Source organism: Ursus americanus, chromosome 30 (genome assembly GCF_024610735.1).
Source record: "Ursus americanus isolate L20-20 chromosome 30, mUrsAme1.1.p, whole genome shotgun sequence".
Classification (NCBI taxonomy): Eukaryota; Metazoa; Chordata; class Mammalia; order Carnivora; family Ursidae; genus Ursus; species Ursus americanus.
In genome coordinates this window covers 23,569,719-23,855,179 of record NC_142156.1, presented here as the reverse complement: position 1 = coordinate 23,855,179, position 285,461 = coordinate 23,569,719, and the positions used below count along the sequence as shown (strand labels likewise).

At 52.1% G+C, this 285,461-nt stretch overlaps 2 protein-coding genes and 1 long non-coding RNA gene across 3 annotated transcripts; 2 read left to right on the top strand and 1 right to left on the bottom strand.

Moving 5' to 3' along the window:
• The first annotated feature begins 116,553 nt into the window (after positions 1 to 116,553).
• On the top strand, positions 116,554 to 204,969 carry RIMBP2 (RIMS binding protein 2). The gene is made up of 21 exons (XM_045779254.2): positions 116,554 to 116,643; positions 123,379 to 123,501; positions 137,128 to 137,232; positions 144,914 to 144,964; positions 156,053 to 156,254; positions 159,820 to 159,965; positions 160,492 to 160,568; positions 164,354 to 164,463; positions 166,614 to 167,426; positions 175,798 to 175,949; positions 177,181 to 177,642; positions 179,395 to 179,538; positions 181,547 to 181,705; positions 184,192 to 184,863; positions 186,438 to 186,555; positions 191,772 to 191,956; positions 192,056 to 192,224; positions 196,255 to 196,355; positions 197,676 to 197,747; positions 201,321 to 201,455; positions 203,577 to 204,969. The coding sequence occupies exons 3-21, from the start codon at positions 137,131 to 137,133 to the stop codon at positions 203,763 to 203,765; spliced, it is 4,059 nt and encodes a 1,352-aa protein (XP_045635210.2). The 5' UTR covers positions 116,554 to 116,643; positions 123,379 to 123,501; positions 137,128 to 137,130; the 3' UTR covers positions 203,766 to 204,969.
• Positions 204,970 to 209,136: 4,167 nt separating this feature from the next.
• Positions 209,137 to 239,832, top strand: LOC123780352 (uncharacterized). Its single transcript, XR_006776382.2, has 3 exons — positions 209,137 to 209,249; positions 235,018 to 235,243; positions 235,329 to 239,832. It is a non-coding gene; the product is annotated as an uncharacterized LOC123780352 (long non-coding RNA).
• On the bottom strand, positions 217,563 to 247,176 carry PIWIL1 (piwi like RNA-mediated gene silencing 1). Its single transcript, XM_045779227.2, has 20 exons — positions 247,095 to 247,176; positions 246,580 to 246,691; positions 242,617 to 242,742; positions 241,899 to 242,113; positions 241,426 to 241,547; positions 241,206 to 241,286; positions 240,354 to 240,551; positions 239,808 to 239,919; positions 233,809 to 233,935; positions 233,510 to 233,627; positions 232,889 to 233,003; positions 231,618 to 231,805; positions 231,174 to 231,246; positions 229,548 to 229,748; positions 229,334 to 229,437; positions 228,410 to 228,480; positions 227,855 to 228,008; positions 220,762 to 220,887; positions 218,496 to 218,643; positions 217,563 to 218,338 (listed from the first exon to the last, which is right to left on the bottom strand). The coding sequence occupies exons 1-20, from the start codon at positions 247,170 to 247,172 to the stop codon at positions 218,222 to 218,224; spliced, it is 2,586 nt and encodes an 861-aa protein (XP_045635183.1). The 5' UTR covers positions 247,173 to 247,176; the 3' UTR covers positions 217,563 to 218,221.
• Positions 247,177 to 285,461: the final 38,285 nt, after the last annotated feature.

Here is a 285,461-nt window from a genome sequence, read left to right as displayed (position 1 = left end):
TGGGTCTAGACCCCTAAGTGTTCAAACTCCGGGCTACAGCGGCTTCTTTGTGGAGTCACGGTGAGCAAGGATTTGACCGCTGAGCTTCCCCGGCCTTCCCAGGTCTGTCTGCTGGGAAGTGGGAACTGTGTGGCTCTGGGGCCCCGGGAAGGGCCGCAGTGGCTGTCCTGGTCTGTCTTGGCTGAAGTCAGTGGCTCACACCAGCTTCTAGAAAATTCTTCCTTTCTCTGCTTTCTTTTGAAGCAGATAGTCCTACTCCATGACCTGTGTTTCCCTGACTTCCGTCTGTGCTTCTGCCCATTTGGAAAGCTCTCTGGTACCTGCTGCAGGTGCTGGGGCAGCAACCGCCGGGCTTGTTGGGGTTGGCGGCCCCTGGGGTGCAGACGGTTGGCTTGACCATGCTCTTTGGTCCCCAACATGCTGTCACTGCTGGCTCCTCACTCTTCCCGGGTACTCTGGCCCTCCCTCTGGCCCGCCCACCCCCTTCCCTCCCTCCCTCCGTCTCTCTCTCTTCCCGCTTGGCTCTTTCTCTGTCCTCCCGTCTCCCTCCATCCCACCCCACTCCTTCTCCGTCATGGACAGACCCTTCGTCATGCTTGGTCCAGAACGCTGGACTTGCATGTGTGTGAACTACGTTGCACTGCTGTATTTGGAGGCTCTCTGATCACCATGAATCCCAGGTGCCGAGCCCTTGCTCTGATCCTCGTCTTTCTCCATCCGTGTTGCTGGGTGTATTTCTGGTTGGTGACTGCTAGGTCCTGTGCATATCCCGTAATGTCCACGGGCTGCCGTGCGCCTGCCATGCCCCAGCGAGGGCACTGGGTTGTCTGCGAGGCCATGCTTCACAACCCATGCTGCCAGCTACGTCTTTTTCCTTATGTCCCCTGTGCTCCTGTCCTGGCATGCGGCTCAGAAGAGAACGGTGGGGTCGAGGGGCGTGTCTGCTTCGTCTGGGTGCGTCCTTCCCATTGGGCCAGCTGTGCAGAGGGGTCCTGTTTCCCCGCATTCCTGCCGACACCAAGCATCGTCCTGCACTCTGCCTTGTGTGGCAGCGTGATCCAGCCACAGACACCCGTCCGTCCTCCTCTGTGTCCCTGAAGATTGTTGAGGACAGGGTTTAGGAGACGCAACCACTCCCAACCCCCGGCTGTGTGGGAGGCAGCATGGGATGGGTCAGTCTCCAGGTGAGGGGCTTTCTCAGGTGTTCCAAGGCTTGCGCCTCACGGTCTGGGAGCCGTCTGGCCAGCCTCACAGCGACAAGACTCAAATTAACCCTTGCCTTTGGAGGCCACGTTTCCAGGCAACTGGAACCTCTAAGATTGAAGAAGTCATTTCTCTGTAACTTTGTACCTGCGCCCCGTCACTGTCCACCTGCCTAGGCGGGGCCATCTTTCCTTTACACAAATCTGTATTTATCTTTGAGTTGGCCACTCACATTGTACTCGGCTTTGCTGGGTTACAAGTACTCATGCATGAAATAGACACCTGAAAAGTAGCTCTTCCTTTCAACACTGCCTTTCTATGTGTCCTAATTTTTCACTGGACCAGGAGACCCATTAAATTGAAGAAGCCAGGGCTCCTCTGGACTTCTCAGGGGCCACATCGGTTGCATGGGCAAGGGGCGCATCAGGACCCCAGGGCCTCACGGGCTGTGCAGAGTCTGGGCGGTTGGGAGTGGTGTGGCCTATGGAGAAATGGACAGAACAGGGAGGTCCAGATATTCATCTGAAGCTGTCTTGTTTGCTGACACTGTTGTTGTCTGTCTTTCCACATAGATGAGCACTTTGCACATAGTAGGTGGTCAGTAAATATCGTCTTGAAAGGACAAATGCAGGACCAGTGGTCTGCACACTCTCCCGGCTGGGCTGGGTTCCCCGCCCACTGGTTGGGATTGCTAGCCTGGGCCATGTCTCCTCCCAGCTTCAGCAAGCGTGTGTGGCTATCGGTTACTATGACAGTCCTTCCGTTAGCATTAAGCTCCCAGAAGGCAATGGGTGCAACTTACTTATCTCTGTGTGCCCAGCGACCAAGGCAGTGCGTTCACTATTCAGTCAACAAACGTTTGAGTAACTATCAAATACTAAGTAGCGTTTTAGGTGCGAGGCACAGAGCAGGGAACGAGGTAGAGGAGGTCCTTGCTGTCATGGAGGTGACATTCATGTGTGTGTATGGGGGGGCAGCAGGGGGAACCACAAGTAGAACAAATAACATAATGAAGACATGACCCAAACTGAAATAGAGAGCCAGGCAGAGGATTACAATAGCCTGTTGAGAGATAGTGACTGGGTGATCCTGGAAGGCCTCACGGAGGAGGTGACATTTAGGCTGAGCCATGAATGATGAGAAGGCTCCAGCTGTGCAGACAGCAGGGCAAAAGTCCTGAATATTTGAAAGAAGGAGGTTGCTTCAAGGCTTCGCTTCTTGTCGAATGGTGGACTGACAGTGCCGACCGGATGCTTTAGGGGCCGGTGGCATGACAAGGGACTGGTGCCCAACCTCCACCCCGGACCCTCAGCATCAAGGGGTGGAAGCCAGTGAGCAGGGCACTTTGTCAGCTCTGTCCTCAGGGAATTGGCGGTGGGGGTCCCCTTCCCCCTGCTACCCACCCCTGCCCTGCTCCACCCGTATCCAGTCCAGTGCCTCTGCGAGGAAAACCAGATGCTGCTGCTTTGGGACTCAAGGCCTTTGGCGTGCATCTTGTAGGTGTTGCCTAATCTAGCAGATCTGGCGGTGGGACTTCGGTGAGAATCCCTCCGATTAGATGCTCTTGGTGCCAAAACCCAGCATGTTTTCTGCGATGACAATATTTAGAATTGGCGGCTGCAGTTGGTTCAACAAGAGTTGGTTTGCATCGTGCTGTTATTCATGGTTACTGTTGACTTCCCGCCTCTAAGGGGGAGAAACACCCCCCATCACGTTGCTACATTGTTGCCTCAGTAGAGAAAATATGGCAACAGGTTTGTTTGCTTGTTTCTGATCTCTCACCGCAATATCCAGGCCTCGGAAGCTGTGTTTGGGCTGCTTCCTGGGGCCCAAGGTCTGTCTGCTCTGGATGCCTGCCTCGTCAGTGGGCACCTGCCCCAGGTGGAAGCCAGGCCCCCAGCCCCGCGTTCGTGCCTCAGCTCACGGCGCGGGCTCCCTGTCTCGGGCCTGTTGCTCTGCTTTGTTCTGTTCCTGGATGTTGGCGTTGCCTCTTTGCTGTGGAAGGTAGTGAGCCTTCACTGTGGGCAAGCTAGGAAGTACGAGAAAAGCATGAATAACTGAACAGGATGTGCATAGCGCTGTCCCCCAGGAGCACCATCGTTGATGCTGGCACTTTACTCCAGATTCTTCTTACGTCGTTAACTAGCTGGAATTGTGTTACCCATTTTACTTTTAGCGCGATGCCATTGCCATTTCCCGCGGTGCTTGCCGTTCTGCCGGCACCTGCTTCAGGGAGGCTGTCCCGTGCTTGACTTACCCTTCATGACCATTTAGGCAGGCTGTCTCGTTTTTGCTCCATTGTTTCAAATAACGCACGGCTACCATGGCCGATCTGCTGTTCTTCTGCCTCAGACACAGGGCTGGCCGTTGGGGAGGGTCTCAAGCTGCATTTTGCTGCAGGGTTTCCCGTGCTACAGAGCGGCCACAGGGGAGAGGCTCGAGCTGGCAGTAGCCTCATTTCCCCTCTGACCCCTCCCCTCCCTCCTGAATTCTCTGGACATTGAGTGCAGAGTGCCGCCGTGCCCTCAGACACCCCGGCTTGAGAGCTGGGAGTCCCTTTGGATTTCTGCTTGCCCAGCCCCAGCCAAACACACGAAACCTGCTTGCATGTGGCTCAGTGGCGTGCACACAGTAGGTGCTCCCCGGTGATGTGCGAAGTGGACAGGCCTGCCCAGCACACTCCAGGATGGGCTGGGTGCACTCATCAGACTCGGGACAATCCCCAAGCCCCCCAGCCCAGGGCAGGGCCCCTCCTCTCCCGTTCTGGACCGTTTCTCAGGCAAGAATTAACTAAGAGAGCTTCGAGTCCAGCGGTACAGTCTGCTGTGGGCTGGGCATCGCTGCAGGGCCTTGCTTTTTGCAGGCATGACACCAAGGCTTGAGACATGGGCGTCTCTGCTAGTTCAGACCCATTTACAGACAAGACAATGGTGTAAAAGAGAAGAAGTGGCTCCTCCCCGGTCACACAGCTGGGGTGGGATCAGCTGGGTTTCCAGCCTGTGTGGGCCTAGCTTGGAAGGCCGTGTGTACCCACGGGAGGAGGCTTGGGGCAGATGAGGAAGAGCATGCTGGCCCGCGTGTCCGGAAGGTGGTGACAGGTGGGGTCGCATTCAGGTGGAGGTGAAGCAGGACCAGGTCTAAATAAGAGTAAGAGCCATCAGGAGGTTCCCAGGGGAGCGGCCGGCCTGCCTGGGTGAAGCTGGGTCCCTCTGGCTGCTGGGTGGGGAGTGGGCTGTAGGGCAGGAGTGCACCCAGGAGGCCATGAGGGGCCGAGACAGTGGGGTCTCAGCTCACACTGAGGGGTGGCATGGCCATTGTGAGGAGAGGTGAGATTCGGGGTGTGAGGGAAGGAGAGGGTGCATGTTGGTGGGAACGAAGCTTGGGTACAGCAGGACAGTCTGGGAGGGAGTGCTCAGTTGAGGGGAAGGGGAGGGAGAGGAAGGGAGGGGAGACACGTGCAGTTATACAAGACTCTATTTGTAGTATGGTTCTCAGATCTTTTGGAAAATACTGATGTGTTCGGACAGACAAGATGTGGTCTCTCTGTATGTTGGAATACTGTTCAGCCACAGAAAGGAAGAAACACTGACGCCACTGAACTTTTTTTTTTTTTTTTTAAGATTTTATTGTATTTGAGAGACAGCGCAAGAAAGCACAAGCAGTGCGGAGGGGCAGAGGGAGAGGGAGAAGCAGACTCCCTGCTAAGCAAGGAGCCTGATGCGGGGCTCGATCCCAGGGTCCTGGGATCAAGACCTGAGCCTAAGGCAGACATTTCACCAACTTAGCCACACAGGCGTCCCTGCAGGATTCCATTTTTGTGAGATGTCCGGCGACAGAAAGTGAATCAGCGGTTGTCTGGGGCTGGGGGAGCCGGGGTGGGGGGGCACAGGCATGTAGCTAAAGGGTGCAGGTTTCTCTCTGAGGTGCTGGAAACCTTCTGACGTTGCCTGTGGTGATGGCTGTGTGTACCTGGGAATATGCTAAAAACCATCAAATTGTCCACGTCCAATGGATGAATTTGCTGATATGTGAATTCCATCTCAATAAATTCATTTAAAGAATACTGCTCCCCATGCCCCGCCCCAGAACACCTGCTCTAAGAGGCTTGACTGGGCCCTGAACTCAGGAACTTTTCAATGGCTCCCAGGGGTTGCGACAGCTTACCTCCACCTGCAGGAGCCCTGTTTCGTCCTCTCTCCCTCTGGGTGGGGGTGGGTACCGTTGTTCTCAAAGTGGTCCCTGTTCGGGGGGTGCGTGAATCCTTCAGGCATAGACACCTTCTGCCCACGCCGGCAACCCCTGGAGGGTGAAGCTCTGATGGGTGTGCAGGAGGCAGGTGCAGGCTTGGGAGAGGTGAGCAAGGCCAGAGCACTGACGGGGCCGCGTGTGATCCCCACCAGGTCTCTGGCTGCTTCTCTGTCTGACGTTGGATGCTCCAGCTCTAGGCTCTTTCTCAAGCGCAGAAAAGTTAATCTTGTCACTTGAGGATGAGTTCAGTTACTTGGTGTTTTCTTGGTCATTTTAGGATTTCACACAGTTAATTTCTATTCCGTGGGGGGAGCAGGAAGGTGGGGTGTGCAGCAGGGCAAGTGGCTGGGGTCAGCTCAGCCATCAGAGGCAAAGCGGAGCATAAGCAAACTGACCCAGAACATTCCCTCCACCTCTGTTAACACGTCAGAATACAGCCCCACCACCCTGGGGACCATTGGGCTTTATTGGGATTTTTGGAATAATTCCATTATGGGTTAGTAATAATCTATCATTGATTAATAATTCCATTAATGATTAGTCTGTTTGGAGTCCAGTAATAATAGCAGTGCTAATGATGGCTAATGTTGGTGGAAACACCCCCTCCCCCCAGTCTAAATGTGTCAGGGCGGTCAGCTCCTTTAATTGTAGAATAACACTGCAAGGCAGGTGCTGCCCTTCTCCACGTCTTGCAGATGGTGGATTGAGACCCAGGGAGGTGAAGGCCCACGCTCATGCAGCCGGCGAGTGTCACGGCCAAGACGAGCTGTGACACTGTGCGCAGAGCCCGCACCCCTGCTGGACCGCCCCACCACCAAGGATGTCCATGTGCCCCTTCTTTCCCCGCAGCATCTGCAGCGGGAGCCGGCTCCGTGAGCGGGCCTCTCTCCTGGCTTCAGTAGGCAGCAGTGGCCAGCTTGGCTGTTCCAATCTTGGCTCTGCAATTTCCTGGCTGTGTGACCAGGGCTGCGTTTCTTAATCTCTCTGTGTCTCGGTTTTCTTATCGATAAAATGGGAAGACAATGGTATCTTATCTGCTCCTCCAAGGACTGTTGTTCTGAATGAGCTGAGCGGGAAGCTTGCGCAGTGCCCAGCAGCTCGTACCACTGTTCTCGGTCAGATGGGGAGCCTGCAGATGGGCATTTTGATGGTGAGATGAATGAAATGATGGGAAGCATTCAGTACGGGGCCCGGCATATTGTGAGTGCTCAATAAATGCTCGCTCTCATTACTGCTGTTGTTATCGGACTCCAAACAGACGAGCCGTTGAGATGATAATGGAATTAGGAGGATAATACCAACAGTCCCAAATAGGACGGGATCCCAGCCTCACATGTACTGCTAGAGACGTCCTCTCTGTTCGCCCGGCACTCTGCTCCTGCTCGGCTGACCCGCTGCACACTCCCCTGCCCGCTCCCAGGGCCCTAGTCCAGACCATATTAGAATGTCTCACTGTCCCCGATCTCCATGCCCTGCAGGTCCGAGTGGCCACGTTGTATCCTTGTGACAGGTGATCTGCAGGGGGAGCCAGGTGGCGCTGTGGCCGGCTCACACTGGGCTTCTTTAGTAAATGCCCACCTTTGTGTTGACCTGAGCAGTGGCTCCTTTAAAGGCCTGGGACTCCCTGGTGCAGCTCAGGTCAGAATCAGGCTTTATGTTGTCGAGTCACTGATTCCGATCTCTCAGGGGCCCCCGAGCACGGCTGCCTACTGCCAAGGCCCTTTGAAGTTTGTTTTCCCTTCGTCTCCTGGGCAGTGCAGCCCAGATTTTCTCTAGGTGCTTCTGCACTTTATTCCTCCTTTCTTAGCAGCCACACTGCCTAAAATGTGTAGGAAGAGCACCGGCTGGTGAAGGGGGGGTCCTCTGCACAGAGTGACCTAGTGCTGGGTGATAAGCTCCGGGGAGGCTGGCTTAGGCTTCCCTTTGTGTCGGTCACGCGCCACGTGGCCCCAGCAGACCCGTTGGGAAGACGGGGACGTTTCTGCAGCTCTTTGCTTCCGCCTACACAGCTGGCTGGAGAGCCTGAGACGTTCCTGGAGGGCAGGGAGGGGAGGGGCAGCGGGCAGGTGCTAAGGGCGAGGGCACGGTGGAGCGAGGAGCAGTCAGAACCGTGATTTACGGGGGAGCTGGCTGGTTGACGTGTGCGCCTGGCCGGTGGGGTCAGGGTCGCGGTGTCCCCAGCCTGCTGCACCCCCATGATGGCTCTCCCGGAAACGCCAGTGGGAGAATATAATCCCTCTCTCCCTGAAGGACAGGTGCCCCAGGGCCCAGGTTCTGGTCTTCGTTTGGAATTAACAGCGCAGGCTCTGAGCAGGTCACTTCACGCTCCTGAAGTGCAGACATTTAGGGTCAGGTCAGCGTTTCCCGGGCTCCGAGCAGGCGGCCTCTCCCAGCTTGTGGGTGCTGCAGAGTGGGAGGGGCCGTGTGGTTTGTGGTGCCACCTCGCTCCGATCCTGGGCTGGGGGGATGCACACTCTCCTTTTTCCGGGTGACAGTAGCATCAGGGAGCCTTTCTGCCCCCGTCGTCTGGCCGAGGTGATTACTGACTCAGTACCTTTCCTCAGTGGGCTCATTTTCCTTTTAGAAGACGTTTATGTGGGCTAAAAATAAACAGAAGTTTATAAGATGACCATAAATGAAATCTTCTCATCTTAGGTGAAGGAATGGAGTGAAGGCCAGAGACCGTTTCCAGCCTCCCTCCCTCCTGCTCGCTCGCACATGCGGAGCCCTGGCTCCAGTCTTGTCCTGGGGCCTGTCCTCTTCTGATGAGAAGGGAGGCTGGTGAGCGAGCGCTGGGAAGGTGTGCGGACACCCTGGCACCCGCCCACCGAAGCTTCCTCCTGGAGGAGCTCTCGGAGGACTATGGAAGCAAGAGTCATTTTCTCGGTCTCTGAATTAATGTTCTTTGCCCCAGCCCCGAATACTGATAAAGCCGACAGTTGAGATGACGGTGACGGCCCACGCTGTGCCCGCGGACAGTAGCCCTCTCTCTCTCGGTGCCTGCGCTTTGCAGGGACTGGCTCCCTGCCTCCTTGTAGCAGCCCTTAGGGCAGGCGGAGGCGGCCACGTGAGGCCTCTGAGGTGCGTCCCCGTCCTTATATGACAGGACAGTGAGTATCCCCTGTGCAGCAGTGGGTGTGGTTAAGTATCTCGAAAGGGGGAGATTTATGATGCTGGATCATCTGGGGGGGGGGGGTCCTAGCTGCTGCCACAAGAGAGAGGCAGACGGAGCTCTGAGACGCCCAGATACACAGGGGAGGCTGTGACCCCGGGGACAGATCGCAGCGCCGAGGCCCCGGGCCAAGGAGCGCCGGGGGATGAGCCTGTGCAAGAAGCAGGAAGGACCCTCCCCTCACGCCCTGATGCCTTGGTTTCAGACTTGGGCCTCCAGACCTAGGAGAGGATGTGTTTCTGTGGGTTTTAGCCCCTGAGTTGCTGTAGTTGGTGATGGCCCCAGGTGGCTCCCAGTGTAGGCCATTCTGCGATCTCTGCCCTGCAGACGGAGGAGTGGGGCGGCGCAGAGAGAAGCCATCAGCCCAGGGGCACGCGGCCAGCACGTGGCCACGCTGGGGTTTGAGCCCCAGCCAGGAATCTTCACCCTCCCCCGGGCTGCACCCCCAGGCCCGTCTGGCAGGCAGCCCCCACTCTGGGAAACCAAGCTAGGGAGCTGAGGCTGGGGCAGGTGGGCGGATTCCTGAGACTTCCCCAGGGAATTCTTTCTGAAGGAACGTCAGAAGATGGAAAGCACCACATGGCAGGTTTCTTCTGGGTTTAAAAACTGCCGTTTATGGGTGCGTTTGTTTGTTTTTTCAAGCTGGAGGCTGGCTTTCCGAAAGCCCGTGGGAAGGGGCTGGCGTGGTCAGGAGCTGGAGGGGCCGTTGCCCCTGACCTCCACCTCTTGGCCCCCCCGGGCCCCCTCCGGAGGTCCTGCTGTGGGGGAGCGTCCATGCGGCTGTGAGCTGCGCCCCCTGACTTGCGGTGCAGTGCAGACGCAGGAGCTCCGCCGGGACATCTGGGTGTGGAAAGGGAGACACTGCTGAGGACTGGAGCTGGTGACTTCCCCAGTGTGTGGCAGACGGGCACCTTGCTCCTCCAGAGGGTGGGGGTCGAGAGGGGCCCGGGCCTCTGCACTGTGCGAGGAGGCCCTGTGGGATTTGGGCTGATTTCCCTGCTACATCCAGATCTCGCTCCCTACTCACCCCCTCTCTGCAGGTCCCAGGCTGCCCCTCACGGGATGCTGTTTTATTTTTCTTTCTCCTCCCCTCGGAATCTACTTAAAAACACACATTGAAGTGGCTGAGCCTTATTCAGGGTGCGAGCAAACACGGTGAGCCCTGAGCAGGCGGCAGGCGGCAGGCGGAGGCTTGTTTGTGGACGCCGGGAGGGAGGGGAGCGGGTCACGTGGCGGCTAATGCTCCTCAGAACCCGATTACACGGGGATCTGCCCCAGCCCTGCACAGAGCCAGGCTGCCGACCCCAGGCCGGCTCAGCGGGTCAGGGTCTGCCCTCCCCAAGCCACAGGGACCGTGGGGCGGGGAGTGGCTCCAGGAGACGATGCTGCGTGGCAAAGGGACCGTCCGCTCCATGCTTTAAACACAATGATCATTTAAAAATGCCTTTCCTGCCTGAATTCTAAAGGCAATTTTCGAGCCCCAGTGTGAGTGTAATCTTCTCATTAGTGAATTAAGGATTCTTGAGTGGCCTGTGTGATAAGTGAAGGGTGACCTGAACACGTCCGGGGCAGCGAGGAGCATCTGTGTGGTGATGATGGTCATTGCAGACGGCAGGTGCAGGGGGCGTGACACGTGAGCGTCTATCTCCTGGTTGGTGGCTTGGAGCCGGACACTCTGTATCTATGGCAACAGTTTTGGGCTGCAGATGACGCAGCCTGTGCCCACCATGGTGACCCAGTGACCGCAAGCATTACGGAAGATCCTATTAGAGCAGACTTCTCCGGCCATCAGAATGCAGCAGCTTTTTACTGACACGAATGCATTGAGGGAAACCCAGTGTCATCGTCCGGGCCCAGGGAAGAGGGGAAGCAGGCGACCGTGATGCTCTCCGCCCAGAAGGAGCCCATTCCTGTCCTCAGCTCTTTGAATACTTTATTTTATGGAATTTCCACAAAGCCCTATTATTAATTCTGATTGTATGGATGGAGGAAATTGAGGTGCCAAGAAATCAAGTAACTTGTCCAAGCTTGTAACTTGGGGGGCTCCAAGTTCTGATCTAGACCATCTGATTCCAGAGCCTTCCCTGTTAACCAGTGGTCCTTGCTGGAGGAGGTTAATAGCAGAAGAGAAATTCTGTGCCTTCCAGTAGAAAGAAGGGGATACACACATTCTCTGTCTATCTCTGTCATACACACACACACACACACACACACACACCCCATTCCTACCCATATTTTGCTCCAACTCCTTGACCCTATACCTGCTTATTTCATTATTGGTTGTGCTGGTGCCAGTAATGTTGGAATTTACCCAAAAGTGTTGCAAAAAGCTCCACTCGCTATAGACTCTGTTTTGCCACATGCTGTCATGCAGATAGTCAACCATCCTGTTCTCTGGTTATGAAGAGCAGTTGTTTGGGGAATGGGGGTCATGAACCTTCCATGCACTGGATTATTGGCTGAAATCAGATGGCGCCCAAGCGGTGTTGTGTCTGGACCTCTCGTAGGCTGCACTATTTTTTGTGGGGGACTTTTGCCTGCAATACCGTATCTTAGAGCTTCCGACTCCCTTCACGGGTGTGTGTGAGGCTCGAAGGTGCAACTAGCAGGGCTGAGGGGTGTGCATGGCAGGAAATGCCCCTGGCCGGGAAAGGAGATATGGCAGGACAGGGGGCTTGCAGTGACAGCGCTGTCCCCCTTCTTTGATTATAAGGTCACGCACTCAGTTGGATCCTGTCTTGCCCGCTGAGCTCAAGGATCCATTATTGAAAGTGGTGCTATTATTTGGCTCAAAGGTCTTGAAAAAACAAATGGATTCTACAGCTGCCCAAGTAGAACTGATCTGGGTCCCGTTGCTTTAAGGGGCTGTACTTGGCGGCCAAATGCTGTAATGCAGACCTCAGCTGTCCCTCCCCTTGCTGTCCTCCCCCTGCTGTCATCCCCCTGCTGTCCTCTCCCTGCTGTCCTCCCCCTGCTGTCCTCCCCATTGTCCTCCCCTTGTTGTCCTCCCCTTGCTGTCCTCCCCTTGCTGCCCTCCCCCTGCTGTCCTACCCTTGCTGTCCTCCCCCTGCTGTCCTCCCTCTGCTGTCCTCCCCCTGCTGTCCTCCCCATTGTCCTCCCCTATTGTCCTCCCCCTGCTGTCCTCCCCTTGCTGTCCTCTCCCTGCTGTCCTCCCTCTGTCCTCCCCATTGTCCTCCCCTTGCTGTCCTCCCCCTGCTGTCCTCCCCTTGCTGTCCTCTCCCTGCTGTCCTCCCTCTGCTGTCCTCCCCATTGTTCTCCCTTTGTTGTCCTCCTCTTGCTGTCCTCCTCTTGCTGTCCTCCCCTGCTGTCCTCCCTCTGCTGTCCTCCCCTTACTGTCCTCCCCTTGGGTTTTAGGGCACCGAGGGTCGTTGCTTTTAAAGAACAGCACCTATGTGATAAACAGCCATCAGGTTTTGTGGTTGACCTAATTTCCCTGGGTGACTCTCCCTTTCAGGCTTGTCATTCTGCCAGGATTAGTGCATGTGTAGGCACATGTGTGTGCCTGTGCATGCGTGCAGATATGTGCCTGTGGGTACGTGTGCCTTGCATGTATGTGTGCACGTGTGCCTTGCATGTGTGCATATATGTGTGCTTGTGCGAGCCTGTGCATGTGTGTGTGCATGCACATGTGTGCATATATGTACCTATGTATGTGTGCATGTGCCTATATATGCGCTTGTGAATATGTGTGTGTGCCCGTGCTCGTGTGTGCGCCTGTGTGCACCTGTGCATGTGTATCTGTGTGCGTATGTGTGCACCTGGGCGTGCCTGTGCACGTGTGCACATACGTGTGCCTGTGCCTACATGTGTGCAAGTGCACACACATGCAAACTCAGACTCTTCCCAATTGTCCAAATTATCTTGAAAAGGAAAGTTCCAGGAAATGCATTAAAAAAAGCTGTGGTTCTCATGTGACTTCATCTGTAAGCTGCCCTCTGCTGGGGGGATAAAAGGCATTATTATGTGAGTCCCCTCAGGACCCGAGATTCTGTGATTGCTGATTGTTTCAGGCTTGAAGCTGCAAGAAAAAGCGGAAATTGAATTTTGAGACAACTTTGCACCGTTCTTCACATTTTGTTCATTCGTTCCTTCTATCAGTCATTCAATCAAATGGCTACGTGACCACTGTGTGCCAGAGCATGGCGCCCTGCCACGTGGAGCTCCTGGGCTGGAAGGGGAGGCAGCGAAGTATGTCTGAGAAGTGCTGTGATAAAGATGTGGGGGTGAGTTGGGGCGTCTGGGCGGCTCAGTCAGTTTAGCGGCCGACTCTCGGTTTTGGCTCAGGTCATGATCTCAGGGTCCTAGGATGGAGCCCTGGTCAGGCTCCACGCTCAGCGAGAAGTCTGCCTGAGATGCCTTCTCTCTTTGCCCCAACCCCCACTTGCTCATTCTCCCCCCTCTCTCAAATAAATAAATCTTTAAAAAAATATGGGGATGAGTTCAAGGGTCACGGGAGACGGCTCCAGGTTCAACCATGTCTCAGGCGCCTGCCCATGGAGTGACCTTTGCTCTCAGTGTCCTTGTCTATAAAATGGAGACAAAAATAGCCCCTCGTTTATTCTGTGTCATTCCATGACCCCCATTCCGTTCCATCCCAGTCCATTCTGTTCTGTTTTATTTAAACATGGAGGCATAGAGACCTACCTGAATGCCATTGACCACGCTGTGAAGTTTGGACAAGTCTTTGCTGGAATCCCACATGTAGCAGCCCTGGGGCGAGACGGGGAGTGGCTGGGTGGGGATCACAGAAAGGGCGGGGAGGCCGCCCAGCTGGGGAGTGGGGAAGCGGGAGAAACCTCGCCTGGAAGGAGACCTCCAGGGTCTTGGTGAGATTTATTTCTGGGCATCAGGGCTTGGTGCCTTTAACAATTTTTAATTACAATTTAATAAATAAAAGGGAGAACAAAGGACTCATTAAATCACCCTTCATTCTTCGTTGTTCAACACCAGGCAATTGAGAGGCTGAGTTACCAACAGACAGTGGGAGGAGAAGGAAGCAGGGGGAGGAGGCTCAGAAACAGGGCGCCGTGAGGAGGGGACTGGGCAGCACCTGCGAGCCGGGCCTGGGGGGACCCCTGCACCCTACTCTCAAGGCCCAGACTATCCACCTTCCCACCTGCCCCACGAGGCCATCGATTTTAGGCTTCCTGCTGTGGGGTCTACTAGTCTCCTCCTCTAACCGGCGTGCAGGGCCTAACTCTAGGGGCAGGAAGAAGACCAGCCCCGCGGCCTCCCTGTCTCTCTTCTTACTGGTGTACGTTTGAGTGGAGATGGGGCAGGCTTCATTCCTTCTGCAGCTTTACCAACGGCGCTTTCCCGTTTTCCCTTGGCAGCACCCAGTCCCGACCGCCTCGGCCCCTCCCAGCCCCACTGACCACATCTCACAGATAGTTACGAGCTTCCCTGTCTCCGGGAAACCTTCATGGGCTCCCCACAATGTTCCCGACAGCTGTCATCACCTGAGGGGGTGGGGCACCATCCACACCATTAGGGAGCCTTTATTTTCCAGCTCATATTCACCTAAAAAAACCTTGCTGCTACGTCTGCACTGGGTTTGCGGCCACACTGCGTGCCTGCCGAGCTGGGTGGCCTGACCGCGGGGCAGCCTTTTCGGCAAACCGGGCCTGCTGGCCATTCCCCTCTCCTGGCCTCTTAGGTAGGGTGCTGCTGCCCCCACACCGTGAGGGCTCCAGCCAGTGCCCCTGACACCTTCGCAGTTTCCCTGGAAAGCCTGCCCCGGTCCCCACGCTTGCAAACAGGAGAGGTCACAGGCTCCTTGTGGTCCTGTGTGGAGTTACTGCAGGGAAACAAGGCTACAGGGGATGCGTTGACCCCACCCTAAAGGTCTCTCTCCTTACACTGAATCCGACCTGTGCAGAGGGGCCAGCAGCCTGAGTGAAGACCTGACCTCTGGCGCGGGGGGGGGGGGGGGCATCCATCACATCTGTCCCCTCCCCTCTGACAGCAGACACACATCCCATAGGTTTCTTCCCTTTCACTGGGGACCCTGGGGGCCACGTGTGACTCACAGAGCATCCCATCTGGGGACAAAGACCTCCCTGAGGCTGCTTCCTGTGGGCCGTGGGGTTCTCCCCACACTGCAGACGAGCTCTGGGAGTTCCGGCTGGGGCATCCAGCCTGTGTGTGCGTGACATGTGAGCCACATCCTGCCCGAAGCAAGCACTCAGCACACGAGGCTTCCCGGCATTGGAGCCCTGGTTGGTGGTGGAGCCCCAGTGCTGGCCTGGGACGCGGTACTAGTCCAGTTATCTCACTCAGGGTGATGGCCTGGCCGTGAAGGACAGAGAACCATTCCCAGACCGGAGTAAGCAGTCAGGGGAAGGGGGCTGGATGGAGATTGGGGTGGAGAGGACGTCAGGCTTGGCTCCACTCACCCAAGGCGTCACCAAAACAAAGAGTCTGCCTGTCTATCCTCTCCTTCCCACGTTCTGAAATTGGCCCCCACCTTGGGGACAGAAAAGCCACAAGCCCAGGAGCCATGGTCTCCCGAGGACCCGGGGGCAGAGTGGCCGCCAGGAAAGTGTGGTCTGGTCTGATGGGGTCGAACTTGCTGGTGGAGGAGGCTGGGTCTGCGAGAGTCAGGTCCCAGAGGATTGCGCACGCAGCCACGGCTGGTGGAGACGAGAGACCGCGTGTGAGGATTGGAAGGGCCCCTTGGGCTGTCAGTGACCCCTGCTGCAGCCAGCCAGGAATCAGGGCCCCAGCCCAGCAGTCCTCAGGAGCCGAATTCTGCCAACGGCCTGGACGGGACTGGACGCAGTTTGTCCTGCACGGCCTGCTGGGAAGAGCCCTCTGGGCAAGCAGCTTGGTGAGTGAAGAGCCCGGCTGAGCCGCCGGCAGACACGGGATGCAGGGATGCTGGTGGAGGAATTTGGTCTCCATATCAGGAGCACAGGCTCCGACGGCTCTTTAAGCCATAGGTCACAGCCTGTTACTGAGTCATGGACTCAATTTCATGGTCATAACCAGCACGCTTCATACAGTGGGGGGGGGGGGATGCGTGTCACTGTGCCCTGTGTGCGCCCTGGGTCACGAAACCTCTGTCTGGGTTCCGTGGCCTGCGTGTGGAGTGGGCTGAGCTTCGACTCGGGCCAAGAGGTTGAGACAGTTCCCACTGAGCCACTGGGATTGGGGTTTGGGAAAGGACTGATGTCTGCAGGCTGCAGAGTGGTTCTGCGCTTGTCTGAGTGCCCCGAGGGAGGCCTTCGCCCCTGTTATGGGGTCTTTCTTCAGAATGTGGGGTGCTCAGTGCCCCGCCTTTGTGGGACACCTGCCTCCAGTTGCATTTCCTGGGCAGCAGGAAAGGCCTTCACAACCTCCTGTTACAGCCTCCAGCTGAGGGTCCCCCAGGGGTGGTTGATGGGGAGGGAGCATGACCGCCCTTTGGACACGAGCTCCCCAAGTCACATGGCTGCTATCGGGGACACGCGCACTCGTGCGTTCACTGGGTACGTTCTATGGGTCCGTGTGGGGCGCCGCGGTGAACGAGACAGATGAGCTTCCAGTGTAAGGAGCACGTGGACAGGGAAACAGGCTGGCTCATGCCAGATAGCGACAGGTGCTGTGAACACAGGCATGTCTGGGGGGGGGTACCGCAACGGCTTGGCAGGGCCCCATACAAGGAGTTCTGGGGAATGGCATCTGGATAGTGGGAGGGAGCTGCCGTGAGAGCTCCCGAGTGTTCTGGAACGTTCCGTCTGCCCCCTGCTATCTGGAGCAAGCGGTGTGCTGGAAAGAGGGCTGGGAGGCTGGAAGGGAGGCCGGGAGTTGCGGCGGAGAGAGGAGCGTGGGAGGAGGCAGGTGGAGCGCAGCCTCGTGGGTTGCCATGGCACAGAGCAAAGGCCGCGGTGTGATCTGGAAGGACCTGTGGCAGGCAGGGGGGACTCGCTAGGCGGGGGTAGGGGCCTGCTGTCAGAAACCTGGCAGGAGTCACGTCTCGGCCCCGGCTGGGAGCTGGGAACAGTGTCTGGAACAGAGCAAAGCCTCACGGAGATGAGCTTGGCTTCTTCTGACGTCTGAGTCCTTCTGCAGCAAGTCCGTCCTTCGGTCAGCGTGACTCGTGTCAGAGACTGACCGCACGCCGCGGCTGCAGTTGTTCGGGTCTTCTGGCTCCGTCCGCCGCGTCTCATGGGATGGCGTTCTACCGTCGTGTTTTACTGTGGGCGCTGTTTTAGTCCGTCCGCGGATGCGTGTTCGGGCCTGACGCTTAGGGGAGGTTCACAGCAGGCCCGGGTCGGTGAATCGCAGTCAGCGGTTCACACTGCTTGTGCTGAAGGTGCACAGCGTGGGCGAGAGTGAGTGCGGGCAGAGAACGGCCACAACCCTGTGCTCCGGATGACGGGACCTTCTTAGCTTTCAGACGTTTCCCTCTGCCCGCCTGAACTGTCCCATGATTCTGGAGCATTCCCTTCCTTCCTGGTGACTCTCGGCCCCACGTCTGGTCGCCTGGGAGCGTGAGTGAAGCAGTCGAGTAAGTGGACGGCGTAGAACCGTGTGCAACAAAGACACTATAATCACCTGCTCACATATTCCCCGTCCCTTTACTTTCCCCTGGTTTATGAGAAACGTTGCAAACTGAAATGGGCAGAGACGATGTACCTGTTATTTTATAACCTGAGAAAGACCCTAATGACGTTTTCACTTTAAGAACATTCAGGGATCCGCCTGGGAGAGAATGTGTCCTCTTTCTCCACGAGGATTTCATCTGGAGGCTGGTCTCCCGTCGCGGCAGCGTCCAGGTTACAAACACGGGCGCCCGTGTGCTTTACCTGCAGGTGGGCTGCTGCTGGCCCCTCGCACCCCTCTCCCTGTCAGGGTCCCGCACGGGCAGCCCCTCCCCTGCACGTTTCCACCCCGCCCCTCGCGCCTGGAGTCCGTGCCGCCATCTGGTCCCCAGCCCCTCGCGCACGGCGCCTGGCCAGCTGGCAGGTGGTGCTCCGGCTTGCGGGTGGTGTTGGAAGCTGCGGCCCGGCTCCCACAGCGCCAGGCCGCCCCCACTGCCGTGCCAGCCTGCCGGCTAAACGCCTGGCCGCGGGCGCCCGTGGGCCCGTGCCCAGCGCGGCTGTGCCAGCGATCTGCTTCATCATCAAATCCTCATCTTGGCAGACCGGCCCCTCTCCTGGCACGGTCATCACAGTTAATCTCAGCAGTGATTTAAATGTCTCATCGTCGGCAGCCCCGCCCGCCACCGCCAGGTCCAGCACAACAGCGTGGCTCCCACACCCCACGTCTTTGCATTTCCCTCCCATGTGGGAGGAAGGTGATGGTGGCCGCTCGGGTTCCGTGGGCGGAGCTGTGGGCGCTGAGTGACCGCAGGAGAGGGGCAGGGTGTGCGCTGTCCACTCAGCAGGCGAGGACCTTGAGAGGCAGAGAGGTTTCCTAACAACTGTCTTGATCCGGGTGACGTGACGGATTTGCAGTGAGAGTCAGATAGGAAACAAAGTGGGGCCTGGAAGGAGGGCGTTCACCGGACAGGACTCTGGCTGGGGGCCATAGCGGGGCCGCAGTGGGGGCCGCGGCAGCAGGGAGGGCGCGGAGCCGGTGGGCAGGCGTCCTAGAGGTCGGGCAGAGTGGGCTTTTCTTTTCTAGGGCAGGGAAAGGAGGCTGGAAGGAGCCGGGTGTGGGGACGTGGGATGGAGGGTCAGGTAGGAAACCGGAGGGTGTTTTACCAGGAGGTCAGCTACTCCCAGGAGGGGCTGTCTGCCAACTCGCGAGGGTGGAGTGAGCAGGCCGACCCCGCGGCTGAGTGGCATTCTGCTGTGACCCATCAGTGGGCCCAGCAGCTCTATTAGCGTCAGGGAGGCCCGAGTGTCTGTGGTTTGCAGCCGAAGTCCGACAGGTACCACTCTCAAAGGGGGGCTTCTGGGGCAGGATTGTGAGGGTCCGATGTAGGTGCCCCAAGCTCAGTGAGGGATGGTGGAGCTGGGGCGGGAGGGCACACAGTCAGCCCGCGCCCAGTGAGCGCGGGGACGTCCTGGTCAGGGCAGGGCGTCAGGGGCGTGGGGGACATCATGGTGCTGGGGACGGGCAAGCCAGGAGTGAGGTCAGCTCAGCCTCTGTCCCCGGAGGCCTGCCCGACCAAGGCTACCGCACGCGGTCAGGGTGTTCCTGGCTGAGAACAGGGCGGGACCGCTGTTCCAGAGCCTCCTGGGGGGTTTCGGGGAGGCCTGGGCTCCAGCCCTGGCTCTGCCCCAACAGTCCGTGTCTTCGGACCAACGCTCTCTCGGAACTTTGCTCCATATCTGCAACATCGCGAAAACGTGTGGAAGAACCTCAACCCGCTGAAACGAGTGAATGTGACGGAAAAAGCCTACTGTGTGAGCTGCAGGTCCTTACAGGCGGGAGGTGGTCAGTGGTTGCGGGGGGCTGGGCGGGGACGGGGTGACAGCTGCGGGGTCTGTCGGGCTGATGAAAACGGGACTGGACCGTGATCTCTGCTGAGCAGTGACAAGTGCACCTAATGCCACATCACGCACGTTAGAATGGTCGCTTGGGTGCTGGGCGTGCTTTATCCTCATATGGAAACAGCCCCTAGAGTGGTGACACCAGGCGCACCACCCTCCTTCTGCCTCCCCTGGCCTCACGGCTTAGACTACGGTGCCCAGGCCTACAGGGGTCGCCTGCCCTCTGTGGTTCTCACACCACCCCCTGCTCCAGGCTGAGCTGGGTTTCTGCTGGGCCTCGGGGTTGCAAGCCCACCCGTGCTTCCCTCCCAAGCTCGGCGGGCCCTGCACCGTGGTGCCATTTCCGCCTCTGTAGGCCAGCGGGCGGGCGAACGTCCGGGAACGTAGCACCGCTAGCGTGATGACACATGTCCTCCCAGCCCCAGCGCCCTCGACTCCAGCTTGACATTTGGCTTTGGGGTGCCGATCGCATGTTTAGGGTTTTCCCCTAAGTGGGCTTTTGGCCTGTTTGTGCCTTAGACAGAAGGAGTGGATGCCTGCTCCAGGTCGCTAGGGTGGCGCCTTCCGGAGGGTTGGACGGCCAGCCGCAGACACAGGGCTGGGGAGGCAGATGGCGCCCGTTGGTACCCGCCGCCTCTGCCCAGAACAGTCCCTGCGTTTACTGAGAACCCGAACGGGGAGTGGTTTTGTGGATGATCTAACAGTTTAGCCCAAATTGTGTTCCCCTGTCAAGATCAGGAGCAGCCACTCTGATTCTTCGATTCCCAAGTGGGAGCTGTTCTTTGGAGGACTCTTATGTTCCCTTTCTGATACAGACTGTCCTTTCCTTGGGGACTTCCTTCTTTTCCACGAGGGCAGAACAAATCCCTAAATGAGAAGCAGGCAGTCACTTGAAGCTGCTCTTGAGGAATAAGGAGTGTGAGGAGGAACAGGGTGAAGGTCGCAAAGGGTTGGTTTCAATGCCCTGATAAGGTCTGCAAGCATGTCACGTTTTCAGTTCTGAATTCGTTGCCAATGTTTAAAACCAAACATACACAAATTTCCCATAGTATTCCCGATTTCTGACCATTTTCTTGAAAGAAACCAGAGGTTCTAGCGCCACCATCTCTGCTTCCGTGTGGCCATGACCACCTTGCAGGGACGGATGGCCATTCCATCTTCAGTTTTCCCCAGCCTCCCCTGCCTGCTTCCTTCATCCTCAATCTTGGCCCGCCATGTTGGCTTCTGTGTGTTTGACCTGACATAGGATTTGCTGTTAAACTCTCGAGATTTTGTTCTTGCTAACTTGGTGACGTAGCCAAGCCACGGAGCTCCTTCATGCTTCCCTTCTGGGCTGAGAAGGGAGATATGGCATGACCACGAGGGGACGTGCGACACTGGACGGATCTGAGAGAGCTGGCCCAAGTTAGAGATGCTTCACGCAATTCAAAGTCCGGTCCACCCAAATTATGGGACTATGAGCTCAGCTCACTCGCTGGTTCGGAGACGGTGTTCAGCTGATGGAACACGATTTCCTATTTCCATAAATAATCCTGCCAAGCAAGTGATTTAATGGATTTAATGAGTCGTGCTGTGGGCATCAGGCCTGGCCCAGGGTGCGTGTTTATTTCCGGTTCCATCTGTGGAAATTTCCTGGGGACTGGAGTGTCGAAGCGTTAGTGCAGGGTTTTGGGTTTTAACCGGGGTTGTCTCTGCCCTCTGCACTGATGGAAAGATGGAGACAGGTTCTTCACTGAGCAGCCGTGGCGATCCCATCGGAGGGGGGGAGACCTGAAAACAAGACCGTTTTCCAGCCTGAGGCCACATCGCATCACATCTCAAATTATGTCCAACAGCAAGTGAGCAGAGATGCTGGCACAATGGCCGTTTTCCACTGGCCTCACTTGGCAATAAATGTGTCTCCAAAGTGGCATTTCCTCCGGAGAGTCTCGGTCAGCGTCTCTCCGAACGGTGCCATCTCTGTGTGCACTTAGGGAGGGCCGTTCACTCATTCTTTCTCTCTCTCACTCAGTGAGCCTGCAGGTCTTGAGCTGGTGGCTCGCCAGCAGCGGACACTGGTTATCACAGGGGAGGGCGTGCTCCTGGGGTCTGGTTGACGGAGGCCAGGGAGGCTGAGGAGCATCCCGCCATGCACAGGGCAGACCAGAGCAACAGACCATGATCCGGCCTCAAATTTCAGCAGTGCTGAGGCTGAGGGCTAACCAAACCCTCCCTGAGTGCGATCTTCGTCACACGCACTGTTGTAGGCATCGGTGACAAGGTGGTGAATAGGATGAGGATGTCCTAGTTCTCATTGAGCCTATATTCCAGGGGCGTGGGAGAGGAGGACAGTGGGCACTCGCTAAGTTACCAGGGTACCTTTAGTTCAAGCACTGACTGTGCTAGAGTTGTCTGGAGGGCTCAGTGTCCGTTGGGGTAGCTTTGAAGTCCTCTTTGGTGAGGAGATGTATCCGCTGGGAATTACGTCATCAAAAAGTAAGAAAATGTGACCTACCATGGCTTAAACAAATGGGGGTTTCATTTTGTCACCAAGAAGCCTGAAAGTAGGGAACTACTGATGGTGACTCAGGGCCAGTGTCTCCTGTAATTCTCTTGGGTTTTTTTCCCTCGAGGTCACAAAATGGCTGTTGTAGCTCCAGCGACCACATCTGTGCTCCTGGTGGGGAAAAATGGCACCAGCCGCATCTAGCTCTCCTATCAGGAAAGTAGGAGCTATCAGAAAAGCCCCCTCAACAGACTTCTTCATATGAGCCGGTGGGCAGATCCCTGTTGTCTGACATCCACAGCTACAAGGGATGTTGGATAGGCTCGTATTTACCCTTCCTAGCATCTCTGGTGGAGGCAGGTGTGGGAGAAAGGCCCCCAGGGGGTCAGGCCAACTGGCTTTCAGGGGCTGACGTTGAGCTGAGCTGGTAATGATGAGAAGGCACTGGCCATCTGAAAACCCAGGGACGGGGTATGGGTTGGAGGGGACTGTGCTTGCCGAGGGCTGGCGACTCGTCCAGAAGAGGGGCGGGTACTGGGATGGTGCTCACACGGGCAGGAAGGTCTGCTTTTGTGAGCATTGCAGGGAGCGTCCTAGCTCCTCGTGGCTGCTGTTACGAGTGTCCGCAGCCCGGGCGGTCAGGCGTCCGAGGCCCGAGATTGAGGTCCCATCCGGAGGCTCTCGGGAGGCTGTTCCCTGCCTCCACTCCTGGACTTGCAGGCACGTCCCTGCCCCCAGCGCCTCCTCCTCTTCCGTCTGTGCATCTGCCCCCCCCCCCGTGTGTCTCTTATATAAGGGACAGAAGTCATTAGACGTAGGGCCCACCTGTGTGATTGGAGGTGATCGTGTCTCAAGGACCTTCACCGAGTATCCGCCAAGACCCTTTTCCCAAACACCGCGATGTTCACGGTTATTCCACAGATCAGGGTGTGGATACATCTTTTTGAGGGCCGGCTTTCGACCCCCGACAGATGCTGAGAACAGGTATTTGAAGACATGTTTGCTTCTTCTCGGACGGCTGATACGGTCCGTGTGCTCTGCTCACAGCAAGGCATGCTGTGACTGTGGGGAGGTTACTCTGACCGCACGGCGTTGGGGATGCTCTGCTAGTGTTCGCGGCATGTCTCCCCTTGGGTCTCATCGTTTTATGTCCAGCCACGTGCTCTGGTTCTGAAACTAGCTTACAACCTGTCTACGGAGCGTTTGCTGTGAGCGTGTTCTGTAGCGAACGCACTGCGTCCTCCTGAACCCTGTGCTTGCCACTCGATGTGCGGCTTCTCAGCTCCGTGCCTCGGTCTGGGCTGTTCCCCACGTGGAATGCTGTTCCACGTTCTCTGGTCGGCTCACGTGCCGCCATGCTCTCAGGCTGACCACCGCATGGACGAGCCGCAGAGCCGGGCTGTGTGGGTTCACGTGCCCGATGTCCCTCTGTCTGAGACACAGCTTCCTTACCGGGAGGTCAGGTGCCGGGGCCCCCGTTGCCGTGGGCTGTCTGTGGGAGGATGACCGTGGAGCCACCCTCCCGTGGCACGTGCTGCGCCGGAAGCTTCACTTAGTTGCTGCCAGGTCACTGTCCCTTCCTGCTCAGAGCGTGGCCGGATAGCCGAGCACCTCGGGCTGAGGACTGGGAGTTAGGTCACAGGTCACACGGCCCCCAGGGCCCTCGCCTCCTTGGGATTCAACGGTGTTGCATGGTGGACGAGGCCCCAGCCCTCTGGGCACATGCTTCTTCAGCAGGACCAGGACCCTGGTGCACCACTTGTTAGCCACTGAGAGCAGCCAGGACGCTCCTGTCACTCAGGAGATCCAGGGGTTCCGGGGCTCCCTCCCAGGACCGGGGGTGGGGGCGACCGCCAGCCTGGGGCTTTGTGGTTCTCTGCTGTGGCTGTTTGCCCCTCTGGACCTGCAGAGGGGTCCCGCACTTGCTCCAGCCCTCGCAGGCTGGCTGTCTGGTTGACCACACCGTTGCAGTGCCAGGGCTGAGAGGGTAGCCCCTCCCCGTCCCACCCCATCCCTCCCCGGCTCCCCTTCCTCCCTCCCTCTCCTTCCCTCCCCCTGTCCCTCCCCATCTCCCCTTCCTCTCTCGCTCCTCCTTCCCTCTCTCCCTCTTCCTTTTCTCCCCTTACCCTCCCTCTTCCTCCCTCCTCCTTCCCTTCCTCCTCCCTTCCCTCCCCTCCTCTCTCCCTCCCTATCTCCCCTTCTTCCCTTCTTCTCTCTCCTCCCTTCCCTCCCCTCTGTCCCTCCCCGTCCCCCACATTGGTCTCCCTCTCCCACTGCTGCCCTGCCTTCCTTGGGTCATGGTGATTCTTCTTTCTCTTCCGTCTTCTGCGTTGGGGTGGGCTTCCAGATGCTGCCGGCCCTGGGAGACTCCCCCACCTTTTGATTCCTGTGCCCTGCCCACGACTCTGTAAACAATTTCTCTACTCAGTTCTCTTCAAAGTACCCAATTTAAGCGAGCCATCTGTTTCCAGCCAGGATCGGATACAGTCTGTCAAGTCCCTTTTGTCCCTGAAGACGGGGACATGTCCTCCTTCCCTCATCCCTTCCTACCTCCTGCCCTGCCCTTCCCTTCCCCACCATTCCCTAACCCCCTCCCTCCCCCCTTCCTTCCCTCCCTCCCCTCCTTAACCTTCCCTGCTCCCTCCCCCTCCCTCCCTCTTTGCCTCCCACCCTCCCTCCCCACTCATTCCCCCCCCCCACTTCGTTTGATAAACATGTGAGTCAGGCTCTGTACCAGGTGACAGAACCTTGTTGCCTCTTTCCTGCAGAGCTCAGGCTGAACCCAAGTGCACAGCAGTGAAATAGGGATGGATTGATTGGGTGTGATATTCTGGGATCTTAGACCAAAACTCTTCTTACAAAAGTAGTCCTGCCTTTATCTGTTTGTTTGTTTACTTGTTTATTTACAAGTAGGCTCCACACTGGGTGTGGAGCCCAACGTGGGACTTGAACTCATGGCCCTAAGCTCTAGTAGTCCTGCCTTTAAAAGTAACTTTGGGAACACTGGGATAAAGAAAGAGCGTCGTGGGGCGGGTGGGGGAGGGGCCTGAGCAAGAGCTGCTGGGGATGCGGGGGCGAGCCCCCTTTCACAACCTCTTGCCCAGATGGCCCTGCCCTCATGTTGCCACGTGGCCCTTGCTTCTGTGTTTGCCTTTAGTGTGGACTTTAGAAGGAAGGGGGTATTTGGGGGAAACCTGCAGAAAAGCTGCAAGAACAGATTCCGTGGACCCTGGTGGGAGCGGCCGCTGCTTGTGCGCCATCCTGACGCTGTCCTCGTGTCCCCGTGTCCCCGTCTCTGAGCCGCTGGGGAGGACGCTGCGGACAGCACGCTGCCTTTACTGCAGGCACCCCAGCTGGTTTCCCAAGAGTGAGATCGCCCTGTCTCAAACCACGGGGAAACCAGGATGTCCGGAAATCTGGCCCTGATACGATACTGTGATTTATTCAACCCAGGCCAACGTTCACATTGTTTCCATTGTCCCGTAAGATCCTTTATAGCTGTGGCTTCTTCTTTTCTTCCCCACCAGGACTCAACCCAGGGTCACGAGTGGCACTGACTTGGGGTGCCCCCAAATCTCCTGAGCAGTTTCTCAGCCTTTCTGTCTCTTTGCTTCCTTGACCATCTTGAGGGACATGGGCCAGCGATGTGCTCCCCAGTCGGGGTTTGTCTGAGGCCCCCCGTGATTGCGCTCAGGTTTTGCGTTCTGGCAGGAGCGCCATTCAGGACATGCTGCCTCCTTCTGGGGCGTCAGTGGGGGTTACACCTGCCATGGGTTCGCGCTGTTTCGGAAGATGAGCACTCGGGTCGCTGGGCTGACCCAAGATGCTTTGCTGTAACATTACTACAGTCCCCTTTGTGGTTGGGGGGTAGTTTGTGGGGGGTACAGTGAGACCAGGTAATGGGAAATCCCTGTTTTTCATCAAATGTGTTCCCAAGTTAGCATCCATGGCTGACGGTTACCCAGATCTATGACTGTTACTTACAACACAATATGGCAGCTTTGCGTGATTCCTTCGATGATTATTTGTTGGTTTTCCTCTGTAAGGAAAAGCTTTTCTTGGGGCGCCTGGGTGGCTCAGTCTATTGAGTATCTGCCTTTGGCTCAGGTCATGATCCCAGGGTCCTGGGATCAGTCCCGTGTCGGGCTCCCTGCTCAGGGGGGAGTCTGCTTCTCCCTCTGCCCCTCCCCCCGCTTGTGCACGCTCGTTCTCTCTCTCTCTTTCTTTCGTGTACTCTCTCTCTCTCTTACAAATAAATAAATAAAATCTTTAAATAAAGGAAAAGCTTTCCTCTTTCTCCCCATTTATATATTTTTATTTATGTTTATTTATTAATTATGGATTAATGGATCATTGCTTTGTTCTGTGGTTAGACTTATCATCGTGTATTTTAATGCACAGAGGAAAAGGCCGGGGGAGCTCCCTCCAGGCCCCTGCTCTGTGTGGCCCTCATTGCTGAGTTCTGGCGTAATTTGATGCTCCCCGCTCATCAGCTCATTGGGCACTTTCCCCGCTCCAGTCCCAGAATCAGCCTGCGTCTCCAAGGATCCTGGTTTCTTTGGTGCAGAATGATATGTAGCAAACAAGACCTAGGTGCTGGGTGTGAGCATTGCAGCCTGGGCGTCCCTGCTTCCGGGGTCCCAGCAGACGGCGAGAGTGTGTGTCCAGGGCCGCAGAGCTCCCGTCTGGTGCTCCCGTCTGGTGCTCCCGTCTGCCTGCGCATCCCCTCCGTCCTGTCTGAAGCCAGGCTCTCACAGTGCAGCTTCCAAGCCCAGTGGATCCGGGGCAGGGGCGGAACCGTCCCAAGTAGGAATGCTGGCCTCTCCCTGCATGGAGCCTCCCTGGGAACGCAACTGGCTTCTTTCTTGAACTGCAGTCCCAGCTCCAGACTCCGGCGGCGGCGGCGGCGACCTAAGCTGCAGTTACAGGTCTGGCCTATAAATATTTAAATGGCGGTTCAGCTTTCAGACAAAGCCCGTCAGTGGTAAAGATCAAGCTTTTTGACCTTTTGTCGATTTACTCAGTGAAATATGATCCTCCGGTCCGTTTTTACCAAAATGTCATCAACTCCTTTTTTCATAGTTGAAATGGCCGCATTTTCTCCAAATGGGGAATAAAGATGATGCAAGAGTTTTTGCGTCTCTCATAAATATATCAACGCAAAGAAGAAAATTCTCTTTCCTGCCGCAGAAGCCAGGCGCCGGTCGGGCTCGGGGACGTGGGTGTGGCGTTTCAGAATCAGAGGCATCTGGCTGGCACCTGGGGCGGTGGTGGGATTCGGGATTGGGTGGGGGAGGGGGGCACAGGCCTGTGCTGGGCTGGCTCTCCCCGCGTCCAGGCTGGCCTCACCGCGCCGCCGGCTCCGGGTGCTGTGGCCCCCGTGGCAAGCGCACCTCTTGCGTAGCCTACTGTTAGTGTGGTCTTTCCAGTGCTCCACGGGGTGGGGGAGGAGGAGCACGGGGAAATAAACCAGGCACCTTACGTTCTGGCCTCGCATGGTAAAGCTCTCTGCTCCTAAATATATCTATGTTTGAAATGCGGTCTGGCTCCTGTCCAGCTATTCATTCTCTGATTTTGAGTATTCTCAGTATGGGCATATTTAACGCAAGATAAAATATACGCCGAAAGGGAAATTTAAAAAGAAACACATCGGTACTCCTTCAAGGGAACAGCAGATACTGGAAATCACAGACTTGCTGAAGACGGGAGAGAGGCAGCACCAGTGCAGTGAAGCCACGCCCTCTCCCGTGGGCTCCTTCTTCTCTGTCCCTGGGGGCAGTTGAGGTTCTATGCCCAGGATTTTTCTGAGGCCTGGGGCCTGGTTTGGGTGGGGTGCCTGCAGGGCTTGTCACACACCCAGGGCCCAGAGGGTCTCTAATAGGGAAAGACTCAGCTCAGGGCTGTTCCCAAAGAACGCCGTGTTGCCCACGTACCGTGGCCACCATCACATGGGTGGCCTGTCCTGCACTTTGCTTGAGCAAAGGCTTTTTTTAGTCCTGCCTTTCTGAGCGCCCGGGATCCCCTTGGGCAGCCGGCATGGCGCACCCCCTCCCATCCCACGCAGAGTTACACGGAAAAGCACTGATCTTTGTGGGACGCACGATCCCCTCCAAAAAGCACCGCTGAACCGCCTCCTCTGGAGACGGAGACACTCTTGGGAGAACCCAGAGCTGGAGCCAGTCCCGCCCGGTGGGGCTCTTCTCTGCTCTCAGACACCGCCCGGCTGTGCCCGAGCCTTTCCAACCTGTGCTTAGCATCCTTCCTGTGACATTTACAAAGCAGGTGGGTTTTTCTTTTTTTTTAAACAAGACTGTATGAATTTTTGTTCAAGAAAACACTGCTTGCAGTCTCGTTGATATTTTCCCGCAAGGTCAGGAGGCTGGCATTTATTCCTGGCATTTTCCTTTCAGGGCACAGGCCTAAATAATAAATTATAGGAGCCATTGCTTCTTTGGAATGGAACGCTCTCTCCCTGTCACCCCTCTGCCCCCCAGAAAGCCATGAAGGTTAGGAAAACCAGCCCTTCCTCAGCCCCCGGGCTGGAGAAAACGGGTCTTCACACTACGGGGCGAACTCTGGGCTTTCCTGGGTAAAGGTTGCCGCCGGCATTCGTGTTTGGGAGAGTGATGCTTCTGTTTGGACTTCATATGCCAAGACGGGGGTGGGGGGGCAAGCTGTGGGCACACGGGCCTGTGTGTGCAGGTGCGAGGCCCCCGCCCAGGTGGGTCTCTGTGGAAGGGCGAGCCCACAGATAACGGAGATGAGGCTCTCTGATGCTCACACTTACCGGAGGGCTGTGTCCAGGAGGCGAGGCCCAGATGCGGGGTTCAAGGCAGCTCTGGGTGGAGCCCAGACAGGGAGCCGGCGCACACCGCTGTGGGAGGCTCCCGCGTGCCCCGGGGCTGGGGGGTGTAAGAATGGAATCGCACCTGTTGGGGCATCGGGTGCAAGACGGCCCGCTGAGAGCACAGTGCCCGCGAGGGGCAGGAGCACAGCCCAGGACAGCTTGCCGGAAACGCCCCTGGCTTCTGGTTCCAAAGGAGCAGACGGGGTTTTCTGCCTGCCCCCACCCACAGCCCCCAGCGGGTCTCCCTGAGCAGCGATCACACCATCTAGGGTTTGCCCACACGCACCTGTGCGTCTTCACGCCCCTTCAGCTCGGATTCCACACTCTGTGCAGCCCGTCTCCCCACGGAGCTTTGGAAGGCTGTGTGTCACTCGATTTTGGATTTTCCTGAGCCTGGGGGCAGAAGCAGTGGGGGTGGGCTTGTGCACCTGCTCCCACGACCCTCCTTCCCCTTCTGAGAAGACAGCTGGGCCCCAGACCCTCCCTGTCGAGGTTGTTGTCTCGGTCATGCTGCTCCTGAGGGGAAGACCCTCCAGTCTCCTGATGTCTCCTGGAAGGGAGGGGCTCCCTCTGCTAAACTGGGCGAGCCCAGGACAAAGCAGGAAGGGTGTCCATGACCGGGGGTCCCCTTTGCCACCCACACCATCTCCCTGTGGATGGAAGAGCCAGCTCTTCACCTGAGATGTTTTCTCCGGCAGCATCAAGTGCGGTGGGAAGCTGCTTCTCGGCTGGGAGCACATTTCCCGGCAGCCCAGAGCCCAGCAGACTGTGGGAGGAGGGACGGGACAGGTGGAGCTCGGGGCCCAGGTGAGGGGGACACTGAGGCCTGCGGGATCCTGGGGGATGGGGAGCCGCAGATGGCAGGAGCCTGGGCTTCTGAGTTGGGGGGAATCGGCCACCAGCTGGGACCACCTGCATCAATGGATTTTGTAAGAAATAAAAGCACATTGCTTCAAAGCCCACACCCGCTACCTGACATGGCACAGACGCGGGTGGGCAGCTGACTAGCGCGCTTAGCACGATTCTGTCTTCTCTTATCCTTGTCCATCAGCTCCCACCCCGAACTCCTCCAACTTACCGCTGTTGTGTAGGCGGGGAACCAGGAGGCCCGTGAATGAGTGGGGCCTCCAAGCACACGTCCACTGAGAGCCACGGGACCACACGGCTATGCATCAGCATTCAAACTGGCGTGTAGGGTCCTCACCGTTCCAGCGTTCTTGCAGCAAAGATTGCGTGTTCTGTGTCTTTTTATAATCACAGTAACTTCAGGTTGTTTTTACTCCATTAGCGGAGTAACATATATTCATCGTAGAAATTTTTTTCAAAGCGCAGAAAATAATTCAGAAAAAATTTAAATCACCGGCAGAGACATCCCGCCAAAATCACGGCGGGTAACATTCGATGTTGACAGCTGATATCTGACTTTGCTGAGGTATTTGGGAAAGGTTGTCTGAAGGTTGAGAGTGTTTTGAGGGGATACAAGGGAGTGTCTGTCTGTTTTCTTGTAGACGACGACCACGTTATTTCGCCATTCTAAAAGATACGCGGATTCCATCATATCCCCTATTATCCTTCAGGATAAATTTACAGAAGTGGATTTCCACGTCGAACGCCCATTGTTGAGGCGCTGGTGACCAACGAGGCCAGGTCGCCCCGCACCGAGCCGCGCCGTTCTCGCTCCTGTTAGCAGAGGGCACAGAAGGTGCTGTTCCCCCTCTCTCGAGAGCCTCGAGGACACTTGTTTCATTCATTACTTGTTACAGAAAAGTTAGCAAATGAAGATGTGTCAAGATGCAGGAGACACTAATGGGTGCTGCGTGCCTCCGCGGTCACCTGTGCTGGAAAGTGGGTGGCGCCCTCCCATCCGGAGTACGTGGTACAGAGTGTGTCTTTGACTCGTGCCAGAAAGGCATCTTTTAGAAGGATGCCTCGAGGATGGGCTGGGAGCAGAAAGTCACTAAGAGCGGCCTGAATACAAATTAATCACCTTGGCAGTGAGGATAGAGGATGAGGAGTCGTTCGCTGGGGTTCAGGTTTTTTTGCTTGTTTTTCTTTAAAAGTTTGGGAGAACAGGCAAAGCTATTGAGTGACCGAGTCATTAGGAAGGGCTTTAATGAATCCATTCAGTTAGGCAAGGGAGGACCAAAGCGTACAGACGTTTTAGATTTCTGTTGGCTGGGAATCTTTCCTTTGAGAGAAAAATGCGTCGTCGTACTGGGGTTTAAGCATTAAGAAGGAATGGATAAACTCAGATAACTTGACAGCCCAGATAAGGAAAGCGTCAGGCGTGGTTTGACCCAGAGACTCGATGTCACAAACCAGGACTTGGTTTCTCTTCAGCCTTGTCTGTGCTGCTTTGGGGTTAACGCTGGCTTCCCTTGGAGTCCCCGAGTGGCTTCGGACAGCACCTGGCCATGCACTTGCTCCCTTACCTCCCGAAGAGAAAACCATGACTTTCCCCAGTCTTAGAGATTGCTCTGGACTGGCGCAGGTCTTGGGCTCACCCCTGTCATTGCTCTGGTCGGGGGATGGAGTGTGATGACTGGTTTCTAAGCCCGTCCGGGCTGCTCTAACAGAATCCCACAGACAGAGACCTAAGGGACAACAGACATCTGTGTATCATCGTCCGGGGTCTGGAAGCTGAGACGGGGTGCCGGTGTGGGCAGGTTCTGGTGAGACCCTTTCCTGGGTTGCAGCCGGCCGAGCTCCCGCTGTGTCTTCCTGTGGTGGGAGGACCAGGGAGCATCTTCTATAAAAGCACAAACCCCATTCACGAAGGTCCCACGCTCGTGTCCATCACCTCCCAAAGGCCTCAGCTCCAGACACACCACGTCGGGGGTTAGGATTTCAACACACGAATTTTGGAGGGACGCGGACCTTGGGTCCACAGCGCCGAGCGGTGCTGGAGGGGAGGGAGCAGTGAGCTCCGGGGGCGCAGAGGCAGCGACTGTAACACGCATGCGGAAGGATTGCTAGTTCTTACGTGTTTTCTTGTCCACGTAACAGACGTGGGTTTAGGAGGGCGGTGAGCTAGCTGGCGTGTGGTCTTTGTCTCATTCCTTGGGGTCAATACTCCCATCTGGGCAGAGTTCGGCCCCCTCGGGCCCAGCGACGGCTCTCCGCATTCCTGCGTGCTTTACAACCCAGGAGGTGCCGGCCGGCTCCAGCCCACGCCCGGGGAGCGTCCTCAGGGCAGCAACTGGCGGTAGCTCGCTAACTGGAATCCGTCAGTCCGGACTTGAAGGGAGCATCCCCCGGCCGCGGTGGAAGCTTTTCTTGGGAGAGGATTGTTTCAGGATGAGCGGAAGCAGGGTAGCGATGGTGGTCGCACACGCTCCAGTGTCCAGGGCCGTCTGTGTGCTGGCCACGCTGATCCTGAAGTCCCTTCCTGAGTCCTGTTGCCACACGCCGTGGCTGGTTGTGGATGCGGGTGTGGCGCCTTGCACGGATTAATCTGGGCTTGGTGTTCAGGCTCCTGGAAATAAGGATACTCTTCATCTTCCCACACCGTGTACCGAAGATTCTTTTTACAGGCTCGTCTTCCTGGACGGGTTAATGAATAAGGCCACAGGGGGCGTTGGGGTCGCTATGCAGGAGTTATATTTTATATATATATATATATATATATATATATATATATATATATTTGTATTTATGTATAAAATACAGGGGGGTTGTATTCTAAATGCAGCCTGCGTCTCAGGGCTGCATGTTACTGCTCTCTTCACCAAGCTTATACGTCTTCCCTGTTGGATTAAAGGCTGACAGCTGGGAAAGCTGATTTATCTCCACTGTACTGGAGAGACGGGGCATCTTCTTACCACCTTCTTGGGCTCTCCAGGGATTTGCTCGAGCAAATTAGGGACCTCTCTGCCTCTCCGCTTCCTTCCCTTTGTCTCAGAGGAGGCGGTGACAGTCTCGCTTCTCTGCAGTGAGAGGTGGACTCTTTAGCAAGAGATCCTACCTCAGGGCCTTTGCATATGCTGTGCCGTCTGCCTGAGACTCTCTCTCTGTCTCCCTGTCTCAGCACGCCAACCTCTCCTCATCCCTCCAGTTGTTCCTCCCGTACACCTCCTCCAAGCGCCTGCCCTGCCCACCCCACCCCTTCCTCTCACACCTTCTCATTCTCTTTTCCTCCTGGCACAGGTGCGAGCTGACACGGTCTTGTTTGTTCAAATATTTTTGTCTCCATCACCCCTGCCGGAGTGTGCGCTCCTTGGGGCGGGGCCGAGTCCCTCTCTGTCTCTTGTTCCTGATGTGTGTTCCATCAGTTTGGGGATGAGTCGCTGAACGTGAAGGACCATAGACGTCAGCTTCCAGGATGGGTGACCCGGGCAGGCTCTCCTCCGTTCCACATTTAAGGGATTTGGTTTTCTCGTCTGTGAGATGATTTCAGCGGAAACCTGCTGCCCTCCTCTCAGCTCAACGATTGGCCTGCAGGCTTCCTTCTGCCCTCGCTGCAGATCCTGCGACCTTCCCACGGGGCTCCGTCTTCAGCCTGCTGGCGGCCTGGGCAGCTTTCCTCCTCAGACACCAGTGGGGTGGATCTCACAGACATGAGGGAGGGGCCGTCGTGGCCCGCGTGGCTGCAGCCAGGGTGAGCGTGAGCACCACGAAGCCCCTGGCAGGACGTGTCCTTGTGCTGCTGTGGCCGAGAGCTCGGGAGGGGGGGGGAGCTTCGCCCTATTGTCCAAACAGCAGGTTGGTGCCGGACAGCAGGTGGCCACCTGGGGGAGAGCTTCATCTTAGCTGCCGTTGGCCAGGCCACGCAGAGGGCAGCTGTCAGAGCTGCAGAGTCACAGAGGTTTGGAGAATTGGGGTTTCAGGGTCGGTCTAGCCCAAGACTTGCCCTCAAAAGCAAGGGTTGGGCGAGGGGTATGGATTTGTGCAGTCGAGGGGGGGTACGTTGAAGAGGTGCTGCTGGCTTCCTGCCAGCCCCTCTGTCCCCGTGGGAGGTGGTGAGGTCCCCGGGTGGTCCCAGCACTGCTCTGCCAAGGGAGGCCGCCGGGCTCAGCTCCTGTCACGCGGCCTGGCTGTGCCGTCTCCAGCAAGTAACTCTGTCCTCTCGTCCAAGACATGGCTGTGATCCTAGGCCTTGATTCATAAGGTTGTCGCCACCAGGACTGAATGTCCTAATTCAGGTAAGCGCCTTGAACAGTGCCTGGCACTGAGAGGAGGTACGTCGATGCGTTGATGTTGGTTGTGAGACTAACAAATGCTGCGATTTGTCCTGGGACAGTCTGACTCCTGGGACTGACCGCAGAGCTCTGGGCAGAGCAAGGGCCTCCCTGAAGTTTGGGGCGGCCTTGGGGTGTTCTGGATAGGACCACCTTCTCTTGCCATCAGTCTTTTAATTTATCTAAAACATTCTTGTGTGTGTGTGTGTGTGTGTGGTAAGAACACGGAACAGGGAGGGGTACCTGGGTGACTCAGTTGGTTGAGCGTCTGCCTTCGGCTCAGGTCATGATCTCAGGGTCCTGGGATTGGCCCTGCCTTGGGCTCCCTGCTCAGCGGGGAGCCTGCGTCTCCCTCTGCTGCTCCCCCTGCTTGTGTTCTCTCTCTCTCTCTGTCAAATAAATAAATAAACTCTTTAAAACAAACAAAAGAACATTGAACATGGGATCTACTGTCTTAGCAAAATTTCAAGTGCACAATACAGTCCTGCTCACCGGGGGCCCCCGAACTCCCTCGTCCTGCACGGCTGACACAGAACAGAGTCCAGAAATAAAGCCACGCACGTACGGCCACCTGGTCTTCAACCAGGGGCCAGGGTCACATGATGGGGGAAGGGTGGCCCTGCCACAAATGTGGGGAAAACTGCATCCCACATGCACAAGAATGCAGCTGGACCCTGACTCACAGCAGGTACCAAGACCAACTCGCAGTGGACGGAAGACTTCACTGTAAGGCCAGGAGCTGGAAAAGTTCTGGGGAAGGACGGGGACAGTGACACCTGTCAGCCCCTATTGCCCTGTCTCGGTGCCCTAAGCCCTTGTGCCAAAGCCAGGATGGTCTGGGCCCTGCGGTGGGGGCTGTGGAGTGAGGTGGTTAGACACGGCGTCGACTCTGGGCTCTGCTCTGTTCAAGAGCCTTGTTGTGAGGACAGAATGAAGGAGCGAGTGGGGGCCAGCCAAAGCATGGCCTGATGGGAGTTTGTCCGGGTAACGCGGGCTGCCGGCATAGCGGTCAGCCGTGTTCGGAGGGCCCGAGTCAGGGGCAGCCCCACTAAGCAACCCTCGCCGTGTGGACCATGTAGCCATCACAGGGCGTGCGTGTCCTCAAGTGGGATGCCTAGGGTCACCCGCCTTGTTCCCCATGACTCCAGGCCCAACAGAGACCCAGGGTGCTTTTCTGCTTTGTGCTCCAGTTAATTCCCAGGTCCTGATGCGCCCCTCCCAGCCCACGGGGCTGATTAAGGGAAAGAGCCGGGTGCGCAGGACGCGGGAGGAAGGAGCGAGGCCAGAGTGGGAGTCCAAACACGAGCTGGCGTGAGGTCAGGCTTCATGTCGAGTAAGCCATCTGTCAGGAGGAATCCTTCTGCAGCCCTAGGAGGCCTGTCCCCGAGGCGCCGGTCCGGTGGCGGGATCTGGCTAATTAGCTTTCTCTCTTGGAGACGGCAAACAACAGAACAGGAATTAGGACTGTTGGACACTCCCGTGATCTTGTAATGATGATGTGGCATCTTTAAGTGGCTCGGAACAAACCATTAGGGACCCGTTGCAGCCAGAGAAAACAGCGGGTCTTTCCACGTTCCCAGAAACGGGTCTGAGGCCCGGGGAAGGCTGCCATGGTGACTTTATTCGGCTTCTCGCGGGCGTCTCCCCGCCTTTGCTTCGTGCCATTCCCCGCGGTTTGCTAGCACTGAAGTTTTCAATGTAATGTTTCCAAAGGACCGTGTTAGCTATTTCTCACATATCAGAGAAGAAATTTTCTTTTCCCCTTTGGAGACACTGGCAGTGGGGAGTAATCCCCTTTACCCCTGTCTCTCTGGACCAGCCGGCGTCCGGGCCTCTCATTACCGGGCGGTGCTGAGGCCCGAACCCGGACCCCTCGCCTCCCACGTGAGTGACTCCTCCACGCTCCGCGTCCTCCCATGTCCTGTGCGCGGGCACCTGCCGCGCGAGCCTCCTGAGCATTCAAGCAGACACTCTATGTAACATGCTGAGAACAGGGGTTGGTACAGAATGGGCGCTTGGATGTGAGCTGCTGGTTTTAACACTAATAATGAATAGTTAACATTAAAACAGAAAATCAATTTCCTGAAATCATTTCATTTTAGAAAGTAACTCTGTACTTTCAACTTGAGTTTGGAAATGAAGATGACATTAGGCTGAAGGAAGGCTTCATCGTGATGGCTGTCCGAGGGTCTTCAGTGAGAGCAAAATCAATTTTCATGGGAGATGATTATGCCGATGAAATTGCTCCTGAGCGGTAAACGCGTTTAATTAAATGCAAGGCGTTGCCCCTGGGCCCTGAGCACAGGTACACAGTGTCCCTGGGGTGGCCCCGCTCTTTTGCTCTCAGCGTCTTTTCCTTTGGGCGACAGTGAGGTTTTCCCAACAGCGGTTTCCTTCCACCTTGTCCCTTGTGGCCGAGATGGTTAGGATTGGTGAGAAACCGGGAGAAACCCCACAGGAGAGTGGACAGCCCTGGAGTGCCTGGTGCCATCTGAAGAAGCGGCGAGTGGCTCAAGGTGGGGTCCATCCTTCAGAGCAACAAGGACCAAGGCCACAGCAGCAGGACACGTGCACCCGGAGCGGAGACGTGGGACGCAGAGGCCCCCTTGCACGTGGCTAATTTACGGAGCCATCCAAGTGTCTTCGGCTCTCTAGAATTATTTTATTGGCTTGCGTCTCTGGAGGATGTAGCAGCCTGACTACTTTTCCTGGGGGAGGTTTTTATCTCGGCTTTCAATTTTCACTTGTTAATGTTCTGACTGTCATGGCCAAGCGGAAACACAAGAAAATGAAATCTTTTATTGCACCGCTAGTTACGAAGCCCTGTCTGTGAGCCAGGCGCCACTCCGAGGGCCGCAGATGCAGCAGTGAGCACAGAGGTCCAAACCCTCGCCCCAGACAGCGGGCGTCCCACCCGGCATGTCCCGATGAGCCCAACGCAGTAAGGAGGAAGAAATCCACAGATCCTGGCTAGTGTAGACGCTTGGTGTCTACACAAGAGCAGCAGGTAGGGCGGTGGGGTGCTTTTGGGTCAGTTTTGAAAAAAATTAATAAATGTTTTTAAAAAGATGAGTTTTCAGTTTATGGAAAGGTTGATCAGAAAGTGAGACTGCCCCGTGCACCCCGTCCCTCAACCCAGGATCCCCCCCCCCACGTTGGGTGTGGGTGGGGTGCATTTGCTACAATTGGTGAGCCAACATGGATACATTGTTACTAGCTAGAGGCCATGCTTTACCTTAGGGCTCACTCCGTCGTCGCCCGTTCTGTGGGTTCGGACAAATGTCTGTTGATGTGGGTCCTCCATTATATCAACAACGTAGCTGCACGGCCCCCAGATCCTCGGTGTTCATGCCTCGCTCCCCTCACCCCCTGGCAATAATGACCTTTTACTGTCTCCAGAGTCGTGCCTTTTCCAGAACGTCCTAGAGCTGGAACCATGCGGTCAGTAGCCTTCCCAGACTGGCTGCTTTCACTAAGTGATGTGCTTTGGGATTTCATGGCTCGACAGCCTTCTCATCTTGGTGCTGAGTAACATTCCGCTGTGTGTTGGGCCGCAGGTTGTCTGCCCGGCTGCTGGAGGGCACCTTGGTTGCTTGTGAAGGTTCTTTCCAGCACATCCCAACCAGTGGGATATTCCAAAATGGGCAGCTTTAATACATACTGCGAGACCAGGAGACCCTGGAGAAATCAGGAGGGTGAGACATTGAGCTGTCTGTGGTTTTGGACAGGAAGTGAATAACTCACAAGTTATTCACCAAATGCCATCTTGTAGCAAATAGATATTGGCTATGTTGTTATACCAAGGAAGGCAGGGGTGGAGGGTAAATTTCAGGGGTTGTTCTAACCTGTGGTCATTTTGCTTATGGCAAAAGCCGACTTTCTCAACCCATCTATCCAATGCTAACACATTCACCACGTTCACCAAATAATCAAAACACCTTGAGAAAATATTAATGGGCAAAGTCAGTAGAGCTCACGTGATACAGGGCACTGGTAACACGCACTTTCTTTCTCCCTGTTGTCATGAGCTGTGTGCTGAGAGATCACGTCTAGGTGGGGAGTTTGCTGGAGGAACAGTGAATAGGAGAACAGACACAGATCACTGTAGGATATTTACTCCAAGCTACCAAAGCCCCAGATCATTCTCTTATTCTTTAGGATTGGTTCTGATCAAGTGTTAGAAATATTTTCTCCCAGCAAATAATGCCGAGAATACTTTGACAAATCCCCCACCTTCATTAATTTCAGGATTCCTTATACGTGCCCTAAAGCTTCTGTTGTTGGTACATTACTCTTATTATGTGATCCCAGAGTAGGGTTTATATTATATCGCCATTACTTTAAAAGTGGGACCGTTTCTTGGATTCACTGATTTTATGATTAATTACACCAAAATATTGTGGTTTCTCCAGTGTAATATCTATTTTATCCATTCATCCTTTGATTCAACAAGCGTTTATAGAGCGTTTTACTCTGTGTCTGGAGGTGCAGTGGGCCGTGAGATGAGATTATGGGAGCCCTGCTCTCAGAGAACTCACTTTCTAATGGGGCAAGCAACGGTCAGCATTTTAAAGCGGGGAGGGTGGGGTGGACACCTTGCATGTTATCTGGACGGTTGGGCACGACCTCCTCCTCGGGGTGATGTCTGCACCAGACCTGATGACAGAAAGGGAGCGGGGTGGGCGACACACGTTCAGCAGAACGTGTCAGTGCAGAGCTCCAGTGGCCGTGTAGTGCAGAAGTCTTATTTCTACCTCGACAAACACTGTCCTATTTTCTATTTCTGGCTCCACCAGTCTGAGTCCCAGAGTGAGTACGGTGTGAGCAGAGCACTAGCTGGCACCCCACGGACACGGAGTTTAAGTGGGAAATAAACCTCCGTTGTTTCAGGCCGTGCATATGGGAGGCTTGCTTGTCACTGCAGCATAGCCTAACCCATCCTGACTGATGCATATTCCAAGGCCCATTGACGCCGAAGGCTTCATTCATTTGCTATTTCTGCTAACGTCTGAGGAGCTACTTTGCCTTGACACTCTGCAGGGTGCTTAAAATATAACACAGAACCTAAGAGGTAGGGTCCCCGCCCTCTGGGAGCTGGCAGTCTGCTGGGGGGACCGTGGTAAGTCGAGGCGCTGGCCTGCCTGATTTGTGGTCGCTGAGCAGCTGTGCTGCTAGTTGAGGCGCTCTGGGAACCTGGGCACTTGGGCCCCCTCCCGACTTGGTTCTTCTTAGCTGTATGTGTGGGGCCATTCTTTGGACTCTGTGAGTTCTTAATGCCATGGTTTCCGGGTGCTGGAGACCTCGCTGTTGTTGTGATATTGCACAAAGCCCCAAGCCGTAGTAAACCCTGGGGATGGCTGGACGCTTTCCTCTGGCTTCATTGTCCCTAAATTTTTCTTGCTGCTTCCCAAGCATTTCTACCTTCTGTCTCTCCAAATGTACATACTTCCGTCAAGGGAGTGGGGAGCCTGTTCTGCAATCCCTGCTTTTTCTCCCAAGGATACGACCCCACAGGTGATTCCCTTTCCGTCATGCATCTCACGGGGACTGTTTAGTGGGGGGAGACTCAGACGTTGAGGCAAAGAAGGTTGTGTCCTATAACACTACCCATTGTCAAAACACAACTTTTACCAGTGGCTCTGAAAGCCATGTTCTTTTCATCTGCGTGACTCATTATGACAGATATGCCCTGTGCCGAACAGTTCCCATTTGGAGATTGAATTACTATCCTATTCAGCTGACACAAAGCAGTTCCTGGCCGGCTCGGGCAGCCCATGAATAAGTAAATAGTCTCCCAGCTTGATGCCGAGCACAAGGCTCCGAGGCGCAGAGAGGCTGGCATTCAGGCGGGCAGGAAGCTGGTGCCGTCTAGGTGGCCGCAGCTACTGCGTCTGCCCCGCTAGTGCGTCGATCCCTGGCGTCGTGTAAGTACCACCGCTGGCTGTGGGGAAGAGTCTGATGGGTTCAAGGCTTAGACACCAAAGCAGAAGACCAGCCTCCTAGAAGCACCAGGCTGGAGACGAACTGGCCTCATGGATTGAGAGATGGGGTGGGGGGGGACTTGGCCATCTCGCAGTTTGCCATAAGCCCTGGTCCTAAAGCTGCCGGGTCTTAACTGTGGCTTAGATGACTGTGATGTTTTGTTGGAACCTGTCCCCAGGCCAGTTTCAGGTTAGGAAGGATCCTCTGGCCCAAGGGTCAGTTCACGGGGTGAGCTGAGCAGAGCGCTCCCAGCACGGTGCCGCTCAGCACGGAAGGCGGAGGACTTTCACCTGCTGTGGGGCCGCGTGTCCCACGGCTCGCCCACACAACCTCACTCCCTTGGGGAGTCTGTTCCCCTTGAAACTGAGTCCGCTCTGCCTGTTTAGCCATCCCATAATTGCCGTTAAAAACAGGACATTTTCAAAGTTAGGATGTCTCCAGTGGAAATTTTCACTCTTGCTTTGTATTTGATTTTTGGGAAGCATTTTTCAATTCTCTAAGCCCAGCTAATGAGACCAGGTTTAGCATCGTGAAGCCTTTAGATAATGAATGTAATTAGATAATGAACATAATTGTGACGTTTTTGGCCTGTAGACGTCAAATATTAGTTGAAATAATAAATGTGAAAATGTCACGTTTAAGCCCATGCTGGTTATAAGACCAGTGGATTCGGAGAGGCTTGCGGTAAATACCTGGTTGGGGTGAACTGGGTCTTCGTTCATGGCAGAAGGATTTATTCTGTATTCCGTGACGGACGCGTTCATGGGACAGAGCAGGGGCAGGGTTTTATGCGGTTGTCGTTGCAGGAGACAGCAGTAAAATGTGCATCCATAAATCATTGCTCTTCTTTGCCCACACAGCTCTGTTAATTAGAACTTTGTGTGAAGTGATAGTCGGGCTCCCCATTCAGTTTTACTTCAGAGTCGTTAGAGTTGGTTATACACAACCCCTCAAAGGCATTATCGCTGGACCACTTTTGAATTAATAATAATCGTACTTCACATTAACCAGATAGGGCAGTTCTTCATGCTTTATCATCCTTAGCACGTTCTCCAGCCAGCCTGCTGAGATGGAGACACAGTGGAACCACTTGATCTCTTTGATGAGGGGGCAGGAGAAGGGCCAGACAGCGGAAGATGGAGCATGGTTGAAGAAGTGGAGTCCCAGAGCCCAGGAAGGTGAACAGAGAAAACGAGTGGACTTCCATGTCTATGCTGAGAGCACCAAAATTGCTGAATGCAGGGAGGGTAGGGATTATTGTCCTTCCTGACATTTTTTTCTATTTTATAGAATTAGGAAATATTTCTATTTTATAGAATTAGGAAATATTTTCATAACTCGTAAGTTATCACATTTTCCATATATAAATATATATAAATATATTTATGTAAATATATATATGCATAAATATATATAAATATATAAAAATATATTTATGTATATATAAATGTATTTATGTATATATAAATATATATACATAAATATATATAAATATATAATATAAATATAAATATATATATACATAAATATATATATTATATATATATATATATATATATATATTTAAATGGCATCCTCAACTATTTCTCTGAGGGAACACAATTCCTTAGAGGGACAAGACAGGGTGTAGGTTGCTGGCTGTAAGGCCCCAAGTGATTTGTATCAAAAAGAGGTAGTTCTTCTGCTGGGTGGGGCTCTCACGGGAGGTCTCTGTGCTTTGACTCACTTTCCATTCTGCCCACTTGACTGTGTGGCAAGACCTCACCATGCCTTTCACTGCTTATTGCAGTCATTCCCACAATGTAGTAGGTGGACCAAAAATGTTGCTTCAGATGATTTTGGGAGGCGTATAGATATTTTGTAAAAAGATGTTATTGATAACTATTTGTTTCATGTAACTTAGAGAAAAGACATAAGCATATCAGGTGAATTAATTCAATCGTGGAAGATATCATTTGAAACAAGATTCATACATGAAGACTTCAGTGAGTTCCCAAAGTAGACATGAGCAGGCCTTTTTTCTGAGCTCCAACTGCATGTTAAAATTTAAAGTGCACGCACACAATTTAAAAAGTTAATAATGGCTGAAGGTATGTAACACCAGCCATTTCCTACCTTGTCAACCTTTCACTGTCCAGTTCCTTCAATCTATTTTTAATACTTCAATTAATTTCTTCTTTAAATTACCTCAACAATCCTAAATAATATGCCTATGCTGCTATTTTTGACTTGTCAATTTTTGTAGGTTAGAAATAGCACTTTCTGTTATGGAAGATAAGTGGTTCTCAAGCAGAGGTGATTTTGCCCCCAGGGGTCATGTCTGAGATATTTTTATTTGTCACAGCTTGGGGGTGGGGGTTACACTACTGGCTTCTGGTTGCTACTAGCAGGGACGCTGCTAACATCCCACAATGCACAGGACAGCTCCCACACTGAAGAATTATCTAGCCCCAAATATCTATAGTGCTGAGGTTCAGAAGTCCTGTGATAGATGAAGATTTAGTTCTTTTAGACCCCACCTCTCAACCTACACATACAGTTAAATTGCTACTTTAGTTAAGACAATAATGAGTGTTTACATTGTTATTATGTATATATTGTTAACTAGAACCAATTAGTGACTGTGATTACATTTCTTTCCTTGCACAGCTTTTTCCTTTTCCTGGAGTTATTAATTGCCTCATTTTTAATTGCGCCACTTGCAATCCACATACTGAAAATTCTTTGCCAGTTCCTTGACATATCAAAAACTTTTCTCGAGTCTCCTTTCCACATGATACTTTACTTTAAAACCTGCTGTCTTCTTGCTTCAAGCTGATTACTCAAGATCTGAGGCTTAACTGTCACCCTGGAGTTTCTCTTTGTCACTGTGCAGTAGGATCTACTGTTTCTTAGATTCTATGGCTTTTCTTTTAGGGTTTTCCCACTTACTTTACTGCAGTATATCCTCTAGTAATTTCCTAAGAAAGAATACATTGGAAGCAGATTTTATGATCCTTTATGTGTATGGTAATATCTCTCCTTTGTCCTCCCACTTGATCAACTGCTTTTTGGGTGTAGATCTTAAATTGGAAATAATGTTCAATCAGATTTTGTTTTATTTTATTTATTTTTATTTTTTAAGATTTTATTTATTTGACAGAGAGACACAGCGAGAGAGGGAACACAAGCAGAGGGAGAGGGAGAAGCAGGCTTCCCACTGAGCAGGGAACCCAACACAGGGCTCAATTCCAGGACCCTAGGATCATGACCTAATCCGAAGGCAGACTCTTAACAACTGAGCCACCCAGGTGCCCCCGTTCAATCAGATTTTAAAAGGCATTCTGCTGGCTTCCAAGATTGCTGCTGAGAATTTTGATGCCCTAACCTCCTTTTCTTCCTTTTAAAAATGTCACTTTTCTTTTTCTTTCTTTTTCTTTCTTTCTTTCTCTTTCTTTCTTTCTTTCTTTCTTTCTTTCTTTCTTTCTTTCTTTCTTTCTTTCTTTCTTCCTTCCTTCCTTCCTTCCTTTCCTTTCCTTTCCTTTCCTTTCCTTTCCTTTCCTTTCCTTTCCTTTCCTTTCTTTTTACCAGTGTAAACACTAGAGTGTTTACGCTCTTCTCTTTATCATTTATCTTCTCAAATCTCATGATGCTGTTTTTTTTCATCCATTTTGTAGCCCACTCATGAAATCCTTTAATATAGAAATTTGTCTTATATATTTCGTACAATTTCTGTACATTTTCTCTTTCTGAAAATCTTATTAGTAAAAGTTGGACCTCCTGGATTGATCTTTAAAATCTTTTTTTTTCTTTTATACATTTTATCATGTTAAGGATATTTCCTTAACCTTGTCTTCCACATCTGCCATTTAAATCAAATTCCATTTTGGCAACTGCCTTTTTCATCTACAAGAATCCTTTCTGTCTTTCGTTGCTCCTTTTGTAGCATCTTGTTCTTTTTCTGCTTGTAAAGTTTTGTTAGATTGCCTGTAACATCTCCTTCTGCTGGGTTTTATTTTTATGTACTTAGATTATAATCTTCCATGTTGGAGGTTTTTTAAATGTAGTGAGTAATCTTTGGTTGGTATTTGGTTTTGGAGGGAGGGCTAGATGGCTTGGTGGATGCCAGTGGAGCTTGTTCGTGGTGGGCTCACTCCAGGATAATTGCAGGGAACTGAACATTTTGAGGCAGAGGGTCCTAATGTCATTATGTGAGTGTCTTTGCTTGTGATTATTATTTCCTACCAAAATGAAATTTCCATTCTCCTGCCTTGTTTGAGGTTTGTGGGGGGAAATGCCCAACTACCTACATTATACATGTGGTCTGGGGAGGGGTCTGCACAGGCAGGTGTTCATTATGGTGCCTCACTGCTCTGAGCTCTACCTGCTGCTGTGTCCTGACTCTCTCACTAACTGCCTCAGGAAATAAGACTCCAATCTCCTGTCTAGACATCTTCCCCTCTTATCTCGCCTGCACATCATTCTAAATCTTATTAAAGTCTAGCTTGAATAAAGTTATACTTGCATGTTCTGGCCTCCCCTGTCAGACTGTAGGTCCTGGAAAGACTCACTCTTATTTATATTTGGGTCTAACAACTGCCAGGAACTTGGTGGGTACTCAGAAAATGCTTGCTATATTGAAATAAATTGAATTTTGCTCATACAGACTGTTTTCCGGTTCCAAATTTCAGGCTGAAGCCCAGATTGCTTCAAAGTGTTCTTCCCCCACCCATGTAGTTACTCTGGACACTTACAAATTTTTGGATAAAACCTAAGATAATTCAACTTATTTTATTCTGTGATTCTACAAGGTTTAAAAACATCTTATTAACAAAATAAGAGAGAAGTAAAAGAACTGACATTTTGATTGTTTACGTCAATTGAAGGTCTACTGAAATATAGAAATTTCTAATTTCTATAAGATGGGAATCCCCTGAGAGTTTGCTACAAGCAGCTCATTGGTTTTTATCTTGAGTTTTATTCATTAATGTGACTTACGGTAATACTTCTTGTAATCCATGGGGCATCAGTCATATTTATCTAATTAAGGACATGTTTAGAGCAAGCCTGGATGATTTGTGGTCTCCATTGTGTCCCTTGTTGCCATCCGCAGTGGCATGTCACACTTACACAAGGAGGGATAGTTAGCCTTACCCACAATTTCTCTTGGCATATTCGGGAGCTTGGAATTTTACTCAGAGCATCATGAAAGCTTTGTGTCAGGGTGTGTATGTATTTTTGCGTTGCTCTACACCAGGAAATTTTGTTGAAGGGAAAGAAAAGTGTCAGGCTGGGAAGGCCATGTGTTAAGTCTCAGCTCTGTCACTTGGCCCTCTCAGTGCTATGAACTGGAAAGTGATAGTGTGTTAACTGACTTTCCCTGTGTCTGAGGCACAAAGGAAGCTGAAAGAGGCAGAAAAGCCAACCTGCAAGCCATTCTTTTGTGACAGAATATCATATACTTTTTTTTTTTTTTTTTTACAGTTTAGAAATGACTCATCATACCTGAAGCCTGTGGGTCCAGAAGACGCATTTGATCAGACCCAACCTTTGGAAGACCCACTTGGCAATTTCCCACTTTGTGTCCTGAGACTAGGAACCCAGCGGTAGAACTTTGTGGTGAGTTGTCCTTTCTTCCTTCTGAGGTTCTATCTCCCTGTGCTGGCTGGGGGCTGTATCCATCCCTTCTTTGTTTATTGGTCTCTTCACGACATGTTTATCAGTCCCAGCTATATTTCGGTTGGGGACGGCTGAATGGTGACTAAAACAACCGTGTGTACTCTTATGGAGATAGCAGTGTCATGAGGGACTGCCAGTGCAAAGGTCCAGGGGTAAAAAAGAGCTGAATGCATGAAAAGTAGTTTTCCAGATGCAGACAGGGGAGAGGAGGTCATTCACGATAGGCTTATAGGCTACGGATAAGGATTTTAAATCTTATGAGCAATGGCCAGATAGCAGTGCAGATTTTAGGTAAAGGAGTGGCATGCCCAAATTTGCCTTCTAAAATGATTACACCAAATTCTGTGTGGGGATGTAGGCAGTGTGGTAGCGAGGAGCACTCAGAGGCCACTGCGTAGCCTGGAGGAGCAGCAGTGGTGCCTTGGACCAGGGTGGTAGCGGTGGAGGCAAAGGGCACTGGAGAGCTTCTAGATGGATCGGGGCAGTAGGGTCTGCCAGTGGTTGTGATGGGCTGGACAAGAAGAGGGGTGAGAAGGGGCGACAAGCTGGCTTTCAGATTGCAGGCAGTGACAACATAGTAGAGGGGAATGAATCGCAGTGACAACATAGTAGAGGGGAATGAATCATTTCCTCGGATGAGAAAGATTGAAGAAGAATCAGGTTTATGGGTAAGATTCAGATTCAGTTTTGAAGCTCAGTTTTGAGGTTGACTTACACCTAAACACAGGGGAAAATTAGCAGATGGCCAAGGCCAGCATTCAGGAGAGAAATCTGGGCTGGCTCGCTCTTTCTTTTATTCACTATTTGGTTTGAGGGTTCTTGGGTGGAGGTATGGTCCAAACACAGCACAGTGATTCACATCGTGCGATCATGAGATGTCTTTAAGGGGTAAGAATAATGGCCGCTTCTTTCTGCAAAAGGCTTTCATGTGGTAAGTGGCTGCCCAGGCAGTGGTTGCTATGGTTGTTAGTCAAGCATTAGCATGAAGCAGAAGGTGAACTGGCTGAACTTTTAGTGCCCCTGCCTAGGCTTGGTATTGGGGTTGGTCCTGGTAAAATAATGGGTCTGAGTCTCATATTCCAGTAAACAGGATGGTAGGGGTGGTGTTGATGGTGGACATGCTGACGATGGGGGTGATGGGAGTGATGATGGTGGTGATGGTGATGATGGTGGTGGTGATGATGTTGGTGGTGATGGTGGTCATCATGATGGTGATGATGATGATGGTGGTGATGGTGATGATGGTGGTGATGGTGATGGTGGTGGTCGTAATGGTGGTGATGGTGATGATGGTGGTGATGGTGATGATGGTGGTGATGGTGATGATGGTGGTGATGGTGATGATGGTGGTGATGGTGGTGGTCGTAATGGTGGTGATGGTGATGATGGTGGTGATGGTGATGATGGTGGTGGTGATGGTGATGGTGATAGTGATGGTGGTGATGATGGTGGTGGTGATGATGGTGGTGATGGTGGTGATGATGGTGGTGGTGATGATGGTGGTGATGGTGTTGATGATGGTGATGATGGTGATGGTGATAGTGATGGTGGTGATGATGGTGGTGGTGATAGTGATGGTGGTGATGATGGTGGTGGTGATAGTGATGGTGGTGATGATGATGGTGATGTCGCTGGCGATGGTGATGGTGGTGGAAATCATAGTGATCATGGTTAGGTTGGTAATGATGGTGGTAGGAATGGACTCAGCCAGTATGTGTTCAGTAGACTAAAGTTCACACCCAATCCCCTGATTTCTATTTTATGTGTTCATTTTTCTGGCAGGAGGCAGAAAGAGTCTCTGTGTGAAACCCAGCTGTTTCAGATATAGGATATGTACTTGGTAACCATTTGTTCTCATTACTACAGAGCCAAAACCATTTCGTCATTCGGTTAGTAAATGCAGGGCCCTTAGAGACGGGAATATGCCTAGAAAATATTCCAAAACCTTTTCTCTTTCATCATAATCAATATAACAGTGTCTGCTTCTTCAGTGGATATCACTTATAATGAGAGATGTTTATCTGCATGCCCTCAACAGACAAAGTGCGTCAGTAGGAACACTTTCAAAGAGGATGTGTCTGAACTGAGTGATGTGGATTATTACTGGTGTATAATTCTTTCAAGTTCATTTATTCTTCATAACCCATGGTGCCCAGAAGTTACTCTTTTCTCTTAGGGGTAACAGGCAGGTTATTTCAAGAGCTTAATACTTTTTTGGATTTTTTAAAAAATTTTGGTCGTTCTGGGGTTGAGAGCTACAGAGAGGAGTGATATGCATGTGTGTGAATCTCTCCTATATTTGGAATGGGCTGATCTTTTTTATTTTTTTCTGATAGATTGTTGGCTGCTCGGGATTGCAGATGCATCATTAAGTTATTGCATTTAAATTTAGCTCTTGTTCTCACTTTGGAAGGGACTGGAATTTTGAATTATTTCACCATGAAGGGAGAGCAATTAGAAAATAGATCCTCATGACTTTTCAAAACAGGAGGTCTAGCCAGAGTCTCAGCGGGGGCTCGTGTTTGACTCAGAGGGGGAGGTTAGCTGAGAGGTCCCTCGTCTGCAGGAAGTTAAAATGACCTTAAACGCGCCTTCGTGATGGCCAGGGTGGAGGCTCTCCGAGGGCAGCATTTTACCCATAAAGCTGTGGTGATCTTTATTCTCAACACTGCTACGTCCATCCCTCCAAACGGGGGTCAGGGCTCCTCTGTGTAAATAAATCATTAAAATATTTGTTTATACCCTGATTTGGGAAGTTATGTCACCAACAACACTGTCACAGAGGCTTGGGTCTGTGACAGCATCTTGAAAATCATGTTCCTTTGTCAGTTTCCAAGGGCAGTAGACGCTGGAGTCACATGTCTCAGGGTGTGTCAAGGTGAGAAGCTCAAACCCATGCAGAGCTGTGGGCAATCGCTGTGCCGGACTGGGTGTTCCCTTCCCGAATTTCCCGACTTCCCCATCCCCCATGTCTACACACGTACACACACAGACACAAACTCTTACAATGAGGTTTTCCTTACTCAAGCGGTAAATCGATACATTTGATTTGTAAAAACTCAAGTGTCTTTTGACTCTCTCCCTTTCCCTGAGCTAACCGTTGCTAACAATTTGGTCCTTCTGGACCCTGTTCTACATATTTACGTGTGTAGCTGCAGAAGGTCTATCATAATTTTGTTTGTGCTTCAAAGAAAACCATATGGATTTTTCTGCAAATTAGTATTTTTCTATTTTTAGAATATTTCTCAGAGATCTTTCCATATTAGTATATTAGCACACTACCTCGTTCTTTAAAGATTTCTGCATATTACCTATCCCTATAGTGTCTTGGCTTGGTCCTTCCAGAGCAAACCTGGGATAGGGATTCAAGTCAAAGTGGCTTAGTTGCAAGGTGATGCTGGGAAGCTTTGGGAAGGCGGTGGGGAAGCCAGGCAGCAAAGGTCCAAAGTCAGCACAGGGCAGGCCATCCAACTGGTGTCCATTGTGGGTAGTGGGGCTCTTCCATCCCGTGGAGGGACTCCCAGAGACAGCAGGACACCCCATGGACGCACCCCACTTGAGGGAGGAGGGTCTGGGGTGTTTATCCACTGCCAACAGCCTGCTGCTATTGGCTGGGACAGTCTTTCAGGTGCGGACACGCTCTCATCTCTTGCTTGTCCACAGGTGTCGGTGGTAAACAGTTTTACTGTGTGTGCGGTTGAACAGCAAGGGGCTCTGGGTGGTCTGACCCCGCTGCCGAGGGCGTGACAGTGCTCATTGTTAACACGCATATATTTAACTAACATGCATGTATTTATTAACATGTGTATATTTAAGTAACTACTTATGGCCAGTTAACCAGCCATGACCGTAACCATGTGAACTATTACCAACAGTGACATAGTGACATCTTCATCCGAGCTTACCTTAGACACGTTACTCTAGAACTTCTGCAAATGTGCATGTATTTGTACACGCGTGGAAACACGTAGAAAAGTTAAAATTTAGAAAGTGGGAATATGTGTGTGTGTGTTTTCATTATACTCTGCTATTTATTTATTTGTTTATTTATTTATTTTTACTATTTTTTTTTTAAAGATTTTATTTATTTATTCGACAGAGATAGAGACAGCCAGCGAGAGAGGGAACACAAGCAGGGGGAGCGGGAGAGGAAGAAGCAGGCTCATAGGGGAGGAACCTGATGTGGGGCTCGATCCTAGAACGCCGGGATCACGCCCTGAGCCGAAGGCAGACGCTTAACTGCTGTGCCACCCAGGCGCCCCTATTTATTTATTTTTAAAGATTTATTTATGTATTTGAGAGAGGGGGCCAGCAGGTGGAGGGGCAGAGGGCGAGAGAGAGAATCTCCAGCAGACTCCCCACTGTGTGCAGAGCTCCACGCGGGGCTCGATCCTACGACCCTGAGACCATGACCTGAGCTGAAATCAAGAGTTGGTCACTTACCGACGGCGCCAACCGGACGCCCCATAATCTGCTTTATACATTCAGTCGTGCGTCGTGAATCTGCTCGGTTGCAGGGGCTGCTCCATATCCGTGTGCGTGCGAGCGGTCTGACCTCCTGACTTTGCACATTGTAGGCGTTCAGTCAATATTTGTTGAGGCCAGGAGTCACTGACGTGGGGAGGAAATGACCTATCCGTATCTTGGAAGTTTGGCCCAAACCATCTGTTCTTTCGCTGTGTCTCAGATAAGTTGTATTGCTCCTTCCTCCTGGGATTGGCAGGCAAGAACTCTTTGCTCAGAGCCGGGAGCTCTCGGGACAGCCAGTGGGGTCGGAGAGGGAGCGATTCTGTCTTCTCTGCCTCTGTGGAGAATTTTGTCCGGACGGGCCCAGGATGGACTGCCAGGCCGTGACTGTTGGGCTGGTGATGGCAAGACCTAAATTCACTGGTATTTCCAGAGTGTTCTATAGGTTACAGAATAGACAAAAACAGCCAATGAGACCCAGATACAGTCATATACTTACTGGGAAAAAAATAGAATTACTTATTAGAAAAAATTTAGCTATCACATAAACAATGGTTTTATGGTGGCAATATTAAGTTTCCTTTTTCAGTATCTTTCTGTCCATAAAACACTCGTGCTTGTTTATGGAAAGAGAGTAAGTTAGTAGTTGGGACACAGAAATGGCAAAACTCACAGTGTTTGGGGAAACCCAGGTGGCCACAGCCTTGTGAGCTGCGAGCGGCCCCCGTGCCCAGGACCGTGGCCGAGGCAGCCCCCAGACATTGCCGCCTGGCAGGTTCCGGGGCCTCGCCTATGGCCAGGGCTTCGGGACAGACTGTCTCGACGTAATGTTGTTTGTGTGGAAATGTCTAGTTAAAACGGCTCTTAATGTCATTACTCTTCATGACTAACACAATTATGTATTTTAAATTCCATTTTCTTTTGTTCTTTCTTTTTTTAATAGACAACACAAAATGGAACGGGCTCTGTTGCTATCGAAACCTTAGTGCCAATTACAGCCAAAGGATCACCGGTGCTGCCCCGGGCCTGTCAGGCTGTGGGGTGATGCTGGCGGGCCATCCGCACACATGGCCCGTGTGGTAACGGCCCTTGGCTCGCCTGCAAGGGCAAAGAGAAAGCAAAAGGGAGTGCAGATGTGCTTGGCAGGGGCCTCAGGAGCTGCTGTGAAGCTCGCACTTTCAGCTCTGGCGTATGAGTCTTGATAGCATCTGTTTCACTCTGGTCTCTTGTCAAACGCAGACCCTGCAATGAAGTTTACTTGGCTCCTTCTTTTCCTACAGAGTAGAGAAAGGAGGCTGTGGATGTAGCTAAGAAAGGTCTTTGGGGCACTATGCCCTATGCTGTTGTATTTGTCAGGGAGAGTTAATGGACAGGTACAATTGGAGAGATAGTAGGGTTAATTTCAGGAATGGCTTGATCCAGGAGCTCAAACAACGTTTTGGGAATGTCAGTTTCCTCTGTGTTGGTTTCAGTTTTAATCAGAGCCCCTCAATCATGGAGTTAGCATCCACAGGCCTGGGGCTATTTCCTCACTGTCTTGACACATCTACAGTTAGGCCCAGAAAGGCAGGCAGAACTTTGTAGTATCACAGCTTGGGCTCCCTACTTTGCAGTCATAGAGGGGACCCACCCAAAGTCTATCACCTTAACACTCATCTTTCAGCAGACACATCTTCTGAAGCCCTGTGATCGAGCTCAAGGGTTTCCAAGTTCCTCCAAGGTAACCACTCCCTCTAGAAGAATTTCCACGTTCCCTCTTTACCACCAGCCTACCTCTTCCTCCTCTAGAGGTGTCTGTGCCTTTGCATGCCTCTCCAGCCAGCCAGCCAGCGCCTGCAGCTTCCCATGTGCTCAGCGGGCTGTCTGGGTGGTCCTCTGCTATGGATCACATGGAGGTCTGCGATGGGTTGAACCGTATTCTCACAAAGATGTTGGAGTCCTAACACCCGAGACTTCAGGTCTTTTCAGAGGTAACCAAGTTAAAAGGAGGTCATTTGTGCGGAACCTGATCCAATGGGACTGGCATCCTTGTAAAAGGGGAAATTTGGCCACATAGATGTGCGCCAGGAGAGCGCCATGGGAATGGGAAGGCAGAGGCCATGGTGATGTTCCCACGAGCCAAGAACAGCCAGGGACCGCTGGCCGCCACTAGCGGCTGAGAGAGAGGCCTAGACCGGATCCCAGACTTCGGGCCTCCGGAGCTGGGACACAACAGATTTCTGTTTGTGGAGCTTTGCTGCAGTAGCCCTTGCACACCAGCGCGGGGTCTCTGGGGGCGAGCAGCACAATCTATCTCGAGGAGAGGAAATTTCTAGAGGAGACAACGGGAAGCTGAAGGCACTTGGAGTCTCAGCAGGGGCAGGTGTAGAGTGACGGTCCCTGTGTGTGATCCTGCCACGGGGAATCCACTCCAACCACCGGTGTTGGTCTTTGGGTCCCTCCGCTCAAGACCTAAGTTCAAGGGGCTGAGGTTCAGTTGGCCGGACTGGGCTGGAGAAACAAGGGTGGGGCGGTGCACCTGCCATTCTCAGCAGACCCTTCAGAGCACAGCCATGGTGTTTGGCGGGAGGGAAGGTGAGTGGAACCCCACGGTCCTGTACGCCCCATTGTCACGGGGACCCAGGAGCCTCCTTCTCTTTTCCTCCATCGAATCACCAGGGTGGGGGCAGATTCCAGAGGAGTGCTACCAGGCCATGTTTCACCACCAGCCGGCCCGTGATGCCTCTGAGAGCCCAGTGGCCACGAGAGTTATGTTCCACGAGGTCCTTTGTTTGTTCCCAGGAACAAAGGGCCAAGGACAGCGTGCCACCTGCAGGGTCACCTCCATAGTGACCCTGGGTAGTCGCTGTGTCTAGCCTTCAGGCGTTTTGGATCTGCCCTCCAGCCAGGGCTTGTCCTTGTCACCGATTAGTAACCAGGCAACAGGGCATTTGCACAGCAGACGCTCTCAGAGGGGCCGGCTAGTGCCCCGGGACAACAGAGGGGCTTTGGCTTCCAAGAGGAGACCGATGAGAAACATTCCCACCGATGAGGAACATTCCCACCGGTGCAGCTCAGTGTTTAACCCGTGGCCCTGACCCTGTCTGGTTCCCATGACGACACAGCCTTGTTAGATTAAGGATCCTTCCTAATCAGTAGCTACAGAAAGAAGAGCCGTGCGTTTCCTGCTTCCATGAAAGCATCCCCGGCCCCTTAATCCAGAACGACAGCTTTCTACACTCTCTCCTTGGCTTTGTCCCCCACCGGGTCGGTGCAGGTTAACGCCAGCATAAGCTCCAGTCTGCAGGCCGGGGAGGTGTAGGTTTCTTTGGGCGTGGAGGGTGTGTTTCCCCAGGGACTAAGGGACCAGCGGGGACGTGCCGGCGAAGGGTGCCATTCTCTCAGTCCTGGAAGAGACGGACAAATGCAGGCTCCGAACCACGAGCCTCGGGGACGGGTTTTGTGGAACAGGTAGCTCATTTCATGGCGCGCTGTGCTACCCAAAGCCACGTCTGTCCGTCTGTCTGCCTGTGGTCCGTGGGACCTGCTGGGATGTACGGCTCATGAGGGCAGGGGTTCTGCTTGTTCCTCAGTGTGTCGGGCAACTGCAGTGTTTCTCTGACACATCGTGAGTGCGGGAGCTGGCCGATGCTTAGATGATTGGTTGGAGGCAGAATGACACATTGGAAGACATACTTCTTTTTCCAGTTTTGCCAATTTGATGCTATAATTTGCAGGTAGCTTCCTACAAGGTAATTGTGTGTGTGTGTGTGTGTGTGTGTGTGTGTGTGTGTGTGTTAACATAGCAACTGCATCAGCAAGAAGCCTGTGAACTTATGGCTTTTAGACAGACTCCTCTCTGATGAGAGTCTGGGGTGGCGGTTCAGACTCCCTGGCTCCCCCCTCCAGAGGGGCTGTGTTGCCCTGGTAGTGGGTGTGAGGGACGGATCTCCTCTGCTCCTTTCAGGCACAGCCTTCCACGTGCCCCGTGCTGCTGGGATTCTCACTTCGAGGTTATTTACACGATGAAGCTATAAAAAATATTTCCATCTCCACGCTCTTGAAGAAGGCTTTTTACCTGAACGCCTTTGTGTGAAATCCCATCACCTTCAGGATGTTTGTTCAAATGTGGCTGAGCAGTGTGAAAAGCCACAAAGGCCCCTAGGGGTGGGCAGGGAGCTGAGGGCAGAAAGGAGTTAGCTCACGCCCCCTGGGATGAGGAACCGGAGCCCTGAATAGACCCCGCACCAGGGACGTCTAGGACGCAAAAGCTAAACTTGGAGTGGAGGCCATCTGTGCGTCTTCACTGTGAGGGCACGTGGATCTCGAGTCCCTGGTCACTGTGCCCAGAACCTGTCCTGCTTCGGGGAGACCGTCCTACCCTCATGAGATCTGTAACTTGGGAAACTCTGTGCCTGTTTTAGAGTGTTTCTTGCTAAAAATAATAGAAAACCCATTCTGATGGGCTTAAACAAGAAGGAATGCTGTGGGGTGGGGGTAGAAGGAGGGAAGTCCCGGTGTGGCGTGGGCTTCAGATGAGGTCCATTACGTCACTGACCGTGAAGCTTGTTTGTCTTTCTCCTTCCTGCCTTTGGAGCTGCTGGCTCTGCCCTGACGTCTACCTTCCCAGGAACGGAAAGATGGCAGCTGTAATGAGTTGCCTTCTGTACAATGCACCCTAAATAAAGATATGTTCACATCCTAACCCCCGGTACCCATGAATATAACCTTACTCAGAAATAGAGTCCTTGTCGACATAATGTAGATGTAAGTTAAGATTAGGGTGGGTCCCGGATCCCATGACTGGTATCCTTATAAGAAGGTCGTGTAAAGACAGAGACACAGTGTCTTTCTCTGTTCAAACGGGTAAGTACAGATAAGATGGATTTTTGGGGTTCAAAGAATGGTTAGTCACAACTGTTTTGGTTTCCAGGGAAGGAACAATCACCTCAGTCCAGCTTAAGCAAAACAGGGTATTTATTGAAAAATTTCAGGCATGGCTGGATCCAGAGGCTGAAGTGACATCATCAGGATTTATAGCCTTTTTCCATTTGCTGCCCCACCTTTCTCCTGTAGCAGCTTCCTGAGAGCAGGCTCTTTCCACGTGGCCACCGGCAGCTCTCGGCTGACCTCTTCTCCTCGCAAACTTAAGCGCGAAGAAGAAAAGAAGGTGCTTCTTACCAATGGTTCAGCAGAAGGCCCAAGATCATCTCTGAAGGGACCAGCTGGGCAATCAACCCAAGACATAATCTGTTCCTTGAATAATGACTTGGCTGAGGACAGACGGTGCTTTGGCCAGGCTGGGGTCATGTGCCCACTGAGCAGCAATTTTCCAGGGGACATTGGGATATTAGAACCGGAAGGATGGGGAATGCCTGCAGAGCCAACCAAGACAGATTCTTTATCTCTTCATAGAGATAAGGCACTCTGACTCAGGGTGACCAAGGAGGGCTTCCTGGAAGAGGAGGACCAGAGGCCCTGGAGAAGAGGTTGAATTCGTAAAGGTGGAGGGAACAGTTCAATTATCAGACTCCGTCCATTGCTCCTGCTCTGCGTCCTGTGGAAGATTTAGGAACGGCTTAGGCACCACTAGCTGCTGAATGAATCTGATATTGTAGGAAGGCCACATGGGTTCAGAAAAGTGGTAACTCACCAGGCCACCAGCACAGGGAGAAGGTGGGAAGCCAGCATGATGGTTATGGACCTTTAGAGCAGGGGGTTGGAAACCTGTGGGTTTGGAAGATAGACAACGAGTTCATTTGTTTCACAAATATTTATCTGTGAGAATCACCACCTCCCTGACCTTTTCCCTACCTGCTCAGCAGCTGTACCACCACTTACGATCCTCTTCTATGTTCTTTACGCTAATGTATTGTTTGAATCTATTTGAAAAAGAAACTGTATCACCAGATGAGGTGGGACATCCTGCTAGAAATACAAGGTAAAAAAATGGTAGTTAAAATCAACAAAAGGAAAGCAACACTGTTACTCAGACCCGGCCGGATTCTGGGGACCAGCCAGGCTTCCACCCAAATGTCACAGAGAGTCAAATACGTTTCGGCTCCAACAGAGCCCTCCTCGTTGAAAAAATTAGGTATGAGAGAGAATATTAAGTTGATGATGATCATGTGATCTGTAAATCAGTGATTAATGAAGTGTTTGCCGGGTGTGTACCTGAAAATACCGTGGGTGCCACGAAGGACCCATCCTGTGCCCGCCATATGCCTTTCCTTTGGTGAAGGTGGGATGGCTCTCGTCTCAGCTGGAGGTTTGGTAAAGTAGGCAGAGGTGGCTCTTGGCCGTATCAAGCGTTTAGGTTGAACGTGAACGCAGGTGCCTTGAATCCTCAGAAGTCTACAGATAGACCCAAGTCCTGAATTAATAGGAAGCACACAAATTCAGTGATTTCGGCAGAGTGAGCACAGCTCAGTTGTCTGGGCAGCTTGGAGATGTTGTCCAGTGGTTAGAAAAATGTGGGCTTAGCAACTGACTTGCAGATCTCTGGGTCATTTTAGAATTCTAAGAAGCTCACAGATTCCCTAAAGCAATTTTGCAAATGAAGAATTGGTGATGTCCTCGGGACCCTAAGTTAGCAGTTTGTTTGTCCACCGCTGTAAAAGTGACGGGGCTTACTCTATTGTCCACATAATCATTCATGCCTCTTTTGTAATCAGCACCCGTCCTTCCCCTTAATTACATCCTCTGCTTTTTTAATCAGGTCAACACAAAAAGTCCTTCTCAGAGAAGATCGGGTTAAATGTTAGCCTGTTAATTACCCTTTAAAAAAGAATGGGCATATCGAGGGGGTTTCGTCTTCCGCCACAGGCTGGGCCCTGCGCCAGTGAATAGTAAGGAGACCAATTATTGTAGGGACATTAGGCGGTCCTTCCTGGCATTGGCCCCCTCTGTCTGAGGAGGTGGAGACGTAGAGTAAGGGAGCATCGGACCAGAGAGGGAGAATCTCCTGGATTCTGCCTCCATCAGCGGCATCTCACGCCCATGTTCTTCTGGGATGGATGAATGAGCCTCTGGGGGGTGGTGTCACACGCAGCGGGTGCTGGAGGTTTGCGAGGGTTGGTTCAGGACTCCTTGTAGTTTCTCGGTTCATGAGGCTCGCAGGAAGTGGACTACCCCGACTCTAGGGATGGAGCATGTGACCTGGGCTGGCTGTCAGACCTGCATGTATGACCTAAGTCAGTCCCATCAGAGCAGCTTCTGGGATTGTGGCCATGCTGCCACGGAGGTATTCTCCATCTCCTGCTGGAGGTGGATAAGAAAGCTGAAAACGCCTGGATCTGTCAGCAGCTAGCCTGGATCATGTGGGGACTGAGATGTTGAGGCCAACTCCGAGGAAGGCAGCCCAGACCCACGGGAAGAGACTGAGTGTTGTTATCTGAGCCACTTGATCTAGCCCTACCTGAAGCTGTTCTCATGGCTCTTAGCAAGCTAAATGTCCTAACCAACACACGTGACACTACCTGACCTCTCACCCATGGCACACGTCACAGCTTCTCTCCTGCCAAGCCCGTCTCCGCCTCGGAATCCTCAGTGCTGTGCTCTAGGCAGCCTCGAGCATTAAGTGAAGCTGACGCAGGATGAACCTGTCCCTTCTGCCCATAGACGGACCTGGCATGTCGTCAGACAAGAGCTCTTACTGAACTCCCAGCTCATGTCCCAGGGCAGGGTTTGCCAGGGAAACAGCTCTTTGAGGACCTAATGCAGCAGAGCCCGGAAAGGCCTCGGGGCCAGGCTTGGCTCCCGACTCTGCAAAGAGTAGTGGGGTCCTAGCACCCCAGCTTCAGGCTGGCAGCTGCCACCAGGTCTGGGGGACCGGCGTCCATACAAGCTGGTGCTGCAGTCCTTCCCTACTGGACGTCAAGCTCTCTGTGGCTGCCGCGCTGGGGAAAAAAGCTGCCCCTTCTTTGCTTTGCGTTTTCTGGTCCTGTTTCCTGCCCAGCTCTTTGCTGCTTCGAGGGGATGTAAAGAGAGAGCGATCTTGTCTTGCCCCCAAGTGGGTTCTGCCCGGTATGAGCCGAGCAGGGCAGTTCCTGGGCCTCTGCCTGTCTTGTTCGCTGCTGCCTTCGTGGCACATAGTAGGTGCTTCCCAGGCCTTGGTTGACTGGCAAATGGATTTGCTGTGCCCGTTTCCTTGGATGTTAACATCTGAGGTTTAATGGATTTAATGACAGTGCTCATGTGTTAGGAGGTTTGAGAACAAAAGAGCGACACTCAGTAGACACCATTGTGGTTGCTGCATTCTAGTGATCCTGCCGTGAGCCCCACTGACGACGGCGGCGACAGCCAGAGATGGCAGCGATGGGGTGGAGATGGGGCCGATGGGGGGTGGGGGGAGGAAGGAAGAGAGGGGGCAGCCAGCGAGGGAGACCGAGTACGTGCGTGCACACGTGTGTGCATGTGTGTGCACGCATGTGTCTGGTCCTCTTCAGGCGTCTGGTATAGAACAGGACTCCCTGGACGGCTCCCCACCCGTCCTGCGGGACACGTGCAGAGTGTCTGGTCTCTAAGAGTGGACATCCTCTGCTCACGTTTGTGAGTGTGTGCGTGGGAGTGCTTCCCTCTCCTGCCAGGCAGTAAGAGTCACGCCTGTCGAAGGGGAGAAGGCTGATGCCTTTGTCCAGAGCAGAAGTTCGGGGCAGCTACGGGGGCAGGGATGCTGCCCTGTGGGGCTTCCCCGCCTCGCTGGTCTGGATGGAGCCCCGGGATCTGGCAGGCAGGTGGGCGGACGTTTGAAACCTCTGCTTCTCCGGTGGGGAGGGGCCATTACCGTCTGTGAAGACTGTTTCTTCTATTTATCAGCATGTTTGCTCTGTTCCCCATCCCAAATTCTTATGTCGGACTCCATACGCTCAGGCAGCACACGTGTCTCCCTCCCCACGGTCTCCCCGTCATGTGATCATAGCTTGCTATGTTTTCTCACGTGGAATACGGGCTCCGCAGCGGGAGAGGCGGGGTATTTACGGCTGCCCCACTGCTCTCGAGCCCGCGGTCTCCCACGGGCTGCATCCCTCCTTGTTGGTCCCCGAGCCCCCACCCCACGCTGCTGTGACTTCCCCCCACGAGTTCTCCTCGGTCACCCCTGAGGTGCGGCCCGTTTTGGGTGCTGAGAGCCACAGCCTTCAGAAGGACTTCCACCCGCACCTGTTGGTCAGAACCTGGGTGCCCTGCTTGCCTGCGGGGAGCTGGCACATTCATGACAGAGGGGGGCAGGGGGCCTGCTGTGAGCCCCCTCAGGGTCCACCGAGGCAGGACCGGAGCGGGACGCTCTTGTGATCCTCGGGGGGTTAGCACTGAGTTCTGGACTTGGGGTTGGGGAGAAGGGGGGCCGTCTCTCAGTGAGCCCGGCCCGCTTGGATGGCCCTCCCGCCCTCCCCTGCCACCCCCTCCCCCGCTTCCCTCATCACCTGTCAACATGGTGACTTAAAAACTGTGTTTCAAACACAGCTTTTTCACAATTACCTGGTGTAGCCCTGCTCCCGCTTCTCGCACACTGAGGTTATGTTCTGGGGCGGAATGGATGCGTCTCAGGCGGGGAGAGGGAACACCTGTGCATGACGTGGGGCTGGGGGTCCAAGGTGGTGAAGAAGGCTCGGGAACAAACCGGGAGAGGTGGGTCTGAAGCAAACTGCTGAGTACATATTCTCCCTGGAGGCATTTGGTGCCTTATTATTGTAGAAAACAAGGTGACAATCAGAGTCTAAAATAATCATGTGTTGATTATTAAAAACTGCAAAGCAGAGAGAGACACAGGACGGGTCCCTGTGTGGCCAGAGCCGGTTGCCAAGGCGGCCGAGCCATGATGCTCTCAGGGAGCAGGACACAAGCTGTGAGCCTTCCTCTCTGGCTCACGGGTGGGCTTGGCAGGCAGGCGAAGGGGGGCACGGAACTGCGTCTCTCCTCTGGGAGCCCTGGCTGCACAGGGAGGGGGCCTCTCACTCCCAGTCCTGATGGCAAGGTCGGCCCGTGGCTGGCGACTGGGACCATTCCCTGGGTGAGAAGAGGGGCTCGCAGTGTCCAGACTACAAACCATGGGTTTCTGTTGACCACCTGCTCTTCTTTGGGCGGTCTGGACTTTGGCAGGTGCCAGTCGAAGGGTGTCTCAGTGAACGTCCTGGGGCGGAGTCTCAGATGGGTCTCCTGGTGACAGCTCCTCACGCTTGTGGCTGCAGGTGAATGTGACTCCATGGGGAGGAGACCCTGGAACTTGGTCTGGTTTCGCTCAGACTTGGCCCCCTGCACCTTTGCTCTCTGCTGAGTTTGTTCTCTGTGACTTATCACAGCCACGAGCCCAACTGTATGCCAGGCCCGGGGAGTCCTGCCAGGCCCCCTGTGCCCCAGGGTGGTCTCAGGGACCCTGACACATGGCTGCTTCTCATTTGTGGAGGACCCGGCTCGGATCATTTCTGGCTGTGGGCTTCTTTGCCAACACCAAGCAGATAAAGGAATGGGAGAAAAGGTGGCACCTTATTAAAAACCCAAAATAATTTTTTAAAAGTTATTTAAGTGCATATGAAGAAAAAAGCCTCCCCCGGGCAACTGAAGTATTCCCGTCCTCCTGTCGGGGCAGAGCCAAGGTGAGCCCACAGCTGCTCCACCCCCCACCTTCTCTGGGGCAGGGATGTGAGTGGGTGGCGCCCAGTGGGGCGCCGTGACCCGCCCCATCCCCGCCCTGCCGAGCTGTCTCTGGAAGACTCCCTTGTCACCGGATTGCTGCACGTCCTACGGGGACCTCCCTGAACTGCCCAGGAGGGGGCTTCTCAGAGGACACACGCACCTGTCGTGGGTATCAGACGGCAGCCAATCACTGTCTCCCCAACTCCCTCCTTCCTCTGGTCGGGAGTCGCCCCTCAGAAGGGGGCAGGACGGAGGAGAACTTTCCAATCAGAGCTTGTAAGGAGCTCATGGGTAGGCAGTAGTGGACATGCATCCCGGGTCCTCATGTGTAATTCGTGGCATTTTGAGCAGGAATCCAAGACTTTCTATGGTGTGTGACAGGCTGGAATAGAGCTGTCGGAGGAGAAAGTGGTCAGAGGCAGTCCCTGACCAAGGCCCTTCTTAATCATGACTGTCTGAGCCTCCTGACCTCCCACAGCGCCCTCCCCCCACCCCCAGCAGTAAATCCTGCCTGTTAGGGGGCGGCTTTGCTGCCAGCCCTGTTAATATCTGCAATTTATACCTGCAGTGAGGGCCGGGAGCCGGCAGCCACGTCCTCCAGCCGAGGACCAGAAGGCAGATCAAGGGGAGAGAAAGCAGCTATGCTCAGTCTCCTGGTGGAGTGAAGGATGCGGGGACCCTGGAACCAGCCTGGGGTGCGTGTGTGTCACGGGCTGCAGCCAGAGAGACCAGAGGAGATGGCAGCGAGGGGGGGGCGAGTTCCAGGAAGCCTGGGTCCCCTCACTCCCCCACTGGCCCTTGGTGAGGGAGCGCTTGGATTCGATGACCCCCGCCTTTGCTTGAATCCTCTATGAGCCGGTCCTGCCAGAGCCCTTAGTTAGACATGAGCAAGCTCTAACAGTCATCGGTCGGCCGAGATTTCTACCAAGTCCGTCTTCCTGCAGCATCACGGGCTTTCTGCCGGCGGTGGGTGGTTGACGCCATTTAGAGGGGGAGCCTTTTACTTCATTTCTTACAGAACTAAGTAAACTTTTAATTTTCTATTGGGGTATAATTGACATATGACACTACATTAGGGTCAGGGTGCAGCGTCATGGCTCGCTGTTTGTGTATTTTGTGAAACGATCCCCGCAGGAAGCCTGGTCGACATCTGTCGTCACACAGTCACAGAATTCGGCGGCTTGTGGTGAGGCCGTTGACGATCGTCCCTCTCGGCGACTTTCAGACACGCGGTACAGTGTTAGTAACTGTAGTGAGTAATGATGCCGTTATGGGTCACGGAGTGTCCATCGTTGATCTCTCACAGGTTGCCAGGAGATACTACTTTGTTTTGACCCTTTTGTCTTTGCTTATCCAAGAGGCAGGTGTTCACTGATTTCAAAAATCTGTTAAATATCGACATGCATGGTGAGGTGTTCTTAGAAATTATCCAACTTTGGGTTCACACAAGACGGCGTAGACCCTCCCCGGTACGTACAACTGTGGACCCCGGAGGTGAAGCCAGAGGCGAGCAGAGCGGAGCCTGAGAGGTGGAGGAGGAAGGGGGGCTGGTTAGGGCGCCAGGACCGGAAGGACAGAGTAACAACAGGGCATTTCATGACCCCCCACCCAAGAGAAGAAGGAGACCCAGATCTGGCGTTTCTTGACCCCTCGTCTAGCAACAGAAGGCAGCGAGGGCAGGCCCGTTCTCCCTGCGGATGGGATGGGCGTCCCTCTGATGGTACCAGCCGAGCCCTGCACCACAAGCCAGGGGCCGGAACCAGCAGTCCTGCAGCAGTGGGTGGCCGGGGGCCAGCTCCATCCCGCAGGGCCTGACTCCCCTCCCCTCCCCTAGCAGGGCCCCCTACCCAAAAAGCACCTAGGCTCGGAGGAGCCTTTTCACCCCTGCAGAGCTGGGACTGTCCCCCCTGCCACCCCTGGGGGACCCAGCCTCACCAAGGGGCCTGGTCTGGAAAGTCTCTCTGACCCTGCAGCGTTCTTGAAACTTCCCTGAAATTCCCGGGGAGGCCGGTGCACTTGACTGCATGGGTCCAGGTGGAGCTGGCAATGTAGGATGCTGTAAACGGGGTCCACAGCTGGCGGCCCTGCCCGCCTCCCAGCCTCTGCCCCCACGCGTGCCTTGCTTCCCACCGTAGCTTCCTGTCTTTCCCTGTTGTGTGCAGTTTTATTCAGTATGAGTCCAGGTACCTTGTCCACTCACTGGTGAAACCAAGGAGTTTTCCACAGGCGCTTTCTGCCATAGCTTCCCCCCTTCCTGCCCTGGAGCTGAGGCGAGGGAAGTTAGGCATGGAAGCTAGAGCCGGGCGCACCGTAGATCTCTGTGGAGTGAAGCAAGTCCCCGTGTCGAGGGACAGGCACTTTCTAGCCCCTTCCTCCCTCACTTTCTGAGCGAGCTTCTCCACACTGCCCCTTACCTACTGTGCACTCTGTGGTGGTGGGTTGGCCACAGTCTCTCGAGCTCTCTCCCAGCACCGCCCATGAAGGGTGACCCTACCCAGCCCGCTGCGTTGTGACCTGAGCCCCTACAGTCATCGGGGGGCCCCCTCCCGCCAGAGGGGCCGCGTCAGACACTCCGTTGGAGTGTTTCGGACTCCCAGGTTCGCGGCTGAATGCCGTGCACATGCTCACCACAGGATTTACCCTGCGTCTACACACGGAAATCACACTCGCCGTCTTAGTCTCCTGAGTCAGGACAGGCCGCGTTTACGTTCGGGAATGTCCGTTCCTCGTCAGGGTTCATTGGACATTCCACTTTGTGTTTGGCCTTGCTTATACCAAAGCCACTCACCGGCAGCAGGACCAAGATCAGCATAGGCCGTAGTTTGAAAATGAGAAGAAAGTTCTAGAATATCCTAAGTTCAGTGTCCATAGCGTGTCCTGGAAACGGGCATTTCATCAAGTGCAGACTTCCAGATGGGGTGTGGATGGGAGCCGAGGCCTTTCTTGCCACAGGAGGAGAGGGCTGCCTGTCCGTCCACAGCCCAGCTTCCGCCTGTCCATCCTCGCGGCCCCCAACCCCGGGCAGCTGCCGCCGCTCCTCCACGCGGCAGGGAAACAAAGCGGGTGAATGAATTCCTTCCCACGCGCCATGCTTCTGTATCTCTGGGAACTCAGGGCTTCCCTTCCGCACACTATTCTGGGTGGTTAGTGGTGGAAAAGTGGTGAGCTTGTGGTCAGCCCAGGAGTGGGAGGTTCTCAGTGCTAATCGTAATTTGGGAGTTTTTTTTTTTTTTTTAAGGGAAAGTATAGGGAAGAAAGTAACACATGTGCATTTTCCACCGCGAGGAATCGCGGGGCCACGATTTCACTGTCTTTGCTTCCGGTTACTTTGATTGCTTATATTTTTGAACTTACGCATTTTGCCCTTTACTTTTTAACTTTTTCGTACAAAGAATGCCAAACATTATAGAGAAATTGAGACAATAGTACAACAAACCTTCACATACACACCTCTCAGACTCATTTAAGAATCTGTCCTGTTTGCTACTTTATCTATCAATCTATCACCTATTTTTTTTTTTCTGATGGCTCCATCACGCGTCATTTAAAAATAAGGTTATTTCCTGGGACATCTGGGTGGCTTAGCTGGTTAAGCGTCTGCCTTCAGCTCAGGTCGTGATCTCAGGGTCCTGGGGTTGAGCCCCGTGTTGGGCTCCCTGCTCCGTGGGGAGTCGGCTTCTCCCTCTGTCTGCTGTTCCCCCTGCTTGTGCTCTCTCTCTGTCTCTGATTAAAAAAAATTAAAAAAATAAAACATAAGGTTATTTCCTACAGAAACCACAATATCATTATCATACCAAAGAATTCTCCTTAATTCTCCAGTATCTGCTACTATCCAGACCATAGTCGACACTCTCCAGTTGTCCCCAGGTCACCTTGTGTCCTTTATTTTTATCGGACCCAGTCAAACTTCACGTGTTATATCGGCTGCCGTGTTTTTTTAGTCTTTTACTTAAAAGCATCTTTTTCTCCACATCATTGATTTATTGAAGACCAGATCAATGGTACATGTCACTCTTTAAAAATAAACCAAGCATTGTAAAAAAAAAAAAAAAAAAGCTGAATTCCTCTTTAGTTTCTAGAATCTACCACAATACCCACCTCACAGCCCAGAAGCATCCATTGTATTATTAAGAGATTGTGTACCCTTCCAAGGTTTTAAGTATGCGTTCATGTCTATCTGTAAACCTAGAAGTCTGTCTGTCTGTCTCCTTAGGAAATATCTGGTATTTTTATGTAGGTTTCTTGTAACTATAACATTCCCGGCACCGGATTCCATAGCTTGCCACCCTCACTCTCTCTAGGTCTTTGACATGTATTTGGGCTGACACGCGGTCCTTACCCACTGCCATATGGGGGTTTTTCCGTTTCTCTGCAATAAATACGCTTACACCCGCCTCCCCGAGCACACGTGTGCATGAGTCCAACGGAAAGTACTGGGGACAGTCGTAGGGCACACACACGTTCTCTTTAGCAGATTCTGCCTGCCCACCCTCTAGCGGGTGGACCTGTCTACACTCCTGCCGGCGCCGTGCGAGCATAAGAGCCCCCTACAATGTCAGTGTTGGATAGAGTCAGGTTGGTATATTTTTGCACATCTGATGGAAACTGAATTTGCATATGGTTGATTACGAGCGAGGTTGAACGTTCTCATGCATTTATTAGCAATTTGAATTTGACTTGTGCCTATTTATTTCCTTTTCTATATGTAAGATTTTTAAACATATTCTGAATATGAATCATGGTGTCAATTTTGGCTTTAAAATAATGACAAGATGGGGGCGCCTGGCTGGCTCCATTGGAAGAGCATGACTTGACTGTTGGCTGTAGAGATTACACGTGGGATGTGGAGATTACAAAAAAAAAAATAATAATAATAAACTTAAAAGAAAGGATAGTCTCAAAAAAATAAATAAAATAATGACAAGATAGACAATTGGATATCGTTAACACTTTGCTGAATAACGCCACAGTTGGAAGTCTCAGTGGTGTAAATGAGAAGAACTATGTCCTTCTCCTTTGGGATGTAAGTTGACCCTGATAAACCACTTTTAGGATGGATTCTTACATTCTCATAGATAAAAAAATATAATTACAATTATTCCATTTTTGAGCTGCCAAAACAACACTTCCCCATTTGTTTTATTATTTTTTTTTTAAGATTTTATTTATTTATCTGACAGAGATAGAGACAGCCAGCGAGAGAGGGAACACAAGCAGGGGGAGTGTGAGAGGAAGAAGCAGGCTCACAGCGGAGGAGCCTGACGTGGGGCTCGATCCCAGATCGCCGGGATCACGCCCTGAGCCGAAGGCAGACGCCCAACCGCTGTGCCACCCAGGCGCCCCAACACTTCCCCATTTGTGATAAAAGAACACCAGATCCACCCAAAAAGGAAAGGGAAGTCAGGGGCCATCCTGCCAGTGCTCCGTGAGAAGGGGGCACACTGCCCCTTTGAGGGGGCCCCGAGGAAGCACATCCCACTCAGACCCCCACAGGGGCGACCTGGCCTCCGGACCCACACACACCATCCACACCAGCCCGAGGAAGTGCAAGGAGACTCCTCAGGATGGAAGGAGGGCATTAAGGGACCCCCCCTCACGATTCAGACGTGTGTCTGAGACACGACCGACCCAACTCACAGCACAGGATGCACCTTTGCAGCTCACGGCAGAAATGATTAAGGTAGGTTATGTTGTGGAGAGAGAGAGAAGGCGGTCCCTATTTGGTCATGTGCAAAATGGGAACGATGGGACGCCCGTTCGAGGATTGCCATGATGGTAACAGGGTTACTATTTGGGATGTGGCTGTTAGCACTATACAAAACGTGCTGTAAAAAAGAAAGAGATCTCTGGAGACCTTTCTTGGCCAGAGGCTGCTGTAATAAGGAGGGGCCTCTCTAACCTGTCTCATCGACGTGCCACACAGCTCGAAGGACCGCGGCTGGTTCTGCGGGGACGGTGCCACCCTCATTTGCAACTCAGCATACAGTAGCTGCTCGGTTAAGTGTTTAACGCCATTACGGTGTTTCCCCAAAGACCGGCTTTCCCACAGTAGGGCCGAGTTCCATCTCTCCCTATGGAGGCTCGTGTCCGTTGAGCACGTCTTTGAAGAAGCACCTCAGTAGCTGTATTCTAGCTACATATGCATGAGAACTCAGGCTGCATTCAGAGTGACTTGGAGATAAGCATTCTGTGCGTGCTGGAGTATAATTGCATTACGGAGCTCATCAACCTCTCCCCCAACGCTGGGGCCTCCAGACTGGACTAAGGCTGTGCCTTGGAGCTCAGCTCCACTGTCATAACAAAATTCAATTAAGGCATCAAGCTGGAAGCCGGGCTGGACAGTAAATTAATTTTTAACCCGTGGACTTGGCTTGCTTTTCAGCCTGATGGCTGTGCCACAACCCAGGGGCTGCCGATCCAACAAGAAATAAGAGGGAATCACATTTGCCAGTGAGTGTGCTTCCTTCTCCTCACCCGCCCCTCCCCACGCCCAGCAGTTGATGGGGTTTGTCTGGTTTCACCGGAGATCAAGAATCCTGGCGACCTGGACTAACTCTGTTTAGCCAGTGACCTTAATGTTGCTGGGGGCTCTTTTTCCAGAGGGTTAAATCCACAGCGAATTAGCCTCGACAAGAAGGGCTGGCCAAACCGAGCCCCCAGACTTGCCTGCCCCGTCAGCCAGCACATCGAGCTCCTCCCACGAGTTGAGCTTGGCAACGGCAGGGAATGTGTGGGTCAGGGTCCTGGCAGGAGACTGTGGGCACTCTCAGCTGGGATGTCCAAAAGGACGGAGGGACCGTTGACAGACAGGTGGGCTCAGTTAAGAGAACCCATGGGTGGGGTGCCACCAGGGTCTGGCCGCTGGAGGCTGGGAGGGGAAGCAGGGCTGATGTGGCACCTTGGTTGGCCCTGGCGCCGAGGAGAGAGCAACCATCCGACAGAGCCTTGGCCGCAAGAGCGGGAAGCCATTATCAGGACTGTGGGGAAGCGGAGCGGACTCAGGGCCTGCGTGCGGTGCCCTGTCTGTGTCCACCCTGGGATCTGCTGGGGCCTGAGAGACTGGACCCCAGCCCTAAACTAAATCAGCGGACTCGTTAGACCCATGTGTAAGTTAGGAGTGAGTGGGTCCTGAGTGCGGTTCTGAACCGGTCTTCTGGAAGGCTGACTGCATGCGGTCGGACGCGGTTTTGTGGCATCTGCTTGGGTCTTTCTAGGCTACTTCTCGGCCACAGCGGAGTGTTCAGGATCGTAAGGCTGCTCTGAGGCCGGTTTTCAGGAGGAGGACGTGTCGTGGGGTGAGTGCCCGGTTTCTGTCCGGCTTGGTAAATGCCTCCAAGGTCCCACTCGCGTGACAGTCCTTCTGTTCCGAGGCCTCTCGTGCACTTACTTCTAGAACTCAAGCCTCTCAGGCCTTAGCTGGCTGTGAGGGCGCCGGCCTCCTCGGTGCCGGTACCGAGCTCTGTGCTGGGGTCACAGTCTTGAAGGTGGCATTTTCCTTTCCTTTGTTTGGTGTGTGACTGCAGACACCTGCCTCTAACACACGGCTCTTCGCCGATTCTGGCGTGGCCGTTAACACTTAAGGCATTTGGAAACGTTTGTTAAAAGATGTAACGTGAATGGGCTCAGTGTAGCTGAACGGTGCAGACGCGGCTCCGGGCGGGTTTGTCTTGAGAAGCTGTGGGCGGTGGGTGTGGGATGGGGCTCTGCGGCTGGGCTTCCTGGGGTACAGTCCGGGCTCCACCCCAGCTAGCCGCAGGCCTTTGGGTGCATGATGGAGCTGGGCTGTGTTTGCGGCGGTTCACAGGTGTTACCTGCTAGCGCTTACCTTATGGGCTGGTGACAGGTGCGAAGGCGCTAGTAACATGGGCAGGCATGGCGGCAGTGCCTGGCAGCTTCTGGACGTTCCCGGCGGCGGGCTGCTCTCATATTGCGATCACTGTTGCCGCGTAACAGAGTTGTGTTCTTCCTGGGGAATAGTAGCTTTCTTGGGACATTCTGATCCCACCCAAGTGAGAGGAAAGAGGATTTCTAGTTAAAAGTGAATCCAAAGTATCTCTGGGAACTTGTAACTGTAGAACAGTGATTTTTTGGATATTTTGACTCTCAACCACGGAGGAAATGTACGAGGAGACACCGTATTCATGGGGACGTGCAGTCACACAGGTTCCAGATCTGCCTTGCCAGGTGCGGTCGGTCTGGGTCCTTCTATTCCATTCTGTTCTGTGTTTATTCTCTTCTCGTTGGTTTGCAAAATACTGGTCACGACCCCCTCAACTGACAGAGCGGCCCGATGAGCCGTGAGACACATTTTGCTGGACACTTCTCAGGGAAGAGCCCGCCAGCGATACGGGTCGCATGGTGAGCAATTAGGATGGAGGGTCAGGCCCCATAGCTGCAGTCGGAGGGCTGCAGGGCCCCTTCCTGGACTGGCGCGCAGTCCGCCGCGGGGAGACGAGGCAGGAAACGCAGGCCACACGTACGTAGCTGAGGGTCTATGCGGACACCTGATACTTTCTCCGCTGGCCTGCCAAAATGTGATGGGGGTATATGGGAATTGTTAGCTTGATGGATGGCAGACACGGGCTTCAAGGGTTCCAAATCATCATAACTCCAGTGCTGTGGGCACAGCGTGTAGACCTGAGGACGTCCACGCCAGCCACGCTGGGACAACCCCCGCCACATCCTCAAAAATACTGTGGTTGTGGGAGCCCTGATGTTCTCTTTTCTCTGCTTTTCAACACTTCAGAAGAGTGGGCAAACCCGGGGCCGAATGCAGCCTGCATGAATAAAGTTTTATTGAAACACGGCCACGGCCCTTCGCTTATGTGTCACTCACAGGGCATTTGCTTGGCGGTGGCCGTGTGGAGTAGTGACAGAGACAGTCTAGCTCATGAGATCTGAAGATACATGTATCACCTGGCCCTTCACCGGGAGAGTTTGCTGACCCGCTCTGCGTGGGGAACGCACCGTCTCTGATTCCAGCTAACGCACACTCTGTCGGTGTGAGAGCCGGCAAGAGTCCGTCTGAGGATTGCACTGTTCTTTCTATTACCCTCCTACGTTTTAAAGTGAGTGTCTGGTTCTGTACTCAGGGCCATGGAGAATGGGGCTTAATCCATCTCTTTAGCAGCAGGAACAAGCTGCCTGGGAGAGTGGGGCCAGAGGGGATGCACCCCGAGGAGAAACGGACCCTTCCCTTGCCGAGACGGAGACGTGTTGCTGCTGCCTGTTCATGCCCAGTGCGAGGGTCCGCATCCCGGTGGCTCGCGATCGCGCTGGGTGAGAATCTGCTCCCGGCGTCGGGGGGCTGGGGGGGGCTCTCGCACACCTCGCACCCAGCGCCACATACTCCTCAGCGGGGTGGGGAACGCATTGCTCCTAAAAGGGAAGGTGGAGCCTTTGCCCATGCAGACTTTTCTGGATGATGTTTTAAAACTGCGTTGCTTACAGAGCAGCAGAGACAGACTGGAAGGTGAAATGTGTGGCTGTTCCTGGCAAGAGGGGGTCTCCACCAGGATCACAGACCAGGTTTGTGTTCAGGAGACATGTGAGCACCTCTGTGCGCAAACTTGGTGCAGATGCGAGCCTTTTATTTTTTGTCTAACGTCACCTGTAATCCTTTAGCTGCAAGACTTTCAACTTGGTCTCTAGCCCAAAGCTGTGTGCTTTCCCCTGGTAAGCAGGGGCAGCAGGAAGCCCGAAGTAGACTGGACGTCTTGATGGTGCTTCGCGGGGATGATTTTTGCAGCAGGGATCCTGGCGGTGAAGGAGGGACAACAAGGCCTGAGTGGGCACTTGCTCTGGGGCTGTCTGGCCTCCTCTGAGCTGCCGCCTGGGGAGTCTGCATCGGGTCCTCAGGGAAGGTGGCGGCTGGTAATTAGGAGCAATTACGCATGTTGCCCGTCAGCGGACAGACTTAGCTTCAGCTGAGGTTGTTGGGATGATGCTCTGCAGGGTGGATTCATCTCCTGGGCGCCCAGGGTCATGCTGGGGATACTTATCACGGAGACAGGTTTTCACTGGGCTCCTCGATGATGAATGTCCTTTGTTTCTGGGTGTGGAGATTGCCATCCTGGAACGGACGCTTCTACCTGGAAGGTCTTTCCCTGAGTTTCCTGTGAAGAAACAAGGAATGCTCAGTGGGCTGTATGACAGTGTCAGAGCCCCGATCCTTCCTGGAGACTGATTTGGGAACAGTGTTCCTGAGCATGTCTGCCCCTCCTCTGAAGGCTGGCTGAGCGGGTCTGGGGTGTGGCCCGTGCCCCTTTGATTTCAACGTGCGGATAAGTCTCAGACCAGACTTACCCTCCCTTTGGAGCACCGATCAGCCCCCCGTCCTAGCTTCCTGTCCTGGAGAACTTTCCCATCTTCCCTGGATAGCCGGGTACCAGGGGTGCACGGGCCAGGTGAGCTGCTCGTGCAAACACCCCGTGTGCATTTTCTCCTCTGAAGAGGAGCGAGGACTGGCCCCGCCTGGGAGGGCTCCGCACACATGGTGGGCTCTCAGCCAGTGTTAGCTGTTTTTATTGCTATTATTTTATAATTATTAGTTATTATTATCGCTATTATCAGCCTCTCAGCTTTACTTGTTAGATGCAGGAAATAATGGCATTTGGAAATCTTTGTCATGAGGTGGAGGGCTGGGCTACTGGATTTTCGGAGATTTTAAAGCATCGGCGAACGCAAAGGTTTTCCTGTTGGAGAAGACACAGCCCTTGAGTGCTCGGCTCAGAAAGTCTGGAGACGGGCATGCCTTTCTGCGGCACGATGCTCATGGCAGTCACCCACGTGGGTCCTGGAATAAGACGGCTTGGGTCAGGGTCCCCTCCTCCACCTACCAGCTGTGTGGCACTCGACAAATCCCTACCCCAGTGGCTCTCAGGCTGGGAGGGGGGATTGGTTTCAGGATCACCCAGAGGCTGGGTCCGCGCAGACCTCTGGGGCCCCCAGGCTCCGTCTCTGCGGGTCTGGGGTGGGGCCAAGAATTTGCATTTCTGACAAGTTCAAGGTGCTGCTGCTGCCCTGGTCTAGGGACCCCAGTTTGAGAACTGCTGCTTTACACATCGGTGCCCTGCTGATAAGACAAGGGGAACGATAGCATCAGCCTTGTCCGAAGCACCCACCACAGTGCCTGGCATACCGTATGTGTTCGGTAAAGGTTTGTTATTGTTATTGTTACTGCAGAGAAGAACTTGGTGTCTGAAACTGTTCAAACCAGTGGGAAGGCAGAACCGTTCCCTACACGGAGCTGGGCTTGAGCACCTGTCTCACTGGTCTGAATAACACATGCTGTCAGATTCCTTCTCCAGACCTCACGCCAACACAAGCTCCAGATGGACTAAAGGTCTGATGGTACAAAATAAATCCCTAAACCTATAAAAATGCTGGAAGAATTTGCAGGGGCTTTTTTCAGAGAGGAGAGTGGGTGCTGCTGGCACGTTTTATAACAGGAGGAAAGTTGCCGGGGTGGGGGGGGTGCTCAGTGCCATTCGCGGACCCTGTGCCTCGTGCAGGCGGAACTGGGAAACCCACAGGTCTGACTTTTTGAAGCCCCTGGGAGGTGGATTGTAGAGCCATCAAAGAACAGGCTTCAGGCCAAGGCAGAGCAGGGGGTGCCTGCTGAGGAGTCCAAGGGGGGGGGCAGTTCGTGGCCCAGGGGGGTTGCAGGGGGGTTGGTGAGGTTCCAGAAAATGCAGAGGAGCACAGAGGATATTTCAGGGGGAAGCAGTCCCGTGGAGGCGGAAGCACCAGAGGTGTTCCTGTGGGTGCCCACCTCACCCCAGTTTGCCCGGGACTTTGCTAGCTTGAGCACTGAAAGTTTCCCACCAGGGAACACCGGCCTCAGTCCCAGGAAAACCAGGACGGGTGGTCACCCTAGTTCCTGGGCAGGAACCGGCTGGAGCGCGTGGCGGTCACCGGGGAGCTGGGTGGTTAATACACTCTCAGGCGGGTCCTGGGCCATAGGGAATGACTGGCCTTGTTCAAGGAGCAGAAAGGCACAGGCTCCCCCTGGTCTTGGGTCTGAGCCTTTCTGCCAGCTAAGATTTCCGAGGACCCTAGTTGGGGAAGTGAGGAGCTTTGTTTGCAGAAAGAGAACTGATTTCTTGGGTGCATAATGAGTGTTTTTCACTGAGAGCCTTTTAAACAATGAGTCTGTTTCTACTCATTTCAGCAGAAAGCAACACTGAACAGAACAGAGAAGTGTGTGCATGCTTGCGGACGTGTGCGTGTGAATGCTTCCATTAAGGAGGACGCGTGATCTTGCCAGGCCGGATGGGGTTGGCAGCCCCGCCAGGGTCTTCCTGAGAGGGCCTGTGTGTGTTTCACGAATTCTGTAGCTGGACGTGAAGGTGCAGGCGTTGGAGGGGAGAGCTGGGCTTTTCCCGTTACTGGTTAACAAGTCGGAGCTCATACAGTTGCCAACGTTCTCAGGGAGGGCGTAGGACTCCAGAGCAGTCTCCAAAGGGTCCAACCCAGGATGCTCTGCACAAAAGTCGGATGAGATGAGAAGGAATCCCTGATTCTATCATTGCACACCTCCCCGGGGCCTTGCAGGTACCAGGAAGAATTGTAGTCATGTTTGGGACACCAGTGTCACAAAAGCGTGCACTGTAGTGAGTACTGTCTGAGTGTGCGTCTGGGCAGCGGCCTTCGTGGACACCGAGGGGAGGCCGGTCTTCCTGCTGCTTACGTCATTCGGGAATGAAACGGAGATTCGTCTGTTAAGCAGGTGACAGAATGAAATGGTGTATATCAGGTGAGAAAATGAGCTACGGAGTGATGTGTGCCCAGGCTCTAGGCAGGATTTGGTCACCTGGTCTTTGGACGGTTGTCCCTCTCACATCCTGCAACCTTTCTGATTCTGGAAATGGGACTGTCCCGGGTGGGTGCCGACGCATCGTACCCACTGGGAAACAGGGTCCCTCTCCCTTCCAGTCTTGTGTGAAGGGCAGGTCTCGTGTGCGGTGACTGGGGGGTCAGTGGGTTTAGCTAAGATTTACCGGTGGTGGGTTTTTCTTGTGTTCATTTTTATGGTTACAATTTAGAGTAAATGACGCTGGTTCTCCATTTCAGTGTAGCGAAAGCAAGTCTCCTTGAAGGTGGGCTTCTTTGTGACAGCGTTAAAAGAAAGTTAATTGATTTGCATAAAAGCCATGTTAATGTGCCCAGAATGATGGTATGTGGGTATGGCACAGGTGTGAAGGAGAGCCCTCTTGCTGTGGAGCTCAGAACATGAGAAGGGGCTGGAGGAAGGAGGGGGAAAGGAAGGCTTCCTGGAGGAGGTGTGGCTTGTGCTGCAGTTTGAAGATTGAAGGAGAGTTGGAATGGTGGGCAAGAATGGAGGAGAGGCAGGTCTGACAGGGCGTGGGGGTACAGCACTCACAAAGGCTGGGGAGTAGGGCTGAGGAGCTGGCCCTGCTGAATGGGACACCACTGTGGGGCGTGCGAGATCACACATGCCTCTGCGTGCTAAGTGTGTGCCCTGGGCAGCTGCCCCCCTGCCCAGGGGTGAGACACAATGCAGGGCAGCCCTCCCCCCTGACTTTTCCCCATCATAATTTACAAATTCCCCCCAGGGCCAGACAGAGCTATGAAATATAATGATTTTGTAAGAGACAGTCTAATTGCATATTCCCTGGTTGACTGCTGAAAGTGCTTGTGGTCATTTTAATAACTACTTTCAAAATACTTTTAAGCTATGGAAACGCATTTCAGAAAGATTGAGGAAATCAATAATAGAAAAACAATTAGCCACGCTAACACTTTTTACTTTGGTCCATTTCCTCTTGGTCTTTTCTTATTGACACCCCCCCCCCCCACACACACACCCTTGTCTCAGAGGTTGCAAACTCACAGGCTTGGGGGGGACAGGTTGTAATGAGGGAATCAGGCAAGGAGGCAGGGAATGGCGCTCATGGGACCCTAGGCAGATGGTGGGGACCGCGGCTGCCACAGGCCCCTCCCCTGCAGGACTCGGTCAGCTTGGTGGTGTTGTATCTCTTTGATCCCAAGCCTGGGGCCTGAGCTCGGGGCAGCAGCTACAGGACGGGCAGTTCTCCCAGGTCAGAGAAGAAAAATGGGACTTGGCGTGTCCTGACCAGGTGGACCCAGAGAGGCCGAACACAGGGCTGGAGCCCGTCAGCCTGTGCCCTTCAGCTGTCCAGGAGATCATACAGCAAGGGTCTGGGCCAGCCTTCACTTCTTCTGCTTTCGTCTTTATCCAAAATCTCCTATTTTACCCATCCAGCCGTAGCCATGTTTTCAGGCTTTTTTTTTTTTTTTTTTGACATGAGGCTCTTCGCTTCCAGGCACGGCACCTTCCCTGATTGCAATGGAAACGCGCCATTTTGCAATCTCTTTCCTGGTGTGACTCATTTAGGACTCGGGGCTTCTAGTTACGGCATGTGGTGCGTGCATATGGCTCTTGGCTCCCGGGCAGGGCTCCTCGGAGCCGTTCCGGCAGCTTGTGCCGAAGAGCTCCGGAGCGTGATGCCCGCCCTGCCAGCTCCGTCTTAATCCCCAGTGCGCTCTGTTTTCCAGGCCCAGCGAGACGAGGGTTTGCCCACCACTTGGCAAGGAAGCAAGAACAGTTTGGTTTGATTCTCTTTTTTGGGTGATTGCTTTGGTCCTGGGTATGAGCAAGCACACGTGCACGTGCACACACGGGGACCCATCTGCTGCTCCCAGGAGGACGCGTCTCCCCAGCGCGCGGCTCAGGACGGAGACGCCGCCAGCTGGGCTGCACTTGGGGGCGGGCTGCTAGAGGCGCCCGGGGTTGGGGGCCAACCTGCTGAGCCCTCGACACATGGGGGCGGGAGCCGCAGATCCCCGCCTCTCAAATAGTATGGAGCTAGGGAAAACGCTCACGTCCCTGGACACAAAAGTATGTGTTTTCTCCTATTTCCTTGCCTTGCCTTTCTTTCCTTTTCTTTGTTTACGTTCTGACTGTTTCAGGCATCCTATTGAAGGCATTCAAGGGAAGGTAAATAACTATTAAATACAAACACGTACAATGTAGCATTGTTGGTAACAGTGAAGAAAGAAAAAAGAGCCCTGGAAACATCTTGTATTTTTATTGATAGAGGATTGGCTGTACCTTGGTTGAAATTTCACACATATGTTGTTTTGAGTTTTGGAAAGTTGAAATCTATTCCTGTATCAGTCTGGAAAGTTTCGATCGTGCCACAGTAACAAACATTCCCCAATCTCAGCCGCCTATTTCCTGCTCGAGCTGCATGCCTATGTTGGGTTCACAGGGCTCTCTGCTCGCTGTCGAACCTCGGGGACCCAGACAGGCGTGGCAGCCGCCATCTGAAACGTTGCTGGTGGCCCTGCTGGGGGTGTATGAGTTTGGAGCATTTGGCATCAGCCATTAAGTCCTCAGGCCCAGAAGGTAGCACTTGGCGCCCCTGCTCGAGGCTCATTGGTCAGAGCTGGTCACACCATCCCACCTGGAGGGCAGATTCCCGAGGAGTTCAGGCTTCCCTGTGAGTGGAAGGAGCAGAGAGCCAGCCCCTGGGAGTGGCGTGGCGGAGAGAGGACAGTGTGGATGTGCACGGGACGTGGCTTCAGAATGGTGCAGGAGGCCAGGGGTGTCGGGTGGGACTGCCCACGCCTTCCAGGTGTCCACTGTAGCGTCCAGCAGGGAAGCCACAGACCACTTGTCCACACCTTCCTTGTGCCCAGACGTTTCATTCCTGTGTGCCGTGGACAGTGCAGCTCAAGCAGCTCTTTCTCAGCAGAACACTGGGAGAGCGGAGTGGCCTGTGGGCTGCCGCTTGGAGACCCTCCGTCTGGCCTCCGAGGGATGCACCTGCCGGGTACAGCTGAGCAGAGCAGCACCGACGCGCCTCTCGCACACGCACTCAGGTTGTATCTACATCATGAATACAGTGAGAGCAATAGCAGACAGTCTTTAAAAGGAAATCATTTGCCCCAGAATCCCCCCTAATCTCTAGGAACAAACAGGATGAGCATTGGACTCTGTTGTGTGAGGATTTTCTGACATTGACTGGGGATGAGGATGTCTTCCCTCCCGGTCTGTGGTTCCGGGCGTTGGTGGCTCCGTGGCTCACCCACGTGGCACGTTCCCTTGGGTGATGAGGGTCAGAGGAGTGTGTGACGCCCCCCCCCCCGGGGAACCCGTGCTTGTCCCTCCAAGTGCTGCACCTTGCCCTTAATTTATCTCTGACCAAAAACAATGTGGCACGTACAGATGGGATTTTATGTTAAGTCTTTTGATGGGTTTTTTTTTTAACCTCATTTTGGTGATTTCCTTGTTTGCTACTTATGTTTAACTAGAAATCCTTTGAAGGGAGGAAAATGAAAGCTTGACCGTATTACACGGGCATCACCTCAGGGCGGGGATAATCCAAGGAGAAGAAAATTCGCAAGGCGGCGGCCGCCTGGCCGCTTAGATCCCTGCTTGCCATTTTAATTCCCTTCAGAAACAGCAAGTCTTTTTTCTCTGTGACATCTGAATCCTGTCCCGTGCCTGCAGAGGCGTGGGCATGGCTGGAAAGAGAGCCGAGACGGAGGTGTGCGACGGGGTGGCTTAAGAAGGGGGGTTCTCTGCATGGAGCAGTTGGCTCTGAGTCCTGGAACGGCCCCGGGAGCTTTCAGAACTACCCCCATCTCAGCATTTGGCAGGCTCCCGGGGCTGCCTGGACCACGCTGCCCGTTCTCCCCGTCACAGGGCCCATCTTGCCCTCCGCCCCTGCTGCAGCCAGGGCCCCCGGGAGCGGGGAGGGCATCTGTGCCAAGGCCTGGGTCCTGCGGGTCATGCCCTCGTTGGTGGCTCGAGCTCTGTGTCCACCTGGGTCTCTGCAGACATCACAGATGCACGCACTGACCTGTGGAATGATTGTACTGACAATCTCAGCTCAGGTCTTGATCTCAGGGTCGTGAGTTCAAGCCCCACATTGGTCTCCATGCTGGGCATGGAGCCTACCTAAAAGAAAAGAAAAGAAAAAAGAGCATTTTAAAGATTTTATTTATTTATTTATTTGAGAGAGAGAGCACACGCAAGCAAAAAGGAGGCAGAGGGAGAAGCAGACTCTGTGCTGAGCGGGGAGCCTGACCCAGGGCTCAGTCCCAGGACCCTGGGATCATGATCTGGGCCGAAGGCAGACGCTTCACCAGCTGAGCCCCCCAGGAGCCCCAAAAAGAACATTTTCAAATAACAAAGAATAGTAACGTCTGACCCTACCCCAGTCAACAGCCAGTCCTGCCTTGTCATTTCTCTGACTGCTGTGAGTCTTTTTCATTTTGTATATTTTTATATTATGTGTTATATATATCAATTTATATATTATAAATCCTAAAAGAAATTATATATATATATATATATGTATATATATAATATAGTATTTTTTTTTTAATTTATCTTTTCCTGACAAAGCTGGGGCCCTGAGCACTCCCCAGGAGCTCCCTGGCTGGCCCCCCCATCAGGTGCTGACGGCTGCATCCACGCGGGCTGTCTGGGAGGCACGGGCCGGGCCACGGGGGCCCCTGTGGACAGGCTGCGCTGTGCAGCGGCATCTGGAAACACCGGGCTTCCTCACCCTCCTCCCCGCCCTGCTGGCTCCTGCCTCCCTCCCCGTGGTCCCCTGGGTCGATAGCTGAAGGCCGCTTCCCAGCCTGTGGAAAGGAGCACCATTGATTTTTACTTTTAATGGCATTTTTTTCTCAGTCTCTGCTATGCGTTCAACCCTAAGCTCCATGAAGACAGGGGCTTTGCCTGTTTCCCCCATATTTGGGTTCCCAGCCTACAGGCAGTGCCAAATATACAGTAGGCACTGCATAAGTGTTTGCTGAATTAACGATCAGTTGTTCTGCTGCCTTAAGCCCCAGGCTACGATTAATCAGGACAGCATCCACATAATTGCTGTGGCTGTTCTCACGTGGCTGCCACGGATTGGTCGTGGTCATTGCCATCCCCGTGAGAGTGCACCAGGTGTTCCCAGGGGCTAGCTGCCCCTTCGAGCTCCATCCCTCACCTTGCGGGGTCTCACGACGCCAGTGGTGGGCACTGTCAGGACAGAGACAAGGACAGCGTTCTGAGGCCACTCCCAGGATGAGCCTTGGAGCTGGCGGTTCTCGAATCCCAGGGTCCCACCTCTTACTCGTGACATGATGCTGCTACCTGGCTTGTGTTCCTCTCCTTCAGGGATGGACACACCAACATTTCCTCCCTTTCTCCCTCCCCATGGGAGGTTTACAACGTCAGGTTTCAGTGAGGCGCATGGAGGGGACGGACAAGAGGGTGTCCTTCTGTGGGACACACCTGGGCATCCCCTCCCATGGCACCTGTATGGCAGAAGCAGTTGAGAGACATCATTTTGAGGCAAACACGCTCTTCTTTTCCTGGACGGTTGTGTGTAAAGTGGATTTATGTGGCAGCACCGGCATTCGAGGAGGTCATTGTTTGTGCAAATGCTTCAGTAGATATGGTTTGAACGCCGAGAACCAGCCGTGCCAGGCCTGCCTTACACCGATTGGATTTCTGTGCCCGAGGGGAAGGAGCGCTGTGGGTTCCATGGCTGAACCCTGGCTTGTGCCAGAACGTGAACGGAGCGCGTGCGCTTTGGGGAGAGCCAGGACCGAGGAGCGTAGGTGTTCTGTTCGGTGGCCGGAGGGCACGCTTTCTCTGTAAGGTGACAGACGTCCGCTCCCCTCTGGAAGTGCTCTCTTTGGTGTGAGGCTCCCGCCCTGTGGGTCGCGATCACAGCCTAGGCGTGTTACAGGCCCGTCGCCGTTCCCAGAGCTTCTCCATTGGTACCCATGTGAGCAGGATTTCATACCTGGAACTGAGGGCCACCGTGAGATTCCCAGGCACACCTGCACGAGCTGCTGGGTCGGGGTTGCCAATGAGTAGACGGCAGACAGATGTTCTCATCATCAATAAATGGCTCGGGTGTTCGGGCCGGCGGTGCAAGGAGCATATACGCACTTCAGAAATCCACTCTAGGAATTTCTATGTTTTTCTCACCGGAGAACACCCTCCTGCCCAGAAGTAGTTGTTACACCTGTGTCAACGCCTGTTGGATATTCAGGGAATTCTGCCCACCTCGCAGGGTCTGGAAGGAAGAGCTTGCAAAATGGTTTGTATCGAATCCTTTATATGAGATTGGACTCAGGTTGGTGAACAGGAAGTGTTTCCCGCAGCTGTTTCAAGGCAAAGCACCTGGGGAGAACCATGCATACCAGGTTTGCGAGAGGGTCTGTTAGCAGGACAGGTAGTATGGAGGCCACTGGAGTCACGGGAGCTGCAGTGCGGTCTCTCCACAGAGGGCTGTGTCGTCTTCGCCTGGGGTGAGAAATCAGGACCAAACAGCCCAGTATCTGGCTGGAAACGGTTTCCGTTCTCTGGCGCGGGGCCAGGGTCCGTGTGGGTACCGTGCAGCCCCGACTGATTGCAGGGGCTGGTCTGAACAGAGAGGCCACAGATCCAAGCCTGGCCATCCTATTCAGTCTCCTGGGAATTTACTGTTGGAAATGGAAGGTGCTCGGGAGCAGAAGTACAAGAATGGCAGCCTTCTGGAATGTTCTCAAACCCTTCGCCGAGTCCCCTGAGATGCCCCGGGTTTCCCCTCTGGCCGGGTTGTGGCTGGGGAGCTCTGCTTCGGGTGTTAGGGGAGCCCCCAGCAGCATAAGATAGCCCAGGGCTGTGTCTGTTGCTTACAACCCTGAGAACCTTACCTGAACGAGGGTGGGAGGGAGAGCTTGACGTTCAACTTCAGAGCACTGGGAAATCTGGAAGGAACACGACACATGATGACTCCATGACAGCAGTCCCTGTGTTTCCTCCTTGACGTGTGGCAGACAATGTTGACAAGATGGCTCGGAGGCATAGGGAGGAGATGGAGGCTTGTCTGAGAGACACGGTGCATCCCCAGGGTCAGGTCGGGACACGGAGACCACGCTGGTCCTTTCAGCAGAGAGTTTCACGTGTATGTGCTGAAATGCTCATCACACAGCAGAGGGGGTGCTGAGTGGCTCACACCCCAAGGGCTGGGTTAGTGGCACCCAGAGACAGGGTGGCCAGGGCCCTGAGTGTGGTGTGGCCGGCTGCCGTTGGCGTAATGAGGGGGGAAGACAGGTTGCTACCAGACAGTCTGCCCTGCAGGGACCTGGGTGACAGGATACCTCAGGCGTGGCCCCTCCCTCTGTCTCTCCTGGGCCCCTAGAGCCCCACTGGCAGGGGCGGACGGAGGACCGAGGACAGACTGGGGGCTTGAGAGAGAGGTGACATTCCCCCCACAGGGGACATCAGAAGGCCAATGAGGGGCAGTCATGATCTACTGACATTATAGAACCCAACTGATAAGAAAACGAATTAATAAAGGTGAGCCCACTTAACCAGTAGTAACGGGGTTGTGGGGATGGTGACCCTTCTCGTCACAGCACACTGTGCTTCAGAGCCCATGTCTGAAAACCTCACATCTTTAACCTGTTTTTGTGTTTTTAAATCACTACTTTTTTTTTAAATGAATACAGGGAATAATTACACAAAGACATTTTTTTTAAGATTATTTATTTATTTATTTGAGAGAGAGAGAGAGTGTGTGTGTTTGGGAGGGAGTGGGAAAGGGTGAGAATCCCAAGCAGACTCTCTGCCCAGTGTGGAGCCAGACATGGGGCTCGATCTCACGACCTCGAGATCACAACCTGAGCCGAAATCAAGAGACTCGGGCGCCCCTGTTCAAATACGTTCTTATAAAATTTTCAACAGCTTCGATATTTCACAAGTTCCCTTTGTTATAGAGAATTTTAGTTCCCCTGGACTCTGTGTTTCGGACTTCCCCAGAGAGAACCACCGTTCACGCGAGCAGCTTCAGTCTGGCCTCCGCCTGTACACCAGCTTCCTCACCTCTTCCGGCGTCTCTTCTGGTCTTTCCCATCCTATACCCCTAACCGGCTCCAGCCACCCCCTCCTAGGTGTGGCAGCAGGTCGGCTGGTCACAGATTTAACCCTTTTATTGGTGACAAATTCCATCGCACGGCTCTCGCGAGAGCCCAGACCTCACGCGACTGCCGGACAGAAACGGCATGATCCCCAACGTGGGTTTTCAGACTGATCCCCCCTGTTCAGAGTATACGCAATAGCATCTAACAGATAATTGGATGTCCCCACTTTCGCAGCAAAATCGGAACGTTGTCTGGCTACGACCTGGACGTAAGTGGTTTCGATTTACTGACTGTAATTTGCGCATCAGCTTTTGTGCTGGGGTGTGAACGAGCACGGCTCCGATACATCAAAGGTCCACAGAGTAAGGCTCCAAAAACTTCAGAATTCTAAGGCAAGAGCAACACACTGTCCGCTCACCTCCCTTCATAACTCACACGTGCACAGAGCTCTCTTCTGGGCGCTGCCGGGGGTGCTGGGATCCTGCAGAAAGCCGGACAGAACCGCGCACGCCCCTCGCGGGACTCACGCTCTGGTGGGCAGACAGGTAACAACACGTGGTGAAGAAGCAAGCACATCAGCCGCTGGGTCTTATGATGATTCTGTCTATGAACCTAAAGCCCGGCACTGTTTCGGGGCCACGGCACTGTGTCCCATGCCCACCAGCCTGGTGAGGGTCCGGTTTCTGCACGCCCCCCCCCCCCCACTCAGCCTTGTCCTTTCTTGTCGCTGTAACCTGGTACCCGGGCACGGGATGCACCGTCTCGTTGTGGTGTCATGTTGCATTTCACTGATGACGGAGGACATCGAGCGTCTGCTCATAGACTTGCTGGCCATTTGCCAAATGCCCCTGAATTGTTCCCTTGGGAGTGATTACTTTTATTTTATGTGAACCTCATCTCGATTTTCATTTTTTATTATATTTTATTTTAAAAGATATTATTTTTTAAAAAGTAGGCTCCATGCCCGATGTGGGGGTCAAATTCATGACCCCGAGATCAAGAGTCACATGTTCTACCGACTGAGCCAGCCAGGCAGCCCCTCATCTCAATTATTAGCAAAAAAAATGTTTAAAAAGTAAAAGCTATTGCATATTTTAAGGGGAAATATTTTGGAAAAAAATATATAGTGTTAAAGAGACTGGGGATATGAGGTGGGGAGGGCGTGGCTGGGAGAAGGTTAAAATTTTGTAAAAGGTAGTCAGGTTGGCATCAGTGAAGACTTGGCAAGCAAAGTCTTGAAAGGCAGGCTCGTGCACCAAGTAGGTGTCTGGGAGAAGAGCTTGCCAGGCGGAGGGGCAACCAGTGCAAAGGCCCTGAGGTAGGGACCGCCAGCTCACTTGGAGAGCAGTGGGAGGCCCGTGCGGCTGACGCCAGTGAGCAAGGGGAGAAGTAGCAGAGAGTGAGTAATCGGATCACAGAGCACCGTGGAGGCCGGGGAAGGACTTCGGCTTTTTTGTATAATTGCAATGAAAAACCATCACAGGTGATAAGTGGAAGAAGGACATAAGCTGATTTCCACCTTACAAGACACGTCTGGTGACTGAGCTGTGGAGGGAGAGCTGGTGGGGCGTAGGCCGTGCAGCCGGTCAGCTCACGTACGGGGCAGCTTACCCGTGGGTTCGACACAGCTGAGCTGGTGTAAGAAAACATCACGAAGAAACATAATTGCACATCAGCGAAGCCCTTGCTGCAATAAGTTATATTTACCCTTCCCGAGGATGGTAACGTTAAACGCAAGCTCCGGCGTGCGCTCAGCTACGAGTCACCAGTTCGTGTCTTGTTCCCTGCTGTCGGACGGCTCATCCCTTTGAACAACTTCATCAGTAGTTGGAGACCAAGCCCAAACCTTCCCCCACGATCTTTGATCTGGAGATTCCCCCTCACTGACATTCAGACGCACATTTGATCTTGTCTTCCATTTTGTATTTGAACCAATTTAGCTTCCTCACGTTCAAGCTAATTACTGGACTTGAAGCCTGAGACGCCACCCAAGCATCTTGTGGAGGAGAAGGCTCAGCAGGGCCCAGGAAAGTGTTTCAAGTGTCTGGAGATTCATTTATTTGCAGAAGAACAATGTAGACCGGTTTAAAGGACGAGGAAAATAGGAAATTGATGGGGTAGGTCCTTTAGTATCACTTCCACTGAAGACTTATCAATGGTTTTTGAAAAGCCCTCTTCAATTTCGAACTGGATGCAGGATAACGATTTCTCAGCAGATATACTCATTCTCCGCAGCGTGGTTGGGCTTCCAGCGTCTGGTCTAGTCCTCAGCTGGAGAGAAAGATGAGCTCCGTCAAGTCCAAAGGTGTCTCCAGCGGCTGTCAGTCATACTGAGGGACGTGTCAGAGATTTCTGTTTAGATTTTATTAAATGCATAGTGAGTTACTCGTGCTCAGTGATTTTCCTCTGCCTTTCACAGCCTCTTCACTCTCGAAGGCGCCCAGTGGAACTCTGACAAGCTGTCAGAGACAGACAAGTCCTACAGAATTGAGAGGACACTTGGTCACCTATTAACATCCATCTTCCCTCACTCCTGCCAAACACGAGCCCAGTGTTTTTCCAGGTACCCACCATTTCCCCCAGTGGCCCGCGTGCCTCCCAGTCCGCGGACCCACCCCACAGCCAGGGTGCCGCTCCACTGGTCTTAGAGGCGCCCTCCGCCCTGGGAGCAGTTAGTCCTGGACAGCGGATAGGATGTCAGGCACTCAGGCTGGTAAGAGGTGAGGAGACACCTGCAGGGGGCGTCTAGAAAAGATTTTCCTTTCTCCTGAGCAACTGGCTTCAAGAGGTCCTGCCTCTCCAGCTTCCCTTGGATGCTGTCAGGCAAAGCTGACTACATCGAGCCCTTCTAGGTTCCAGCTCAGGGTAGATGCAGGATGCGGGAGAGCAGAGACAAAGGAAAGCCTTCATAGGGTGTGGCCCTGGATCAAGCCCGCCCTGAAGGCTGCCCCATCTCCGACTGCCTGTTAGGTGAGCTCATGAGTTTTCCATTTGATAAAGGTGGTTTAAATGGGTTTCTGTTTCTTGCGGACATGACCCCACTCTCTCAAGGATTTTGGAGAATTATTGTTCCTTGTACATAAAGCACTCCACGTTTCCTGGAGGGTGGCTTTGAAGTGATTTGATAAAATCCGATGTTAGGTCAGACACAAATTCTCCATTTGTGGAGCTGAGGGAAGGTCTGGGCTCCAAGGGCAGACATGTGACCTTGAACGAGGTTTAGCACTGGCGACAGTGTGCCATGCTTTCTTTCACGCTTTGTTTCGTGGATCACAGGGACTACCCTGTCGCAGACCCGGGCAGTTTTCCAACGTCTTTTGCACATTTCTCTGTTTAAAAACTTGTCTACATTGAATATATATCAGTCAGAAAATGCTAGTAATGAAAGATAAATTCAGACACATTTAAGATGCTTTCCAAACGGGGGGAATGGAAGATAGTGTTTGAAAGTCTGTTTAACGGGGCAAGTAGGTGAAGGGATTGTGTGGGTACATTTTAGGGTCAGAATTAAAACGGGATCGAAACCTTACTAGTATTGCTTCAGGTGCTTTGTGAAACAGCTTTTTATTATATTTGGTGAATGTTCACCCCTCCACTGAGAAATGAGGTTTGGGATGTGTTTCGGAGCTACCCGCTTTCCACGTGTATTTAATGGTCAGGTGGGAATTGTAAAAAGCTGTTTTCTGCATTCAGTTTGCTAGAAAAATCACAGCTGGGAAGGACCAGTTCTGGGCTCTGGGCACCAGGAGCAAAGGCTTAAAATGCCTGCATTTGAGAAGAAGGGGATGATTGGCTTTGTGCCCTGTTCCTTGCACAGTTTCCAAGGACTGTTCGCTCCACTCTGCTCTTTGACCACCCTGACGTAGGCCTGGCTGGCCTCCCTCAACACGTTCAGGCGAGGCCTGGTTTGAGTCAGAGACATGGGAGCCCGCGATATGTCAGGCTCCAGGGGAAGGGTTTCCGTGCGCCGGTTTGCCGGGGCTGCCAGAACGCCGGGTTCTATAAGCCGTGTGGGTTCAGGAACAGCAAATCTCTCAGCATTCCGGAGGCCGGAAGGTTTGGTTGGGTTCCTTCTGAGGCCGTGGAGGAGGAGCCATCCTGCGATTCTCTCTGCTGCCCGCCCTTAATGTTCTGTGTCTTGTAGAAGCAGCACCCTGAAATCAGCCTCATCTCCCCCAGCGCCCTCCCTGCGTGTGTCTGCATCTATATTTCTTCCTTTATAAGACACCAGTCACACTGGATTAGGGCTCGCCAATGCCAGTATGACCTCACTGTAACAATTGCATCCGCCATTGCACTGTTTCCAAGTAAGGTCCTATTCCAAGGCTCTGCGGGTTAGTAAGGATTTCAACATTGGCATTTTGGTGGGGACACCACTCAACCCAGAGCACTTGGTTCCAAGGACATTTCAGTGCATGCTCTTAAACCCAGGGTGGGGAAGCGATGAAGTCTTTCTGGGCTGTTGAAAAATGCACTTCTCGTGGACGGAGGTTTACACTTGGCTTGGACCAACATGATTTATGGGTTGCCCTCATAACCTGTTAAAAATTATCACAGAAAAGAGAAGTCTGGTAATGATAGGAATGACCGTGACTATAGATTAGTCCCGTGGCTCTCAAGGCAAGGGCAGGGGCCAATTCTGACCCCAGGGACATGTGGCAGTGTCTACAGTTTTGGTCATCGCTGCAGGGGTGGGGTGGGGTGGGGTACTGTGCACCAAGTGGATGAAGGCCAGGGATGGTATGGAAGGTCCTGCACTGCACCCCTTAGTCGCTCACAGCAAAGACTCATCCAGCCCAAGTGCCAATAATGCTGGGGTCAGGAAATGCAGGATTAAATGCTCCCCTCAAAAATATTAAATCTGCAATGAAATTAGAGAGGGAGAGGAAGTGTAAGTTGGGGGGGTGCTGAGGGTGATACAGCCTGGAATCTGGACCGCAGGAGGTTTTTCATGTGAACCGAGCATAGTGGGGAAACTGGAAGTGCCACCTGCAGCAGCACTTTGCACCTTCGCAGCTCTGTCTAGGAGAGCTGTAATCCCACCTCTGGTATTAAACGAGACTCCAGGCTTTGGCATCATGTCGTACTTGAGCTCCACTTCTGCTGTGTAGCAGCTGTTTACTCTTAGGCAGGTTATTCCCCTCTCGGTGTCAACTCCCCCCTCCATTAAGTGGGCGCGATGGTAGTAATGAGCCAGCATTTCATGCGTACTCACCGTGTTCTAAGTGCTCTGCATAGATGAGCCGTACGTAGATGGTCTGCCAACAAGCCCTTCAGGTAAGAACGATCATCCCTCACGTTACAGTTGGAGAATCTGAGGCACAGAGCAGTTGGGTGACCTGCTCAAGGTCGTCTGGTTAGAAAGCGGTGGAGCCGGTGAGCGTGCCGATGAACGGGTGGAGAAGATGCGCCGTACCTCTGATGGCGACTGTCCAGCCGCGAGAAGGAAGGGCATCCTGCCGTTTGCAACAACAGGGATGGGCCTCGACGACATTACGCTCAGTGAGATGAGTCAGAGAGAGAAAGACAAACACCCAGTATCTCACTCATACATGTGTGGGATCTAAAAAAGCAGAATTCATAGAAACAGAAAAATGGGGGTGGCCAGGGGCTGGGGGACCGCGGGGTAATGGGAGCTGTTGGTCCAGGGGCACAAACAGCTGTAAGATGAAGAAGTTCTGGGGATCTGACGCTTGACCTGGTGACCACAGTTAACCGTACTGTAGTGTGTCCTCGCAAGTTGCTAAAAGAGTAGATCTTAAATGTTCTCATCACCGAAGGCATGGTAACTATGTGACTCAGCAGAGGGGTTCGCTCAGGTGGTAATCATATTGCACTATCTATATGTACCCAACAACCACACCATACACCTTAAGCTGACACAGTGTTTTGTGTTAACTGTATCGCAAGGAAGCTACGGGGGCGGGGGTGGGGCAGGAGAAAGCAGCAGAGCTGGCATTTAAATCCTTGCTGACTTCTAAGCCGGAGTCCTGGGTCGCTGTGACCCGCAGGCTGGCAGCTGTGAGGTCTGGGAGGTCCCGGGGACACCAGGCACTCACCGCCGGCCCCACACACGGTCTACCCTCGACCAACAGGAGCTGTGCTTAAGGGAACCTCTGGTTCTGGCTTACTGGACGATTTCAATTTCGTGACCAGGTGAATACATTATTTGAAAAAACACCGTGTTAACAGTAAAATGAGATTTCGCATCATTTTGGCAAGGACAGATATTCACCTGGAAGCCTGCTGGAGAGGCAGAATCCCAGGCTCCTTGCAGGATCCGCTTTTCACAAAGCGGTTCAGGGGTCCACTGAATTCTGGAAGGGCTCTGGTTGGGCTCTTCTGCAAGAGGCCCCCTGCCCTTTGACGGGTGAACAACTCTGGACCTCCGTGGCCCCTGCGCTGCCCCCTCGGGCTCTCCCTGCTGGCGGGGCACCTGCGCTCGGTCCCGGGGCTGGCTCTGAGCCGCGTTGCCGCACACGCACTCACGAGTGGGGCCCACCTTGGTAGAAGGGGCCAATGGCTGATGTCTCTGCCACCGACTCTGGGAGAAGGCGCGCATCTCATCTCAGGAAGTGGGAGAGCACAGCCCCACCCCAGCAGCTGTGTTTGTTTGCAGGGAGAGGTGTGTTTGTTGGTGATCACTAAATATTATGATCCCATATGTCCAAACTGATCGTAACTGCAGAAATGTTTATTTTCGGATTTATCTGTGGTGCTCATGGCTCCTGTGTCATTAGGGAGCTATTCTCCCCAGATAATGAGAGAGTATCTGGGTGGGCGGGGCCCCGGGAGCACCTGGGACACTCGGACTGTCCTGGCAAAGTAGGGTTTGTTTCATTCCCGGTTGGTCGACTGAGTCGAATACTCATCACCGTGGCCGTGCTAACAGGTGGGCAGGTGAGTGAATGTGGGGTGACCTCCTGACCTGCTCACAGCAGGCCCCTACTCCAGGCCAGGCCCTATTCTGAGCACTGTCTCCAGCACACACGGACACCTGTTTGCTTACTTATTTGCCAGGGGAACCCGATGAGACAGATGCTGTCATCACCCTCACTTTTCAGATGAGGAGACTGAGTCATGGGGCAACAAGCTTGCTGGAAGCCAGCCACTAAGCGGGCAGAGGCAGGAATGGGGGACCCAGTTTGACTCTAGTATCCATGACTTTGTTTCCAAAGGAAGGTGGGTGTTGACCCATAGCTCCAGGGTCAAAACATGACTGAAATGTATTTTTATCCATCTCTCGAGGTAGCTGTATAAGTCACCTATTGCCTAAAGCAATGGTGTAAAACAGTGCGCATTTACTGTCTCAGTTTCTGAGGGTCAGGCATCCAGGCACAGTGTAGCTGGGTCCCCTGGCTCAGAGTCCACTGTGAGTTTGTTGTCAAGGTGTCCTCCGGGGCTGCAGCACCTACAGGGGACCATCTGTGTCCCAGCTCGCTCACCTGGCTGTGGACAGGTCAGGAGGTCACCCCCAGCTCGCTCACCTGGCTGTGGGTGCTTCCAGAAATCTTGAGTCTTTGCAGGGGAGGCAGCTGCTTGGTGGCCCTAAGAAGCTTAGGCTGTGGGGTTTACGTCTCACGCAGCACCTGCTAGTGTGTGGTCTTGGGGAAGGGTTCCCTCCGTGCCTGGGTTTCTCTGTTGATGATATTTGGATAATGATAGTGCCCTCCTTGTCGTGTTTTGTAGATTAAGACAGGTATGAATGAAAGCAGAGAACAGTTCCTACTTACAGACTTAGTGCCTGTCAGCTGTTATCCCATTTCCCTAGGGGGACAGAGGGCAGACAGGAGGGGGTGTGAGTGACTTGCCATCTCTTCGGCTCTTAGAGAGGAAGGGTCTGCTGAAAATATTCTCTGTGTCATTTGGGGGAGGGGGAGGATTTATGTCACGGAAGTAGGCATTTTAGTGTTTTGAGGAGATCGAAGTACGTTCCGTGTTGTGCTCTCTAATCCAGACGTTCTTCCAGTCGATGTGGCTTCGCCCATGGGGGCACAAAGTGCGGCTTGCGTTCTCCGGAGCTTTACTCCAGTGCCTTGTACCCTGATCCACAGAGACGGGCTTGTACCGACAGGCCGACGGGACACGCGTTACTGTGCCAGGGCTGCCGAAAAAAAGTCCAAGGTGGGGGGGGGGGCTTAAACAACAGACATTTGCTCTCTCACAAATTCTACTCTCCTCCAGTATGACCTCTTCTTCACTCATCATCTCTGTAAGGACCCCATTTATAAAGAGTGTCACCTTCTGAGTTTCTGGGGACTGAGAGTTCAGTGTATAGATTCTGAAGACACAATTCAACCCACAGTAGGATTTGTCTGTTTCATCTGGATCAGGGTGCTGAGGCTCAAACAGCAGAAACAACTTCTAAGCCTGTCCCTCAAGTCCTCGAGTGACTGCTGGCCCGCACTCTGCACACGCAGCACCTGGCGGCCTGGCCTTCTGCCCCTGCCGTCCACTCTGCACCCTTCTCTTTCCTGCCCATGTCCCTGGGGGGCTGACCCCATGTACCCACTGCCCCACTGGACACCTTCCCACCAGGCTCTGCTGCTGAGAGAGGCTGGGTTCTCCCTGCTCCCTTTCCTTCCTGGGAGTGGGTGTTCCTGGCAGGGCTGCACCTCTGCCCTTGTCCCCGTGGTTCCACCGTGTCCCCTCATCTCACCAGGCGGGCTCCCCCCAGTGGCCGAGCTGCACCCAGCCCACCCTTTTCCAAACACTTGCCTCCCTAACTGTTCAGACTCCACGCGGGAGGAGCCATCTGCTTCCAGACAGCACCCTGACTGATGCTCTCCCTAGGCTCCAGGCATTTGTCTTAGACAAAGGGTAAGGGAAAACGATGCGGAGAGTAGGAGTGAATTCAGCCCTCTGCTGGCTTCCTAGAAGCCACCTTGAATCATCGGCCATGAATTCATCCTGTACGAGCAAAGTAAAGAAGAGGTCTTCGTTCCTCTGCTTCTTAGCCCTCAGCCTGTTCACGAAGATGCAGGGACAGAACGTGTATCTGTGTCACCAGGGCCGTCCTGCTATGGTGTGATGAAAACACACACACCAAAAAAACCCTTACTTTTTAAAAATAGAATCTCTGGAGGCCAGGAACCAAAGTACAGCAGGCCTTGAACCCTTGTCAGAATCAAACACAATGCTGTTGATTCTGTTCATTTTTCCCCTCTTTTCCAAAGTACAAGGGGGCAGAAAAACTCACCTGCGGTGCCTGCGGTTGCCATGACAACCCCCGCTGTGCCTGTTGGTGCTGTTTCCTCTTTGTGTGTGGCAGCGAGCCCGGCTCCTTGAAATGGGTTTCTGTGAGCTGCCCGCACAGTTGCCTTTTATGACTATTGTTCAAAATGGAACCAGATGATTATTAAGTTTTGCCAGGCACAGAGCATTATTTTCAAGGTCTCGAACAGCCTCCATCCTCGGGTTTATGTGACTGGCTTTTGCACGAGCAGCTTCCTGCCTTTGCCGTGTTATATAGAAACCCTTCCAAGGTCAAAGTCATAAAAACATCATAAGAACTCCTCCTGTGAATCCGAGGTGAGCCTGCTGGTTCAGTAGCTCACTCCCCGCCCCCTTAGATAGTTCTCTTGTTAAATTTTAGGACACTTAAACTTTTTTTTTCCTGGGAAATAGATATATTTACACTTTCATTAATTGCCACCTCATGTATTTTTCAGTAATATAATCATCCCTCTGCCCATAAATGAAACACAGCATGCTCAGAGCTGCATTTCTATTCCCGGAGTTCATTAAGCAGAGTCAACTTCAGAGGCTCGAATAGATGTATTGAAGGTCATTCGTATCCAAGACGGCAAGTGGTGCATAATGTGAAACCCACGCCGTCCCTTATTTCAGCTAACGGCTCTATAACCAGAAGCTACAACGGGCTTTTGGAAATCTGTATTTTTTCCTGCTAACCCTTTGTGCTGAATCCGTGTCCGACAGAAGCTGCTTCCTGATTTATCTCCACAGAGACAGGGTTAGCGGAGGGCCAGCAACACAGGGTAGTGGTTACGAGCCCACACTCTGCAGCCAGGCTGCCTGCGTTCAAGTCCCGGCTCCAGTGGACTCTGGCAAGCTATTTAACCTGTTTTGTCTCATTTTTCTCTCCATAGAATGGAGGTAATGATGGCACCTACTTCACTGTCATATGATCCTTGAATAAACCAGTGTCTATCAAACGCCTTATTCTTGAGCTTAGAGAACTGTCATTGAACCACGAGAGTGATGTTAATATGGTCATGTTAGGAGGACTGTATATTACATCCATTTCCCACAAATCTCATCTACAAGCATGAGATTTCACATCTAGTTTATATCCTTTCTCTGCTTTTTTTTTGCCCTCAGGAGAGTCACGAATGAGACCGGAATGACAGGATAGAATGGTAATAACTTGCAGCATTTTCCTGAGCACTTGGTATGTGTGAGGCAGCGTAGCAAGTGTTTGATCTGAATTAGGACTACTGGGGCTCTAGAAAAGGCCTATGAGGTGGACAAGAACTGGGGGAACTCAAGCTCCCAGGGAACGTGACTGATCCAGGCTTGCCCAGCCTAGTCAGTGGCACATAGGGATGTGAAATCGAGATTGCTATATCTGCTCCCAGTGTCCCTGTTCCTTATGACTATATATATTTCTCTGTTTGGGGGTCAACTCTCTACTGCCCTAAATCAATGGATTGACCAACTGTCACCTGTTTACTCTTGGAATACAGCTGGCCCACAATAAGTGCTGGGGGTATGAATGATTATTGATCCCCTTTCTTCTTGAAACTCTTACTGTGACCTCATAAATCTGGAGTCCTTAAATCCCATATATTGTCAATATTCTTAGATCTACCACCAACCAAGTGAATTTAAGTATAGTTGTCTCACAGCTTCTCCATCCTGGTGTTTGGGGAGAGAAAGATTTTAGTTGAGGTCCCAGAACTACCACTTGGTAGCTCCATGACCTGGGCCAAGTTATTTAACCCCTAGTGCTCAAGTTCTGTATGTGAAAATTGGGCTAATGATATTACCCGTATTATAAGATTGTTGTAAATGTTAAAAAAATGTAGGTGAAGAGTTTGACATGGCAGCTGGTACAAAGAGGCATTCAGTAAGTGTTAATTATTATAATATTAATGTTGGATTTTATCAAAAGCCTCTTTGGTGTGGAGCTAGCTAAATATATGTTGTCCCCTATTTATCTCTGTGTTTTGTATGAATCTGAGATGATCTGTACCATTTGCTCTGAGATAACTCTTGTCTCAATGTAATGGCCTTGGCGATTGTCGGATCAGCACCATGGACAGTGTACAAGGCTGCATCTTGCTTGGGTGCAGGGTCTCACATTCAGACAAAACTAACACGATACTTTTAAATCACTGATTTACCTACTCATTTTTATATTAAACTGGCAGAGTCAACAAGCTGATCTGTTATGAAAATATGACTTTGCTCTATTAATTCCTAGTGTCAGGATTAATGATGCCCACTTCCTTATCAGCTCCCCAACAGCCTTCAAGATGTCGTATTTTAGCAGAGTACCGTTTTTGAAAATAACACGCTCATTATTGTTCTAGTCATTATCTTCACTGACATTATTATTCCCCATTACATTTTAGACACAAATCTTGTCCTAACTTACTGCAGTTGTGTAGTTGTCTTGGAAAATACATTAATATGCTAATTTTAATTCGTGAATTTACTTACTTATCTAAAAGTTACTTTTGGAAAGAAGAGATAATTTGTGTCAAAGGTAGCTCTGTTTATGTAATTGCCACATCAAAGAAAAGATTTTCTTTTTTTTTTAAACTGAGCCTGTGTAGACTGCCCAACACCCCATCCCCAACTAACCAAAATTATTGCAGAGAATGTGAACATCATGAGTTCTCCACTAAACACATGAGACAGTTGTTATTCTTTAATATATCAGAAGCTCTCTTATTGATTCTTCCTTTACTGCATGCCTTAGCATCATGCCAGTGAACACATCTTATAGGTGTCGAAGCAATAATAGCACAAGCAACTCATTACCCAGTTTAACCCATGCTTTAGAACCTACTTTAACAGCAGTTTAATGATTCACGTAGTCAATGTGGTGTCTGAAATTACTGGATGCACTTCTGTCAGTTGGAACCTTTTCTTTTAATCTTATAATTCATACTTAATTCTAACATTAAGTGAAACTGCCAGACTGCTTGGTATTTTGGGGGGTTAATGTTTGAATAAAATGCTGTAAGTTAACTGGAATATCCCTTTGTGGGAAAAAACTGACTTTACCTAGAAATCTCACTTGAAACATGCTCTGTGTCTTTGCAACCCCAGAGAGACCCACTGGAATGCTTATATATTGAGTTCGTGCTCTGTTTTCTCTGGTTCCTATATCCACTCACTCTATGTATGAATTTCCTTTTGTCAAGAATACATACTTCTATGAATTGGACAGTGATGACTCATCACTAGCCTATCACCTTTACAGCTCACTATTGCACTAGCAACCCTTGCCAAATAAAAGAAGAAAAACATTTAAGAAATATAAAAAGTGGTAAGAAAGAGAAGAAGTATCACTATTTGCATTCTATTTTTTTAAAAATAATGACCTAAGCAAAAATTGTTTACTTTCTAAATTCACATTTCTTATTCATCCAACATCTGAGTGCCTATGGACATGTACACATGAACACAGGACAGAAGTGAGAAATATTTCATGTGACTCAAACCATGGGAAACACCTTGTGGGGCTCTGGGGAGAGGGCACAATTACATAAATTTTCTTCCTGGCATTCAAGCCCCTCTCTGCTCTGATCCCAGCCTACTCCCACTCACCTCTGCAAACTTGGCAGGCACACCAGCAGAGGCTCTGTTTCCCGAGTGTGGCTTGAGCTTCCACACCTGGAGCCGTCACTCAGGTTCCCCCTTTTTGTAGTTCCCGCTCCACTCAATTCCATGTAAACCTTGAAGACTTGGATCAAGTTGCATCTTCATTCATTCATAGCCAGGCACTCACTCGATAAAAATGGACTCAGTGATTTCTGTGTATCAGCAAGGTGAGGATAAGAAATGAACAGCACGTGAACACCACCTCTGGGAGGTCACTTCAGTGAGCCATCCTTTTTAGTGTGTGCACACCTGTTTTCTTTCCCATGCATATCACTTTATTATTTTTTTAAAAGATTTTATTTATTTATTTGACAGAGAGACAGCCGGCGAGAGAGGGAGTACAAGCAGGGGGAGTGGGAGAGGAAGAAGCAGGCTCCTAGCGGAGGAGCCCGATGTGGGGCTCGATCCAGAATGCCGGGATCACGCCCTGAGCCGAAGGCAGATGCTTAGTGACTGCGCCGCCCAGGAACCCCCATGCATATCACTTTAAATGTTACCTGTATTTGTGGGCTCTGTTCTCCCAAATAGACCATAAGCTCCTTGAGGACACGGGCTACCTCTCACATCTTTTAGAATCTCCCACAGAACTTAATATCTTACCTTAGGAGCAATAAGAGAACCATGTTTATTTGTTAAATCATGGACTAATTGGCAGAGAACAGCCCATGTTCTGTCTAGCATTTTATGGTTTAGTTTTTAAAGACTTATTCTGGAATAAGCTTAGACTCACATAAGCATTACAAAAATAGTAGAGAGTTCCTGTGTCCCCTTTACTGAGTTTACCCCAATGACTACACCATTCATAACCACGGTACGTTTACCAAAACCAAGAAGTTGATATTGGTACGATATAATTAACTAGAGCACAGATGTTATCCAGAATTATTTTAATTTGAGTTTTAAATTTTCAGCCCATCTTCATCTTTTCTGTGGGATCATTTTTACTGTTATCCAAATACAAATGTTCCTGGGTTTTTGTTTTTGTTTTGAGGAGGAAAGCCTCTGACCACCTTTACTTTGCTCTCTGCGTGCCTTTCACAGTGAAACTTTTCAGGGGAGTGAGTTTTAGGTCCCTAGGAGTTGGAGTCAGAGCAGCAGAGCATACAAGGGCATTGACACAGACATTCCATCCCACTTGGGATAAAAATGCCTACTTATCTTCCTTCTCTTACTTTCGTAAGAAGTACTTGAAAGGCTTTGCTGTCGTCCTGTGCTGTGTTATCTCATCATTGTAGCAAGTGCTCACGTTAACTTAGAAACTATTGTCGCATCAGCCCCCAGGATGGGCACGGGTGCCGGCTTAGTCTGCATATGAGAGGGAATATTTATTTGGATCTGAAGATGCTCATGTTGGTTCAGCTTTACAGACAAGGACAAAATCTCCACCAGTCGAGGGTTACATGTTTGAATTGGCCTGTCCTCCCCCAAGTGGAGATGATACTGAAAAAAATGTACTCTACTAGCATTTCTTACAAGTGTCCTAGACTGTTTAATGAGGGGGGAATAAAATTATTGGCACAGATGCACACATTTTCTTAGAGGTACTCCTGCAGAACCATTGGCACCCGCTCAACTTTGCTAACGTCCTTTGAGAAATAGCCCATCACACCGCTGCCAGCTGAGAGCTGGTATCCCAAGAGGGGTCTCAGCTGATTAGAACAAAGTCCACAAGGTACGATGGGAAAGAGCAGCATCCATCCCAAGAAAGGTCAGAGTTGGAATCTTTTTTTTTATTTTAATGTTTTTTTTTATTATATTATGTTAGTCACCATACATCCCTAGTTTTTGATGTAAAGTTCCATGATTCATTAGTTGCGTATAACACCCAGTGCACCATGCAATACGTGCCCTCCTCACTACCCATCACTGGTCTATCCCATTCCCCCACCCCCCTCCCCTCTGAAGCCCTCAGTTTGTTTCTCAGAGTCCACAGTTTCTCGTGCTTCATTCCCCCTTCTGATTCTTAAGGGCAGTTTCATGGAAATGATAGAAAGCTTGTCTGAAAACATTCCGTAGCCTAATTGACAGGAGATCAAACTCAGCTTGTGCTGTGGAATTGTAACAGAAGACATTGAAATAAGATATATAACTTCTGAACCAGCCACAAAGACAGGACTTGGAGGTCACACCATGAAGTGGTGGCACAGGTGGGAGACTGGAAATTACTGAGATCAGGAAGGTACTTCAGCACTCTGCCTCAGTTTACCTTCTACCCCACCCTTCACATAGCAGAGCTATGTCTGTGACTTGTGTCCAAATTCTTAATGTCATGATGCCATGAAACAAGTCAGATTTCTTGTCTTCTGTTGCCTGTGTTCATGCTTCCAATGAGAGTGGTTTTCAGCCTGATGGCTCTTGGATGGTGGCCAATCATTGGAAGGTGAACAGGGCAAGTCATTCTGTCAACAGTGGCTACGACCTAAGACATGATTGTCTGTAGCCTCATTACAGGAAGACCCATGCAGCATCAACAACAGAATAAAGTCGTTCAGTAGGACAAAGGAGATACAAGGGAGGGATTCGGTCTTTCTCAGTAGACATCTCCTGCTTAGCAACCTAAATGGTTATTTCTTGAAAATAATGAGTTTCCCTTGTCTCTCTTCATTGAGAAGAAGAACAAAACAAATGCTTGGGACTGGGAAGCAGCTTGGGCTGTTTTCTGCCATCATGCTTTCCTCAAAGACCCCCCGGCATCAGGATAGAGTTCCCGAGAGCCAGTTGGGAACAGCTAATGATGCAGCCATGTCTGGAATCCTCTCTGTTTCCTGGTTGACATGACAGAGTAAATCAGGCATTTCATTTCCCTGTTGCAGCGGGGAGCGGTGTAATCTCCTACACCCTGTTGCCAGCTCAGGATTGCTTCTGTTGGGTTTTATTATGTCCCAAGGCCTCCAAATGGAAAGTGCTGGAAAGCAATTTCTGTAGCCAGCGTTAGCATGGAATGTAGACCTTCCATTAGTATGATCCTAAGTCTGCTAACAGAGTTATAAGCTGGGATGGTGAGAAAGCAGCCTGCCTTTGGTCTCTGCATTACAACTGAAGTTTGTAGCAATGGCTCAAACGTGGGTGTTTCTAAACAATCCAGGCAACTGGAGGCAAGAGATTCTTTTTTCCCCGTCATTTGGCCAGAAAACCAACTATACTGGGTAATATTAAGAAGCTCAAGGCTTAGAGAATCCTTTACATATGAATATACACAGGCTTAAAATATTTTTTCTTGGTCTGCATTTCATGTTCAACAGCTCTGAGGAAGGATGGTTATAGGGAAATGTGCTTCTAACATGAGAAACGTAGCAACACCATGTGGCGAGTAGTGGCCTCCTCAGGGTTGGGGGGACAGCAGGCAGTTGTGGCGGATCCCAGGGTGGGGGTCCCATGCTGCAGGCCTGGCCCGGCGGGTGTGATTGCGGGGGCATCGGACCACCATTGCCAGCACTTCAGTTTTTTAGGAGAAGTCAGAAACTCAGATTTTTTTAAAAAGATGTGAATTGTTTTGATTTTGAAATATTGGCAGAGAACTCCAATTAAAAAAGAAACAACCAATTACAAAATGCGTGGCGTGGACTAACATATCCACCGGCCATGTTCAGCCAACAGGTTGCTGGTCTTGGCAACTTAGTTTTGCCCAAAAAGGAGGTTGCCCCAGGGCAGAGCAAAAAAGAAATGATCATGTTTTCTTAATCTTCAGCCGAAGAAAGAAAGTTGACAGGAGGGAACAAGGATGATTGGTCTGAGTGCCCAGCGCTGTCCTGGAAAGGTGACAAGACTGTTCCAGGAGGAGACTGTGTCCTGCCAAAGCCTAGCACTTAGGTGCTTCTTATTTATTTCTTTCCACAAGCTTTGTTCATTTTTTTTCCTACCAAGACGCTGCACTAAAGAACGGAACTAAGGCCTTTTTGATGAACCCTGAATCCCGGAGGTTTTTGTTTTTTCACAATATGATAAACTAGAGAAGAAGGATGATGGCACGGTGTGTTTTTAACACCTGTGCCAAAAAACTAAGACATCACGTCCTCGCCCGCCTGCGCTAGTGATAAGGTGACATCGACTGCTGATACGAGATGGGGGGACATTTACCTTAGAAGCAGGCTCATTCACAGGGGCTGCAAAGTGGTACTTGCCTTTCCTCCCATTGATGTGATAGTTTATGGCTGTTCTCAATCAGGCTTGCTCTGGTCGCCCGTCTTCCCAGCCCGGGTCTGGAGGAGCACCATCTGATAGCAATGCAGCCACAAAAAAATTTAGACTTTCTAGTAGCCGCATGACAGAACAAACAGGTGAAATTAATTTGAATAATATATTTTTATTTAACCGAACCTAACTTGCGTATTATCACTTCACTAATGAAATCAACATAAAATAGTTAATACTTTATTTCACTTCTTTTTTTGCAGTAAGTCTTAAAAAATCTGGTGTGTCCTTTACACCTACAGCACATCTCAGTCAGGACTAGCCACAGTGCTGGTGCTCAGTAGGAATAGTGCTAGTGCTCAGTAGCTCCAGTGCTAGTGCTCAGTAGCCGCAGTGCTGGTGCTCAGTAGGAACAGTGCTGGTGCTCAGTAGCTCCAGTGCTAGTGCTCAGTAGCCACAGTTCTGGTGCTCAGTAGGAACAGTGCTAGTGCTCAGTAGCCACAGTGCTGGTGCTCAGTAGGAACAGTGCTAGTGCTTAGTAGCTACAGGGCTGGTGCTCAATAGGAAGAGTGCTAGTGCTCAGTAGCTCCAGTGCTAGTGCTCAGTAGCCACAGAGCTGGTGCTCAGTAGGAATAGTGCTAGTGCTCAGTAGCTACAGTGCTAGTGCTCAGTAGCTACAGTGCTAGTGCTCAGTAGGGACGGGTCCCTAGTGGCCACCACACTAGACTGCAGAGATTCGCATGGGACTCAGCCGTGTGCTGAACCAAGTTTGACATTGTGCTGGGTCCTAGGGAGTCTGTAAGAGAAGGTTTTGCCATTACGGACCCTGTCGTCTTGTGGGTTTTTTTGTTTTGTTTTGTTTTAATTACAAATGACACAGTTGGAAACAAAGCTAAGTAGCTACAACTTAGTCCCAAGAATCCCTTCCTGCCAAACCCGCTTCTCCCAGTTGCTCCTGAGACAAATGTGCCTCCAGGAGCTGGAAATCATAACCCGGCCGGCCATGTGGTCACTGCCCCGAGTCACGGCTCTGAGGTCTGGGGCCATTTGGGGACCAGACCATCACTCCCTCTCTGCCACTACCAGGTAAACTGAGGACACAGAGGCAGAGTGAGCCTGGCATAGGTCGCCCATCGGACAGATTGATTTTAGGACAATAGTTTATGACTGAGGGAAATGCTTCTAGTGAATACAATATGATCTTAATTTTGCACAAAAAAAGAGTATTAATATGTAGGTATCTGGAGAGAAAAAGAAGTGGCAGTAAGTACAGCTCAATGTTAAGAATAATGTCACCAAGTGAGGGAAATACAGCGGATGTTTCTTTTCAATTATTTTTCTAGACTTCATTTTTGTTTATAATGAACATTATAATTTTCAAAAGGAAAATTGTTATAGATACTTTAGTACTTTTGCTCGGCTTACTATCTACAAGTCTTCAAAGAAAAAAAAAGTAATTTATTCGTTTACAAGCGCATGGAACTTTCTCTGAGTTCAACAGTGACATCCCTTAGTGTGTACGTCGAATTTTCTAATTTTCAGAGTGGCTTCCTGTACCTTGTAACATTCAGGGCCCAAGACCACAGAGGATTTCAAACACAGGAAATGGATTTGGCAGGCAGTCACTCTGTGGGGTTAGCAGGTAGGTCCTGGCCTGCTTCTGGGGGCTGGTTCCAAGGGCAGTTTGGTTTGTCAGAACCTCTGCCATGCTCCTGTGATCTGCGTGGTTTATCTGATGGCTCTTTGGCCGTGCTGTTGGTACACCTGCTGGGTGGAAGGGTCTTCCCCGGCCGGGCTGCCTGGCGTCTCTTGGCCAGGTGTGCTGGGTTGAATGGTGTCCTCCAAAAATTCATGTCCTTCAGAACCTGTGAATGGGACCTTATTTGGAAATAGGGTCTTTGCAGATGCAATTAGGTAAGATGAAGCCATATTGCAGTGGGACGTGGGCTCTGAATCCACCTGACACCTGAAACCTGACATCCTTATAAGAAGAGATATAGACACACAGGGGACGGAGCCAGGTGAGGGCGCAGACAGAGGTCCGAGCGGATGAGCTGTAAGCCAAGGATTGCTGAGAGCCACCCGGAAGAGGCAAGGAGGGGTGCTTCCACAGAACCTTCAGAGGAAGCAGGACCCTGACACACCTTGACTTGGACTTCCAGCCTCTAGAACTGATTGGATACACTTCTGTTTGAGGCCGCCCAGTTGGTGGTCCTTTGTTTCAGCTGTTGCGCTAATAATATTTGGAGCTGCAGCACCTCCTGGGCTGGGCTGCGGGCTGTGCCGCGTACCCTCTGCTGGTGCTGCCAGGCCACCTGGTGCCTCTAGGGGTCAAGCATGGGAAACTTAACAAGGATGTTGATGATACAGTGTTGCAAAGCTAGAAGAACCAAAAGGGAGAGTTGAGGGACCCCATACATTAGTGACCACAGGAAGCAGCCATGTGGGAATCAGAGGACAAAGGAAAGTGGGGCATCACTGGAACCAAGGAGCATGGAGAACGGGCTGTCTCAGCATCTGGTCCCTAGAAAATGGGGCTGCTCTACGGGGACCTCCAGGCTGGTGTGTGGAGCCCATGCACAGACTTTCTGGGGAGTGTTGCATGGCTGGGGAGGCTCGGGGCTGCCTGATCTGGAGCCGCCGAAGCCGGAAGGAACCCGGAGAGTGGAAACTCCACCTGCCGCCTCCTGCCAGGGCCCCGCAGCCGGCGGGCTGGGAAATGTAGTTCTTCCAGCCCGAGTCCAACGGGGGGCAGAGCGTGGAAGGAAGGGGATGGTACAGAGACCCGAGGCAGACACGCCCCACATATATTCTCATGTCGCCACCCAAACCCCGAGGGATGGGAAGCTGAACGCATCAGCTCCATTCTGTGTCTGAAGAGACTGTGCACCTGTCAGCTGAGCCCTCTCCACAGATTTGTCATGGATCAAGGTCTGAAGACCAAATTGCTGGCTTCACGGGGATGTTGTTTGGGTGGATTAATGGAGAATAATGACACTGCAGACCGTGATTTTCCATGTGTGTGTGGGTGTGAGTGAAGCACCCTTATAAATCAGTTTTGCTCCTACTTAAAACAGAAAGACTGTTTTCCCCTTTTGCAATTTAAAAAGTCCCCTTGGAAACCTGGGGTCTCACTGGATGAAATTCATCATCTCTGACATTAAAGAGTGTTCAAGTCCCATCATGTTCCGGAGCCCCAGGGACGCTGGGGAAGGCACACGTCTCGTGCACGCTGTGGCCTCGCGGTGTTCACCTCTGGCTGTGGGTGTTAGGATATTCTTGTCCTGCAGAGGAAATCCTTTCTGATAAGAATGGGATCACTCCTTTCGTAATTCTTTGAAACCGTGCAGTTCAGGGACTCCTCATCCACCGCCCTCTTGCCTCAAATTCAATTTGCCAGTTTCTTTTCCTGCAACAGGATTATGTGTGTTTTCAAAGACAAGGGATTAAGCAGATACTCTGTGATAAAAATTCTCGTCGGGCTTGAAGAGCATCTGAGAATTGAGGGAGTCAGCTGGGAATTTAGTGGGGTGCCTTTTCCTGGAGACCTGCTCTGGGGGGGGGCATGCACATACTGGGGGCCTCTGCTCCAGGTCTCCATCCCCTTGTCCCTCACCATCCCCTAATCCCGCCATCCTCTGGGGCTGCCCACCCCTTCCCTGGTCTCCCACACCCATTTCCCCCTCCTCCTCCTCATCTCAGGGTGTTTTATTAGGTCCTGCCACTCCCTGCTCTTAACCCTTCACTGCTTCCCATCAACCTTTGAATAACACCTGAACTCCCACCGAAGCCCGCACCTGGCCACCTCTCCTAGTATGTGTTCTTCGCTTTTTCTGTCCTGGTGTGCCGTGCTGCCCCCCCCCCCCCCCGCCGCCCGGCTTGCTTTCCGTGAGAGATGTCACCTGACACCTTCTCCGACCTCATTTTCTAGAAATTGCTGTTTCCTGCTTTGCTTCTCTACATATACGATGCTATGCAGAAAAATAAAGAAACAGATAATATACAAATAATATATATCCAGAATATAGTAGAATATGTATGTTCTCCCAAAAGCTCTGTAATGATAGGGATTTTTATACATGAATTAGCGTGGCTGTACTCCAATAAAACTTTATTCACAAAAACAGGAGGCAGGCTGGATTTGGCATGCGGGCCATAGTGTGCAGACACCTGCTGTAGAAAGCCAGAGAAGATCATTGACACCCGTCCCCAGAGGGTCTGCAGGGCCTCAGGCATGTCCTGGGTTAATCACCCTGGGTCTCAGCCTGCCCAGCTCCCTGCCGCCTACTTCCTCCCTCCTCTGGTGGAGCTGCATCCGCACAGAGGTGGCCACTCCACCCCCAACCGCTGTTAACATAGCTAAGAAGAGTGGGAGGGAGAAGCTGCATCTGAGAGCCTAGCCAGGACAGCCAGCGGGAAGCACACCTTGCTGGGTGCTCAGCGGCCCAGCCCTGCAGCAAATCTGCAATGCTCGTGACTCACTGTATCAGTGCGAACCCTACAACATCTATTTTGCCACTTCAGAAAACACGCTTCCTTCTTAGAGCTACAGGGTGGAGAGTCTGGAGCGCAGGGCGGCACAGAGGGACGTGGTGGAAACAGTATACTGATGCAGGGGCAGGTGCAGCCTTCCGCCTGGGGCTGGGGGGGTGCAGGGTGTAGGAGGGAGAGCTCTGAGTGCGTGGGTGAGGCCTGGGGCTCTCAAAAGGGCCAGCTGTGTGAGTTTACGTACCCAGAAATGAGGAAGGGCAATTAGGATCAAAAGCAAAGCCATGCATGTTTATGGCTCATTGTGACCGTATGGAACTGCAGACCCGGGGCTGCCAGATTTTCTGATTTTTTTTCACCAGAAAGTATAAATCATCATTTTTATATAAAATTTCCTACTTTAGGGGCACCTGGGTGGCTCACTTGGTTAAGAGTCTGACTGTTGGTCTCAGCCCAGGTCTTGATCTCAGGGCTGTGAATTCAAGCCCCATGTTGGGCTCCATGCTGTGCTACTTAAAAAAAAAATAAAAAAATGTAAAATTTCCTATTTTTAAGTGTTGATAACTACTTAGATATCTTGGGGCCACATAAAACATTGTGGGTCAAATCCAGTCACCGGCCTCCATTCTGAGTTATCTCCCTCATACAACACCATGAGAAATAAAAAATTCTAAACATTTTTCACATTGAGGGATGTTACAGACATTCACTTTGCTTTTGTCAGCTTTTGGGGTGGAGAGATCCTGCATGAATGAAAACAGAAACAGCAAATTTGTTGGCAATTCCATCCAGAGACAGAGCAAAAGCGAGCACACTTTTAACTAGCAAGGCTTTCTCCTTCAGTCCAGCCTGAGCAAAAGGAGCAATTTTTAAAAATGACCTGGGCTTAGTTCTAAGCACCAGTGTGGCCCCTTAATGACTTCTGCATGCTAGACAGAGAGGCAATCTCATTTCCTCCCATCAGAAGAAATCAGGATGCTTGCTCTGGTCCCCGGGGCTGATGAATTTATGAGAGGGAAAGATTTTCTCTCGCAGTTTGAAATGCAGCTTGTGTCCAGCCTGGCTGGAGAATTCTGCATGGGGAGATCAGAAACTTACATTTATTTTCTTTCTAATATGTGCCAGGGTCTTTCACGTGGGCTGGTTGTTTCAATATTCCCAACAACCCTGCAAGGCTATGGGTCACAGTGCTCATTTCTCCAGGTGAGATTAAATAAGTTGCTGACAGCACACAGCTAGCCAGCGGGAGAGCTGGGGACCTCCAAAGCTGAGTCTCAACCTGCCTTTTCTAGAGCTTTGCTGACTTTGTACTTCGGACCTGATCCAACTGCCTTCGTCCCAGCCCTGCGCCCCGTGTCGGGCACTGCCAGGGGCAGAATGGGGTTCATGCAACATAAGTTCTGCTCAGAATGTCAGCGACAGAGTCAGGAAGGAAAACTTCAGGGGCAAAGCTCATAAGATAAATCATGGCCTCATATCTGCCCAAAGAGTATTCCACTGGACTGATCCCAGCGTTTGCAGATCTGCAGCCCCGTTCATACTGCGTGTAGCTACAGTGGGGACCACAGTGCCTAGTGGCACCCCTGTCCCATCTCAGGATCCCATCCAGGACACCGTACTGCACTCAGTCATCCTGTCTGCTTGTCCACCTGAATTTGCCAGACTTTCTCAGTGTCTCCCTGTTTATTGTAACCTCGACACTCCTGAACAGTGTTGGCCAAACCTCTGATGGCGTATCCCCCAATTTGGGGTTGTCTGATGTTTTCTCATGATTAGACTGGGCTTATAGATTCTGGGGAAAAAATGCCACAGAAATAAAAGTACTATGTTTCCTTGGTGAGTGTGGCCTTGCTCACTTGGCCGAGCGGGTGTCTTCCAGGTTTCCCCACAATAGATACTTGTCCTTCTCCTCCCAGGTCACAGAGTCCAGCCCACATGCAAGAGGAGGGGAATTAAGCTCTATGTACTGCAATTTTATTTGATTTAAATTAACTTAAATTCAAAATGTAACAGCCGATACGGTGGGTACCCTTCGTACAGTGCAGACCTAAAGCAGCTTGTGAATTAGGGCTCTAGTACGGGGGCTGGCCCGGGGGTCACCTTTGCATAAGTCAGTCAATCCCTAAGTGCCTCAAATAAAGTCCGGGTGCTGTCATGTAATCGGGGTGTGATGGTGAATTTTTTTTTTTTTTAATGCTGAGCTGGGACTCCCAAGCCCTTCTGGAAACCATTCCCAGAGGGTTCATAAAATCAAGCAAGAGCTTGGTCTTCCTTCTCGAGCTTCTATTTTGGGATAAACTGAGCCAATCATTGTCACATGTAGGGATTAAAAGTGTCAGCCTATTCTGGACTGCATTTCAGAAGGCAGTAACCACAGGATGAGGTTTTTTACCCAAAATAATATGAAAGTGGGTGACAGTGTCCCCCCATCTCCACAAGCCAGTCTGTCTTTGTCTGTCTTTCGCATTCTCCTCTACACTCCTGGTTCTGTCACATAATTGCCCTGTGCCTCAGTTTCCCCATCTGCAGAATGGGGGCAAATATAGTGACCCATTGAAGAGCTTGCTGCAAGCAATCAATCTATGTGATGGTGGCTGGTTCAGTGCCTTGTGCCACGTTAGTCCTGATTACTGTCATCCCAGCGTCACTGGGCTGCCCCACCGTGACCATCGCCGCCAGTATTGATTAATACGTTGAGGCATTTCACTCATACACTAAATGTAATTTTTAAAAGGATCTTTATATCACTATTATGAAATGAAACCCCATATTGCTATTGCATATTTAATCCAACTGGAGAGATGTAAAATAGAGAGAAGGCAATCTTTGAAGTTTTCTGTGTGGTGGCCTGCCCACAGCTCAGAGCCCGTGGCCCACTTTCTATTTGTAGATGAGATGAACTCAGCACCTGCTGAGACGCTCTGCAGGAGGACTTCAAGGGGTCGAGGACAGGGGCAACTTTGTCAGGATATGAGTCAGTTGTCTAAAATGCTAGGTCCAGGCATCACTTAAAATTATCAGAGAAACATGCTCGGTTTGGGAAAAGCTTTGCTAAGTGACTGTGTGGGTGGTTTTGCCAACTCACTCCCAGCCTTTACCTGAGTCAGAGCCCACAGGAGGCACCGGCCCCGCAGACTCGGCCAGGCTTGGACACTAATGGAGCAAAGACCATCAGAGTCTGGACTCCAAGCTCTGCTTTCACACTCCCGTGCCCCTAGATCGTGTTGAGCTATGGCTGTCCCTCCATATCCACGGTGGGTGTGCTTGCTGGCAGTAGAGGACTCCGGCACATCCTTCCGGGAGCAGGGTGTAGTTCACTTAAGAAGAGAAGCAGGGCGTCACCTGACTCCTTTAAAAACAATCTTTGAGTTAAAGGAACTTGGGGATGCAAAGTTCAGAGAATTTAAACAAGTAGCATCTAATCTTCGATCCAGAGACCACTCTGCCCGTAGGTGGGACAGTCCCATTTCAGAGCTGGGGACTGGCCGTCATGACGGAAGGGACTGGGAAGCTCAGAGTCCCCTAAGGAAGGGAGCCTGCCTGAGATCCATTCAATGGAAGGTGAGCATGAGTTGGCACACAAACTGTTGGGTGGAGCTGGCAAGGTGCGGCCCACGACCCCCAAACAGGTCTCAGGCAGGCTTTCTTTACTTGCCAGCTTTTTTTTTCTTTTTAAGATTTTATTTATTTATTTGACAGAGACAGAGACAGCCAGTGAGAGAGGGAACACAAGCAGGGGGAGTGGGAGAGGAAGAAGCAGGCTCATAGCGGAGGAGCCTGATGTGGGGCTCGATCCCATAACGCCGGGATCATGCCCTGAGCCGAAGGCAGACGCTTAACCGCTGTGCCACCCAGGCGCCCGTACTTGCCAGCTTTTTAAGTTGGGGAAATTTCACCTCAAACTATTGGTTTCTGGTTTCTCTTCAAAAATAGAAGATGTGGTGATGCTTGCCCACATTCACTGTTGGCCAGGGTCAGCTAGGGCTGGGTAATGAGGCCTATCCTCAGAGGGCAGATGCCCTTCTCTTTGCCCCAATCCCAACCAACACCACTGACCGTCAGCCCTGGGCTGCCTCACGTGCCTGTGTGACTCCTAGCCCTTTAAGGTCATCTCTGCCAGGACCTCTGAAACTATTGCTCTTTGACTTCTAGAAGAAGGGAGCTATGACATTGGTGAGCTGTGCTGTCTTTGTACATCCAAAAGGCACCACTGTGCCCCACTGGCATGGCCAGCACAAGGGAAAACTGTGGGTGCCACATGTTGGTGAGGACATGGGGATACCAGACTCCCAACACTCCTTGCTGTCCCAAACTGTCTGGCAGTTTCTACAAAACCTAAATTCATGCATAGGCCATGGCCCAGCGCTCCATCCCTAGACAAATACTGGTCCGGAGATGCACATCCACCACGTTCAAGAATGTTCTTTGCAGCACTATTTTTAAAGGCTCCAGATTGGAGCCAGCCTCGGTGTTCAACAATAGCTGAAGACAAATAAACAAATTTTGGAATATTTATATGTGAGATGAAGTGATGAAGTCAAGCTGCTATTTCACACTTGTGGATGAATCGTGGACAAAATATTGACGAAAATATCCAGACACCAAAAAGATGTTTCCATTCCCTTTACATAGAGTTAATGAAGAGGCATAACGAATTTGTGGAGCTGGATGTCTCGACAGTGGTTATCTTTTGGAAGGGTCTTGACTGGGAGGAGACAGGAGAGAAATTCGGGGCTGCGGGAAGTGGTCTGTTTCTCAATCTGGGTTATGATTATGCTGATGTGAGCACATTGTAAAAACTAGCAGAGTTGTACACCTATGATGTGTGCACTTTTGTGTATGTGTGCTCCGTTTTAATATGAAAAGTTAACTTAAAGATATCTGAAAACTGAGGAAAAGGAATTTGTTCTGTTTTCTATGGCGTCAGGTGCACCACACGGAAGACAGGTGTGGATCTAACACTAAGGACGTATTTTCTAACACCTGGAGGGCCCTGAGTCATAAGGCAAATTCTGTCGATATTGATGGGAGTGATCTGTCTTTGGGGAGAGAAGTCTGTCTTACTGAGTCAATGTCTGGGAAACATGGAGAGCTCCTTAATTCATCTGAATTTGCAGCCTAACCCTGCCTCATTGAGCCAGATTGTAGAAGCAGTGTTTTCATTTGCTCATATGGCTCAAGGTTGCTGTGATCAGGAATTTGAGATTTGGTGGAGGAAGGCCCCTGGTTGGAGGGAGAGTGCGCTTGCAGAAGCTCTCGAGGAGGTAGCGCCATGTTGTGACAGTACTGATAAATCATCTCTTGCAAAAGCAAAATGCTTTTTTTAAAAGGCACTTAAATATTTTACGTTGCTGTGTTATTTGTAGAAGGATCCTAGGAGGCCCATCCTTTACATTAACTAAGTTATAATTGAAACGTTTTCTTTCTCACATTAGCAGCTGGCAAGCTCAGTACTTAAATGTGATAGTCAATGGGTAAAAATCTTCTTTATGTGATTTCCTGGGCATACATTTTTCTACATATTTTTCTCTTCTTCTTTTTTAAAAAATCATTATTCTTAACTGCATTCTTGTATAAATATTTTTTAAAGATTTTATTTATTTGAGATAGAGTGAGAGTATGAGAGAGAGACAGAGAGCACAAGCAGGGAGAGCAGCAGGCAGAGGGAGAAACAGGCTCACCACTGAGCAGGGAGCCTGATGTGGGGCTCATTTCCAGGACTCCAGGATCATGACCTGGGCTGAAGGCAGATGCTTAATGGACTGAGCAACTCAGGCACCCCAGCATAAATATTTTTATTAAATAAAAGTATCCTTGAATTTTTTTCCTTGGCATCCCTGAATCCTTTCTTTTTTTGAGAGTAGGTAGAATGCAGTTTATACATTAATACACATTGCAAATGCTGAACAAATATAGGGTGGAGCCACATTTTATGCAGGGATTCAGTTCTGAAGTCAGTAGGTTATGCTGAAATCACATACAGAAAAAACGACCCTGAGAGACCCCTTGGCAGGAGCCGTGTTGGAGATAGACCTAGCAAGTGCTGGCCTTTCCCGCTAGCACTGGAGAAGATTGCTGTTTATCGGTTGAGGACCAGATGTGGTGGTGGTTTTCCTCTGGGGACTGGTTGTCCCAAGGGGGCACTCGGTAAAGAAGAAGCTCATGGACACGTGGATGGGGACCTGTTTGCCTTACTTCAGACTGTGTCCCAGGTGGCATTGGGTGGCATCCTTTGTGATACAAAATTCATCATTTTACAGTGAACAATTCAGTGGTGTTTAGCACGTTTATGATGCGGTACAATCACTACTTCTATCTCGTTCCAAAACCCTCTCATCACCCCAAAGCAGACCTCATGCCCATTCACAGCCACTGTTTACCTTCTCCTCTCCCAGCCCCTGGCCACCATCAGTGTGTTTTTTCTGTCTCATTTACCTGTTTTTAACATTTCGTATCAAATGTACACAGTATGGGACATTTTAGGACTGGCTTCTTTCACCTGGCTTGTCTTTGAGGTTCATACATGTTGTAGCAGGGTCTCTGCTTCATTCCTTTTTTATGACCGAATAGTATTCCATTGAGTGGCTAGACTGCATTTTGTTTATCAGACAATGGACATCTGGGTTGTTTCCACCTTTTGGCTGTTGAGAATAGTGCTGTTCTGAACATTCATATATGAGTATTTGTTTGCACACCCATTTTCAGTTCTTTGGGGTAAATACCAGGAGTGGGATTACTCTGTTGATTCTGTTCCACTTTTCTGAGGAATCATTAAACTGTTTTCCGCAGCAAGTGCACCATTTTACATCTGCACCAGCAGTGTCGGAGAGTTCCAGCTTTTCTGCACCCTGGGACAGGTGGTGTGTTAACTGTTCACGCCCCCCAACCTTGAGAATCCTACCTGGAAGAATTCTCATAGGTTCGACCCCATCGTTTTTGGTAGAGGAGAGTTGTCTTTGGGGCATCCCGTGCTCTGATGAGAATGACCATTGGAACCAAGCAAATTTCTGACTGTGCTTATTTTTCATTAGTAGGACAGAGCATAGGTTCCAAGCACATGTAAGTTGATGAAATGCATTTATGGAGAGAAGATTTGTTTAAAATTCAAATGTTTCTCTGGTTCATGAGCTTGCATTAGAACCTGCTCAGCATGTTATATTTTCCCACTTGAGCTTGTCTCTAACCCGTGTTAGAAAAATAGCTTTTAAATAACACAGTGACTCTCTGTAATTGCATTATTGGCATATGTAGTATGCCTGAATGTCACACAGGTCCGGAAGAGTGTGTGTCTGTCGTAGTTAAAGCAAGTGTGTGTTTAATAGATTTTCCTGAATATAGAAAGGAACTTAGAAGCTTGTCTCTCCTCCCCCCGGACCTGAGCATTACAGGAAATCAGATATAGTAGTTTCAGTAACAGTCTGTTTATTGGCGTAACAATCTCTCACATTCCAATGGCCCTTCCCACTTGGCAAAGTGCGTGTCTTTGCATTCTCTCATTTAAATTGACATTAAGTAAGTCTCAGAATGAGACCTTAAGCCCAGATCCTCCAGGTCCCAATGATTACGTGGCCCTGTCATCACATGATGATTTAACCAATAGTCCTGGCCTTGAGTTTAAGGAGCAGGAGTTGGGTCAGGACCCTGGACAGCGCCCTGGACAGCACCCCGGACAGCACCCCAGTTGGGGGTAAAGCACTCCCTCCAGCCTTCTTCTTTTGCTTCAAATGCTGTCACTCCAAAACCCCCTTATCCATGCACATGCGTGCACAAACACTCACATGCATGCACGTGCACACACACTCACATGCATGCACGTGCACACACACACACACACACACACACAAAACACACACACACTCCCTTCTCCTTTCAAACCTCCATCCTCCTGGCTGTGCCTCTAGGCGAGAACCACTTGTGAAGCCTTTTCAGAAAGAAAAACATTATTGAGCACATCCCAGTGTTGACTTAAATTATTTTTATTATATGTTATTATAATTGATAATCATTACAACCTGATTTTACTAGACTTGCATATTATAACTACATAGTCTATATTATATTCGAACTTATTATGATTATATATTTATAATTCATAACATAATTACATGTGCCTAGTGATAAAACTGGTTTATAAAATTTTTACAGCTTTCCTAAACCATAAAACCAAAATGAATGAACATACTTGAGAGAAACAAATGTGTGAGGCCAATAAAGTCCAAATTCAAACTTGCTGTGATTTAATATGTCAGATATTATTTTGCTTAAATTTTCCTTTATAGTAAAGATAGCACCATTTCACAGTTGGCTGAACATTGATTCACCGTTCCTCCCACTGATCTTTCAACCCCCTGCAAGGTCTTTGATTCTTTTTTCCCCCAAAGATTTATTTATTTATGAGAGAGAGAGAGAGTGGGTGCAGGGAAAGGGGCAGAGGGAGCGAAAGAAGCAGACTCCCCACTGAACCTGGAGCCCAACTCAGGGCTTGATCCTACAACTCTGGGATCATGATCTGAGCTGAAGGCAGATGCTTGACTGAGCCACCCAGACGCCCCTAAGGTCTTTGATTCTTAAGCACATATGAAGTCATTTGCTTCCATCTATGTGACCTTCGTTGACTTTTCATTCTCTGGGCGGTCAGGTGGGTAATTTTGCTTCCCACTGTGACAACCTGTGCTTCTGCTATCATGGTACACATGACTCTGCACCACGGCGGCCCAGGTCCCCGTCGGCCACACCCAGGAGGAGGGGCTGTCTCTCCCTTGCTGTTTCCGGGGCATCCAGGGAGCCCAATGCCTGACACTACACACTGGGGGATGTTATTGAAGTGAAGAGAACTGACAAGTCACGAAGGAGTGCTTTCTGTTTCTCATGTCACAGTTTCCCTCTGGGGAAAGTGGCCATCGTACCATCGAAATGTGGATTTAATTACAGTTCATGGTGCAGGTGAGGTGGGGCTTCCGAAGACCCAGGTATCCCCTCACCTAGCCCTGGAGCTGCTCTCGGGAACTTTGGGGGAAACTCTGGCTGTCGTTTCAGGCAGGGCTGTGTCTTGGGAAGCTGTAGCAAAGATCCACAGACTGGATAGCAGAAGCTTTATTTTCTCATGGTCCGGGGGCTGGAATTCAAGGTGCTGCTGCCTGGTGGGGACTCTGCTCCTGGTTCGTGGGTGGCTCCTTTCGAGCTGTGTCCTCACGTGGCCTTTCCTCAGTGCACATGCAGAGAGCTCTCTGCTGCCTCTTCTTCTCATAAGGACATGGGTTCTGCTGGGTTAATGCCCCATCCCGCGACCTGCTTTAATTACTTCCCTAGAGGCTCCATCTGCAAATATAGTCATAATGGGAGATTAGGTATTCAACGTATGAATCTGGGGGGACACAGTTCAGTCCATAGCGGGTAGCCAAGGCACATAGGGGGGTAGGCACAAGTGGGCAAACTTATCTTTGGTGACCCTTTATCTTCTCCTTTCTCTCCTTGTACACAGGGAATGCACCCCCACCCCACCCTGCCTGCACCTGGTACCCCCCGACCTCACCCCACCAATCCTTTATTCTAATCAGGTCTGACTTCTTTTACAAAGTGCCCAATTTTTAAGCTAACTCAACATGTAGACATATCTATTATGGGAAGGAGTACAAAGTGTGTTTTTGTCCGAATTAGGAGCAACATTTAAAAACAAGGATGTTTCAGATAGAAACCCAAACCTCTAGCTCCTAAAAACCTGAGACAGCTGGATTCCCTTTCCTATGGGCCACCAACAGGTTGGAGCGAGGTTGCCTCTGACCTCTTCAGATGCGGCACGAGCATTTCCAATCACTGCATTTATCATTCTAGAATGTTCTTCTTTTTGGTCCAGTCTACCCCTTTATATTGCCTGCTTCCTCCCTGGGGTGTTTGAATTTGTAAGTCTTGCCTGGGTCCTTCTCTTTCTCCCTTACCCTTATCAGAATTTATTCTTTTCCTCCATATTTTGGCTAAAGAGGAGATTAAAAAACAGACAAACAAACAAAAAACAAAAAAAACAAAACAAAACAAAAAATCAAATAAGGCTATTCCAGGTTAATGCATTAGTGGATATTAACGGATCAAAAAACTCCGTAACTGGCACTGTCTGCAATTGCCCTTTGAGGGAGGTTCCAGGGGTACAGGGTCCCAGCAGTCCTCAAATCAGATCCCCACACTCCGGTCAGCATGCCTGGAGCTGGTCCTAACTTCTGTGTGTTCCTCTGGGAAGTGGAGATGAAGATAAGGCCCGTGCTCCTTCCCTTGTGTGCTTGAAGACAGTCCGATTCGACAAGCTATCGTGCATCTTGATTCTTACAGGGCAGGCCTTGTCTCACCATGCATCCACCATTCAGTAAATCCTAAACCCTCTTACTCTGTTTGGATTTACACTTAAAGGTTTTAAGACTCAAACTCTTCCCATTGCGATGCTCACGACCCCCTGTGGAAATCAAATCTGTGGAATTCCTGCAGGAGCGAGCAGATACACAGGAGCTGGTTGTGCTCTCTTCATGCCGCTATTTCAGGTCAGGAGCACTGAGCTAGAGGGTGATTTCATGCAGCGGTGTTTGGAAAGTTCTTCATTATCTCAGTCCTGGTGATGCGTGAGTCACCAGATCCTCGTCTTCAGGCCGTGGGTGTGTGTCGTCAAACTCAGTTCCTGGCTCTCAGATGCAGTCCAGAGTCACCAGTGTCGCACCTGCACAGCAGGGGATGACAACAGGGACACGACTTACGCTGTGGCATGGAACGGTGCCTGTGCACCTGGCATCGAGGTGCTCGCATGGCTGGCCACTTACCCCAGGCTGCGGAAAGCCTTGCTACTCAGACAGGAGTGTCAGATTATATTAAATCTACTCTGTCCTCCTCCTCCTCCCTCTCCTGAGAATTGTCATAGCTGTGCCACCCGCGCCTATTGGGAGACTCTCATTTTGTCGTGTTGCGACCACAAGCCCACATCTTTTGGGGGCCTGCTGGTCTCAAGCATGCGACCAATACACAAGGTGATCTGTATTTTGCTTGGTGGCATTTCCTTGGTGGTGCTGATTAATTCAGAAAGGAGCCCTTTATTTGGAGCGGGGACAGCATCCCTGGGTGGGCAGCTCTGGTCCTGCAGAGTGTCAATGATGAGAGCTTCCCGGGTAAGTCTTCTCACTTTTCAGCATCTTAATAGGATCAGAAGCATGAACAGCAGGCATTTTCTGAATCTTCCCCTAAGTACTGCAAATACATGCATGTCAGCAGCATTGTGCCCCTGTTATGACAAGGGGCACAGTCTGCAGTAATTGTAGTACGCAGGACAAGACCACAACGCCCCCCACTCTGCACCCAGTCCCATAGCTCCCCGCCCCCAGCCACCTCTAGGCTTTCTCAGGGGGTAAACAGCGAGTGTGGATAAAGCGAGGTACCCAAAATGTGGAGAGTAAATCCCAGTCTCTGCAGGCTCAAACTGGCATCTCCTTTCTCTTCTTTGGACCTTTGCTGGGTGTCTTTGTCAATGAATGGGCTTCTTTCGGCATCATTGCATGAAGTGCTTTGGCACCCTGCTCAGGTGTTTTGTCATGATTTCAGTGTAGGGTGGAGGAGAGTTTGGGGATGATTTTGTTTTCAGCAGCTCCTTCTGTGGTTGGCTTCTTGCGGGGTGGGGCGGGGGAGACCGGTATAGTAAGTGGTACCCAAAGTGCCAATTCATGCTTGGACCGATTTGGAGAAATGACATCTGCAGGAGATAGTGATGACTCTTTCCCTTTGTGTGGTGACACCAAGGATCAGCGCATCCTGGACAGGATTTAGGTCCTGAGCCTTTTTCTTGGGAAGATTGATTTCATCAGGTTAAGCAGCTGACCTTATCACTAATCACTAAGAAGGAATAGAGACAAAACAAGTGGATGTAACATTTCTATAGCCCTCAGAAAATGGGGCGAAAGAGCCAGCACTGCTCCCCTTCCTGATGTTCCTTTCCTGCAGTCCACTCTTCTACGTGAGGTGCGAAGAGACGTGATGTCCTTTGGTGGTGGAATGCAGAAGATGAGAAGATGTAGGCAGATGTGGTGATGCCTAAAATAGGGAGGGGCACCTGTTTGAGGCACGATCGTGAGGTCGGTGTTGTCTGAGAATTACCACAATGCATCTCCACACCATCCAATCAGGTAGTGGCACTTCTACATCCTTAGACCACAGAGAGTGTGGAGGTGTCAGACAGCCTGCTCAAGACCAGCGTGATTGTCAAGGTCATTCCCATAGATCGAGGAATCATGGTTCCCAGAACTAAGCACCCCTAGTACGGTCTATGGGTAAGGTGTGTGGAGGTTGGTTCCTTGTGTTTTATCACCATGGAAATGAGGTGGGTGCCAAAGAGTGGAGGAGCTCCTGATGATGGAGGTGGAGAGGAAGGGACGTTGACTGAAGTATGGGTCCTGGGAATAGCCAGGAGGAGCCTTCTTCCTGGGGGAAGTGTCTGAAACCTCAGGACTGCCTGCCCCTTTCCTGTTGGGAGGGTGAATGGAGCATAAAACCAGAGTGCTCAAGGTATGATAGACAAGAGTCACCAGCTCAATTCAAGATGTGGGTGGCCTGTGGATATTAACTCACTGAGGGAGTGACTGGAGGAGAAACCTGAAGGACAGGGCAAGCAGGGAAATTGCAGGCCTGACTGCTGGAGGCTGATGAGTCGCCAGTCACCTCCCATTGTGGCTGTTCATTGTCTCTGTTGCCTCTTTCTTGTTCTTTTTGGATGGATGTCCTCCCTTCTTTCCCCTTTGTGAGAAGCCTCAAGGTACTTATTAAAGTCATTTTCAGATTGCTTTATTATTTTTATTTCCTCTGGAGTAAATGCATCCTGATTATTGATTTTGTTGGATCTGTTTAGTACTGTGAGGTGTTTTGTTTTTTTTTAATTGTGTTTTGGAATTTCTATTTTCAGACTTTTCTTTAACAGGGGATTTTACCCCCAACTTCTCTCTCTTTCTGTGCTCACCCCCACCCGCTGTTTGACCTCTTCATAGTTACTACACCACACCCTGAATGCCCCCCCAGTCTTGAACTAGATTTTATTACTGGTAGCCCAGTTCCCATACTCGGTGATATTGGGGCATAACACAGCACATACACTGAGCCAGTGGGCTTCTCCCTCTGCCTCCCCAGGTGCATTACCTTGTGTAGGCTAGAATTCTGGGAAGACGTCAATTACTTTCAGCTTTCTTTGGTGGCTGGGGGCTGGACCAGCCTCGGGTCAAGCAGTGAGCTCTGCTTGGGTCTCTTGCCTCTTGCAGGAATTTTGAGTCCCACACATACTGAAAAACCAAACCAAACGAAACCAAACCTTGACCCCCAATTCTGTGCCTATGTCTGGTTGGAGAATCCGGTAGTTCCCGGAGTTCAGCTCACCATTGGTGCTCCAGCCATTCATAGTACTCAGAGATTTTTACCTCATTTCTGAGCAGGGCAAACCCTTTAAAATCTTCTCTAGTGTTTATTATGGCCATGTGTTTGGAACAGTGAGGAAAGGGTCAGGTCAAAGCTCGACTTAACAGGATTGCCTTGTTACTCGTTAGGATACAGACGTGTAGTGCAGGTGAGCACGCCACACGTTGGGGGTGATTTATCTGCTGGGAACCTCACGATGTACTTAATACATATTATTTTATTATATTCTTACAACATCATTGTGGACCACTATTACTCCCGTTTTATAGAGTAAGACACTCATGGCTCAGAAAGAAGACAGAAGTTGGTCCCACATCCCATGGCTTGTGGATTGCAGAATCACCCCCAACCCGGGGCCTACCTCCCAAACCAGAACTCTTAGCCACCGTGCCCTGCTGCATCCCTGAAGTTGGGGGGTCATCTCACGAAGCCCTTTCCTTCTGTCCTAGGAAAATGAACTGAAGGATGCCACCCAGGGGGAGTACCGCCTGAGACCGCACGATGCAGGCCTTCCTGCAAGGGCCTGGCAGCCTGACAAGGTAACAGGAGGCGGGGTGGCAGGGAGGAGGCCTCGGGGAAGGGGGGGCAGGGGCGGAGGGCATCACACAATGCCACCCAGTGCGTGGGCGGCCAGTTCCTGGGTCACGCCTCTTCTGTTCCCTCATGTGATGCCCACACAGACCATTCAGCGGTGTCTAGTTCGGTGTCCGCTGGTGATCTCCAGTTGGAAGTCTGTTGGGATCATATCCTTAACAACAAGGCTAGAGCAAATCACCCATACCAGTCACCCCCCAGCTTTTATCAGCCTGGTCATGGCACTGCCGTCCACCCAACTGCCCAGGGCAAGGTGCTAGGAGCCACCTGGATGCTTCCCTGACCTCACACCTGCAGCCGGCTGGTCAACCAACAAGCCACATCAGACCTTCCCTTCCCGTCTCCATCTCTGTCACCCCCTCCAGGCCATCCCTTTCTCCTGCCCCAGGCCTGAAAACATCCCCTAATTGGCCCGCCTCCCTTCTTGTCATCCTGGGTCATTCTCTGGCAGCAGCTGAAGTGCTCTAGCGATACGACCAGCTGACAGTGCTCCTCGGAGCACCCTTCCAGTGCCTCCCATGCATGAGGATGCCACTCCTCCCCACGGCACCATCTTGTTCAACCTGAGCTGCCTCTCCGCCTTTGACTCATGACGTTCTGGCCACTCTGACCTTTTCGTTCCTCAGTCCACCGAGCTTGTCTCAGCACTCAGTAATTTTCTCTGCTTAGAATCCTACCCTCTCATCTTCAAAGACGTGCCAGCTTCTTGGCAGGCATCCCGAAGACTTACCTTGTCAGCAGGACTGTCCGTTGCTGCACACTCCGTGCCCATCCCTCGCTCCTCCTCTGGTCTCTGTGACCTCACTGGTTTTGTTCTCTTGTATCTCTGATCACGTGGTCTATCATGCATCTTCATTTATGTGTCTGTCTGTCTGCTCGCTGGGAGAACGCTGGCTCCTTTGATGTCATATTCATCAGTGTATCCCCAGCACCCACAACAGCCCGCGTAGTAGGTGCTCAGAGAGTACTGGTTGATGACTGACTCGTAGTTTGCGGTTGCTAATTTCACAGCCGCACTAACGCATGTTTCAAAGAATAACTGAGTTCTAACAATTCACACAAAAATTAGAGCTTTCTTGATTTGATACTTATTTTTCTGCCCTCCAGTTGGCCAATTTTTTTAAAAAGATGTGCTTTTCAGAAAATAACAAGTGTTAGCAAGGATGTGGAGAAATTGGAACCCTCGTGCACTGTTGACAGGAATGGAAATGGTGCAGCTGCCGTGGAAAACAGGATGGCGGCTCCTTAAACAATTAAAAATAGAGCGGCCGTATGATCCAGTACTCTCCTTCTGGGTTTATAGCCAACAGAATGGAAAGCGGGGTCTTGAAGAGATAGTTGATACCAGTGTTCCGAGCCGCACCATTCACACTGGCCGAAAGGGAGCAGCCTAGGCATCCGTCGACGGCTAAGTAGAGAAACCGTGGTCCGTATTGATGATGGGATGCTATCCAGCCTTAGAAAGAAGGACATTCCGACACCTGCTACCACCTGGCTGAAGCCTGAGGGCACCATGCTCAGTGACACAAGCCAGTCCCCAAAGACAGATACTGTGTGATTGCACTCAGGTCCCTGGAGATTCAGGGACGGAGATCCTCAGGGACAGAGAGTAGAATGGTGGCAGCCAAGGGCTGGGATGGGAGGGTTAGTGTTTAATGGGGGCAGAGTCTCAGGTCGGGGAGGACGAAAAGAATTCTGGAGATGGTCAGAGGTGACGGCCGCACAGCAGTGGGAATGTGTTTCGTGGCACTGAGCTGTATGTTTTAAAATGGTTAATAGGGTTCAGTGTTATGCGATGTGTATTTTTTTTTTTTAAGATTTTATTTATTTATTTGACAGAGAGACAGCCAGCGAGAGAGGGAACACAAGCAGGGGGAGCGGGAGAGGAAGAAGCAGGCTCCCAGCGGAGGAGCCTGATGTGGGGCTCGATCCCAGAACGCCGGGATCACGCCCTGAGCCGAAGGCAGAGGCTTAACGACTGAGCCACCCAGGCGCCCCTATGCAATGTGTATTTTACACTATTTTCTGAAGAGCTGTGTGCTCGCTGTGTCCCAGCCCTCCATGCAGTCCCTTTCCCCCCATTGCACCAGCTCCTGCTCTCTCTGTGTTCTTTCTTTCCAGATCTGCTCTCGGGAAAGGCTCTGATAAACTCAGCCTCACTGGGGCATGAATGCATCACGAGGCTTAGTGACTCCTTCTGCCCGGGGCTATTTTTATTTAAACAGGAACAGACATATAAAGTCATGGTGGAGTTTCAGGCGGCAGATACAGGCTGAGAATAGGGCTGGTGGGAGCTGGCTGTAGGACCCGTTGAACCTGGGATGGTTTTCTCTCTTCTGCTCACCCCATGTGCACTTCTGTCCGCTCCCAGGCTGGACTTCTGTGCCTGGAGTGGTGATTGCAGCTTTGTGAGGGCACAGAGATGGGGCAGAAGCAGGGGTGATAGTCCTGCTGGGGACATCTAGCCTGGCCGGTGCTGGTCGGCAAAGGGTTAGAGTCAGAGCTCTTGGGCGTCACCCCCTGGGTGAGGTCTCTTCTCCTGGACCTGCTGCAGGGCCTTGCCGATGGGCAACGCTGCTCCCATAAGATCCTTACAGACCTCAGTGTGTTTTCACTTAAGGTTTGAAACTTCTTCCCATGCTGCCTCTCTGCCTTGGCCTTTTAAACAAGGCTGTGCGGCACAGACAGGAGCTTGTATTCCTTTCAGCTTTGCAGAAGTGCGTGCGGGCGCCCAGTGACTCACCAGCGCAGACAGGAATAGCAGGGCTTTCAGAGAGAAGCAGGGAGACTGGCAGGGCCGTGCAGCTCTGCCCTGCCCCTCTGCTCCCTCTGCAGACTCAGTGTTTCTTCGTGCGCATGGGTGGGCTGTCTGAGAGAGAGAGATGGGGACAGGGATGGGATGGGGTGGGGACGGGATGGGATGGGGTGGGGATGGGATAGGGATGGAGATAGAGAGGGACCGAGGGAGAGGGAAAGCATGGGGAAACAGCCATTCTCCCAAGACTGTCCTTGGGGCCGGTGTGTGTGTCCTGGGGCAACTAGGGGAGGTGAAGGGGTTGGTTAGTGTTGCTGACATAAGTATTGAACCCAGCACCAGATTCATGGGTGGGGGAGCTGTCCCTGCAGACACACAAGGAACCCTCCTGGTTCTTGGGATGAGGTCTGGAAATCCCCAGTGGGCCCCCCACCCATCTGAGTCTGGCTTGGGGTTGCGGTCTGCTTCTTAGGAGGCCCGGCTATCACACCCTAGTTGTCCAGATGTTCCTGTGCTTTCTCCCTCGTCCTCCTCCATGTCCCTTCAAAGCACTGACTTCAAGACCAGTACGACTTGGGTTCCCCGATGTTACCACTTCCTCTCACATTACTGCGGGGACCTGCAGTATTTCCAGGTACCAGAGTACAGCATTTGGCTCTGTGTGGGGTGTGTAGGGCTTCCGGGCAGGCCTGGCGCTCCCCCGTCTGCACTGACCAGCTCGTGTAGCGTTCCCGTGGGACAGTGGGCCCTGCACCTGCCAGAAGGCTCTGGACACATGCGTGCAGGTTGGGATGGTCCATTCTGGGCCCCAGCCCCGCGCCGTGCCCCTTGGCGCGTGATTCCTGGCTGCCCTCTGCTCTTGGAGGGGACTGGTTAGCGCAGGACCGCTCCCCGCCTGGGGAGCCCAAAACCCATGTCGGCCCCCCGACAAAACAAGAGTCTGAGGCTGCTTCTTGGAAACACCTTACTTCAGTGCACTTTGCTTCTCTGCTGCTGGAGGATTGCTGTCTTTCTCGATTTAATCTACCAGAGGCCCAGGAGGAAGTAGTGGGCCCCTTCCAGCGGGGTGGTGGCAGGGGGGGCAGTGGCAGGTGGGGCCACGGGGAGAGGGCGCCAGGGAGAGGCTGCCCGAGTGGACCTGTGGCTGTGGGGGGAGGACACTGTGCCGGGGTCCCCAAGACCACCCAGGTGCCACGATTCGCTGGGAAGACTCGCAGGGCTCAGCGCACAGGCATGCTCATGGCTACGATTCATCATGAGGGAAGGACACAAAGTACAGTCAGTGGAGGGAAAGGAAGATCCAGGGGTGGCTGGCCTCCAGAGCCTCCCGTAGGAGTCCCTGGGACGAGCTCAGTTCCGGCAGCACCAGGCGTCGCCGCTCGCATGAAGGGTTGTCCCAGGAAGCCCTCCGGAGCCCCAGGGTGTTGATGGGGCTGTCATACTCTCCCTGGCACGTCCCAAATCCCCACCTCCCTGAAGGAGAGCAGGTGGTCAGAGGAAGCCACTTGCTTTGCACAAAGAGTCTGGACACAGGGAGGCCCTCCCATCCGTTAGGGAATCGGGACTAGGGATTGGACTGCAATCCTAACTCCCAGTCGCCCGCCACCAGCCAGCCCTGCCAGAAGGCCGTTCCGGCGACGGCAGCTCCGGGCCTGCTGAGAGAGCTCTTCTGTGCACACGCCACCCCTGCAGGTTGCTGGCGAGGGCGCGAACTCCAACCTGCCCCTTCTCCAGCCCCTGCTTTCCTGCTGGTGCCTTCCCCCGGTCAAACCTTATCAGGAACCGGATGGTCTGGGAGACTGGCCTCCTGAGTCCTGGAGCACGATGGGCGTGGGTGGACAGTAGACCTGGAGGGACCAGCAAAATCCATCTGGCCAGGAACACAGCCGCCTGGCATGTGCCCGCCCTCCCCCGGCGCCTTTTCATTCCTGGAGCACTGACTGCGCCAGGCTCTCTTCCAGGCTCCGGGGACAGAGAACTGGGTCACAAGGACAAGTCCCGTCCAACTGGAACTTCGACTCTAATGAGAAGCAACTGCAGGGAAATGTAAACAGCTACACAGATAGTGAGATATTCTGGATAGTGAGAAGCGCCTGTGGGAAAGAAAGCACGGCCAAGCAACGAGGGCGCTGGGGGCAGATGAGTGGGGAGGGTTTCGTCACCTGGAGCGCGGTCGGAGGGTCTGTTGAAGGAGGTGGCATAAATGATGAGGAGGAGCCAGACCTGCCAGGATCATGGGTGGAGGGGGGTGGATAGGTACTTGCCGTGGTGCAGACAGCATGTGCAAAGGCCCTGGGGTATGAATGAGTTTGGCTTGTTTATGGGCTAAAGGGAGGACCAGGGCGGTCTGAGCATGTGAGTGGTGGTACGGGGACAGCAGGTCGGATGGGACAGCTGGAGGGCCACAGGCTGCAGAAGCGTGCAGGAGTCTGGACCCAGTTCTAATTTCGTGGCAGCAACAGGAGGTTTTGATCAGAGGGAGGCCAGCCCTAATTCACGTCGGGGTGCATGGTGGCTGCTGCGGGAGGCTGACCGTGGAGCCCTGGACGTTGCTCTTGACGAGTGAGAACATGGAAAGTGGTGGCTTCCGGCGAGCCTGTGCCCTAGTGTTGCGGTTCAAGTGTGAGTTCACATAGACCATGGCTTTTTCACCTGCCGCATTTGAATTTTTTTCCAAGCTCGCTGCCTGACGTGTCACACTGGAGTGGAGCGGCATTTAAATACTCCCGTGAATCAGACCTCTCTCTGACCCCTTAATAACAGCCTCCCCGTAACCCCGTGCCATTCAGGAGCGCCAAGTGAAATTGTCCAGGTTGGACTCGTACTCTGTACACGGAGTGCCGGGAACAGAAAGGGCCTCTTTTGGAGCTGTGACTCCGTGGTAGTCTGCGATTGAAGCTGTAATTCATGTTGTAACATCTGGGAGGAGGGAAGAAATTAAAAGCCTGTGGTTGGGCTCAAATATGCCGCACAGCAAAAACACGTGGGGGAGGAACCGAGGTATCTTCCCTCATCTGTCGCATGTCCTCCCTGCTTTCAAAGAAGCCGTAGGAGAGAGATGGACAGTTAGCGGCGCCTCCCACCCAAGTTCAAAACCTGGTCCCGGGAGCTGTGGCCTGAGAGTGCATGCGGTTTCTGAGGTTATTAGGACATCCATCATCCTAAAGCACACAGAGCTTGTCGCCATTTTTATCCACTTTTAAGACAAAAGTGGAATTTTTAGAGAAAAGAATTAGTATCCTGGGCAATTTGGGTAGCACTCGTATGTGTTAGGGTTCTCCGTCCAAAGGGACAGGAAATGATTCAGATTGCTGTAAGCAAACAGAGGGAATTTATTGGACTGCGTGACTGGAAAGGAAAAGATTAGCTTCAGGCATAGCTTGATCTAGGTGCTCAAATTATGTCCTCAGGATCCTGCTTCTCCCCCTGCTTCTCTTGATTCTATGTCCGTCTTGTTGGCTCTGTTCTCAGATGGCTTATCCCCTCACAATGGCTCCAGCTGCAGCCTTGTGTCCTCAACTTTCCAAGTCCAGTGTATGAAAGAGGAAGTCTCTTCCCGGGCTTCTCTACCAGTCTAGTATCTCATTCTCCATGGATGCCACTGGGTCTTGGGTCCCTCCCCACCAATCACTATATCCAGGGGATGGGATTGTGCTGATAGGCCCGGGTCACAGTCCCGTTCCGGAGCCAGTCTCTGTCGCTGTGATGGGGGAGGGGGAGGAGGCAGGGGTGCTGTGTGCTTATTGGTCACACACATTCACGCCAGCGGGATTGGACCCACCACGGAGTCCACGATCCAGGATGAGGGAGGGGAAGGTTCCCACAAACCTCGAGGAGGAAGTGGTAGATGCCTGCTGGGGGCGGACGCCCTGCCGCTGCCGTGCGTGCCGTCAACAGCCCCTCTCTCCGCCTTTGCTCCCTGTAGGTGAGAGCGGAGCGTGCTCGGCTCTACCACGTGCTCACCGTAGTGACCAGAGAACGCGATTTGGCCGTGAAGGAGAAGCATCAGCTTCAAGCCAAGCTGGAGAACCTAGAACAGGTCCTAAAGGTAGGACGGGGACGCCTCCGCGTCCCTGAGGGCCAGCATGGGATGGGGGCGCGGGACCGCAAAGCGGAGAGGGGTTAAGACTGTTTGATGCCATTGCCCAAATTCAGGGCCCTCAGGGCTGTTTTCACCCTTTGGATGGTATCAAAAGCAATAAATAACAAAATTCGAATGTTTCTGGAAGCGGTCCCGTGAAACCACTTATGCATTCCCATTTCTTAGGATGCTAAACACAGCTGAGGAGAGACGGCGGGCGGGGCTCGGAGTGGGAACCGAGCGTCCTCACGTTGAGGACCCGGGGTGTCTGTGTGGGCTTCTCAAGCCTCTTGACTGTTCAGCTGTCCCTCACCTTTGTTATAAAGACAGCAGCTAAGTCAGAGGGCTGCGTTGTCAGGGTGCAGGGAGCTGGAGGCCCTTCGTGCGTTTCTGAGGAGCTGGGATCCCTGTCAATATTTAATGGGGGCTTGATTTGCTGCTGATGGCGCAGAATTAAGCTGAATGAGTTCTCATTGGGTAGAACTATTTTTTAAACATGGGAGACTAAATTAATCATCCCCTCTGGTCCTTCCATGTGGGACCGACAGGGTCTGAGCACAGTAGCCACCAACCTCCCTCGTCAAGAAGGGACCGTCTTCCCATCAGAGGGAAACTGTTGGCTCTCGGAGGGGCAGATTCACGGCTGGTGGGGACTGGGGTGAGGTGGGAATGGGGAGCGACTGCTTTTCTTTTGGGCTGATGGAACGTTCTGGATTTGTTGATGACACACTCTTGTGAGTTTTCCGAAATCCCTGCTCTGTACGTGCCTGCCTCGACTTCCCTGAAGGCAAGGCCCGGGCTGGCTCTGACCTCTCTGCTGTCCGCCACTGGCTCTAGATTTAGAACAGCGCCCAACGGAAATGAGGTCCTACCGCGTAATCACGCATTTCCGCCGCGCACAGACGACCTCCCGAATTCTCTGAAGGCACAAAGTGCATCCATCCGGCCCTGCCCTCCGTGCTCGGGACGGCATGGGTGTTGGGGGTGAATTGGTGGTGGCTGGGCTGGGAAACCGCATGGATTGCCGCAGCCTGAAACAGCAGGACTGTGGCCCCCACCGTGCAGGGGGCCAGGCGGCTGACATCAGGGTGTGTGCAGCGTGCTCCTGTCTGGGGCTGTGCACGGACTCCGTTCTGTGTCTTTTCCACCTTCTAAGGCTGCGCACAGCCCCTGCCTCCACCTGCAAAGCCGGAGACGTGGCGTCTTCGCTCGTCTCAGCCTCCTGCGTACAAGGATGCTGTGGTTACGCGGGGCCCGCTGGACAGTCTCCCCCAGCGCCCTTATTTAACCACACCTGCAGGGTGAGGTGACATGATGACAGGCTGCAGGGATCGGGAGGTGGGCGTCTTTGGGGGGTGGAATTCAGCCTGCCCCACCCGAGACGACTGGAAGGAGGTGAGCAATCACACTGATCCTATCTGTGGGCAGAGGTGTGAATTCCCATCAGTGCAAACCAGGTGCCTGAGCTGGGCCAGTCTCTCCTCCTACCTGGAGTGGGTGGGGGGCCATGCACCTTGACCAGCAGTGTGGAGCCCACTGCCCTTCCCGTCTGGCTCCAGGGTTGAACCTGAGCATGAGGGCCTTGCATACGGTAGACGTCCTGGGTTTGAGCCCAGGTTCAGTCCCTCGTACCTGCTAATGGCCCCCCTCTCTGGCTGTCCCCCCGTCTAGAGGCAAACACCCCAGGGTGTCATCTGTCCTTGGGGGGCAGCCTGGGGAGGAAGCCTGTGCAGGGCGTGGGCTTGGGGACTTTGGGAATTACAAGGTGAAGAAGCTAAACTGTGGTCTGGGGGTGGCGTGTGGGGTCTGGATGGGCACGTCCCGTGAGGCCACAGCATGGGGCCCTGCTTCTAAGGGTGGCACTGGGTGGGCAGCTATCAGGGTCACTGCTATCTCCATCAGTAGAAGTCAGTGCCTGTGAGGGCCCCACAGGGACATGGGGCAGCCGTGAGGGCCTGGGGTTCTAGCACTTGCCTCTCTCGGTCTCCAGGCCCCCCTGCTGTCCTAACCTGCCTGTCACATTGAACATGGCAGCCAGAACAGCACCGTTCCAACAGAGATTGGATCCCAATGCCGCCCCCAAGCCTCCATGGGACCAGTCCCTCACCACCCGAAGCCTCACCCCTGTGCGGGCCTCTCTGGGCTCCCACCCTCCGCCCCCTGCCCCACGCTCCCATGGCTACTGGCTGGTGTCTGATGGCTTTGGCAGGGTGACTGGCTTTGTTCCTTGTTGCTCCGTTCTCTGGCAGACTACGCCAGCTCCTGATTACCGCGTAATCGTGCAAGTTGCCGGGGACGCAGTAGCGGATCGCGTCTGGCCCACGGGGGCTGTGGGGTCCCTCGCCAAGCTCTGGATGGACTCAGGCGGGGACTGAGAGTCGGGGCGCACGGTGTGGTCGGCTCGCTGCAGATGCTACGGGAGTGTTGACCGGCGATGAATGGCACCTGCTGTCCCTTTGTGAAGGGTCACTCCAGGGGCCATGCCGCGACCAGCGTGAGGAGCAGGAGACCGATGAGGAGCCGCACTGCAGACACGGGGAAGGGCGGTTTCCACGGGGGTGCAGGGGAGAGCGAGCGACAGGGGCGTGACAGCCGGGGAGGTGCCGAGGGTGGCGTCGAGGGTCGGGCCTAAGTTTTTGCTCTGATGCAGAACATCGGCACTGGGGAGTCGGGGGTCAGGATCACCTTGTGTTGGAGATGGGGTGCACTGTGACCACGGGCTCCTCTGGGTGGAACACGCCTCCGTCCCCGTTCTGGAGACTGTCCCACTGCTCATCAGAACGTGGCTCCATTCAGTTACTGGATGATGCGTGAGGCAGAAGCAGTTCGTTTGGGTTCAAGTGTGATGGTCAGGCGGCAACCACGGCGTCTCGTCGCTCGAGTGTCTGGCGGTCACAGCTGACTGACCGGTATGGCCTCGTAGCCGACGCCGTCTTCCAAGCCCCGAGTGAAGGGGGGCGGAGGGGGCTCGCGAACGCAGCACGCCATTTTATGCTAATGAGGTGTGAGGACAGCCCGTGCCGCGCCCGCGTGCGTTCCGAGTCCGTCCCAACTGATAATTAGTGCATCGGTCACGTTCGTGTGTCGGCCTTTCTGTTTCCGAGTATCACTCTGGGCCTGTCGTCATCCTACTGAGAGTTCAGTGTAGCTTAAGGCGCCTGCGACTTTCCCCGATGGTCTGAGTGCGTCACGCGAGCCACTAGTCCATCAGCACACGGTTCTTCCGGAGGCCTTTCCCCCATGGCAGGGGCTGCCAGGTCAACTCAGCACTGAAACAGCCGGGAGAGTGTGACCCGATGCTGATTCGAGGAGGACGCGGGTTTCCAGGGCCTCGGATGCCTCTCAGGGCTGCCGCCATCGGCCTGTGAGAGACCCAGAGGAACCCGCGGCAAGGACACCCTTGTTCCTTCGATGGTATTTAATGAGCACCTATTATGCACCGAACACTGCAGGTGCTGGACAAAAGTGAGACCGCGCCCTCGAGTCACACCGAGTTAATGATGCACATGTCAGGTGGTGACAAGTACAGGGACAGATGCGGTGCTTGGGGAAGGCCTCACGGTGTGACGTCTGGGCGGGGACCTGGGTGCAGGGGTGCAGGGAGCGTGCAGAGCAGTCACAAAGCCTGAGACGGGGTGGGTGCCCAACACGTCTGAGGAACGGTGAGGGGCCTGAGTTGCAGAATTAGGAAACAAGAGGATAGCAGCCAGGAAAGGTCAGGTCTTGAAGGCTCCTTCCTTCCCACGGGCATGCTCCATCCACCCCAGGGCCTTTGCACTTGCTGTGCCTGTTGTCTGATTGCTTTTGTCCCAGTCACCCTCCAGGAGATAACAATTGCCCTGTGGGCAGGTCCCATAACTTTTCTGCATATCGATATACGCCCAGTGCTCATGCAGGCGTAGAGAAGCCACGTAATAAATGTGGGCTGAATGACGGGCACAGGATACTCTTAAGTCTGCCCAGTGGAACTAGCCACTTACGAGTGACCTGCTCACAATAGCTGCTCGGCTTTACAGAGGCCTTCCGATGTGCCCTACCTGAATTATCCCCTAGACCCTGTTCACCACACTGCGGCCACAGCCACGTTGGTAAAATAAAATTGCTACTTACGCCTAGCAATTGCTTCTTATTGCCCAGAGATTAAAATCTGCTCTTACCACAGGGCCCCCCGCTCACCCTGTGCCTAGCCATGCCGGCCTTCTCTTTCTGGAACATACAACACCTGTTTCCACCCCAGGACTTTTGCACTCTTGTGGGTTGGAATGCTCTTTGTCTCCGTCTTGGTCTCATGTCACTTCCTTGGCGATACCTCTCCCAACCCTCTCATCTACAGGAACCACCATCCTGCCCATCCCCACCACAGTGCCCAACTCCATTCTCTTCAGATATACCCATCTTGCTTGTTTGTTCACTCGCGTATTGTTTTCCCTACCAAATGCAGCCTCCTGGAGACAGACTGTTCCGGTGTCTAGGACAAAATCTGGCGTATGGTGGCCATGCGGCAAATATCCATCAACGGAGTAGATTAGTAACTGAGTGAATTCAGGGCAAGCCAGCGAGAGGCCTGCCGTTGCCGAGGCACTCTGCGTCGTGGGGAATAACTGGGCAGGTGAGGGCCTGCGGCCGAGGACGCTTGTCAGGGAGGATTGCCTCTCCGGGGGTACAAGTGCTCTGCAAACACACAGCCGCAAATCAGGGGCTGCCCCTCTCTGGCACAGACGGACGGAATGTCTCCACGAGGAGAAACGCTGGCACGTTCACGGTTCCCAGCATGCGTGTGGCCCCATGCCAGCCTCCGTGGCTCGGCGCCCAGCGGTCCTGGCGCAGGTATCTACCCGGAGCAAGCTGGACAGTCTTCTCCTCCAGCATCTCGGACTCAAGGATTCTGCAAGAAGTTCTGAGTGCCTGCCACACGGACCTCCTGCTTTCTGGGGCTCAGGGCGTCCTAGATCCCAAGTGTTAGACCAGCTCCGTGGAAAGAAGAGTCATTTATGACATCTCGGTCACCGCGTCCCTGCAAGCACAGCTGCCTCCGTCTTCTCTGTCTTCTTGCTCTGGGCCCGGAAGGCAGTGCTGTTTGTCAGATGGAACAGACGTCCGTCTGTAGTTGAGGACGGGACGCGAGCCCTGGCATGGGAGAGTGACCCACCCCAAAGAGCTCAGCCTGGATGCAGTGGACGGAGGCCGTGAAGCAGACAGGGGCCAGCAGGTGTGGCCACCGTAGCCTGGCAACCTGGGGGCATCTCCTGGGGATGGGGCCGTGGCCGTGGAGGGAAGCTGCTGGATGGCCGTGGTGGGGTGAACAGCGTCCCCCACATTCGCGTCCACTCAGAGCCTGTGAGTGTGACCTTGTCTGGAAAGAGGGCCCTGCAGATGGGATGGAGTGAGACCTGGCCACAAGGGAGGCCCACTCCTGATGGCAGGCCTCTCCAGCAAGACTGTGGAGTGAGCCTGGGTGTTGTGTGGATTGTCTGGGGCCCTCCTGTTGCTTGAGATTCCTGAGAACTCTTGGTCTGTCGTGCGCGAGGCCAGCGGCAGGCTACAGGCAAACCCGTGTCCGTCTCCCTTCCGGCAACAGGACCGGAACGCACTGCACCTTGTGCGGGGCCTGGAAGTCTGACCTCGGTACATAGAAACGTTCTCGATTAATTAAACTTAGCATATTGTATTTTGTGATTCAAAGGAAAAGGGAAAAAAAACGTCCAGGACCAGGTTTTGTTCTCATAATCAACAGATTAGTCCATTTAAACGTAGATAATCTAAAGGCTTGTTTTGTGTTAATGAGCAAGTGCTTGTCTGGGATTAATAAGTCACTCTCCCAGGAACAATTAATCTTCCTCTATCTGCGGCTCCGTCCCTGCGCCCCTCCCTTCCCTGGTACCTGCACGGAGATTCAGCCCTGTGACGCCAAATGCAGACCCGCCTGCTGCCGTGCTCCGCTGTGGTTAATGTTTTGTGGCTCGTTTTCTATGTTCTTTTTTTTTTTTTAATGATTTTTTATTATATTATGTTAGTCACCATACAGTACATCCCCGGTTTCCGATGTAAGGCTCGATGATTCATTAGTTGTGTATAACACCCTATGTTCTGATACTCAGGCTCCAGGAACGCCCTCCAGGGGTTTCTGCAACATGAGAATAATACGAAGGGCTCCGTCTCCAGCAAAACCCTTGATGGGCCCGGTCCAAGCAGCGATAGCGTGATCTCCATGTTCAGATCCCAGCCAGAAACAGGAAATTTGCTGCTCTGAGAGGTTCTCTGGCTGCCTCCACCTCTGCGGGGAGAGACTTTGTAAGAGGCTGAGCGCCCGCGGATTGCTGGCTGGCACTGGGGGACACACATGCGTCCTGTTCTGCATCCGGCAGAAGGTGGGACCGGGTCCCGTTCGGAGACTCAGACCCTCACCCCCTCCCCGTGCCGTTGGCAACTGTCTCCCTGGGGCAGGGCTGTCGAGTTGCCATTCTCTGCCGCATGCTGAGCCAGCCCATCAGAAACCCGAGCTGCTGTATGTGTTAGGCGTTCAACCTCACAGTCGTTGGGAAGATGAAAAAACAGCGGTGGAATGTGGGGCCCCTCTGCCAGGTTAAGAAACGTTTGGGCGGCCGGTGCACGGTGGGGGGCAGGTGCCTGGGCGCGGTGCTCCGGGACGGCCTTTGTGGGTTCCAGCGCTGTGTATTCCCGTGTGGCGCGTGTGCACCCTCCCCTGGGGGCTCACTTCGGGAGTCCACGCAGACACGTAGAGCCCCCAGGACGTGCCCTGTACGTTGCCCGCAGCGCTCTCCTCGCTGGGAGACACAAGCACAGGGTGTACTTTGGGTCAGCCTGCGGCCGCTGACCAATGACTCAGGACCACGCCTAGTGGCCAAAATGTGTGCCCCCGTGAGGGCTTCCACCTGTCATCCTGGGGGCGGGGGACTGCGTCCACTGCTCCAGGCCTGCCCCTTTCCCGCACCTCTTACCAAACCCTCCTATGCACCCCTGCACCACAGACGCACACAGCAAGCTGGCTCCCGCATCACTGAGCTCTCCCCAAAACTTTCCTTGACAGGCTCCTTGTCATCATGGCGTTCTCGGCCCAATGTCACCTCCCTCACCAGCTTGAGTGGAGTGTCTACTATGTCCTTCTCCCTTTGCACACCCCCTGCCTCTCCATCATCCTTTATCGGTCCCTGAAACTCATTCACTTGCTAGATAGCTGGCTTATTTCCTGCATCCCCCCACCCCCTGGAATGTAAGCTTCACAAGAGCAAAAATAATCTTTCAGTTGTTCATTATTCTATTGCAAGCATCCAAGCATCTGGCACAGAATAAGTGTCCCGTAACGATGTTTGGATACATGAAAGCACGTGTCCAGGAAGTTAACCGCATTTCAGCCCAAGCCCACAGTCCCTGAAATAAAACCCGAGTCTCATTGCTTCCCCGTTTCCCTGCCCACCCAGCTGCTGCATCCAGAGACATGCAATTCCTTCTCCCTCGTCCTGGCCATCCCATTCCTGTCCCTGGTCACACCAGCCTTCCTTCACCCTGGCACCAGCCTTGGTCCCTACTACCACAGGACCTTTGCACACACAATCCCCTCCTCATAGAATGCCCTGCTCATCCCGCTTCTAACCAGTTTGTACTCATCCCCAAAACCTCCTCTCACAGTCACCTCCCCAGGGCTCATCTGTTTGTGAGTCAAGACTCTCATCACTGAGCGCTTCCCCGTGGGTTTTGGCATGTATACATGTAATCGTACCCACGACAACCACTACATAAAGAGCAAAGTGAAGATACCGAGCCGTGCTCATGTTTCTGTATTGCACTTGGAGAGGCAACTACAATTCTGAGTAGATTATTTAAATTAAACGTGTATTGAGATCCCTGGGGCAACCACTAAAAATTAGATGAAAATTTATAGCCTAGCATTCAGTAGATACACGAAAAGGAAATGCTAAAAACCATTCAGACAATGCAAAAGAAGGCAGGCAAGGGGAGCTAGAGCAAGGAGGACAGAGAACACGGAAAACAGATAATAAGGTGGCACACTTGGAACTCACCAATAATTGCATTAAACATAACTCGGGGCAGGTCTCCTTGAATCTAGTATTTCCTCTGGTCCTCGCGACAACCTTGGGAAGGCGGGCTTCTTCCTCCTTTTCACAGACGAGCATGCTGGGGCCCAGGAAGGGCGGGAACGGCCCGTGAGCCCTGTCTGGCTGACCGTACCCTCTACCCCGCCACCGCCTGGGCCCACCCGGCTCCAGGAGAAGGGGTCGGACTGACCACACAGGCTGAGCGCCCCGTCCCTGGGCCTCCAGCTCCACTGGGGGCCGGTGGGGAGCCAGGGCCAGTCCACGGGACTATGGACAAATCGGGAGTCAGGGAAGCTCCCAGATATTGTCAAAGGGGCTCCCCGCTTCCTAATTTTTTGCAGCATGAGAAACTAAGACTCTGGCAAAGCTGTGTTTCTGCTTTCAGAATGCACACAGCTCCGTTTGCTTGCCGGTTCTCGTCATGAATGAATCTGGCTTGCATAGATGGGACAGGAAGTCACAGGACACAGAAGACAAACAAACACCTGGAAATGCCTCGTCTTCCTCACGTTGGAAGACATGAGCTCAGTCAGGGCCGGGGCTCCTTCCACCAGATGTTGCGTGGAAGGCTTCGCCGTTGCCACAGCGCGTACCAAAGCCCACGAATGCAGCATTAAACGCGTCACCAGCAGCTCCTATTAAGGGAGGTTATGTTCTCCTGAATTTCTTCACTCAGACAGGCGGGATCAGAAGCAGGAGACACACCCCCCTTTGCTCTAACATCGAGAGGAGAATGCACGTGTGCCCTCTAACGTGCGCGCGTTCCTGGGAAGCGGCCTCATTTGCGGCCGCTGAAATGCTGGTGTGGATGTCGACATCCAGCTATAAATATCACCGCTTTAAAAATAAATCTGGCCCAGGCAGAGTGTTTCAGACGGACGTTTCTGGCTGTGGTGCGTAATTCTTAGTACTTCTCAGACGTGAAACATTCCTCTGAAACGGGGCATGTGCCCTTGGAATCGGGAAGCCATGTGTAAAGGGAAGCAAAGCCGAATATTAGGAATGTGGTGGGCTTTTGTGTTTGGGTGAAAGCCAGGGGTTTTCAGGCTCTCCGTGAGAACCTGTGGGTCCCAAGCGTGCCCAGGGACAGTGGGCATCAGGACGACTTGAGGAAACCATAGGAATGACGATGTGAATGGCCTCCCAGGAGAAATGCAGGCTGCTCTTTATTGCCCCGGTCACGTGGCACGCACCCCGTCTTGTGTCCGAGGACGGAGTGTGTCTCGCAGCCTGAGAGGCTCAAAGACACTGCATGAGAAGGTCTCTTCCAGGAAGCCTGCTGCGTATCAGCACATCCCACATGCACAGGAAGGGTCCCACGGGAAGCCTCCCGCCCAGCAGGCAGATGACAGAGTGAAGGGACGTGTGCACAGGTCAGGGAGCTGGGCTCCCTCCGTTCAAGTCCTCGCTTCGTCATTTCCTGGCTTGGCAACCTTGGGCAGGTTACAGAACCTCTCTGGGCCTCAGTTTCCTTCTCCATAAACGGGAATAAAAATACTGCCTGCTGCCGATGTTGCTGCAAAGATTCAGTGGGTCGTGTGTACGAGTACTTAGCACAACTGTCCTTCCAGGACTCGCACTTAGGTGAGGTTGAGGATGCCAAGGTGCGGGGCTGGGAAGACCACACCAGCAACCTGCTTACAGGGACAAGAAGGACGTGGGTGTGCAATCTACAGTAAGCAGAGGAGGGCTGAGCTGCTGCGGCCCCACAGGCGGGATCAGGAGCTCCCCTGCAGGTTTGTGGTTTCCCATGTCACTCCCCTTCCTTCCACCCGATCCCTGAGCTCGTCCCCTGGCTCCCTCCTGGGGGGGAAGGCCCCAGTGCTGACGGGTTGCAGTGTGGCCTCCGTGTGCAATCTCTGAGCTGGCCATCGCCTGGAGTTCCAGGGACACCCCCTTGGTTGGTTCTATTGCTGGACCCCTGGGTCTCCAGCTCCACACACCATGGGTACCCCATGGCTAAGGTCATCTCCTGCCAGTGACTTTGAGCTTAGGACTTCTTTTCCTGACGGGTGGAGAGACATGGCAGCCGGTGTCTTCCAGGCCTGCCCAGGCCCCCTGACATGACGACTCTTGTGGGAAACCAAGCACGCTGACCCCACCCCTGCCTCCCTGATCTCCAGTTTATACTCTTTCTGCTGCCGAGAAGGTGTCAGTTACTTCTGGAAAGCTCCTTTGGCTCTCTGGCTGTTTCTTACCCCAAACAGGGAGCTGAAACAGCCCCAAAGCTGTCATGATCCACCAGCTGTCTCTTTATTTTGAGAAGCAAGAATAAAAAGTCATGAAATTTCAGTGCATAATGTGAGACATTATGGAATTACGTTTTGTGGCAGCCATAAATGCTGTTGAAAAATATTTTAGTTTGGACAATTTGGGATAAAGTTCATAGAAACCTATGTCAAATAGTTTGAAGAAAAACAGAGGAAATTCATTGGTTGATAAAGTGGGGTATACGAGAGATAGGTTAGGCTTCAGGTATGGCTGAATCAAGGTGCTCAGATGATGTCATCAAGCATAGTCTCTCTTCAGGGCACCTGGGTGGCTCAGTCAGTTAAGTGTCCGACTCCTGATCTCAGCTCAGGTTTTGATCTGCTATTCACAATTCTGTCCGAGTCTGAGGCCTGAGATTTGAGGGCTGATTGTAAGTCCTGACCTGAGTCTGAAAGCCTGAGAACCAGGAGCACTTGTGTCCCAGGGCAGGAGAGGATGGGTGTGTCTCAGTTCAGACAGAGAGAGTGAACTGGCCCTTTTGCCACCTTTTTGTCCTTCGGGTCCTCAGTGGAGTGGATGAGGCCCATGTAGGGATGGCGACTTCTTTCCTCTTCCACCCAAATGCCATTGTCTTCTGGAAACCCTCCCAGACGCACCCAGAAATAATGCTTCCCCAGCTCCCTGGGCACCCCTACCCGGTCGGGTGGACACATAAAGCTGTGGGGGTGACTTCTTTCCTGGAGAGCGCACCCCTGGCCGCGCTGGGGGGACCTGTTGGAGCAGGAAGACCACCTGTGCATGTGGTTATGGCCCAGGGCAGAGGGGACAGCAGCTGGCCTGGTGGTGGTAGATACGGAAGATGTCGGAATACACGGAAGCACTTTGCAAACTCTGGATGTTCAGCGGGAAGGGATGGGGGACCAAGGGGGAACTGCGTGGATGGTGGTGTCATGGCTGAGATGGGCAAACTGGGGACGAAGTGGTTTGGGAGGGAAAAATCCAGAACTCAGTTTTGGACAGGCTGAATTTGAGATTCCTCCTGTCCCTCCACGTGGAGAGGGTGAATGTGCAGTTGGCTACCAGCAAAGAGAGAAGGATTTCATTTGGGAGCGTGAGTTTATAAATGGCAGCTACAGCCGTGATGCGGCATATCCGCCCAGGAAAGAGTGTAAGTGGAGCAGCAGCCATGCCTGGGTCAAGAGACTGTGTAGGAGGAAGGGAGCAGCGGGGAAGGAGGGGAGTCAGGCAGGTGTGGGGCTCCCGGACAGGAGCGGAGCGCACCTGTCAAGGGGTGACCGCGGGTGGAGAGGTGCCAAGGGGTGGGTCCCTGGAGCAAGGGGTAGCCGCGGGCTGGACGGCCCCTTGCTCCCCCGTCCTCCTGGGGGGTGTCAGGCAGGCAGGGGGTGTCCACCGGGTGGTGGGAGAGGCCAGACAGCAGAGCGAGAAGTGAGGGTGTGGACGCGGCCAGTGGAGACGCCAATGGAGCGGTGTTGCTGGGAAGGACAGCAGAGGCAGCAGCCAGGGCGGGGGGTGGGGGAGGCGGTGTTGAAGGGACAGGTGTGGTCCGAGCTCCCGCGAATCTGTCCTCCCGCCAGGGCATCACAGCCTCGAACGTCCTACCGCACGAGGGGCACGTGTTTGTACACGTGTGTGTTCCTGACAACCACTCCACAGCGACCCGCGCACCAGCCCCGAGAAATTTCAGAGCCAGTGGTTTTCATCTGTCTGACCCGTAAATCAAGGCAAGGAGCCCACGGAGGGTCTGCTGCCCCACGATGCCCCCGTGGCCGCGAAGCCTGCAGCCGCACGCTCGGACCATCTCCGAGTTCGGTCCATGTTCCTAATGAATTCTTGTAAGGAAAATGGTTTCCTCCTTCCACTAATAACTTCCTTCCCGAAGCTAAATAAAGAGTACCCGGGCTGCTTTCGGCAGTGCCCACTTCCAAAATAAACAGAGGCTCAGAAATTAGCCGGAACAATAGTGTAATTAGACAGCTGCGTAATTGTTCATGCAAACCAGGTTGGCGCTCGGAGCCTGAAACCGCCCATCTGTCCGCCGCGGAATTTCACGGTGGAGAAGGCGCGTAGTAGGAGGCCTCAGGCCAGGAAGGGTCGGCTTGCCACCCGGGGAGAGGCTTCCGCACTGTGTCCTTTGGCTTTCCCGGGTCCGTTGCCCACGGCCAGCGGTGACCACAGCATCCCGCTGCTGGCATCAGACATGGCAGTGCACTCATTGGCGGGTGCCGGGTGCACAGCGAGTGCCCGTAAGTGGGAGCGCAGCCTCTTCTTCGCCACCGTCTCATGGGTGCCGCGGTCCAAGCCACTTGTTGTCCTGCGGGAAGACGCCCCGCTCACCCCCAAGGTCCTCCCCCCTTCCCCCACACGAGAGCCCCGCACTGGAGCGGCCTCAGGGCGTCAGCTGCGTGACACGCACGGGGCTCCGTGGGCTCAGAGTGAAGGGTGACACAGGACTTCATAGGCGCCACTCCACCTCGTGAGACGTTCAGCACACCGCACAGAGCAGGCGCCAGTTCATAATCAGCAATCAGCATTATTTAGCGTATTGTTAATAACCGTTTACAAATGGCTAATGATGCTAATGGATAATTAACCCAGGGGAGAAGGTGAAGCACAGAGAGGTTAAGTCACCGGCCCAAGTTCAGCGCTGGGATTTGAACCCAGGCCGTGTGGCTCGTAAATGCTGCACTCTGCCTTGTGCTGTCCCGAAATGCCGGAGGTGCGTCTCCACTATCCCTGCGCTATCTGTGCCGTCCCTGCAAGCGCCTGCCGGGAATGCTTGCAAAGGTCAGTGGCCGGGGAGAGTCCAGTGTGGCTGGAGCAGAGTGCCAGCAGACAGCTGCAAAGCCTGAGATTCGGAGGCTCCCTCGAGCCTGACTCGAATCCAGGACAGCTGTGTGATGCACCAGGAAGACTTCCCTGTGCCTCGGTTTATAGTGCCTGCCTCCTAGATGAATGGGAGGATTGCAGGATGTAAATCGCCCTACAAGGCTTAGAATGTAGGCAAGGATCCGTAACCTGGGGTTGTTGCTTGCACGAGGCTGGGAACGGACAGGAGCGAGAGCTCGCCTTTGCACGAGGACCTGTGGTTCCGTCAATGCTTGGGGCATTGAAGAGACAAGGCAATTTGAGGTGGAAAGCTTGTTGGCATCAGGGCCCCCTGGAGGGGGGGGGACTGCCCCCTGGAAGACCCGGGGAGGGGGAGAGGGGGCGGGGAAAGTCAGAGCGGCCTGCGGGCCCCGCATAGGACTCCTGGCTCCCGCGCTGACCCTGCCCTGTCCCCCCGCAGCACATGCGAGAGGCTGCAGAACGGCGGCAGCAGCTGGAACTAGAGCATGAGCAGGCCCTGGCTGTCCTCCACGCCAAACAGCAGGAGATCGACCTTCTGCAGAAGGTGAGCAGTGGGCGCGCCCGGGGCAGGGGTGCGGAGGGAGGGGGGCTGGGGGCTGAGCACCCGCGTCTCTCCTCCTTCCCCGCGTCTGTGCCTCCCCGTGCTGCCCAGCTCCCCTGAGTCACCCGTGTCCCGTGCGCGAGGGAAACACGCGGACGCTCCAGTGTGCGGTGCTGGCGGGCTCGCGGGGACCAGCTCGCTCCTGTGGCCGCCGCAGGCTGAGTGGCTTCAGCCCTGCCGGCATCGATCACAACTGAACACACATGTGTGTCTTCATCTGCAACCTTCCATCCCAGAAAAATTGCTATAAGAACCACAGGACCTGGTCCGGCATGACCTGGGCTTTGTCTTCTCTGTTCTTCGGGGTTTGGTTTGTTGGCTTTTTCAGTACTGGTGGGATGGGGGTGGGGAACTGGGTTAAACTGATCGCCTGTCCAAGGCGGGGGTAGAAATTGTGGGGCATCCATACTGCAGACCAGGATGGCATCATTAAAAGGAATAATCTTGGTTTATATCTGCTGAACTGGGGAGATTCCATCATGTGCTGGTAAGTGTGCAGATCAAGTCCCCGGGTGATATTTTCAGCATGAGAGAGAGGGAACGAACACAAAGAAGAAAGAGAGGCAGAGACTAAGAAACAAGGAGGAGGAGGGAAAATGAGGGGAAGGAGTGAGCAGCTCCGGGGGCGCATCCCTGTGGCACCCGTGGTGGAGCTGGGGGGCTAAGAACGTCACCCCTGGGCCCGTGTTCATCACCAGCTGTTTTCCTCTCCTCTCTCTCTTGGGGTCCTGCCTGTGGTTCTCATTTCTTTCCGGAAGCCCCAAGTCCCACCTGGAGCCACTCCTCCCTGGAGGACAGCTGGGGGCCCCCGCAACCAGAGCCTTTCTGGTCTGGGCTACAGGTGCATGGCAGCCCGTGGGGGGCGCTCCTGAGACTGGCCGGCCGAGGGCAGTGGGCAGCTCCTCCCCTGCCCTCCATCCACCCCACCGCCTCTCCAGGCCTCTGCTCTTGAAATAAAGGACCCAGGGCCACATGCCGTAATACGTTGGCCGGCACGGTGAGAAGCAACGTTTCATTAGATGTTATCCAGAAAGGATATTGCTTGCTGAGGTCCAGAGATTCGGCTCTTCTCCTTGCCCGCCGTGTGGAAGCGGGTTCCGGTGCCCGGACGCAGCCGCCCGTCACCTGCACCCGCTCCCCGCGGCCCCAGAAGCCCCGTCCCTGGCCCGGCGCCTCCCAGGCAGATAGTAATCCCGCAGAACACAACTTCGTGCCGAGGACGACGGGTCGATGGTTCTCAGCAGCACGTTCTCCGGGAGCCTGGAGTTTTATTTACGAAGCATTGGATGCCAGGAAAGGGTGCCAGAGCCAATTCTGTTACCCAGGCTTCTCTGCGCCTCGTCCAGGTTCCCTTCTCCCTTCCCTGCATCCGCCATGGTCTCTGTTTTGGACACACGGATGCTTCATCCGTGGCGGGAGCTGAGGAGCAGAAACTGTGGCAAAGCCACTGTGCCTCGGGGGTGATTTCGTACAGCTCCGACTTCTCAACAAAGCATTCGCAGAGGAAGGTTGAACCTCGAGCGGAAGGAGATCGGCGATTTCTTCAGAGCTCCTATTTCCATTCGATTTCCAGCATGGAGGGCCAGCATGCTGCCCTTGCTGATGAGGTCATTCATTCATTCGTTCGTTCGTTCATTCATCCAACAACTGTTGGCTCCGGTTGTTCCGGAAGGGGAGCCCAGTGGCAGGGCAGACGGCCTGTGCCCACATGGAGGGAGAGTGACCTGAGTTCAGATCCCGCAGACGCCATGCGGGGAAGGGACAGAATGAAGTGACGGTTCACAAAGACAGCTGAAGCTTAGGTGAGCGGCAGGTCGTGCAAGCGTCGGGTCCCTGGTGCCTGGGGAAGGAGGCCCTTGGAAGGACGCAGGCCGAGCCCAGTGGGCAGGAGATGCGTCCCAAGGAGGGTGGCACCAAGCCCCGGGTGCTCTGCAGGCCGTGGGACGAGCTCGATCTCGTTCCAAGGGAAAGGGAAGCCGCTGGGGGCTGAAGCAGGGGTGCAACCGGGTCTGAGGCACACCCCCTGAGCATCACACTGGGGGCTGGTCTGTGGAGGGGCGGGGAGGCCCCTTACCCACTGCTAGGAAGCCTGGTGTCTCAGCCTGGGGTGGCTGCAGAGGGGACACGCGGACACATCCCAGGACAGATCAGGAGAGGGAGCCATCTGCTCAGGGGCTATGGATGGAGGGCAAGGGTGAGGGCATGTGGGGAGGGGCAAGTCCAGGCTGATTCCGGGCCTCCCGGTCCTCACACATCGTGGGTATGGATCTGGGCTGGATGGAAGCGTTGCCGAGCTGGTGTGGTCCTGGGTGTGCGGACGCCCAGCGGCAGGTGCGTGAGAGGGGAGGAAGGGCTCTGAATCCTAGATGGAGGGACACCTGGTGGACACCGCGATGCTCTCAGGTGACCCATCGTCCCTTGCTTCCATTTTCTGCGAAAAAGCGGATGGGGGCGCTTTCTGTGCACATAAACACTGCAGGGCTGCGCAGGCCTGGGGACAGGCTGCAGCAGCATGGGGGAGGGGGCGTTAGGGCCGGGAGGTCGCGGGGTGACACGCTGCGGGAGTCAGGAAGGGCAAAGGAAGAACAACTCACATCTAAAGAAGCCGGTACCTCCTGGGCGCCAGGGACTATTTCTCATGTGAACGCTCTCGCTTCAAGCCCGTCACGACCCTACAAAGTGGGTCCTATCATCCTCCCATTTCCGAATCGCGAAACTAAACCCAGAGTGATGGAGTCACCCGCCAGATGCCAGTCGGCTAGTGAGCAGTGTGAACCGGGTTTGCACTGAACCCACTGGGCCAGGATGCTGCCCTGTAAGGCTCAGGGTTGACCGACGTCTCGCCCTTGTCCCCCTACCACAATAAAAGTACCAGAACTCTCTGAGGTCCGGCGCTGGGTCCCATGAGACAGCAGCGTGGTTGTCTCTGAGAGCTGCCCGTTCTCTCCGGCCACAGCTCCCAGGCTTCTCGAACCCCCTCCGGAGGGACCCCACCCTCATCTTGCCAACAGGAGGCTCTCGCTCATGCCAAGGGCTGGTCCTCTGTCCTCTTTCTCTTAGACCCAGAGCAGTTTCGGGTGGTCAGCCTCTCTCTGCTCTAGGCTTCGAGGACGCCACCTTCTCCGGTAATTTCCTCCCATGCAGCTCATCCCCGATAAACATCATAGGTTTTCCCCAAGACTCAGTCTTCAAGCCACATCTCTCCGTCTACACTGGCTCCCATGGCGACCTCGTCTGGTCCCGTGGGTCTCAATACCATCTGGGTGTGCTCCTGACACACTGAGCTCTCTACGTTGGATTGTGAGCCGTCTTCTTTCACCCAACCTTCCACGCGACACCCCGGCACAAGGTCCAAGCTGAACGGCGTCCTCAGCCACACCTTCTTGTCTCCCGTTCCCCGGAGTTCATGGCTCTTTCTGTTTGTCTGCTTTGTCTCTGGGTCCCCATCACTTCCTTACTCCCAAACTCCCCAGCAGAGCCGCAAAATTCCTCTCAAGGTGGCCAAGCACGGGGAGGCTTTACCTCCATTTCCCTGGAGACTCCTGCCCAGAGCCCTGGCCTTCGTCGCCCGCCCTGGTTTCCCCTGAGGGTGCAGAGCTGGGCCTGGAATCCCCTTCGCCCGCGTCCTGGGAGTTCCCTTTACACCCGTCTGTGCTTTGTTGGACGGTCTGCGTCCTGGAGCCCGCGGGGTCCCTTTTTCCTGATGCACACAGGTGTCAGGGAAGGCAGGGGTTTACTTTCCCTCTAAGTAGCGGTTCCTGCACACTTCTGCCTCACCTCTGGCCACCCGGGGGAAGCACGGGCCTCACCCATCCGCTGTCAGGGACCCGGGCCCGAACCTTCTCTGGGAGCCTCTCTCTCCCTGGAAGCTCATCCCTCTGCCCAAGATGGTGCCTGGGAGAAGCAAGTGGAAATGTTTGTTGAATTAAGGAAAGAAGAAAAGTTCAAAATGCCTGGGGTGCTGTAACAGAAATCAGGGAAGATGAGGCTGTCCAGCCGACCAGTAGCTCGGGCAGCCCGTGGAGGCAGAGTCTAAAATACAGAAGGCAGCCGAGCAGGGCGCTGTCCTATCTACGGTCCACAGCTGCCGGCTGTCCCGTGGGACCCCTGCTCCCTGGAAATCGGGGAGCCAGGGGTTCAGTCCAGAATCCTTGCTTTCATTCATTCGACACTCAGGTCGGCCCCTACGTCGGCGATTCCCAGTGGCTGGTGGTGTAGCACCGAGTGAGGCAGCATGAGAGGAGGCCCCGGACATGGTGAACATTTATTCTGAGTGTGGAAAATCCTGGGCTGGGTGCCCGGGATGCTTGCTGGCCGACTCTGAGCCTCGGCCTCCCTGCCTCCTCCTCTCCTGCCGCCCTGGCCTCTGTTCTTCGACCACACCAAATCTGCCTCCTCTTGGATCTTTGCCCAGGATGCCTGGTCCCCTGATAATGGCAGAGCTGGCTTGCTTTTGTCACTGAGATGCCTGCCCTGCCACCCGGCCTCGAATGGGCTCCACCCCCTGCTCCTGCGCCCTCTGGCACACCATGCCGCGGGTGGTGCCGTTGGCTCATCTGCTGGCCTGTGGTTGGTCTCCAGAGAGCAGTGTGTGCACTCAGAGGACGCGGCCCGACATGTAGCAGGTGCTCGGCAAACACAATGAGGCGCCGAGATCCCTGGACAAGGAAGGAGAGGAGGGTGAGCGGCCATTGATGGACGCATGGCTGGTGTCAGGAACCTGTGATGAATTCTAGTGCCTGTTGAAGGAGTCACTGAGCCATGGCTCCATCCTCCCCATGACCCGTGGGCACCCAGGCCCTGGTGCCTCCTCTCCGGGTGACCGGCTTCCAGAGCCCAGCTGCTTCCCGGCTTCAGACTTTGTTTCCCGAGGAAGCTACATTCTTGCCTAGTTACAGTCGCCGTGGTGATCATCTAAGGGTTTTCCCAAATTTGAAATTCATCTGCAGACCTGACCGAGTTTGCTGTGGCTCAGAACTCCTCCCACGTGTGAAGTGATGGCTTTCAGGGTCGGGGCTGTCACGGACGTGGGAGGTTAGAGGAGCCGAGCCCACCACACGAGTCAAGATTGGCGCTTTGCCTTTGTTTTGAGGATGGGTGTTTGGCATCTCGCTGTTGTGCGTGGCCGGCAGGGGGTCACGGACTGACCCCTGCGGTCATCCAGTGGAACATCTGCCCCAGTCCCAAGCGCTCCTGCCGCACACGCCTGCAGGCCTGGTGTCCGGTCAGCAGCTCTCTCCGCACTGATGGGAGGCTCCTTGCTGCCCCAGCCCGCAGAGCTGCTGGCCCCTTTCCGCAGAGCACCCATGATGCCCTCACCCCATTGCATCCTTACCAGCATCCGCGCCCCATCCCCCAGTCGCCAAGGAGACTGAGCGTTGGGTATGCGATCCATCCCAGCCGAGTGTCCAGACCTTGATGCTGAGTCCAGCATGTCTGCACTTCTGTGCCTCCCCGGAAACCACCACACGTGGTAGCCCACTGCCCTGGATGCCCAGTGCCTCGGATGACCGCCCCCTTCCTCTGACAGCAGGGCCCTACGGTCCCTCCACATGTCATTGTGCTCTGTGGGACATCGTGCCTGTGTGAAGGGCACAGCTCCCCCACGAGTTGGCCGTGGCCCCCAAATGAGCTTCGTGTAAGCTGTTGCTTCCATGTTGCAAGAATTCAGTGCTGCCAATTCGAACTGTTAATTTTAACAATCTATTCTGATTGCCCAAATGGCCCCTCTTGCAAGTAGCCTGTGAAAACCAGCTCCCAATTCTCTCTTGAAGCCGGAAACCAAGTCATTACCGCGGACTTGGCGGCGTTTTCATAGCTCTCTTTGGGGTTTTTGTTGTTTTTTATCCTGCCAGTTGGAAACTATCTTTGACTCAAGTGGCTCAATGGTGATGTTATTTATATAATCCCTGTACGTCCTCCGGATGGCTGTCTCCCCCCCCCCCCCACCGCCCCGTTTTGTTATTTATCGTTGCTCTCGTTTCAGCTTTGAAAGGGACGATTTTAAGCACTTGAAGGTTGTGCTGAATTCAAGAATGCTTTGATGATCTGGGGTCCCATCACTTCCCTGGCTCTCGAAGCCCTCCATGGAGATACATGCCCACGGGACGCGTGGGGGTGAACCGTGCAGGGATCTCAGGCCGCCCCCCAGTGTTGGCCATGCTGGGGACACTGGGCTCCCACCTCGTCCCGGGAGGCTGTGAAGATAATGCCCACTGGCTTCTTTGTGACGTTGGGTAGCCCATCCCTACTTATTGTCCTGGCTCCTAGAGGCCATGTTCCTCTACAACTGAAAATTCTCCATGTAAATCTCAGGGGAACATATGGATCCTTCACAAGTGCTTGAAATTCTCAGAGGCAGGTGTCCTGCGGTGTTGGAGATAAAGCTCCCCACAAACCGGCTTCTCGGCGTCTTGGTCCTATGCCTCCAGCCCTAAAGTGGGAAGTGGCGTATTCTCCAACAGCTGATGATTGCGTTCATTAGGACGCTTGGTTTCAAGGGACAGAAAACAGCAAAAGGGAATTTGAGTGGTGCACACAACTGAAGTGGGCTTCAGACACGGCTGGATCCAGCCGTCTCCTGCCTTTGTGCTCCTCTGCTGCATTGGCTTCACTTTTGATTTTCAGGGGAGGCTGCCAGCAGCTCCAGCCTCGTCCCTCATGGTGGCAGAATGGCTGCGGTGCTCCAAACTGCCTTCCACTCAGGCTCGGGTCCAGTAGGCAAGGAGTGTCTGTCCCATCTCCCCCAGCATCTCCAGGCAGAGCTGTAGCCAGCCTGCACGCCCACCTGTAAGCCAACCACTGAGAGCCCGGAGCTGTTCTCGTGCCCTCAGGACGAGGGCCGGGTCCCCAGCACAATGGGGGTTCTTCCCGGGAGAGGCAGCCACAAATGCCAGGCAGACAGGCAGGTCGCGATGCCAGACCTCGGGTCTGGGGTGCCGAGGGATGGTAACGTTGTGCTTCGGTTTTGTGTGAACTCACCGCGTGGCCGAGGCAGCGGCTATCCTGAGACACTGGTTTGATGAAACGGGTAACATTTCTTATTCTTTGGAGCAGATAGTTTTGGTTCAAGTAATTGGAAGAGGTCTGCCCTCCACCACAGGCTGAGCAGCTGAGAGCCTGCCCAATACTCGGGGACCCCTGTCTCGGGCTCTTCTTGGGGCCCAGGGAGATCACAGGTGATCTTCAGCTTCCTGGGGGTCACGCCTGCATGGCGGCTTCTTGTTTCCCCAGCAGCTATGGCACCTGGGGAGACGATGCTCCCCCCACCATCCCTGCCATCCCTGAGGCTTCGGGAAGGACTGTCCTGCTCTCCTGGGTCCAGCCGCTTCTGGTGTGACTGCCTCTCTCCCGAGGAGCAGGGCCTCCCACTGGCCCGTCCCCTTACTGCAGATCAGGGCACACTTCCTGTTTTGACAAAGAGCACCCCAGCCGGCCGGCACTCATTCCGTGTTTGCCTGGAGGGGAGAGGAATGAGAACGGGTCTAGATGCTCAGACGGGGTGCTTCTTAGGGAGTAAAAATGGGTGACCCCCCCCCCCCCCGATAATTCAGACATTCATCTGATTCTCTTCTCTTTCCCCTGCTTTAAATATCTACTCTTCCCTCTTTTTCTCATAAAAAAGGCTCAGGTTGAAGCTAAGAAGGAACATGAAGGTGCCGTGCGGCTGCTAGAGGTAAGTGCTGGCCCCTCGCCCGCCGGCTTCAGGGGTGGGAGAGGTCGGAGCTGTTTTCACACCTCACGGAAGTGGGGGGCACTCATGGGCGCCTGCTGCGCACCAGCCACTGGCACTGCTCACCCACCGCTGTGCCTATCAGCACAGCGACCACACAGAGAGGGGAAGGCATGTCCCCGCAGTCACACAGCCCACCGTGGAGCTGGGGACCTCCCACACGACCCACTGTCCCCCGCAGGCTCCTCTGGGGGGCACGCAAGGAGGAGGAAGCTGCGCTCTCACAGGGGGATGAGGAGAAAGCGAGGGTGTGGGTGGAGCATTCCCATGGGTGCGCTGCCAGGGGGATGAGCCATGGAGGGTGCATCTGCGGGGGCGGTGCTGATGCCGGGGAGGCGTTTGCAGAATTAGAGAGGGGACGACACGGGCTATCAAAGCCATGAACGCCATCCGAGGCGCGGCCATAGCACTGCCCGCAGTGAGCCCCACGTGGGGGACTTCCCGTGGCCACGGACAGAGGCTAGGCAGCTCCCCAGCCGTTCATTACAGACACTCAGGTGGGGGTGGCCCCACAGGGCCTCAACGCGGGCCGCCATCCCCAGATCCGGTGGGGGAGGAAGATGGCCCCGTCCTTTGTCCCCAGGGGCGTGGCAGCCATGGAGAACAGAGCGTGCGCCTCTCCCACTTCTCTCCTGTTGCCTCATAACATCCATTCCTCCCGCAGGGACAGGTTCCGCCATTACCATCATAGATATTAGAATTGATTTTTTGAGAGCGTCCATTAGCTAATGAATATCTGGAGGGGTGAGTGTGATGAATGGCAGGGGAACTCGATCACCTGAGGGAATGGCAACAGACCCCCACATGGCCATGCTTCTCCCTGAAATACGCCCCCCCCACCGCCTGAACCGCCCCACCGTACATTCGGATCGCCTCCTGGCTGCAAGTGCCCTGCCTTGTCTCCTGTGCCCGAGGACCCCTGACGGGATGTGTCTTGTGTTCGTCTGCCCTCTGGGCCGCCCGCTGGGGTCTTCCGGCCCGGCACCGGGGCAGTGCATGCTTTGAATGGGAGTCGCATTGGTCGTGCTTTGGGGGGAGCAAGCAGAGAAGGCAATGTAGATGTGCTGAGAATCCCGTGTCTTCTTTCCAACATCTTCCTTTGGTTGTGTCTTGCTTTGCGCTTCACACAGAACACGCTGGATGGCATGCAGGTACTCGAGGGCTCGCGCCTCCCCCGTGCTGGTGTGCGTGGCTGTGCTTTTTCTCGTGCATGGGGCAGCCTCGGATCCCTGGGCCCGCTCAACCTCCCTCTTCTCCTGAAGCTGGCAGCCCGAGCTTCCTCCGGATGCAGGGGGTGGGGGCGGGCTCCTGGGGGCCGGGGGCGCAAGGAGCCGCAGGCAGGAGCTCCCTGGAGGGGGGCACTGCCAGCTGGGCACCGGGACACAAGCTCCGTTCTGACAAGTGTTGAGCAGGCCCAGCGAACCTGGTCTCCTGTTTCCTGCTGCGGCGGAAGGGTCAGGCTGGGAGGACAGCCTGGAACCCCGATGACCGCAGGGGTGGGGGTGGGGTGGGAAGTGGGGGGCCTGATTCTGCCCTCGGGCCAGCCAGGTGCCCAGCATGCAGCTGGTTAGTCGGTCATCGGGATTCGACCTTGGCCCCGGAACGTTCCACTGCTGTGTTTGTGTCTGCCGTGTGCGCGGCCGGTCCCCCTCCCGCAGGCGAGGGCAGCAGCCTTCCTTCCCATGGACAGGCCGCTGCCCTTACTACCCCCGCCAAACGGGGGAAATGGCGTTGTCCCTCTGAACAGGGTTTTGAGTGTTTTCCAAAACTCTGAATTTGATCGTGTATTCATGGAAGCAATGATTCTCCCACTTTGAGGAGGAGTGGTTCTCAAAGTGGGGTTCCCAGACCAGCAGTGTCAGCATCACCTGGCAGCTTGCTGGAGATGCAGATTCTCGGTCCCACCCCACCTGCGGAGCCAGAAAGTCTGGGGGGACCCCGAAACCTGGGAGGGACCCAGCCTCCCCTCCCTGGGGCAGTTCTGACGCAGCCGCTGTCTGGGAAGCATTGCTTTGAGTCCGTGAGGCTAGTCTGGGGACGGAGGGCGTAGTGGATAAGCCAGCCCCCTGGAGTCTTGGCCGATCCGTGGCTCAGCGTCTTAGTGACCTGAACCTCACCCCCCACACCTCGCCTTCACCGGAAGTGTCGACGAGGAACACCTGCAGCGTACCACACACTTTGCAGAAGCGTGCTTGTGTTCCTGGAGGGTGTGTGCGTCCCACGTGGCATGCTGGGGCCTCCCCTTAGTCAGGTGCTCTCCTCAGCGGACCAGCTGCCACCGTGTCCAGCGAGACGCACCACACAGGACTCGTAAGGGCCGCCTCAGCAAACCCCCTCCCAACAGCCATCCACGCAGAGCCGGGTCTGTGGGTGTTCCCGAGCCCTGTTTTCTTTCTTTTTTTTTTTTTTTTAAGATTTTATTTATTTATGTGACAGAGAGACAGCCAGCGAGAGAGGGAACACAAGCAGGGGGAGTGGGAGAGGAAGAAGCAGGCTCCTAGCGGAGGAGCCTGATGTGGGACTCGATCCCGGAACACCGGGATCACGCCCTGAGCCGAAGGCAGACGCTTAACGACTGCGCTACCCAGGCGCCCCCCCCCCCCCGCCCCGAGCCCTGTTTTCTGATGAGTGTGAATGGTCAGGATGTCTGGGGCCGAGAGGAGGGGGGCGGTCTGTGGGAGCATCTGGGCTCGCAGTGGGGCTTCGCAAACACGGGCGTCAGGCGTTAGGTGAAAATGGAGCTTTTCCAGAATCTAGACCGAGCACTCTGTACGCAGCAGAGAAGGCACCGTTAGGGAAAGAGCATCCTGGCCCTTTATGAGGGAGTTATTTCAAGACAAAGAAGCAAGAGAACGTTTTAAAATTAATAATAGTAACGACAATCCAATGACACTGACCTAAGGGTCACCGAATACTCACTCGGCACCGGGAGCTATTCGGAGGGCGCCTCCAGGGGCATCTAGGACACAGTGTGCTTACCATGCCACTTAATCTTCATGACAACCCAGGGGAAACCGAGGCACCATTAAGTGACTTGCCCAAGGCAAGCTGGTACGAAGCAAAGTCTGGACTCAAAACCCCAGGAGTCTGGTGCTGCTTTGCAGCTGGCGTCCCTGGACCCCAGTGTCCTGTTCCCCCCCCGGGAGCTCTCCCACCAGCTACACCACAGCACGCATTGAGTTGTGAATGAGTTCACATGGGCGAGACTCAGAAGCGTTGCCTTCCCTGGCAGGGGCGCAGGCCACGTGGGCACTGTCCACCAGGCACTGGACACACATGTTGGATTTAATCCGTAGACCCCCCCCCCCATTGAGGTCGCTACCATCATCATCCTCTTCTCGAATGGAAATCAGGCACAGAGACTAAGTCACTTGCCCCGGGACGCACAGCTCGCAAGAGCAGAGCCAGGCCCTGAGGGCAGGAGGGCCAGTGGGCAGCACCATCCGTGGTTGCTGAGAAGAAGGGGTGCAGGGGAGCAGTGGCTGCGTGTGGGGCTCGGGGGCGGCGGGCTCCGGGCCCACGGCAGGGAAAACCCCAGGATGAGCTCGCTGTTGCTGCTGTCCGTGCTGTGTGCTTTGCGTGTGCGTTCCGGCTGCTTTGTGCCTTCTTCTTTGGGGCGCCTTCCCAGCACCTCCCCTGTGGCCCCCAGCTTGCTGGCCGTCAGCTCCGGGACGAGGCTTCCAACTGCCTGCGATGCCAGACGCTCGTCTAGCCGGGAAGGAACTTGCACAAGCCCCCTTCATCCTGGGTCTCATCCGGGGAGACCTTGGAGAGCAGGCAGCGGGCCCCCTGACCAGGCAGGCGCCGGGGTCTTCTCCAGGCGGGCCCAGCATCCGGATGGCGTTGTGAGCTTCCTGGGCACTGGGCCCCTTTGCTTCATGAGGCCCGCCCCTCCTCCATAAAAGTATTAAAAGCTACATTTTACGTGCACCTGCCTGGAGTTAAAGAGGAATCTAGTCCATGCTGGATTCATTATTATTATATCTGTTTGTTTCCGGTTTTAAAGGAAACTAAAATGAAAATGTTTGCGTGAGTCCCTAAACATACCATCCCCATGTTTCTGGGTCTAAGTCGGGGGTAGGGGGTCGCCCAGCTGGGCTGGCGTTAGGACACTGGATAAGCATGTGGCGTGTGCGTGTGCGTGAATGAGCGCATGCAGGAGGACACGGGCTTGGTTCCCTCAGAAAGATGAACCCAGTTCTCAGGCGCATTTGTAGGGTGAGGCTAGCTCACGACCTCACACTGAGCACGTAAAGGCCGTTTCTCGTCGGCGACGTCCGCTGCTGATTGGGGAAGGTCCCGGAGAACTGTCTGAGTGACGACGTGGGGACAACACGGGGACGACGCGGGGTGATGCAAGGATGTAATGTGGGGACGACACGGGGACGACGCAGGGACGACGCGGGGATGCAGACCCCCTGCATCTTGTGACTGTGGCGTCTGGTGCACGTGGCTTCCTGGTGACCACAGCAGGGACAGCTCCTACCTGCTCTGCTGTGTCACCCCTGCACTGATCAGAGCCGGCGACACTTCAGTGCTGGAGAAGCCAGACATGCAGGCTCCCTGGGCCCACGGAATGAAGCCAAGCGTGGTAGATCCGTGGCGTCATCCACGCCCCATCTGAATTCTGGGATCCTTAGGGGACAATGCGATTTTGATACAGAAGTCTGGCAGAATAGTAGCCGTGCTGAGAATCTGAGAAGTGGACACATAATGGTTTATAATTAATGTTTCACATCCGACAGGTCTTAAGAAGCCTCCTTTCCCCTCAGGTCTCTGCCCCCTTGGGAATAGCGGTGGCAGCCCCGGACCCCTGAGGCTTCACTGGGAGACGAGGTGGTTAGAGACAGGGAAGCCGTGCATGCCCTGATGTTTGGGAGCTCGGCTGCTGTAGGACTAACCCCCACTCCAGCTCCGTGTCCCAGAGGCCACTGTCTGCCGCCCCCCCCCCCCGCCCTGCTGTTGGCACCCCGAAGGTGAGACAGGTATTCTGAGGTCCCACCAATTACAGGTGCTTCTCTGCACACGTGATACCATGTGACAAATGCACACCTGTCCAGAAGCAGGGAACTCCAACGACCCAGACCCACCAGCTTAGAATTCACTCCCGTATAAGTTGGACGGTTGGACCAACGTTGCATCACATGACCCGAAGCAACATTGCAGACCTTGTGTGTTCACAGCGCTGGATCCGTGCACGGTGTAGAGTGCAAAACATAAGCTGAGGAGAAGCCTGCATTCACTGAGTCCCCCCTCGGCAGCGACGGTCCATTTCAGTCTCAAGACTGGGTTGTCCGGCAAAGATTCTGGAGTGCAGAGCGCTCACTTGGAGAGATCCCGGAAATCAGCCTGTTGAGATGGACTTATGCGGGTCTCCTCGTGTGCTATCTAGTTGCCGGCAGGAGCCAGCCCAGATAGGAGCATTAGACCGGCGGCGGAAGGCGTTCCTTGGTTGGGGATTGCTGTGAAAGCAACACGGAGTGTCCCCGTTGATGATGAAATGTAGGGAATTGTGCTAGACTTGCATGGGCTCAGAGGTGCTCTCACATTTTGCTGAAAATAGACGTCCAGGCAACAGGGGCGGGGGGAGCCTGGGTGTCTGAGTTACTAGATTAGTCGCACCCCTCCCTGCGGTGTCTGTGCTGTGGCTTTGGCCCCCAGAGGGTGGAAGACTGTCCGTTCTGCTCATGGAGCCCCTCCCATGCCCCCCACCAGGATCTGACCTTGCAATTCCCCATTGGGTTCTGGAAGACACGCTTCACCCTATGTTCTAGGTGGAGACAGTGAGGCCCATGGAGGCTGCAGGACGTGCTTCCAGGTCCCCAGTGAATGGGGGGGGGGGAGCAGGATCTAGAGCCAGCTCAGAGCCCGCAGTCGGAGAGGCCTGGGTTTGTCTAGCCCCTGCCTGGGTGTGTGACCCCTGGCCTTGTTTCCTCCCTGTGCGGTGGGCTCATACCACCTGACCGGTGGTCCCCCCAGGCCATCCACAATAGTGCATCGAGAGCCCCCGACAGCACCTGGCACAGAGCAGGCGGACGGCCCCAGGTGAGCTGCACCGCAATCCTGGCTCGTGCTTCAGGACGCCACAGGGAACGTTACTCCCAGGCGCTCCCACACGGGACGCCCCCTGGTTCTGCCCGCTGCTCTGGTGATTCACACGGCCCATGGCTGGACACAGGCCCGGCACCCCACGCGGCTGTCCTCTACAAAGCCCGAAAGTCGATGTGGAAGGCGGAGCGGCGGGGCCTGGACGGCGAGCAGTCACGCCGGGGATGTGTTTTCCGTCTTTATAAATACCCACGACCACATTTGCAAGTCTCCATGTTTCTTCCAGGGATAGTTTACTTGCCTGATGACTGTGCCATCTGTTCCTGCCACGGTCTGCACGGCCCCCGCTCCCAATGCCTGCAGGGGGCCAGCTCCCGGGGGGCCCCCCATCCAGGAGGCCACAGGGCTCTGGATCCTGAAATAAATACTGACGTGAAAACAAGCCAGCCAGGCAGACCGGTGGGGTCGCTGCTGCCTTCCCGCTCCCTGGGAAGCCTTCCTCCTGCTGGTGACTCAGGGGCCGCCGGGCACCGCCTGGCTGCTGGCCCGCACCAGCCCCCCACGCCTCCGCCCCTGCGGCCAGGCCAGGAGACTGAGCTGCTGGGGGCTCCTGCAGGAAAAGCTGCCTCTCTTTGGAAGGCAGGAAGCTAGAGGAGGTTTCCAGAGGGAGCGCCCTCCCGTATGACGCACTTCAGGTGTAATGGGCCCCCAGCCCCCATCTCCTTGTTGTCCCGACTCCCCCCGAACCCCAGACCACTGAGAACAAGCTCCTGGGCTCCAGGGCTGGCGTTCTGCGGCCCCACAGCCGTTTTCTCAGATGCCTGGTGGGGAGGCAGGCAAGGCAGAGGAGAGGAGCGGTTAGGTGTGGCCGGCACGGCTCCTCGCGCCTGTCTGGCAGCAGCGGAAGGTGGGACAGGCCTGGCTCCAGGTTGTGATGAAAGCAAGGCTCACACGCGTTCAGACACGGGTTAAGCAAACACTCAGACAAGCAGGAACATCTGTTTGTCCGTAGCTCTGTGACGTCCGGCCTGTACCCTGGGGACCTCCTGTCACCAACGCCCATGGAAGGAGGACTCAAGGGAAGCAAGTCAGGCTGACGGAGCCTGGTCCAGGTGGCCTCGGGGAACCAGAAATCCTCTGAATCCGCGTCAGGACACAGGACCATTTAGAGGCTTGGGGCTTCTGTTCCAGTCTTGTACCCTGTCCACTCGAGGGCGGGATGACACCACGATGTTTGAGCCAATTGACGTATCTTGAATACCCTTAATGTCACCAACAAAAGCCCGTTTCTCCCATTCGTCATGCTGATATTGGCCCCACGAACGGGCATGGCTGGGGCACTGATGGAGACACGGGTGGCTCACGTCTTCGGGGCAGTGGCGTCCCTAATGTCCACACTGCCCGCCCCCGGGATGGGATTCTCAGTGGCAACAGCGACTGCCCTGGAGTGGAAGTGCAGCTCCCTGGGATGCGTGCTCTTCATCCAGAAAGACTGTCAACTGTCCATCTGAGACCCCGGAGCCCAGACCCTGCGTGCCCAGGGCTCATGTGGGCACAGTTGGAGGCCATCTCCAGGGCCCTGAGGCCATCCAGCCCAGCCTGACCTGGTGCCAGCCAGGAATACTACCTGGGTCTTCACGCCCAGAGTCACCAAGCGGTTGTACCGTCTCCAGACCGGCGTTGTCAGCCCAGGCTGTGCAGGGGCCTCTGATACACTTGCCAACACTTAAACATCGACAGATGTTTATATTAAAATAAAGACTCTGCTCCTTTTGGAAGGCTTGACGTTTCGGCCCCGTGGGTCTGGACCAACACCAAGCCCGCTCCCATTCACCGTGCTCCCCCAACGTCCTCCGGCTCTCCCGTGGCCCCCACCCCAGCACTGCCCACCAGCCTCTGTGGACGTCCGGGTACACCGAGCTCTACAGTCCGCTGCACGCCCACCTCTCCCGGGACTCCCGCGTCACCATGTCTGCAACTTCTCAGAGCGTCATGTCCTGTGTCAGCCGCCAGGAAAACGGCACATCCCAGTCCCCATCGGTGAACGGGACCCCTGAACAGACAGACACGCCCTGGAAGGAGGGGGTCACCGAGGGCAGTTCCCAGGGAGCTTGGGGGCTGCGCCTGCCAGCAGTAGGTGCCAAGGATGCCCATTCATAGTGACCCATGACGGTGCTGCCATCAGGTGCGCGCACGTGACCCCGTCCCCCAGGCGTGTCTGAATCCTGCACGGTCTGGCCAGCAGCTCACGTCGCCCCCTCCGCCTCAGGGCCCCACCCTGTCCCAGAGCACCACGTCACACAGCCCCAGCGGCCGGCCGCGGATGACAGGTGCGTCCCAGATGCCAGGTTCCAGCGGCGGCCGTGAGGACCTCGGCACACTCCGCATACCACTGAGACTTCCACCATGCAGGCCGGCCGCCTAGTACGGAATCATCTCATGTTGTTGTTAAACCTGTTTGCCTCTGGATTTCTCCTGTTTTTATGTTCCTTTCGCGTAGAGTTTTGCAGGGCTGGGTGCACACAGAGATTCCCGTCGCCACAGTGGGAATGCAGATACCCGTCACCCCCTCCTGTTACCCCTTGTGCGTCGCTTCGTCCCGCGGCCCCAGCCCGGACCACCGCCGCTCTGTTCTCAGTCACTCTGACTTTGTCATTTCTAGAATGGCATGGGAGTGAAGCATCTATGTGTTGTTTTTTTCGGTCATTTTTCTCATAAACATGCTAGCAAGGATTTGATCTGCCGGCCTTTCTCCTAACACATGTGAAAATGAGTTCATGGCCGTGTAAATAGTGCTTGTGTTCTCCCATCAGCCACCGAACATTCTCGCACACCCGGACAGCCACGGTGAGCTCAGGGCCCCTGTGCCTGCTTCCCGAGGCCAGCTGCTCCCCGTCTGAGGACCCTGCCCGTCCCGCAAGGGTTCACGGCTCTGCCCTAGAGTGAATGAGTTGGGAGAGTCAGGGCCCTAGGCCTCGTGGCCTCTGACGTGGGTCGGGTCGGCCCAGCTGGCGGCGGGTCTGACAGGGTCCTCATGTCCCCCGCCCAGGTCCAGGAGTGCTGAGCTCACTTCTCTCTCTTGGTGGAGGCAGTGATCACAGATAAGCTCATTCAGCTTTTTAAAAGAAGAATCCTGCTGATTTTTTTTTTTAATGAATCGAAGAAATTAATTATAGGCTTGGGATTTGTTAGGTTTATTTTTAGAAATCCCCGATCTCAGACATAAATAGCCCTTCATTCTATACTAAGGACATGGAAAGCTTAATGCCAGAGAAGGAGGAGAGGAGGAAGGGGAGGAGAGGGGGGGGGGGAGGAAAGGAGGGGAACAGGGAGGAAGAGGAGGAGGGGGAGGGGTTAAGGAAGAGGAGGAAAAAGGAGGGGGGAGGGGAGAAGGGGGAGGAGGAAGAAGAGGGAGGAAGATGAAGAGAAGGGGAAGGGGAGAAAGGAGGAGGGGATGGGGTGAGGAATAGGACGAGGAAGATGAAGAGGGCAAGAGGGAAGAGGGGAGGAGGAGGATGAGAGGGAGGAGGATGAAGAGAAGGGGAAGAGGGGAAGGAGAGGGGCAGAAAGGAGGAGGGAGAGGGGGATGGGAGGAGGGGAAGGAGATGAGGGGGATGAGGGAGGAGGATGAAGAAGAGGAAGAGGAGGGGGGCGAGGAGGAGGGGGAGAAGCATGCATACTGCTGGCCTCTGACGGTTGAGGGCTGTTCCTGGCTGTCCCTGCAATCCCGGACGCATGCCTATATTGAACCAAACACCTTCTGAGCGCTGACTCGGTACCGAGCTCTGTTCCGACAGCTGGGGACGTAGCAGGGAAGCCGCAGACGACCGTCTTGACCTCGTGGAGCTGATGTGTCAGTGGGGAACCAGGCGACACACGAAATTAACACCACAGTAGATGGGATTCTCCATTTATCACAGAGTAAGGAACGGAGACAAGGCAGGACTCCATCCATGCAGGCGACGTAGCCACCGCACCGCGGAGCAGCAGTTCCTTCTTTTCAGTGATTCGGCAAACGCTTACTGAGCACCTACTATGTGCCCGATTCTGTGAAAAGCACTGAGGACGTATCAGGGAGGGAAGCAGAAAGAGCAAAGGCTTGGAGCTTCCCATCCAGTCTGGAGACAGACGAGAAGTAACCAGGGGCTCGTGTCCCATGGGGGGCAGTAAGCACCATGCAGAGCGCCGCAGGGGAGGGGGCAGAGCCGACCCTCCACGTGTCCGTCTGCGGCGTGTGTGTCTAGCTGCAGACAGTGCAGGAACTCTGGTCACTGAGGCAGAGCCCTGCGTCTGCACCAGAACAGGCAGTGTGGTCCGTGAGCGTCTGGGGTGTGTGTGTGTCAAGCCAGCCAACCTGAGAGCCAGCAGGGCAGGAACGGGACGGGAGCAGGGTCAGGAGGGAGCTGCCCGGCTGCTCCTGCCCTGACGTGTGTCCGAGGGAGCCCACCCCTCTCCCTGGGGCTCCGGACACATCTCTGCATGTCGGCAGCTGTGTGGCTATAACCAAATCCAGCGGAAAGAAATTCCCTTTTATTGCTAGAGCTGTGTTCCTTGGGGCTCTGCAGTCTAGGGCGGGCGCCCCCATGAGAAAAATGCATCAGCGATTGGCACCTGAGCTGCCCCCAAGTCTGGGCTATGTCACCGGCTCACACTCCAAATTTCACATGGCCATGGCGGGGGGTGCCAACCACAAGTGCCCGGGCTGCACACACGGCCCAGAACAGTCTGCGGTTGGCTGGGATCTGACTGTAGGGCTTTGCGGCATGTGTGGTTTCCCACGTCCGGCTGGGAGGGGACTTGGCCAACAGCCAGGCTGCACGGGATGCCTGGTTTTATCAGATGCTGTTCTCCATGGAGGTAGGCGGCAGCTCCCTGCCGCACACACGTGAGCATGCATGTACACACACCGTGTGCACACGCATGCATGCATGCCCCCCCCCCACCGCACACCCCTGACTGCGTGTCCGTGCCTCTGCCATGCAGAGCAAGGTGCGGGAGCTGGAGGAGAAATGCCGGACGCAGAGTGAGCAGTTCAGCCTGCTGTCGCAGGACCTGGAGAGGCTCCGGCGGCACGCTGGGAAGATCGACCTGCTGGGTGGCAGCGCTGGGGCCTCCTTGGACCTCCCCGCCTCCGGCAAGCCTTTCCCACAGTTCCTGAACGGACTCGCCCCCTCCATTGGCAAAGGTGAGTGGCTGCACCTGCCCTGCATCGTGTGGTGGAGGAGGGATGGTCCGCGACCCCGCGGCAGGGCATGCACGGCGCACGTCTGACCCGCCTGCGCTGGACACCCGCATCTCGGAGCTCCGGGAGACGGCAGGCCCGCAGCAGGGCACGCACGCAGCCCCAGCCCCCGCTCTAAGCACTCCGCGGGTGTCCGCACATGTGCTGCTGGCACGGCTGTGTGTAGCAGGTGCCGTCCTGGTCCCACTCTGTAGAGGGGAAGACCGAGGCCATCCTGCGGGTCACACAGCTCCTGGCAGTGAGCTGGGGGGCTCCGGCACCGGGTCCACAAGGTGCACCGCTGGGCTGTGGCCGCCTCTCAGCCTCTGCGTGGGGACGAATCCCTGTTCTTACGAAGGCTGGGAGGGTCACAGCGGTGAATGTCCCACTTGTGCACAGGAAGCAGGGCAGGAAGCAGCACCGCAGGGCTCATGCCTGGACGCAGAGCGCTGCCCTGGGCCATCAGGGAGCACTCCCCTCGCCCAAGGACAACCCGCATGGGTCACCCTGGTTGTGAGAATACCCAACAGATTAAAAGTTGTTGTTTTTTTTAATTAAGGGGAGATGAGTGTCAGAATCCCCCTTTGGAATTCCATAAAGGAGAGAATTTCCAGATTTCCCCCACTTATTGTCTGAATATAGGATGACAGGTTTTCGGGGCTTCATAACATCTCAACAAAGCAATACTGCCTGCGTCTCGATAAACCACATTTCCCTGCGCGTCTCCCATCACGCTGTCCTTCCTGTCCTGCTCAGCCGTTAGCTGGCCTGCCGTGTGGCTGCGAACAGCAGGGTGGGGGGGAGGTCGGCAAGTCCCTCCACGGCGTCTGGAGAGCACGGTGCACCCAGGCCGGGTCTGGGGGCTGTGGTTGTGATGTCCGCCGGCCGGCCAGGCCCCACGCGGAGTCTACTCTCAGTGGGCGCAGACAGACAAGAAGCAGGGGGATGGACGAATGATTCGGACAGGTGTGTAAGGACAGGTGACAAGGTAGAAAGTGACCCAGGGCTACGTTAGATCAGGTGGTCGCAGACGCCTGCCTCCAGGAAGTGATGATGGGGCTATGTCGTCCAAAGAAGAGGTAGGACAGTTTCAGCTCTTACTGGAGGAAACAAACATTCTCGGGGTGGGTGGCCAGTGCACGCTTCTCAAGACCCCAACATGTTTGGTGACTCCCAGGACCTAGTTGTGCTTAGAGCTGTGATGGCGACCTGGGACAGCAACACGGTCAGATCCTAGGGGCAGAGGCAGGACGCCTGCAGGATCCATGCAGGCCATGCCAAGTGTCCCGTGCATGCAGAGTTTCTGCCCAGGGAAGCCGTGGGGGATGTGGCATCCAGGGTGTAAGGGGGCGCTGGTCACGTGGAACCTCTGCCTGGCGCACCAGAGCCCCAGACGGCTGGGGAAGGCAGGTGCTAGGCACAGACCCCTGCAGTCTGGTCACAGCGGAGCACCGACCCGTGCCACTGTGTGCCTGCCCTCGGCCAAGCCGCACGTGGCAAGCAAGCCCCTCTCATCGTGGCGTCTTGGTGCTGCTGCGTGAGCCCCTCTGTGCAGCGTGTAAACGCGTGAGTCCCGTGGGAGTGGCTCGGACCTGAGACTGCTCTGGGAAACGGGACGAGATTCATGATGCCGAAAGTGGGCCTTAGTGACGGCAACAGGTGCATGCTTGGACCCTGGTGGACATACGGGTTTGCACCACGGCTTCCATGCAGCGGTCAGGAAGAGCCACCGTCCTGATGGACCAAGCTCACGTAACGATGCGTGACCTCGCCCCACAAGGGCCCCAGTGGCAAGGCCCACACGCACTTGGCTTCACCCTCACTGTGCCAGCATCGCTGACGGATGTGTGAGAGGAGAGCCCGCAGCCCCGCGAGCCTCCAGAGGGGCGATCTTCCCGAGGGCATTCTCTGATGGCAGAGGGCAGAGGCCTCGCCAGGGTGGGCGCCCCAGGGGACTCGGCTGCTGGGCCCCGCTTTCTTCCCCTGGGGTCTGAGGGGAGCGTGGAAGGGCCAGCATGAGGCAGAGAAGGACGGCAGATGCGTGGCCCACCCCGCTCTGTGTCCTTCTGCCTGAGGCCAGCCTGGCCCGGAGGTTGAGGAGACAATAGCGGGTTGATGGGGAACCGCTAAGGGACCGCAGTCTGCACAGTGGGCCACCCCTGACGTGAGGCCAGGCTCCTCCAGTGGATCCCGGGTGGAATCTCAGGGGACAGCCACGCCCACAGCAGGAAGAATGCGTGGGAGCCAGTGCGGTCCAGGGCACCGACTGTGTCGCCTCTCATCTCACGCCGGCTCCGCGTCGGACCTGCCTCTCGAGGACCAGGCTGTGTAAGCCAAGTGGGAACACGAGGAGATGCCACTGTGTTCATCTGGAATGTTCTGTCGAAGGGGAAAGGAAGCAGTGAATCACACACTTGCTCAAAAAGCTTCTTCCTGAAAGCAGACCCATCACCTCCACTCACGGGGCACTGGCCGGCCCGGCCGTGGGTCAGGGGTCGCACTCCCCCACGGCCTGGGGCATGGAGAAGCGGCAAGAATTCGCAGCTGGGGCTCCGAAGCTTCCAGAAGCCCATGCAGGCGGCATTGCTTTGCACCTGCTGTCCGCCGAGCGCCTGCCCTGGGCGGAGGGGGCAGATGGCGGTGATGGGCAGCGCCCTGCTCTCCGGGATCCGATGCGCCCCAGCAGAGCCCTGTGTCTGTTGTGGCACCGAGTCTGTTTCAGGGACTGGAATGTTCCCTCAGTCAGATGGAGCCGTGGGGCCCCTGGCAGGTGGGGCACTTACCGTCTTATACTGACTCACCTGGTATGTCCCAGCTGGGACGCAGCCGGTCTCATCTTCAGGGAGACGATCCCACGGTGTGACCGCTACTGACAGAGGCTGGACAGAGAGGTTGGGGGGGGATCCTGTGTTTCACGTTGGAACCCTAAAAATGCCTGGCCCTTTGGCCGCTTTGTGTTAGTTAGGACTTTCGGTGTAAATGGCAGCAAAGCCGACCCAAACTGGTGCGAGCCCAAAGGGACTTACTTCTCTTTAGGAGCAGACGAGGGGCCAGTAGGTCCAGCTCCAGGCACAGCTGGACTCGGGGGCTCCAACTGCATCCCCAGGGAGCTGCTCCGCCCCATCTGGCTGCTCCCCTTCTATCAGCGCTCTGATGGGACTGACTTTCCTCCTGGTGGCGATGTGGCTGCAGCGTCACTGAGCCTCACAGCCTCCCACGTGGAGCCAGGGAAAGGGAGAACTCTTTCTCCAAGACTCCCTTTGAATCCCTGTGATGGGACCTTCCCGCCACATGCGACCCTGCCATTGCCACCAAGCCATCCTCTCGGCCAGGAGTGGCCTCTGCCGGGCACGGCCCAGCGGGGCATGAGAGCAGCCTGGCCAGCAGGGACTGGGGGCGGGAGGTGGGCAGATCCCAAGGTGAAACCCTGAGACTGATGGCAACGAGGGGATGGGCATGCTGGGGAGTCGAAGGACCCATATGTGCTTGTTATTTCATCCGTGTCCTTGTGTCCTCATGTCGTGGCCAGGTCAGGAGAGCGCCCTCGGAAGCCGTGCGGTGATCGGGGACTACATCCGGCCCCTCCCGCTCCCTGCTGACAAGCCGGAGCCTCTGTCCGTCAGGCCCGCCTTTCTGTCGAGACCCGCCATCCCAAGATGCAGATTTGAATCAGACGTGAGTTCTGGCCTGGCATGCGTGCGGCTGGTGGGAACACGAAGGTCCTCCACCTTCTCCCTCCCACAGATCTCCATATCCAGTCTTCACTGTCCCTCATGTCACCGCCTCCATTCAGTCTTCCCGGATGTCTTGGCCTCGGAGCCCTAGGCGCCATCCGACGGGCAAGCGTGGTGGGTGGTGTCTGTCTCCCTCCTGGGGCTGAGCCCCTGTGAGCCGCGGACACGGGTCAGCGTCCATCTCCGTGTCGTCACAGATGCCCGGCAGGGCCTGGCACACACACCCGGTCCGCCCAGCGAGTCCCACGCCCTACGTCAGGGAAGGCCCCACCTCCGGTCCACTCCTGGCCTGGGGAGACGTGTCCTTTATAAACGTCCTTCCCTGTGGCCGGGGAGCTGCGTCGTGTCGGGGCTGGTGTCTCACGGGAGCGCCGCCGTCTGGGGCAGGAAGGCTCGCGGGGCTGGAAGCGTTTCCCTTGTGCTCCGGGCACGAAGCGTAACCTGAACGCCGTCTGTGTCTTTGACAGATGGATAATGAACGCAATTCCAATACCGCCAAGCAGAGGTACTCGGGGAAGGTCCACTTGTGTGTCGCTCGCTACAGGTAAGTGCGAAGCTCCTCTCTGCACCCCTGGGCGTCCGTGGGCGCGGGCGCTGGGGCCGAGGAGGCCGTGGGTCTGGGAGCGCTCCTCCGGCCCCCAGGCACCTGCTCAGCCAGGCTTGGGAGGATGAGGACGGTCTGCTGTCCTTTCGAGGGAAGAGTGTGGAGAGTCCGTCTGGTTCCCAGGACGGCCGCTGCGAGTTAGCACGACGTGGGCGGCTTAGAACAGCCGACGTGCGTTCTCTCCGGGCGCTGGAGGCAGGAAGTGCGAAATCGGGGTGTGAGCCAGGCGGTGCTCACGGGGGGCTCTTGCAGCTCCGTGGCCCCAGGCGTCCCTCAGTGATGCGGGCATCGCTGCCGCCTCTGCCTGTCTTCTCGTGGCTGGTGACTCTGTGTGTGGCCGCTTCCTCGCCGAGTCTATAAGCACACCAGTCACCGGACTGGGGCCCACCTGACCCCAGCGCGACCCCATCTTAACACGATCACATATGCAAAGATCCCATTTCCCAATAAGACCACGTTCCCGGTCCTGGGGGCTGGGACGTGAATGTAGATTTTTGGGGGGACAGTTCAGCCCATGGCAGGCAGCAAGCTGAAACTCAGAGGGGGTCGCTCTTGTCCAGAGCCCCTGGTCCCTGCCGTCCTGGGGCCCTCGCTTCTGCGGGGGCCGTGGTTCCAACGCCTCATTCGTCTCTCGCGGGGCCTGCGGTGTCCACGCTCAGTGAGCGCACACGAGCCGTCAGGCCCACGCGACTCGGAGGCGGGCGCAGAGCAGCTGTCTCCCCACCACTTGGCTAGCTGCTTCGAGCGAAGTCACGCCGGACTCCCGATGCTGCTGGAGGAGCAGACGCTCGGAGTTAGACGCAAACACGCAGACACGAAGCCGTTCCTGTCTCCTGTTCCTCACGCTCAACCAAGACCCGGCCTCTCATCCCAGGTGCCCCAGTCCGCGTGCGGTGGGTGCAGTGGGTGCGGACGCCACCCTCAGCCGGCCTCAGGCTTCCTGCAGGCGGAGCGACCTGGGTCTCAGCCAGGCCGTGTACCCTCCACACCCTTTGTTTGTTCCAGCGAGAGCCATTTGTGGTAGCTGTTATGCCGATTAGCAGATTATTTTCTGATTAGTGATCCGTTCATTTTGCCAGTGAAAACGCACTTCTGCTGCTCAGATAACAGAAGCGTTTGGAGTAGCTCCCCCCGCCACAGGCTTCTCCGTTAGGAATCCAGCCGGCCCCGGGGGGCCAGAGTGCACCACGTTCCCCTCATCCCATTCCTTGTTGGTGCTGTTGACGTGTTCCTGGTGATGCTTTTACGCCTGTGTGTTTCCAGCACGCTGCCCAAATCCCCAAACCACACCCAACTGTGAATCGCACGGAATGCCAGACCCGGAGAGAACGCTGCAGATCCAGGTTCTCTAAAAACGCTTAGAGTCCCCGACGGGGCAGTTCTGAAGAGAAAGGCGGGAGTTTGGGGAGCCTCTCGGGGGCCAAACACCCACATTATTCGACCAGCCGCCGGGAAGAAGTTTCCCCAAACTTAAAACAGGACAAGCCCTGCCCTGGACACCATTTCCCGTGACAGCGGGTGCACTCACCTCCCGCTGACGGCCGCCCGCTCGTCCCCACATCTCCTGCCCACTCCTCAGCCTCCCGCCCAGAATCCCCGTCCCTCTGTTTAGACAGCTTTGCTGAGATGTCACTTGCTCATGTGGGACACAGTCACGGTGTAAAGTGCTCTGTGTCCCAGATGTTCGCCACCGTCACCAGCGCCTCGCCCCGCGGCTGTGCCCCCTGCCCTGCCCTGAAAGCTGCTGTGCTTTCTGTGTCTACGGGTTTCGTGTTGCAGGCGTTCCCCCCATGGGTTCCTGCCCTCAGCACAGTTCCACCGGCTCCTGGGTGCCGTGCCAGTGTTGGGCCTTCCCTCTCTTCTGTCTGCAGATCAGGGAGCACGGGCTGCTTTATCCGCCGGGCCCCCGTGCACTCCCTCCGCGTCCCGTCTCCTACCTGGGGTGGGCTCTCCATCTGCGTGTGACAGCGGCCACCTCCACCCCCTGAGCTCGGGAATTCCATGAGACACCCAGAACTGACCCTTGCCTTCCCTTCTCCCCACGTCAGCCCCCACCTGCGGACCTGACTCAGTGTGTGTGTCCCCCTCCGCTCGTCCTGACCCACAAAGCCTTCAGCCTCCGGCCCCTTACTCTTGGTGTCCAGGCAAAGCCCAGTTTTGTCTCCTCCTGAGCCACTCCCTGATCCAATGTCCTCACCCCACCTCCTCTGCCAGCCCCCATGCACAGGGCACCCCGAGGGTCTTTACAAAATGCAGGCGTGCTCGAGTCACGCCCTACCTTAAGACTCCTGTTACCTCCCAGCTTCGGAGATCAAGTCCACACCAACGGGGACCCTGCCAGTGCTCACCCTCAATGCTCCTGCATTCACCTCCAGCCAGGCTGGCTCTCAGCTCCAGGGAGGGACCCTGCCCCCTGCCCCAGGGCCTTTGCACATGCCATTCTCTTGCCAGACTGTTTTCCCATTTCCTCTGGCCCCTGGGCTTTCACAGTAAACACCCTGCTGTGTTTGCTCCTGGTGCACATGGCCCCCGGCCCTTACTGACTTCCTAAAACCGCCAGCCTGTAGCACAGAATTCCTAGAGCCCGGGACCTGGACAGGGAGTGGTGGAGCAACTCGGTGCCATGAAATCCACACAGGACAGGGATTGGGGTGGGGGGGGCTGACTCTGGTTCCATCCCTGCCACGTAGGGAGCTTGTGACTTTGGGGAGCGCCTCGTACCTGCCCTGTGATTAAAATTGGCAGAAGTAACACCTTCTCTGCTTTCTTTGCTGAGCACGTAAAACACGTCCCCTGTGTTGGTGAGGCTCCCAGTGCTGCTGGCGTGTGAACCGTCAGAGTGTCATTACTGTACCTTTACAGGACGCGGCTGTCATCTTTGACTACCAGGAATGCCATTTTACTTTTCTTATTGGGGCCTTTCTGTTCATTTAAAAATCCAAAATCAGAAAATCCAAAATTCACCGCCCATATATTTTCTTTGCACGTTGGGCATGACTGTAAAAAAAAATATTCATCCCAATATTTTGAGGACTTGAGAGTGTGGGCACCCTGAGGGGGAGGGGGGCCTCCATGTTCTTGCAGGACATTTTGGCTGTAGGCACCCTGGACGTTAAAAATATCCATGCCTCTGATCAAACAAATACGCTTCCTGGGGATTTACCTTTAGGAAGAAAGCGAGGAAGCGTGCCAGGATATGTTTAGAAGGATATCTGCTGCAAGGCTGATCACGTGACCCCCAGGTTAGAAGCAACGTCAACACCGACGTTGGGACTTCGGTTAAGCGGAGTGTGTCAGTTGTTCGGTGAAATATTCCTCAACCATTAAGTTAGGAAGGACGCGAGGGAATATTTCATGAGGCGGAGGGAGGGTCACGCTCTACGGGAAAGTGAAAAATAAGCAGGTTACCAAAAAGCCTATGTAGTAGGATTCTTCCTCTGCTAAACAGTACGTACAGGAAGGTCGTAGGGTGGGTGCTCTTGCTCGCTTGTCGTCTGAGGACGTACAGCTGTGGTAGACGCCACAGGTAGGAGCAGAAATGCCGGAACCGTCCATACGTCCTCCAGCGCACAGACCACATGTGCGCCGTCTTGTTCCGGATCCGTGGGGCTGAGCGGGCGTGCAGGTGCAGGCGGGAGGGGCAGGTGCCCGCCAGCCCTCGGCAGGGAGGCGCCCCATCGGCCTCCACGCGGAACGTCTACTCAAGAGTGTCCTTCCTTCTCCAGTTACAACCCCTTCGATGGGCCCAATGAGAACCCCGAGGCAGAGCTGCCCCTCACGGCGGGGAAGTACCTCTACGTCTACGGGGACATGGACGAGGATGGCTTCTATGAAGGTCTGTGGGGAGGTGCGGGGCAGTGGGTGTGCCGGGCCTGCTCCACCCGCCCGACTAGCTTGCCCGGGGCCCTGACAGATGGGCCAGGCCCCTGGTTACTCCTGACCCTCCGCCCTTCTGACAACGGAGGGGTGTCCTGGCCCCAGCAGACCTCGGACACTCCCTGCAGTGCTCCCAGGCAGCTGCTGCCCACCCCCCAGGATGAGGACTCTCCTGTCCCAGAGGGGACCCCCGCCTCTCCTGTCTCACTGCCCCAGCAGCCCGGGCTCCCCCAGCTGACCTCCTCTCCAGCAGGACGTGTGGTGGCCTCGCTGGCTCAGGGTGATCCCACTGACCTCTAGGCTCCGCTCTCGTCTGGCCCACGTCCTGCCGGATCCCTCCCCCAGTTTGAAATCGGGAAATGTGAACTCCTCCTTCCGGGACGCGTCACCTCCGTCCCCCTGTTAGCCCGAGGACGAGCGTGGGGACAGCAGCTGCAGCTTCACGAGCTCAGTTGCCCTGTACGAATGGAGAGCTCTTGGTCTCTTCCCGTGGTCGCCCTTGAGCAGAAGGGATGGTTCTTGCAAACCCAACATGTTTCTCTGTCAGGGCCCCGTGGAGCTTTCTTGGGGCTGAGAGATGCTCTTGTGCTGGTATTTATTTGCTGGACGTGAGGTCCGGTGGCCTCTGGTGATTTGGTGAACGGCAGCACAGCCTGTGGGTTGGGTCGCTCGCCGGTAGCTGCCAGGCAGATGGTAGCAGAACTGTGGGCAGTCCACCCAAGAAATCCTCCCAACTGGCAACGGCACAGCATGATCTTCACGTAAATTCACACCATGGTCGCTGGTTTTCACACCAGCGTAGAAACATGTGCCCGTGGTATCCACCGGAGAACCCTGGTTGGAAATCTCTAGAATATTCACACTGGGCATTGTGCCCACATTTACTTTCCAGAAGCCTGATTCAGATGGGCTGCAAAGCTCAGGGGTCCACTGTCCATGCGGCAGCGGGAAGCTTCCCTTTGGGTGGGACAGAGAGAGTGTGTCCCCACCTCTGGGTCAGCCAAGGGGACACGTGGTGTGGGGCGGTTGGAATAGGTGCGCGGTGGACCTTGGTTATCCCCATCGCCTCCCCTTGTGGGAGCGTGCTGGAGGTGAGCGAGGGTGGACCGTCTCAAGACCCTCCAGACGACCAGGAGCAGAGTCAGGGTCCCCATTTATTCTGGGAGAATCCAGGGCTCATTAAATGGTCACATGTCCTCCTTGAGGTCCATCACACATCCCCTGAGGTGGGGGACCCCAGTGTCAGCACCCCCAGCCTCCCGGGTGCAGGACCTCCAACCACGCCCTGCCAGGTCTGGGGGGGATCCCTGTCCTGCTGGTGTCGGAAGGTCATCCAGACAGTGTCATCCTGAAGGCTCCTCGAAACACTTCTCGGTTTTTCAGGCCCCAGCTGCTAATTGGCTTTGAGCCCAACTAAAAAGAGAACATTTCATAAAATAAGAAGGGGTTCTCCCCATGGCCACCCATCGCCACAAGAGTGAGCTTGATGACATTTTCTGACACTCGACCTACAGGTGGTCTGGCACCATGTGGACAGTCTCTATGTCACAGCTGCTGTCATGCTGGGGACCTCATTAGGACGTACACAGCACTTTGCAAGGGAAAGGTCACCTTTTAGTTCCTATTCATATGATCGCCCCAGCAAAGATGATAGGAAGATGGTTATGTTTTTACCTCCAAACCCGTCATGTCATGCGTGTTTGCTGGTCTGTCTAGGACGTTTACGGGGCACCTACTGTGTGTCAGGCGTCCCAACATGGTTCATGGGATGAACAGAAAGAGGTCTCTGCTCTCATGGGGCATTAGCCCCGTTGGGAGGGTTTCTCAGTGTCTATGTGCAGGTAACCGAACACGGTGGTGTCGGCTCATGATAAGCATGAAGGAGGAGGCCGCCCTGCCTGATGGTTTTGGGGGTAGCAGGTGTCAAGTTGTAGGAGCGGGGTCCTGAGGAGGGGACATTTGGGCAGACTCCTGTAAAGACATGTGGAATCCGCTGTGGTCCCATTGCCCTACTGGATGGCCCCACCGGGGAGCCGGGAAGACCATGTGGTGGGACCTCGGGGGCCCCGATGAGGTGGTCAGGTGACCTCACTGTCCTTGTACCAACAGGTGAGCTCCTGGATGGGCAGAGGGGCCTGGTGCCCTCTAACTTCGTGGATTTTGTCCAGGACAATGAGTCTCGACTGGCGAGTACGCTGGGGAACGAACAGGACCAGAATCTCATCAACCATGCCAGCCTCGGCTTGGAGGGGGAGAACATTCTGGACCTCCACGCCCCCGCTCACATAGACACCGGCCTCACGGACAATGGTGCGGGGACGCTGGGCGTGAACATCGACGAGATCGGAGAAGACATCGTGCCTTACCCTAGAAAAATCACCCTCATCAAACAGCTCGCCCGAAGTGTCATTGTGGCCTGGGAGCCCCCGGCCGTGCCGCCGGGCTGGGGCACCGTGAGCAGCTACAACGTGCTGGTGGACCAGGAGACACGCGTCAGCCTCACGCTGGGGAGCAGAACCAAGGCCCTCATCGAGAAGCTCAACACGGCGGCCTGCACCTACCGGATCTCCGTGCAGTGCGTCACCAGCAGGGGCAGCTCGGACGAGCTTCAGTGCACGCTGCTGGTGGGCAAGGACGTGGTGGTGGCCCCCTCCCACCTGAGGGTGGACAACATCACGCAGATCTCTGCCCAGCTCTCCTGGCAGCCCACCAACAGCAACTACAGCCATGTCATCTTCCTCAACGAGGAGGAGCTGGACGTGGTCAAGGCCGCCAGGTACAAGTACCAGTTCTTCAACCTCAGGCCCAACATGGCCTACAAGGTGAAGGTCCTGGCCAAGCCCCACCAGATGCCATGGCAGCTGCCCCTGGAGCAGCGGGAGAAGAAGGAGGCCTTCGTGGAATTCTCCACATTGCCTGCAGGTGAGCCCCGTCCTCCAGGGGGGCCCCCGAGGGAGAGGGGAGGGCTGGGGCGAGAGGGGGCAGGCAGGGAAGACAGCACCTGGCCAGCGCTGTTCTGGAAAACCCCGCGAGTCGGCAGGAAGCGTGGCGTGTGTGTGCAGGGGTGGGGGGATGTGTGGATTTTGTTTAGGGACCGTGTTTTTGAAGATATTTCTTCTCACACTGGCGTCTGCAAGAGGCCCACCCTGAAAGAGACAGGAGGCCGTGAGGCCACCCGCGGGGGCATAAGAGGACGTCTCCCCCACAGCGTCCCTCCCACACGTGCGCGCATTGAATGAAACAGTGAACCAAGTGCCTACACTACTTCAGAACTGTTCTTTCTCTCGTCTTAATCACACACGTGGACGAATTTGTGTAGAAGTGACATTCCATTGTAGACGCTCTTCCGGGTTCTGGGCACATCTGCTACGTAAAATTATAGGAAATCGTGAAGAGGGGATCGGGTGCACAAGCCTGCAGGGTCTGCCCATCTCCGAGCCACCAGGGTCCCAGTGCTGCCACGGTGCAACTCCCCCTCCCCCTCCAGAAATTTCTGTGGTGCTGGTCTTTGCTGCACCTTCCAACAGGCCAGCTGTGCCCAGGTGGGAACCCAGACACCTGGGGCAAGAGCACCCTTCTTGGAGCAAAGAAGGTCATTTTTGCAAGAATGTTTGAGGGCATAATTTGTTTCCTCCAGAGCCTCTCTTCGTCCTCGGTTACTCACGAGGTTCCCGGAAATGGCCTGTGTCTGCAGCGTCTCTGTTGGACTTCCCTCTGCGCTTAACTAACCCGGCCCCGCCCAACCTCATTTGTCGGTCCTTTTTCCAAATAATTCGTTTCTTCTCCAGGAGCACTTTACCAGCTGCCTGAAGTCTTCCATCTAACACAAGGTGGGCTTCTCAATTCGTGACATATTCACTTCTATTTCACTGTGTTCTCCAGCATTTGTAAAACCCATAACCAACCAGCGTCTGACCTACAAAGCGGGAATGTCACGGGCAGGGGGGCAGACGCAGCCTCAGGGGTTTGTCTGAGTAGGAACAGATCTGTAAAGGGTCAGCACACTTGTCTTCTGTGATGATTTGATTTCCTGGCTGGCCACGGCGTCAACCATGAATACTGGGGTAAGGAAGACCCCTCTTTGCCCTGCTACCTACGACACAGTCACGTGGTCAGTGCAGGGGGATCAAGAAATGAGAAACACCAGGCACCAGGCTGGTGGGGAGGCTCAGGAGAGATGAGGAGCACATGCACTAGGACCACCGGGACGGGCTTCCAGAGAAGCTCACAGTGAGACGGAGAGGGTGGGGTCCAGGTGTGAGCACAGGGCACGTCCCACAGGTCAGCTCCCCATCCCCGACGTCCTGGTCCATGCGTGCGGCCCGAGCGCAGTGCACAGTCGCTCCTCACGGCCCCGGGGGCTGGAAGTCCGAGACCGAGGCGCCGCAGAGTTGGGGTCTGGGGAGGCTCCGCGTCCTGGTTCACAGGAGGCGTCTTCTCCTGTGTCCAGGGTAGAGGAGGGGAGGGACACCCATGGAGCCTCCTTCATAAGGTCGCTGATGCCCCTCCGGGAGCACCACAATCATGGCCCCCGCTCCTCCCAGAATCTTCGCCTCCTGACACCAGCACTGTGGGAATTCTGGGGGGGTGGGGTGCAGCATTCCGTCCACAGCAGACTATGTTCTGACTGGTGGGTGCAGTGAGTGGGAGGTCTGTGGAGGTCCTGCCCTGCATGGGAGGAAAGGGGTGCTCCTAGACCAGCCTGTTCTGAACTCATGTTAGGTAAGACTTGTACCGAGCACCCCCACACGACCGACGCAAGAGCCGTCCCCCTGCTGGTCAGCATCTCTGGGCCCACGAGGGGAGCTGGGCTGGAGCTGGCGGAACAGCGGTTCCAAGTCTTCCTTCACCCACAAAACCCTGTCTCTTGGCTGTGATTTCACTTTACGTGGAAGCGAGTATCGAGGAAAATCCCAGACTGGTTTCAGCTTTTGACCATCGCCCTTCAGAATAACGAGGCCTGATAGCTTAATCAGAGGCCCTTGTTGCTGATCCCAGTGCCAGGGCCAGGTGGCAAGGGAACACTGGTGACTCCGAGAGAACTAATGGGGTTTCTGAACACTTACATTAGCTCCAGGATGCAACGCTAGCCCTCAGAGAACTCTGGTCTGGTTGGGCGACCCACTCAGTGGAAAGGCTGGCACATGATGAATTCCAGAGTCCCCCCTGTATGAGAAGCCACTCACCCCCAAGGAGACAGGTCTGGTGGACCCTCAGCAAGCTGATACTAGAGACAGGACATCACAGGTGGGATCCCAAGGTCACAGAGCTGCATGTGCCGGGGACCGCTGTCAGCAGAGGGGTGGGCAACGTGTGTGCTTTAGGGGGACACTGGCCATGTGAATTGTTAGGGGCAGGAAATGTAGTGTTTGCAGTGGTAGCCATTGTGGTACCTAAATTCTAGGTGTGGAATTTAAAGCTGGCATTCAGAGGTAGATTTCCGGTCAGAATTTAAGATCAAGGTTTGCAACACTGCATACAGCATCTTCTGAAAAGGACTTCTGAAAAGGGCCTACACAAACAAGGCACATCATTCCCAGCTGGCAGCCCCAGGATCCATTGTCCCTGCAGAGGCCAGGCCTGCCCACTGGAGGTAATCAGACTTCCTCCCTCCAGCCTGGGCTAAGCATTGCCCTGTGCATCCCCCACCCTCCCAGTGTCAGGTGACCTGGATACTTGAGTGAAGACAGAGGGGCTGGAATTTCTCCTGAGCTATACTGTCCCCCTGCCTGATGGGGCTGGCTTGGTATTTGCAGCCCCCATGATTCAAGGCGGATCATGACCAGAAGCCTGTGTGCAGAGTGCCCGGTGGCTGCAGGAAGGGCAAGCTCCAGAGACCTATTAATAGAATTCTTCAAATCTTCGTACCCTTACTGGGTTTTGTCTCTCTAGTTATTGAGAATTATTATCTATATGTTTATTCTTCCTCTTCAGTTTTCTCATTTTTGCTTTATATATTGTGAACCTCCATTATTAGGTGCGTACACATTTAAATTGTTAGCTCTTCTTGGTAAATTGACCCCTTTCTCATAATGAAATGCCCCTATTTGTCTCTGGTATTACTTCTTGTCTTGAAGTCTGTTTTGTCTGAAAGTCATATGACCACAAGCTTTTTCATGCTTAGTGTTTACATGTTATATCTTTTCCTAACCTTTCAAATTCTTTGTATCTTTATTTTCAGTAGGTCTCTTGTGAATAGTGTATAATTGGATCTTAGCGTTACAGCAATCTGACAACCTCTGCCTTTTAACTGGAATCTTTAGTTCCTTTACTTTTAGTACAATTACTGATATGACTTGGTTTAAGTCTGTCATATGCTTTTTGTGATTTGTCCTGTTTTTTTCTCTGTTTATCTTTCCCTGCCTTACTGGGGGGAAGGGGGTGGAAGGGGTCAACTAAGTGTATTTTTCTATTCCATTTCCTTCTCTATTGACCGTTTGGGCTATAGCTCTTTGTATTGTTGTTTTAGAGATTGCTGTAGGGAGTAACACGTGTGTATTTAACTTATTAAAACTTAGCTTACAAGGGCGCCTGGGTGGCTCTGTTGGTTAAGCATCTGCCTGTGGCTCGTGTCATGATCCCAGGGTCCTGGGGTCACGCCCCATGTAGGGCTCCCTGCTCAGGGGCGAGACTGCTTCTCCCACTCTTCCCCACTCATGCTCACTCTCGCTATCTCTGTCACTATCTCTATCTCTCTGTCTCTGCCAAATAAATAAATAAATAAATAAAATCTTTTTAAAAATTAGATTACATTAATAACAATGTATTTATAAGGGAAGAATAGTACCAAGGTATAATTTCATGTATATTCCTTCATTTTTACTACTGTTTTTATGTATTTTACTTATACATATGTTGTAAACCCCTCAATACACTATTATCCTTTTGCTTTAATTAATTGCTTTTGAAGAATTTGACAAAAAAAGTCTTTTACATTTCCCAATATATCTACAATTTCCACCAGTTTTTATCCCTTTTTGTAGGTCCATGTTCCCACCTGGTATGATTTCCTTTTAGTGCTGAAGAATTTCCTTTAGCATCTCTTTCAGTATCTTTTTGGTCATCTTAAAAGAAAAAAAAAAAACCCTCGTTATTTCACCTTTATTTAAAGATATTTTTTCTGTGTGGGCACCTGGCGGGCTCAGTTGGAGGAGTGTGCAACTCTTGATCTTGGGGTCATGAGTTTGAGCCCCATGTTGGATGCAGAGATTACTTAAATAAATAAAACTTTAACAATATTTTTTCTCTGAGTATAGAATTCTAGACTTTCTTTTATTGTAGGACTATGCAAATATCATTCCTTTTCTCTTGGCCTTCCCTATTTGTATAAGGAGTCAGCTCTCTTTCCTGTTGTCCCCTTCATTCTCTGACTCCTTTCAAGGTTTTTCTCTTTGTCTTTGATGGTCAGTAATGTGACTCTAATATGCCTATGCTTACTTTTACTTATCTTTTTTGAAATTTACTGATATTCCTCAATCTAAGGGTGGTAGTGGTGGTAGTTTTTCTTCAAATTACAAACTTTATATCTTCACAGATTTTTTTCTACCTTATCGTTCCCTTCTGAGAATCTAATTATACATAAGCCAGATTGCTTGCTGTTGTCATACAGATCTATGAACTCCTGTTTACTTTTTTTAGATCATTTTCCTCATTGTGTTTCAGTTAGGATAATTTCTATTACTCTGTCTTCAAGTTTATTTGTTCTTTCTTTTGCAGTGTCCAGTCTGCTATAAAGACCATTAAATGAAATTTTTATTTTAAACATTGTAGTTTTCAATTCTAGGATTTTCACTTGGTTCTTTTTCTTTTTTTAAATTTTCTTATCACTCTTGGAATTCCCATCTCTTCACCTGCCACATTTATCTTTACCCGTACATTCTTTAACCTACTTGTAATAATTATTTTAAAGTCTTTGCTAATTCCAACATCTGGGTCATCTATGGGCCTGCTTCCACTGACTATTTTTCCTCTTGATTATGTATCATATGTTCTCATTTCTTTCCACATCTGGTGACTTTCATTGTGTGTTGGACATTGTAGGTTATGCCCTGGAGAGACTCTGGATTCTGTTATCTTCCTCAGTAACAGCTGTAACAACACGTCTGCAGAGTGTTGAAGTTTATTCTAGCAGACAGTTATATTACCTGTGACATATCTATATCCTGTAGATGCTTGTTTTAGCTTTATTCGGGTAAATATATTTCATTTTTGCCTTTAGAATGTGGCCCTTAGTCCTGATGTAGGATCCCAACTTCTCTGATATGGACCTTCTGTGTCTCCAATGGAAAGCTCAAACTCCTCTAACTTAGAAGGAGTTGAACTCCAAATCTAGCACTAGGCAGCTACCAGCATCAGTGCTGAACTCTGTAGCTGTCTAGCTGTTTACTTTCCTCTATGTTGTTTGCTTTTCTGCCTGCCCTGCACAGGCACGATTTCGGGGTCACCGAATAGTTTGAGGGGAATGGGCACACAGAGGTTAGGGATCCTCTTCATTGGATCGTCACTCTCTGTGACCTCTCTCCTCAATTTCTATCCCATCTGCCATCACTGAATGCTGACTTCTAACTCCACAGTCTGGCAAGACCACTACTTTCTGCCTGGACTTCGTCTCATACAAGTGGGCTGGGCAGTGTCCTAAGGGAGAATAAAAAGGAATTTGGTTAAGTGTAGGATTTGCTATTGTGTTTCCCTTCTTTCAAGGTGCAGATCACATGCTGTCCACTTTCTCTCTACCCCGTAGTGTAGGATGAATCACACGGGGCATGTTCACAGGAGGCTTTTTGAAATGGTTTGAGGTGCTTCTTTCCACCCTGAGGCACGGCTGCTTTTCTCATTGGTGGGTGTTCTTTGTCAGCAAAGGAGAGCGACCTGGCTCTGACCAGAACCACTGATTGCTTTCATCTTACGAATGTTGCCAGGTCAAGAGGACAGTGTTGAGGAGATACAGGAAGTGGTGCCCCACAGTGTCTCCGAGAGCCCTGGCGGTGGTTCAGCTCTGAGTGGATGAGTGCCTCCGTGATCTGTCCCATGTTTTCAGGGCAAGTCCGCCACAGTGACCAATCACAGTTGACACAGTTAGCAGTGCTTAGGAAGGAACAGTCCCTCTCAGAGACAGAGACCAGACTCATCATCACTAAATCTGCAGAGTCCAGTCAGACGCATCCAACTACCAACAGCCACCGAAACAAGCGGTCCCCACAAAAAGGACTGTGCCCTCAGAGAGGTCTTCTACTCTGACGTAGGGGGTGGGGACCTTAAGATCTTTTATGGGAGGGCGAGGATTCCAGTGCCTTTGGAGTCAAGTTGAAACAAATAATAATAACCTATAAATGGCAGTTACTCTGAGCCCATGCACCGTTATAAGCACTTTACCTACTTATTAGTTCATTTAACCTCACAGCTCGATGAAGTTGGCTGTATCGATTTATCATGTGTTCGAAGCCATGGTTTCTCAGTAGCTTGCTCGTGATTGGATCTGATGCAGATATTGCTAATGGGCAGCTCTCTTCTGCCGGTGATCTGGGGACCCAGGCATGTCCACCTCTTGGTTTCACCATTTCTACTCTGTGGCTCCTGAGGTTGCCTCCAGGGGTCATCCTTCCTAGACAACCAGAGGGGGAAGGACCTTGTAGGTTCACCTGGGGAGCCTTTGGTGGGCTAGCCTGGACACGGCACCTGTTGCTTCTGCCCATGTTCCGTCAAGAGTCAGCCACAGGGCCACAGGGTCTTACTGAGAGGGAAGTTTGGAAACTGATCACAGCTGTCTGAGCAGGAGTAAAATAGTAATCCGATGATGATGTTTTAATGAGTACATAGCCCTTGTTGCCAACAGGTGCTGTATTATGTCTATTTTATAAATAAGGTAACTAAATACAAGACCGTTGTCCAAGGTTCCACATCAGTAACTGGCCGATCTGGGACTTGGACCTCGGCAGGCAGGCTCCAGCATCCACTTTCTTATCTACGTCCCATCCTGCCTCTGATTTGTTTGCATTTCTTGGATGATACAACTGGCCGTCCTGGTTGTATGGCAAAGGCCTCAGATAGTAGCCATGTCAGTGCTGAGCGGGTGAGTGATGGGGGAATCATGAAGGAAAGGACATCTGTTCTTTGAGTCAGACTCTAAACACACCTCTCTTTGGCAACATGTCACCTGTAAATTATCCAGGTGGGATTTCACTTCTGAGCCAGGTTGCGAAGACGTTTTGAAGACCTTTATCACAGCGTGTTATTAAGAGTGGAGTCGTATGTGCCTTTGCAAATGGGCTACGGGGAGGTGTGGGTGTGGATCCTGCTTCCAACACTCAGTAGCTGAGTGACTTCCACTGAACCTTAATTTCCTCACGTGCAACGTGGGGGCGTGCTGGAATCACGGGCCTGTGTGAGGATCCCGTGGTGGAAAGTACACAGCGCGGAGAAGCATGTGGCACGCAGAGAATCCTCGGTAGACAGCTGGGGCCCTTCCCCCCAGAAATGCATACCTTGGGGGACCTGTAGCAAGGTCGTGCAGTATGTAGGGCTCAGAGCCTTCCTCCTGGGAGTTATAAATACATTCCTTTCCAAATGAAATGCCAGGAGCATTCAAACAGGAAGATGTGGGGAAGTGTGCCCAGACCTCGAGGAAAGGAAGCCACCCAGGGTGACGGGCAGCACGGCCCACCCTGCTGTCCCTGGGAGCCTCCAGCATGACCACAGCCACGGCCACGGCCTCCGTGGGGCTTGAACTGGCTGCTCACGACCCAGCCGGCTCATTCAGACTGGTGACGGCACAATGGAAGCGTTCGCTGGTGCGGCTGGAAAGCCTACGTGCGGGGCCGGACCCTCAGGGCCAGATGCTGTCCTCAGACCTGTCTCTTGTCACTTGGCTCTGTCCCCTCCCATGGGGTGGGAAGATGGGTGATATGCGGACCACTCCTACCTTCTCCCAAGTCCATGAACAGAGAGAGGGAGGAAAGGGGGAAGCAGCAAGGAGGGGAGAAGGGAGGGAGGGATCTCTCCTCTGCCAAACGCTGGGCTCTCCTTGGCGTGTCCCGAGCCAATCATGCTGCGCTCACGGACTGGGAACAGGGCGCAGGTGGTCCCAGAGGGCGGATGAACGCCCAGGTGAGCCGCGGGGCCACAGTGCGTGCGGGGAGCTGCCGCCCTCCTGCTGCTCTGTCCTCCCCTGTGCGGTCTCGCCTCCGGCCCTGGCGACTTGACCCAGGGCGCGCCTTCCAGGTGAGAGCAGCGAGCTTCGCAGCCGCTCACCTGCCAGAGGGCTGGGCCCTGAAAGTGCTGCCTTCTGTGCCCCCAGGCCCTCCGGCGCCCCCACAAGATGTCACCGTCCACGCTGGGGCCACCCCAGCTACCGTCCAGGTCTCCTGGAAGCCGCCTGCCCTGACAACCGCGGGGCTGTCCAACGGGGCCAACGTGTCTGGCTACGGCGTGTATGCGAAAGGGCAGAGGGTGAGTTCTGGTTGGGGGGGTCACATGGGGACTGGCCCGCACCTGCTCCTGGAGATGTGAGCAGGGAGTGGGGGGGCATCCTTCTCTCCACCCCCAAGATCCACCAGCACGTCCTGAACAGCACCTGCAGTGGCCCCTAGGGCCCCCACCCCGGCAGAACACTGACGGCCCCCTTCTCTCCTGCAGCTCCTCCTTTCCAGAATTCCCTCTGCCTACCTCCCATGCCAACTGCTGCCCTGCCCTGGGTGGCTCCTCTTCTCCCCTCAGTACTGCTAACTCTCGACCCCACAAAATCAGCCCCCCTCAGCGGATGATGGGCTCACAAACTCCACCAACTGTTGTTGAAAAGACAGTACCACCAGCCAAAGGGGAGGGGGGACATCTGCACATCAACACACAGCTGGCCTGGCTTCCAGAAACCGTGCATCTTTAATGCCTGCTGTAGGGACCCCGTATCAGCCCCAGCCTCGTCCCGGACACGACACACACCCAGTGGGGAGGCTTGAGGAATCTTCTGTCCATCCTCTCACTGCCCTCCTGTTCCCCCAGAGGAGCCAGGCTAACACATCAGATGCAAGTGCCTATCTGAGCTCCTCCCACCTGGTCCTTGAGAGCGGCCACCTGCAGGGGCCTGCTCCCTCTGCTCTCCTCCTCCCCCATGACCCGCTGTGCTCCCAGGACCCTCTGTGCTCCCCCCTCCTCCCCCAGAATCCCCCTTTGCTTCCCTTCCTCACCCAGGATTCCCCTCTGCTCCCCCTCCTCCTCCCCGAGGACTCCCCTGAGCTCCCCCTCCGTGGGGGAAGCCCACAGCCAGGCTTTGCCCATGCAGAAGAAGTGTGTCTTTGCTCTATGACAGCAGGAAGCCCATTTTGGCCTCTGCCTGACCCCTTCTCCCCTCCTCCAGCTTTGGCAGTTTATACCTGGTTTCTGATGCCGCTGAGGCCCGGGCATCTATATCTGAATTGGTTCTGGACACAGAAGGAAAGGCGTGGCCCTCACTGGTGCCCAGGAACCTCCAACAGCTGCATGGGGGGTGGGATCTGTGGAAGTCCCCGGCCTGCTCCCCTCTCTCAGGCTCTCCAGGCCGGGCACGCGGTTGAGCTAGGCATGGATAGGGCCCCAGTCCCTGGGCACGGGATGCCGTTTGGCAGCTGGCCCCCCACCCGGCAGGGTGCAGGGGGAGAAGCTGAGGGCAGGTGGGCCGCCTGTGACGGGCATTCTCTGTGCGCAGGTGGCTGAGGTCATCTCCCCCGTGGCGGACAGCATAGCTGTGGAGCTCGTGCGGCTGCGGAGCCTGGAAGCCAAGGGCGTGACCGTGCGGACCCTCTCTGCCCAGGGCGAGTCCATGGACTCCGCCGCTGCTGCCATTCCCCCCGACCTCCTGGTGCCTCCAACCCCCCACCCGAGAACTGCTCCCACACCGAAGCCCTTAGCAAGTGCCGGAGCCCCTGATACCAAAGACGAACACCTGGGTCCCCACGTCGCCATGGACGGGACCTGGGAGCAGAGTGGGGCCCCGGCCCCAGCCCACGGGCACATGCTGGAGCCGCCTAGTCTGCAGGGCTCGGGCCCGGGGAGGCGGTCCCCCTCGCCCAGCCGGATCCTCCCGCAGCCACAGGGCACCCCGGTTTCCACATCCGTTGCCAAGGCCATGGCCCGGGAAGCCGCGCAGAGAGTGGCTGAGAGCAGCAGGGTAAGGCTGGGCTTCTCCTCACTGGCTCCAGTCTGTGGAGGGGGCTGCTCAAGCACTGGCGCCCAGGGGCTGCCTGGCCTGGGAGGGAGGGATGCCACGTGGCCTCCCTGTACCCATGGACTGCTTTCTCGGCCAGATCCCGATGGAATCAAAATGTGTTTTCAGTACGTGAATATGGACCCACATACCCAGAAAAAATGCCTCTCTTCCAGCCTGGCTCAGCTCAGACAGCAGGCTGTGAGCAGCCCCCACCCAGGCTCTGGGCTGTATCGAGGGTCTGAGAGGGGCCTTCTGGAAGTCGGCTCGGGGACCTTCTTGCTGAACGAGGCTCACGTCTGGTTCTGCGTGCTTCAGAGCCGCGGCTGTGTGCGTGCACACGTGTGAATGTGTGCAGATGGACATGTTTGCACACACGTGCACACATATTACGTGCACATATAGACAGACGTGTATGCACACACATCCCCATGTGCAGACGTGCACATATATCAATATACTTGCGTGCCTGTTACTCGGAACTATCCGGGCCGTGGGGACGGGAGCATCTGGATTATGGTGGGGCCATGTTCCAGACGAGACGGGCAGTGAGACGTGACGTAGTCAGACACACCTATGAAGTGGTGCCCGTCCGGGCCCGGGAGAGCTGCATCTGGAACGGGGCTAGACCCTGTGCCCATCCCCCCGCCTGGGACAAAGCGCCCATCTCTGCCTCGGGTGTGTTGGTCTACCAGGGCACCTGGCACGTCTGTGCGGCCTGCGGTCAGGGCTCTGGCAGAGGTGACAGCAGCGGTCAGCGTCCCTCTCAGCTCTGCCCGTCCAGCTGCAGGGTCTCTCCAGGACCATGAGCCCCGGCAGTGCCCTCTCTGAGCTGCAGGTGGAGACATCCCTGCTGATGCCTGCAGGTCCCAAGGGCCGGGTCAGCCTAGCCCTGGGGTGGGGACCGGGTCAGGGAACCTCAGGAAAGGCCCAGACCCTAAAGGTCGGAGCTGGGTGGCACAGGCACGTGCCGGACAGCGGGGAGGGATGTGAGGTGCAGTGGCAGCTTTCAGTCCTCCCGAAACAGCGGAAACCCAGGCTTTTGTGCGAACTCCCCCAGTTGGTTCAGTATTGGCTTCAAATACTTAAAAAAACAATTAAACACTAATTTGTGACTTCTGGCAAGAGGAAGTGCTTCTAAAAATGCACGTGTATGGTGGGCCCACCTGCCCTATGTTTATTCTCATGAAACAAAAGCCCACCCAGGATGTTGGCGCGTGGTGCTTTCAGCCAAGCTTTGTGGGCAGGAAGGGCCTGGCAGGGGAGTGGTGCCCCTCTGCTCTTTGGGATGGTAGCCACACCTCCTGCAGCCCTAGGACCCCCAGACGGGGTCCCAAGAACAGGCTGGGGCCAGAGAATGGGGCTGCTTGCTCCCCAGCCAGCTCACCTTATGGAAGGCACAGAGAGAGAGCAAACCTCTGAATGTCCTGTGTCAAGAAAGTGTTGGTTGATCAGATCGAGAGCCAGGTGGAGAGAGAACTTTCCATCGTATCCCTGGGTTTCCTCCAGCAGAGGCAGGAAGTGGCTCTGGTAAGGGACAGGGCAGTGTGTCAGAGCCCGGCGCTGGGCCACTGGACCCGGGTCTCTGCCCGCGGGGGCTCCCAGAGGGACCGGGGGGCTGGGTGAAGGAGAGGCCGAGCCCAGAAGACATGGGGCCTGGAAGCCCCCTGCCCCTCGCCAGCCCCTCCTGACCGCTCCTTTCCTTCTCCTTCCAAGTTAGAGAAAAGGAGCATCTTCCTGGAGAGGGGCGGTGGGCAGTACACAAACTCAGATGAGGAGGACAGCTACGACTCCCCGGACATCAAGAGGAGAGGCGCCTCGGTGGATGACTTCCTGAAAGGCTCGGAGCTTGGCAAGCAGGTGAGCGTGGGAGTGGGGTCCCCGCGGGCCTCCCGTGGCCTCAGCCACAGCTACCGAGTGTGGCCTCCTTTGGGGACAGTTCCAGAAACCCAGATGGGAGGCTCCCACCCTCCCCGACCACCCTGTGCCGCCATCTGGTCACGGGACGATTAAACCTACGGATGACCACCTGGTCAATTTAGGCAAAGCCACCGTTTGTTCATCCTCCTTCCTTAATCAGACAGATGTGTGTTGGGCGTCTGCCACGTGCCAGGCATCACGGGAGAGCCCGAAACGAAAGGATCGGCGTCCTCCACCCAGAGCACGAGCTGTCAGTGCCCCCCTCCCAGCCAGGCCCCTACAGCAGAAGCGTCCCGCCTGGCTTGTGGCTCCAGGTTCTGACCACGCGCACTCTAACGGAAGTGTCGCTGATGGTCTGGACAAGGGACGGGAAGGGCTGGAGAGTCGGGCAATCCGGGCATGTCAGGGCACGAAGACACGGCAGATAGGGGGTCACCCGATGCCCGCAGCACCCGCGAGGCAGGGCGGGATCATGGCCTCGGGGGCATCGGACTCACACACTTGGGGTCACATCCTGGCCCTGCCACAGCTCAGCCGTAGCTGGGTGGGCAGGTTGCCCAGCTCCTCCAGCCGGCGGGTTCTTTGCAAGATTAAAGTAGTTCTACTTACATTCATTTTAATGTAAGACGCAGAATGCCCAGCTAATAATGATGAAGGTGATGAAGACGTTTCACCACCCGAGATATGGGAAACCTCAGGTGGGATGTTGCCAGGCTGATTCAGCTGTCCAGTGCGTCTGGGCTCTGGCTTCTGAATCTTCCACACTTTTGGCCTTCCTCTCATGGTTACAAAGTGGCTGCCGTAGCTCCAATAATCACACCCATATGTGATAGCATCCCAAGAAGGAAGGAAGGGATGGATGAAAAAAGGGGCTTGCTTTTCAGGCACTTTTCTCTTAACCGAGGAAAAAGTCTTCCAGTAGCTCTACCAGACTTGCTGCTACTTCTCACTGGGCAGACCGGGGCCACGTGCCTGCCACCAAGAGGGGAATAGGATTCCTGCCAACAGCTTATCAATGATGTATCTGGCCAGCAATAGACCCCTGCTTCCACCCCTTTAGTTTATTCCAACATCGTTGGGTTGGAATCCAATGAGACTGTCTCCGCGTGCAGGGGAGGTTCCTGGAGGCCTGGACAAGACCACCCTAAAACCAGCCTGGTTTGGGTGTAGTTGGAGCCATTCATTGTATGTCTTCTACGAGGCCCCTGAGAGAGAGAGTTCCAGCTGGAGCTGTACCCCCCCCCCCACCGGGGTCACAGAGGCTCAGGCTGAGAACCTTCCCGGTGTGCGGTTTGGGTTGTGGCAACGTTATGATTTTGCTTTAAATACTCGAGAGCGTGAAGGCCGGACACTGTGAGTGAGTGTGGCGTGAGCTGCAGCCGCCGGGCATCGTGGTGCCGGCCAGGCTGTCCGTGTCTGTGTGCACACACACGTTACCACCCGCACCCTCCATCCTAAAGGATGTTGGCATTACACCATTTCTGCCGCCCCCACGCACAGGCTCCGCGAGTGGGGGGCCCACCTCCTCCCAGACCAGCTGTTCTCCAGACCACCCAGGGTGCGTGTGTGTTAGACTATGCGGTATTTGTAAAAATCTTAAATGCCTTTATATGGCACATATACACACACTTCCCTGCCCCCATGGCTCTCTGTTGCACACGTGCGGTGTGCCTGAGCCTGCGAGGGTCTCTGCCCGTTCCCGTCGGCCCGGAGCTAGCAGACCTGGGCTGGCCCTCTCCGCCCTCCTGGCTCCCTGAGCTTGACGGGACGGGACGTCCAGGCCTTCCTCACCACGGATGGGGGCGACTCACACGCACACGCACACACAGACACGTTCACGCACACAAGCCTGGGCTCGCAAGCAAGCGGAGCAGGGGAACGGGGACAAGGAGAGCCTAGGTGGCCCCCACACCGCAGCCCCCACAGTGTCCCCTCTCTCGGTCCCCAGCCTCACTGCTGCCACGGAGACGAGTACCACACGGAGAGCAGCCGGGGCTCCGACCTCTCGGACATCATGGAGGAGGACGAGGAGGAGCTCTACTCTGAGATGCAGCTGGAGGACGGGGGCAGGAGGAGGCCCAGCGGCACATCCCACAGCGCCCTCAAGGTCAGTGGCCCAGGGTCACCAGCTCCCGCCACGCGGCCTCGAGCCCCCCTTCCCTGTCCCTCCGCTGGGGCTGTGGGCCGCTCTGGACGGCCTGGCCCTGCTGTGGGGAAACCGTGCGTTTGGGTCGGCTTATTCCTCGTTGTTGAGTTTGTGTTCGGAAACTCCTCCAACCTCCTGTCCTGCGCTCGGCCCAAAAGTCCGGGAGGAGGGGTTGGGGAGAGTCTGGTACCCTCGGGGTGCCCAGGTCTGTGCCAGGAACTGAGTGGGAAAGAACAGAACAGGGAGCCCCCCCTCCCCGCCGGCCTAGCAGCTGGAGAGGACGCCTCGGAGCCACACTAGGGGCTGGAGAGGAGTGGGGCCAGCAGGGATTTTGCAGATTCTATGCAAGGAAAAAGATGGGGTGGTCGGTGCTCCAGGGGGCATGGAAGCCAGAGGGGGGTGGGGTGTTGGGGTGGGGTGTTGGGGGCAACATGCAGGCCCCTTTGTGGATGCCTCCCCCCAGAGCCCCACATTCTCTGCTCCCACCTCCAGTGCAGCTGCTGGTGATGGGGTTCATGGGGGTCACCTTCACGGAACCAGAGCTTGAGGCCTCCAAAGAGCCAAGTAGGAGACTCACTGTCGTGTGCGTGTCCACGCGCTGCCCGTGTCCTCGGCCTTCGCTCCCACAGCGTGAGCTGCCCGCCTCTGCACCGGGCCCTGCACCAGGGTGGGAGAGCAGTGTGGCCGCCATCCTCCAGCCGTTCCCATCCTGGGCAGGGGGGAGACAGACAAAGGACAGCTGCTAGGACCCTTGCGGGCTTTGCAAATGAGAAAGGCCCCCGAGAGGAAAATCCCACTGGGGGTAAAGCACCCCACCTCTAGGACACGGAGGCATGTATCAAATGGCAGATAGAAGGCAACCTCCCTATCTGGCTGGGAAGTCACTGCAGCTTGCACAGGCAAGGCTCCGATGTTGTCACCGAAGCACATGCCGGAGTCCTGGGTAAACCCTGCGTGGTGGCAGCTCCTCTCACTGCTGGTGGCTCCCCCGAGCCTCTGGCCAGCTCCCACGGCGTCACCGGCCAGCGGGACTCCCAGTAACCTTCCTTGAGGGAGGTAGACCCCAGGCCTCCCCTGGTCTGACACCCCCGACTCCCCATGCTTTGCCTGCAGGTGCTCACGGGTGGGCTGGGCAAAGCCTGGATCTGTTTTTCCATGACGCTTCTCCTTCCAATGCAGAAAGCTCTAGGGGTGGCACTTCCTGCAAATGGTTTAGCAAAGAAACAAATTTGCCTTTTCTCCCGGGCATGAGGCCGGAAGAGCAGCAAGTTCGGTATAAAAGCCCAAGGCCTGGTGCCGCCCTGCCAGCGGGGGGCCCCCTGGGAGAGGCCGTCTGGGAGCTAACAGCGAGCAGAGTGGCTTATTTCTATTTGCCCACAGTCCTGTCCCATTTTTTTTTTTTTTAAATCAGGAGATTTTATAGGCTGGTCTGGACTTCTGAGTTCTTAGAAAGTTGGACAGTTTGGGGATCTGGCATCGCTGGGCTCAGCTTCCCGCCATTTCCTGCAGCTGAGCCAGCTTCCCCCAGACCAGCCCTTCTTCATGCTCACAAACACGTGGGGTGTCAGGTTAGCAAAGGGGAGGGGTCGGGTCAGCGGCCAGGGCACTCGCCCAGGCCCTCACCGCTGGTACCAAGCTCCTGCCCCTGCATCCTATCGGGTAAATGCACCAGGGTCCCCAGCTTCCAGAGCCCCACGCGGGCCCAGGGAGCAAGGGCCTTCTGGCAAGGCAGTCAGGTGCGCTCCCTGCTCAGCGGGCATGGAGGATGGGCTCGGGGATGCCCCAGCAGAGAGAACCTGTGTGCGGCCCCAGTGGCTAGGCACCTCCGGCCTGGGGCAGCTCCGGGGAGAGCGCTGTGCCAGGCGGGCCCAGGATGGCGGGACGCGGCTCCCCGTGCGCCCCGGGGCCAGGATCTGGAGAGCCAGGCCGACCAGGTCCTCTGCAGACGCGGGCGGAACTCGGCTGTGCACAGCGCACAGCGCGGCGCCAGAAGGCACATAAGGGCCAAGGCCCGGCTGTCACGCACGTACTCAGCCGCTAGGGAAGCACTCCGCGGGCTCCGCCTCCGCCGCACCAACCCCGCCCCTCCCCGAAACAGCCCCAGTCTGGAGCTTAGGTGGGTGCAGGCCTCCCGGGCCGGGCCGCGCGTCCCCTGCTGCACGCTCTCCCCACCGGGCACGCCCGCCGCGGCCGGCCTCCCCTCCTCTCAGCGCAGCCGGCTCCAGGCTGCGACCTGGCCAGGGCGCGCGCCCCCCAGCCCTGCACCAGGCGCCATCCGTTAACCTTGTGTTCTCATTTCAGAGCCCGGCCAGAGCATGCCTTTCGCCCCCACGAGTACACGCATGCTTGCTGCCCCTCATGGCCTCTGAGACTAATTCTGTCTGTTTTCTTTCCTCCCCCCCATGTCACTTGGGTCATACCCCGTGTTAACACACCACCCCCTTAAGGAGTGCTCTCAGAGTAGCAGCACTGAGGGGCTCTTCCTGGAGCAGCCGGAGCACCCCCAGCAGACCCAGCATAGTACCAGGCTGTTCAGTATCCCCGAAGTAGCCGAGGAAGGAGAGCACCTCGAGCTCTTGCACAAACAGGGCTTAGGGTACTCGGCCTGGGTCCGCGCCCGCCATGGGGACGAGGCCCCACAGGCCTTCTGGCTCCCAGGCAAGCCCAGGGGCCCGGGGTTCGGACCCCGAGCCGAGGACTCCGCCCTGGAGGACAGAGGCTGCCGGTCCCGCCGCGCGGCCAGCAGGAGCCCCGACAGTGGCCTGGACTGTGGGAGTGAGGAGGAAGAGCTACGGTTCAGCTTCAGGAGCACGGCCAAGTGCAGCCCGGGCCCCGGGCACTGTCCCTGTAGAAGCCTGAGGCCTCTGCTGGCCCGGCGGCGGACACTGACCCGGCAAAGCAGCATCGAGGAGGACTTTGGGGAGCAAGTGGACCCCAGCGACGTCCTCCGGAGCGATGACGCCCACCCGAGCCCAGAGAGATCCGCCCCCAGGAAGTATGGCTGGGAGGAGCCCCCGGGGCACCAAGGCTGGCGGGATGTCTGGAAGAAAAGCATAAACATGCCCGACAGTAGGGCCACTGCCCAAGAGGCACCTCCCCGGGTGGCAGAAGGCCCTTTGGTGTGTGAAGTCAGCTTCCTTCTCACATCTGCTTGCCAAACCAATCCATTTTCATTCTTTTCCCTGATTTTTTTCTGTTGGTGTCCATCCCTGGGGAGCCTCTCTGCTGGCTGTCGTTCATTTCCATGCATCTTGATTTCAGTCCCATTGCTTCCCGATCTTTGACCATGCTGACGATCTCTTTACTTTGCTTTAGAATACTGACCCTCCCCCCAGAATCAGCGACGATTATGGCTGCTTTGATTAAAGGACAACTGAATCTAAATTTTAATTAAGGGTTAGCTGAACTGTGATGATCCGAAAGTTTGGCAACACCTATTTTTTTAAAACGAACCCCCGGGGACCTGCTGCGACCACTACTCTAACAGTCGCGGGCGTTTTCGTATTGTGGCTGTGGGTTTCGGCTGGTGGTGTGTTTTGGTCTTCACCCATAACTGGAAAAGACAGATAAGGAGCAATCATTGAAGGAAACCCATTTTTGCATATTGTTTCCAAAGTGGTTCTTTTTCCCCTTCCCCTTTCCTTCCGTGGGGCAGTTTTCAGAATGAATTTTCCATCATCAGCTCTAGACGCACCGCCCCTGCCTTGTGCTCCTGGCTTGTTAGGACGTTGTCCAGAGTAGGGCTTCATTCAAGGCTTCATTCATCTTTATATTGTGTCCCCTTTCCAGAACATTTGCTCCTGTCATGCTGAACTTTTCCATGAAAACACAGGTGAGCCGCCGCGGGCGCCAGGCCTGGGGTCTGAGCCCGTGCAGCCGTGGTCTGTCCACACGAGGGCGCCGATGCGGACCCCGCTGAGTCACCCACCACCTGTGGCCCACACACCGTCCCCCTCCTGTAACGAGCCGTCTAGTCACTGGGACTCCCTGACCAGCGTTCACTCCCTGTGCCCCTGAGAATGCCCCGACTCCAACCACTTACCAGGGAGCTGGAGGGTTCGCTCTGATTCTCCCATGACTCTGGCCTGTAGTGCAAATTAGAAGCAAACCCGTCCATAAAGGAGAACCATACAAGTCAGCCCTGAGAATTGATGGGTCTCTTCGGATTAGGGCCAAGATGTTGCCGTGAGTTTCAAAGCTGATAACGCACAGAAACTTCTGTCTCTGAGTTTCCGGTAACTCACAGCGTGTCCAGGCGGGATGTTTGGAAGTGCAGTACCCTCCCCCGCCCCCATCCGCGAGCGCTGCGGGAGGGCGGGCTTTCCTGAGACTAGCTGAGGGTCGTGGGGTCAGAGGTGCCAGAGCTGTGACGAGCTGGGCTTGAGCCACTCTCGCTCTGGTTCCAAGAATTTGGCTTTGGCCGCAGGAGCCGCAGAGAACAGAGGCTCCCATGGAGTCCCTTCTCGCCCCCACTCCCCTCTGTGTGTCGAAAAACAACTCTGCTGTGGAAGACGGGCTGGCTGGGGTGAGCAGCCTTTTTCCTTTCCAGGTTATTCAGCTAACCTTTCAGTTAAAAGCTAAGTTTAGTTGCCTTTAGAGCTTCTGCTTCTGAGTTGAATTGATTTGGCTAACTTAATTCTTCCGTTCCCCAAGGCTGGCGAGACTCATGACTGTGCTGTTGTTGTGTCTTTAGATTTTAGGAAACCCGGTGTCTGCAGGACGGGCTGACAGGGCGGATCACGTGCGCCGGCGGTTCTCCCACGGCAGTGCTGGTCCCCAGCGGTCCCGGCCAATGATGGTCCCGTCCATCGGTTAGTGGGCCTGACTGACCCCTTTCTCTCTCTTCCGACCCCCGTGCACATGGCTGCTCAGTCCTTCATCTGAACATGTTTACAAACTTACAAGGAGTAGCATTTTCAACCACGTCCAGAAAACTCTCTGTTACTTGTGGCAAAAGAAGGCAGAAAGAGCGTAAGAGAAATGAAACCTATTTGTAAGTATTCTCGAATATCATATTGGCTTTTTACGTCGTCAGTCTTCTCCCTACCAACTTTTTTCTTCCCTGGAGAAGCCAAACCACGTCAGGCCTGGAGAGATTGCAATGTGCTGCCAGCTCGTGCTCTCATGAGATGCTCGTGGTCAAAGAAGCAGGAGCGGCACTAAACTCCAAACACCTAAATAAGCCTGAGTAACGGAGAGTTCTCTGCATTAAGTGTTTCGTAAGCCGGGGCTCAAAGTAGTGGGAAACCCAGGAGGCCTGATGTAGCCTCTGGAGCGCGGGCCGTCCTCCGCGTGCTCACCTCCTTGCTCGCGAGCCCTCCTCTGGCACCCCATGCTCATTCCCTCCATTCCGTTTTGGGAGTGAGCCAGTCTTGCTGCAAGCTGTCATTTCGGTCCCTGTAACCGACCCGGTGGGGAAGGGGGCGGTGGGTGAAGGTCAGAAGAGAAGACTTCTGTGTGCTCCATTGGAATGAATTGTGGCAAAAACAATTCCAAAAGGTATTTGCACGAGATAATGGAACTTGGTAATCAGCCCAAACAAACTGGCCTTTTGTGAAAAGGCACGCGCACGTGAAAACAAGGCAGGGAGAGCTGTGAAGGGAGCAGACGTACAAGAGACTGACCCAGGGCTCCGGGGAAGCAGCTTAGGGGCCTCCAGACACCTGCACACACGGCTCTTGTCGCAGCCACGCAGCTGACGTGTAGCAGACGGCCGCCTCCTTTCACGTCAACTGACAAGACAGACGTGATGACACAAACCAGAGCCTCTAAAATACTGTCCTTCTTCCAGACTTTTCTTCCCTTTAGAGCCCAGACAACAGGGAAGAATAGTTTCCTCTTCCACCTTTACGGTTTTAGAACGTTTCTATTGATCGGTAAAAATGTCAGAGAACACTCAAGATCCTGAAGAAAAGGAGTCTTTTCAGTTCGCTGAAAAGTGACAGAGTTTGCGCAGCCCCGCCTGGTGAACGCCGGTCTGCCCTGTTCCGGATCCCCAGGCAGGGTTATGCCATGCTGGGCCCGGGTAGGTTCGGGACTCTAAACCCGGTTTCCATGGCGCCTCCACGTTCACGTGGGCTGCGTGTCACGCCCCCATGACAGTGACCGAGCTCGAAGGGGTGCTCCTGGCCTAGAAGGTGCACGGCTCGGGGGACCGGCCGCCTTTAGAAACGAGGTGGGACGGGGCTGGTGCGCGGCCCAGACTGGGTTCTTCTCTGCTGCGCAAGCGGGTTTCTGAGTCTTCGTTGGACTGTCGCTGTCACATGTGAAGACCACAGCTGGTTCATGGCGTGAACTGCTGTGCACGCGGTGGAAGCGTTAGCGGCGAGGGCGCTGGGGCTCTGCTGGGCCTCTATCCCCGGCCTCCTGGGACAAGGAGGGAACAGGGACACGACCGGGCTGCAAACGGCCCGAGGGGTGTGGAGGCTGAGGGACGACGTGGGTCGTGGAGGCTGAGGGGAGACGTGGGTCGTGGAGGCTGAGGGGAGACATGGGTCGACCTCCGGGAGCCTCTGACGGCCCTCTGATCGGGTGTGTCTTACCATAAAGAAATGCACGCGTGTTTTCATCTTTAGTAAAACACTAGTTAAATTAGCAGAAAGAGAATAATGCTAACATTTTAACCCCAAAAAAGGCCTCTTAATGCAATCCAAAAAGTGCTAAATAAATCCGTGATGGATTTAACCGTACCTGACTTCTTACCACGTAGCGATGCAAGAAAACACATAAAAGCAAGATTAATATCAAACACTTTGATTCACACACACACAGGAGCACCCGTGAGAGTTTCAAGGACGAAAGTGAGCAGTGCTCAGTCGGCAGCGGCCAGTGACCCTCGGGAACCGTCAGCGACGCGCCAACAGACTTTTTTCCCCTCGTTCCGATTTAGTTCCATTTTTCTTGTGCAAATATCAGCGATTGTTTTAGAAATCTGCTCCACTCCAAAAGCATTCATTTTTTTTTTCCAGAGGAACTTAAGTCTGTAGACCATATAGTTCCTAAATATATATATTTTTATTTATTATTATTATTACTATTATTATTATTATTTGAGAGAGAGTGAGCATGAGCAGGGGAGGGGCAGAGGGAGAGAGAGAATCTTTTTTTTTTTTTTTAAAGATTTTTTTTTATTTATTTGACAGAGATAGAGACAGCCAGCGAGAGAGGGAACACAAGCAGGGGGAGTGGGAGAGGAAGAAGCAGGCTCCCAGCGGAGGAGCCTGATGTGGGGCTCGATCCCATAACGCCGGGATCACGCCCTGAGCTGAAGGCAGACGCTTAACCGCTGTGCCACCCAGGCGCCCCGGGAGAGAGAGAATCTTAAGCAGGCTCCGCGCCCAGCGCAGAGCCCGACGTGGGGCTGGATCTCACGACACTGAGATCACGACCGGAGCCAAAATCAAGAGTCAGACGCTTCAGCGACTGAACCACTCAGGCCCCCGAATGTATTTTAAGAAGCAGTGCATTTACAATTGACTCAAAATACTGTAATTTTCCATATTCTCTGGGTTTCCTAAATTAAGAAAACTGATTTAAAGAGAGAGTACGTAGGTCTGGACGTAGTAACTTCTCGACCCTACAATCAGCCCGAGGAGGGCCTCCCGACGCCGATCCGTGACTCACAGGACGATGGAATTGGGTGTGGTTTCTCGCGGGATCACGCTGGTCTTCGCTCCACGCGAGGTGCCCGCTCGGAGGATCCCATTCTGACCCGGGGTCTGTGACCTCCCCAGCGGCTCCCGTTCCCTCGACTGCTGTGGCCGCCGAGCTCGCAGAACGAGGACGCGCAGCACATTCTCTGAGGACAGACTAAAAAGGAGCAAACCCCGAAGCTTGGCCCTTTAGAAGGGAGACCCCTTTCCCATGGGTTTCCCCGCGAGGAGGAATCGAAACGCCGTGAAGTATGTTTAATACTCGCAGACATGACAGTGGACGTTACCAGTGAAGGGGTCGGTCTGGGTCAGGGACTGAGGGACGCTCGTTCTCGCAGTGCGAGTGGACTCAGGACCCCTGACTGTGCGCGTTCCGTGCAGAGCCTCCCTCCTGCCCGGCAAAGACCCCCCCACACCCACCCAGCCGCAGTGACCCCAGGGCCAGGCCGCTTCCACCTCAGGGCAGAGGGCACGAATGTCCACGCCAGGTCAGACCAGAGCTGGAGGCAGGCTCCTCGTCAGTCTGGCCTCCCAGCCGCTCCGCAGTCGCTGGGGAAGCTGGGCCCGCGGACACACCCCACAGACGCCACTCTTCTCTCCCCGTCGAGGTCCGGGTCCCGTAAAGTGCCTCATGCACCCTCTCTGGAAGGAGAGACAGTGGGGCCATCCTCTGCTCACACTGTGATTTACACACACCCCACTCCCTCGCCCACGCCAGAAAGGCTCACAGGGCAGGGTGGGCAGCTCTGCTCGGGGCCCCTTCCACCCCCGTTTCCATTGCACGGGGTCTCTGGCTGCAGCCTTCACGGGACCCAGCCTCAGATGTCCTCCCTGGCCTCCATGCCTCCCGCAGCATGGCCACTCATCATGCCGGGGGGATTCTGGGCCAAGGATGTGAAGACAGGATTGTCCACGTCCTGGTCCCTTCCCGAGCCAGCCACTGAGGGCATGCAGGCCCATGCCCAGAGGGCTGGCTTAGACCCCTCAAGCACTTTGGCCGTCGTGGTCAGCCAGCCCATTGGAGCTGGAGCTGACCTGGCCCCCGGTCCCTCATGCCGTCTGCCCTGCAAGCTTGGGCACCAGTGCCCTCGGAGATGGGCCAAGAACCCACTGGGCGGGAGCTTTCCCCTTCCTGGCACTTCTCCATGGGTGACTGGTCCACGCTGCCACAAGCAGTGGGCTCCTCGTGCACACAGCGCAGAGAAGAAACGGCCCCCCTCTCATGCTGCTGCTGGGTTTCTCCGCCTCAGCGCACCCCTAGATTCCCAGCGGTCACGGCTTACGGTATCATCACGCTGTTTATTTAGGTAACATTGAAAATTAGGGGAAAGCATGGGATCTTTCCATTGACTCTAAACAAGACCAGGGCTTCACAAGGAGGTGAAGGAGGCCTGCCATTGACAAGTGTTGTTCCCTGGAAGAAGAGAAATTAATTTCTAGATGATCTAGGCATCCTGGAAAGACCCTGAATTTAAATAATGCCAATAGTCCACCACATTTTAAAAATCAACCTTTCCTGCAGTTAAAGCGCTTTTCATTTTTTGACTAATTTTTTTCCCGTGACGTCCTCGCGTCCGGCCCCCCGTGCTTAGGGCACTGGTCACCGCAGGCCTGGCCCTGCGCCACGGGCCGCCCCTACCGGGTGTTCTGCCTACTTCCCGGGCTGCACCCAACCCGTCCCCGGGGAGCAGGGCGAGGTCATGTGCCAGCACCTTCTCTCCCCCTCTTGCCATAATGACATATTATGATACTTATAATGGTATCTAATTTAAATGTGTCTATAGTACAATTTCAAAAAACAACAATTTCTAGGGACTCCTGGGGGGCTCAGTCGGTGAAGCGTCTGCCTTCAGCCCAGGTCATGATCTCGGGGTCCTGGGATCGAGCCCCACATCGTGCTCCCTGCTCAGCGGGGAGCCTGCTTCTCCCTCTGCCCGTCCCTCCGCTCATACGCTCTCTGTCTCTAATAAATAAAATCTTTAAAAGAAAGAATAATGTTTAGAAGCTGGATGATAGGTGGAGTTTGTGAAGAATGCGTCTGTCACCACTTACGTATTTAGAGCTAAGCGAGCAGCTCAGGGAAGTGCCCCAATTTTGACTCACATGCGAGCACCTTCCGGTGCCCGTGGTGGGAGGCCGTCCCGCCTGCTCTGCTCGGCAGTGCACCGCCTGCCCCGTGCCCGAGTTCCATGACGGCTGCTGGCGTTTCAGACCCATTTGTGTCTATCTGCATATTAACCACCAGTTTATTTTAAAGACAGAAGTTATGGTGCCTCCGACATCCCATCTTCTAAACCACACGTGTCTAAGCGTGGCGGGGGGTGTGGCCGGCGGGAATCACCCAGCCCTCTGCCTTTGTGCCCACATGCTCCCAGACGAGTACAGCGAGCGGGACCGCCTTTCTCCGGACTTCTACGAGGAGTCAGAAACTGACCCCGGTGCCGAAGAGCTCCCAGCCCGGATCTTCGTGGCGCTTTTTGACTATGACCCCCTCACCATGTCCCCGAATCCAGATGCTGCTGAGGAAGAGCTTCCTTTTAAGGAAGGACAGATCATCAAGGTGGGGTCGGGCTGGGGGCCCTGGGCGGCGGGGGCACCCAGGGAAGGGGGCCACCGTCACCCTACAGTCACGCTGCCTTGGCTTTCTGACCGGCTCCAGGTCTATGGTGACAAGGACGCAGACGGCTTCTACCGCGGGGAGACCTGCGCCCGGCTCGGCCTCATTCCTTGTAACATGGTCTCAGAAATCCAGGCCGACGACGAGGAGATGATGGACCAGCTTCTGAGACAAGGCTTCCTTCCGCTGAACACGCCCGTGGAGAAAATAGGTAAGAGACCGCCCCCCTCGCCCCTGCACCTGCTGGCGGAGCCGCTCCTGCCTCCCCAGCACCGGCCAGCTAGGAGCGGGAGGCAGTGTGGGCAGGGCCCAGTCGGCGCCACTTCAGGGGCTCTGAGAAAGAACCCGCTCTACGAGCCGGGGTGTGATCGTCCTGCATGCTTCGCGGACATTCACGCACCTAGATACTGACAAAAACACAGGTGATTTTCTAGCGGAAGAGGGGGTGCTGCCCTGCTTCCTGAAAGTCTGGCCCCTCTGGAAAACAGACCGCTTGCTTTCTGGTTGTTCTTGCATGTTGTGTCCCCCCCCAAAATGTGTAAGTTTATACTGTGACCCCCACGGTGCTGGTGTCAGGAGGCGAAGCCTGTGGGAGGAGTGGGGGCCATGACTGTGGCGCTCCCAGAGGGGCGTCAGCGACCTTATGAAGGAGTCTCCACGGGCGTCCCTCCCCTCCTCTACCCTGCGAGGACACGGGAGAAGACGCCTCCTGTGAACCAGGACGCGGAGCCTCCCCAGACCCCGACTCTGCAGCGCCTCGGTTTCAGACTTCCAGCCCCCGGGGCCATGAGGAGTGACTGTGCACTGCGCTCAGGCTGCGTGCCCGGACCAGGACGTCGCGGATGGGCCGTGAGCATCCGTCCGTCCCTAGAACGGGTCAGAGGGCGATGAGGTCATGCCGTGCTCTCCGTTCAGGTGGACATTGCCCATCCGAGGGGCAGCACAGACGTTCGCCCTTTAATGCGACGGATGAGAAGCTCCTCCATTTATCTCGACCCAATTTGCGAGCGCATTGCGTACACAGCAAAACTGTTTTCAGTGAGTTTAAACACCAGTACACTTATGATGTCTAATTTTGCCCGTGTGCAGGGACAATCTACTCATTACGAAGGCCTTTGCTTTCTCTAAATAGCTGGAGACAGAAAGATCCGTTCTATGTCATTTGTGTTTTGGGTTTTAATACTTCAAAACAGTAGGTTAACTTAGTTCCAAGTCAGATTTCGGGGACAAAATTCAATGGTTCAAAGAATATGCATAATTTTAAGGATAATCACAAAATCAAATAAAATGTTTCAACGTCTTTGGTATGAACGAACTCGCAGTCTGAAGTTAAAACCCACATCTGATAGTTGGGGCTTCTGTGAACGTGCCGCCCGGATCAAGTCCACAAGCTGGAAGCTCTCTGAGCGCCCCCCACCCCGACTCGCTTCCCAACGCCCTGTGACGGGTTCAGGGCGGGAGCGGGCTCTGCTCACCACAGACCCGAAGGCCTGCAAACACTCCGCTGGAAAACAGTAGCTTGATTCATGTTACCAATTAGATTAAATGTCTGCTGATTTGTTCTTTTTTCTAAATGTGACTTTTGAGGGAACCGGACTGAGACACCACGGGCCCTTCTAGCGCTAGGAAGGATCCCTGTCGCTGCAGACTGAGTGCGCGCCTCCCGTGGCCGGGGTAGGACCCGGTGTCTGCGTCGTGGCCCTCTTCCAGCACCCCGTGCAGTGAGACAGGAGGAAACGGGGTATGGACCGGAAAAGAAGACAAAGTGTTTTCTAGTCACAGATGACATGAAAATCTTAGAAAATCTCAAAGGATCTACAACAGAAGTTTCTGGAAATAACCAGTGAGCTTTGCAAGGTCAATGGATACAAAAGCAATCGTTTTTGTTAACTGTGAAAAATTTGAAGTTGACATTTAAAAGGTAATTCTGTTTACAATGATGTAACAAAGACACGAGAAGGGAGGGGCTGAAGGCATGCAGGCTCTGTGTGGGGGAGACCACCAACGCCGAGGAAGGAAATCCGAGGGTCCCCAAGTGAACAGAAGCCGTGTTCTCAGACTTCAGGCAGGGAAGACGTCCAACATCCCCCAACTGACCTGCAGATGGGACACACCCCCAGCCCACGTCCGTGCCGATGGGACGCGCCCCCACTCCGCATCCGTGCGGGGATCCGTGTGGAACTGATGCGCTAAATCAAACATGTATGAAAAGGCAAAGGGACTACAGTGGCCCGAGCGATTTTTTCAAAGCACGGTGGGGGGACTCGCGCAAGCGGGTTTCACGGCTGGGCACACAGAGGAGCTGAAGGACACCAGGGGGGCCGCAGAGTCACAGCAATCTGGGGAACAGGGCGAATCTGGAAATGGACCGATGCCTGCACCGTCCACAGAGTTTCAGCCCAGGTAGGGGGCGGTTCAATGGGGAAGGAGGGTCTTTTCCGTAATGGGTGCTGGAGTCGAACAAAGAAAAATGAATTCAGGCCATATTCCTGCCAAACTCAGAACATGAACTCAAAGTTGAACACGGTCGTAAGCATAAAAACTAAGACCATGAAACTTCTAGGAGAAGAACTTCGTGGTGATGAAGCCATGAGTTCTTTGATGTGACGCTGAAACCTGACTCAGAAAAGGAAGAGACTGACGTCAGACTTCGTTAAAATTGAGTAGTTTCTAAAATGGAGAAACACCGTGAAGAGAAAGAAGAGCGAAGCCCCAGGCTGGCAAGTATCCGCACGTGACCGGCCGAAGGGGGAGTCGTACCGAGAACACAGAGCGCTCAACAGCTCAACGAGAGGAATGCTAACAGCCAACCCCACCGTGGGCCAAAGACCGAAGAGATCCCTCGCCACGGAAGATGGGCGGATGGTGAACGAGCAGATGGAGAGATGGCTAACGGGACCGTGGAGTGCGGATTACAGCCGCGAGGAGAAGCCAGGACGCCCCTGTCGGGACGGCCGCACCAAGTGCGGTTTGGACGTGGAACGGGAGCTGCGTCCGCTGGAAGCGCACCCGCGGGGCACAACCGCTCTGCCCGACAGGTGGTGGGTCCCCGTACAGCCGCACACGCTCACGGTAGAGGCAGGCTGCCCCTCCCGGGTACTCGCCGGGGGAACGGAGCTTCTAGGCGCTACCACGGCTGCACGAGCGCTTGCGGCGGCTTCACTACGAGTCACCGGCACGGGGAAGCTCGGGCGTCTTTCCCCTGGTAAGTGGATCGAGCGCCTCACCACTGAAAGTACCACCGTTGACACACATGGCCACACGAAGGGCTCTCAGGTGCACTGTCCCCACGAAGCTGCAGGACTCCATTTACAGGGTGTTCCAGGAAAGGCACAAGTATGGGGACAGAAAGCTGAGCAGGGTTCCCTGGCTGGAGCTGACCACAAAGACGCGCGTGGGGATTTGGGGGCCGGCGGACCTGTCCTGCGTCTTGATGGCTGCGGTGCTCGTGGGACTCTGTGGGCTTGCCAGCACTTTCCGAAGCGTGCGCTGAGCAGAGCGCATCTCGCTGGCCGTCCTTGCCACCTGCAGGAATTCACACGTGCCCCTCCCCTGGAGAACGAACAACACTCAGAGGGACTGCGGGGAGCCCTGCAAGAACCCGTACTGTTTCAAGGACACGCCCACTCACGGGCCCCATGCAGGCATCCGTGCGTTTTTCTCAATGAAAGCAGCGGTTCCTGAGCAGGGGCTACGGCGTGGCCGACGTCCGGAACGTCACATGCACAGCCTGGCCCTGCACCTGCGGGAAGCCCCTGGAAGGGCACATCACTGACGTCAGTTGCTTTCTAAATACTGGCCTTTAATGGTTTTCATTTGTATGAATCCCAAAAACCAATTCCAGGCACCAAGCGGCTGCGTTTGGAAGAAACACACCCGTGGCAGCGTCCTCCAGGAGAAAAGCACCGTGCTGTGCGGCCGGAGCCTTTAGATCTATTATCCCGAGGATGCCCTGGTTCCTCTTAGCCTGCCTGTTGGGCAGACCTCCGGGGAAGGGAAACGTCCTCGCTACTGTAAGGGGCGGGTGGCTGGGCCAGAGCAAACATATGACACGTGCAGCTCAGGACGACTGGCCCCACAGCCCGAGGCTTCGCTGCTGCTTGTGCCCCCGAGCACGAGGGCCCGGAGAGGGCAGTCGTCCGTGCCCGCTGGCCACGTGTGCCCTGCTGCCCTGGGGACGAGGGAGGGGGCGCCACTGCTTTTGGAATAACCACATGCTGGCTTCTTCTCCTTGTAAACAGAGAGAAGCAGGAGAAGCAGCAGGCACCCGGGGGCGACGCGGAGAGTGGTGGCGCTGTATGACTACGACCCGAGAGAAAGCTCCCCTAACATCGACGTGGAGGTAGGTCAGCTCCCCGCAGCTCGCAGCCGGTCCCTGGGCCTCTCCCCGCACGGCAGCCGGCGGCCCTGGGATCTGGCCTCCCCCCTTCTCTGGAAGGGTCCGTACACGCAGTGAATGGCGTGAGGGAGCTGGACGGGGACAGGGAAGGGGCGCAGCAGGTGACAAGCCTCATCGCGGTGGCCGGGGTGCCCGTGCGGGATGCTACGGGAGGAGCGGTCCACGATCCTCGTCCTCGGGTCGTCCCCCTTCGCCCCGTAGGGTCGTCTGGGAGACAGAAATATCAGCCCGTGGTGTGTGGGCCCTGAGCAAAAGCAGAGCTGGAAGTTCCCCACACAGACACAGAATCCGAGGGAGAGGCCCCGTGTCCTCCACACAAGTGGCCTGGGCCGCCGTGGCCCTGGGCGCCCTGGGAGGTGGGAAGGGACTCACTTCCAGAGCTGAGAGGCTAGGTTTTCAGCCTGTGGACCTGCTTCCTCAGACAACAAGCTGTGTCCAAATCCGTCACCCCTGGTTTTCCTTGTGCCCCACGTGCTCCCAGCTCGCGGTTCAGATCTGGAGCGCGCGCTGTCCGAGCATTTCTGCGCAGACCCGATTCGTAGGGGACGCCTGGTGGCGCTGGGAGGTCAGCTTCCTTCCCTCGTCCTCACATTCAGAGATAAACCCGCAGATTGTTTTGTCCGTGTGCCCGTCTCTAGGCTGGTGCCTGGCACGTCGCGGACACTTTGTAGACCGTGAATAATTGAGTAAAGGTTTTTTGCACCCAGTGAAAGAATGTTTATGTAACGGTCCTTACACTGCAGAGGACTTTTCCCTAAACTTCTGGGCTTTTCAAGTTAAATATTTGATCAGTTTTATTTTATTTTATTTTCAAGATTTTATTAATTTATTTGAGAGAGAGAGCACGAGCAGGGAGCAGAAGGAGAAGCAGGCTCCCCGCGGAGCAGGGAGCCCGATGTGGGGCTGGATCCCAGGACCCTGAGATCTTGACCTGAGCCGAAGGCAGACGTGTAACGACTGAGCCCCCCAGGCGCCCCACATTGACCGGTTTTAAACAGGAACTACGGGGGGATGTAGCAGCTGTCAGGAGCCCCAGCCGGGAAAGGAGTGTGTGGCACTTTGGCGGGAGGCGGGTGGGAGCCTGAGCTGTTCCTCCCGGGGTCGCTGAGGCCCCAGGGGCACAGGTCGGCTTCCTACCCTTCCTCCCTGTTCGCTCGAAAGAGCAGGTCAACAGCACAATAATGAGAACAAAGAAATCGGTAGAGCGATGGCGAGGAACCTGGTGACAGAAGCTGTTACTAACTTGGCGGCCTGTCTCCACAGGCGGAGCTCACGTTCTGCACGGGAGACATCATTACTGTTTTCGGTGAGATCGATGAAGACGGATTTTATTATGTAAGTTTTCGAAGCACCAAAAGCACCATTTCATTCAGTTTGTATGTCTGTTTCTGCTTGTGTGTTCTTGCCCCCTTCCCGTGGCCTTGGGGAAGGTCCCGGTCCCGGAGGCTCGTCCGATGCAGGAAGGGGGGCTGGGAGCGTCTCCGTTCTCCTCTGAGGGGGGCATGTCCCGTGTCCGTGAGCTGCAAACAAGGGAGATGTATTCACATTCTGCGAACTGGAATTGTCTTCCAGCCCAACGTACCAGTGCAGCTCTCCGGTTATTTATAAGGTACACGCGTTTAACAGGAGAAGGAAGGGATACACACAGGTGAAGTTCTTGATTAATCCACACCAACAGGGTGTAGACTTCCTCCCTGACCTTCCTCCTCCGTGGCAGCTGTCGGTGGCTGGGCCTAGGCTCTGGGCGAGGGCTCCCAGCTCAGGGGCACAGGCGGCAGCCTCCTTCCTTCACGCTTCCGACATGTCCAGAGGAAAAGAGTGCCCGTGGGCTTATCTCCGTGCTCCTGCCCTGGTGGCCCCCACGAGTGCCACCTTCCCAGGCCCGAGCCCACAGGGCCGTGAAGGGGCTGCTGGCAGGCCTGCGGGGCGCCCGCTGCCGTGGGGGCATGGGGACAGGACCCCACCTCCCCCATCGCCCCCTTTCTTTAATCGGAACAGCTGGGAAACCATCAGGTCCAGGAAGGCAGGTTTCTCTGGGTCAGATGAGTTCACAGCCTCAGACACACGGGGCATCCAAGGTCGTGGTTATTGCAGGTCGTGTTCAGTGAGGCTGCTCGCGCTCTGTCCCCCGTTTCTTTCCAGATGAGACCATAAAGTGTCTGCAAGTGGGCAGATGTCAGGCTCTGTGTCCCGTCAAGGGTTCGAGAGTGGGCGGTTGAGGGAGGTGGGAGCCCCTGAGGCCGGGGCAAGGCTGCCGCCACCGGTCCAGCTGACAGAGAAGGCAGATGGCCGCCGGCGTCAGGAGCTCCCCAAGCGCGGGTCGCTGGTTGGGGTGACAGCGTCATCCTGGAAGACGCCCACGTTCTGCCTCAGGCGACGGGTGCCCTTGGGGACACGGGCACGAGAACACAGCTGAGAGAAAGACGTGCTTTGGAAAGGACTGAGCGTGAGGGTATGAAGAGGACATCTGAGCACCCCCCGCGATGGAGAGGGATCCGTGCCGTGGATCCTGGAAGATTCTAGGGGCCACGTCTGACGCAGCAGCAGGCGGCAGAGGGGGCAACTGTGAAGGGGTCCTGTGCGCGTCTGACGTGGTGTTAGTGGGACGGCGTGGGAGGCCCGGAAGAGTGGGGGGGATACACGCTGCCGACACATCTGCCCCCCCTCCCCTGTGTGGCTGGGTGAGCCCAGAGCAGTGGTCCGTCTGGATGTCCGCATGTCCCGGACTGTCCCGGTCCACATGCCCACAGGCCCCGTGATGTGAACGTGGCGCCGCCGGGGGTGAGAGATGAGGCTGTGTGTTTTCACAGAACACGGTCCCCAGGCCCGAGCCCGCGACTCCACGTGGCGCTCCCTCCCCCGAAGGAGTGGGGGTGGCTGGCGCTGGAGCGGGGTCCGGCTGAGGTCCGGGCTGCGTGGACATTGGAGTGTCTGCGTGTACGTGTGATTTGTGACCCTCGACGTGGCAGAAAGCCCCGGGGGCACATGGATGTCCTGGAGAAAGTCTCTAAGGGACACCAAGAGAGGAACATTAGCTCCTAGAGGAGGCCAAGGGAGGAGGGTTCCAGCGGTCATCAGAAAGGGGACGGGGGCTCCAGGTGGAAGCGAGGGCAGGTGGCCAGACCGGGCACGTACTGGGCTCAGGGAAGACGTGGGAGGTTCCTGGGGCTCCCTCTTTTTTAAAATCAGTGTTTATTTACTTCTGGTAAAATAGTGTGCCGTGCTCACCATGTCTAAGTGCACAGCGTCGTGGTGACAGGTACTTTCACGCGGTCATGCAGTCGCCACCGTCCACCCCCAGGAAGCCTTCCCTCTTGCCAGCCTGAAACTCCATCCCCATCAAACAGCAGTCTCCCCTCACCCCTCCCGGCCCCCCATCTCCTCTCCGTCCCCATGAGTCCACCTGCTCTCGGGGCCTCACACGAGGACTTGGCTCGCGCCTGCCGTCTCTCGCTGAGCGGAACGTCGTAGCGCGTCAGCCTCTCCTTCCCTCTTAAGGCCGAAAATGACTCCACCCTGGGGGCGCAGGGTTTGGCCACCTGTGCACCCCTCAGTGGACCCTGGGCCCCTGTGAATAATGCAGCGATGAACATGGGTGCCAGCACGTCCCTCGGACCCTGCTTCCAAGTGTTTCGGGTCTCGGCCCAGGAGCGGAGCTGCTGGGTCAGATGGTGACCGTTTCCCTCTCTGAGGAGCCGCCCCCAGCAGCGGCCCCACTTCATCCCGCCGGCAGGTGTGCGAGGCTCCAATTCCTGCCTATTTTCAGCAGCACTGCCGTCTGTGGTTGGTTGTCCGTGTTTGTCGTGGCCTCCTAACGGGGGTGAGGGGTATCCTGTGACTCTGACTTACGTTTCCTTCAGATGTTCGTGTTAATTCAGGTCGAGCACCTTTTCATGTGCTTGGTGGCCGTTTGCGTGTCTTTTTGGGGGGACTGTCGATGCAAGTCCTTTGCCAACTGTTTAATCGGGTTCTTGGGTTGGGCTCTGTGTGCGTTCTGGACACGAACGCCTTCTTAGCTAAGCCGCTTGCGAGCTCCCATCCATCCCGTGGGGTCCCTCTTCACCCTGGCGGTCGTGTCCTTGGCTGCAGTTTCTAATCTTGCGGGAGCAGGCCGCGTGTCTCATGCTGTCACTTCCTAGACTTGTACACAGAGCAAGAGTCCCGTGTAGTCCGGGGCCAGCCAGTCTGGGACTTGGTTTTGGACACTGGTGAGCGTTGGGGGCAATGGGAAAGCAGTGACACGGTGGCTGTGACCCACTCTGTCCAGTTGTCCTGTGGACGGTGACCTTCACTACGTGCCTGTGTAGAGATGTGAGAGAAAGTTCTGGAAGGGAACAGATGAGCCTGCAGCGATATCGTCTCTGAGATATCAACAGACCCTGTCCTGTCCCCCACACTGTTTGCATTTTCATAGTGAGGACGTGGCTGTGCACGAGACGGATCTGCAGCTCTCCCCCTGGCCTGCAGGCTGGACCAGCTGTTGGCTGCCCGTCCCCGCCTCGGGAGGGGGTCCGTCTGTCCCCATCGGTGCACCTGCTGAAGCGGTGTTTTTAAAAGCTCTCCGGGGATGCTGAGGTCAGCCAGGACCGAGGGCCGCTCCATGGGGTGGTCCCGAGGACTGGTTCCTGGGAGCCGCCTGAGCCCCGTGGCCAAAACACAGCTTCCGCAGCTCCACCCCAGACAGGCCAGATGCCGAGCTCAGGGAGGAGACCCTGCCCCTCAAGCGTGTCTCGAGGTCACCGTTCTGATCAGGGTACTTTGGAGACACTGGAGTCCCTGTGAGTTCTTCCACGTTTGAACCAGAACCGACCCAGCAGGTGACCCCCCGACCCCAGAGCTCTGCTCCTGTGGCAAAAGCAAGAAGGAAGTTTTGGGAAAATCGAGTAACTCGTTCTGCTGTGTTTTTAGGGGGAACTTAACGGGCAGAAAGGCCTTGTACCTTCAAACTTCCTGGAAGAAGTGCCTGACGACGTGGAAGTCTATCTTTCTGACGCACCGTGCCACTACTCCCGGGACGCGCCCGTGCGCTCCAAGGCAAAACGGGTAAGCAGCCGCCCCCCGCACTTCTGCCCCCACCCCGCGGCCACGCTCGCTCCCGCACAGCCCTCGCGCGAACACGTTTGCGTCTGGGGCCGGAAAGCCCGTGCCCTGCATTTTTTTTCTCTGCCCTTCCCTGGGGGTCGCGCCTAAACGTTCTCACTTTTGCTTGTTTATCTCGCAAGACCTGCCCCTCGGTTCTAACCCAGCTGCCTTTCCTCACCAAGGGAGCCCCCGTCCTCCCCTGTAGACGCACATTCCAGTTGGGGTGAGAGTGAAGGGGAAGGCTAGTGCGTTTGCCCCGCTAGGATTTCAGTTCTCTTACCAAAGACCAGAGACCTCCTCCAGCGTAATTAACGAGTAGACGACATCCACGTGTAGTGTCTCATTTTTATTTTATCTCATCACTGCCAGTTTTTATATATTATATTTTTATATATATATATTTTTATTTCTTTGCTCATCTGCTTGGAAACAGAAGAAGAGTGTTCATTTCACACCTTAATCAGGCCCTGTAGCCTTCACGTAAGTGAGCAACTGAAGATACCAGACAGATAGCTCCGTCCGCGGCCCCAGCGGACTAGGCGGGAGACGCAAGGCTTCACTGTGGGCGTTCAAAACAAAACCAAACAAAAGAAATATGTCTCAAAAAACCCTTGGGCCTGAAATAGTAGGCTGTTACTCGGTCTCAGTTGTAAACAACTGAATTTGTAGTCAAATCATCATCTTTACTACTCATTTCCTACTATGTGCATTAAGAATATTTCGAAGGCCAACACTGGGAACATATTTCTTAAGAGGCCGATTGTTTGTTTCCGTAGAGGGCGTTCCGACGTCTCCCCGTAACTAAGGCTGCATATTGCATTGGTAGCCGCTCCCGGAAAAAAGCACAACCTAAACAGCTCTGTTTCCTCTGGGAGATTTTCCTTTAAAATCACGTAACTCGAGGTCGAGCAGAGGAGTAGCGAGCCCCGGGCGAGGCAGGGTCGGCCCTGCGCACGCCACCTGCAGCCACCTGCGGGCTTGGCTCCCGCCCGGGCTCGGCCACGTCGCCGTACCTCTGTCTCGCGGGAGAGCGCATGCTCCTCGAAGCGCGAGCGCGTCCTGAGCGCGTCCTGAGCGCGCGGCCGTTTGCCGCCGGGCAGACCTGCGGGGGGCACCAATGCAATGCTCGGTTTGGCGAGACATGCAGCTGCCGCGATTGCACTAGACGGAGCAGGCGGTATCTTCAGCTGTCCTTTGGGATGCTCGGCTAGGTGTTTTCCATCGGAACTAGACCTTGATTCTAAATCCAAGCAAGCTCGAAGCCCTTGGCGCCTATCATGTGCCTGCAGGCTCCTGAGCACTCGTGTGAGGCGGGGGCTGGCGCGGGGGCCAGGCAGCGAGGGCAGGACGCGGCGCTCCCGAGCGAGCCTCCCAGCGAGCGAGCCAGCCAGCGCAGGGGCTGAGCCGGGCTCCTGGGAGGCGCCGCGGAGGGAGCCGCCAGGTAGAAGGACGCACCACTGTGCGCTCCCCGTTGGCGGAAGTTCGCCTCCAGGGGCTGGGAGATAGCGGAAGCGCGCAGCGAGGGCCTCGAAGCTTCCTTTGATTGTGATTGAGGTTCATTTTAGTTTTTTTTTCTTTCAACTGGTGTGTGCCATCCGCTCCGCGTACTAACCCCCCCAGGAATGCCCTCCACAGGACCAGCACTTCCTATCCCCCCAGTCGCTTTCAGACCCAGGTTCCCTTTAAGAACCTTGGCCTTCAAGATTCCTGATGGGCACTCGGCCAATTTCACAATACCCTCATTTAGAGTGACTTCTGCTCCCCACCTCCCCACCCCACCCCCACCCCTCCGCTTTGGGTCTTAATTTACAAAGTAAATTATTACCTAGCTTTGTTTTGCCAAAGCAATGGCCTCCCCCTTCCCCGAAGACAAACCGCAGACCAAACGTGGATGGCTAGACCCTCCCTCTTAGGGCCCCTGTGGGGAGGGCGCGCGTGCTCGTGGCATCCTTCAACCCCTGAAGGAAGCCTCGAGCCACCCCTTCCCTTTCCTGGCGGGGGACGGGGGTAGTGCGGTGTTACCAGCGGACGGATGTCGTTGGCGCTCACGCACTCAATAAACTGTCACACTGTACCTACTAGGTTCCTCCTGAGGGTTCAGGTACAGCAAGGAGAGCGCCATCCCCCACAGCCCATCTCCATTCGGGGTCACCTCCGTCATCTATGGGTACTGGTAGTCCTGGGAGAGGCAGGGAAATGTCCTCGAAAAAGAAAAAGGGGCTGCTTTCCAAAGGCAAGAAACTGCTGAAAAAGCTGGGTGCGGTGAAATGATCCATGTGCTTCTGGACAATCCCCAATCCATGTAATTCTCTTTAATTCCAAACTAGGGCTTTCAATGACTCAAGTACTTCCTAAAAACACACTCTCCTCCCCTGACACGAGTAGAGAAGTGCTCTTTGCACTACCATCCTCTTTAAGCCAACGGCAAGGACAGAGAGCCGCTGGGGCTCACCCCCCAGCCTCCGTGCCAAGCGCTCTTGCCCGCGGCCTGACGGGAGGCGGGGTCTCCGAGCCCACGGGGGCCAGTAGCTCTTTGAGGCTCACTCCCCCCCGTGGGTCCAGTCTGTGTGTGTTTGCCATCCGCCTTTAAAGGAATGGTTTCCACCTCGATCCCTTTCCAAAATGCTTGCCTCATGACGCATAACTCACTCCAACTCTGGTCTTGAAATTCCTAGTTTAACCGCCTTGATGTTTTGCCTTATAACTGCACAATGGTTTGTACTGTCTAATAAACACTACCGTGTACACCTCGTCTGTGTCGTGCATTCAGTGCCCCCCCCCCCCAGACACAGTGCTCCGAAACCCAGTTGTGCAGGCCGTGCATTTTGAGACCCTGGCTTTTCGCCTTTCCAAAGCGAGCCGGGCAACACACAGAAAATGTTTACTTACTCAGATCACTCAAAAAACAAAACAAACACATAAGAGCGAGAGAGTCAGTTTGTCTGGAGAAGTAGTGCTCCTCCAGCCCGCCGGAAGCTGAGACCCGCTCGTGGCGTTCAGTGTCGCACTCCGTGGCGTGCGGACGGACGCCACTTCCACTGTTTGTCCCACACCCACACAGACACCCCGCAGCAAGCAGCACACAGGAGGCCCACGCCACACGCCCAACACCCTAACGTTCAGTCCGCGCCCCACGGCCCGTCGCGGGCCCTCCCACAGGAGGCTGGCAAAGTCGCTGGCAGGTGTATGGGATTGGTTACTCTTTTGTAATTCTTGTCCACTTGTAAATTGTTTTTACTCTTTATACATACTTTTCAGACTGCCTTTCTTTTGTAATTTATGGAAGGTTTATAAATGGATGACCGAGCTTTTCCCGTTGTGTCTTCAGAAACTCTATTGTAAATTGTAACATATTAGTATGTGGTACATGGAGTACGAGGAAATTGGTCTGCGTGTGGTTCAGTACTGTGTGCGTGTGCATGTGGACACTTAGTGGAAGATATTTTATAGAAATAAAATTTGTTTTTTTATACAACGCCGTTTATTCCGTGTCTTTGTTCGAAACACTTCTTGCCAGAGCGGACTCACGGGATTCCTTCCTCCCCCGCGCACAAGAAAAACTCGGTAGCCTTGCCTTTCCTGGCGCTGCCTTCTTCCTAAAGTCGTTGTGGCCGGCACTCAGGGAGTCGTTTGCAAGCTGCCGTCCCCCGCACTGTTGGCGACAGCCCGCTCCGCGAGCAGAGCCCAGACTCCCTGGGCGTGAGGAGCGCTCACAGGCAGCCGAGGCCTCGAGCCTGAGTCCGAACCGTATTTGTGCTGTTTCCCTCCGGCAACTTCACAATTCACGCGATGTGAATAGAGAACGCTGTGCGATCTCATTCCCGTGTGAGACCGGACTTGGCCACAGCCACGCAGCCGGGGCGGGAAGGTCAGAGGGCACAGAGTTTCAATTATGCAAGATGAACAAACTTTGAAGAACTGATGTAAAGAAAATGCTAGATCAAATGGAGGGTCTTAAAAAAAAAATCCAGTTCCAGGAACACTGGCGTAAGAAATGGAGGTCCACGCGACAGTGTGAATACAATTTATGCCACTCCATGTTTAAAGATGGTTGAAATGGTGTATTTTCTTACATATACTTCATTGCAGTAAAAAAAAAAAAAAGAATTTCTCAAAAAAAAATTAGGAGAGGTAGCCAGGACTCATGTTTCTCTAAATATTTTGAAAATATTTACAAATTTCCCAAAATATGGGGGCAGACCCAAACGTAGGCAAACCCGAGGCAATAATGAGGGGACTTGGCTTTGGTGACTGTTACTGAACACTTGCGCAGTACATGATGCCAACTGTATACAACTTCTAGAGAGAAGAAAACTGCCCCAACTCCTGAGGCCAGCAGTGTCGGCAGCAAAAGTAGACAGACGTTACAAGAAATCCACACACCAAGAGCACCATGAATTAAAAAAAAATCCTTACTGAGATATTAGCAGATGAAATCCAGCAACATATAAATTGGAGGATTGGTGCACGGTGGCCAGCCGTAGGTCAGCCCGGGAATGCAGGCTGCCTGAACCTTCGGAGAAAAAGCCAACACACTTTACGAATAGAACAGAAGACAAAAGCTGTCTTGTGAGGCAGGGAAAGCGTTGGACAAAATTCGGTCCCTAGTCAGGAAACCAGGAAAAGAAAGGAATGTATCTCGACTTGATAAAATTAGCAGCCAGCACCGTACCTGATGGGGAAAGACTGACCGCACCCCACTTTCCATCCACACCAACGCAAGGACGTCCGTTTGACCACTTGTGTCCCACACCGCACGCACCACACCTGGAACATCAGGGCAATGAGGAAAGAAAAGTCATGGACTTTGGGCAGGAGGAAGGGAAGCAGCCTTGTTTGCAGAGGACCTGATTGTGTCTTTGGAAAATGCTGAGACAGCTGTCGGCGCGAGGAAGTGCATTTGGCAAAAGGCGACAGGCTGTGAGGTCAACATACACAAATCGCTGGTATTTCTACAAACTAGCCGAGAACAATTAGAAATTAAAATACAAATGTAAGTGGTGTAATAATAAAATAAAAATATAGGTAATTAGCTTTATTCACATCAAACCCACAACATACTTAGGGATAAATTTAACAAAATACGAGTAAACCTGTATGCTGAAAATTATAAAACACGGCTTAGAAATAAAAGGGCTTTTCACCAGAGAAACAGAACATATTCTTGGTTGAGAAGATGTAATATTGTTACATTTCCAATGTCCCCCCAAGTGGTCTGTTGATTCAGTGAAATGCCGGTCAAAATCCCAAACAGGCTTTTGCTAGAAATTGATGAACTGATTTTAAAAATGGTGCAGAAATGCAAATGATCTCCGACCACCAAGACAATTCTGGAAAAGATGAACAAAGTCGAAAGACTGCCATTGCCTGATTTTGAGACGTCATTAGTAGCAAAGGTGCCAAGGGAGTTCCGTAGGGGAGAGAAACATGGTGTTTTCTGGAACTGTTGCAGAAAGAGCTAATTGTCTAGGGGGGGAAACTGACCTTTATCTCACGTGGCACACAAAACTTAACTCCAAACAGGTCACAGTGCTACGCGAAAAATTGAAACTCTAAAGCTTCTAGAAGAAAATGGAAAAATTTGGCCAGGGGGATGTCTTACGTAGAAAAAAAAAGCACAAAGTGTAAGAAAAGAAAAAAACCCTGATAGCGGGATTTCATCAAATTTAAAAACGTCTTGGGGCACCGGGGTGGCTCAGCCGGTGACGCGTCTGCCTTCAGCTCAGGTCGTGATCTCAGGGTCCTGGGATGGAGCCCACGTTGGGCTCCCTGCTCAGCCGGGAGTTGGCTTCTCCCTCTCCCACTCCCCCTGCTTGTGTTCCCTCTCTGGCTGTGTCTCTCTCAAATAAATACATTAAAAATCTTTTTAAAAAATTCAGAAACGTGTTCTCTTTGAATGATACTTAGCACAAAACAGCGAGCCAGAAACTGGGAGGAAACGTCCGTAGTGTGTATATCTGACGAAAGATCTGTATCTAGAATATATAGACATTTTATAATTCAATTAGACCAACCAATTTTTAAAAAGATGTGCAGAAGATTTGGACAGCTATTTTATAAAAGATGTAAAAACGGCCAGGATGCACAAAGATGCTTGATGTCAGTAGTCAGCGAGGACATACGTGTAATAACCCGAGGAACATAATGTGTTTATACACCCACGGCAATGGCCCTGTAATGTCATCTGAGTTGGGTTATTTCAGTGGAATTTAAAAATTCTATTAAAGGGCGCCTGCGTGGCTCAGTCAGTCAGGCGTCTGACTCCTGACTTCAGCTCAGGTCGTAATGTCAGTGTTGCTGGATCAAGCCGCGGGTTGGGCTCTGTGCTCAGTTTGGAGTCGGCTTCTCCCGGCCCCTCTGCTCCTCCCCCTGCTTGCATGCTCTCTCTCTCTCTCTCAAATAAATAAAATCTTTTAAAAAAGACAGAAGTTGGGGAGAGAGAATGCAAATAAAGTGCTCTCCAGAAAGATACACGCACACACACTCCCCCAGCCCTAGAATCACAGGCCCGGGGCCAGACTGGGAACGGCAAAGGCGCACACACTGTCAAGGCAGGGCTTCAAGGCCCAGGAATGAAGCGTGGCGGCTGACCGCTTCTCGGGCAGGTGCAGTGTCCGTAAGGCAGCCCTGGCCATGCCACACCTGAGACCGTCAAGTCCCGTCAAGTCCCCCTCCAAGGGCCTCCTTCCTGCCCCCGATCTCGGCCAGCCCTGATCGCACCCTTGCACTGCACAGGCGACTGGGGAGCCTGGACGAGGATGGGTTGAGCTGGGCCTACTTTTCCAGGTCCCCAGGAAGAGAACCATCCCACGGCGACAGGGCAGCTGGTGCTGACTTCTTGGAGGCCTCATGGGCTGTGGGCACAGGGGAGACGTTCAGCTCTCTGCCTGGGGTACTTCATCCCAGGGTGGTGACACCCATGTCCAGGTCCCAAGCCGAGATGCTTACTTAGGAGAAGGGGGGGCACTGCCTCTAGTCCCCACAGCCCTCCAGACTGTGGAGGGACAGAGGTCGCAGAGTCAGAGGGTTCCTGAACTTGAACGTGCACGAGAAGCCATGCTGGTTGACTTGGGGCTGCATTAATGGTTTATCCACTCAATACGTATGTGAGAAGCTGCTGCGTGCCGGGTACTGATTGAGAGCCTGGGAAGACAGCATGAATGAGACACAGTCACTACCCTCCTGGGGCCCATGCTCGGGAGAAAGGGGATCAAAGTAGGTCAGTCCGGGAAACACTTCCATGGCAAAGAGCGGTGGGACTGAACGGAATCACCAAGGGGGCTCGAGCAAAAAGCAGGGAGACCCTAGAGGCGCTCCAACATGGAATCCGGAGGCACGGAGAAGGTACAGCGGGGTGGAGGGCGCCACGGAGGACAGCGTCCTAGCACCCAGGCACAGGAAGCCTTGTCAAGAGATGGGACATCACTGCTGGATATGCCAGTAGGGTCACTGATGATGGCTGGGAATTGACCGATGAGCACCACGGAGATCAGGGAGGAGCTCCATAAGAGCAGGGGTTAGAGAGAAGGGGAGGGAAGCCCTTGCGGGAAATACAGGCATTTTGCTTTAAGGGGGCGTGGGCGAGCAACACTGACCATCCTCGGCCTCCGTCTGGGGCTCCCTCTGGCGCTCAGGTGCGGCTCGTGAGCTAGCTAACTAGCGCGTGACCCACGCCCGCCGCGCTGGTGCTGGAACAGCTGTGGGTCAGCCCGCCCTGCTCAGAGCCTGCCGCAGTGTCTGCGTCCTCGGCTGCCTGTAAGTGACCCCCAGTGGAACTGAGCATTAGGCTGGCTTGTCTGTGTTTCGGGACTAAAATGTCTTCTGCAAGAGGGTACTTTACTGCCCCTCCTTCATCTTGTCACAACTGGCAAAGTCCTCAGGACGCCAAAAACAAAGAAGCCTCCATGGGCAAGGGGGCCCCTGCGGCAGAGCTCGCCGTCCCTGCGGGGAGCCTGCTATCCGTGGGAGCGGGAGCCTGCTGTCCATGGGGGGAGCCCATGGTCCATAGTGGGAGGGCCTACTGTCCTTGGAATTGGTGGAGTCTGCTGTTTGAGGGGGAAGTCTGCTGTCCCTGGGGGGAGCCCTCTGTCCGTGGAGTTGGTGGAGCTTAGCGTCCTTGGGGGGAGCCTGCTGTGCATGGAGTTGGTGGAGTGTACTCTTCGTGTGGGGAGCCCGCTGTCCGTGGGGGGAGCCCTCTGTCCGTGGAGTTGGTGGAAGGTACTGTCTGTAGGGGCAGCTTTCTGTCTGGGGGGGGGGGCCCTGTGTGTATGGAGTTGGAGCGTAATGTGCATGGGGGAGCCCTCCGTCCATGGTGTTTTTGGAGCGTATTGTCTGTGGGAAGAGCCTACTGTCCATGGAATTCGTGGAGTTTACTGTCCGTGGGGGGAGCCCGCTGTCCATAGAGTTGGTGGAGCGTTCTCTCCGTGGGGGGAGCCCGCTGTCCGTGGTGGGAACCCTCTGTCCGTGCAGTTGGTGGAGTGTACTGTCATTTGGGGAGCCCACTGTCCATGGTAGTAATGTCCCTGGGGGGACATGGAGTGTAATGTCCCTGGGGGGAGCCCTCCGTCCATGGATTCGGTGGAGTGCACTGTCCGTGGGCGGATCTCGCTGTGGGGGGAGCCCTGTGTCCATGGAGTTGGTGGAGTGTACTGTCCGTGGGGAAAGCCCGATGTCCTTGCAGTTGGAGTGTCCTGTCCAGGGCAGGAGCCCGCTGTCCGAGTAGTTGGTTGAGTGTTCTGTCAATGGGGGGATCCCTCTGTCGGTGGAGTTGGTGTTCTGTTCGTGAGGGGAGCCCACTGTTACTGGGGGGAGCTTGCTCTCCGTGGAATTGGTGAAGCATACTGTCTGGGGGGGTAGTCTGCTCTCCATGGAATTGCTGGAGCATACTTTCTGTGGGCAGAGCCCACTGTCCATGGAGTTGGTGGAGCGTACTGCCACTGGGGGGAGCCCTCTGTCTGTGGGGGGAGCCCTGTGTCCGTGGAGTTGGTGGAGTGTACTGTCTCTGGGTGTAGCCCGCTGTCCGTGCAATCGGTGGAGCGTAATGTGCGTGGGGGGAGCCCGCTGCCATGGAGTTTTGGGAGCATGTCTGTGGGGTAGCTTGCTGTTCCGGAGTTGATGGAGAGTATTGTCCGTGGGGGCAGCCCACTGTCCATGGAGTTGGTGGAGCTTAGCGTCCTTGGGGGGAGCCCACTGTCCATGGAGTTGGTGGAGTGTACTCTTCGTGTGGGGAACCCGCTCTCCGTGGGGGGAGCCCGCTGTCCATGGATTTGGTGGAGTCCTTTGTCCGTGGGGGAAGCCCTCTGTCCATGGGGGAGCCAGTTTTCCCTGGGGGTCCAGTTGTCTTGAGGGGAGCTTGTCTGTGGGGGAAGCCCGTTGTGCATGAAGTGATGGTGCCTATTGTGGGGGAGCCTGATGCACATGGTGGTGGGGGAGTCCACGGTCTATGGAACTGGGGCAGCTAAGGAGCCAGGCTAAGGAAACAGCTGTGGTTCATGGCAGTTTGGATGTCAGGACGTGGGGTACCTGTGGCAACCATATTATGTTACAAGGGTCTGAGATGTCAAAAATGGCCTGAGTCGCTGCTAATTCTGCAGTGGAAGCGTGGCCAAGCACCCTGGGCCATGACTAGTGGCACTGATTGGCAAGGTGGCACTCCCGCCAGGTGTTGGGGAGGTCATGGCCAGGTGGTGGCATGGGACTTTGGCGGCTGTCCGGGCCCTGCAGGAGGCTGACTTAACTGAAAGCCTGTGCCATAAGGGAAATAGATGGGTTGAAAAATAGGGACAAAGGCTCCTGCTGACCATAAAATAGCAGAATGGGGGCCCATGAGATGTCTGGTACACAGTTGTGGACAGATCTAAAATTTGGGACCCCGCGGGAAAATGTAAACGACCCAGTTCATTCTTGCTGATAAGCCTATGGGAGCTACTGCCTAAGGGGAGGGGTTTATTCCCTTGAAGGCTCAAAGCCAGACACATGGCGGAGCACCCTCTGCTAAAGGGGGAGCAGCAGGGGTGGACGGCTGCCGCGCACAGGGGGCTTGAGCGCCCACGCGGAATGCAGACAGACGCACTGGCTCTGATAGACCACGTAGCTGAATGCACACTCATCTATGGAAACCTCTCAAGATTTGGAGGAGAAACAGGTTATTGATGGTTATGGGGGACAAATTATCAAGATCAGACAAATTAGTCTCTATCTAGAGATGGGCAGGCTTCGCCACCCCTCTTTTCTAGTGTGTATGTACCCCGTTACTGAGTACACTGTGGGTGTGGGTGTCCTTCAGGATCTGGACCTAACCAGGGCTGAATTCAGGTTGCATGACTTGAGTTCTCCTCGTCTCAAGCAGCCGCATTGTGACGCGTCAAGTTGGAAGGCTGGGAGGTCAGAGCGGCGAGAGCCTGGGGCAGGGCGAATCCATAACATTTCTGAGCACCAGCTCGTTAGATAAGACATAAGTAGTGCTGAATACATATGAACCTTCCCAACCCCTAAAATGGTACAGGTGTTACAGGCTTTTGCTGGTTGACTGGAGACCTTTCATTCCCCATCTAGCACAGATATTAAGACTTCTATATGCCTTGGTTGAGAAGGGACGCCAATGGGGTCGGAGTGCTAATCCACAAGAGGCCTTCTTACGGGTGAACATGGTGGTTGGACAAGTCCAGGCCCTGGGGTGCTAGCAGTGGACAAGAGCAGGGAGCCTCCGTGGAGGCTCATGTCCAGCAGGGTGTGGCTGACGGCAATGACACAGTGGGAAATCCATTCCAGTTACTCACATCGGTTCACTAAGCATCTGTTCTGGGAACACCGGTTATATTGTGGAGGTTATACTGTCGAAGGTCGTATTTGAGAGAGCCATGCATAGGCTCAGAGGGGACCAGACAGCTTTAAGAACAGTGGGTGACTTTATGGACCCAATGATGCCCCTTGGAAAAAACTGGCCTGGTACCTGGCTTCTAGGGTTCCCGGGGGGCATGACCAGCTGAGTAAGGAAGGTCACTGCGAACCTCAGGACATTTGGGGGACCTCAAAAAAGTAACCCAAATCTGTAGATATCACAAGAGAGTGTGATGGCAAGTGTTTGGCTGAGCTCTGAGCCTCTAAACACTATTAAAGGCTCACTGTGAAAGTCCTTAGAAGTTTCAGCAAAGCAGATTCAAAAGCTTCACTTATGTACATAATTAAGCAGGTTTTGTTAAAACTGGACTTGTTTTCCCTTTGCTAGAAATGAGGCTGATTTTAGAGCAGGGGTGGTGGCGGAGGGAACCGGTTTCACTAACACACCCTCATGGGTGTCCGATTCCAGGGCTCCCTGTCCTTTTTTTTTTTTTTTTTAGAATTTTTTTATTTTTTTTTACTTTTTTTTTTTTAATGATTTTTTATTATGTTAGTCACCATACAGTACATCCCCGGTTTCCGATGTAAGGCTCGATGATTCATTAGTTGCGTATAACACCCAGTGCACCATGCAATACGTGCCCTCCTTACTACCCATCACCGGTCTATCCCATTCCCCCACCCCACCCCCCTCTGAAGCCCTCAGTTTGTTTCTCATAGTCCATAGTCTCTCATGTTTCATTCCCCCTTCTGATTACCCCCCCTTTCTTTATCCCTTTCTTCCCCTACCCATCTTCCTAGTTCTTAATGTTCCATAGATGAAAGAAATCATATGATAGTTGTCTTTCTCTGCTTGACTTATTTCACTTAGCATTATCTCCTCCAGTGCCGTCCATGTTGCAGCAAATGTTGAGAATTCGTTCTTTCTGATGGCTGAGTAATATTCCATTGTATATATGGACCACATCTTCTTAATCCAGTCATCTGTTGAAGGGCAACTCGGCTCCTTCCATGATTTAGGTATTGTGGACATTGCTGCTATGAACATTGGGGTGCATATGGCCCTTCTCTTCACTACGTCTGTATCTTTGGGGTAAATACCCAGTAGTACAATGGCTGGATCATAGGGTAGCTCAATTTTTAACTTTTTAAGGGACCTCCACACTGTTTTCCAGAGTGGCTGTACCAACTTGCATTCCCACCAATAATGTAGGAGGGATCCCCTTTCTCCACATCCTCTCCAACAATTGTTGTTTCTTGCCTTGTCTATTTTTCAGGGCTCCCTGTCCTTGAGTGGGCATCACGTACCTGTTGTCTAGGCTGGATTCTCAATTCCGCTTTCCTTGCGTATCTGGAGGGTTTCTGTCTGATTGCTTGCACGCTATAGGCCTACTTTGAAAGCCCACCTGCAGGGCCACCTCCAGAAAATGAGACAACTGGACTGACCTGTTAGGAAATGTGGAAGTGTTGCTAAGACCATGCATGGTGGGTCCAAAACAATGGTTCCATGATGGGGGCTCTGCTTAGCGCTCTCCGGTCCTGACCCACACCCCTTTCCCGCAGGAAGGCGCTTAGAGCAGAGGTCGTCCCCGTCTCAAAGAGGAACAGGATAAAGCTGGGAGTGGTACTGGCTCCTAGGGACCAAATGGCTACTGTGTTGTTACTGGGGGAAGCCTTGAACTGCTGACGCTCCCTCCTGCTGCAGCTCGAGTCCCCCACTTCCACTGAGGCTCACAGACCTCTGTGGAGTCTGAGGAAAGGGACTCTCGCCGGGCTTGCTGGGGCACCTTGTGCTGCGGTGTGTAACGCTGCTGGGCTTGGGCTGCCAGTCTGCCCCCTCCCCTCCAGGGAAGCACGGCGTGCAGACCACATGGGCCAGAACGGTGCCGGGGGTGGAGGGCAGGAGTGCTGACAACACTCACCCCCATCTCTGGCCTGGGATCTCAGCACCCTGCCGGTCACTCTGTCACAACTGTGGGTTGTGGTCCAGAGCGGGCAGGTAGACGCTACATAGTGCCTGGCACTGCCCCGGCCGTGAGTCACCCTGCAGGACTGTGTCAACAGTTTGGGGTTTGGGGCGGCTTGCTTTGTCTTTTGGTACTGAAGTGTCTTCTCAGTCCGGAGGAGACCTTACTGACCTCACCTACCTTCTAACAGGGGAAAGTGAGAAAGCAGCGGTGGGAGACGAGGGGACAATGGGAAAGACGCCGCCAGGTTTGCAGGCTGCTGGGAACGTACAAGATGCTGGTGTAGGGCCAGGAGAGAGACACGACTGTGTCGGGAACATCCCTGAATGACTGGGTGCCTCGCGGACAGGTTTCATAATCACTACACCGTAGCGGAACAGACATGCTGTCCCTGGGCGGCTGGGCTGTTCTCTTGGGTGCTTGAGAATCTGCGCGGCTGAGCGCGGGTCCGGAGAGGACAGGGAGCGTGGCTGCGGCGCCGCGGCTGTCCGGAGGGGAGCAGGGGAGGTCTCTAGGAGGGGCAGGGCGCAAAATCAGACCTGCAGGGACAAGCCTGATTGTGACTGCGGTTACAGCAACCATGCAGCAGGGCTGTGGGATGTGGTGGACAGACCAGCAGGAAAACGCTGCCCTGCACTGGTGTTTCCACCCCATGTTAAAATGAGCCCCACGGCATGACATGAGCAAGCCAGGAGCTGAAGTCCTCATCGGGTCTGACCCCAGGAGGTATGAAATGCCTACAAGAGGAGGGGGGGTGGAGGATGCGTGGGACACCTGCCCCGCTCCAGAGCCAGCGGGATGAGAGATGTGACAGACACAACCACACCAAAGACAGGAAATGTCCTGGGAGAAAGCTAGATCTGTTCAGAAGGCACAGAAACTTGTCAAACAAGGGGCTGACACATGACCTTGAATTCCAGACGGCACAGTGAGAGGTTCCAGTAGAACGGAGGATGGAGTCAGAAAACCATCTCAAGAGGTCCTTTCTGATCCTGAAAGGAGGGTAACAGGAGCCCGGCTGTGTCCAAGGGCAGGTGGGGTTGCTGTGGCCTCTGGGTAACCCAGGTGGGTAGGGAGGGGTCCCCTCACCACAAAGCCAGGGGGCACTTCGTGGACACAATCACTTGAAAATTTTACGATTCCTCTGTCACCCTGGACTTTCCAGGAACTGGGTTGGAATAATACACAACCAGAGCTACACCTGGCCCTTGAAATCTTGTGTCTGAATAATGACACCACCAATTATGTGAACTTGAATCAAACCTTAAAATATGCAAAAATAGCCCGAAGATTTGTGCCACAGCATTAGGTTGCCTTTGCTGCTGGGACACAGACACGGTGAACACAAACCCCAGGAGTGTGCTGGGAGCAAGCAGGGCTGAGGGGAGAGCCCCATTGTGATGCACATCTGCAGAGCCCCCACCAAACCACAGGGTTACCTCAGGGACTCCTGAGACCAATGGGTCAGGCAAGGGCTGGGGAGGAAGAGTCTTCTGGGGTAGAACACGTGCGATTTCTCACTTGAAGGAAGCAGCCCAGATTTCAGTCCATTTCTGCTCTGTGGCCTGAAAGCGCTGCAGCGGACTCCTGAGTGGTTGCTCTGCGCTCTCCGGGGCCGGACACGGCCACCACTGGCATCCGAGAGCTGACTGCCCTGTGCCCTCCCTCTTCTGGGTGCGGCCCCTAGACATTCCTGCAAGGAGCTGGTCCTCTGACCACGCCCGCACAGGAGCCAGGCTCGACCTATCGGGGTGGCGCGTCCCTCTGGGTCCAGGAGGTACAGACTGCCGTAGACCGCCAGGGTATTCCTTCCAAGGGGCTGAAGTAGACACGTCAACCTAGACTGTGCCCATCAGTCAAAACCAATGCAGAGGCAGGCAGAACCAAGAGAGCGCACCCATAGCCTCGTCAACCAGACTCCAGATGCCTTCTCAGCCGGCATTTGCCCAAATTCCCAGAAAAACCGCGTGGGATGTGTCTAAGGGACAGTTCACCTGGTATCTTCCCCAGAAGTTCTGATTCTGCGTCTGGCACGGGCCCAGAGCTCACGGTTATTACAAAGCTAATGGGGGGATGATGATGATGATGAACAGATTCAATCCGGGATCACGCCTCAGATGGAAGGAGCCAGCCAATCATAACCCTCTGGCTGAAACTAATTTGAGGTTTTCTGTCCCTCACAGCCAAGTTTTTTGACTTGAGGGTCTCTTGACTACTGTGACTTTTCCAGATTCCATTTACCAATTCTTAATGGTTTTAAAGACATTAAAACCTTTACACTTTAAGGACTTAAAAGCTCCTGACTAGCCCTACAAATCTATACATAAAAAAATACCCCAGGGGCGCCTGGGTGGCACATTGGTTAAAGCGTCTGCCTTCGGCTCAGGGCGTGATCCTGGCGTTATGGGATCGAGCCCCACATCAGGCTCCTCCGCTAGGAGCCTGTTTCTTCCTCTCCCACTCCCCCTGCTTGTGTTCCCTCTCTCGCTGGCTGTCTCTATCTCTGTTGAATAAATAAATAAAATCTTTAAAAAAAAAAAAAAAATACCCCAAACCCATCTTCCACGGTTGCAGGGTCAGACTTCCTCATACCCCTTTCACAGCGGGACAGCCTCCAGCAACTTCCGTCACGGCATCTGGTCTCTGGCACTCTTCTGAAACCTCACATTTCCTGCTCCTTTTCTTCTTGTGTTTACAGCCCAGCTAGGTTAAGGAACCTGGGCTAATAGCCAACGACAATGTTAACAACAGTTATTAGCTTGAAGAACTAAAAGGAAAATAAAATGGTTTTCATTCATGTTAATGAGACTAAGTCCAAAGAGCCTTTATTTGAAAAGACCAAGTACAACGATGCTAAGACGAGGGGTTTATATGGGAGTGCTACCGTGCACAGCCTTCACATTTACAAGCAATGCTTAGACCGGTTCTCAAACTACAGTTTTACTCATTAACTACAAGCCAGCTCTTTGCAACATTTCCTGAAAATTCCGACAAATGTGTACATGTGAATAACTACACTCATCAACTTCCCAACGACGTCCTGCTCTGTCTGCATTTCCTCACAAGCTACAGCTCCCTGTTCTTGTCCCAGGAAGACTGCGGCGGGCAGCTCCGGATACGGAAGTTCAAAACTGATGCCGATTTAGCTTTTATAAATGGAACTGTATCCTTTTGACAGAGTAAGCTCCCCCAGCAGTTTAAAAAATACATTAAATGGAAAGAAAATGCATATGTTTTCAGTAAAAACAAACTACACTGTTAGTAAGGTGAGAATCCAATTTTATTTTATAACAAGTAGAAGGATATCCCCGTTGAAAACAAAATAAATAGTAATGTTAATATAGATTACTGGCCTCTTTTGTGAGAGTCTTAAAATGTTTCTTTGGACAGAAATTTAAAACTTTTCAACCATCTTCTTTTAACCCCCATACCACCTAGCCCCAAAATGAAATAAAAAATTAGCCTACTTCTCCATAGTCTCCTACCATTCCCATACCTTGTACAGATTTTTCAATGGCAGCTTTTTATCTTTAAAATAGATCAGATACCAAATAAAACCCTGTTACCTTACAGCTGTAGTGAGCATCCTACAGTATGCCTTTCTCTCCTTTAAAAATATTTCAAAAAGAAGATAAAGTAATACAGGTTTACAAAGTACCTTACCCACATTTTTTTTCAAAACAAAAATCCTCACAATGTATTTGAGAAGCAAACAAGATAAAATATAAAAGTTTAATTTTTACCTATAAGCCAGTCACAGCAGCAATGCTACAAATGAGACTCCAGATCTCCTAATTCCCTTCCCAAGTTTCATCTAGAAAGATAACAGCTAAAAAAAATAAAAAAATAAAAGCTTAGAAAAACCCCCGAAGCCATAAGGTCAAACGGCAGGAACAGGCCGGTGTCGTCGTCCCCCGCGGGTCAGAGGTAGTACAGGCGGTTGGAGAGGGACAGGTTGGGCTCCCTGTGAATGCTCTGGCCCACCAGGAAAGCCAGCTTGTGGGCGTACTGGCAAGGAGCGGGTACTCGAATGACGCCCTGGAGTGCGAGAAACACAGGGCTGTTACTCTGGCTGTCTCCTGGATCACTCATCTCAGAATTAACTCGAAAAGCCTTTTCTGAAAACAGAGCAACTTGTGTTTTGAAAAGTGAAGCTCGCAGACATGAGTACCCGTCCCCGGGGAGACACACTTACCGGCCAGTTATAGTAGATGTGACACAGCTTGTACGTGAGCCTCTGTATGTGGTCCGGCTTCAGGCCACTGCTGTCGTAGATGACGTTATAGTGTGTGGGAGAAACACTGCCACTTCTCACAGCCTGGCTCACGATAAAAAAATCATACCTGGAATTATAAGAGAGAAGCCACCTGGAGGGGAGGCTTACCTGTCTGAAAGTGGACGTTAACACGGGTCCCATTTCTCACAGAGAAAAGGTCCTGTCTTCTAATGGAAGCTGGCCTCTTCAGGATGAAATTGCTTCCTTCAAGTCCAGAGCACTTGCTGCTCATGGACCATTCTGGAATGCTTATGTGTGACCGAGGTTTCAGAAACCACTATTACTTGGATTTTAAGTAGGTGTCATTGATGCCTCAGGGCATTCAACACGTGCTCGGGCTGCCAGGTTCGGCAGTGTCCCCGAGCCACCCACAGCTCCCTGCCTACACCCCGCGGGGCACGCCAGCGTGCCCACAGAGGTCCTGGAGGGTGGCAGCAGCGGGGGAAATTAGAGATGCTGTTTCAGGCACAGTTGCTCCCAAAACGTTCTTTTACCACAGAACCTTCCCCCTCTTGCTGTTCCTGCTGTTACTTAACAAGAAGAAAACGCTTCATTTTCATCATTAAGGATGCAAAGCAGATTCTCCAGGACTTGAGAACCTCCAGGGACAGAAGCAGAACTAGTGCAGGACCCAAATGGTAAAGCAGACGCCGGGAGTGCTGACAGAGAAACGGACATCCGTTTCCCCCCCCCTTTCTGGGTAGCAGGAACATATCGATCCAGAGATATGGTCGTGTGACCGAATAAAGCTCTAAGGAGATCACGTGTGCAGCGTGCTAGGTCCCCTGAACCCGATGAATCAGAACACCACGACTGATCTAAAACACATTATTAGTGTTTTAGAAGAAAAAGGGTCGCAGACTAACGAAACCACCTTGCCCTAAACTGCAGAGAAATCACAGCAGAGCTAGAGTCAGACCCTTAGTTCCTGAGTCAGGCACATCAGCGTCCAGAGCGCTGGCAGCTAACGGGACTGGCAGTCCCTACAAGCGGGCTTCTCCGGGCGTGTACAGAGCCTCGGCAGCCAAGCTCTACATAGCATCTGGAAAAAAGTAATGAAATGTGCTCATACTTTATAATTCTACTTGGATTTTACCCAGTCTGTTTCCGTCAGCGTCTCCAGGTCAATACTAGCCCTGAGCTGCGGTTAGCAGAGCACGAGTGTTAGGAAGAGCGGTGAGGTCACTCTGACTGGTTAGAAGGTCCACCAGGAAAGGAACTCACTAGGTTAGTATCTTAGCCACTCTGTCTCCCTCAGCTGACTTCCCCCACAAGTAGAATCCTTCCGAAGCACTGCCATAACTAACACCTGCCTGAGAAAAAGAAATCCGAGATAATTCATCTCAACATGGAAATTTCCATTCACTGTCGCTAACAGAACTGATTAAAGAGAGCTAAAAATCTGTAGTATCGTTCATCTACATAAAGTTAGTGAGTAAAGTCTCATTTACCCAAGGTCTGTACAGGAAGGGCGTTCCACATTAGCAGCTTTGCACCAAGGCCCGCACTGAGTTAAGCTGCCTTTAAAAGCTCCATCACACTGAAAAAGAGGAACGGTCCTAACAGCGTGCTCTCCTGAGGACAGCGCTGACCTGGACTGAGCGAGAGGCCACCCCTCTGAGCACAGGTTACTGCCCGTTTGCCCCACAGAAGAGTCTCCGAGGAGACAGGTGCACCCCAGGGTGCTAACAGCGTCGCCCCATGGGCCCCACGTGTCCATGCATGTCCCAGCTAGCTGGCTCTCCTGTGACAAAGCACAGCTCCAGGTTACAAAAGAAGTTCTGTTTACTCAGAAGCCACTTCTCTTATCTGCAATTGCGTTTCAAATGCAACTTCTGACCTTGGTATAACAACAAAGCATTACAGATCTAGAGATTTTTTACTAGGGAACAAGACTCTGAAGATATGGTTACATGTTTAAAAAAAATACAAAAGCAATCTACGGCAGCAATTCTTACCCTCTGTACATATCATTAGCGCCACAGACAATAACCCTCTTCCCCCAAAGAACAACTGCACAGAAACCTGTTTACCATTTTAGACACGAACAAATCACAGGCTTTAATAATATTATGGGATTAAAGTAATTGAAGACTTTAGTATTTATCAGAAATAGAAGAAAAAGGTAAATGCGTTGAAGTTGATAAAGCAGAAAACAATCTTCATGTCACTGCACACAACTTACCATTCTGGTCTGGTAACTTCTACGTCAATAACCGTCCCGGGAAGTGGGTTCTGAAGTCTTCCTCCAGACTGGGCAAAAAATCTGGCGTTCACTCGTTTCTTCACCACAATTACCGTTAGTCTTGGGCTTAAAGGTGATGATGATGATGAATGTAATGACATTGAGTCTGTCATGCTTCCAGGCACCCAATCAGACATTCCCATTCCCATCCTCCATTTAAAAAGAAACCCCCTCCCTCTTGAGGCAGAGTATCTGTCCAAGTTGTGAAAGGAGACTCCACAGCTTGTAAGGACCTAGACAAGGACCAGGAGTCAACTGTGGGTGGAGCACAGGACGGCATGTGATGTGGGGTCGTTCAGATGTTCCGTCAACAGACAGGCACACCGCTCACCCAGCACACGGAAACTGCACATTCAGCATGCTTCAAAGCGCACGATTCAGAACACTCTTCACTGGGCATTTTCTACTAGGTGAGAAATAAGATCTGGAGTCTAAAATTGCTGATAGGGAAGCTTGTTTGAGCGGTGTCAAAGTCTAACCCAGCACTTCTGGTTCACAAGGCATCGGGGCTCCCCATCTTCATCTCCCTCGTGGGCCCAATCACCCCTCGGCTCACCACATGCTGGTAGAGGACACACCCCTTGCATCCCCCTTGCACCTCACTGCCTGACCCCACTCTCCGGCTGGTTTCCCTATGCCCAGATGAAGCTCCCTTCCCCCGAGTGTCCAGCACTGCACCAGAAGCCATCTGCTGGCTCCTAACATGCCTTCTGGCTCCGTGGAGGGCAGCCCTACAAGTGGCAGCACATGTGGGCTAGAGTACGCTTCACCCCTTTTCTAGCATTGCTGAAAGGCCCATTTCAGAGCTAGTGGCTGAGCACACAGCCGCTTGGCAGTGCAGGGACCGGCAGACGGACGGCGCTCGGGGACCGTGTTGGCGTGCACTGGACATCTGGGAGAGAGGACCATGACCAGTGCCTCCGTTTTTTCTGTGTCTTCTCCCAACCAGAACATTACTTCTTATAGAACAGAAATACACTTGACTCCACACTGTGGGACACAGAGAGCTTTACGGGCAGTGGGATCTGGGATGTCTGGTTCAGGAAGGTCGTCCACAGTATACTGTCTGGACAGACCCCGAAGTGGGAACTTCTGTTTAACGATCGATCTCATTTTGGTCCTTCAAGATAGTCGAATAAGCAAATCCTGAAGGGATGGGGGGGTGATTTTACATAAACAGAGGGTATTTGTAGAAACAGCACCATCTACCCAATGAGGTCTAGTGCTGCCCAGTCACTGCGGCTCTGGATGTAACAAAGCCAGTCTCAGGAACCAAAAAACAAAGTGGATTTGAGTCCTCTGACATCATAAGAAACAACTTAGCAAATGTCAGGACAGAAAGGCCAAAAGTATGAAGTGATGTTTTGATTTCTTCTTATATCAAATATCCTGAATCAGCTAATCCATTATGCATTTTAGTGAAAAGTTAACATCAACATTTCAATTAAAAAACAAATACTGCGGTTCTAAGAATAATTACAAATATTGACATCCAAACTGCATTTCTTCAAAGTGAGAAATAATTCTTGGATATTATTCTACTTTCTAAACAACTATAGTTTTTTCTAGACAAGTTATCTACCATTTATTGAGTGCTTCCCGGGGACTGAATGAAATAATGAGTTATTCCTGCAGGTTCCTTTCGACAACCTTGGTTAGTTGCTTCCCCACCTCACAGATGAAGGCAACGCTGGGATGAGACGGACTCTGCTCCCGGGGTGCCCTGCACTTGATCACTCACCTTGGCAGTCTCCCAAGTACAGCACAACTCACAACTACTTCCCGGGATGGCTGGTTGTGCCTCCATCCAAGCCACCACTCGAAACCCCTTCCCTGCGCCAATTTAGCCCTATTACCTCCATGGGAACTGGGCAGGGGATCCCCAGCAGCCACCCTAGGCTCAGTGCCACACACTCACTAGGGTTACCATCTCCTCTGCGAGAGCAATTTCTGCCAGCGCTTCCGGGAACCAAACCCAAAGGACTCAAAAGACTCAAAGCGGCAGAGATGCAGGCCCCACCATGGCCACAGGTGCGTTCCCTGTATCCTAAACATTCAGCTCGAGGCTGGAAGATGAACTATGACCGCTACGCTTTACTTCTTTTTTTAAAAATTTTTATTTATTAGAGAGAGAGAGAGTGCACACAAGTGGGGGGGAGCAGCAGAGGCAGAGGGAGAAGCAGACTCCCCACTGAGCAGAGAGCCCAACACAGGACTCGATCCCAGGACCCTGGGATCATGACCTGAGCCAAAGGCAGGTGCTTAACTGATCCAGCCAGGCACCCCTACTCTTTATTTCTTGAAAATTTCCTCTCTTCTCGGTCTGAGGAAAAAGCCACTGAGGCTGGACAATGCTGAGGGTGAAAGCGGTAAAGGAAGAGGAGACAAGCAAGCAGCTGCCGCACCGGACACCGCCTGCCCCTACCGCCACGCTTCACTGCCTGTGTGGACGGCACTTCCGACTCTGAGAAACACACCCAATAAGGTTTACAAAATTTCAGAGACCAAAAGAAAAGAAAATTAATACCATTATTTTAGTGAGAAAATACAAGCATAGTAAAGAACATTAACTTTCATTTCTAAGATACTAGAAAATGCTTATTTGCATTTTAATCTGAAACACAATTACTTCAAAAGAGATAAAAAAAATCCCTGACTTCTCTGAGGACATCCTATTAAAGCATGAATGGGTCAACCAGGAAATTAAAGAAGAAATTTAAAAATTCATGGAAACAAATGAAAATGAAAACACCTGTTCAAAAATCTTTGGAATGCAGCAGACAGTCTTAAAAGGGAAGTATATAGCAATATAAGCCTTTCTCAAGAAACAAGAAAGGTCTCAAATACACAACCTAACCGTACACCTAAAGGAACTGGAGAAAGAACAGCAAATAAAGCCTAAACCCAGCAGGAGAAGAGAAATAATAAAAAGCAGAGCAGAAATCCATGAAACAGAAACCAAAAGAACAGTAGAACAGATCAATGAAACTAGGAGCTGGTTCTTTGAAAGAATCAATAAGATTGATAAACCCCTGGACAGGCTTATCAAAAAAAAAGAGAAAAGAACCCAAATAAAATCATGAATGAAAGAGGAGAGATCACAACCAACACCAAAGAAATACAATTATAAGAACATATTATGAGAAACTATATACCAACAAATTAGGCAACATGGAAGAAATGGCTGCATTCTTAGAGACGCATAAACTACCAAAACTGAACCCGGAAGAAACAGAAAACCTGAACAGGCCCACAACCAGCAAGGGAATTGAAGCACTAACCAAAAATCTCCTGACAAACAAGAGCCCAGGGCCAGGGGGCTTCCCAGGCAAATTCTACCAAACATTTAAAGAACAATTAATACCTATTCTTCCAAAGTGGTTTCAAAAAACAGAAACGGAAGGAAAACTTTCAAACTTTATGAGGCCAGCATTACCTTGATCCCAAAACCAAAGACCCCACCAAAAAAGAGAATTACAGACCAACATCCCTGATGAACATGGATGCCAACATTCTCACCAAAATACTAGCCAATAGGATCCAACAGGACATTAAAAGGATTATTCACCACGACCAAGTGGGATTTATTCCTGGGCTGCAAGGATGGTTCAACATCCACAAATCAATAAATAAGATACACTACATAAATAAAAGACAAGAACCATATGATTCTCTCAATAGATGCAGAAAAAGCATCTGGCAAAGTACGGCACCCTTTTTTGATTAAAACTCTTCTCAGTGTAGGGACAGCGGGAACATACCTCAAATATCATAAAAGCCATCTATGAAAAGCCTACAGTGAGTATCATTCTCACTGGGGAAAAACTGAGAGCTTTTCCCCTAAGGTCAGGAACACGGCAGGGATGTCCACTGTCACCACTCTTGTCCAACATAGTACTGTAAGTCCTAGCCTCAGCAATCAGACAACAAAAAGAAATAAAAGGCATCCAAATCAGCAAAGAACTCTCACTTTTCACAGATGACATGATACTCAATGTGGAAAACCCAGAAGACTCCACCCCGAAATTGCTAGAACGCTCACAGGAATTCAGCAATGTGGCAGGATGTGAAATCAATGCACAGTAATCAGTTGCACTTCTATATGCTAACAACGAGACAGAAGAAAGAGAAATTAAAGAGTTGATCCCATTTACAATTGCACCAGAAATCATAAGATACCTAGGAATAAACCAAAGAGGCAAAGGATCTATACTCAGAAAACTACAGAACACCCATGAAATAAATTGAGGAAGACCCAAAGAAACGGAAAAACATTCCATGCTCATGGAGTGGAAGAACAAATATTGTGAAAATGTCTATACTACCTAGAGCAATCTATACATTCAATGCAATCCCTATCAAAATACCATCAACCTTTTTCCACAGAGCTGGAACAAATAATCCTAAAATTTGTATGGAACCAGAAAAGACCCCAAATAGCCAGAGGAATGTTGAAAAAGAAAACTAAAGCTGGAGGCATCACAACTCCAGACTTCAAGCTCTATTACAAAGCTTGTGATCATTAAGAGAGCATGGTACTGGCACAAAAACAGACACATGAATCAGTGGAACAGAAGAGAGAACCCAGAAACGGACCCTCAACTCCACGGTCAACTAATCTTCGACAGAGCATAGACTATCCAGTGGGAAAATGACAGTCTCTTCCATAAATGGAAGTGTGCTGGGAAAATGGGAGAGCCACACGTAGAAGAATGAAACTGGACCACTTTCTTACACCATACACAAACTCAAAATGGATGAAAAGACCTCATGTGAGACAGGAATCCATCAGAACCCTAGAGGAGAACACAGGCAGCAACCTCTGTGACCTCGGCCACAGCAACTTCTTGCTAGACACGTCTCCAAAGGCAAGGGAAACAAAGGCAAAGATGAACTACTGGGACTTCATCAAGATAAAAAGCTTTTGCACAGTGAAGGAAACAGTCGACAAAACCAAAAGACAGCAGACAGAATGGGAGGAGATATTTGCAAATGTCTTACCAGGTAAAGGGCTAGTATCCATAATCTATAAAGAACGTATCAACCTCAACACCCCAAGAACAAATAATCCAGTCAACAAATGGGCAGAAGACATGAACAGACATTTCTCCAGAGCAGACATACAAATGGCCAACAGACACGTGAAAAAATGCTCCACGTCACTCGGCATCAGAGAAATACAGATCAAAACCCCTCTGAGATCCCACCTCACACCAGTCAGAACGGCTAAAATTAACAAGTCAGGAAACGACCGAGGTTGGCGAGGGTGAGGAGGAAGGGGAACCTTCCTACACTGCTGGTGGGAATGCAAGCTGGTGCAGCCGCTCTGGAAAACAGTGTGGAAGTTCTTCAAAAAGTTGAAAGTAGAGCTACTCTGTGACCCAGCAATTGCATTACTGTGTATTTACCCCAAAGATACAAATGTAGTGATCTGAAGGGGCACCTGCACCCCAATGTTCATAGCAGCCATGTCCACAACAGCCAAAATGTGGAAAGAGCCCAGATGTCCACCAACAGATGAATGGATAAAGATGATGTGGTATGTACACACACACACACACACAGACACACACACAGACACACACAGGAATACTACTCAGCCATCAAAAAAATGAAATCTTGCCATTTGCAATGATGTGAATGGAACTAGAAGGTATTATGCTAAGCGAAATAAGTCAGTAAGAGAAAAACAATTATCACATGATTTCAGTCTTATGTGGAACTTGAGAAGCAAAACAGAAGAGCATGGGGGAAGGGAAGGAAAAATAAAATAAGATGAAAATAAAAAGGGAAGCAAACCACAAGAGACTCTTAACTCTAGGAAACTGAGGGTTGCTGGAGGGGAGGTGGGTGGGGGGATGGGGTAACTGGGTGTTGGGCCTTAAGGAAGACACGTGACGGAATGAGCACTGGGTGTTATATGCAAGTGATGAGTCACTAAATTTTACCTCTAAAACTAATAATATACTATATGTTAATTGAATTTAAATAAATTTTAAATAAACATTAAGTCTTAAATTGATGTGTCAATTAAAAAAAAAAGAAATGTGTAGAATTAACACTTAGAATCTGGCCATAGAAGACTTGGAAGTGCCCTCCCATTCAGCTAGAATTAAGAAACAAGCTCTTAATGCCTGCCCCACAGGTCATATAAATCACACTGAGCCCAGATATAGTCAGTCAGTCAGTTTCAAAATCCCTCATTTCTACAGTAATACCAAATGCTGGCTAACAAAGTCTGACAAAAACAACCAGTGTTGCAATATGCATATGCAAGCACACAAAGAGGCCTTCTGGATTTCCTGAGTAACCTTAAACATCGGAATTGCACATCTTTATGATACACTAATAAGCTCTTAATACAACAGTCCCTGACCTCAGCTTGCTCACAATCTGATAGGGTAACAAAATGTAACTTACTGAAACAGCGGTCTGAACTTGGTATGCAATGTCGCTGTCCAATGGAATGGATGAGGGGGTCTGTAGGACAGCAGAGGACGGTGGACCCCAGTATGGGTTTCAGGGGCGCCAAGCACACCACCCTTGCACATGCACACCATCCAAAAGGAGAAAAGTAACATCATCTCCTAGGAGACTAAACACATGCCAACCATCTTACCTAGATCAAGTACTTGTCCAGTAGAGTTCACAAAGAAATCAAACAGGTATTCATTGTACAAAAAATTGAGAAAGAGTAAACTAAGATGGTTTGGAATTTATTCTAATAACCAATTCTGTGGATGCCTATAGATGTACTGGAATTCTCAGATCCCCGCACGTCAAGGCTTTAGGTGAGAAAGGTGGCAGGCAGAGAACTGGCCAAAGTGTCTTCATATGTCTTTCCTCTCCTTGAAGGGAGGGACCCTCTATACAACCACTCTGCATGTCCAGCCCCTCCCCCTTCCATGCCTTCAAGCCCCACTGCACCCCTGAGGTTAGGTTCTCACTTACCTTTGCATCTGGGAACACTCATTTCAAAGATAAAAAGGTATAATTTTATAAAGAGAAAATGCTCTACAGTTTGCATGCTTACTTGTAACCTCTACCAACAGATTTCAGACAATCCAGAAACTGTGGGACTTCATAGTTAACCAGTGTTTTCAGCTGACCATCTCCTACACCATCCCGATACACGATAATTCGACTAGGCATGTATTCATTGCAGCTATTCCAAGCCCTCAGAGCAGCTGAAAGGAAGCCAGAAAAGTTTTAAATCAATTAACACAGATAAAAACAGTGTGTTGTGGGACGCCTGGGTGGCTCAGTCGTTAAGCATCTGCCTTTGGCTCAGGGCGTGGTCCCAGGGTCCCGGGATCAAGCCCTGTATCGGGCTCCCTGCTCCGCTAGGAGCCTGCTTCTTCCTCTCCCACTTCCCCTGCTTGTGTTCCCTCTCTCTCTGGCTGTGTCTCTCTCTGTCAAATAAATAAAAATAAATGAAAATTAAAAAAAAACAAAAAACCAAAACAACAACAACAACAAAAACCAGCGTGTTATTACCAAATTCTGGGCACGTTTTTCAATATCAGAACTTTAGGATAATGTCTTGAAGACCCCAGAGGCCAGGATGGAAACACTATAGGAGACTGACCTTGCAAGCAGACTTTGAGCCCGTCTACAAGCTCTTGTCCTCGATCTTGAAAAACACAGCGAGAGAACCAGCTGTTCAGAGAGACCAGGACAAGGGTGAGAATGGTACTGTCCACGAGTTGTTCCTTCTGCTGCACTTCGTATTTATTTTCCTCTTAGCAGCTTGTAATGTTTACCCCTTTTTAAGATACCTAACATCCCCAATACTCTACGAAATCTAAACAGAACAAGACACTCATAACACCACAAACTAAGCTTTCTTTTATTATAAATACTATAATTCCCTTGAAGAAAAAATAAAATTTAAACTAACACCCAGAGATAGCTCATAGCTTTACACCTTAGTACGCATAAGGAGCCCACTTTCTGCTCTGCTCTTTAGAAGACATTACAGATTTCACGCTTGTGAAAGATACAAGACCTCGAGAAACACACCCATTAGCAACACGCACACGTCAATATACCTTTAATTTCTATCCTTTCCTATTTTTGAAAATTCTCTTCTAAGAAAAGCACTGAAAAATAATGCACTATGTTGAAACACAAGTGACTGGGTAAACTAAAGTGGGTATTCCAAAATAAAGTCAACACAAAAACTTTAGAGTACATTTCAGCAGTCAATAAAAATTTGAGAAGTTTCAGAGATGGTCCCATTTAATGAGATACACCCTCCCCCAAACAGAAATAATCATAAAATAGGCTGCAATGCAATCTACTATGAAAAAAGTTGAAAACAGCAAGGCAGCTAACTTCCTTTACTTCCCTAACTTTCTTGCTTATCTAATGTAAGAGAAGTCAACGGGTTATAAAGAAAGAAGGAACAAAACCCTGAGCCTCGGAGACCCCCGGAACATCAGCCCTGCACTCCCACCTGCTCCTGCCCATGTCTAGCAGTTAACCCACTGCCACCCATCCCTGCACTCACCGGGTCATCCCTTCATTGATACTTGCAACAAATCCTGCAATTGACCTCCGTCCAGCTGTGGTATCGTGGTAACAGTCAATGCCAACTATCATCGCCAGCTTTAGCTTTAACAAAAATATTGTAGTTTGAGATACAACAGAGTACCAGCAGCATTTAGAAAGTAAATCCATTTTTCCCAATGAAAACTTTTATGTACCAGTTAAACCAAACTTACAGGCATATCAACCCTCCAAAGCTCCCCTCCCATCTTGCAATTCATCTGCAGGGCGATCTTGGTAGCAATGGCCATGACTGTCTGCTGCTTGCCAAGAGTGCGGGCCACCACACACTGACTCGGAGTAGGGCAATCTGTACACAAGTATTTTTTAATAGCATCATATTTATCTTTCCGATTACTCGACAACAGACAAACAACCTGAAACCAAAAGAATGTTCTCATTACAAAGAATCAGGAAGCTGATGAAGGTCGAGGAAGAGAACGGGAACCAAACCCAGTCTCTGGGCATAAATGTCAGACACTGTCTCTGCCACAGAGCTAACAAGCAGCACGCTAACTGCTAGATACTGCTCACCCCACTCACCTAGTGATAGATGCTAATAAAAAGAAGAAAACCACGTGAAGCCAATGACTCAAAACCGAACACCATGAGAACTTAGTTAAGTACGCTCTAGGACCAGCCTGGAATAACTTGGAGATAGGAAATACGGCAAAACTAGTGAGCACCTACAGGTGGACCAACAGAAGACCCTCTACCTGGCTCACAGCTCCCATTTACTGATGACCCACCTAGGATCAGGGCCTTTAAACTTCTAAAGCTCTGGCTTGAGAACCTGGTGACACTATGAAATTTCCTGGGAAGTCCACGGACAATTCTGGGAACAAAACAGAGTGCCTAATCTAAACACACCCCTGCCGGACACGGGAAGAGGTTAGTCAAAGAGCACAAACTTCCAGTTATAAACTGAGTAAGTTCTGGGGATCGGCTGTGCAGCACGGTGAGCACAGTCCACAGTTCTGAGGCGTGGACTTGAGAGGTGCTGAAGACTAGATCTGAAATGTTCTTGGTATGACAAACATCAACTTGTAATCATGTGAGGTGCAGGAGGAGTGAACTAGCCCTGCAACACAGACATGTATCAAAGGGTCCCCCTATACACCTTCAACTCCCAGTGTTGTGTGTCCATCAGATCTAAACAGGGCCATAAAACCAATTCCTGCCCAATCCAAGTCTGTGTTCTAGAGCTGAATCCAGCTCTTTGACTCATTGCTGTGTTCTCCAATCTATGCTCCCAGGTTCTTCCCTCTTTTCACTAGCCCCCAACAAAATCACTTTGCCATCCTAGGTGTCTTCATTACTCCAAAGTAATAGTGCTCTGCCTGTGGCATTTAAGTAGGAGACGAAGGGCTAGAAAGGGAACAGATTAGCTGAAGCCAATTTACTTCTTAGATTTAAATCAACACACATGTTGTTTATCGTTACATTTGTCTCTGCCACCTCATTAGTTATACCTGTACGTGTGCTGAACAACTAATCCTAATTTTTACTTTTGTGCCTATTCCCCATGAAATTTCATGGAATTAAAGCCTTTGAATCCAAATAAATTTCAGACCATTTTGTTCTCCCCAGCCCTTCCTCACCAACTGCAGCGCAAATAACAAGCTACCAGACACACAACTGAGGCCAGCGTTAACAAAGCTACCTTATGAAGGTAAAATACATATTCTCTGGCCAGTTTGTGAACCTGATTACGTTTCAAACTCAAATTCTAAGACTCACAAATGCAGTTTTTAAAACAAGTCATTCCAGGACAACAGCCTATGTACGTATCAGCCACTTACTATCTGGGTATCTGATGTAACCTTCTGCTGTAAGACTCTCAAATAGGCTTCAGTTCGATCATCCACTTCGATCCTACAATGGAAATTCATTATGCAACATTCAGAAAAAGTAATGAAAAATGTACCATGCATAAAAAATTTCCTACAGATTATGACACACGAAACACTTCTGTGTAAAACATAAAAACAAGAGTGGCCACTTAGGCAAAAGGTTGTTTCTAATGCAAACAGCAGCAATAATCTGAGGCACAATACTGCTTGTTTTCCCACCCATTCTTAGTTACTAAAATACATTCCTGCATCCCCATGACAGGGAACCATATCAGATCTTTCAACCAATGTAATCTAGTTCACGTGTTTAACACTTCTATCACTTTTGCATTCCCACACCCTCCAAATGACTACTAATCAATTTTCAGAGTAGAAATGACTTGATAAACTTACATTATTGCCTTTTTCATTTGTATGCCCATGGCTGGTGTAACTTTAAATAGATTTTGTATCAGTGAATTGGCTGCTTCATAATTTCTTCGAGTATAGATCAACAGCCAGTTATCTAGTGGCTTAACACTAATTAATGGTGCACCTCTTGTTTCTTTTGACCAATCTGCAAACTGTGGGTTGTAATCAAACTAGAAGAAAGTTCAGAGACACTGTGAATTCCGCTGTATGTTCTCAGTGACAAAGCCAACAAGTCTGTAACAACTCTACCGTGGCATTCTGACCCTTCGGGGACTACTCTTCCATTTGGACTCCAGGACAGACTAAATGCCCCGGTGGGGGAGAAAGGTACAGAAGTGTATCTGAGGATAATGGACAACTGTCACAGCTGGCACACAAGTGCTTCTCACACCAAGCCCTCCTCTCAGTGCTTCCTGAGCTCCCCTTCATCTTCTAAGACATCACAAGGACAGGCGTAATGTCCCCTGAGATAACGATAAAAAACAAATATGGCTTGGAAAGTTAGGCACCTTGATGGAGGTGTCGGATACTTAAAGTGAGTAAGGCAGAAAGCTAACCAACTCGAAGCACTGTGACGTGGTGTGAGCTCTCATAGAGGAAAACCCTAGTGCTTTCTCCATGTGCTACCCACCTCCCCCACACCTGTTGCACAGGGGTGTGTACGCTGTCTGTTTCCACAGGGAGATACACGCAGCTGCAGTTAAGACATGCAGCTACAGGATTAGGTTGTTGTTCATACAATATTTAGGAGGCAGAATGGCAGTTTTCTGTAAAAGGATTTTTAAAGTTCTGGCACTTGCAGTGCTTCCATTACACGAAAATATTTTTACAATACTTGCTTCCCTTTTCTGAGGAGAAAACATAAAAGGCATCACAATATTTCATATAGACCCCTCCAACAAATGGTCCAGGCAAAAATGAAGCCAAATAAATTGGAAGTTTTCTGTATAAAAGCCCACTTTAGGTGCAGACAAAATACCAACCCAGTCACAGTTAGTTCTTCTATACCTTAATTTAAGTAATTCTGCCATTAGAAACAAATAATGCCAGCCTTCAGCGGAGTTTCCCCGACAACTGTGAGGACAAGCTACAGGCCCCTGCCTGCCTCCTCGCTCCTTGGAGTTGACGGAGTGCAGGTGGGAGGAGAGGTGAGGAGAGGAGGTGAGGGCAGACTGCCATGTAACGGGGTTTTCCTGCTTTACTGTGAACCAGACCCAAATCTGATGGGGTTGACAACTGAAGAACTGCCTTACTGTTTTTCCACCTTGGTGAATCTTTTCTGCTTGCAAAATTCTTCCTGAGAAGGACAGTAAGTTGGAGTCAAAGCTCAAACCCCAGTCTCGAAGTTCCCTCTGAACATTATCGTCTCTGTAAATTTAAGATATTTACGTACCACTCAATGTAAGCAAACACAGTTAAAAACAGACGCACACACACACAGATTCACACCAACCTACGGTACGTTTTCCTGTTTCTCTCAGGACTGAAAGCCCAGAGAGAAAGCCAGGAAACACAGACGGGCTCTCCATTTCTCCCTCATCGTGTCCCTGCATCCCTTCAGGACAGTTTTTATAAAACTTACAATTCTGACGCCCAAACTACCTTCCCTTCAAAGTAAACCCCTCGATGTTATAACAGAAAATAAATTTGCCCAAAACATTTCACCTTCTGCTGTATTGCCGTTTGCTAATAGAAGAATTAGAAAAGGCCTACAAAGTTTAACTTTAATATTCCCTGACAAAGAGCAGGCTCACCTAGAAACAAAAAGAACCCACCCCAAATACAAAAGGAAAACAAAATGACTTTCACTCCCCCAAACCACAGAAAATAACACAAAACTGGGTCCATGGCCCAGCGGGATGCAGGGGACTTACTTATGAATATAATCAATGAGTCTTCCCACTTCACGCTGCCTTTGTTCTGGAGTCAGTCTTGTATGAACAGCTAAGTCTTTCATCACATTAAAATCATTACGCATCTTATCAGTTAGACCTTCAAATAAAAATGTCGAAAGGTGTATGACTAGACAAACAAGGGTCACGTCTCCATGTTTGCAGTGCAGGGTGGTGAAGAGGGAGGGGAAGTACAAGGAGATGAAGCAGCAGGAAGGGCTTTTCCAGGGGTGGCGGGGCTCCTAGAAGAGACAGGGAAGGCAGCCCCACCGCAGTGGTACCTGTAAGATAGCAGAGCTCAGGAATGAGCATCGCAGGGCCTGGCAAAGTGCCGCCAGGGCCTCGCCTCCTCTTCGGCTGACTGACCAGAACAGGTTGCTTCAAGTCGGTGATTTCTTGGTTGTATTGCTAGTTAAGAAACAAAGGTATCACTGTTCATGTGAATGCCTTTAGTAATAGGTCAGTGGACCAAAAACAAGGATTTGTTTTTTTAAAGTGAGAATTGACACCAATAGCAAGGCTGGTATCTGTATCCAAGTAAAGCTTAAAAAGTCCATCTTTAATCCTACTAGAATAGCTTGTGGTTTACATGTATTACTGAGTACCTCATCTTTCTTCCTAAAAACATAAGAGCCTCACTGTCCTTGACCATCTAAATTCTGAGTTTTAGTCACAGTTCACTTCATTTTGTGATTTTTTTTGGTTTAGAAACAGAAGCCTGTGTATCTCTGGGTCCTCATGACAGAACTTCACCAAAACTACTAGTTATTACAGTGTGAAGTGGTGTAGGAAACAAGCCTTGCTGTAACAATACAGGGGCGGCGGGGGTGGGGTGGGGAGAAGAGGTTTGCATGCCAGAGAACATTTTTAATTAGGAAAAGTTTTTTTACAGAAGATAGAAGGTGAATTTCGATTCAGTAGTCTTTTTACTTAAAAGATTTGACAAACTGTGAGAGACTCTGGACTCTGGGAAACAAACTGAGGGTTACAGAAGGGAGGGGGGTGGGGGGACAGCTGGGTGATGGGGGAATTAAGGAGGGCATGTGTTGTGATGAGCACTGGGTGTTATACGCAAGACATCAAAAACTAATGATGTACTAAATGTTGGCTAACTGAAAATAATAAAAAAAAAATCAACAACAACAAAAGATTTTATTTATTTGAGAGTGAACATGAGAGGGGGGAGGGTCAGAGAGAGAAGCAGACTCCCAGCTGAGCAGGCAGCCTGACTCAGGGATCAGTCCCAGGACCCTGAGATCATGACTTGAGTCGCTTAACAGACCGAGTCACCCAGGCGCCCCTCAATTCAGTAGCCTTAAGATTCCCCACATGCAATCACTAAGGTAAGTTTTTACAACTGGTAAAAAAGAAAACCAAAAATGCTGACTTTGATGAGTTCACATATGCACTATGCTCCGCTAGTTTCTGGCCCCATGTTCTCAAGACCCCCTTTCCTAGCATCATCCAATACACTCTCTTTTTCCTTTCAGAGAGCCGCACATCTACACTCAGCACACAGGGGCTGAGCACCAGGACGACCCTTCCATTAGTGTCGGCCGCTCACCAGCAGAGGAAGAGGTACTTCCTGTTCCTTATTCTCATCCTATGCCAGGTCCAGGCCACCGACCCTCAGGCACTAAGAGACCACGAATTTCAGTCAGATTTTGTCCTATATTGAACTCTTTACCAGGAAAAAAGTTCATTTTCCTATTTTGGGTAAGAAAATTTCAAGAACACTCTTACCTGACATCTGCTCCATGTGCCTCTACTTCGTATTTCATCACGCCATCTTTTTTATCAGGGTCCACCTGCTGACCACCCCCACCTTGCACGTCACTTACTGGGTGCGCAGTCGAGCAGGAGAATGGGAGTGGAGTCAGACGTGCTGCTACATCTGCCCTATCTCACCAATGGGCCTTCAGTGCGTGGTTCCTTATTGTACAACTTTGGGGTCCCCTTCCTATATTCTTAGGGCCCAAACAAAAGCCTGTCAGTTCTTTTAACATCTTCCCCTACATCTAAAAACCTAGTACATTCACTTGCGTTTACCATTACTGTCAACCCTTTTCTTTTAAACCCTGGCCATGACCCTCCCTTTCAAAGGCCCTTCTCCCCCACTCTGAGTGCTTCTTAAATATGATTTTTAATGTAGAACACCCAAGCCATCACTTATCACAAAAACTGTATCTCTACTACAAAGTCCCGAGAGTGCTGTGATTCTTTGAAACATTTCAACCTCACCCCATTCTGACGGACGCTACTAAAGACGCCCAGTCAGCCCTGGCTGAGAGAAGTCTTCCAGCAGAAATCATCTGAGCAGAGACCGAGCCTAAGATCACAAGTCAGGCACACACAGTGTTCCAGGCAGGAGGAGCCTGGGGTCAGAGCAGATGGCCAGGTCGAGCAAGGTGAGCACCGACATGCAGGCAGGGGCTACATCACTCAGGGTCTCACCGGACACACGCAATGTCCGTCAGTAATGTGCGTAGAAGAATCACATCAGATCTGTAGGAGTTTGCAAATGGATCAGAAAGCAGGAGAAATGCAAACTGAGACCAGCTCAACGGGCAAGGGGCCCACACAGAAGAGGGCGGCCACTCAGAGGAGGAGGATAGAGGCATTTCAGAGGCGAGGCTACCAGCACTGCTGCAGGGTGAGAAGAGGCATGCAGGTCTGAGGTTTTAACCCCGTTACGCATTTGTTCACTCCGATACTGGAGTGCCCTCCTAGGCACTAGGGGGACATAAACCACAAAATCCCTGACCCTCTGGGAGTTCCAGTCCCTGCACTGATCAAGAGCACCGCACAATGGCCAGGTAAGGGGACAGAACTTGTTCAGTGCTGGTCACATGGAAGGTGTCTTTGAGATGTACAATTATCGAGAACAAGTAGGCTTAGACATGTCTGGGCTAAAGCTAGACATCAGAACCGTGAACATAGCACAGACGAGCCTGGAGATCTCCTAACAAGTTCCTATGGAGTAACTAACTCGGGGTTCAAGGCAGAATCCTTAAGTATGTCAACAGTAGAAGGCCACTTAGGAGTAAGCTGGCACGTAAGACTCACTGCTAGTTAGAGAAGGAGAACCTCCCCTGGTCTGGCTTCAGGTGGAAACCAAACTTTCCACAGGTATGTCTCCTTTGTAACTGCCGTTGATACATACTGACTCTTTCCGTCCCAACAGTGATTAGAAAACCACAGAAAAATGTTCTTTTCTCACAGTAACTCTCACATCCAGAAGGAATCTGGGTTAAACATGGCTGGGGTCCTCAAGGAGCTAAGAGGGTAAAATAGTGGTAGGGAAATCAAGCTGAGATGGCCCCTGGCCTGTTTTCATTTTGCCCAAAAGAGCAGCTCTTAATGTGGCTTCTCAGAGAATCACTCTCCTCCAGAGTGTTATGTGATCTTTTCACTCACAGCAGAGCTGCCAAAGCTCAGGCAATCGTAGACAAGCAGTTCAAAGACATTTCAAGGTCACTAGTCTAATGTGTAATTCTGACAAAAGATACAAATATGTAACAGCTTATTTGTCCGGCTTTTTAGAAATAGGAAATGTACTGAAAGTAGGAAAAAATGAGATAAATCTTAGCACTTTAAAGACAAGCGTTCAGATTTTAACTGATTCCTGTTTTAGAAATACTCCTGAACTTATAACAGAGCATATCAGATGGAATGCAACCTTCTACGAATTCAGGGGCCAGATCTGCTTGTCCCTGAACAACGATGTTAGTATGCGTTCTGATATAGACATTGTTATTTTCTTCTAGTTGACAGTGGGTCTTTCTTGTTCCTATTTGCCTCTGCTGTTTTTTCAAGGATTACCACACCAATAGCTAGAATCATCTGTATAAAACAAGTGTTAGAAGATCACAGAGTAAACTGATCCACCCTATATGAAAACAAGCTGAATTTGTCAATATGTAAAACAAAAGTTAAGAGTTAACCCATACACTAACAATGAAGCAGCAGAAAGAGAAATCAAGGACTCGATCCCCTTTACTACTGCACCAAAACCCATAATATCCTAGGAATAAACCTAACCAAGAGGTAAATGATCCCTACTCTGAAAAGTATAGAAACTCATGAAGAGGTAAATGATCCCTACTCTGAAAAGTATAGAAACTCATGAAGAAACTGAGGAAGACACAAACAGAAAAACATTCCATGCTCATGGAGTGGAAGAATACTGTTAAAATGTCTATACTATGCAGAGCAATCTACACATTCAACGCAATCCTTACCAAAATACCATCAACCTTTTTTCACAGAGCTGGAACAAATAATCCTAAAATTTGTATGGAACCAGAAAAGACCCCAAATAGCCAGAGGAATGTTGAAAAAGAAAACTAAAGCTGGAGGCATCACAACTCCAGACTTCAAGCTCTATTACAAAGCTTGTGATCATTAAGAGAGCATGGTACTGGCACAAAAACAGACACATGAATCAGTGGAACAGAAGAGAGAACCCAGAAATGGACCCTCAACTCCACGGTCAACTAATCTTCGACAAAGCTTAGACTATCCAGTGGGAAAATGACAGTCTCTTCCATAAATGGAAGTGTGCTGGGAAAATGGGAGAGCCACACGTAGAAGAATGAAACTGGACCACTTTCTTACACCATACACAAACAAACTCAAAATGGATGAAAAGACCTCATGTGAGACAGGAATCCATCAGAACCCTAGAGGAGAACACAGGCAGCAACCTCTGTGACCTCGGCCACAGCAACTTCTTGCTAGACACGTCTCCAAAGGCAAGGGAAACAAAGGCAAAGATGAACTACTGGGACTTCATCAAGATAAAAAGCTTTTGCACAGTGAAGGAAACAGTCGACAAAACCAAAAGACAGCAGACAGAATGGGAGGAGATATTTGCAAATGTCTTACCAGGTAAAGGGCTAGTATCCATAATCTATAAAGAACGTATCAACCTCAACACCCCAAGAACAAATAATCCAGTCAACAAATGGGCAGAAGACATGAACAGACATTTCTCCAGAGCAGACATACAAATGGCAAACAGACGTGAAAAAATGCTCCACGTCACTCGGCATCAGAGAAATACAGATCAAAACCCCTCTGAGATCCCACCTCACACCAGTCAGAACGGCTAAAATTAACAAGTCAGGAAACGACCGAGGTTGGCGAGGGTGAGGAGGAAGGGGAACCTTCCTACACTGCTGGTGGGAATGCAAGCTGGTGCAGCCGCTCTGGAAAACAGTGTGGAAGTTCTTCAAAAAGTTGAAAGTAGAGCTACTCTGTGACCCAGCAATTGCATTACTGTGTATTTACCCCAAAGATACAAATGTAGTGATCTGAAGGGGCACCTGCACCCCAATGTTCATAGCAGCCATGTCCACAACAGCCAAAATGTGGAAAGAGCCCAGATGTTCACTGACAGATGAAAGGTTAAAGAAAATGTGGTGTACACACACACACACACACACACACACACACACACACACACACACACAGGAATACTACTCAGCCATCAAAAAGATGAAATCTTGCCATTTGGAATGATGTGAATGGAACTAGAGGGTATTATGCTAAACGAAATAAGTCGGAGAAAGACAAATATCACATGATTTCAGTCACATGGGGAATTTAAGAAACAAAACAGATGAACATAGAGGACGGGAAGGAAAATAAGATGAAATCAGAGAGACAAACCATAAAAGACTCTTAAGTCTAGGGAACAAACTGAGGGCTGCTGGAGGGGAGGTGGGTGGGGAGATGAGGTAATTGAGTGATGGGTACTAAGGAGGGCACTTGATGTAATCAGCACTGGGTGTTATATGCAACTGATGAATCACTAAATTTTACCCTTGAAACTAATAATACGGTACATGTTAACTAAGTTGAATTTAAATAAAAAATAAAGAGTTAACCCATATGCAGATTTAGCACAACTGATACTGAGGATTTAGCCATCCTTAACCCCCATCCCTGGGTGAAGTTAAAAGAGAAGTGTTCATTACAGAATACAGGTCACTACAGTACACTTGTATTGTTCATTACCGATTACCCTACCTGTTTGTCCTCCATAAGCTTAAAATCAAACACAATGTTTCATTCTACTGGGAAAAAGGACGTAGGATCAAGCACTTCTCATGTGATAATGAGCTACACTATGCTACGACTGCTTTAATAAATACATTTATATACAGCTTTCAAAGCAACTGTTCCATGTGTACAAGAAATTCCTACTGAAGATAGCTCACATTTTTCCTAAGGCCTAAATATTTCACATGAGAAAGAGAATGTCAACATATCTTACCTTCCTGTAGTACTCTAAGAAACTGACTTCAGAACCATCTGCTTTCTTAAAGGTACTCTTCGGATTCTGGTCCCAGTCAATATCATCTACTCTGTAGGTTTTGTTGTTATACCTGTGGAACAGTTAAGATTTATTGGTATTTGATTAGAATTGTAGAAAGAGTATTAAAAAAAGACTAGATATAGACAATAGGTAGTCTCTACAAAATAAACTCCCAGATCACTTAGTAATATACAATGCCATGGGAAGAGAAAGGGAAAACTTCTTAAAGACCATGCTAGATGGGTGGGGAAGTGAGTAAAGAACTACTAGAAAATAAAATGAAGACTAAAAAGGACAGAAGTCTTTAGATATTTGTCCTTTTCAAAGGACTGTGCTCCCCCTGAGAACTTGTGTCTTAGGAAAGGTCACAAACACCCCTTCCCCATGTTCACACTATTCCCACTCCTCCACTGTAAACCCTACTTTCCAATAGGATGGACTAGAGAGCTACAGAATCTTAAGACTTGCAAAATGATTTCCTCGTATTTTACAAAGCAGTCTTACTTGGTAAGAACAATTAAACCTATTAGCTCTTTAGAAACTTGTTCTTGAAATTTATGTTCTTCCGTTTGGTGATACAGATTGAACATGAAATCTAACACGGTCTCACTGCGAAGGACTTTATGACTGACGTCAGTGCAAAGCATGATGTTGTTCTCGTACTGAAGAATAGAGGTGGTGAAGCCAGGCCAGATCACCAACCTGTCAAACAGAAGGAGAGCTATGAAGCGACCCCCATGAATAACCCTAACATGTCCTGTGTTATCAAGTTGTGTTCTCCTCTATTAACTAGTTCTAAAGCGCAAAAGTTTTCAAATTGAGTAAATTTAGTTATTTCTAGGTTTTACATGGGTCCAGATAAAGACCCCTCTTTTTAAGATCCTCAACAATGAATGCTATTTTATAGTATAATAATTTAAGTTCCATTTTGAATTAATACACTAACTTTATTAAACGATTTTTTATGTTGGTAAGATTGAAACAGTTGCCAGTCTAACTGAAAGCACCTATAACTGGTATAATAACCCTACACAGTGCGTGCCGCACTTGGATACACTATAGGAGCTTCTGGAACAATCTTCATTAGCTCATAAATTTTGTTTCCCAAGAGCAAATACAAACTTAGTGTTGGACAACTCTTCATGCTTTCCCAGTGACAGATAAATAGCATGTGATTTTTTAAAATCCAAGTATTCTGGGATGTCTCCTTTATTATTCAAACCAAGTTAAAGGTTTACTTAACATGATGGGTATCATTAACAGCCACAATAATAAATTTATTATTTCAAATTAGAGCTTCGCTTTCCAAGTCTATGATTAGGCCAAAGGCACAGAAAGCTTCCACTTCATACAAACCTATGATTTGGAATATCGATTGGGTCACTTGGGTTATAATAATTCCGTCCAATCTGCTGTAAATTCATGATCTTCAAGAGCCTAGAAATTGAAAGGTCAAAAGAGAAGAGTAAATGCTGGTAAGTATCTCTAATGCACAGGGACTCACCACACCAGTTTTTCAACTCTTCTCTAGGTTTTCAATTTTTCTTAGTAAAATGTTAAGAAAACACTAACATACCTCCTGAAAATAATATTATAGAACTGCAAACAAGTTGGTGATGTAGGTGGGAGTTCATTTGTTAAGGTGATTGTTATCCTCACATGCTCTCCATTTCGGGTCTGACTAAACACTTCAGTAACCTGAGCCAGAGCAGTGGAAAACCAAACTTTTAATTGTTAAAAGAAACTAATAATCCCAGTCACATCATTCCTGCTAGTAAGGCAACAATGAAAAACATGGAAAAGTTTTAAATTAAAAAAGAATGACTATGAGAAGACTGGTTACGGGCCCGTATTATAATGGTCATGAAGTTATTGAGGTGGATTTGGAAAGTGAGGCAATAATGCCAAAGTCCCCTCCGGGTTCATTACACATGCTATCAGAGAGAAGAACACTGGAGTTTCTCTAAAAGCTACCCTAGATTGTGGCAGTTCTCCTCTGAGGTGGAAATCCTTCATCACCCTCTCCCCAACCCAACATTTTAAAATAACCTTGTGCTGTAGTCTTTTAGGTAAAAATAATATTGTTCCATCAAAAGCATGACACCTTCCAATTAAATCTTCATGTTGAAAAAGAAGAGCTGAGCGGAGTCTTCTGGCTTCCATCAGCGGGTTATAGTCAATGTGATACTGATATAAGGCCCACTGGGGACGGGACGTCAATCGAAAATGGTTAGTGCTCAGCCTTACTATAATACCTGAAGAACCTGTAAAAGCGAGTCACGTCTCATTAACACAATAATGAGTTTATTCTTCCTGACGTCTTTCCTACCATGACAAGGCAGACACAGTTCTGTAAACAAAAGGCTAAGAATAGCATACGACACGAAGTTCTCAGACATCTGACTTTGAAAATGACTATCCTATCCAAGTAAGTTCCTATAAGCATATGTTCAGGAATAAATCCTCCTTACACTAAGTAAATTTACAACAGAACCAACCAAATCTCTCTATGGCAAAAAGTTAAAAAAAAAAAAAAAAGGTTACATAACACTTAATAAAACATTTCAGTGCAAATGAAAACACTGATAACCTATTTCATCAAAGCTGAGAGAGAGTGGGAAATGGAAAATGCATGTAGATCATGACCAAATGTGCCTTTTCTCCTTAGTATTGCATTATACAATAAATATGTAAAAGGGCTTCAATTCAGTGTCCTATGTGCTGAAAAAGTAATCCCAGGAAACTGAATTCTTCATAATTAACCCACCTGTTTTTGATTCTTTAACATGGTCCAGGTTCTGTCTTGTATTCACACCAAGATCATGAAAGTCTCTACGACGACCTCCTCTCTCTGCTAATGATAAGTCCTGAAATCCAGCAGATATCTGGAGGTCTTGAAAAAAAGAAAGAAAGAAAAAAATGATATCCTAGGTCACGTGAAACATGAAATAAAGAATGACAATGTTAATTCCCAAAGCACTACATGAAACCCAGAAGCTACAGAGGTGCTACAGATAATGTTCAAGAATTCCACCAGAACATTTTAGTATCTGCTGGCCAGACAGAGTACCTTAGCTAGGACTTCTATAAAGCCTTTCTTGCCACTGCCCCAGCCAAACGCAGTTGCTCCCCTGTAAGACATATATCCCTGTAAAAGACTAAGACAACTGGCCTGGTGGGATTCAAGAACTCAGGAGCATGCTTGCTGACTGGGAAATCATTATTCTGTACCGTAAGTTCTGATAACAACCTAAAAGCCTACATAGCAGTATTTTTCACGGTTTTATGATGTGCTTATAGCTACAGGAATTGGTGGTTCATAAATTTTAATGTGTAAATGTCTAGAGTGTCATTTCCTAATTCCCTTAAGAACAGAATAGATGGGATCGTCCTGTCCGTACCCCATGATGGCCACCATATACATGGCCTAGTGGGGTAGTTGGTTAGCAGTTCATGTGGTTTCAAAAGCTGGTTATACTATCCAAAATGATTAAATCCTTCAATTTGTACAACATACAGAAGTATCTCCTATCAACAGTATGACGTGGGCCAAAGAATGAATGTGGGCTTTGTCGTCCAGTGTCACAACTGCAGCTCTCAGTTAATAGGGACCATACTTCGAGTACCAGGGACTTTAGTGGACTTCCCAATCACTCAGTCTTCTTTATAAAAATAGTTTTTTAGGGAGTCATGTACCTAATAGACTAGAATTCCACCTTCCCTGCAGGGAAGGACAGCCTAAAAGATTTACCAGAAATTACTGGATCAACCTCTGGGAAAGCGCTCTGAGAGGGGGTCAGGAGCCAGCGTTTATGTTCTCTGGACCCCTTGCCCGGCCAATCTTGCCTGGAATCTGATGTGATCACCAAACATATGTCTTAATGACAGAAGTCAGGACAAAAGAACAAAACGATTGAGAGGCCCAGTTTTCTTCTGACCACAAATGCCAGAACTAGCCCCGGATTGCCAATTTCTGGACTTCTTCTTTAGAGAACAAACAGTGGCTTGAATAAAACATTGGCTCCTGACATACTCTGGAAGCAGTTATTCTAACGTGAGCTTCAACTTCCTTACTTGAAAAACTGATGATCTTCACGGGCATATAAGTTTTACATGAAAATATAATCTGTAAAGCCCTTTAAAGGTGTTGCTAAATATGTTGGTTCTTGTGCCTCAGGATCTTCAGAGGTTCTATTTAAAAGTCCTTTAAATACATATATAGCTGTTCTGTTTCCCTTGAACTTCTTATCAAAGTAGCCTTGGCCTTGGGTGATTAACGATACTAACACAGGTCAGGCATACTGAACCCAAGCTCGTAACAATAACAGTTCAGAGGCTTTTTTCCTAAAAAGTGAATTTATCTAAAATTCAGTTCTGGATATAGAAACCTGACTGTAAATTTCTGAAGATAAACAACGATGACGACTGTTTCCCTCTCTACCTGCAGTACAACTTTTATATTTATCCAAAGCTTGCCTGTCAATCTGGAAAGAGGACGGCTTTCAGAATGAATACAACTGGAAAGCTTGTCAATTATAAGGATACGTCGCTTTGCTGTGCTTTGCAGACACTTTTTGGCGCTTTTTACAACTGAAGGTTTGTGGCAACCCTGTGGTAAACAAGTCTACTGGTGCCATTTTTCCAACATTTGCTCATTTCTGTGTCACATTTTGGTAATTCTCACACCATTTTAAACTTTTTCACTATTATGATGATCTGTGATCAGTAATTACAACTGGCTGAAAACTCAAACAATGGTTAGCATTTTCAGCAGTACGTGTATTGTTTAGACGTAACATTACTGCACACTTAACAGACTACTGTATGGTGTCAGCTTTTATATACCCTGGGAAACCAAACAATTCATTTGACTCGCTTTAGGATATTGCTTTATTGCAGTGACCTGGAACCAGGCCTGCAGTATCTCTGAGGTGTGCCTAGGATTTCCCTTTCCACGTAGCTGCTGGAGTGATTAAAAACACAAATCAAACGTTGCTATTGCTGTGTAGGAGCCCATTTAGAATGAAAATCACCGTCCTAAGCAAGGTCTCATTTACAATAAATCTGTTAAACTTGCCAATTTCTAAAACTTAGTAGATACTTGAAAATTTATGACAAATACTTCTCAGATAGAATCTTTACAACAGCAGTGAGAAGTTGTGAAATAGGGCCTTGCATAGGTTATTCCAAGTATTATTTAATCCTCACACCGACCGTTACTTATAAAGTTAGATACTAGCTTTTCAGAGATGGGAAATGAGAGTTTCATAGAAACTCAAGGCATCAAGATGAGAGGAAAGTGGGTAAAATCCTTTAAAGAGGTGAATGCCTCTGAATGAATTCTCATCAGACATCTCGAAAAATAACACATCTTGTAACTGATGTTTCTCCTCAAAATTTTCTACACAAAAACATATATATATATACATGTATTCATTAAAAATACAAAAATAATGCTGTTTTACCACTTGGTAAACATGTATGATGCAGTGCAGGTGGTTGGTTCTGACTTTTACTGGTCAGATGTTTGCACTGTGGGGCACAGAGCAGGACAGTCCGCACCCTCCCACGGTGTAACGGCTGCATTCCCATGAGGGGCCCTGCTAGCGAACGGTACCATCATGGCTGCTACACGTGACAAGACGCCATCCAAAGGCCGGTACAACTCTACAAACCCACTGGGAGCAGCGCTGGTTCTCCAAATGCCAGCATTAAAATGGCAAAAAATAAAATGGTGCAGAACAGGCAAAAGCCGTTCATTTGGTTTAAGCGTCTTTACAAAGACTCAATGTTTTCATCAGCCTTTGCATGTTTCAGGGCACTGCCCCTTCATTTCCCTTGTCCGCTCCGCCCCCCTTCCCCCCCCCCCCCGCCCCATGCCGGCTTGTCAAACATAGGTTTCCCAAGAACCTTATGTGGAGAGACTGGCCCGCTGTAACTTCAGGAAGTTTCCAGGTTGCCCGGTAGTTGTCACACCACAGCTTACACCACCCTAAGATCTAAGATTCATCCTCTACTGTTCACGGAGGACATGGCTGTGATGAAACATTTGGAGGAGGTGGGAATGTAGCTCAGGGAGTAAAGCAGCTCTGTCTTCTCGCCATCCAGCTGCCTCCACACTAGTTTCCCCCACAGAACATTTCCCACACCCACCCCAGCTGGAAAGCCACATCCTTACTAATTCCCCATGTGCATAGGGGTGTTTCCTGTATCAAAACCAAATGTAACTGTAGAAAGATCTTACATCAAGCATCTGAATATTTCACGTTTGTAACAAAGTACTGAAAAAACAATATTTGGAATCAGAACTGGTGTTCTGACCTCACCAGGGGTCATAACTTTGGCCTTGGTTTTTGTACCTGAGAAACAGGGCGAGCCAGTACAACACACAGGAAACCAAAGTTATAAATGTCAAAGGTGGTCCAGCTTGTGATGAAATCACTAAAGATGCCAAACAATGTTCTCAAATGACTAATGATTAAGCACACGTATGGTTAGTCTAGAACTTAATGGCTCTGTAAGAGCTAATATGTGGCCCTGGCAAGGATATGCTTTTTCATTACCAAGGAGAAAAGAAAGCCTGTGGCGCTTCCCTAAGTACAGGCTGCGCAGCTGAGAGAGGGCCTGTTCGACCTGAAGGACTGCTGGGACCACGTTTTATAACGACTCTGTACACTGGTGACCGTTTCACATCTACTACACACACAACGTCTTTTTCCTCTCCCTTCACCTTGGGACTTGGCTGTTGCTCCTACCGCTCCTCTCTGTCGTCCACGGCCAACTAATTCCCCTTCTGCTGCTGGCTGCTGAGGCCTGGGCTGGACGTAGCCAGGCTGCTGACTCTACGGCGATATGCAAACAAACAGCATTCTTTTCATGTCAAAAGGTCACAGGTCAGAGGAAACAGTCTTCAACAAGTCTAAGACATTCAAACAAAACTGATCTACATTAGTAACCAAGTATTGTATTCCTCAAGAAGGGTCACTAACTGGGTGATGGGCATTAAGGAGGGCACGTGATGGAACGAGCACTGGGTGTGATACACAACTGATCAATCACTGAACTCTACCTCTGAAACAAATACACTATACGTTAACATAAATAAAAATTTTTAAAAAAGAGTGAAGAACCGGCTCCTCAGATGCTCAAGAAATAGAACTTATTTTCAATGGCCTAAGCTGATAAAGACGTAGCAGGTTTCTGTTTTCGAGGACACATTCTGTAGGTGAAAGGTAAAGCACTCACCGCAGCGGCCCCCACGTGCTGCACCGTCTCCTGCCCACGGGCCCGTCCTCTGGCTCTCGCTCTGGCTCGCCCAGTCATTTTTTTTCCTTGAGGAGAAATAATCGTAAAGACAACATTCAAAATACAGAATTACATTTGACTGTTCCTACAATGTTCCTTTTAGATGTATTGAAGATTCCACAATAAGGTCCTGAACCAGCACCTATTTTTCTAACCTAACCGAGTTGAAGGCAATGTGCCTACCTTCAATGAACAGAAGTGCTTACTGTGGACTGGGAGGCACACCGGGTGGCAGGGCTAAAGTGCAGGACTTGTTTTAACACAGACTTTCATTTTTTGTCGAATTACTATCTCAACCAGACTTACAGAAAACTGTTAGGAGACATCGGAGGCCAGTGACTAGCCCTTTCACGTGCGGGTATAATCCATGAAACTGGGCCAGTGCGGCATGTTTGAGGTCAGGCCCTTTCCCTAACTCTTCCACGTACCCACCACACCCTCCTGGGTCATCCCACAGCGCCACGTGCAGCTTAAACACACCCAAACCGCTATCTTCTACAGCACATCGTTTATGTCCCACAGTTACATTCTTGGTGAGGGGCACGACCATCCACCGCGCCTCTGAAGAAAAAGGTCAGAGTCCTTGCTCTCCCAATGCTGCCTCTGTTGCTCGTACTCCTTTGGACCCAACAATGTTCTCCATCTCAACACCACTGTGTAAGGGGCTGGGAGCCAGGGCCCGTGTCAGGATCAGAGATACCACCAGGCATAAAAGCGGATGCACCCCCTTACTCCCACAATAGAGCCGAAAGCCGTATCGTCAGGTCACGCAGGGTGGAGACCTCAGAGCTAGTCTGCCCGAACCCGACTCCTTCACGAAGGAACATAACCTGAGATTCATGTCTCCAGTTGTGAAACAGAGTTTTAATAACCTACCACACAGGTCCAGCGTGTGGTTCAAGTGAGAACACACATGAAGGGCTTTATAAAGTGTTGGCACACAGTGAGCATTGAACACATCTTAGCCCTAGTGGGAAAGGCAGATGAAATTATAACTACATATTTTTAAAAGTTTAATGAAGTTATTTGAGCAGGATGTTCTTACAGAAAAGCAAGCAGGAACTACTTTACATACTGAAGTTGGCCTCCTGTGAAGCCACCACTTAAACAGAGATGCAAGAGGATCAGGAAGCAGCAGGCACAGGGTCCCAGGCTTCCAGAAAAGCGAAGTGTGGAGAGTGTGGGTGGCCTGTGGAGCTGAAAGACGTGTGGCCGCAGCGTACTAAGGAAGGAGAGCTGGTGTGTCAGAACGTGCAGCGCCGGGGCGCCTGGGTGGCACAGTGGTTAAGCGTCTGCCTTCGGCTCAGGGCATGATCCTGGCGTTATGGGATCGAGCCCCACATCAGGCTCCTCTGCTATGAGCCTGCTTCTTCCTCTCCCACTCCCCCTGCTTGTGTTCCCTCTCTCGCTGGCTGTCTCTATCTCTGTCAAATAAATAAATAAAATCTTAAAAAAAAAAAAAAAAAAAAGAACGTGCAGCGCCTTGCCGGAAACAGGAGGGAGCTCGGATTCCACCTTCAATGCGATGAGAGACCACTGAAGGTTCTAAACACCAAGGGCAGGCCGCGACACCATTTATATTTAAGACCACTCTGCCTTAAGTCAGGTTTTCATCTTTTACAGTTTTTACAGCTAAAATTCTTTGTTCTATGAAAACCTTCTAATAACCATCTCCAATAGTGAAAGACCTCGCTGACTTCCTAGTGTGTTCTACGGGATTAGAAGCAAATGCGTGAACTCAACAAATTGTAAAAACTTTCACAATCTGACTCTAACTCAGCAATTTCCAGAGTAGGGTAGAGAATATCGTCTGCTGGTCTGCCAGCATATCAGAACTAATTTTTAACGCCATTTTAAACTTCTGTGCATTTATACTACCTGTATGAGGACGATGGCCACGCACACCCAGCTTGCACACGGGACCTGCTGGCGTACACGCTCAGGTCTCTCACTTCCTCCTCCCACGTACCTGCACACTAGGCTGCTAGTCGTAGTTTGGTCCCAGCTCCAAGCCTGCACTGGGCAGCCTCGAAGTAATGGTAAGTTTGGGTTGGGTTTTTTTTGTTTTTTTAAAGCAGTAATACGCTGAACTGCCACCTCAATATTCTTACAGTGCAGTTCTCAAAACGTGATTTCTCTCTAGCAACACCTGGAACTTGTTGGAAACACCAATTAGACAGAGCGGGTCCCTGCTCCCGACCTAGCAAGCCCACAGTTCATCTCAGCGGGCCTCCAGGTGATTCTTGCATCACCCAAGACACCCACGTAACCACACACAGGTGGGGTATGCAGGCGCCGTGTGGAGGGCTGTCCAGCATAGCTGTGGTTCCTGGCTGTACCCTTCCAACTTCGGGTTAACCCAGATGGGTGACAAATTACACAACGACCCTTAAATAAGACTAGGAGGTGGTGCTTATCATCCCAGCTAGAAACGACACCCAAACTGCCATCCACCCAGGGAGCAATGCCCCCCAGCACCTGCCCCTGCAAACTGGAGGCCAGCGGGGCAACCAGGCAGGCTCAACCCCGCCCCCAACCTGGGCAGTGCCGGGGAATGCCCTCTGACCCATGCAGTGACCCCCCAACCAAAACAGTGCCCCCTCAGCCCAGGTAATACCCTGACCCTAAGCAGTGTCCAGGAATGACCACCCCCCTCCGCCCAGACAGTGCTCCCCAAACCGGACAATGCGCCCCCCCAACTCTTGTACTATCCAGGAATGAGCTCCTCGATCCAGACAGTGTCCCTCTAATTGGGTAATGCCCCCAACCCTGAGCAGTGCCCAAGAACAACCCTCTGACCCAGACACTGCTCCCCCAACCAGGCAGTGCCCCCCAAACCCGGGCAGAGCCCGGGAATGCCCCCTGACCCAGACAGTAACCGCCTGAGCCCCGGCCATGTCCCGGAATGCCCCCCCGACCGTAGAAGTGGCCCCAACCACCCCCCGCATTGCCGGGGTAGGCCCCACTCCGACCCCGGCAGCGCCCCCCCAACCCAGGGCTGCTTCCTCCCTCACAGCCCGCGATGCCCCTTCATGGCATGCGGCCCCCAAACCTGCGCACCCCGACCCCCTCCCGGGCGCCCCACCTCACCAGGCCCACAGCCGCAGCCGCAGACAAACCCACGCACCCAGCCAGGCCGCCGCGACCCTAAATCGCCTCAGCACCTCGCCGACTCCCTAACAGCCACCGCGGCGCCAACCGTCACCCCACGCCGGATCCCTCCGCGCCCGAACGTCGCGCCTCGACGCCCAACCTAGTGAGCCGGCGCTCCTGGGGCCACGGAGCTGCGCCGCTCGCCGTCACTTCCCTGTCAGCAGCGGCTCCGTTCCACTCGTGGGTCGTCGCGGGCCCCAGACGCCGGCGGAAGGGGCGCGGCACTCCTTTCCTAGGCGGCAGGACACCTCCGCCTAGTGGTGACGCCGCTGGCACGTGACTCGGGATAACGGCGCAGCGAGGACGTGCGCGCGCTGCGCCCAGATTGGCTGGCACGTGCAAGGCGGTTTTCCGGGGGCGTGGTGGGGCGTGGCCAGACGAGCCCCCGCCCCAGGCCCCGCCCAGGCCCGCAGGTGGGCGAGGCAGGCGCTGCTGGCCTGGTTCCCAGCTCCAAGCTCCCGGAGCTGAGCAGCGCAAGGGGCACGACCTGAGTCAGCTGTGAGAGTGGGAACAGGTGCAAAACAGCAGACTGAACTTTGGGTGGCCCCTTCAAATTAGAAGCTATTTAGCTCATCAAATAGAGAAATGAGATCGCAGTTTTGCCCCCAAGAAAATAAAGCGCATCCCAGAGCCTCAGTGCCGGGCGGCAGTGCACCTGCCCATTTAAGTGTGCACAAATGGCGTGCTAAGTGCAAGCGCGGGGACGTGTACGGCAGCGGTCGTCACCGGTATTGACCTGCATCATCACCTGGGGGGCTGCTTAAAGCACGGATGGCTCCGCCCCCTCCCCTAGGGATTCTGATTAAGCGGGTTCAGTTGGCGGGTCGGCTCATCACCATCTCTTGACAACTTGCAGGTGATGCTGACCCAGCTGCTCCGGGGTCCTGGATACGAGGCCAATTAGATGCCTTCAACAGGAATTTGTTTTGTCGTAGGGCAAACCCAACACAGTTAAAACTATTGAAAACCTCTTAAAATAACACAGTTATTTGTCAGACCGGGAAATGGGGCTCCTTATGTAGCTCACCAAATCCTGTAATTATTCAACAGTTTCTTAAGGATGGAGTACAGGGGTGTAGTGGCAATACGGTTATCTAGAGGAACTAATCTCAAAGCTGCATTTATACAGCAAACCTATTTTATTAATACTTAAGCGAGTATTGCGGGGCCTGGGGGTTGGAGGGGGCCAAAGTGTTCCCAAGCCAGCTCCCCAAGTCTGCAGTCTCCTCTGTGCGTTCAGGGAATAGACTGGATTTCAGTGTTTATCGCACTCACTTGATTGTAAACACCCAGAAGGGGGAACTTCTGAAAAACACATTCCCAGGTAATCCTGATTCAAGACATTTGGGATGGGAGCAAAGAATTAAGAAGAGTCACCAGGTGATTTTGATGCTGAGAGAATTTTGAGAAATTAAAGGGAAAATCTGTGATCTTGACATCATACACACTTAAAGAAAGGATTTATGTGAAAAGGGGATACCCAATTAGTTTTTTTGGGGGTGGGGGGATGGCTTCACTTTTTAAAAAAAATAAAAGGCACCATTTGGAATAATACAATAGAAACCTTAACTTTTCTAGGAGGGATTTAAGATGTTGGTGAGAAAGATGTTCTGCAACCTTGCCAGCAGATGGAGCCATAAAACAAGAAATAAGTCTCCAGCTTCAACGGGGTGCTGGGGAGAGGAATGCACCTTACAGGGAAGAAGTAACCCGTTTGCCTCTCTTTCTCTTCTCTGTGTGCCTAAACTCCTTGGAACTGCTGAGGAAGCTGCATCCCCGGAACATCTCGGTGTGTGCTATGTCTGAAATGGGTGTTTTCTAAAAACATAGGAAGTTACGATACAAGGTGGAGGCAAACCCTTCATTCTTCTGATGGTGCAAACAGCACACCTCACAAAGCTCACCTAAAACTTAAAAAGAAAAGCTACAGAGAGAGATTGGGGAAACTTTTTAAAAAGTTCCTGTATTGACAGCATGACCTAGTGGCACCAGTTACTGGATACAAGCACATGCCTAATGCTAGAAACTGGAAAGTGAATGGAGGTGGGTTCTCCGTCCGGGAGCAGAGCATTACGAGGGCCCTGGGTGCTGGGAGGGAGGTCACTTGGCAGACGCTGGTGCTGCAGTCTGAAAGGGTGAAAGGGATTTGCAGGGAGCCCTGTGGTCCAAGCAGGTGGGGGTGTCTAGGGAACGGCCAGCGATTTGGTACAGCAGGAGTGGTGAGCATATGCAGAGGAGGGTCAGGGGAGGGCATTGGAGGGGCAGACCAGGTTCTAGAAGTTGAATGACAACAAACACTGAATGTCCAGGCTGTTGAATACACCCTGCTAGGTGCTACGAGACACACTGTCTGTCCTCCTGATGATGCCAAGCCCCAGGGCCCCCAAGTGGAACGTGTGTCACAACTAAGCCAGTCACGGAACAGGACAACAGGCTCGTAAACACGATACCTGAACTGGTCAGAGACTTCTGGGTCCTAGCCAGACCTCGCCAAGAGGGAACGAGGGCTCAGATTTGCTGCCTCTCATGTTATTTTATCATTGCAGTTTGTTTTGATTCCTTGAGGGGAATTCACATAACATGAAATTAACCATTTTACAGTGAACAGTTGAGTGGTCCTTAGCACATCCACAGTGTTGTGCAAACACCACTTCTCTCTAGCTCCGGAACATTTCCATCACCCACTCCTATTAAGCTGTAATTCCTTGTTCCCTCCTCACCGCAGCCCCTGCCTACCACAAATCTTCTTTCTGTCTCTACGGATTTATCTACTTTATTCATGTCATATGAACAGACTTTGTGGCTTTCTGGCTTCTTTCACTGAGCATCATGTTTTCAAGGTTGGTCCTTGAACGTTGTAGCACAGATCAGTCCTTCATTCCTTTTCATGGCTGAATAATACGCCCCTGTGTGGATAGACCTCATCTGTTTATCCATTTACCAGTTGAAGGATGGGTCTAATGATTTTAAAGGGAAGTAGGGATCCTGGACACCTGTGGACTCTTTGTCAGCCCATGGCCACTGGGTTTGTGGCCACATCACATCCTTGTGTCCCAAATCCAGTGGACCCTTTTTTGGACCTACCTGTCTTCTCAGTACCATTGGGAGTGATATTTGCTCCATTTACCCCAACGATATCGCATCCTGCCTTCCATGACCTGGGTGTTCCTCCAGCTCTAACTAGTCCTTCTGCGTATGACTCATAGGTGTGCCTTTTTCTGCCCATGTCTTAATGTCCATGGCACCAGTTCTCAAAGTGTGGTCCCCAGTCCAGCAGCGTCCACATCACCTAGAATCTGCAGGAAATTCTTGGGTCCTTCCCCAGGACTATTGCTGAATCAGGACCTCGAGGGTAAGGCCAGAACCTGTGTCTAAACAGCCTGCTGGTTGGTTCTGACTCGCCAGGTAGTGTGAGACCCACGGAGCTAACCCCCCGAGCAAGGGGTTGAGCTTAGTACCCATTCACTTTTGGCGTGGCCCACTTATTGCTACGACCTCAGATGGCCTCTTTAGCGCAACAGCCCTGACATCTGTGTATAGCTCCTGAACCCCATTCCGGTGTATTCTAGCAGCGGTTCCTCTATTCTCAGTTGCTCTGAAAACAGTCCCGTAAGCAGAAGGTACAGGACCACGGTGGGAATTTGGGAAGAGCCTCATAACGAGCTTTTTCTAAAAGTAAGAAAAGAAATTCAGCTTCAGTGATATTTGAGGTGTAGGTGTCACTGGCGCCGTCCCGTGGCTCCTGTGTCTCTCAGTGAGATGTCCGTGGGCAGGGCTTGACAGCCGTCCCGTGTCCTGCCCGTCCTCAGCGCACTGGGACCTCTTGCAGTTTGCGTGTGGCCTGCAGGCAGCGGCTCAGGTTACGGAATCCAGCTCACGCGGAGCTGACCCTCAGATGGAAAAGCGTCTTGAACAGACTCCTGCAGTGCAACCAACCATGGTGGAAAAGCAATGCAACACGCAAACATAACCAGATCGCAAGACAGCATAAAACTGACACTTGGCGCCTACGGTATGAGCTGTGCGGGTCTGACATGCTGGACCCCGCTGCTCTGACAGGCTCATACTAACAGTAGTAGTGAGGAAGAGCTTTTCTCAAATAAGAGCTTTGTCTCTCAAGTTTTCATTTTATAGATGAAATCTGATAAATAATTTTTAATTTATAATGTAGGAATATATAATATAATTAATATATATAAATATATAAGGAATTAAAACAAAATAAAATATAAATAAATCAAATATCTATAAATAATAAAAATATATAAAATAACAATTTCATAAAATAAAGGCCAAAAATGAAATTTCATCTTTAAAACTTTTGAGGATGAACTTTTCGAGATCTGTACTTTGGGGCCTATTTATCATCTGCATAACAGGGCTCAGGACCTTGTAAATATGTATCACGGTGTATTACGGAGAAGCATAAAGTCTCGGGTGCACATGCCCCTAACACTTACTGTCACCGTGCGGCTGGACATTGGCTAGAGTCGGCCTTGTGCCACGAGCACAGCCTGCCCTCTGGCAGCCGGTCCCGCCCTGGGTCCTGGACAGTCCCACAGCTCAGCTCGGATGCTGCCCCGAGTTTTCCCTCCGAGATTTTCCTCTCTTGGAGGGCCCTCCCCTCTGGGCTTGTGGCTCCTGTCCTGGGTGTGTCCTAAGAGCCCCTGGGGCTCTTGCATTGGAAGCCAGCCCTTCCCCACCAGTTCCTTTGTTTTTCCAGAAGCTCCCTGAGGACAGGACCCCGTCTCCCCCAGCTGGATGGGAGACATGGTGCTGAGTAACTGAACAGAGATGCCAGCGTCTGGCTATATGTAAAGACTTCGTGTTGTGAGCACACAGTCCTTTCCGCTCCCACGTGCCTCCCCGCCCTCAGGCGAGGGTGACAGTCACCTGCCATGGGCCTGCAGGTGCCTCCTTCCCCTTCAAATACTGTGTCCTGAACGTTTTTTTCTTTTGCTAACAGCTGCAGGTGTTTCGGTTTTTGCTGTGTTGTTTTGTTTTGCCGTGGCAATAGTGACCAGCTGGGTTTCTCCCAAATTAAGTGGCATACGATTTCCTCGTGCCCCCCACAGCCATCTCCTACCTTCCCCGCTGTCATAACCCGGCATTTCGGTGGGGGTCGACCCCCTCCCCCTAGTGCCGCAGGGTTCATTATAAGTCAGTCTGAACTGTGAGCGACGGCCCCCAGACCTCTGCTGGTGAGTACTTTATTTCACACCCTGGCAAGTGAGATAACTCGGGCCAAAGACACGAGAGAATGTTGGCCGGTGTCAGCGAAAAAAAGAAAAAGAAGAAAAAAAAAGAAAAAAAGAGGACTTAACAGAGATGGTGCTTCCTGCCTCCGGACTTCGAAGTCGATGAGGCCCAGAGCGGCTGCCGCCGTCCCGTGACTACGAGCAGAACCACTCGAGGCGACTTGTCTTCACGGCTTAACCTAGTTGAATCCGGGCTGCCTGCAATTGCAGCCCAGGACACCCTAAGCAAAGAAGTAGCCGTCCCCACCCCTGTATGCGGGGCGGCACCGCCACAGGACCTCGGTAAATGAGAATTACCGGCTCCAAGGCTGAGCAATGAGCCCACAGAACTGAACTCAGAGTCTACACTGCAAGAATCTTGAGTTTTAGAAGGCTCCTCGGCTGATTCTGTGTCCATAGATCAAGATCAAACTTCGAGAAACACTGATACGTTACATTTCAAAGCCGGTCTTGAAGCAAAAATTAAATTCAGAATTTAGTCGAGGGTAGCAGTTTTCACAAATATGCTGATCTTGGGTTACTTTTGAGGTAAACAAGTACCCTAACCTAAGTGTTCCTGTTGTATCCTTTCAGGTTTCATTAATATCTATTTGGAACAAAGTTATTTTATATGTTGGTAAAAATTGTCACCAAGTTTCAGCATCTTTGGCACATGGAGGGGACACAGGAGACAGGACGTAGACAAATATCTTTCGGAAATAGGTTCATATTGTGGCAATGGCAATAGTGCAATCGCACATAATTAAATTTGTCGTTAGAAATATCCATTTCTCCTTGTATTTGATGGCATAGTTTGGATTTCTAACTAGTGTAAGATCCATCTCTTCCAGAAACTGTTGAGCTTATCCACTAACCATTAGCAGAGGTAGAAATGATTTGGGAGGCCCATTACATGTCAACCCAATCTGTATTATTAATTATTCACATCCTGATGTCTTTAAAATTTTATCCAGTGTTACCTCAATTCTTTATATTCAAAGAACAAAAACGAAACACTTGCAATATTGTTTGCTTCAAAATTATTATAATATGTAGGGCTGTGACATGAGGCATCACCAGTATATTATAAAGAAATGCACACGGTAAGGGTTTTCTTCCTCTGTTGATCAGAAAGATGATGGCGGATCATACTGAAAAGGAAACTTTGGGGCAATGCGTGTCGTGTGATGAGCAGAGCTCGGACTTCACCAGTAGACAGATCTCGGATTGAGTGTGTGAGATCAGTAATTCTCAGCCTGCGGAAATCTGGAAGCTGTGGGCCTGGTTTTAGAAACACACGTGCATGACGGTGCGTGCAACTTTTCATACATTATCAGAATGTTCTGGAACCTGGTGACTTCCTGGAGCTAGACCCTGGCTGTGGACTAGACTGACCACACTGGGTATTTTGGTAGCCTAAGCACCCAGCCTAAACCAGTGATACTCTTAGCATTTCTATTTCGGGGGGTAGGGGGAAGGCACAGAGTGGCTGGAGTCTGGGGCACTGGTCTGGAAGCTTGTTTGCGTGGCAAGCACACTGCATACTTATTTGGGCTGGGTTAAGGGGGCTGATAGATTACAGATATTTATGGCTAGAGCCCCCCGCCCCAAGCCACCATCACTTGCGGCCACTGTTAGTACCTCACAAAAACAGTGGCTCAGTGACCGTCTGTTGAGTGAGTAAATGATGGAACACACAAGTATGGGTGGGTGGCCCTGAGCAAGCCACAGCTCTCGACACCCAGTGTCTCACAGTTACACCTGAATCGGTAATTCCAACCTCACAGGAGCGTTGTGCGCATCAAACAAGATAATATTCATAAAACGCCTAAACTATTCCCACTCTCTGCTAGGTGCGCAATAAATCTTCGTGTCCCGCCCACACGGGCGGGCGGCAAACCTGGGTTACAGGCAAGTAAGTTACCGCTACTTTGGTTTTATGTGCTTTAACGAACACAAAACCTTATTCATTTAGTGAGTGATGATGCACGGGGAAATCTTGCTATGTTGAGTTTTGTTAATGAGAATCAGGGCTAATGCAACCTTGATTGGGTTGAAGTTTATCTTCGTGCTGCAAGGAGGGCTTCAGATACTGAACAGTTTCACCCACACAATTGCAGAGATGGGTCTAACCTATTGACGGGAGAAAACCATTCTCAAACCAAGGGCCTATTGCATTGCATACGACCTGCTAAGAGTACATAACCTTTATTTCTATTTGCAAACTCACCGTTACCTTGTTGCCGTGGGCATTTAAAATTAATCAAATTGCTTTTTTAAAAAAACATTCCAAAATTCTTCACACACCCCCCCACCCCAATCAAACCAGTTGCTTTTCTAGTTAATTCTGATTAGTAACATGTTACGTTTTCTTAACTAGTCAAAACAAATAATGAAATTGTTGAAAGTTTTGGAAATAGAGGGAAAAGCTCAACTATCATCTCAGGAAACCAATAATGACTTTAACAGCTTCCTGTCTTCTCCATCAGGCTTTCCCCTACATTTTTATATTTTTCCAGTTGTAGCCTATGCATTCAATATTATACCCTACCTTTCCTTTTATTACATGATAATTATGTTACATAAATTTCAAATTACCATTTTAATGACTTATGCTATTACGTGGATTTATCATAAGTTGAAAATTGTCTCTTTTTGATTGGATTTTTTTACTGATTCGTAATTCTCAACATTATAAACAGTGCCCTAACCCCATGTAGCTTTTTCTGTCTTTTGGAAATATCTTTAGGATGAATTCCCTAAAGCACAATATTATCTCCCAGGGAAATGTTCATTTTTACGGCCCTTTGTATATTATAAAATTGCTTCTCAAAAAGACTTGATTGGGCTATTTCTCGTTGCCACTCGCTACGTAGATATAAGTGTTACTGCCATCCTCTCCAGTCTGCATGTTATCATTTAGCAAAAGTATAAGACTTCCGTGCAGAAACTATAACATCACATGGACGGGCATAGACTAAGATCCGAACAAATGGAAGGCCGTATCCGGTCCTTGGACGGGAAGAGAACAATTTAAAATGTCATTTCTTCTAAATTAATGTATAAATTAAAAGCTATTCCAATGAAATCTTGTCTCGGGGAGAGTTTAAAAATTGTCCTAATATTGATAAGGGAGAATGGAATAGTTACCATAAAAAAGGAAAATGCCAGCCAGGAGCCTCACTTACCGAGTATGAAGACTCGATTCAAAACAATATGGTATTGACATCAGAATAGACACATAGGCCCGTGAAGAATAATAGGGAGATAAGAGAGAGACCCCAGTATAAATGGGAATTTGATACGGCAAAGATGATTTTTTCAATTCAGTGGTGTGGGGGGCGATACATTTTTTGAAATAAATGGGTGGCCCAACCAACATAGTAGCTAGAGAAAAATCACGTACCATTTCCAGCTTAAACTAGACATGGCACAAAATAAAATTCCCGTTGGGATACAGATGTATGTGCGCCAAGTAAAGAGTACAGACATCCGGGAACAGTTGGGAGACTGTAAGTTCCAGCCCGGGTGTTGCAGACATCTTTGTAGCTTTAGAAAACCCAGAAACTATAATAGAAAGATGCAAATATTTAATAATCTAAACATTGTGTATGGCAAAGGGTACCATAAACAGAGCACACGAGCAAAGAATATTCTGGAGCAATTATCTGCAATACCAATGACATAAGGCATTCATATCTATCATATATGAAGAGCTCCTGTAATCCAGTGAAACAGCAAGAAAATGGCATGAATAGGCATTTCAGAAAGGAGCATTACAGAACAGCCTCAAGAGGTTAAGCCTCTTGAGCAGTAAAATGCAAGAGACAGTAATATCAGGGATTAAAAAAAGATACTCAAGGGGCAGAAAGAGGCTGCACGTCAAAGGCCGCTAATCAAAGTAACACCAGGCTATTTAATACGGACACGGAAAGCTAGATAGATCGATCACGGTCCTTCGTGGACGCACTGAAAACATGATGCTGAACGAAGAAGCCGGACACCGAGGACCTCACACTCCATGATCCACTCACATAAAAAGTCCAGAACAGGCAAATTTCCAGAGAGAGAAATTAGGTTGTGATTGCCCGCACTGGCATGGTTGAGGTGTAATGGGGAGTGATGGGTACAGGGTTCCTTCTGGGGGGGGGGGTGAGGAAAAGGACCTAAAATCGTGATGCAGATTTCGCAACTTTAAAGGGAAGAATTGTATGAGATCTCAATAAAGCCCTATGGAGATACAAGGAGACGATGTGAAGAGATGCTCAGCATGGAGGCTGGTGCGTCTTAAACGCTCACTGAAGGACGGCCCTGACCGTCGGTGATGCCACCACCCCCAGGAAGATCCAGGGAGAGCCCCAGTGTGATTGGCCATGTGAAGAACTTCCATGGTAACTTGGGACAAATGACCATCTTTGTAACGGTTCATTCTTCCATCCGAAAGAATGGTGGGCCACTCCAGCTGGGCCACGCCACTTCAGCTCACGTGGGTCATACACGTTTGGGCCACACCGCCGCTCACCTGCACTTCCTGCAGCTTGGTCAGCCGTACGCTGCGTCTCCACGGCCTTCGTCACCGTCATCATCACACACAGCTTGTGCTGAACGTCTGCTGGGCATGGGACACGTCGTTCATTCAGCCCTGGCCGCACTCCTGAAGCAAGCCCTGTCGTTATCCCGGCTTTACAGGCGGAGAAGCAGGCTGCAGCGGTCAGGAACTGGTCGGAGGACACGTTTTAGCCTTTGGAGATGGTGGGTCCTGGTCTCTCTTCAGCACTAAGCGGTTCATCCTCCCAAGTGCAAGGAGCCTGCCCAGTGTTCGTATGTATCCACTTCAATAAGTACACGCATATTTCAATGCCCAGCAAAGGAGGGCCTCACAACCGTGTTGACGCAATTCTCAATGGATGGACATTATATTCCGCATGAGTCTGTTAATACAAGGAAATGATCTTGTTAGAGTCATTTAAAGTGATGTGTCACGTGCTCCCAGCCCACCCAACACAAATAGCTGGATTTGGGATTTGGGACAGTTTTTATTTTTTATTTTTTTGGGGGGGAGGGGCAGAGGGAGATGGAGAATCTTAAACAGCTGAGTGCAGAGCCCGACACGGGGCTTGATCTTGAGATCACAACCTGAGCAGAAATGAAGAGTTAGAAGCTTAACTGACTGAGCCACCCAAGCACCCCTTGGGTTTGGTACGGTTTAGAAACACACTGTTGATGTGACCGATACCATAATGAAGACCATACGTCACCAGTTGGAAATTGAAGTTATTTACATGTACAAAATACAGTAGTTTTGTACACAATATATATTTTTTTATCAAACTTACATACCCCGTCCCTATCAGGATCTTACAGTATTGCCCAAATCTGGCTTTCATCCACCCTGCTTGCTGCGTTTCTCCCGCTCACCAGGTTCACTTCCTCCCCAGGCCAATCCCCTTTCTGTTCCTCGAGGAGACCTGACATATTAAATTAGGGAAGTGAATTCGTCAACAGTAAGTTGGTAACGGTTGGGAACTAGTTGATTGTTCTGTTCAAATTTGACTTGTATTCATTCACCCCACGGATAACTGAGTGTGGGTCAGCCTCTAACTAAACGTCATAACGATCAGGTGGCGTTAGAACGTCCGCTCCTTGGAAGCAACAGAAATGTCCAGTAGCGGGAGCGTGTCTGAATAAATTATGGGATGGATAGTAGTCATCTATAGAGTCATTGCAAAATTGTGTGCTGGTCTCTGTTTATAGACAAAAAGGCACAGCATTCACTGTTACTGGGTTGCAAGCTAGCCCGTGGCACAGACCCCTCTCTGGTGTCCCCCTCCTTCCCGTCCTGCCTCCTTCCTGCTCCTCCCCTCCCCCTTTCCCTGCCTGTATCTCTGTCTCTTTCTGGACTATACCCTCTGTGTGCAGGTGTGCACGAGTATGTGTGTGTGTGTGTGTGTGTGTGTGTGTCTACTGATCCAGAAGGACAGATACGATGAAGAGAAGCAGTATTCACCATTTTTATTTCTACTTCATGCGTCTTTTTCCAATCATTGGAGTTTTGTGGACACACATTCCTTTTAATAGACAAAAGCAATATTTTTAAAAAAATAGGCAATATATGCGATTGACCATAGCCTTAGCGGATGAAACGTGTCCATCGTGTTTTGGTTTTTATTGCAAAGGCTAGGAACCGATATCACCAAATCAAAATGTCGGTGACCTTTGAAAGGATGACATTTAACATGTCGGGACTGAGCTCACGAAGAGGTTATGGAACTTTTCAACCATAATTTTTATTGCTTCAGTATCAATATAGATGAATATTTCATCAAAACAGAGCACAGTTATGCAAGGCATGCTCTCTCCTGATTAGCACTGAACTCGCCCTGGGCGCTCTCCCCACAGTGGGGAGTTTTATTATAGAGCTGCCAGCTGAGCTCTCCCGTGGGTCAGAGGTTAAAGCTACAGAAACATGATTTGAGAATCATCTGAGCTCAGCTTTGTCGGAAAGATAAACAGAAGGATTATCAAAGCATTTTCACGATATTAGTTAAATGCCCTGCCATGGGGGTGGGGGGCGAAGGGAGGGCCACCGAGTCTAACCAAAACCAAGCCTGTAAACCCCACTCTCACTTTCACGACGTTGTGCGGATTTTGAATGCCACCGCCCACGTCCCCAAGTTACATTTACAGATACGGATCAGTTTTAGTCTCGAATTGTTCAAGGTTGTCTTCTCCTGGTCCCTCCCCAATCCATTACGTGCTGTAAATTAAAATGTCTGACTGTTGTCCCTCTGGGGTCTTTCATTTCTCACAGCTCTGGAGCGAACAGTGACAGCTCCAAGTTTTCCTGGAGGGCGTGAGGGGCAGCCCTGCCTGTGTGGGGAGCCAGGCTGCCTCCCTGCAGGGCCAGCAAGCGGCTTTTACTTGGGTGCTCGGCTCACGTGACGTTGAGCCATTCCAGCCCCCACCTGTGTCGCCAGGTCCCCACCGCGTAGCACCACCGTCATCTGCATGACGTGAACACATCTTGCGGGCTGCGGCTGGTTCTAAAGAGACCGGGGTCAGTGTGTCGGGCGGGGGGGTGTTAGGAGGACCTCAGCAGCTTGGAATTTCAGTACACCTGCTAAGGATCAGAGACAAAGTAGCTTTGAAGCTGAAAGTTCCAGAAAAGCTCATGATACGCCGTTTCATATAAAATTCCCCCCAAAGAAGTCCACGTATCAACCTGCCCATCCTACACGAGGAGCAGCAGCCGGTGGTTACCTGAGAGCCTGGCTTTGAGATTTGCCTGTTCAGAGTGTGTGTGTGGTGTCTGTGTGTGCATGGTTCACGTGGGGGTGTGTGTGCATGTGTGCACATGTGGTGTGTGCATGTGTGTGTATGCGGTGTGTGTGCACAAGTGGGGGGTGTGTGTGAGTGCATGTGTGTGTGTGCCGTGTGTGTGTGTGTGAGTGCACGCTGCGTCTGTGTGTTTCCTTCTGCATAGCTCGGATCCTTTCCCACCATCCCCAGTTGCTGCAATAAGCCACTTCCCTTACATGTCATCTCTAAATGGAAACAGAACAAAGAAAACAGGACAAAAGAAATCAGGGAATTTTCCAAAGGCACATCTGATGTACAAGTATAAACAGGAAAGAGATGCCTGGGGAGACCGGAATTGCTCAGTAGACAGCTGTTAACGCATGTCGTCGGAGAATTTGTAAAGGAAGAAACGACAGGAAAGGAGAGGGTTCGAGAAAGACCCCACCTTCTCTTGTGCTATTTTAAGTTCCATTAGCACTAGCAGAATCAAGCACGTGTCTGATTTATTCAGCGTTACGGTGGGAGCTGGCCCAGAGATGCGGGGATAGACTTCTGAAAGAGTCCCGGCACCTCCGCTCTGCATGGCACTGAGGCCAGTGGGAGACACGGGCGGTCCCCACGCTGCCCAGGGTCAGCTTGCCAGGGGTTGCCAGGGTCCTCACAAGCTGCCCAGTCAAGCCTCATTTTGACACAGGCTGGTCCCGTTTAACGAAACCTGGAACACACACTGCATTGGACTTGCACTGGGTGTCAGTAGTTATGGATAAAAAACGTAATCCTGTTACTCATTTGATTTTTATGGGGAGACCGCAGGCTCTCAGCTGTCGTATTAAATATGTTCTGGAAAACCTTGAGCAAGAAACAAACATTTCTGGTGACATCCAGCAGAATGAAATGGGAGGGGAATAACGACAAAGGATAGGAGAGACTTTTGGTGGCGCTCTTGGACCTGAACTTCCTGGACACGGCTGAGCCAGCCGTCTTCGCTCTCCCGAGCACGGGGTTAACTCACTTAGGGACGCAGAGCCAAAGGGCGTTTTCTGCTTTCTGAGAGGCTGCGACTGTGTTCGCCTTTCTGTCCTCTGTGGAACTTCTCGGGGACTGTTTACCCAGCAACAATGCAGTTGGCAGGGAGCAATGTCTACACGGCACGATGTCAGAAGCAACAGCCCCACACCAGGTGCTGCCAGACACCCGACTGTCCGTCTCGTTCATTCCCAGAATCATCCCGCAACGGGGAGGTTCCTCTGCCTACGTCACGGATGGGAACATGGAGAGCCCAAACTGGGACCCGGCTTGCTCAAGGCCATGCGGCAGGAAGTTATGAGCCATGATTCAAACCTATGCGCACAGACCTGCGTTTTATGAACGGTCTGCACCTGATCATGAAATGCAGTTTTGGGATCCACATGCAGGGTTTTCTGGGCTTCCCTCCTTGACAACGTCATCTTAAGGTCCAGCAAAACTAAGCTGATGCTGAAAAAGACCAATGAATAAAAAAATAATGGGGAACTCTGGAACGCAGTGTGCCAAATTGAGACAAAAGTGAATTCGATTGTGAAAACCAACGTTAGCACTCCTGGTATGGAATTGAGTTTTCAGGTTAAATTGTTGACAAGAAGGAGATTCAATGGCCCTTCTGTCCTCGGTGATTTCACCTGACCGACAGCACGAAGGCAAGCTGTGTCATTGAGTCATGTATTCTTCAAGTGTCAGATTGTCAGTGGCTTAACCTTGTTAATGCTGCAGAACTTGGTTCCAGTCAACTACCTTCTGCTCTTTCTTTTCCTTTTTTTTTTTTTTTTTTTTGTTCAGAGGCAGCCGCTGGCCTGGAGCCCTTCTCATAAAGAGCAGGAAGGACCCGAAGCCACAGGCAGGATTAAAGGGCTGATCTAAACCTTAGATCTCAGCTTTAAAGTTGTAATGTACAGTGAATTTGGTTACATGGAAAAGGAAACAGTAATTGTTGAAGTATGTTTTCTTAAGCTACAGAGTAATTTTTCAAATGCTTGCCTTTAATCCACAGACAGGCTTGCGTTTGAGAAAATATTGTCTCGCTGCTCAGGGTCAACGTGAGCGTCTGAAATGCTGGATCTCAGAGCTACATTTTGTCATTTTTTTCCAAAAAATAAAAAGATGACTGGCATCCCAGGATAAGGTTTGAAAGGTTGCTTTTTCTGGCTACCGTAACTCTGGTGCTTTGGTTACGAGCTGTTGGAATGGCTCAATGCCTCATGCTTCTTACTTAATATTTGAGACAGTGCCCTGTTCTTTCTTTCTTTCTTTCTTTCTTTCTTTCTTTCTTTCTTTCTTTCTTTCTTTCTTTCTTTCTTTCTCTCTCTTTCTCTTCCTTCCTTCCTTCCTTCCTTCCTTCCTTCCTTCCTTCCTTCCTTCCTTCCTTCCTTCCTTCCTTCACCTGTGAGTTCACTGTGACCAGACCAGGAGCCTATCTAATCATGCCTGGGTAGGAAGGTTGGGGATGGAGAGAGCAGGGTCTGCTTGTCAGTAATCAAGGCAGCTCTCCCCCCTCCCCACCCTCGAAGTTCACCACTTACATCAGAGGCATGTGGGGTTCAGGACCCCAGGAGCACCATTTGAATTCTGTCTTTGCTGCTTCCCAGATCTGAGCCCTCGTGTGGTTTGCTCAACATTCGGAGCCTCAGCTTATCGTTGGGAATCTGGGAAACCTAAAACAATCCTTTCTGTGTGAAGTGCTTGACACAGGACGTGCGCCTGGTGTGAGCACAGCCCTGCTGGTCTTGCTGTCCCAGGCGGGACCTGCAGGACTCCTGACTCTCTGCAGAGATGAAGTGCAAAGCCTCTTTAGGGCAGAGCTCCCACACCATCAGCCGGCGATGGTTTACACCCAACGTGTAACAGACTGCTACTTTTGTAAAATAGGACAAAAATGAACGATCAGAAACGTGAAGTGAGAAAAAACGAAGACATACAAAATACAAGCTCAGTTTTGAAAATTAGCATTGACAAACAGCACCATTGGATCACAGTGGCACCTACTCTTAATTTCTGGGCTCATTTCTCCAGGACACTTGGGGTGCTGTGTTGTTATGCAGCCCCAGAAATTCACATGAGGGAATTACTATTATTCTCTTGTACAAATCAGGAAATAGGCACAGAGAGGTTGTGTGCCTTGCTTTTGGTCACACAGCAAGTGGCAGGAACTGAATTTGTGTTCAGGCAGTTGGAATTCACTATCGAACACTAAGGACACTATGTGGGGTGGTGGCCCAGAGCATGGGGTCTGGGGCCAAGTGTTGAATCACAACACCTACCATGAATTTTCCAGGGGCAGAGACTGGAGGCTGAGACATTGTCTGTGGGTCTGTAATGACTAGGGCCAGAAGCAAAGCATGGCAGACGGATTGGGAAGAATACGTGGGAGAGAGGAGTTCAAATTTCCACAAGTTGACCATTCCTTAGTTTATACCCAGAGGAAAAGATGAAATCCTTCCCAGTTTGTTTTACAAATCAGTCTAATCCTGGTTCCACAAGCCCAACAGTTCAATAAAGAAAATAAAGATCATTTCCTTTATAATTAAAGATCTCTAAATCCTAAACAAAATACTAGAGAATCAAATTCAGTACTATGCTGAAAGATAATGCAGCATGGCCGATCGAGGCTTATTTTGATAATGCAAGGACAGCTCATTATTTAGAAACTTAATGATAACAATTCATCACATGAAATGGATAAAGAAGGAAAACTACTGGAACAGCTTGATAAATGCTAGGGAGGCATTTGAACACAAAAGAAACAAGGAAGAGAAAGACGCAGCGGACATGACAATGAAGTCATCTGGTCAGCTCTTTCCCTGACAGTGAAAAACAGAGGCATTCGCATGAAGACCAGAATCAGATTTAAAAACTCACTACTTGTATTTGAGCATGTTTCAGCTGATGCAAGGAGGCAGGAAATAGAAACAGGAGGTACAAGCAGCAAAGGGAAGGTACTAAGATAAAGCACATACAAGAAGAAACCCTAAAACTTTGTGGCTGGCTGCACGGATTGATGGGGAGGAAGCTGTCCCCCTGCACAAGAATACTGAGTGTTGCAAAGGCTTCGTTTTCTCTGACTAACTCGATTCCAGTGGTATGAGTTTTGTGGCAAGATAAAAATGATTCTAACCCACGCAGAGAAGGGTAAACACGCGGCCGAAGCGAGCCGGGTAGCAGCGACGGCTCTGCCCTAGCCCTGCACCCAGAGCACACCGTGCCTCCGCTGCCCCGAGCCCCCGCCCAGCCCCGCAATCACCTCCCGCAGGCTCTGGGCGTAGACACCGTGGCTGCAGGCTCCTGCCTGTGCTGGCGCCCCCGTCTCTGCATGCCAGGCACCTGTCCGCCGGCTGGGGCTCCCCCAAGCCTCGCAGGGGCTTCCCGCCGTTGCAGTGGGTGGGCGCCGCTCTGGCACGGGCACACCAGCGATTTCTCTGCCACCCAGAAGTTAGACCTGCCCCTCCCCCCATGGCGTCTGAGTGCAGGCTGGGGAGCGCCCTCCCCGGCTGGGCTTCCTTGTCCCTCGTCTCCCAGCCAGCATACCTTATATTCTACAGCTAATCTTTATTATCATCATCAAAGGATTCTTCATATTAAACTTTCCTTGTTGAGATCACTGTGCAGTTTCTGTCTCCAGGTTGGACCAAGACTGATAGAAAGGTGTATTTTGAGAAGGAATGATGAGGAAGGGCTCATGGTGCAAATTAACTATATTTTTATAGTAATGAAGTCAGAGGGGGGCTGGCGGGTAAAGGAACAGACAGGACGCAAGGACGGGACCAAAGAAGAAGAAAGACAGCATTTCAAATCAGAGGCAAAGGGTGGATTACTTAATAATTTGTCTGGGGTCAATTACATAACCATCTAGAACAAAATTAATTAATTTAAACCTATAATTTATAACTTCCTCTAAATACATTTTAGGTGGTTTAAATACTTAAGCATAAGACAAGGAACTGAAGAAATACCAGAACCCAATTTTACGTGGATGTATTTATGTTTCCATGGTAAAGAATCCTTTTCCACGGATAAAAAAGGCAGACCCCTTACATGATCTTAAGGAAAAAATTGATATACATGACCATATCAAGATTTAAACTTTTCCATAAAATTTAAGAATTCCAAAAGCAAACCTAAAATGCAAACGACAAACGATGGAAAATATTTTTGATCAAGGTGTAAAATTTTGAATGTATAAAGGCTTCTTATTAATAGATAAAGTATAGCTGATGTGCCCAATGGAAAAACGGGTGAAGAACAGATATTCACACAGATGTTTAACAATATTAAAAAGTCACAATAAATCTCACTAGAAATCACAGAAATGCAAACACAAAGGGATTTCGCTTTATGCTTATCACATGATAGCCCATTGGTGTGAAACTACGTTAGCGCCGTCTTTCTGGATATTTTTGCAATATATACCAAACTTTAAAATATGCAAACCTTTGACATATGTTCCTACAACGAGGAATTTAGCTTAAGGAAATTGTCAAAGATAAGCTCCAAGACTTATAGGTAAAGTACTACTTATAATATTGAAAACCTGCAAACAAATTAAATACCCAAAGTTAGGTGATTGGCCAAAGAAGATAAAAGGCATTGAACGAAAATCTACGCAATAATTATCAGAAAAATCACAAAAGGATCCTTAATGGCACGTGAAAATGTTCACCGTTTATTTTAAATGAAAAAAAAAAAAAGGCACGTGGGAGCAACCTGCATACATATGATCATTGTTTATCCAATCATTTTAGGGACCTGTATGGCCAGCATCAAATTGTCAGCACAGAAAGAAGGGGGCTCCTTTCTGGAAGTCCTTGTTCTTGTATGTGTCTTTTTGAAATGACCCTTCCGGGGGAGCGGGGAGGGGGTGTCCCTCGGTCTGCCTATGCAGCTGCTAATCTTCTTGCCTTACTTCCAAGGGGAGTTACAAATAGAAGACCCTCTCCTTTCAGAAGTGAGTCTGTCCCTCCCTGTTGGGTGTGCTCCTCTCTCTGGCAGCCAGATCTTGCCCCGGATCATAGGACGCCTTCTCTTTTCTGGTCCCCAAGAGTGTGGCAGAAAGGAGCAGCAAACGGGACAGTCTGTGGGCCTGGTCCCTTGGAGGACAGGTATCCAGTGGGACACCGGCGGTGCGTGGTGCCGGGAAGCTAGCACACGGGTTGGAAGGGACACGAGAGATTTTGGAGACGGTGGGAATGGAGGGCAATGTGCGCTGATATAACCAAACACCTATCCCCTAGACCTTGTGTGTCTCAGGGCTGGTCTCAGTCAGGAAGTGTCTCTAGAGTGCTGAGCTGAGCCACGCAGCACAACCTCGCTTTGCTATTCTGCAGATGAAGTGAAAGAAAGTCACCCATCCCAGGAAGGATTGTCTGCGGTTTGTCCTGAGAAAAACGAGTAAATGATCATCTTTGTATCAGTCAAGTTTCCGGCAGGAGAAAGAATTCATTCAGATGGTTCACTGCAAGATATTTTAAGGAAGGGACTCCTTGGGAAGGTGGGCAGGGTTAAGGGAAGCAGAGCTAGGGGTGGGGGCACCGGGCAAGCCGCAGTACAGGGTGTCCCACCTGGGGCCTGAATGGCGGAGCCCACTGAGCGCTGGAACCTTCGGTGGGCTTGGTCAGCAGGAACTGCAGGTGGGCAGCCAAACCCCGGGAGCTGCTCACGGGAGGAGCAGGAAGAAATGCTCCACCTGTCTCTCCTCCTGCCCTCTGGTTTCTGCCGGTGCCCCAGCTCAAAGGCATCCAGCACAGGGGGCCTGGGGGTGCTGCCTAGCCAATCACCTGATGTCCCCTTCCACTCCCCAAATTCATGTTCACACACGACCTCAGAAAGTGGCCTTATTTGGAAAAGAGTCTTTGCAGATGTAATTAGTTAAGGATCTTGAGATAAAATCATCAGGGATTTACTGGGCCTTAAATCCAATGATGGGTGTCCTTAGACGAAGGGGGACACGGCGCGACACCCAGAGGAAAGGGTCATGGAAGGCAGAGGCAGAGACTGGAGTAGAGTGGCCACGAGCCAAGGGACAGCAGGGACTACGGAGGGCCACCAGCAGCTCTCCCCAAACCTTCAGAGATCGTGTGGCCCTGCCCACACCTTGATTTCAGACGTCCGGCCTCCCGAGCCATGAGAGAAAACTGAAAACATTTATCCACTTTAAAGTTTGTACCAAAGAGCCAGGAAATGGAGACAACCCAGATGTTCATTAACAGACCAACGAGAAAGCAAAATGTGGTACATCTATGAAATGGATTGTTGTTCAGCGGGAAAGAGGTGGGACACGCGGTACAGACACCTGCTACAATTGGACGAACTTGAAAACGCGGCACCGGTCGAGAACAGCCGGGCGCCGAAGACCCGGTACGGGACAATCCCCCATGCGTGAGATGTCTTGACAGGCAAGTCCGCAGACACAGGAAGCAGGCTGAAGAATCTTGGCTGGGGGCAGATGACAGGGCCAACGCCTGCCCATGGGTACTCGCATGCTTTCCGTGCTGATGAAAACGTCCTAAAATTAGCAGTGACGCGTCTCAGCTTCATGCGTATCCGAAACCCCACTGCATCGCAGACTTGGAAAGGGAAGCTTTGATGGCACGTGCATGGTAGCTCGATAACTTAAAAAAACTCCAGACCCTTAAAAAGATGTATTTTCTCGTGGTCTTGCCAAGATCTTTGTAGAGAATGTGTAGTTTAATAAAGCCATTTGGAAGTCTGGAAACTTTCCGTGAGAATCAACCCGTATTGCTGTCGCTTTACCCAGAGATTTATGCTCTTCTAAGTTGGGTCATTCGTGTTTGCTTTCTGGTGGGGTGTCCTCAGCAGGAGAGAGGGGGTCTCCTTTGTGGCCCGATGCTCCAATTTCTTCACGTTACCTTTGTAGACACATAACCGCTTCTTTCAAAGTGAATGATACTATCCCACTGGTGTTTTCTGTCCTCATTTAAATGTGTTCTCGTATCTCAACTTTTTAAAAAAAATCACTTCTCAGCAATGAAATAAAGTGTTTTTTGTTTGTAAACATCAAAGGCTCCTTTTAAAGCATTTTATGCTCCTCACATGCTGTAAATCTTTTTTAATACCTCTGGTTTAGAATTAACCAAGCAGTGTAATATGATCTATAACACCGTATCATACAATAAGGATTTGATCTCTGGGGCTCGGTAGAAAGGGATAGGATATTTGTCACCCTAGATAGCAATTTATCAAAGGAATAGAAATTAAAAATAAAAACTCTCCATGCTCTATAAATGCATGACTCATTTATGAGTGGAAAGAAATCTCCATGATAGGATTTTTTTTTTCTTCAAGGCTAGAATATTTAAAGCTGCATTTCACAATGAAGTTTCGTTTACAAGGGAATTTAAATGTGAAAATATCTGTGGGTGGTTTTAGGCTAAAAAATGTCATATATTCCTAAAGCCTCGTCTTTGGATTTTATTCGGCACTCTGATACACAGGTCGCATGAATAACTGGAAATAACTCACTTTGGAGGGCCCTGGCTTTGATACCGTTGAACCCCTTATTCCTGAAGCAGGCTGCATGTGGGACCCTCCCATCTGGGTTTATACCTCTGACTATTTTGGAGTTCATCTAAAAGACGGGGTTTTATTTCAGTGGAAGGAAAGCGTGTCTGTGTGTGTGCAGACGGGAAGACAGGAGACAGTGGGATGAACCCATGGACGGCCAGTCAGGCTCTCAAGTCTAGTGACCTAAGAGTTGCTCATCGAATGAACACACATGAGACAGAAGTGAGTGAGGGATCAGGCGTATAGGTCCAACGATGCGGATGTTGATGGCCCTTTCCCTTTGTGCGGCGCCCCGGGTCCTCAAAGCCACGCCCCGCTTGCCCACCATGCATGTGAACAGCTGGAGTGTCTACCACACCCGTCTGCTCATTTCAGCGCAGTGTCCTCAGGGTTAGATTATTTAACCTACGCAAATATCCCCCTGCCCGCTTTTTGGGGATACAGATGCTAATTAGACACTAATCTCACAGATTAAAAAAACTCAGATTAATCTCATGTGTAGATTTTAAAAATTTAGTACATTTTCAAGTACATCTCAAATTCTACCATGAAATAGTCACACCATTGTCCTTAGTGGTGGTAAGGTAACAATCGTAATGGCGACAACCTTTGGGAAGTACGGAGTGCCCCACGGACATAAGATCCATTTCTCGTCTCTGCCTTCAGCGTCCACTTGGCTCTCGATGGCGTCCTAGAATCGCCGGGGCCAGGCAGCAGGTGCGACACAGCCGTCATAGCTGCTTGCCCCGGCTCCAGCTCCGTCCCAGCTGTTAGTCCTTCACCACTTCACCGACATCTGTACGTGGTCAGTCCTGCATGTGTTGGGTTTGGCGGTGGTAGAAATGTTATCCAAAACCACACGGCGATTCGGGTCTGGAAAGGCAAATATTTGTGTTAAGAGAAGTGACTCCAATTCCACATTTGTCTTCCAAGGCAACATCCAAGTGCTCCAGGGGATCCAAGAGAAGAAGACCCCCAAGCAGATGAGGCCGAGATACAAGCGGGGTCAGCCACCACACGCCAGGCAGGACGGCTAATGGCAGGAGGCACTGCCAAGTCTCTCTGAAGAGATGAAAGACATTTCACAGCCAAGAGGCATGATACAACCATTTCATGTGTCCCATGAGATTATCGAGATATTCTGTCATCCTTTATCTGGCAGGAACTTTTCTTTCTTAGTTGCTACCTAACAAACCAACTTCAGACGTCACTGGGTGAAAACACCGACCATTTACTTTGTGTTGTAACAAGAAGTCAAGAGAGAGGGTAGCCAGACAGATGCACAGCCTCACGAATTTACTGGTACCTGCCCTTTCTTCCATCTTCCTGCTCCACCATCCGTAAGGAGGGACTGTGACCTCCATGGCCACCTCATGGTTGCAAGACAGCTGCCATTGCCCCAGACTTGCATCTGTTCCAGGCAGGAAGAAGAAAGATGGTCCCAGACAAGAGCTAAGGTTAAAACTGAGCATTTAGGGCAGTATTAGTCTCTATGATCTTGTGAAAAAAAATTTTTAAATTGTGCTTAGCGTCTTTAGGAGTGATGTAACGGGTGGACGACTAGTCGGTAATTAACACCAGGTCGCAAGGAACTATTTCGAGTATCAGGCAAGAGCAGGGCTCCATTTAGTCAGGGAACAGAGAAGGAAATCTGGCTCTTTGGACTGATAGCAGGCAAACATGAGCCATCACATACAGAAATAGCCTCTGGTCTTTCCGCAGCGGCCATGGTCCTGGACGGCACCGAGCGGACTCTCATCTCAGGCTCCCGCGCTGCCTGAAGAATTCTGCCCCCGGGGGTCATTCTCTCACTTCATGTAGGTCTCTGCTCACGTGTTACTGGGCCATCCCCAATCAGCTGCAAAGCCGCCCCTCCACGCTCTGCCTTAGTGCCGGCCGGGACACTGCCAAGGGTGTCTCTCCTTTGCCTGCTGCTCCAGCCAATGGAGGGGAGGGGTGAGTGCAGGAGAGAGGCTGCAGGGAGAAGGAAGAGCCTGCTCCTCCGTGCTCCCTGGCTGTCACTGTCAGAATCACCCGGCCCCAACTGCCGCAGGTGCTTCCAGCCCCCACGTCCTTGAGCACTCCCGGCAGCAGTCCCAGGTGTACCCACAGAAGGGTCCCTCCTGGGAGCTCCTGAGTGCCTGCACCTGCTGTCCTGAGATTCCAGGTCCTGGCAACCCCGACGTGGTCCCCTGCTCCCCCATCCTAGGATGGCCATGGCTTGTGCAGTTACCATCACTGGTCACTCCCTCCTCCCTTTGGCTCTGGTCAGCCCTCTAGCACCTATGTTACCTGTTTCCCGTGTTGAACCCGCCTGTTAAAAACCCGCCTGTTAAAACGCCTTCTGTAGCCATGACTGAGCTAGGCGGACACCTGCCGCAGGGACACCTGAGCAGAGAGGCCTCCGCACCAGCCCCTCGGAAGTGACACCGTCGAAGGTGCTCCCCCGCAGCTGTACACACTCCCCCCCACTCCCCTCCCACTTCTGTGCGAGCTGGGAGCGGGGACCTCCTTTCACTCATTGGCTGCTCCAACCCCAGCCTTGGCACAAGGTGGGATCCACCAGTGCACCCTGAATGAGGCCACCTGCTCAGGTGCCCGGGAGGGAAGGGGGCCTCCAGCAGCCATACTGCTCCGCGGACACTGCTGGACAAGAGCCGGTGGGCACCAGGAGCTGACTCGCCCGCTGCCACCAGCAGTGCCGACCACGGCATGGGATCCCCTCAGTGTCATGCATGGCCCCATCAATTTACTCCTCATTCATGATCAGAAAACGTAATAATAAAGGTTCTTAGCCAGCCCGGCTGCCATAACAGAATGACATAAACTGGGTGGTACAGATGACAGAAGGCTACTTCTCACAGCTCTGGAAGCGGGAAGTCTGCGACCAGGGTGCCTGTGTTCAGGGGAGAGCGCCCTTCCTGGCTGGCCCATGGCAGGCCTCTGGCCATGTTTTCACATGGTAGAGAGAGAGAGAGGGAGCAGCCAAGTACTCTGCATTCCTGGAGTGTCCCTTCTTCAAAGGGCACTAATCTCACCATGAGGGCCCCATCCTCATGACCTCACCTAAACCCAATTACCCCCCAAAGTCCCCATCAGTGCATATCATCATGTTGGGGGTTAGGGCTTCAACATACAAATTTGGGGAGGGGGGACATATATCAACCCCTAGCACATTCTCTCCTCTCTCTCTTTTTAGTGATTCTGCTGAGTGGTACATTCAATTTTCCTTCACATTTTTTTCTTTGGTTGTTGGATTGATTCCATTGGATGCCTTAACCTCCTTCAAAAACAATGCATCTCAGAACAAATGCCATTTCCCTGCAGATTCAATTAGTTGTGAAGCTTGCATGGAGTCTGACAGCAATCGCAGGGGCGAGGCGACGCACCAGCTGTTCGCACCCACATTCCCCATCACTGCGCAGAATAGATTTTGCAGTCCTTTAAAAGCACCGATACATCACAAGGACATAAATTCTCTAGTTCCCATGTATCGCCTCTTCAGAAAACAGAATGCTTACTAATTGTTCTCTTCGCTTTTCTTGATGTAAAAGGACTTTTCTTCTGAATGCTATCGGCAGAACATAAAGGTGTGTGTTGAGTACTGGGCTGGAGAAGTCAGCGTCTGGGTGAGCAGCCTCGTTGGAGGTGATGGGCGTGTAGTCCCTTCGACCATCCGTCCCCGGGCAGGGTACCCATGGTTGAGGGACACAGACACTGCCCTCTGGGCCCCTACAGTCAACACCAGCCACGTTCTGCGCGGGAAGGAGCAGAAAGCCATTTTGGCTGATTTAAGCAGAAAAAGGATTTCCTACAAGGACGTTGGCAAGCCCACAGAGACGGAAGTAGGACGGTGGCTGCCAGGGGCTGGAGGAATGGAGCGTGGGGGTTCGTGCTTGATGGGCACAGAGTTCTACAGGATGCAAAGAGCTCTAGGAGGTGGGTGGTGACAGGTGCACAACAATGTATATGCATGTAGTGCCCCTGGGTGGTTAGGCTGGGAGATGATACGCTGTGTGTATTTTGCCGCACTATTTAGGAAAGTATGTGGGACAGGAAAGAGAATTTCTAGGACAGCCGGAGCACTGGTCTTAGAGGCTCCTGTGCAGGAACATAAGGCCGGCTCCGCGGTGGGGCTCGTGCCCTCACGAGGCACCGACGCTGTGTCCCGATGACGTCAGCAGCAGCGCGGCCGCTGCTTGTGTTGCCTGTACGTTGCCCCAAAGCAGATAGAAAGAGTCTTTTCCTGAGAAATCATCTCAACATTAAAAAATATATTTACTTCCAGATACGCATTTGGAGATTTTGTTGCAGACGACACCCCTAAATAATGACCTCGTTGTTAATGAGGCTATAATGAGGGACAACAGCTAAGAAGAATACGGAGCTTTCACATGAAATTTGCTCTGTGACATATAAGCTCTCACGGTGTCTTAGCTCAGCAGAAGCAGAAAGACAAGGGGCCTGACTTTCCCCCCAAGATTTTATTATGAAATGCTTCAAATGTATAGAAAAATAGGAAGAATTGTAGGGAGAACACCCAATGCCCTCCCCTCGACGCGGCCCCCAACACTCTGCTCCAGCTGCTTTTCCGTCCGTCTGTCCGTCCGTCCGTTTGCTTACTCAGCAGCCCATCTTCAGGTTTTGATGCCTGGGGCCTGATCTGAACTGCCAGCCTCCCTCTCAGGGAGGGGATTTGACGAAACCTCTCCTTTGGGCCCGTTTAGACACCCAGCAGCTGGAAGAGTGTATCCGGGGCTGGCTGCTGTCCTGACACTCGACTTCCCATCCCAAATCTCCTCCAACCAGCCCTGCACCCAGCTAACAATACGACAGCGATCTTGTCATCCAGACAGAAAGAAGCCAGGCATTCCCTGGGTCAGACGGGGAAACAGCTAGACTTCTGTGTACGTGGAACGTACATCAGATGCAGAAACCTTGTTGTCCCATCCCTGCACATTCAAAGAACCGCCACCCTGTTCCGGATGGCAGATCCTTCCAGCACCCAGAAGGCTCCATTGGCCCGTCCTAGTCAGCACCCCATCCCACAAGGAGAGTCATGGATCTATTCTCCGGCGGGCAGTGGGTGGCTCCCGCCCGCTGGCTTCCGGTGGCGCTGAGACTCTCAGCACTGGGTGCGCTTGGAACGGGCCCCAGCATCTGTGGCTGGTGGTTCTAACGAGGCCAAGTGGGCAACTAGGGCTGCGGTCCCTGCCACTCTGAGTGTGGCGGGAGGAGTTGCATCACATCCCCTCATTAGAAATGCCAGTCCCACTGTCTCCCCAAGCGGGCTACGAACCAGGATCCACATTTTGTCAGATCTCCACGTGATTCCTATGCACAGCAAAGCCCACGGAACTCCACCCTCGATGAGGCAGCCCCTGTCTCTCTCCAGCCTCAATTCTGCACTCTCCTGCCATCTCGGGCCCAGCCTTGGCCTTCTTCACCTGGCTGGCCCACCTCCTCCCCTGGCCAGCTCCACCCCTTCACCTGGCTGAGCCCACCTCCTCACCTGGCTGAGCCCACCTCCTCACCTGCCCGGCCCCACCCCTTCACCTGGGTGGCCCCACCTCCTCACCTGTTGCCTCACCTCCTGGCTCCTCACTAGAGAGGCCCCAGCTTCAATGTCACCAGCATCATCCACACCCCAGCTCATCACCCTGCTGTTTCCCTCCTCACTTGTATCCCCATCTGAGATTCAATTTTGTCTTTGCTTGCACGTCTAGTTTCTGTCCTTGCAAGCTCATATGTAGCCCCCCACAATAGCAGAGTCTCTGCATGTCTCCTTATGATTATGCTCCCAGAACCAAGAAAAACGTTGTTCATTAATTTCCGAATAAATGTTCCTGCAAGTCTTTTGGACATTTATCAAATAATATCCTGACTTAGGTGTGCTCTTTCTCTTTTTATAGACCTCCTGTCTCCAACTAGATCTGGGATCTTGAAAACCCAGCCCTCTGTTGACCTGCATTTCTACTGAACACCTAGCCTGGGGCCTTCCTGTTCACAGCAGGTGTACGGTAAATACCTGTTGATGGTGAGCGAGGTTTATGATTCAGTTCATTTTTAAGTCATATACAACTTCAACGTCTGATGTCCTGTGGAAAGGCAGAGACTGTGTTCTGACTGAATGGCTCAGGTTGCTGCCAGTTCCACAGAAATACGGGTGACCAGAGCTGCTCACCCCAACGGGACTGGAAGTTCCAGATTTCGCTTCTGTTTCTGACCCTCTGCACCAAGACAGAACGACCCCGCATTGCACAGGGGGAGGGGGAAGGCAAACGCTGTGGAGTTTCTCTAAATTAGATGATCGTCTCCTGCCTTACGTGGTTTTCTATTCCGGAAATTTCCAGGTCACTATAGAAGATGAGAGTGTTGCAGTGCCTTGTTTCCGGGATGGAAGCATTTGGGCTTCCTGAGGGGTGGACAAGAAGGAGCGTGCTACCTTGCGTTGCCTCTCGTTTTCCCTCTAACCTGTCACCACAGCACACAGTAAAACATCTCAGCCAGTCAGGAGTCCTTCCTTGATGATGATAAAGATGGTGGGAAACGTCATTGGCCTCACTGGACAGGGAAGGAAAGCAAGAGTTCAGCGGGGCCTCTTGCCGAAGTCATCAACCACCTCCAAGAGGTGGGTCAGCCACAGACACAAGCCACAGGACTCCCCCACCTCTTCCTTAACGCTGGACAGACAGAGCTGTTCTGTTCACCACCTCACCCTCGAACCTGGCACTTTGCGCTCAGAGGAAGCACCGAAGGGATGGGTCCAAGTCCTGAGGGCGTGTCTGGGCTTTTCTGACTCAGGTTGGCTCGTCTCCCATCGCATCTGGGAGGGGCCTGAGCCTCAGACAACACTGTAAAAGCGGAAAGACATACGGCAAACAAACCCTTGCCTATTACGTGCTATTCAAAACAAAAATGCTGGGGCTGGGAAATTTAGGGTTTAAAAAGTGATCTAGTGTCCTGGACATTGAGGCAACCCCTCCACCGGGAGGGAGAGGGGAGAAACTTTGTGAAAGGGTCTGCAGCAGGCGGCAGGCTCAGAAAGGCAAGGGGAACACTGGGGGCCAGGCCGCCTCCTCCGTGGAAGTGAGAGGCGGCTCCCCCCTGCCGGGGACTTGATGAATAATCCTGGAGCCTCAAGCTGGCTCCGGCTCTCGGCTCTCGGCGGTGGCCAGACCCAGCACTGAGATCAAGGCGGGGCTCAGCCGTTCTAAACGCAAATGAGGGGCCCTTTCCACCAGGGCCCAAAGGGGGGGATTAGAGACAGAGTTCAAAGCTCTAAAATGGCTCATTCATGCTTTCTTTTCTCCTCCCCCCCCTTTATTTTTTAAAGGGGCCAGAAATATGGTTGGTTATTATCTCAAGTTATTGCTACAAAGAATTTCGAAATTAAAAGATAAGCACACTGAGGAAACTCAGTAATTTTCATAAAAGAGGACTTAAAACAGATGTGCCCTCTTTAATCGAAGCATGCTTGAAAAAATAGAAATGTATTTTTAACATAGCAGGGGGACAATCGCCTGTCTGCGCGTTTGTCTCCCGAGGACCCCTGTGTGTGAACGGCGGGGACGGAGAGATAGTACTAACGTGCTAACTCCACCACCAATGGCTAGGAAAAGCCTTTCATCTCCCTGGCCCTGGGGTAGATGACCTGCGTCTGTGCCCCAGACCTTTTGCTAACTAGATAATTCAATTTTTTTGAAATTGTTAAATAATCTGCCTTTCAGAATGTGTTGATGTCATACAAACCACAGGCCTTCTCTGGAAGGAAAGCCAAGATTTTGTCAACAACTTAGCCCCTCTTCCTCTGCTTATCACAAGACGGACTTGTTCACATTCCTGTTTCAACAGCGGACACAGAACATGTGCATTTTTAAAGGACGCTTGCTTTTACTTCCAGACTGTTGAAATGTGGGTCACTCGGCTGGAGCCTTCGTTCATTCATTCGCCAGAGTGGTGGCTGGGTTGGCTTCAATTCTGACCAAGCCCCCCATTTATTTCCACCCGGTCCCTCTGGCGGCGCGTCAAAATACAAGAAGGAAAAGGAAGTGACTTCTCTGATTCTCCAAGAGGAGAAACTAAAGACAACAAGACCAACAGTAATGCTGTTAACTAGTAAGAGAGACAAACGTTTAAACGTCTTAGAGACTTAGAAACGACAAGTCCGCTCGCAGCGGTGATCGTCCTGCTCTGTTATTACCCTATCCTCGTGCTCTGCCTTCAAAGACTCTCCAATGGTTCCTCAAGTTAGGGAGATCATTGTAGTTGACTTTTTGGTGGTATTACTGTTATTTTAAGAGTTTCTATTCTCCCCCAAAATAACGTAGTGTTTTATCTTGTCCTTAGCAAGCAAGCAAATACCTAGCTCCATGGCATGGTTCTACCAGGATCTACTGCTTTTGGATAATTGGATGCTTTTGGAATTACTCTGTTTCCTCTTTTAATTTAGACACTGGGCTACCCAGATCCATTCCTCCCATGCCTGATCCTAAGAAATTTTAGAATCTCTTAGGGTCCTGGGAACTTTCTCCAAAGCACCTATCCTGTTCACCTTTCACCAGACTTCATCTAGAACCAGTCGAAAGAAACGGTAACGGCCCAAGGGACTTTAATGCTTGGGATGCTTCATTAGTGTTTTACATGGATTAATTTGTTACTTGGGCATCTCCATTTTTTCTTTCTATCCTTTCACATTTAAGTAACTAAATTTACGTAGGTAATAAGTGTACAAGAGGGGAGATTCTAAAGGTACCGATGGAGAGGAAGTTGTGATTCCCCCACCCCAGCCAGTTACTTCCTGCGTCCTCTGCCCACAACCTTCCATTCTTATCGCTTTGTTATGCGTCCTTCCAGAGATGTCTTTGTCCACATAAGATCTAGTTCTCTGTCTCCATATGTATTCTTTTAAATATTACTCCAATAGCACCATACTATGAAGCATATCTTCATCCCAGTATTGCCCTGTATTTTTTTTTATGCTCTACCCTGAGGATTTAATTTTTGGAACTTGTTTGAAAGATTTATAAACATCATGTAGGTAGTAGAGGAGTTACTGCTCAGCGTAAAAGATGGGAACCAAATACAGGGTGTAGAGACTAGAAGTCCATCCTCACCTCCGCTTCCCTACCCATGCCCTGAGTTTTCTTTTCGATGATGACAGCTGTCGGTGCTCTGTGATCGGTCTCTATGCCTTTTCCTATCAATGTACCTAGATATGTACACACGTCCCTGTAGAGATAATGGCTGCCATTTTTGTTTCTTCATCCATCCTAAGGATCTTCCCTTGGGGGTACGGGTAGATCAAGGTGCATCCCGTAATCATACTCAGCGTCTCTCCTGCACAACCCACATCCAATCATCAGAAAATTCTCACAGCTTCATCTTTAAAATAACAGCTTCATCTTCAAAATATTTCTAGAATCTGACCAGTTCTTCAGTGCTACCATCTGGCCTGAGCACCACAATCTTTTACCTCATTGTTGTCACAGTCTGCTGGCCGTGACAACCAGGTGCCCTGCTCCTTCCCATCTTGTTCTCCCTCTGGAACTCGAGTAGCCATGTCGGGATCCTGATGGGAGTCAGCGTAAAAGGATAAACCACCATATAAAGGATGCTGAGGAAGAGGTGGAAAAACAGGGCGTCCCAACAGACATCTGAAACCATTTTTCCTCCAAGCTTCTTGTTCGGTCATCTTGAATCGTCTTCTGTTACTTGTAGCTGAAGGCATGCTGACTGATAGAACTAGATTTTAGAAGTTATCGTATGCTGTTGTATATGCCATAAGCTATAAAATAGCTTATTAAACATTCATAAGGATATATGTGAAAACAGATATGAATTGTCCATATTTTTCCTAAAAATCCCACCCTGTGGAATATAACCCAGGAAACCACTCATTTAAAAATACTTTATCCAGAGTATTTATACCTTGAGTTTTTATGATGGTGAGAAATTGGAAAGGCTTCTATACCCAGGAACTGGGGAATGCTCTGGGAAACCGTAGTTTGTCAGTATAGTCAAATAGATGTAAGTATTCAGATTACCAAGCACAGCAGCTACATTAACGCAGGGGAGCACTGCATAAAAATAACATTAAGGTGAGAAAAAGCAGGAAAAATTGTATCTGTATTGCTATAACTCCAACAAGATAGGTACTTAAAGAGAACTTACATAAAGTTGGTATTTGTTAAAATAATATTTTCTACAAAATATTCTGCATGTAATTATATTTTTAAGTTCACATCAAAGTGACCAGAATCTTTCTGATCCTGATCAAAATCAAAGAAATAAAGTATTCGCCTTGTTTATTTTTAAATTCAAAGCTTTTCTGTTAAATATTAACATCTTTTATGGTAGGAAGATACTAATAGTAAGTCTACTTTGGCTGCCTCAAATAAGTACTGAGCACGCAAAAGGTGGTGAGGTGTGGAAGGTTTGGAGTATGAATCCCAAAGTCACGTTGCCTGTGCTTAAATCCCCTCATTGTCACTTCTTGGTGTATGACCTTGGACAAGTCAAGACACTCAACCTCTCTATAAACTAGAGATGATGATGATGACGATGATGTTAAAAATGAAGAGGAGGTGATGATGATGATGGTGATGGTAATGATGGTGGTGATGGTGATGATGATAATGGTGGTGATGGTGATGATGATGGTGATGATGGTGGTGATGGTAATGATGATGGTGTTGATGGTGTTGATGGTGATGATGATGATGGTGATGGTGATGATGGTGATGATGGTGGTGATGGTGATGGTGATGATGGTGGTGATGGTGATGATGATGATGGTGTTGATGGTGGTGATGGTGATGGTGGTGATGGTGATGATGGTGATGGTGATGAAGATGATGGTGTTGATGGTGATGAGGATGGTGATGTGATGATGGTGATGGTGATGATGGTGGTGATGGTAATGATGATGGTGTTGATGGTGGTGATGGTGATGATGGTGATGGTGAGGACGATGATGGTAGTGATGGTGTTGATGGCGATGATGATGATGATGATGGTGATGATGGTGGTGATGGTGATGATGGTGGTGATGGTGATGATGGTGATGGTGATGATGGTGATGGTGATGATGGTGATGAGAATGGTGATGTGATGATGGTGATGGTGATGATGGTGGTGATGGTAATGATGATGGTGTTGATGGTGGTGATGGTGATGATGGTGATGGTGATGATGGTGATGGTGGTGACGATGATGGTAGTGATGGTGTTGATGGCGATGATGATGATGGTGATGGTGATGATGGTGATGGTGATGATGGTGGTGATGGTAATGATGATGGTGTTGATGGTGGTGATGGTGATGATGGTGGTGGTGATGAAGATGATGGTGGTGATGGTGTTGATGGTGATGATGATGGTGATGGTGATGATTGTGGTGATGGTGTTGATGGTGATGATGGTGGTCGTCATGGTGATGATGGTGGTGATGGTGATGATGGTGATGGTGATGAAGATGATGGTGATGATGGTGTTGATGGTGATGAGGATGGTGATGTGATGATGGTGGTGGCAGGGATGATCATCATGATGATGATGGTAACCACATAAAAAAGTAGCTCCAAGCATTAAAAGAGTTTGCAGATATAAAAGCAATTGGAACAATGCTTAACACCTAGTAAGCTCTAGAAAAGCTTTTTATTACATGTAGGTAATGAATAAGTTAGATCTTTGATGTCTAAATATCTTAATTCTGGAGGGCCATAGCTCATATTTCATGAAGATCTATACATTTTTAACATTTTTAAGCTGATGGTATCCAGCTTCGGAGATGGTTTCATGCTTGAGTCTCGGGTCATAGCCTCACCCACCTGGATGCAGAGGATGGAGACATGTTAAGGAGGAAGTGACTTTGCATGCTGGGGCCAGTCAGTAGCCTTTATAAGGTTGGGGCTGGGGAGAGGGAACAACACCAAGGACACAATTCTCACCTGCACCTCAAACTCACCAAGTTCGGGAACATTGTCCCCAGTTCACTCCTGTCTGAACCACTCGGGTGTGAATCAAATGCAGAAAGGGTGGAAGGCGCCCATGGCTGGTGTCTCAGCACTGTGTGTATGAGGAGAGCCTCTACCCAAATCCAGTTATGTGAGGCAGACATTGACTTCTTGACTTCCGCTTAGTCTCATAGAAAACGCGAGCTTGTGTATGACTTCTTCCCTCAGCTTTCCCGGGGGTGTAGGTCAGGAAATGTGGCATCTCCTTGACCTCTGGTCCTGGGACTGGTACAGAGTCTGGCACACAGTTGTCCAGAGGACTTGGTCAGCTAAGTGAACGTTAACTTCCTCCAGAGGAAGAGTTTGTCTCTTGTTTTCTTTCTGAAGTCATGGGTTGACTTGGGTAATGACTGACTCTCTAAAGGAATGCAATGCTTATAAGTGGTGACATCAATTTTTATTTAGAGGGAGGTTGAGGACACTCCCTTCTGCTGAGATGGTCAGTAAGAGAACCCAGTGGTGTGGCAGCACTGTCCACACTGGCTAGGTCATATAGCCACTGTGTAGCAGAGACTTGGGAGTTTGTCTCTCCTGCTGAGAGCTGTGTTGTAAATTGCAATAATTCTGACACAGACTTAGAATCAGCCAGATCTGACTGTAAATGAGGCTCCACCTGCCACTTTTCCCCAAGTGTCTTTGGTTAACAGAAAAAGGAGGGGAATAATACTATTACCTTGCATTTTCATTGTACGGATTTAAGAGAATGTACATGGGATTCTGAGCACAGCGGCTGGCATTCTTCAGGAATCCGTCCATCTCTATGATTACTGGGGTCACTGGGCAGAAACCCTTATGCTTTGGTCCATTCACGGCTTCAATCTTTGAACCCATCAGCTAACCCTGATGATCTGCTCTTACCTAACTACCTGCCCCAAATCTAACCTGCTTGATCAATGGTTTTGCTCAAAAAATTCTCACAGTTGAGCGATTTGACCAATTACAGGGTACAGATCTATATGTTTCTGAAGGAAACATTTTTTTAAAGAGTCTTTCACGCATGTTTCTTTACCATTTTGCCCATCCATATGAATGTATTCCAATAATTATGTTGAACCATTATTTTTCTTTAAATATCTATCCCTTGTTCTCTGGTTTGCCATGAGAAGAATACAGGGTTTAACTACCACTGTCACTAGAATTATGAAAATGTTATCACACTATAATTAAAATTATTGCTGCCCTCCATAGGATAAGATCTGCAAACAAACTTCAAGATATATCACTTTGATAGCTGAGTTACTTATTCTGTCTGTGTATACATTTTACTGAAGTTGGTAGACTTGAAATTAGGTGAGTAGATCACTAGTGAGTGAGCAGCGAGAAGATTTCTGTTGCTTGGATTAATAGTATTTTATGGTCAATTTCTTTTCAAGTTATGGCATGCAGAAGATTACATGTCTGATGATACTGTTTATCTACAGCCTAGATGGCCTCATAATAACTACTTCTGAAGGACAATGGATTTCATAAATCAAGGCAAGCATGGTGCCCAGCAGACATCAAAGGAGAGGACAGGTAAGAAAACCAGCATTTGGTTCTAGCTCTCAGTAGCTGTGTGACCTCTCATAAGGCAATGAATATTTTTGAATCTTAGTTTCTTCATTTGTAAATGATAATAATGTCTAATTCCCAAGACTGTGAGGATGAAATGAGATGCTATCAGTGAAGCTCTCAACAACTGCATTATTTACAGTAGCTATAAAGAAAGAGGGCGGGGGGCTGCTGGATGCAGGGAGCTGGGGCTTTCTGCAGGCACTGCGCCCAACCAGGCCCGTCTGCATGGACTTCCCTAAATGAGAACAGTCACCGAGGCTCTACACTGGTCTTCACAGCAATGGGTTTATTCTGACTAATACAGCAATAGGAATTCTGTGATATGTATAAATTATGCAATTAAAACAATTTTAGGGGCACCTGGGTGGCTTGGTTGGTTGAGCATCCAATTCTTGATTTCAGCTCAGGTCGTGATCTCAGGGCTGTGAGATCAAGCCCCGCGTTGGGCTCCGTGCTGGGCGTGGAGTCTGCTTGAGATTCTCTCTCCCTTTCTCTCTG

What these genes read in the sequence shown, in the direction of transcription:
- RIMBP2 (XM_045779254.2), top strand. Translation starts at nt 137,131, where the DNA reads ATGCGAGAGGCTGCAGAACGGCGGCAGCAGCTGGAACTAGAGCATGAG. An exon ending in AGATCGACCTTCTGCAGAAG is followed by an intron (nt 137,233 to 144,913) that starts GTGAGCAGTGGG and finishes CTCATAAAAAAG; the next exon opens with GCTCAGGTTGAAGCTAAGAA. An exon ending in GGGTGGCAGAAGGCCCTTTG is followed by an intron (nt 184,864 to 186,437) that starts GTGTGTGAAGTC and finishes TTGTGTCTTTAG; the next exon opens with ATTTTAGGAAACCCGGTGTC.
- PIWIL1 (XM_045779227.2), bottom strand. Translation starts at nt 247,172, where the DNA reads ATGACTGGGCGAGCCAGAGCGAGAGCCAGAGGACGGGCCCGTGGGCAG. An exon ending in TCTTAGAGTACTACAGGAAG is followed by an intron (nt 233,936 to 239,807) that starts GTAAGATATGTT and finishes TTTCTTAACTAG; the next exon opens with CAATACAACCAAGAAATCAC. An exon ending in TCTGTTGGTAGAGGTTACAA is followed by an intron (nt 220,888 to 227,854) that starts GTAAGCATGCAA and finishes ATCACCTTTAAG; the next exon opens with CCCAAGACTAACGGTAATTG.